General features: G+C 38.5%; 3 protein-coding genes and 4 long non-coding RNA genes across 40 annotated transcripts; 4 read left to right on the top strand and 3 right to left on the bottom strand.

Annotated features, from left to right (window-relative positions):
• The first annotated feature begins 54,516 nt into the window (after positions 1-54,516).
• LOC126865304 (uncharacterized) lies at positions 54,517-59,275 on the top strand. The gene is made up of 3 exons (XR_007689486.1): positions 54,517-54,720; positions 58,286-58,437; positions 59,027-59,275. It is a non-coding gene; the product is annotated as an uncharacterized LOC126865304 (long non-coding RNA).
• A 35,950-nt stretch (positions 59,276-95,225) lies between these two features.
• Positions 95,226-97,132, top strand: LOC126864936 (uncharacterized). Of its 2 annotated transcripts, none has more exons than XR_007689377.1 (3): positions 95,226-95,391; positions 95,915-96,031; positions 96,190-97,132. It is a non-coding gene; the product is annotated as an uncharacterized LOC126864936 (long non-coding RNA). The 2 variants fall into 2 exon arrangements; XR_007689378.1 differs by having other exon boundaries at positions 95,333-95,469.
• A 9,291-nt stretch (positions 97,133-106,423) lies between these two features.
• LOC126864931 (bestrophin-4-like) lies at positions 106,424-120,300 on the bottom strand. 14 transcript variants are annotated; one of them, XM_050616837.1, is made up of 12 exons: positions 119,361-120,300; positions 110,645-112,744; positions 110,240-110,383; positions 109,823-110,099; positions 109,466-109,600; positions 109,232-109,398; positions 108,610-108,767; positions 108,240-108,470; positions 108,092-108,172; positions 107,832-107,983; positions 107,607-107,741; positions 106,424-107,321 (listed from the first exon to the last, which is right to left on the bottom strand). In XM_050616837.1, exons 4-12 carry the CDS (start codon positions 109,999-110,001, stop codon positions 106,514-106,516), a joined length of 2,046 nt encoding a protein of 681 aa, XP_050472794.1. In that variant the 5' UTR covers positions 110,002-110,099; positions 110,240-110,383; positions 110,645-112,744; positions 119,361-120,300; the 3' UTR covers positions 106,424-106,513. The 14 variants fall into 14 exon arrangements, with proteins under 14 accessions (XP_050472794.1, XP_050472795.1, XP_050472804.1 ...); XM_050616838.1 differs by lacking the exon at positions 119,361-120,300 and having other exon boundaries at positions 110,645-111,454; positions 112,446-113,149; XM_050616847.1 differs by lacking the exon at positions 119,361-120,300 and having other exon boundaries at positions 110,645-111,020; positions 112,446-113,149.
• Positions 120,301-139,359: 19,059 nt separating this feature from the next.
• LOC126864932 (triokinase/FMN cyclase-like) lies at positions 139,360-220,710 on the bottom strand. Of its 9 annotated transcripts, none has more exons than XM_050616861.1 (11): positions 220,661-220,710; positions 219,347-219,536; positions 219,149-219,218; positions 211,900-212,010; positions 210,510-210,598; positions 198,906-199,122; positions 191,599-191,844; positions 178,255-178,644; positions 175,426-175,679; positions 148,252-148,379; positions 139,360-139,745 (listed from the first exon to the last, which is right to left on the bottom strand). In XM_050616861.1, exons 2-11 carry the CDS (start codon positions 219,461-219,463, stop codon positions 139,628-139,630), a joined length of 1,740 nt encoding a protein of 579 aa, XP_050472818.1. In that variant the 5' UTR covers positions 219,464-219,536; positions 220,661-220,710; the 3' UTR covers positions 139,360-139,627. The 9 variants fall into 9 exon arrangements, with proteins under 9 accessions (XP_050472818.1, XP_050472812.1, XP_050472810.1 ...); XM_050616855.1 differs by lacking the exon at positions 220,661-220,710 and adding an exon at positions 219,799-220,064; XM_050616853.1 differs by lacking the exon at positions 220,661-220,710 and adding an exon at positions 219,843-220,064.
• Positions 183,177-236,239, top strand: LOC126864937 (uncharacterized). Of its 10 annotated transcripts, none has more exons than XR_007689384.1 (4): positions 183,177-183,809; positions 224,679-224,774; positions 226,063-232,649; positions 234,884-236,239. It is a non-coding gene; the product is annotated as an uncharacterized LOC126864937 (long non-coding RNA). The 10 variants fall into 10 exon arrangements; XR_007689383.1 differs by lacking the exon at positions 224,679-224,774 and adding an exon at positions 183,883-183,978; XR_007689382.1 differs by lacking the exon at positions 183,177-183,809 and adding an exon at positions 220,710-224,605.
• On the bottom strand, positions 232,703-276,150 carry LOC126864929 (ubiquitin carboxyl-terminal hydrolase 16). Of its 3 annotated transcripts, XM_050616836.1 has the most exons (16): positions 275,986-276,150; positions 275,629-275,733; positions 272,929-273,062; positions 272,665-272,855; positions 270,632-270,788; positions 270,273-270,440; positions 261,807-262,028; positions 243,948-244,210; positions 243,037-243,242; positions 242,588-242,834; positions 242,184-242,504; positions 238,689-238,926; positions 238,374-238,504; positions 238,238-238,277; positions 236,246-236,427; positions 232,703-233,759 (listed from the first exon to the last, which is right to left on the bottom strand). In XM_050616836.1, exons 2-16 carry the CDS (start codon positions 275,714-275,716, stop codon positions 233,687-233,689), a joined length of 2,661 nt encoding a protein of 886 aa, XP_050472793.1. In that variant the 5' UTR covers positions 275,717-275,733; positions 275,986-276,150; the 3' UTR covers positions 232,703-233,686. The 3 variants fall into 3 exon arrangements, with proteins under 3 accessions (XP_050472793.1, XP_050472791.1, XP_050472792.1); XM_050616834.1 differs by having other exon boundaries at positions 238,238-238,504; XM_050616835.1 differs by having other exon boundaries at positions 238,238-238,504; positions 243,037-243,239.
• LOC126864939 (uncharacterized) lies at positions 271,176-272,507 on the top strand. Its single transcript, XR_007689390.1, has 2 exons — positions 271,176-271,798; positions 272,255-272,507. It is a non-coding gene; the product is annotated as an uncharacterized LOC126864939 (long non-coding RNA).
• Positions 276,151-279,103: the final 2,953 nt, after the last annotated feature.

The following is a 279,103-nucleotide window of genomic DNA, read 5'->3' as shown; positions in this document are numbered from 1 at the left end:
AAACAATCAAAATATCTCGCAAATCGCGAAGATTTCGTCGATTTTGACGAAATTAACTGTCATTTCCTTCCCGTTGGAGATATTTCGACGTTTAAGCGCTCGTTGAACTCCATTTTACAGTCCAAATGCGTTGCACTGCCGTTCAAGCGTCGAAACAATCGAAATATCTCGCAAATCGCGATTTTGACGAAAAATAGCCGTCATTCCTTCCCGTTGGGAGATATTTCGGACGGTTAAGCGCTCGTTGAACTCCATTTTACTCTGTAAATGCATTGCACTACCGTTTAAGCGTCGTAACAATCAAAATATCTCGCAAATCGCGATTTTGACGAAAAATAGCCGTCATTGCCTTCCCGTTGGAGATATTTCGACGTTTAAGCACTCGTTGAACTCCATTTAACAGTGCTAATGCAATGCACAACCATTTAAGCGTCGAAACAATCAAAATATCTCGCAAATCGCGAAGATTTCGTCGATTTTGACGAAAATTAACTGTCATTTACTTCCCGTTGGAGATATTTCGACGTTTAAGCACTCGTTGAACTCCATTTCACAGTGCTAATGCAAATGCACACCCGTTTAAGCGTCGAAACAATCAAAATATCGCGCAAATCGCGATTTTGACGAAAAATAGCCGTCATTTCCTTCCCGTTGGAGATATTTCGACGTTTAAGCACTCGTTGAACTCCATTTCGCAGTTCTAATGCAATGCACAACCGTTTTAAGCGTCGAAACAATCAAAATATCTATCAAATCGCGATTTTGATAAAAATTAACAGTCATTTCCTTCCCCTTGGAGATATTTCGACGTTTAAGCGCTCGTTGAACTCCATTTACAGTGCTAAATGCAATGCACAACCGTTTAAGCGTCGAGACAATCAAAATAGATCGCAAATCGCGAAGATTTCGTCTATTTTGACGAAAAATAGCCGTCATTTCAATCCCGTTGGAGATATTTCGACGTTTAAGCACCCGTTGAACTCCATTTAACAGTGCTAATGCAATGCACAACCATTTAAGCGTCGAAACATTCAAAATATCTCGCAAATCGCGAAGATTTCGTCGATTTTGACGAAAAATAGCCATCATTTCCTTCCCGTGGTGATATTTCGACGTTTAAGCACTCGTTGAACTCCATTTCACAGTGCTAATGCAGATGCACAACCGTTTAAGCGTCGAAACAATCAAAATATCTCGCAAATCGCGATTTTGACGAAAATAGCCGTCATTTCCTGCCCGTTTGAGATATTTCGACGTTTTAGCACTCGTTGAAATCCATTTCACAGTGCTAATGCAATGCACAAACGTTTGAGGCGTCGAAACAATCAAAATATCTCGCAATCGCGATTTTGATGAAAATTAACTGTCATTTCCTTCCCGTTGGAGTTATATCGACGCTTAAACACTCGTTGAACTCCATTTCACAGTGCTAATGCAATGCACAACCGTTTAAGCGTCGAAACAATCAAAATATCTCGCAAATCGCGATTTTTGACGAAAAATAGCCGTCATTTCCTGCCCGTTTGAGATGTTTCGACGTTTTAGCACTCGTTGAACTCCATTTCACAGTGCTAATGCAATGCACAACCGTTTAAGCGTCGATACAATCAAAATATCTCGCAAATCGCGAAGATTTCGTCGATTTTGACGAAAAATAGCCGTCATTTCCTTCCCGTTGGAGATATTTCGACGTTAAGCACTCGTTGAACTCCATTTCACAGTGCTAATGCAATGCACAACCGTTTAAGCGTCGATACAATCAAAATATCTCGCAAATCGCGATTTTGACAAAAAATAGCCGCCATTTCCTTCCCGTTGGAGATATTTCGACGTTTAAGCACTCGTTGAACTCCATTTCACAGTGATAATGCAATGCGCAACCGTTTAAGCGTCGAATCAGTCAAAATATCTCGCAAATCGCGATTTTTGACGAAAAAATAGCCGTCATTTCCTTCCCGTTGGAGATATTTCAACGTTTAAGCACTCGTTGAACTCTATTTCACAGTGCTAATGCAATGCACAACCATTTAAGCGTCGAAACAATCAAAATATCTCGCAAATCGCGATTTGATGAAAATTAACTGTCATTTCCTTCCCGTTGGAGATATTTCGACGGTTAAGCGCTCGTTGAACTCCAATTTGCAGTGCAAATGCAGTGCACTACCGTTTAAGCATCGAAACAATCACAATAGCTCGCAAATCGCGAAGATTTCGTCTATTTGGACGAAAAATAGCCGTCATTTCCTGTCCCGTTGGAGATATTTCGACGTTTAAGCACACGTTGAACTCCATTAACAGTGCTAATGCAATGCACAACCATTTAAGCGTCCGAAACATTCAAATATCTCGCAAATCGCGAAGATTTCGTCGATTTTGACGAAAAAATAGCCATCATTTCCTTCCGTTGGTGATATTTCGACGTTTAAGCACTCGTTGAACTCCATTTCACTGTGCTAATGCAATGCACAACCGTTTAAGCGTCGAAACAATCAAAATATCTCGCAAATCGCGATTTTGACGAAAAATAGCCGTCATTTCCTGCCCGTTTGAGATATTTCGACGTTTTAGCACTCGTTGAACTCCATTTCACAGTGCTAATGCAATGCACAAACGTTTAAGCGTCGAAACAATCAAAATATCTCGCAAATCGCTATTTCGATGAAAATTAACTGTCATTTCCTTCCCGTTGGAGTTATATCGACGTTTAAACACTCGTTTGAACTCCATTTCACAGTGCTAATGCAATGCACAACCATTTAAGCGTCGAAACAATCAAAATATCTCGCAAGTCGCGAAGATTTCGTCGATTTTGACGAAAAATAGCCGTCATTTCCTTCCGTTGGAGATATTTCGACGTTTAAGCACTCGTTGAACTCCATTTCATAGTGCTAATGCAATGCACAACCATTTAAGCGTAGAAACAATCAAAATAGCTCGCAAATAGCGAAAATTTCGTCGATATTGACGAAAAATAGCCGTCATTTCCTTCCCGTTGGAGATATTTCGACGTTTAAGCACTGGTTGAACTCCATTTCACAGTGCTAATGCAATGCACAGCCATTTAAGCGTCGAAACAATCAAAATATCTCGCAAATCGCGAAGGACATCGTCGTCGGACGTGACGAAAAATAGCCGTCATTTCCTTCCCGTTGAGATATATCGACGTTTTAGCACTCGTTGAACTCCATTTCGCAGTTCTAATGCAATGCACAACCATTTTAAGCGTCGGAACAATCAAAATATCTCGCAAATCGCGAAGATTTCGTCGATTTTGACGAAAAATAGACGTCATTTCCTTCCCGTTGGAGATATTTCGACGTTTAAGCACCCGTTGAACTCCATTTCACAGTGCTAATGCAATGCACAACCGTTTAAGCGTCGAATCAGTCAAAATATCTCGCAAATCGCGATTTTGACGAAAAATAGCCGTCATTTCCTTCCCGTTGGAGATATTTCAACGTTTAAGCACTCGTTGAACTCTATTTCACAGTGCTAATGCAATGCACAACCATTTAAGCGACGAAACAATCAAAATATCTCGCAAATCGCGATTTTGATGAAAATTAACTGTCATTTCCTTCCCGTTGGAGATATTTCGACGTTTAAGCGCTCGTTGAACTCCAATTTGCAGTGCAAATGCAGTGCACTACCGTTTAAGCATCGAAACAATCACAATAGCTCGCAAATCGCGAAGATTTCGTCTATTTTGACGAAAAATAGCCGTCATTTCCTTCCCGTTGGAGATATTTCGACGTTTAAGCACCGTTGAACTCCATTTAACAGTGCTAATGCAATGCACAACCATTTAAGCGTCGAAACATTCAAAATATCTCGCAAATCGCGAAGATTTCGTCGATTTTGACGAAAAATAGCCATCATTTCCTTCCCGTTGGTGATATTTCAACGTTTTAGCACTCGTTGAACTCCATTTCACAGTGCTAATGCAATGCACAAACGTTTAAGCGTCGAAACAATCAAAATATCTCGCAAATCGCTATTTTGATGAAAATTAACTGTCATTTCCTTCCCGTTGGAGTTATATCGACGTTTAAACACTCGTTGAACTCCATCTCACAGTGCTAATTGCAATGCACAACCGTTTAAGCGGTCGAATCAGTCAAAATATCTCGCAAATCGCGATTTTGACGAAAAATAGCCGTCATTTCCTTCCCGTTGGAGATATTTCAACGTTTAAGCACTCGTTGAACTCCATTTCACAGTGCTAATGCAATGCACAACCGTTTAAGCGTCGAAACAATCAAAATATCTCGCAAATCGCGATTTTGACGAAAAATAGCCGTCATTTCCCTGCCCGTTTGAGATATTTCGACGTTTTAGCACTCGTTGAACTCCATTTCACAGTGCTAATGCAATGCACAAACGTTTAAGCGTCGAAACAATCAAAATATCTCGCAAATCGCTATTTTGATGAAAATTAACTGTCATTTCCTTCCCGTTGGAGTTATATCGACGTTTAAACACTCGTTGAACTCCATCTCACAGTGCTAATGCAATGCACAACCATTTAAGCGTCGAAACAATCAAAATATCTCGCAAGTCGCGAAGATTTCGTCGATTTTGACGAAAAATAGCCGTCATTTCCTTCCCGTTGGAGATATTTCGACGTTTAAGCACTCGTTGAACTCCATATTCATAGTGCTAATGCAATGCACAACCGTTTAAGCGTCGATACAATCAAAATATCTCGCAAATCGCGATTTGACGAAAAATAGCCGTCATTTCCTTCCGTTGGAGATATTTCGACGTTTAAGCGCTCGTTGAACTCCATTTCGCAGTGCTAATGCAATGCACAACCATTTAAGCGTCGATACAATCAAAATATCTCGCAAAATCGCGATTTTGACGAAAATAGCCGTCATTTCCTTCCCGTTGGAGATATTTCAACGTTTAAGCACTCGTTGAACTCTATTTCACAGTGCTAATGCAATGCACAACCATTTAAGCGTCGAAACAATCAAAATATCTCGCAAATCGCGATTTGATGAAATTAACTGTCATTTCCTTCCGTTGGAGATATTTCGACGGTTAAGCGCTCGTTGAACTCCAATTTGCAGTGCAAATGCAGTGCACTACCGTTTAAGCATCGAAACAATCACAATAGCTCGCAAATCGCGAAGATTTCGTCTATTTGGACGAAAAATAGCCGTCATTTCCTTCCCGTTGGAGATATTTCGACGTTTAAGCACACGTTGAACTCCATTTAACAGTGCTAATGCAATGCACAACCATTTAAGCGTCGAAACATTCAAAATATCTCGCAAATCGCGAAGATTTCGTCGATTTTGACGAAAAATAGCCATCATTTCCTTCCCGTTGGTGATATTTCGACGTTTTAAGCACTCGTTGAACTCCATTTCACTGTGCTAATGCAATGCACAACCGTTTAAGCGTCGAAACAATCAAAATATCTCGCAAATCGCGATTTTGACGAAAAATAGCCGTCATTTCCTGCCCGTTTGAGATATTTCGACGTTTTAGCACTCGTTGAACTCCATTTCACAGTGCTAATGCAATGCACAAACGTTTAAGCGTCGAAACAATCAAAATATCTCGCAAATCGCTATTTCGATGAAAATTAACTGTCATTTCCTTCCCGTTGGAGTTATATCGACGTTTAAACACTCGTTGAACTCCATTTCACAGTGCTAATGCAATGCACAACCATTTAAGCGTCGAAACAATCAAATATCTCGCAAGTCGCGAAGGATTTCGTCGATTTTGACGAAAAATAGCCGTCATTTCCTTCCCGTGGAGATATTTCGACGTTTAAGCACTCGTTGAACTCCATTTCATAGTGCTAATGCAATGCACAACCATTTAAGCGTAGAAACAATCAAAATAGCTCGCAAATAGCGAAAATTTCGTCGATATTGACGAAAAATAGCCGTCATTTCCTTCCCGTTGGAGATATTTCGACGTTTAAGCACTGGTTGAACTCCATTTCACAGTGCTAATGCAATGCACAGCCATTTAAGCGTCGAAACAATCAAAATATCTCGCAAATCGCGAAGACATCGTCGACGTTGACGAAAATAGCCGTCATTTCCTTCCCGTTGGAGATATATCGACGTTTTAGCACTCGTTGAACTCCATTTCGCAGTTTCTAATGCAATGCACAACCATTTAAGCGTCGGAACAATCAAAATATCTCGCAAATCGCGAAGATTTCGTCGATTTTGACGAAAAATAGACGTCATTTCCTTCCCGTTGGAGATATTTCGACGTTTAAGCACCCGTTGAACTCCATTTAACAGTGCTAATGCAATGCACAACCGTTAAGCGTCGAATCAGTCAAAATATCTCGCAAATCGCGATTTTGACGAAAAATAGCCGTCATTTCCTTCCCGTTGGAGATATTTCAACGTTTAAGCACTCGTTGAACTCTATTTCACAGTGCTAATGCAATGCACAACCATTTAAGCGACGAAACAATCAAAATATCTCGCAAATCGCGATTTTGATGAAAATTAACTGTCATTTCCTTCCCGTTGGAGATATTTCGACGTTTAAGCGCTCGTTGAACTCCAATTTGCAGTGCAAATGCAGTGCACTACCGTTTAAGCATCGAAACAATCACAATAGCTCGCAAATCGCGAAGATTTCGTCTATTTTGACGAAAAATAGCCGTCATTTCCTTCCCCGTTGGAGATATTTCGACGTTTAAGCACCCGTTGAACTCCATTTAAACAGTGCTAATGCAATGCACAACCATTTAAGCGTCGAAACATTCAAAATATCTCGCAAATCGCGAAGATTTCGTTCGATTTTGACGAAAATAGCCATCATTTCCTTCCCGTTGGTGATATTTCGACGTTTAAGCACTCGTTGAACTCCATTTCACAGTGCTAATGCAATGCACAACCGTTTAAGCGTCGAAACAATCAAAATATCTCGCAAATCGCGATTTGACGAAAAATAGCCGTCATTTCCTGCCCGTTTGAGATATTTCGACGTTTTAGCACTCGTTGAACTCCATTTCACAGTGCTAATGCAATGCACAAACGTTTAAGCGTCGAAACAATCAAAATATCTCGCAAATCGCTATTTGATGAAAATTAACTGTCATTTCCTTCCCGTTGGAGTTATATCGACGTTTAAACACTCGTTGAACTCCATCTCACAGTGCTAATGCAATGCACAACCATTTAAGCGTCGAAACAATCAAAATATCTCGCAAGTCGCGAAGATTTCGTCGATTTTGACGAAAAATAGCCGTCATTTCCTTCCCGTTGGAGATATTTCGACGTTTAAGCACTCGTTGAACTCCATTTCATAGTGCTAATGCAATGCACAACCGTTTAAGCGTCGATACAATCAAAATATCTCGCAAATCGCGATTTTGACGAAAAATAGCCGTCATTTCCTTCCCGTTGGAGATATTTCGACGTTTAAGCGCTCGTTGAACTCCATTTCGCAGTGCTAATGCAATGCACAACCATTTGAGCGTCGAAACAATCAAAATATCTTGCAAATCGCGAAGATTTCGTCGATTTTGACGAAAAATAGACGTCATTTCCTTCCCGTTGGAGATATTTCAACGTTTAAGCACCCGTTGAACCCCATTTAACAGTGCTAATGCAATGCACAACCATTTAAGCGTCGAAACATTCAAAATATCTCGCAAATCGCGAAGATTTCGTCGATTTTGAAGAAAAATAGCCATCATTTCCTTCCCGTTGGAGTTATATCGACGTTTAAACACTCGTTGAACTCCATCTCACAGTGCTAATGCAATGCACAACCATTTAAGCGTCGAAACAATCAAAATATCTCGCAAGTCGCGAAGATTTCGTCGATTTTGACGAAAAATAGCCATCATTTCCTTCCCGTTGGAGATATTTCGACGTTTAAGCACCCGTTGAACTCCATTTAACAGTGCTAATGCAATGCACAACCATTTAAGCGTCGAAACATTCAAAATATCTCGCAAATCGCGAAGATTTCGTCGATTTTGACGAAAAATAGCCATCATTTCCTGCCCGTTTGAGATATTTCGACGTTTTAGCACTCGTTGAACTCCATTTCACAGTGCTAATGCAATGCACAAACGTTTAAGCGTCGAAACAATCAAAATATCTCGCAAATCGCTATTTTGATGAAAATTAACTGTCATTTCCTTCCCGTTGGAGTTATATCGACGTTTAAACACTCGTTGAACTCCATCTCACAGTGCTAATGCAATGCACAACCATTTAAGCGTCGAAACAATCAAAATATCTCGCAAGTCGCGAAGATTTCGTCGATTTTGACGAAAAATAGACGTCATTTCCTTCCCGTTGGAGATATTTCGACGTTTAAGCACCCGTTGAACTCCATTTAACAGTGCTAATGCAATGCACAACCATTTAAGCGTCGAAACATTCAAAATATCTCGCAAATCGCGAAGATTTCGTCGATTTTGACGAAAAATAGCCGCCATTTCCTTCCCGTTGGAGATATTTCGACGTTTAAGCACTCGTTGAACTCCATTTCACAGTGCTAATGCAATGCTCAACCGTTTAAGCGTCGAATCAGTCAAAATATCTCGCAAATCGCGATTTTGACGAAAAATAGCCGTCATTTCCTTCCCGTTGGAGATATTTCAACGTTTAAGCACTCGTTGAACTCTATTTCACAGTGCTAATGCAATGCACAACCATTTAAGCGTCGAAACAATCAAAATATCTCGCAAATCGCGATTTTGATGAAAATTAACTGTCATTTCCTTCCCGTTGGAGATATTTCGACGTTTAAGCGCTCGTTGAACTCCAATTTGCAGTGCAAATGCAGTGCACTACCGTTTAAGCATCGAAACAATCACAATAGCTCGCAAATCGCGAAGATTTCGTCTATTTTGACGAAAAATAGCCGTCATTTCCTTCCCGTTGGAGATATTTCGACGTTTAAGCACCCGTTGAACTCCATTTAACAGTGCTAATGCAATGCACAACCATTTAAGCGTCGAAACATTCAAAATATCTCGCAAATCGCGAAGATTTCGTCGATTTTGACGAAAAATAGCCATCATTTCCTTCCCGTTGGTGATATTTCGACGTTTAAGCACTCGTTGAACTCCATTTCACAGTGCTAATGCAATGCACAACCGTTTAAGCGTCGAAACAATCAAAATATCTCGCAAATCGCGATTTTGACGAAAAATAGCCGTCATTTCCTGCCCGTTTGAGATATTTCGACGTTTTAGCACTCGTTGAACTCCATTTCACAGTGCTAATGCAATGCACAAACGTTTAAGCGTCGAAACAATCAAAATATCTCGCAAATCGCTATTTTGATGAAAATTAACTGTCATTTCCTTCCCGTTGGAGTTATATCGACGTTTAAACACTCGTTGAACTCCATCTCACAGTGCTAATGCAATGCACAACCATTTAAGCGTCGAAACAATCAAAATATCTCGCAAGTCGCGAAGATTTCGTCGATTTTGACGAAAAATAGCCGTCATTTCCTTCCCGTTGGAGATATTTCGACGTTTAAGCACTCGCTGAACTCCATTTCATAGTGCTAATGCAATGCACAACCGTTTAAGCGTCGATACAATCAAAATATCTCGCAAATCGCGATTTTGACGAAAAATAGCCGTCATTTCCTTCCCGTTGGAGATATTTCGACGTTTAAGCGCTCGTTGAACTCCATTTCGCAGTGCTAATGCAATGCACAACCATTTGAGCGTCGAAACAATCAAAATATCTCGCAAATCGCGAAGATTTCGTCGATTTTGACGAAAAATAGCCGTCATTTCCTGCCCGTTTGAGATGTTTCGACGTTTTAGCACTCGTTGAACTCCATTTCACAGTGCTAATGCAATGCACAACCGTTTAAGCGTCGATACAATCAAAATATCTCGCAAATCGCGATTTTGACGAAAAATAGCCGTCATTTCCTTCCCGTTGGAGATATTTCGACGTTTAAGCGCTCGTTGAACTCCATTTCGCAGTGCTAATGCAATGCACAACCATTTGAGCGTCGAAACCATCAAAATATCTCGCAAATCGCGAAGATTTCGTCGATTTTGACGAAAAATAGCCATCATTTCCTGCCCGTTGGAGATATTTCGACGTTTAAGAACTCGTTGAACTCCATTTCACAGTGCTAATGCAATGCACAACCATTTAAGCGTAGAAACAATCAAAATAGCTCGCAAATAGCGAAAATTTCGTCGATATTGACGAAAAATAGCCGTCATTTCCTTCCCGTTGGAGATATTTCGACGTTTAAGCACTGGTTGAACTCCATTTCACAGTGCTAATGGAATGCACAACCATTTAAGCGTCGAAACAATCAAAATATCTCGCAAATCGCGAAGACATCGTCGACGTTGACGAAAAATAGCCGTCATTTCCTTCCCGTTGGAGATATATCGACGTTTTGGCACTCGTTGAACTCCATTTCGCAGTTCTAATGCAATGCACAACCATTTAAGCGTCGAAACAATCAAAATATCTCGCAAATCGCGAAGATTTCGTCGATTTTGACGAAAAATAGACGTCATTTCCTTCCCGTTGGAGATATTTCGACGTTTAAGCACCCGTTGAACTCCATTTAACAGTGCTAATGCAATGCACAACCATTTAAGCGTCGAAACAATCAAAATATCTCGCAAGTCGCGAAGATTTCGTCGATTTTGACGAAAAATAGCCGTCATTTAATTCCCGTTGGAGATATTTCGACGTTTAAGCACTCGTTGAACTCCATTTCATAGTGCTAATGCAATGCACAACCGTTTAAGCGTCGATACAATCAAAATATCTCGCAAATCGCGATTTTGACGAAAAATAGCCGTCATTTCCTTCCCGTTGGAGATATTTCGACGTTTAAGCATCCGTTGAACTCCATTTAACAGTGCTAATGCAATGCACAACCATTTAAGCGTCGAAACAATCAAAATATCTCGCAAGTCGCGAAGATTTCGTCGATTTTGACGAAAAATAGCCGTCATTTCCTTCCCGTTGGAGATATTTCGACGTTTAAGCACTCGTTGAACTCCATTTCATAGTGCTAATGCAATGCACAACCGTTTAAGCGTCGATACAATCAAAATATCTCGCAAATCGCGATTTTGACGAAAAATAGCCGTCATTTCCTTCCCGTTGGAGATATTTCGACGTTTAAGCGCTCGTTGAACTCCATTTCGCAGTGCTAATGCAATGCACAACCATTTGAGCGTCGAAACAATCAAAATATCTCGCAAATCGCGAAGATTTCGTCGATTTTGACGAAAAATAGACGTCATTTCCTTCCCGTTGGAGATATTTCAACGTTTAAGCACCCGTTGAACCCCATTTAACAGTGCTAATGCAATGCACAACCATTTAAGCGTCGAAACATTCAAAATATCTCGCAAATCGCGAAGATTTCGTCGATTTTGACGAAATATAGCCATCATTTCCTTCCCGTTGGTGATATTTCGACGTTTAGGCACTCGTTGAACTCCATTTCACAGTGCTAATGCAATGCACAACCGTTTAAGCGTCGAAACAATCAAAATATCTCGCAAATCGCGATTTTGACGAAAAATAGCCGTCATTTCCTGCCCGTTTGAGATGTTTCGACGTTTTAGCACTCGTTGAACTCCATTTCACAGTGCTAATGCAATGCACAACCGTTTAAGCGTCGATACAATCAAAATATCTCGCAAATCGCGATTTTGACGAAAAATAGCCGTCATTTCCTTCCCGTTGGAGATATTTCGACGTTTAAGCGCTCGTTGAACTCCATTTCGCAGGGCTAATGCAATGCACAACCATTTGAGCGTCGAAACCATCAAAATATCTCGCAAATCGCGAAGATTTCGTCGATTTTGACGAAAAATAGACGTCATTTCCTTCCCGTTGGAGATATTTCGACGTTTAAGCACCCGTTGAACTCCATTTAACAGTGCTAATGCAATGCACAACCATTTAAGCGTCGAAACAATCAAAATATCTCGCAAGTCGCGAAGATTTCGTCGATTTTGACGAAAAATAGCCGTCATTTAATTCCCGTTGGAGATATTTCGACGTTTAAGCACTCGTTGAACTCCATTTCATAGTGCTAATGCAATGCACAACCGTTTAAGCGTCGATACAATCAAAATATCTCGCAAATCGCGATTTTGACGAAAAATAGCCGTCATTTCCTTCCCGTTGGAGATATTTCGACGTTTAAGCACCCGTTGAACTCCATTTAACAGTGCTAATGCAATGCACAACCATTTAAGCGTCGAAACAATCAAAATATCTCGCAAGTCGCGAAGATTTCGTCGATTTTGACGAAAAATAGCCGTCATTTCCTTCCCGTTGGAGATATTTCGACGTTTAAGCACTCGTTGAACTCCATTTCATAGTGCTAATGCAATGCACAACCGTTTAAGCGTCGATACAATCAAAATATCTCGCAAATCGCGATTTTGACGAAAAATAGCCGTCATTTCCTTCCCGTTGGAGATATTTCGACGTTTAAGAGCTCGTTGAACTCCATTTCGCAGTGCTAATGCAATGCACAACCATTTGAGCGTCGAAACAATCAAAATATCTCGCAAATCGCGAAGATTTCGTCGATTTTGACGAAAAATAGACGTCATTTCCTTCCCGTTGGAGATATTTCAACGTTCAAGCACCCGTTGAACCCCATTTAACAGTGCTAATGCAATGCACAACCATTTAAGCGTCGAAACATTCAAAATATCTCGCAAATCGCGAAGATTTCGTCGATTTTGACGAAAAATAGCCATCATTTCCTTCCCGTTGGTGATATTTCGACGTTTAAGCACTCGTTGAACTCCATTTCACAGTGCTAATGCAATGCACAACCGTTTAAGCGTCGAAACAATCAAAATATCTCGCAAATCGCGATTTTGACGAAAAATAGCCGTCATTTCCTGCCCGTTTGAGATGTTTCGACGTTTTAGCACTCGTTGAACTCCATTTCACAGTGCTAATGCAATGCACAACCGTTTAAGCGTCGATACAATCAAAATATCTCGCAAATCGCGATTTTGACGAAAAATAGCCGTCATTTCCTTCCCGTTGGAGATATTTCGACGTTTAAGCGCTCGTTGAACTCCATTTCGCAGGGCTAATGCAATGCACAACCATTTGAGCGTCGAAACCATCAAAATATCTCGCAAATCGCGAAGATTTCGTCGATTTTGACGAAAAATAGACGTCATTTCCTTCCCGTTGGAGATATTTCGACGTTTAAGCACCCGTTGAACTCCATTTAACAGTGCTAATGCAATGCACAACCATTTAAGCGTCGAAACATTCAAAATATCTCGCAAATCGCGAAGATTTCGTCGATTTTGACGAAAAATAGCCATCATTTCCTTCCCGTTGGTGATATTTCGACGTTTGAGCACTCGTTGAACTCCATTTCACAGTGCTAATGCAATGCACAACCGTTTAAGCGTCGAAACAATCAAAATATCTCGCAAGTCGCGAAGATTTCGTCGATTTTGACGAAAAATAGCCGTCATTTCCTTCCCGTTGGAGATATTTCGACGTTTAAGCACTCGTTGAACTCCATTTCACAGTGCTAATGCAATGCACAACCGTTTAAGCGTCGATACAATCAAAATATCTCGCAAATCGCGATTTTGACGAAAAATAGCCGTTATTTCCTTCCCGTTGGAGATATTTCGACGTTTAAGCGCTCGTTGAACTCCATTTCGCAGTGCTAATGCAATGCACAACCATTTGAGCGTCGAAACAATCAAAATATCTCGCAAATCGCGAAGATTTCGTCGATTTTGACGAAAAATAAAAGTCATTTCCTTCCCGTTGGAGATATTTCGTCGTTTAAGCACTCGTTGAACTCCATTTCACAGTGCTAATGCAATGCACAACCGTTTAAGCTTCGAAACAATCTAAATATCTCGCAAATCGCGATTTTGATGAAAATTAACAGTCATTTCCTTCCCGTTGGAGATATTTCGACGTTTAAGCGCTCGTTGAACTCCATTTTACAGTGTAAATGCATTGCACTACCGTTTAAGCGACGAAACAATCAAAATAGCTCGCAAATCGCGAAGATTTCGTCGATTTTGAAGAAAAATAGCCGTCATTTCCTTCCCGTTGGAGATATTTCGACGTTTAAGCACACGTTGAACTCCATTTCACAGTGATAATGCAATGCACAACCGTTTAAGCGTCGAAACAATCAAAATATGTCGCAAATCGCGATTTTGATGAAAATTAACTGTCATTTCCTTCCCGTTGGAGTTATATCGACGTTTAAACACTCGTTGAACTCCATTTCACAGTGCTAATGCAATGCACAACCATTTAAGCGTCGAAACAATCAAAATATCTCGCAAGTCGCGAAGATTTCGTCGATTTTGACGAAAAATAGCCGTCATTTCCTTCCCGTTGGAGATATTTCGACGTTTAAGCACTCGTTGAACTCCATTTCACAGTGCTAATGCAATGCACAACCGTTTAAGCGTCGATACAATCAAAATATCTCGCAAATCGCGATTTTGACGAAAAATAGCCGTTATTTCCTTCCCGTTGGAGATATTTCGACGTTTAAGCGCTCGTTGAACTCCATTTCGCAGTGCTAATGCAATGCACAACCGTTTAAGCGTCGAAACAATCAAAATATCTCGCAAATCGCGAAGATTTCGTCGATTTTGACGAAAAATAGCCGCCATTTCCTTCCCGTTGGAGATATTTCGACGTTTAAGCACTCGTTGAACTCCATTTCACAGTGCTAATGCAATGCACAACCGTTTAAGCGTCGAAACAATCAAAATATCTCGCAAATCGCGATTTTGACGAAAAATAGCCGTCATTTCCTTCCCGTTGGAGATATTTCGACGTTTAAGCGCTCGTTGAACTCCATTTCGCAGTGCTAATGCAATGCACAACCATTTGAGCGTCGAAACCATCAAAATATCTCGCAAATCGCGAAGATTTCGTCGATTTTAACGAGAAATAGCCGTCATTTCCTTCCCGTTGGAGATATTTCGACGTTTAAGCACCCGTTGAACTCCATTTAACGGTGCTAATGCAATGCACAACCATTTAAGCGTCGAAACATTCAAAATATCTCGCAAATCGCGAAGATTTCGTCGATTTTGACGAAAAATAGCCATCATTTGCTGCCCGTTGGAGATATTTCGACGTTTAAGCACTCGTTCAACTCCATTTCACAGTGCTAATGCAACGCACAACCATTTAAGCGTAGAAACAATCAAAATAGCTCGCAAATCGCGAAGATTTCGTCTATTTTGACGAAAAATAGCCGTCATTTCCTTCCCGTTGGAGATATTTCGACGTTTAAGCACTCGTTGAACTCCATTTCATAGTGCTAATGCAACGCACAACCGTTTAAGCGTCGAAACAATCAAAATATCTCGCAAATCGCGAAGATTTCGTCGATTTTGACGAAAAATAGCCGCCATTTCCTTCCCGTTGGAGATATTTCGACGTTTAAGCACTCGTTGAACTCCATTTCACAGTGCTAATGCAATGCACAACCGTTTAAGCGTCGAATCAGTCAAAATTTCTCGCAAATCGCGATTTTGACGAAAAATAGCCGTCATTTCCTTCCCGTTGGAGATATTTCAACGTTTAAGCACTCGTTGAACTCTATTTCACAGTGCTAATGCAATGCACAACCATTTAAGCGTCGAAACAATCAAAATATCTCGCAAATCGCGATTTTGATGAAAATTAACTGTCATTTCCTTCCCGTTGGAGATATTTCGACGTTTAAGCGCTCGTTGAACTCCAATTTGCAGTGCAAATGCAGTGCACTACCGTTTAAGCATCGAAACAATCAAAATAGCTCGCAAATCGCGAAGATTTCGTCTATTTTGACGAAAAATAGCCGTCATTTCCTTCCCGTTGGAGATATTTCGACGTTTAAGCACCCGTTGAACCCCATTTAACAGTGCTAATGCAATGCACAACCATTTAAGCGTCGAAACATTCAAAATATCTCGCAAATCGTGAAGATTTCGTCGATTTTGACGAAAAATAGCCATCATTTCCTTCCCGTTGGTGATATTTCGACGTTTAAGCACTCGTTGAACTCCATTTCACAGTGCTAATGCAATGCACAACCGTTTAAGCGTCGAAACAATCAAAATATCTCGCAAATCGCGATTTTGACGAAAAATAGCCGTCATTTCCTGCCCGTTTGAGATACTTCGACGTTTTAGCACTCGTTGAACTCCATTTCACAGTGCTAATGCAATGCACAACCGTTTAAGCGTCGATACAATCAAAATATCTAGCAAATAGCGAAAATTTCGTCGATATTGACGAAAAATAGCCGTCATTTCCTTCCCGTTGGAGATATTTCGACGTTTAAGCGCTCGTTGAAATCCATTTCGCAGTGCTAATGCAATGCACAACCATTTGAGCGTCGAAACCATCAAAATATCTCGCAAATCGCGAAGACTTCGTCGATTTTGACGAAAAATAGCCATCATTTCCTGCCCGTTGGAGATATTTCGACGTTTAAGCACTCGTTGAACTCCATTTCACAGTGCTAATGCAATGCACAACCATTTGAGCGTCGAAATCATCAAAATATCTCGCAAATCGCGAAGATTTCGTCGATTTTGACGAAAAATAGCCATCATTTCCTGCCCGTTGGAGATATTTCGACGTTTAAGCACTCGTTGAACTCCATTTCACAGTGCTAATGCAATGCACAAACGTTTAAGCGTCGAAACAATCAAAATATCTCGCAAATCGCGATTTTGATGAAAATTAACTGTCATTTCCTTCCCGTTGGAGTTATATCGACGTTTAAAACACTCGTTGAACTCCATTTCGCAGTGCTAATGCAATGCACAACCATTTGAGCGTCGAAACAATCAAAATATCTCGCAAATCGCGAAGATTTCGTCGATTTTGACGAAAAATAAAAGTCATTTCCTTCCCGTTGGAGATATTTCGTCGTTTAAGCACTCGTTGAACTCCATTTCACAGTGCTAATGCAATGCACAACCGTTTAAGCTTCGAAACAATCTAAATATCTCGCAAATCGCGATTTTGACGAAAAATAGCCGTCATTTCCTTCCCGTTGGAGATATTTCGACGTTTAAGCGCTCGTTGAACTCCATTTCGCAGTGCTAATGCAATGCACAACCATTTGAGCGTCGAAACCATCAAAATATCTCGCAAATCGCGAAGATTTCGTCGATTTTAACGAGAAATAGCCGTCATTTCCTTCCCGTTGGAGATATTTCGACGTTTAAGCACCCGTTGAACTCCATTTAACGGTGCTAATGCAATGCACAACCATTTAAGCGTCGAAACATTCAAAATATCTCGCAAATCGCGAAGATTTCGTCGATTTTGACGAAAAATAGCCATCATTTGCTGCCCGTTGGAGATATTTCGACGTTTAAGCACTCGTTGAACTCCATTTAACGGTGCTAATGCAATGCACAACCGTTTAAGCGTCGAAACTATCAAAATATCTATCAAATCGCGATTTTGATGAAAATTAACTGTCATTTCCTTCCCGTTGGAGATATTTCGACGTTTAAGCGCTCGTTGAACTCCATTTTACAGTGCTAATGCAATGCACAACCATTTAAGCGTCGAAACAATCAAAATATCTCGCAAATCGCGATTTTGACGAAAAATAGCCGTCATTTCCTGCCCGTTTGAGATATTTCGACGTTTTAGCACTCGTTGAACTCCATTTCACAGTGCTAATGCAATGCACAAACGTTTAAGCGTCGAAACAATCAAAATATCTCGCAAATCGCGATTTTGATGAAAATTAACTGTCATTTCCTTCCCGTTGGAGTTATATCGACGTTTAAACACTCGTTGAACTCCATTTCACAGTGCTAATGCAATGCACAACCATTTAAGCGTCGAAACAATCAAAATATCTCGCAAGTCGCGAAGATTTCGTCGATTTTGACGAAAAATAGCCGTCATTTCCTTCCCGTTGGAGATATTTCGACGTTTAAGCACTCGTTGAACCCCATTTCACAGTGCTAATGCAATGCACAACCGTTTAAGCGTCGATACAATCAAAATATCTCGCAAATCGCGATTTTGACGAAAAATAGCCGTTATTTCCTTCCCGTTGGAGATATTTCGACGTTTAAGCGCTCGTTGAACTCCATTTCGCAGTGCTAATGCAATGCACAACCGTTTAAGCGTCGAAACAATCAAAATATCTCGCAAATCGCGAAGATTTCGTCGATTTTGACGAAAAATAGCCGTCATTTCCTTCCCGTTGGAGATATTTCGACGTTTAAGCACTCGTTGAACTCCATTTCACAGTGCTAATGCAATGCACAACCGTTTAAGCGTCGAAACAATCAAAATATCTCGCAAATCGCGATTTTGACGAAAAATAGCCGTCATTTCCTTCCCGTTGGAGATATTTCGACGTTTAAGCGCTCGTTGAACTCCATTTCGCAGTGCTAATGCAATGCACAACCATTTGAGCGTCGAAACCATCAAAATATCTCGCAAATCGCGAAGATTTCGTCGATTTTAACGAGAAATAGCCGTCATTTCCTTCCCGTTGGAGATATTTCGACGTTTAAGCACCCGTTGAACTCCATTTAACGGTGCTAATGCAATGCACAACCATTTAAGCGTCGAAACATTCAAAATATCTCGCAAATCGCGAAGATTTCGTCGATTTTGACGAAAAATAGCCATCATTTGCTGCCCGTTGGAGATATTTCGACGTTTAAGCACTCGTTCAACTCCATTTCACAGTGCTAATGCAACGCACAACCATTTAAGCGTAGAAACAATCAAAATAGCTCGCAAATCGCGAAGATTTCGTCTATTTTGACGAAAAATAGCCGTCATTTCCTTCCCGTTGGAGATATTTCGACGTTTAAGCACTCGTTGAACTCCATTTCATAGTGCTAATGCAATGCACAACCGTTTAAGCGTCGAAACAATCAAAATATCTCGCAAATCGCGAAGATTTCGTCGATTTTGACGAAAAATAGCCGCCATTTCCTTCCCGTTGGAGATATTTCGACGTTTAAGCACTCGTTGAACTCCATTTCACAGTGCTAATGCAATGCACAACCGTTTAAGCGTCGAATCAGTCAAAATTTCTCGCAAATCGCGATTTTGACGAAAAATAGCCGTCATTTCCTTCCCGTTGGAGATATTTCAACGTTTAAGCACTCGTTGAACTCTATTTCACAGTGCTAATGCAATGCACAACCATTTAAGCGTCGAAACAATCAAAATATCTCGCAAATCGCGATTTTGATGAAAATTAACTGTCATTTCCTTCCCGTTGGAGATATTTCGACGTTTAAGCGCTCGTTGAACTCCAATTTGCAGTGCAAATGCAGTGCACTACCGTTTAAGCATCGAAACAATCAAAATAGCTCGCAAATCGCGAAGACTTCGTCTATTTTGACGAAAAATAGCCGTCATTTCCTTCCCGTTGGAGATATTTCGACGTTTAAGCACCCGTTGAACCCCATTTAACAGTGCTAATGCAATGCATAACCATTTAAGCGTCGAAACATTCAAAATATCTCGCAAATCGCGAAGATTTCGTCGATTTTGACGAAAAATAGCCATCATTTCCTTCCCGTTGGTGATATTTCGACGTTTAAGCACTCGTTGAACTCCATTTCACAGTGCTAATGCAATGCACAACCGTTTAAGCGTCGAAACAATCAAAATATCTCGCAAATCGCGATTTTGACGAAAAATAGCCGTCATTTCCTGCCCGTTTGAGATACTTCGACGTTTTAGCACTCGTTGAACTCCATTTCACAGTGCTAATGCAATGCACAACCGTTTAAGCGTCGATACAATCAAAATATCTAGCAAATAGCGAAAATTTCGTCGATATTGACGAAAAATAGCCGTCATTTCCTTCCCGTTGGAGATATTTCGACGTTTAAGCGCTCGTTGAACTCCATTTCGCAGTGCTAATGCAATGCACAACCATTTGAGCGTCGAAACCATCAAAATATCTCGCAAATCGCGAAGACTTCGTCGATTTTGACGAAAAATAGCCATCATTTCCTGCCCGTTGGAGATATTTCGACGTTTAAGCACTCGTTGAACTCCATTTCACAGTGCTAATGCAATGCACAACCATTTGAGCGTCGAAATCATCAAAATATCTCGCAAATCGCGAAGATTTCGTCGATTTTGACGAAAAATAGCCATCATTTCCTGCCCGTTGGAGATATTTCGACGTTTAAGCACTCGTTGAACTCCATTTCACAGTGCTAATGCAATGCACAAACGTTTAAGCGTCGAAACAATCAAAATATCTCGCAAATCGCGATTTTGATGAAAATTAACTGTCATTTCCTTCCCGTTGGAGTTATATCGACGTTTAAACACTCGTTGAACTCCATTTCACAGTGCTAATGCAATGCACAACCATTTAAGCGTCGAAACAATCAAAATATCTCGCAAGTCGCGAAGATTTCGTCGATTTTGACGAAAAATAGCCGTCATTTCCTTCCCGTTGGAGATATTTCGACGTTTAAGCACTCGTTGAACTCCATTTCACAGTGCTAATGCAATGCACAACCGTTTAAGCGTCGATACAATCAAAATATCTCGCAAATCGCGATTTTGACGAAAAATAGCCGTTATTTCCTTCCCGTTGGAGATATTTCGATGTTTAAGCGCTCGTTGAACTCCATTTCGCAGTGCTAATGCAATGCACAACCATTTGAGCGTCGAAACAATCAAAATATCTCGCAAATCGCGAAGATTTCGTCGATTTTGACGAAAAATAAAAGTCATTTCCTTCCCGTTGGAGATATTTCGTCGTTTAAGCACTCGTTGAACTCCATTTCACAGTGCTAATGCAATGCACAACCGTTTAAGCTTCGAAACAATCTAAATATCTCGCAAATCGCGATTTTGATGAAAATTAACAGTCATTTCCTTCCCGTTGGAGATATTTCGACGTTTAAGCGCTCGTTGAACTCCATTTTACAGTGCAAATGCATTGCACTAACTTTAAGCGTCGAAACAATCATAATAGCTCGCAAATCGCGAAGATTTCGTCGATTTTGACGAAAAATAGCCGTCATTTCCTACCCGTTGGAGATATTTCGACGTTTAAGCACTCGTTGAACTCCATTTCACAGTGCTAATGTAATGCGCAACCGTTTAAGCTTCGAAACTATCAAAATATCTATCAAATCGCGATTTTGATGAAAATTAACTGTCATTTCCTTCCCGTTGGAGATATTTCGACGTTTAAGCGCTCGTTGAACTCCATTTTACAGTGCTAATGCAATGCACAACCATTTAAGCGTCGAAACAATCAAAATATCTCGCAAATCGCGATTTTGACGAAAAATAGCCGTCATTTCCTGCCCGTTTGAGATATTTCGACGTTTTAGCACTCGTTGAACTCCATTTCACAGTGCTAATGCAATGCACAACCGTTTAAGCGTCGATACAATCAAAATATCTCGCAAATCGCGATTTTGACGAAAAATAGCCGTTATTTCCTTCCCGTTGGAGATATTTCGACGTTTAAGCGCTCGTTGAACTCCATTTCGCAGTGCTAATGCAATGCACAACCGTTTAAGCGTCGAAACAATCAAAATATCTCGCAAATCGCGAAGATTTCGTCGATTTTGACGAAAAATAGCCGCCATTTCCTTCCCGTTGGAGATATTTCGACGTTTAAGCACTCGTTGAACTCCATTTCACAGTGCTAATGCAATGCACAACCGTTTAAGCGTCGAAACAATCAAAATATCTCGCAAATCGCGATTTTGACGAAAAATAGCCGTCATTTCCTTCCCGTTGGAGATATTTCGACGTTTAAGCGCTCGTTGAACTCCATTTCGCAGTGCTAATGCAATGCACAACCATTTGAGCGTCGAAACCATCAAAATATCTCGCAAATCGCGAAGATTTCGTCGATTTTAACGAGAAATAGCCGTCATTTCCTTCCCGTTGGAGATATTTCGACGTTTAAGCACCCGTTGAACTCCATTTAACGGTGCTAATGCAATGCACAACCATTTAAGCGTCGAAACATTCAAAATATCTCGCAAATCGCGAAGATTTCGTCGATTTTGACGAAAAATAGCCATCATTTGCTGCCCGTTGGAGATATTTCGACGTTTAAGCACTCGTTCAACTCCATTTCACAGTGCTAATGCAACGCACAACCATTTAAGCGTAGAAACAATCAAAATAGCTCGCAAATCGCGAAGATTTCGTCTATTTTGACGAAAAATAGCCGTCATTTCCTTCCCGTTGGAGATATTTCGACGTTTAAGCACTCGTTGAACTCCATTTCATAGTGCTAATGCAATGCACAACCGTTTAAGCGTCGAAACAATCAAAATATCTCGCAAATCGCGAAGATTTCGTCGATTTTGACGAAAAATAGCCGCCATTTCCTTCCCGTTGGAGATATTTCGACGTTTAAGCACTCGTTGAACTCCATTTCACAGTGCTAATGCAATGCACAACCGTTTAAGCGTCGAATCAGTCAAAATTTCTCGCAAATCGCGATTTTGACGAAAAATAGCCGTCATTTCCTTCCCGTTGGAGATATTTCAACGTTTAAGCACTCGTTGAACTCTATTTCACAGTGCTAATGCAATGCACAACCATTTAAGCGTCGAAACAATCAAAATATCTCGCAAATCGCGATTTTGATGAAAATTAACTGTCATTTCCTTCCCGTTGGAGATACTTCGACGTTTAAGCGCTCGTTGAACTCCAATTTGCAGTGCAAATGCTGTGCACTACCGTTTAAGCATCGAAACAATCAAAATAGCTCGCAAATCGCGAAGATTTCGTCTATTTTGACGAAAAATAGCCGTCATTTCCTTCCCGTTGGAGATATTTCGACGTTTAAGCACCCGTTGAACCCCATTTAACAGTGCTAATGCAATGCACAACCATTTAAGCGTCGAAACATTCAAAATATCTCGCAAATCGCGAAGATTTCGTCGATTTTGACGAAAAATAGCCATCATTTCCTTCCCGTTCGTGATATTTCGACGTTTAAGCACTCGTTGAACTCCATTTCACAGTGCTAATGCAATGCACAACCGTTTAAGCGTCGAAACAATCAAAATATCTCGCAAATCGCGATTTTGACGAAAAATAGCCGTCATTTCCTGCCCGTTTGAGATACTTCGACGTTTTAGCACTCGTTGAACTCCATTTCACAGTGCTAATGCAATGCACAACCGTTTAAGCGTCGATACAATCAAAATATCTAGCAAATAGCGAAAATTTCGTCGATATTGACGAAAAATAGCCGTCATTTCCTTCCCGTTGGAGATATTTCGACGTTTAAGCGCTCGTTGAACTCCATTTCGCAGTGCTAATGCAATGCACAACCATTTGAGCGTCGAAACCATCAAAATATCTCGCAAATCGCGAAGACTTCGTCGATTTTGACGAAAAATAGCCATCATTTCCTGCCCGTTGGTGATATTTCGACGTTTAAGCACTCGTTGAACTCCATTTCACAGTGCTAATGCAATGCACAACCATTTGAGCGTCGAAATCATCAAAATATCTCGCAAATCGCGAAGATTTCGTCGATTTTGACGAAAAATAGCCATCATTTCCTGCCCGTTGGAGATATTTCGACGTTTAAGCACTCGTTGAACTCCATTTCACAGTGCTAATGCAATGCACAAACGTTTAAGCGTCGAAACAATCAAAATATCTCGCAAATCGCGATTTTGATGAAAATTAACTGTCATTTCCTTCCCGTTGGAGTTATATCGACGTTTAAACACTCGTTGAACTCCATTTCACAGTGCTAATGCAATGCACAACCATTTAAGCGTCGAAACAATCAAAATATCTCGCAAGTCGCGAAGATTTCGTCGATTTTGACGAAAAATAGCCGTCATTTCCTTCCCGTTGGAGATATTTCGACGTTTAAGCGCTCGTTGAACTCCATTTCGCAGTGCTAATGCAATGCACAACCGTTTAAGCGTCGATACAATCAAAATATCTCGCAAGTAGCGAAAATTTCGTCGATATTGACGAAAAATAGCCGTCATTTCCTTCCCGTTGGAGATATTTCGACGTTTAAGCGCTCGTTGAACTCCATTTCGCAGTGCTAATGCAATGCACAACCATTTGAGCGTCGAAACCATCAAAATATCTCGCAAATCGCGAAGATTTCGTCGATTTTGACGAAAAATAGCCATCATTTCCTGCCCGTTGGAGATATTTCGACGTTTAAGCACTCGTTGAACTCCATTTCACAGTGCTAATGCAATGCACAACCATTTAAGCGTAGAAACAATCAAAATAGCTCGCAAATAGCGAAAATTTCGTCGATATTGACGAAAAATAGCCGTCATTTCCTTCCCGTTGGAGATATTTCGACGTTTAAGCACTGGTTGAACTCCATTTCACAGTGCTAATGCAATGCACAACCATTTAAGCGTCGAAACAATCAAAATATCTCGCAAATCGCGAAGACATCGTCGACGTTGACGAAAAATAGCCGTCATTTTCTTCCCGTTGGAGATATTTCGACGTTTAAGCACCCGTTGAACCCCATTTAACAGTGCTAATGCAATGCACAACCATTTAAGCGTCGAAACAATCAAAATATCTCGCAAATCGCGAAGATTTCGTCGATTTTGACGAAAAATAGCCATCATTTCCTTCCCGTTGGTGATATTTCGACGTTTAAGCACTCGTTGAATTCCATTTCACAGTGCTAATGCAATGCACAACCGTTTAAGCGTCGAAACAATCAAAATATCTCGCAAATCGCGATTTTGACGAAAAATAGCCGTCATTTCCTTCCCGTTGGAGATATTTCGACGTTTAAGCACTCGTTGAACTCCATTTCACAGTGCTAATGCAATGCACAACCGTTTAAGCGTCGATACAATCAAAATATCTCGCAAATCGCGATTTTCACGAAAAATAGCCGTCATTTCCTTCCCGTTGGAGATATTTCGACGTTTAAGCGCTCGTTGAACTCCATTTCGCAGTGCTAATGCAATGCACAACCATTTGAGCGTCGAAACCATCAAAATATCTCGCAAATCGCGAAGATTTCGTCGATTTTGACGAGAAATAGCCGTCATTTCCTTCCCGTTGGAGATATTTCGACGTTTAAGCACCCGTTGAACTCCATTTAACGGTGCTAATGTAATGCGCAACCGTTTAAGCGTCGAAACTATCAAAATATCTATCAAATCGCGATTTTGATGAAAATTAACAGTCATTTCCTTCCCGTTGGAGATATTTCGACGTTTAAGCGCTCGTTGAACTCCATTTTACTGTGCAAATGCATTGCACTAACTTTAAGCGTCGAAACAATCATAATAGCTCGCAAATCGCGAAGATTTCGTCGATTTTGACGAAAAATAGCCGTCATTTCCTACCCGTTGGAGTTATTTCGACGTTTAAGCACTCGTTGAACTCCATTTCACAGTGCTAATGTAATGCGCAACCGTTTAAGCGTCGAAACTATCAAAATATCTATCAAATCGCGATTTTGATGAAAATTAACTGTCATTTCCTTCCCGTTGGAGATATTTCGACGTTTAAGCGCTCGTTGAACTCCATTTTACAGTGCTAATGCAATGCACAACCATTTAAGCGTAGAAACAATCAAAATAGCTCGCAAATCGCGAAGATTTCGTCGATTTTGACGAAAAATAGCCGTCATTTCCTTCCCGTTGGAGATATTTCGACGTTTAAGCACTGGTTGAACTCCATTTCACAGTGCTAATGCAATGCACAACCATTTAAGCGTCGAAACAATCAAAATATCTCGCAAATCGCGAAGACATCGTCGACGTTGACGAAAAATAGCCGTCATTTCCTTCCCGTTGGAGATATATCGACGTTTTAGCACTCGTTGAACTCCATTTCGCAGTTCTAATGCAATGCACAACCATTTAAGCGTCGAAACAATCAAAATATCTAGCAAATCGCGAAGATTTCGTCGATTTTGACGAAAAATAGACGTCATTTCCTTCCCGTTGGAGATATTTCGACGTTTAAGCACCCGTTGAACTCCATTTAACAGTGCTAATGCAATGCACAACCATTTAAGCGTCGAAACATTCAAAATATCTCGCAAATCGCGAAGATTTCGTCGATTTTGACGAAAAATAGCCATCATTTCCTTCCCGTTGGTGATATTTCGGCGTTTAAGCACTCGTTGAACTCCATTTCACAGTGCTAATGCAATGCACAACCGTTTAAGCGTCGAAACAATCAAAATATCTCGCAAATCGCGATTTTGACGAAAAATAGCCGTCATTTCCTTCCCGTTGGAGATATTTCGACGTTTAAGCACTCGTTGAACTCCATTTCACAGTGCTAATGCAATGCACAACCGTTTAAGCGTCGATACAATCAAAATATCTCGCAAATCGCGATTTTGACGAAAAATAGCCGTCATTTCCTTCCCGTTGGAGATATTTCGACGTTTAAGCGCTCGTTGTACTCCATTTCGCAGTGCTAATGCAATGCACAACCATTTGAGCGTCGAAACCATCAAAATATCTCGCAAATCGCGAAGATTTCGTCGATTTTGACGAAAAATAGCCGTCATTTCCTTCCCGTTGGAGATATTTCGACGTTTAAGCACCCGTTGAACTCCATTTAACGGTGCTAATGCAATGCACAACCATTTAAGCGTCGAAACATTCAAAATATCTCGCAAATCGCGAAGATTTCGTCGATTTTGACGAAAAATAGCCATCATTTGCTGCCCGTTGGAGATATTTCGACGTTTAAGCACTCGTTCAACTCCATTTCACAGTGCTAATGCAACGCACAACCATTTAAGCGTAGAAACAATCAAAATAGCTCGCAAATCGCGAAGATTTCGTCGATTTTGACGAAAAATAGCCGTCATTTCCTTCCCGTTGGAGATATTTCGTCGTTTAAGCACTCGTTGAACTCCATTTCACAGTGCTAATGCAATGCACAACCGTTTAAGCTTCGAAACAATCTAAATATCTCGCAAATCGCGATTTTGATGATAATTAACAGTCATCTCCTTCCCGCTGGAGATATTTCGACGTTTAAGCGCCCGTTGAACTCCATTTTACAGTGCAAATGCATTGCACTAACTTTAAGCGTCGAAACAATCATAATAGCTCGCAAATCGCGAAGATTTCGTCGATTTTGACGAAAAATAGCCGTCATTTCCTACCCGTTGGAGATATTTCGACGTTTAAGCACTCGTTGAACTCCATTTCACAGTGCTAATGTAATGCGCAACCGTTTAAGCGTCGAAACTATCAAAATATCTATCAAATCGCGATTTTGATGAAAATTAACTGTCATTTCCTTCCCGTTGGAGATATTTCGACGTTTAAGCGCTCGTTGAACTCCATTTTACAGTGCTAATGCAATGCACAACCATTTAAGCGTAGAAACCATCAAAATAGCTCGCAAATCGCGAGGATTTCGTCGATTTTGACGAAAAATAGCCGTCATTTCCTTCCCGTTGGAGATATTTCGACGTTTATGCACTCGTGGAACTCCATTTCACAGTGCTAATGCAATGCACAACCGTTTAAGCGTCGAAACAATCAAAATATCTCGCAAATCGCGATTTTGACGAAAAATAGCCGTCATTTCCTTCCCGTTGGAGATATTTCGACGTTTAAGCACTCGTTGAACTCCATTTCACAGTGCTAATGCAATGCACAACCGTTTAAGCGTCGAAACAATCAAAATATCTCGCAAATCGAAATTTTAATGAAAATTAACTGTCATTTCCTTCCCGTTGGAGATATTTCGACGTTTAAGCGCTCGTTGAACTCCAATTTGCAGTGCAAATGCAGTGCACTACCGTTTAAGCATCGAAACAATCAAAATAGCTCGCAAATCGCGAAGATTTCGTCTATTTTGACGAAAAATAGCCGTCATTTCCTTCCCGTTGGAGATATTTCGACGTTTAAGCACTCGTTGAACACCATTTCATAGTGCTAATGCAATGCACAACCGTTTAAGCGTCGAATCAGTCAAAATATCTCGCAAATCGCGATTTTGAGGAAAAGTAGCCGTCATTTCCTTCCCGTTGGAGATATTTCGACGTTTAAGCACTCGTGGAACTCCATTTCACAGTTCTAATGCAATGCACAACCGTTTAAGCGTCGAAACAATCAAAATATCTCGCAAATCGCGATTTTGATGAAAATTAACTGTCATTTCCTTCCCGTTGGAGATATTTCGACGTTTAAGCGCTCGTTGAACTCCAATTTGCAGTGCAAATGCAGTGCACTACCGTTTAAGCATCGAAACAATCAAAATAGCTCGCAAATCGCGAAGATTTCGTCGATTTTGACGAAAAATAGCCGTCATTTCCTTCCCGTTGGAGATATTTCGACGTTTATGTACTCGTTGAACTCCATTTCGCAGTGCTAATGCAATGCACAACCATTTAAGCGTCGAAACAATCAAAATATCTCGCAAATCGCGATTTTGACGAAAAATAGCCGTCATTTCCTTCCCGTTGGAGATATTTCGACGTTTAAGCGCTCGTTGAACTCCATTTCGCAGTGCTAATGCAATGCACAACCATTTGAGCGTCGAAACCATCAAAATGTAGTATCGTGGACGAAAGGCCTAAGAAATATCGGGCGAACTATGAACAATGTCGCGAGAGCCGAGGCGCCGTCGGGCCCATCAATGTGTCATCGGTCTTTTCAAGTGCATAGTTTCGTGGAAAAGACCTACGTGACCCTGGCCACGAGCGCCTGCAGAACACGTGTGCGGTGGGTCTAGGAAAAAGGCAACAGAATGCGGCAACGGCCAGAGAGTTAGTCGAAAAGCAGAGAGTGCGAGTCGAGGAGCAGAGTGCGAGCTGAGCGGAGACAGAGGTTGCGAGTGGCGTTGCCGAGAGAGTGTGGATTGCGCTGTTTTCTGTGCGTTTGGCGTGAATAGTTCAGGTTGAACAACAATCGTCTTTTTCTGTCTGATTAACATCTCTATTGTCCACTCTTTGTAAACACATTATATCACGATATTACATATTTTTGGGGGCTCGTCCGGGATTGGACAAGACAGAAAACGAAACGGTTTAACAGAGCTATTCGAGCTAGTTGTGAATTTACCGGTACGCGGTGCGGTAAAAGACGATATCGTTGACGGTTTAAGTTTGTGTAGTGTGAAAAATGACAAACGTCGGGGACGAGCGATTGTCGGGTGAAGAGGGTTCGACGCTGGAGGAGCTGAGGAGTAAGCTCGCGCGAATGAACCTCCCTATATCGGGTGCGAGGTCAGTGCTGATTGCAAGGCTGAATCGGGCGTGTAGGGCTGGACAATCGTATCGTAAGGGATCGACGGGCGGTGAAGAGCTAACCGGTCAACGAGATTTAGAAAATGTACAGAGAGCTGAGCGTGATTGTAACGAAGATGAAGATTTTGAGAAAATGAATACGAAGGAGTTGAAGGAGCGCCTCGCTAGTTTGGGTTTAAAAACGACGGGAAGAAAAGTAGAATTACGCGCACGGCTACAAGCGGCCATGGATGGTAACGACATATCGTCGGAAGAAGAAAGCGACGACGAAAGTGAGGATGAAGATAACAAGAAAAACGCAAGAGGATACAAGAGAGATACGCGAAGGGTGTATCAGGACCGTGACGAATGTTGTCGAAGGGCATGCGTTGGTTCGACACTGAGTTTTAGAGACGTCGAAGATGCATTAGAGTCGTTTAGTGGCGACAAAGGTGAAAATGTCGAACGATGGTTCGAGTCGTTCGAGGAAGTCGCTGATACGTGCATGTGGTCGGATGGGCAGAAGGCAGTCTACGCCAGGAAGCTGCTGAAGGGATCAGCGAAAATATTTGCGAGATTCGAGTGTCATGCCAGGACTTGGCATGAGTTGAAGAGGGGGCTAGTGAAAGAATTTTCGAGGAAAGTCAACAGTAGGCAAGTTCATCAGAAACTTGAAGAAACGAAAAAGGAGAGTGATGAAGCATGTTTGGCTTACATGTACCGTATGCTCGAAATAGCCAGCCATGTGGACATGGAGGAGGAAGCAAAGGTGGAATACATAGTGGATGGAATAATAGACGACGAGAACAATAAGGCTGTATTGTACGGCGCTACGTCAATCAAAGAGTTGAGGAAGAGGTTAGTGATGTACGAAGAGCAGAAGAGTCGCAGAGCAAAGTCGATTGTGAAGCCGGCTGAAACCCAGAAGAACGGGAAGCCCAGTCAATCTGTAGATGTAATGAAGAAAAGAAGATGCTTCATTTGCGGTAGTGAGGATCATCTAAGTGTTAAGTGTCCGGAGAGGGGAGAAGGTGTTAGGTGTTTCGAGTGCAGCGGATTTGGACATATTGCAGCGAGGTGTACGGCACGACCGAAAGAGACTTGCGTAGTGTCAAGATCCGAAAAAGGGAAGTATGTGAAGGACGTGTCGATAGATGGCTGCAGGTTTGTCTCGTTAGTGGATACAGGTAGTGACTTTACGTTCATACGAGCGGATGAGTATGCGAGGTTAGGATCACCACCTCTGGGAAACTGCAAACTTAGGTTTGATGGTTTTGGTTCCGCTGGCAATAGTACCTGGGGCGAGTTTACAAGGGTAATGACGGTCGACGGGTACGACTTTACTGTCACCCTGCATGTTGTCTCCAATAAGGTAATGACAAGACACAGTCTACTCTTAGGTACCGATTTTTTAGACCAGGTAGAGTTGCGAGTCAAACGGGGCGAGGTGACATTTTTACGACTCGACGATCAGACCGACGGTCACGAGGACGCGCCGGATGTACTGAGGGTAAACGCGATAGAACAATCCGACGAGATCGACTTGTCGCATGTACGAGAACCTCATTACCGTGAAGCCATTCGGGATATTATTAAAGGGTATAGGCCGGAGAAGAAGAGAGACGTCGGGATAACCGCGAAAATAGTTCTGAAAAGCGACAAACCGGTAGCGCGAAGACCGCGAAGACTGGCGCCGTCGGAAAGAAGGGAAGTAGATGATCTGATGGAAGCGTGGACAAACGAGGGTGTCATCAAATCGTCAGACTCGGAGTATGCGAGTCCGATAGGTGTAGTTAGAAAGAAAGATTTGTGTGTGCGTGCGGCTAGATGGGCCTTGTTACCAGGCGAGTTTAAGTATCAGGTGTGTCATCGGCCGGGGAAAAGTATGCAGCATGTAGATGCTCCGAGTAGGAACCCCCTGCCGAGCACTATGTACGTAACGGAGAGTGAAGACGGGCTGTTTGCACGGTTGAGAAGGGCACAGAACAAGGACATTGAAGTCCGTAGGATTTTGGACGCCGCAACGTGCGGTCAGGCCGATGGGCAGGTAGTAAGAAACAATATTTTGTATAAGGAGTGTAAAGACGATGTGCTAATAGTAGTATCGAAGGCGATGCGGGCTCAAGTAGTCAGGCAAGCGCACGAGCGTGGGCATTTTGAGGTTACCAAAACAGAAGTTATGGTCAAGAAGGACTTCGAGTTCAAGGGGTTACGCGAAAAGGTCGAACACGTGGTATCCAACTGCCTTGACTGTAGCCTAACCGAACGAAACATAGGTAAGCTAGAAGGGAACCTGCGAAATTACAAGAAAAGAAGAAAGCGTGCGAAGCAGTACCGAAGGAAGGACCCGCACACACCTCGATTTTATGAAACCTTGGGTCCTAAACGCCGAAAGTGACGCATCTGATGACAGCGAGATAGAAGACAACATCTGAGGGCAGATGTTATTGCAGGATGGCCGAATGTAGTATCGTGGACGAAAGGCCTAAGAAATATCGGGCGAACTATGAACAATGTCGCGAGAGCCGAGGCGCCGTCGGGCCCATCAATGTGTCATCGGTCTTTTCAAGTGCATAGTTTCGTGGAAAAGACCTACGTGACCCTGGCCACGAGCGCCTGCAGAACACGTGTGCGGTGGGTCTAGGAAAAAGGCAACAGAATGCGGCAACGGCCAGAGAGTTAGTCGAAAAGCAGAGAGTGCGAGTCGAGGAGCAGAGTGCGAGCTGAGCGGAGACAGAGGTTGCGAGTGGCGTTGCCGAGAGAGTGTGGATTGCGCTGTTTTCTGTGCGTTTGGCGTGAATAGTTCAGGTTGAACAACAATCGTCTTTTTCTGTCTGATTAACATCTCTATTGTCCACTCTTTGTAAACACATTATATCACGATATTACAAAAATATCTCGCAAATCGCGAAGATTTCGTCGATTTTGACGAAAAATAGCCGTCATTTCCTTCCCGTTGGAGATATTTCGACGTTTAAGCACCCGTTGAACTCCATTTAACGGTGCTAATGCAATGCACAACCATTTAAGCGCCGAAACATTCAAAATATCTCGCAAATCGCGAAGATTTCGTCGATTTTGACGAAAAATAGCCATCATTTCCTGCCCGTTGGAGATATTTCGACGTTTAAGCACTCGTTGAACTCCATTTCACAGTGCTAATGCAATGCACAACCATTTAAGCGTAGAAACAATCAAAATAGCTCGCAAATCGCGAAGATTTCGTCGATTTTGACGAAAAATAGCCGTCATTTCCTTCCCGTTGGAGATATTTCTGTCGTTTAAGCACTCGTTGAACTCCATTTCGCAGTGCTAATGCAATGCACAACGTTTAAGCTTCGAAACAATCAAAATATCTCGCAAATCGCGATTTTGATGAAAATTAACAGTCATTTCCTTCCCGTTGGAGATATTTCGACGTTTAAGCGCTCGTTGAACTCCATTTTACAGTGCAAATGCATTGCACTACCGTTTAAGCGTCGAAACAATCATAATAGCTCGCAAATCGCGAAGATTTCGTCGATTTTGACGAAAAATAGCCGTCATTTCCTTCCCGTTGGAGATATTTCGTCGTTTAAGCACTCGTTGAACTCCATTTCACAGTGCTAATGCAATGCACAACCGTTTAAGCTTCGAAACAATCTAAATATCTCGCAAATCGCGATTTTGATGATAATTAACAGTCATCTCCTTCCCGCTGGAGATATTTCGACGTTTAAGCGCCCGTTGAACTCCATTTTACAGTGCAAATGCATTGCACTAACTTTAAGCGTCGAAACAATCATAATAGCTCGCAAATCGCGAAGATTTCGTCGATTTTGACGAAAAATAGCCGTCATTTCCTACCCGTTGGAGATATTTCGACGTTTAAGCACTCGTTGAACTCCATTTCACAGTGCTAATGTAATGCGCAACCGTTTAAGCGTCGAAACTATCAAAATATCTATCAAATCGCGATTTTGATGAAAATTAACTGTCATTTCCTTCCCGTTGGAGATATTTCGACGTTTAAGCGCTCGTTGAACTCCATTTTACAGTGCTAATGCAATGCACAACCATTTAAGCGTAGAAACCATCAAAATAGCTCGCAAATCGCGAGGATTTCGTCGATTTTGACGAAAAATAGCCGTCATTTCCTTCCCGTTGGAGATATTTCGACGTTTATGCACTCGTGGAACTCCATTTCACAGTGCTAATGCAATGCACAACCGTTTAAGCGTCGAAACAATCAAAATATCTCGCAAATCGCGATTTTGACGAAAAATAGCCGTCATTTCCTTCCCGTTGGAGATATTTCGACGTTTAAGCACTCGTTGAACTCCATTTCACAGTGCTAATGCAATGCACAACCGTTTAAGCGTCGAAACAATCAAAATATCTCGCAAATCGAAATTTTAATGAAAATTAACTGTCATTTCCTTCCCGTTGGAGATATTTCGACGTTTAAGCGCTCGTTGAACTCCAATTTGCAGTGCAAATGCAGTGCACTACCGTTTAAGCATCGAAACAATCAAAATAGCTCGCAAATCGCGAAGATTTCGTCTATTTTGACGAAAAATAGCCGTCATTTCCTTCCCGTTGGAGATATTTCGACGTTTAAGCACTCGTTGAACACCATTTCATAGTGCTAATGCAATGCACAACCGTTTAAGCGTCGAATCAGTCAAAATATCTCGCAAATCGCGATTTTGAGGAAAAGTAGCCGTCATTTCCTTCCCGTTGGAGATATTTCGACGTTTAAGCACTCGTGGAACTCCATTTCACAGTTCTAATGCAATGCACAACCGTTTAAGCGTCGAAACAATCAAAATATCTCGCAAATCGCGATTTTGATGAAAATTAACTGTCATTTCCTTCCCGTTGGAGATATTTCGACGTTTAAGCGCTCGTTGAACTCCAATTTGCAGTGCAAATGCAGTGCACTACCGTTTAAGCATCGAAACAATCAAAATAGCTCGCAAATCGCGAAGATTTCGTCGATTTTGACGAAAAATAGCCGTCATTTCCTTCCCGTTGGAGATATTTCGACGTTTATGTACTCGTTGAACTCCATTTCGCAGTGCTAATGCAATGCACAACCATTTAAGCGTCGAAACAATCAAAATATCTCGCAAATCGCGATTTTGACGAAAAATAGCCGTCATTTCCTTCCCGTTGGAGATATTTCGACGTTTAAGCGCTCGTTGAACTCCATTTCGCAGTGCTAATGCAATGCACAACCATTTGAGCGTCGAAACCATCAAAATGTAGTATCGTGGACGAAAGGCCTAAGAAATATCGGGCGAACTATGAACAATGTCGCGAGAGCCGAGGCGCCGTCGGGCCCATCAATGTGTCATCGGTCTTTTCAAGTGCATAGTTTCGTGGAAAAGACCTACGTGACCCTGGCCACGAGCGCCTGCAGAACACGTGTGCGGTGGGTCTAGGAAAAAGGCAACAGAATGCGGCAACGGCCAGAGAGTTAGTCGAAAAGCAGAGAGTGCGAGTCGAGGAGCAGAGTGCGAGCTGAGCGGAGACAGAGGTTGCGAGTGGCGTTGCCGAGAGAGTGTGGATTGCGCTGTTTTCTGTGCGTTTGGCGTGAATAGTTCAGGTTGAACAACAATCGTCTTTTTCTGTCTGATTAACATCTCTATTGTCCACTCTTTGTAAACACATTATATCACGATATTACATATTTTTGGGGGCTCGTCCGGGATTGGACAAGACAGAAAACGAAACGGTTTAACAGAGCTATTCGAGCTAGTTGTGAATTTACCGGTACGCGGTGCGGTAAAAGACGATATCGTTGACGGTTTAAGTTTGTGTAGTGTGAAAAATGACAAACGTCGGGGACGAGCGATTGTCGGGTGAAGAGGGTTCGACGCTGGAGGAGCTGAGGAGTAAGCTCGCGCGAATGAACCTCCCTATATCGGGTGCGAGGTCAGTGCTGATTGCAAGGCTGAATCGGGCGTGTAGGGCTGGACAATCGTATCGTAAGGGATCAACGGGCGGTGAAGAGCTAACCGGTCAACGAGATTTAGAAAATGTACAGAGAGCTGAGCGTGATTGTAACGAAGATGAAGATTTTGAGAAAATGAATACGAAGGAGTTGAAGGAGCGCCTCGCTAGTTTGGGTTTAAAAACGACGGGAAGAAAAGTAGAATTACGCGCACGGCTACAAGCGGCCATGGATGGTAACGACATATCGTCGGAAGAAGAAAGCGACGACGAAAGTGAGGATGAAGATAACAAGAAAAACGCAAGAGGATACAAGAGAGATACGCGAAGGGTGTATCAGGACCGTGACGAATGTTGTCGAAGGGCATGCGTTGGTTCGACACTGAGTTTTAGAGACGTCGAAGATGCATTAGAGTCGTTTAGTGGCGACAAAGGTGAAAATGTCGAACGATGGTTCGAGTCGTTCGAGGAAGTCGCTGATACGTGCATGTGGTCGGATGGGCAGAAGGCAGTCTACGCCAGGAAGCTGCTGAAGGGATCAGCGAAAATATTTGCGAGATTCGAGTGTCATGCCAGGACTTGGCATGAGTTGAAGAGGGGGCTAGTGAAAGAATTTTCGAGGAAAGTCAACAGTAGGCAAGTTCATCAGAAACTTGAAGAAACGAAAAAGGAGAGTGATGAAGCATGTTTGGCTTACATGTACCGTATGCTCGAAATAGCCAGCCATGTGGACATGGAGGAGGAAGCAAAGGTGGAATACATAGTGGATGGAATAATAGACGACGAGAACAATAAGGCTGTATTGTACGGCGCTACGTCAATCAAAGAGTTGAGGAAGAGGTTAGTGATGTACGAAGAGCAGAAGAGTCGCAGAGCAAAGTCGATTGTGAAGCCGGCTGAAACCCAGAAGAACGGGAAGCCCAGTCAATCTGTAGATGTAATGAAGAAAAGAAGATGCTTCATTTGCGGTAGTGAGGATCATCTAAGTGTTAAGTGTCCGGAGAGGGGAGAAGGTGTTAGGTGTTTCGAGTGCAGCGGATTTGGACATATTGCAGCGAGGTGTACGGCACGACCGAAAGAGACTTGCGTAGTGTCAAGATCCGAAAAAGGGAAGTATGTGAAGGACGTGTCGATAGATGGCTGCAGGTTTGTCTCGTTAGTGGATACAGGTAGTGACTTTACGTTCATACGAGCGGATGAGTATGCGAGGTTAGGATCACCACCTCTGGGAAACTGCAAACTTAGGTTTGATGGTTTTGGTTCCGCTGGCAATAGTACCTGGGGCGAGTTTACAAGGGTAATGACGGTCGACGGGTACGACTTTACTGTCACCCTGCATGTTGTCTCCAATAAGGTAATGACAAGACACAGTCTACTCTTAGGTACCGATTTTTTAGACCAGGTAGAGTTGCGAGTCAAACGGGGCGAGGTGACATTTTTACGACTCGACGATCAGACCGACGGTCACGAGGACGCGCCGGATGTACTGAGGGTAAACGCGATAGAACAATCCGACGAGATCGACTTGTCGCATGTACGAGAACCTCATTACCGTGAAGCCATTCGGGATATTATTAAAGGGTATAGGCCGGAGAAGAAGAGAGACGTCGGGATAACCGCGAAAATAGTTCTGAAAAGCGACAAACCGGTAGCGCGAAGACCGCGAAGACTGGCGCCGTCGGAAAGAAGGGAAGTAGATGATCTGATGGAAGCGTGGACAAACGAGGGTGTCATCAAATCGTCAGACTCGGAGTATGCGAGTCCGATAGGTGTAGTTAGAAAGAAAGATTTGTGTGTGCGTGCGGCTAGATGGGCCTTGTTACCAGGCGAGTTTAAGTATCAGGTGTGTCATCGGCCGGGGAAAAGTATGCAGCATGTAGATGCTCCGAGTAGGAACCCCCTGCCGAGCACTATGTACGTAACGGAGAGTGAAGACGGGCTGTTTGCACGGTTGAGAAGGGCACAGAACAAGGACATTGAAGTCCGTAGGATTTTGGACGCCGCAACGTGCGGTCAGGCCGATGGGCAGGTAGTAAGAAACAATATTTTGTATAAGGAGTGTAAAGACGATGTGCTAATAGTAGTATCGAAGGCGATGCGGGCTCAAGTAGTCAGGCAAGCGCACGAGCGTGGGCATTTTGAGGTTACCAAAACAGAAGTTATGGTCAAGAAGGACTTCGAGTTCAAGGGGTTACGCGAAAAGGTCGAACACGTGGTATCCAACTGCCTTGACTGTAGCCTAACCGAACGAAACATAGGTAAGCTAGAAGGGAACCTGCGAAATTACAAGAAAAGAAGAAAGCGTGCGAAGCAGTACCGAAGGAAGGACCCGCACACACCTCGATTTTATGAAACCTTGGGTCCTAAACGCCGAAAGTGACGCATCTGATGACAGCGAGATAGAAGACAACATCTGAGGGCAGATGTTATTGCAGGATGGCCGAATGTAGTATCGTGGACGAAAGGCCTAAGAAATATCGGGCGAACTATGAACAATGTCGCGAGAGCCGAGGCGCCGTCGGGCCCATCAATGTGTCATCGGTCTTTTCAAGTGCATAGTTTCGTGGAAAAGACCTACGTGACCCTGGCCACGAGCGCCTGCAGAACACGTGTGCGGTGGGTCTAGGAAAAAGGCAACAGAATGCGGCAACGGCCAGAGAGTTAGTCGAAAAGCAGAGAGTGCGAGTCGAGGAGCAGAGTGCGAGCTGAGCGGAGACAGAGGTTGCGAGTGGCGTTGCCGAGAGAGTGTGGATTGCGCTGTTTTCTGTGCGTTTGGCGTGAATAGTTCAGGTTGAACAACAATCGTCTTTTTCTGTCTGATTAACATCTCTATTGTCCACTCTTTGTAAACACATTATATCACGATATTACAAAAATATCTCGCAAATCGCGAAGATTTCGTCGATTTTGACGAAAAATAGCCGTCATTTCCTTCCCGTTGGAGATATTTCGACGTTTAAGCACCCGTTGAACTCCATTTAACGGTGCTAATGCAATGCACAACCATTTAAGCGCCGAAACATTCAAAATATCTCGCAAATCGCGAAGATTTCGTCGATTTTGACGAAAAATAGCCATCATTTCCTGCCCGTTGGAGATATTTCGACGTTTAAGCACTCGTTGAACTCCATTTCACAGTGCTAATGCAATGCACAACCATTTAAGCGTAGAAACAATCAAAATAGCTCGCAAATCGCGAAGATTTCGTCGATTTTGACGAAAAATAGCCGTCATTTCCTTCCCGTTGGAGATATTTCTGTCGTTTAAGCACTCGTTGAACTCCATTTCGCAGTGCTAATGCAATGCACAACGTTTAAGCTTCGAAACAATCAAAATATCTCGCAAATCGCGATTTTGATGAAAATTAACAGTCATTTCCTTCCCGTTGGAGATATTTCGACGTTTAAGCGCTCGTTGAACTCCATTTTACAGTGCAAATGCATTGCACTACCGTTTAAGCGTCGAAACAATCATAATAGCTCGCAAATCGCGAAGATTTCGTCGATTTTGACGAAAAATAGCCGTCATTTCCTTCCCGTTGGAGATATTTCGACGTTTAAGCACTCGTTGAACTCCATTTCACAGTGCTAATGCAATGCACAACCGTTTAAGCGTCGAAACAATCAAAATATCTCGCAAATCGCGATTTTGATGAGAATTAACTGTCATTTCCTTCCCGTTGGAGATATTTCGACGTTTAAGCGCTCGTTGAACTCCAATTTGCAGTGCAAATGCAGTGCACTACCGTTTAAGCGTCGAAACAATCAAAATAGCTCGCAAATCGCGAAGATTTCGTCGATTTTGACGAAAAATAGCCGTCATTTCCTTCCCGTTGGAGATAATTCGACGTTTAAGTACTCGTTGAACTCCATTTCGCAGTGCTAATGCAATGCACAACCATTTAAGCGTCGAAACAATCAAAATATCTCGCAAATCGCGAAGATTTCGTCGATTTTGACGAAAAATAGCCGTCATTTCCATACCGTTGGAGATATTTCGTCGTTTAAGCACTCGTTGAACTCCATTTCACAGTGCTAATGCAATGCACAGCCGTTTAAGTGTCGAAACAATCAAAATATCTCGCAAATCGCGATTTTGATGAAAATTAACAGTCATTTCCTTCCCGTTGGAGATATTTCGACGTTTAAGCGCTCGTTGAACTCCAATTTGCAGTGCAAATGCAGTGCACTACCGTTTAAGCATCGAAACAATCAAAATATCTCGCAAATCGAGAAGATTTCGTCGATTTTGACGAAAAATAGCCATCATTTCCTTCCCGATGGAGATATTTCGACGTTTAAGCACTCGTTGAACTCCATTTCACAGTGCTAATGCAATGCACAACCGTTTAAGCGTCGAAACAAACAAAATATCTCGCAAATCGCGATTTTGATGAGAATTAACTGTCATTTCCTTCCCGTTGGAGATATTTCGACGTTTAAGCGCTCGTTGAACTCCAATTTGCAGTGCAAATGCAGTGCACTACCGTTTAAGCGTCGAAACAATCAAAATAGCTCGCAAATCGCGAAGATTTCGTCGATTTTGACGAAAAATAGCCGTCATTTCCTTCCCGTTGGAGATATTTCGACGTTTAAGTACTCGTTGAACTCCATTTCGCAGTGCTAATGCAATGCACAACCATTTAAGCGTCGAAACAATCAAAATATCTCGCAAATCGCGATTTTGACGAAAAATAGCCGTCATTTCCTTCCCGTTGGAGATATTTCGACGTTTAAGCGCTCGTTGAACTCCATTTCGCAGTGCTAATGCAATGCACAACCATTTGAGCGTCGAAACCATCAAAATGTAGTATCGTGGACGAAAGGCCTAAGAAATATCGGGCGAACTATGAACAATGTCGCGAGAGCCGAGGCGCCGTCGGGCCCATCAATGTGTCATCGGTCTTTTCAAGTGCATAGTTTCGTGGAAAAGACCTACGTGACCCTGGCCACGAGCGCCTGCAGAACACGTGTGCGGTGGGTCTAGGAAAAAGGCAACAGAATGCGGCAACGGCCAGAGAGTTAGTCGAAAAGCAGAGAGTGCGAGTCGAGGAGCAGAGTGCGAGCTGAGCGGAGACAGAGGTTGCGAGTGGCGTTGCCGAGAGAGTGTGGATTGCGCTGTTTTCTGTGCGTTTGGCGTGAATAGTTCAGGTTGAACAACAATCGTCTTTTTCTGTCTGATTAACATCTCTATTGTCCACTCTTTGTAAACACATTATATCACGATATTACATATTTTTGGGGGCTCGTCCGGGATTGGACAAGACAGAAAACGAAACGGTTTAACAGAGCTATTCGAGCTAGTTGTGAATTTACCGGTACGCGGTGCGGTAAAAGACGATATCGTTGACGGTTTAAGTTTGTGTAGTGTGAAAAATGACAAACGTCGGGGACGAGCGATTGTCGGGTGTAGAGGGTTCGACGCTGGAGGAGCTGAGGAGTAAGCTCGCGCGAATGAACCTCCCTATATCGGGTGGGAGGTCAGTGCTGATTGCAAGGCTGAATCGGGCGTGTAGGGCTGGACAATCGTATCGTAAGGGATCGACGGGCGGTGAAGAGCTAACCGGTCAACGAGATTTAGAAAATGTACAGAGAGCTGAGCGTGATTGTAACGAAGATGAAGATTTTGAGAAAATGAATACGAAGGAGTTGAAGGAGCGCCTCGCTAGTTTGGGTTTAAAAACGACGGGAAGAAAAGTAGAATTACGCGCACGGCTACAAGCGGCCATGGATGGTAACGACATATCGTCGGAAGAAGAAAGCGACGACGAAAGTGAGGATGAAGATGACAAGAAAAACGCAAGAGGATACAAGAGAGATACGCGAAGGGTGTATCAGGACCGTGACGAATGTTGTCGAAGGGCATGCGTTGGTTCGACACTGAGTTTTAGAGACGTCGAAGATGCATTAGAGTCGTTTAGTGGCGACAAAGGTGAAAATGTCGAACGATGGTTCGAGTCGTTCGAGGAAGTCGCTGATACGTGCATGTGGTCGGATGGGCAGAAGGCAGTCTACGCCAGGAAGCTGCTGAAGGGATCAGCGAAAATATTTGCGAGATTCGAGTGTCATGCCAGGACTTGGCATGAGTTGAAGAGGGGGCTAGTGAAAGAATTTTCGAGGAAAGTCAACAGTAGGCAAGTTCATCAGAAACTTGAAGAAACGAAAAAGGAGAGTGATGAAGCATGTTTGGCTTACATGTACCGTATGCTCGAAATAGCCAGCCATGTGGACATGGAGGAGGAAGCAAAGGTGGAATACATAGTGGATGGAATAATAGACGACGAGAACAATAAGGCTGTATTGTACGGCGCTACGTCAATCAAAGAGTTGAGGAAGAGGTTAGTGATGTACGAAGAGCAGAAGAGTCGCAGAGCAAAGTCGATTGTGAAGCCGGCTGAAACCCAGAAGAACGGGAAGCCCAGTCAATCTGTAGATGTAATGAAGAAAAGAAGATGCTTCATTTGCGGTAGTGAGGATCATCTAAGTGTTAAGTGTCCGGAGAGGGGAGAAGGTGTTAGGTGTTTCGAGTGCAGCGGATTTGGACATATTGCAGCGAGGTGTACGGCACGACCGAAAGAGACTTGCGTAGTGTCAAGATCCGAAAAAGGGAAGTATGTGAAGGACGTGTCGATAGATGGCTGCAGGTTTGTCTCGTTAGTGGATACAGGTAGTGACTTTACGTTCATACGAGCGGATGAGTATGCGAGGTTAGGATCACCACCTCTGGGAAACTGCAAACTTAGGTTTGATGGTTTTGGTTCCGCTGGCAATAGTACCTGGGGCGAGTTTACAAGGGTAATGACGGTCGACGGGTACGACTTTACTGTCACCCTGCATGTTGTCTCCAATAAGGTAATGACAAGACACAGTCTACTCTTAGGTACCGATTTTTTAGACCAGGTAGAGTTGCGAGTCAAACGGGGCGAGGTGACATTTTTACGACTCGACGATCAGACCGACGGTCACGAGGACGCGCCGGATGTACTGAGGGTAAACGCGATAGAACAATCCGACGAGATCGACTTGTCGCATGTACGAGAACCTCATTACCGTGAAGCCATTCGGGATATTATTAAAGGGTATAGGCCGGAGAAGAAGAGAGACGTCGGGATAACCGCGAAAATAGTTCTGAAAAGCGACAAACCGGTAGCGCGAAGACCGCGAAGACTGGCGCCGTCGGAAAGAAGGGAAGTAGATGATCTGATGGAAGCGTGGACAAACGAGGGTGTCATCAAATCGTCAGACTCGGAGTATGCGAGTCCGATAGGTGTAGTTAGAAAGAAAGATTTGTGTGTGCGTGCGGCTAGATGGGCCTTGTTACCAGGCGAGTTTAAGTATCAGGTGTGTCATCGGCCGGGGAAAAGTATGCAGCATGTAGATGCTCCGAGTAGGAACCCCCTGCCGAGCACTATGTACGTAACGGAGAGTGAAGACGGGCTGTTTGCACGGTTGAGAAGGGCACAGAACAAGGACATTGAAGTCCGTAGGATTTTGGACGCCGCAACGTGCGGTCAGGCCGATGGGCAGGTAGTAAGAAACAATATTTTGTATAAGGAGTGTAAAGACGATGTGCTAATAGTAGTATCGAAGGCGATGCGGGCTCAAGTAGTCAGGCAAGCGCACGAGCGTGGGCATTTTGAGGTTACCAAAACAGAAGTTATGGTCAAGAAGGACTTCGAGTTCAAGGGGTTACGCGAAAAGGTCGAACACGTGGTATCCAACTGCCTTGACTGTAGCCTAACCGAACGAAACATAGGTAAGCTAGAAGGGAACCTGCGAAATTACAAGAAAAGAAGAAAGCGTGCGAAGCAGTACCGAAGGAAGGACCCGCACACACCTCGATTTTATGAAACCTTGGGTCCTAAACGCCGAAAGTGACGCATCTGATGACAGCGAGATAGAAGACAACATCTGAGGGCAGATGTTATTGCAGGATGGCCGAATGTAGTATCGTGGACGAAAGGCCTAAGAAATATCGGGCGAACTATGAACAATGTCGCGAGAGCCGAGGCGCCGTCGGGCCCATCAATGTGTCATCGGTCTTTTCAAGTGCATAGTTTCGTGGAAAAGACCTACGTGACCCTGGCCACGAGCGCCTGCAGAACACGTGTGCGGTGGGTCTAGGAAAAAGGCAACAGAATGCGGCAACGGCCAGAGAGTTAGTCGAAAAGCAGAGAGTGCGAGTCGAGGAGCAGAGTGCGAGCTGAGCGGAGACAGAGGTTGCGAGTGGCGTTGCCGAGAGAGTGTGGATTGCGCTGTTTTCTGTGCGTTTGGCGTGAATAGTTCAGGTTGAACAACAATCGTCTTTTTCTGTCTGATTAACATCTCTATTGTCCACTCTTTGTAAACACATTATATCACGATATTACAAAAATATCTCGCAAATCGCGAAGATTTCGTCGATTTTGACGAAAAATAGCCGTCATTTCCTTCCCGTTGGAGATATTTCGACGTTTAAGCACCCGTTGAACTCCATTTAACGGTGCTAATGCAATGCACAACCATTTAAGCGCCGAAACATTCAAAATATCTCGCAAATCGCGAAGATTTCGTCGATTTTGACGAAAAATAGCCATCATTTCCTGCCCGTTGGAGATATTTCGACGTTTAAGCACTCGTTGAACTCCATTTCACAGTGCTAATGCAATGCACAACCATTTAAGCGTAGAAACAATCAAAATAGCTCGCAAATCGCGAAGATTTCGTCGATTTTGACGAAAAATAGCCGTCATTTCCTTCCCGTTGGAGATATTTCTGTCGTTTAAGCACTCGTTGAACTCCATTTCGCAGTGCTAATGCAATGCACAACGTTTAAGCTTCGAAACAATCAAAATATCTCGCAAATCGCGATTTTGATGAAAATTAACAGTCATTTCCTTCCCGTTGGAGATATTTCGACGTTTAAGCGCTCGTTGAACTCCATTTTACAGTGCAAATGCATTGCACTACCGTTTAAGCGTCGAAACAATCATAATAGCTCGCAAATCGCGAAGATTTCGTCGATTTTGACGAAAAATAGCCGTCATTTCCTTCCCGTTGGAGATATTTCGACGTTTAAGCACTCGTTGAACTCCATTTCACAGTGCTAATGCAATGCACAACCGTTTAAGCGTCGAAACAATCAAAATATCTCGCAAATCGCGATTTTGATGAGAATTAACTGTCATTTCCTTCCCGTTGGAGATATTTCGACGTTTAAGCGCTCGTTGAACTCCAATTTGCAGTGCAAATGCAGTGCACTACCGTTTAAGCGTCGAAACAATCAAAATAGCTCGCAAATCGCGAAGATTTCGTCGATTTTGACGAAAAATAGCCGTCATTTCCTTCCCGTTGGAGATAATTCGACGTTTAAGTACTCGTTGAACTCCATTTCGCAGTGCTAATGCAATGCACAACCATTTGAGCGTCGAAACAATCAAAATATCTCGCAAATAGCGAAGATTTCGTCGATTTTGACGAAAAATAGCCGCCATTTCCTTCCCGTTGGAGATATTTCTGTCGTTTAAGCACTCGTTGAACTCCATTTCGCAGTGCTAATGCAATGCACAACGTTTAAGCTTCGAAACAATCAAAATATCTCGCAAATCGCGATTTTGATGAAAATTAACAGTCATTTCCTTCCCGTTGGAGATATTTCGACGTTTAAGCGCTCGTTGAACTCCATTTTACAGTGCAAATGCATTGCACTACCGTTTAAGCGTCGAAACAATCATAATAGCTCGCAAATCGCGAAGATTTCGTCGATTTTGACGAAAAATAGCCGTCATTTCCTTCCCGTTGGAGATATTTCGACGTTTAAGCACTCGTTGAACTCCATTTCACAGTGCTAATGCAATGCACAACCGTTTAAGCGTCGAAACAATCAAAATATCTCGCAAATCGCGATTTTGACGAAAAATAGCCGTTATTTCCTTCCCGTTGGAGATATTTCGACGTTTAAGTGCTCGTTGAACTCCATTTCGCAGTGCTAATGCAATGCACAACCATTTGAGCGTCGAAACAATCAAAATATCTCGCAAATAGCGAAGATTTCGTCGATTTTGACGAAAAATAGCCGCCATTTCCTTCCCGTTGGAGATATTTCGACGTTTAAGCACTCGTTGAACTCCATTTCACAGTGCTAATGCAATGCACAACCGTTTAAGCGTCGAATCAGTCAAAATTTCTCGCAAATCGCGATTTTGACGAAAAATAGCCGTCATTTCCTTCCCGTTGGAGATATTTCAACGTTTAAGCACTCGTTGAACTCTATTTCACAGTGCTAATGCAATGCACAACCATTTAAGCGTCGAAACAATCAAAATATCTCGCAAATCGCGATTTTGATGAAAATTAACTGTCATTTCCTTCCCGTTGGAGATATTTCGACGTTTAAGCGCTCGTTGAACTCCAATTTGCAGTGCAAATGCAGTGCACTACCGTTTAAGCATCGAAACAATCAAAATAGCTCGCAAATCGCGAAGATTTCGTCTATTTTGACGAAAAATAGCCGTCATTTCCTTCCCGTTGGAGATATTTCGACGTTTAAGCACCCGTTGAACCCCATTTAACAGTGCTAATGCAATGCACAACCATTTAAGCGTCGAAACATTCAAAATATCTCGCAAATCGCGAAGATTTCGTCGATTTTGACGAAAAATAGCCATCATTTCCTTCCCGTTGGTGATATTTCGACGTTTAAGCACTCGTTGAACTCCATTTCACAGTGCTAATGCAATGCACAACCGTTTAAGCGTCGAAACAATCAAAATATCTCGCAAATCGCGATTTTGACGAAAAATAGCCGTCATTTCCTGCCCGTTTGAGATACTTCGACGTTTTAGCACTCGTTGAACTCCATTTCACAGTGCTAATGCAATGCACAACCGTTTAAGCGTCGATACAATCAAAATATCTAGCAAATAGCGAAAATTTCGTCGATATTGACGAAAAATAGCCGTCATTTCCTTCCCGTTGGAGATATTTCGACGTTTAAGCGCTCGTTGAACTCCATTTCGCAGTGCTAATGCAATGCACAACCATTTGAGCGTCGAAACCATCAAAATATCTCGCAAATCGCGAAGACTTCGTCGATTTTGACGAAAAATAGCCATCATTTCCTGCCCGTTGGAGATATTTCGACGTTTAAGCACTCGTTGAACTCCATTTCACAGTGCTAATGCAATGCACAACCATTTGAGCGTCGAAATCATCAAAATATCTCGCAAATCGCGAAGATTTCGTCGATTTTGACGAAAAATAGCCATCATTTCCTGCCCGTTGGAGATATTTCGACGTTTAAGCACTCGTTGAACTCCATTTCACAGTGCTAATGCAATGCACAAACGTTTAAGCGTCGAAACAATCAAAATATCTCGCAAATCGCGATTTTGATGAAAATTAACTGTCATTTCCTTCCCGTTGGAGTTATATCGACGTTTAAACACTCGTTGAACTCCATTTCACAGTGCTAATGCAATGCACAACCATTTAAGCGTCGAAACAATCAAAATATCTCGCAAGTCGCGAAGATTTCGTCGATTTTGACGAAAAATAGCCGTCATTTCCTTCCCGTTGGAGATATTTCGACGTTTAAGCGCTCGTTGAACTCCATTTCGCAGTGCTAATGCAATGCACAACCATTTGAGCGTCGAAACCATCAAAATATCTCGCAAATCGCGAAGATTTCGTCGATTTTGACGAAAAATAGCCATCATTTCCTGCCCGTTGGAGATATTTCGACGTTTAAGCACTCGTTGAACTCCATTTCACAGTGCTAATGCAATGCACAACCATTTAAGCGTAGAAACAATCAAAATAGCTCGCAAATAGCGAAAATTTCGTCGACATTGACGAAAAATAGCCGTCATTTCCTTCCCGTTGGAGATATTTCGACGTTTAAGCACTGGTTGAACTCCATTTCACAGTGCTAATGCAATGCACAACCATTTAAGCGTCGAAACAATCAAAATATCTCGCAAATCGCGAAGACATCGTCGACGTTGACGAAAAACAGCCGTCATTTTCTTCCCGTTGGAGATATTTCGACGTTTAAGCACCCGTTGAACCCCATTTAACAGTGCTAATGCAATGCACAACCATTTAAGCGTCGAAACAATCAAAATATCTCGCAAATCGCGAAGATTTCGTCGATTTTGACGAAAAATAGCCATCATTTCCTTCCCGTTGGTGATATTTCGACGTTTAAGCACTCGTTGAATTCCATTTCACAGTGCTAATGCAATGCACAACCGTTTAAGCGTCGAAACAATCAAAATATCTCGCAAATCGCGATTTTGACGAAAAATAGCCGTCATTTCCTTCCCGTTGGAGATATTTCGACGTTTAAGCACTCGTTGAACTCCATTTCACAGTGCTAATGCAATGCACAACCGTTTAAGCGTCGATACAATCAAAATATCTCGCAAATCGCGATTTTGACGAAAAATAGCCGTCATTTCCTTCCCGTTGGAGATATTTCGACGTTTAAGCGCTCGTTGAACTCCATTTCGCAGTGCTAATGCAATGCACAACCATTTGAGCGTCGAAACCATCAAAATATCTCGCAAATCGCGAAGATTTCGTCGATTTTGACGAGAAATAGCCGTCATTTCCTTCCCGTTGGAGATATTTCGACGTTTAAGCACCCGTTGAACTCCATTTAACGGTGCTAATGCAATGCACAACCATTTAAGCGTCGAAACATTCAAAATATCTCGCAAATCGCGAAGATTTCGTCGATTTTGACGAAAAATAGCCATCATTTGCTGCCCGTTGGAGATATTTCGACGTTTAAGCACTCGTTCAACTCCATTTCACAGTGCTAATGCAACGCACAACCATTTAAGCGTAGAAACAATCAAAATAGCTCGCAAATCGCGAAGATTTCGTCGATTTTGACGAAAAATAGCCGTCATTTCCTTCCCGTTGGAGATATTTCGTCGTTTAAGCACTCGTTGAACTCCATTTCACAGTGCTAATGCAATGCACAACCGTTTAAGCGTCGAAACAATCAAAATATCTCGCAAATCGCGATTTTAATGAAAATTAACTGTCATTTCCTTCCCGTTGGAGATATTTCGACGTTTAAGCGCTCGTTGAACTCCAATTTGCAGTGCAAATGCAGTGCACTACCGTTTAAGCATCGAAACAATCAAAATATCTCGCAAATCGCGATTTTGACGAAAAATAGCCGTCATTTCCTTCCCGTTGGAGATATTTCGACGTTTAAGCGCTCGTTGTACTCCATTTCGCAGTGCTAATGCAATGCACAACCATTTGAGCGTCGAAACCATCAAAATATCTCGCAAATCGCGAAGATTTCGTCGATTTTAACGAGAAATAGCCGTCATTTCCTTCCCGTTGGAGATATTTCGACGTTTAAGCACCCGTTGAACTCCATTTAACGGTGCTAATGCAATGCACAACCATTTAAGCGTCGAAACATTCAAAATATCTCGCAAATCGCGAAGATTTCGTCGATTTTGACGAAAAATAGCCATCATTTGCTGCCCGTTGGAGATATTTCGACGTTTAAGCACTCGTTCAACTCCATTTCACAGTGCTAATGCAACGCACAACCATTTAAGCGTAGAAACAATCAAAATAGCTCGCAAATCGCGAAGATTTCGTCGATTTTGACGAAAAATAGCCGTCATTTCCTTCCCGTTGGAGATATTTCGTCGTTTAAGCACTCGTTGAACTCCATTTCACAGTGCTAATGCAATGCACAACCGTATAAGCTTCGAAACAATCTAAATATCTCGCAAATCGCGATTTTGATGATAATTAACAGTCATTTCCTTCCCGTTGGAGATATTTCGACGTTTAAGCGCCCGTTGAACTCCATTTTACAGTGCAAATGCATTGCACTAACTTTAAGCGTCGAAACAATCATAATAGCTCGCAAATCGCGAAGATTTCGTCGATTTTGACGAAAAATAGCCGTCATTTCCTACCCGTTGGAGATATTTCGACGTTTAAGCACTCGTTGAACTCCATTTCACAGTGCTAATGTAATGCGCAACCGTTTAAGCGTCGAAACTATCAAAATATCTATCAAATCGCGATTTTGATGAAAATTAACTGTCATTTCCTTCCCGTTGGAGATATTTCGACGTTTAAGCGCTCGTTGAACTCCATTTTACAGTGCTAATGCAATGCACAACCATTTAAGCGTAGAAACCATCAAAATAGCTCGCAAATCGCGAGGATTTCGTCGATTTTGACGAAAAATAGCCGTCATTTCCTTCCCGTTGGAGATATTTCGACGTTTATGCACTCGTGGAACTCCATTTCACAGTGCTAATGCAATGCACAACCGTTTAAGCGTCGAAACAATCAAAATATCTCGCAAATCGCGATTTTGACGAAAAATAGCCGTCATTTCCTTCCCGTTGGAGATATTTCGACGTTTAAGCACTCGTTGAACTCCATTTCACAGTGCTAATGCAATGCACAACCGTTTAAGCGTCGAAACAATCAAAATATCTCGCAAATCGAAATTTTAATGAAAATTAACTGTCATTTCCTTCCCGTTGGAGATATTTCGACGTTTAAGCGCTCGTTGAACTCCAATTTGCAGTGCAAATGCAGTGCACTACCGTTTAAGCATCGAAACAATCAAAATAGCTCGCAAATCGCGAAGATTTCGTCTATTTTGACGAAAAATAGCCGTCATTTCCTTCCCGTTGGAGATATTTCGACGTTTAAGCACTCGTTGAACTCCATTTCATAGTGCTAATGCAATGCACAACCGTTTAAGCGTCGAATCAGTCAAAATATCTCGCAAATCGCGATTTTGAGGAAAAGTAGCCGTCATTTCCTTCCCGTTGGAGATATTTCGACGTTTAAGCACTCGTGGAACTCCATTTCACAGTTCTAATGCAATGCACAACCGTTTAAGCGTCGAAACAATCAAAATATCTCGCAAATCGCGATTTTGATGAAAATTAACTGTCATTTCCTTCCCGTTGGAGATATTTCGACGTTTAAGCGCTCGTTGAACTCCAATTTGCAGTGCAAATGCAGTGCACTACCGTTTAAGCATCGAAACAATCAAAATAGCTCGCAAATCGCGAAGATTTCGTCGATTTTGACGAAAAATAGCCGTCATTTCCTTCCCGTTGGAGATATTTCGACGTTTAAGTACTCGTTGAACTCCATTTCGCAGTGCTAATGCAATGCACAACCATTTAAGCGTCGAAACAATCAAAATATCTCGCAAATCGCGATTTTGACGAAAAATAGCCGTCATTTCCTTCCCGTTGGAGATATTTCGACGTTTAAGCGCTCGTTGAACTCCATTTCGCAGTGCTAATGCAATGCACAACCATTTGAGCGTCGAAACCATCAAAATGTAGTATCGTGGACGAAAGGCCTAAGAAATATCGGGCGAACTATGAACAATGTCGCGAGAGCCGAGGCGCCGTCGGGCCCATCAATGTGTCATCGGTCTTTTCAAGTGCATAGTTTCGTGGAAAAGACCTACGTGACCCTGGCCACGAGCGCCTGCAGAACACGTGTGCGGTGGGTCTAGGAAAAAGGCAACAGAATGCGGCAACGGCCAGAGAGTTAGTCGAAAAGCAGAGAGTGCGAGTCGAGGAGCAGAGTGCGAGCTGAGCGGAGACAGAGGTTGCGAGTGGCGTTGCCGAGAGAGTGTGGATTGCGCTGTTTTCTGTGCGTTTGGCGTGAATAGTTCAGGTTGAACAACAATCGTCTTTTTCTGTCTGATTAACATCTCTATTGTCCACTCTTTGTAAACACATTATATCACGATATTACATATTTTTGGGGGCTCGTCCGGGATTGGACAAGACAGAAAACGAAACGGTTTAACAGAGCTATTCGAGCTAGTTGTGAATTTACCGGTACGCGGTGCGGTAAAAGACGATATCGTTGACGGTTTAAGTTTGTGTAGTGTGAAAAATGACAAACGTCGGGGACGAGCGATTGTCGGGTGTAGAGGGTTCGACGCTGGAGGAGCTGAGGAGTAAGCTCGCGCGAATGAACCTCCCTATATCGGGTGGGAGGTCAGTGCTGATTGCAAGGCTGAATCGGGCGTGTAGGGCTGGACAATCGTATCGTAAGGGATCGACGGGCGGTGAAGAGCTAACCGGTCAACGAGATTTAGAAAATGTACAGAGAGCTGAGCGTGATTGTAACGAAGATGAAGATTTTGAGAAAATGAATACGAAGGAGTTGAAGGAGCGCCTCGCTAGTTTGGGTTTAAAAACGACGGGAAGAAAAGTAGAATTACGCGCACGGCTACAAGCGGCCATGGATGGTAACGACATATCGTCGGAAGAAGAAAGCGACGACGAAAGTGAGGATGAAGATGACAAGAAAAACGCAAGAGGATACAAGAGAGATACGCGAAGGGTGTATCAGGACCGTGACGAATGTTGTCGAAGGGCATGCGTTGGTTCGACACTGAGTTTTAGAGACGTCGAAGATGCATTAGAGTCGTTTAGTGGCGACAAAGGTGAAAATGTCGAACGATGGTTCGAGTCGTTCGAGGAAGTCGCTGATACGTGCATGTGGTCGGATGGGCAGAAGGCAGTCTACGCCAGGAAGCTGCTGAAGGGATCAGCGAAAATATTTGCGAGATTCGAGTGTCATGCCAGGACTTGGCATGAGTTGAAGAGGGGGCTAGTGAAAGAATTTTCGAGGAAAGTCAACAGTAGGCAAGTTCATCAGAAACTTGAAGAAACGAAAAAGGAGAGTGATGAAGCATGTTTGGCTTACATGTACCGTATGCTCGAAATAGCCAGCCATGTGGACATGGAGGAGGAAGCAAAGGTGGAATACATAGTGGATGGAATAATAGACGACGAGAACAATAAGGCTGTATTGTACGGCGCTACGTCAATCAAAGAGTTGAGGAAGAGGTTAGTGATGTACGAAGAGCAGAAGAGTCGCAGAGCAAAGTCGATTGTGAAGCCGGCTGAAACCCAGAAGAACGGGAAGCCCAGTCAATCTGTAGATGTAATGAAGAAAAGAAGATGCTTCATTTGCGGTAGTGAGGATCATCTAAGTGTTAAGTGTCCGGAGAGGGGAGAAGGTGTTAGGTGTTTCGAGTGCAGCGGATTTGGACATATTGCAGCGAGGTGTACGGCACGACCGAAAGAGACTTGCGTAGTGTCAAGATCCGAAAAAGGGAAGTATGTGAAGGACGTGTCGATAGATGGCTGCAGGTTTGTCTCGTTAGTGGATACAGGTAGTGACTTTACGTTCATACGAGCGGATGAGTATGCGAGGTTAGGATCACCACCTCTGGGAAACTGCAAACTTAGGTTTGATGGTTTTGGTTCCGCTGGCAATAGTACCTGGGGCGAGTTTACAAGGGTAATGACGGTCGACGGGTACGACTTTACTGTCACCCTGCATGTTGTCTCCAATAAGGTAATGACAAGACACAGTCTACTCTTAGGTACCGATTTTTTAGACCAGGTAGAGTTGCGAGTCAAACGGGGCGAGGTGACATTTTTACGACTCGACGATCAGACCGACGGTCACGAGGACGCGCCGGATGTACTGAGGGTAAACGCGATAGAACAATCCGACGAGATCGACTTGTCGCATGTACGAGAACCTCATTACCGTGAAGCCATTCGGGATATTATTAAAGGGTATAGGCCGGAGAAGAAGAGAGACGTCGGGATAACCGCGAAAATAGTTCTGAAAAGCGACAAACCGGTAGCGCGAAGACCGCGAAGACTGGCGCCGTCGGAAAGAAGGGAAGTAGATGATCTGATGGAAGCGTGGACAAACGAGGGTGTCATCAAATCGTCAGACTCGGAGTATGCGAGTCCGATAGGTGTAGTTAGAAAGAAAGATTTGTGTGTGCGTGCGGCTAGATGGGCCTTGTTACCAGGCGAGTTTAAGTATCAGGTGTGTCATCGGCCGGGGAAAAGTATGCAGCATGTAGATGCTCCGAGTAGGAACCCCCTGCCGAGCACTATGTACGTAACGGAGAGTGAAGACGGGCTGTTTGCACGGTTGAGAAGGGCACAGAACAAGGACATTGAAGTCCGTAGGATTTTGGACGCCGCAACGTGCGGTCAGGCCGATGGGCAGGTAGTAAGAAACAATATTTTGTATAAGGAGTGTAAAGACGATGTGCTAATAGTAGTATCGAAGGCGATGCGGGCTCAAGTAGTCAGGCAAGCGCACGAGCGTGGGCATTTTGAGGTTACCAAAACAGAAGTTATGGTCAAGAAGGACTTCGAGTTCAAGGGGTTACGCGAAAAGGTCGAACACGTGGTATCCAACTGCCTTGACTGTAGCCTAACCGAACGAAACATAGGTAAGCTAGAAGGGAACCTGCGAAATTACAAGAAAAGAAGAAAGCGTGCGAAGCAGTACCGAAGGAAGGACCCGCACACACCTCGATTTTATGAAACCTTGGGTCCTAAACGCCGAAAGTGACGCATCTGATGACAGCGAGATAGAAGACAACATCTGAGGGCAGATGTTATTGCAGGATGGCCGAATGTAGTATCGTGGACGAAAGGCCTAAGAAATATCGGGCGAACTATGAACAATGTCGCGAGAGCCGAGGCGCCGTCGGGCCCATCAATGTGTCATCGGTCTTTTCAAGTGCATAGTTTCGTGGAAAAGACCTACGTGACCCTGGCCACGAGCGCCTGCAGAACACGTGTGCGGTGGGTCTAGGAAAAAGGCAACAGAATGCGGCAACGGCCAGAGAGTTAGTCGAAAAGCAGAGAGTGCGAGTCGAGGAGCAGAGTGCGAGCTGAGCGGAGACAGAGGTTGCGAGTGGCGTTGCCGAGAGAGTGTGGATTGCGCTGTTTTCTGTGCGTTTGGCGTGAATAGTTCAGGTTGAACAACAATCGTCTTTTTCTGTCTGATTAACATCTCTATTGTCCACTCTTTGTAAACACATTATATCACGATATTACAAAAATATCTCGCAAATCGCGAAGATTTCGTCGATTTTGACGAAAAATAGCCGTCATTTCCTTCCCGTTGGAGATATTTCGACGTTTAAGCACCCGTTGAACTCCATTTAACGGTGCTAATGCAATGCACAACCATTTAAGCGCCGAAACATTCAAAATATCTCGCAAATCGCGAAGATTTCGTCGATTTTGACGAAAAATAGCCATCATTTCCTGCCCGTTGGAGATATTTCGACGTTTAAGCACTCGTTGAACTCCATTTCACAGTGCTAATGCAATGCACAACCATTTAAGCGTAGAAACAATCAAAATAGCTCGCAAATCGCGAAGATTTCGTCGATTTTGACGAAAAATAGCCGTCATTTCCTTCCCGTTGGAGATATTTCTGTCGTTTAAGCACTCGTTGAACTCCATTTCGCAGTGCTAATGCAATGCACAACGTTTAAGCTTCGAAACAATCAAAATATCTCGCAAATCGCGATTTTGATGAAAATTAACAGTCATTTCCTTCCCGTTGGAGATATTTCGACGTTTAAGCGCTCGTTGAACTCCATTTTACAGTGCAAATGCATTGCACTACCGTTTAAGCGTCGAAACAATCATAATAGCTCGCAAATCGCGAAGATTTCGTCGATTTTGACGAAAAATAGCCGTCATTTCCTTCCCGTTGGAGATAATTCGACGTTTAAGTACTCGCTGAACTCCATTTCGCAGTGCTAATGCAATGCACAACCATTTAAGCGTCGAAACAATCAAAATATCTCGCAAATCGCGAAGATTTCGTCGATTTTGACGAAAAATAGCCGTCATTTCCATACCGTTGGAGATATTTCGTCGTTTAAGCACTCGTTGAACTCCATTTCACAGTGCTAATGCAATGCACAGCCGTTTAAGTGTCGAAACAATCAAAATATCTCGCAAATCGCGATTTTGATGAAAATTAACAGTCATTTCCTTCCCGTTGGAGATATTTCGACGTTTAAGCGCTCGTTGAACTCCAATTTGCAGTGCAAATGCAGTGCACTACCGTTTAAGCATCGAAACAATCAAAATATCTCGCAAATCGAGAAGATTTCGTCGATTTTGACGAAAAATAGCCATCATTTCCTTCCCGATGGAGATATTTCGACGTTTAAGCACTCGTTGAACTCCATTTCACAGTGCTAATGCAATGCACAACCGTTTAAGCGTCGAAACAAACAAAATATCTCGCAAATCGCGATTTTGATGAGAATTAACTGTCATTTCCTTCCCGTTGGAGATATTTCGACGTTTAAGCGCTCGTTGAACTCCAATTTGCAGTGCAAATGCAGTGCACTACCGTTTAAGCGTCGAAACAATCAAAATAGCTCGCAAATCGCGAAGATTTCGTCGATTTTGACGAAAAATAGCCGTCATTTCCTTCCCGTTGGAGATATTTCGACGTTTAAGTACTCGTTGAACTCCATTTCGCAGTGCTAATGCAATGCACAACCATTTAAGCGTCGAAACAATCAAAATATCTCGCAAATCGCGAAGATTTCGTCGATTTTGACGAAAAATAGCCGTCATTTCCATACCGCTGGAGATATTTCGTCGTTTAAGCACTCGTTGAACTCCATTTCACAGTGCTAATGCAATGCACAACCGTTTAAGCGTCGAAACAATCAAAATATCTCGCAAATCGCGATTTTGATGAAAATTAACAGTCATTTCCTTCCCGTTGGAGATATTTCGACGTTTAAGCGCTCGTTGAACTCCAATTTGCAGTGCAAATGCAGTGCACTACCGTTTAAGCATCGAAACAATCAAAATATCTCGCAAATCGAGAAGATTTCGTCGATTTTGACGAAAAATAGCCATCATTTCCTGCCCGTTGGAGATATTTCGACGTTTAAGCACTCGTTGAACTCCATTTCACAGTGCTAATGCAATGCACAACCATTTAAGCGTAGAAACAATCAAAATAGCTCGCAAATCGCGCAGATTTCGTCGATTTTGACGAAAAATAGCCGTCATTTCCTTCCCGTTGGAGATATTTCGACGTTTAAGCACTCGTTGAACTCCATTTCACAGTGCTAATGCAATGCACAACCGTTTAAGCGTCGAAACAATCAAAATATCTCGCAAATCGCGATTTTGATGAGAATTAACTGTCACTTCCTTCCCGTTGGAGATATTTCGACGTTTAAGCGCTCGTTGAACTCCAATTTGCAGTGCAAATGCAGTGCACTACCGTTTAAGCATCGAAACAATCAAAATAGCTCGCAAATCGCGAAGATTTCGTCGATTTTGACGAAAAATAGCCGTCATTTCCTTCCCGTTGGAGATATTTCGACGTTTAAGTACTCGTTGAACTCCATTTCGCAGTGCTAATGCAATGCACAACCATTTAAGCGTCGAAACAATCAAAATATCTCGCAAATCGCGAAGATTTCGTCGATTTTGACGAAAAATAGCCGTCATTTCCATCCCGTTGGAGATATTTCGTCGTTTAAGCACTCGTTGAACTCCATTTCACAGTGCTAATGTAATGCACAACCGTTTAAGCGTCGAAACAATCAAAATATCTATCAAATCGCGATTTTGATGAAAATTAACAGTCATTTCCTTCCCGTTGGAGATATTTCGACGTTTAAGCGCTCGTTGAACTCCATTTTACAGTGCAAATGCATTGCACTACCGTTTAAGCGTCGAAACAATCATAATAGCTCGCAAATCGCGAAGATTTCGTCGATTTTGACGATAAATAGCCGTCATTTCCTTCCCGTTGGAGATATTTCAACGTTTAAGCACTCGTTGAACTCCATTTCGCAGTGCTAATGCAATGCACAGCCATTTAAGCATCGATACAATCAAAATATCTCGCAAATCGAGAAGATTTCGTTGATTTTGACGAAAAATAGCCGTCATTTCCTTCCCGTTGGAGATATTTCGACGTTTAAGTACTCGTTGAACTCCATTTCGCAGTGCTAATGCAATGCACAACCATTTAAGCGTCGAAACAATCAAAATATCTCGCAAATCGCGAAGATTTCGTCGATTTGGACGAAAAATAGCCGTCATTTCCATCCCGTTGGAGATATTTCGTCGTTTAAGCACTCGTTGAACTCCATTTCACAGTGCTAATGCAATGCACAACCGTTTAAGCGTCGAAACAATCAAAATATCTCGCAAATCGCGATTTTGATGAAAATTAACAGTCATTTCCTTCCCGTTGGAGATATTTCGACGTTTAAGCGCTCGTTGAAATCCAATTTGCAGTGCAAATACAGTGCACTACCGTTTAAGCATCGAAACAATCAAAATATCTCGCAAATGGAGAAGATTTCGTCGATTTTGACGAAAAATAGCCATCATTTCCTGCCCGTTGGAGATATTTCGACGTTTAAGCACTCGTTGAACTCCATTTCACAGTGCTAATGCAATGCACAACCATTTAAGCGTAGAAACAATCAAAATAGCTCGCAAATCGCGCAGATTTCGTCGATTTTGACGAAAAATAGCCGTCATTTCCTTCCCGTTGGAGATATTTCGACGTTTAAGCACTCGTTGAACTCCATTTCACAGTGCTAATGCAATGCACGACCGTTTAAGCGTCGAAACAATCAAAATATCTCGCAAATCGCGATTTTGATGAGAATTAACTGTCATTTCCTTCCCGTTGGAGATATTTCGACGTTTAAGCACTCGTTGAACTCCATTTCACAGTGCTAATGCAATGCACAACCATTTAAGCGTAGAAACAATCAAAATAGCTCGCAAATCGCGAAGATTTCGTCGATTTTGACGAAAAATAGCCGTCATTTCCTTCCCGTTGGAGATATTTCTGTCGTTTAAGCACTCGTTGAACTCCATTTCGCAGTGCTAATGCAATGCACAACGTTTAAGCTTCGAAACAATCAAAATATCTCGCAAATCGCGATTTTGATGAAAATTAACAGTCATTTCCTTCCCGTTGGAGATATTTCGACGTTTAAGCGCTCGTTGAACTCCATTTTACAGTGCAAATGCATTGCACTACCGTTTAAGCGTCGAAACAATCATAATAGCTCGCAAATCGCGAAGATTTCGTCGATTTTGACGAAAAATAGCCGTCATTTCCTTCCCGTTGGAGATATTTCGACGTTTAAGCACTCGTTGAACTCCATTTCACAGTGCTAATGCAATGCACAACCGTTTAAGCGTCGAAACAATCAAAATATCTCGCAAATCGCGATTTTGATGAGAATTAACTGTCATTTCCTTCCCGTTGGAGATATTTCGACGTTTAAGCGCTCGTTGAACTCCAATTTGCAGTGCAAATGCAGTGCACTACCGTTTAAGCGTCGAAACAATCAAAATAGCTCGCAAATCGCGAAGATTTCGTCGATTTTGACGAAAAATAGCCGTCATTTCCTTCCCGTTGGAGATAATTCGACGTTTAAGTACTCGTTGAACTCCATTTCGCAGTGCTAATGCAATGCACAACCATTTAAGCGTCGAAACAATCAAAATATCTCGCAAATCGCGAAGATTTCGTCGATTTTGACGAAAAATAGCCGTCATTTCCATACCGTTGGAGATATTTCGTCGTTTAAGCACTCGTTGAACTCCATTTCACAGTGCTAATGCAATGCACAACCGTTTAAGTGTCGAAACAATCAAAATATCTCGCAAATCGCGATTTTGATGAAAATTAACAGTCATTTCCTTCCCGTTGGAGATATTTCGACGTTTAAGCGCTCGTTGAACTCCAATTTGCAGTGCAAATGCAGTGCACTACCGTTTAAGCATCGAAACAATCAAAATATCTCGCAAATCGAGAAGATTTCGTCGATTTTGACGAAAAATAGCCATCATTTCCTTCCCGTTGGAGATATTTCGACGTTTAAGCACTCGTTGAACTCCATTTCACAGTGCTAATGCAATGCACAACCGTTTAAGCGTCGAAACAAACAAAATATCTCGCAAATCGCGATTTTGATGAGAATTAACTGTCATTTCCTTCCCGTTGGAGATATTTCGACGTTTAAGCGCTCGTTGAACTCCAATTTGCAGTGCAAATGCAGTGCACTACCGTTTAAGCGTCGAAACAATCAAAATAGCTCGCAAATCGCGAAGATTTCGTCGATTTTGACGAAAAATAGCCGTCATTTCCTTCCCGTTGGAGATATTTCGACGTTTAAGTACTCGTTGAACTCCATTTCGCAGTGCTAATGCAATGCACAACCATTTAAGCGTCGAAACAATCAAAATATCTCGCAAATCGCGAAGATTTCGTCGATTTTGACGAAAAATAGCCGTCATTTCCATACCGCTGGAGATATTTCGTCGTTTAAGCACTCGTTGAACTCCATTTCACAGTGCTAATGCAATGCACAACCGTTTAAGCGTCGAAACAATCAAAATATCTCGCAAATCGCGATTTTGATGAAAATTAACAGTCATTTCCTTCCCGTTGGAGATATTTCGACGTTTAAGCGCTCGTTGAACTCCAATTTGCAGTGCAAATGCAGTGCACTACCGTTTAAGCATCGAAACAATCAAAATATCTCGCAAATCGAGAAGATTTCGTCGATTTTGACGAAAAATAGCCATCATTTCCTGCCCGTTGGAGATATTTCGACGTTTAAGCACTCGTTGAACTCCATTTCACAGTGCTAATGCAATGCACAACCATTTAAGCGTAGAAACAATCAAAATAGCTCGCAAATCGCGCAGATTTCGTCGATTTTGACGAAAAATAGCCGTCATTTCCTTCCCGTTGGAGATATTTCGACGTTTAAGCACTCGTTGAACTCCATTTCACAGTGCTAATGCAATGCACAACCGTTTAAGCGTCGAAACAATCAAAATATCTCGCAAATCGCGATTTTGATGAGAATTAACTGTCACTTCCTTCCCGTTGGAGATATTTCGACGTTTAAGCGCTCGTTGAACTCCAATTTGCAGTGCAAATGCAGTGCACTACCGTTTAAGCATCGAAACAATCAAAATAGCTCGCAAATCGCGAAGATTTCGTCGATTTTGACGAAAAATAGCCGTCATTTCCTTCCCGTTGGAGATATTTCGACGTTTAAGTACTCGTTGAACTCCATTTCGCAGTGCTAATGCAATGCACAACCATTTAAGCGTCGAAACAATCAAAATATCTCGCAAATCGCGAAGATTTCGTCGATTTTGACGAAAAATAGCCGTCATTTCCATCCCGTTGGAGATATTTCGTCGTTTAAGCACTCGTTGAACTCCATTTCACAGTGCTAATGCAATGCACAACCGTTTAAGCGTCGAAACAATCAAAATATCTCGCAAATCGCGATTTTGATGAAAATTAACAGTCATTTCCTTCCCGTTGGAGATATTTCGACGTTTAAGCGCTCGTTGAACTCCATTTTACAGTGCAAATGCATTGCACTACCGTTTAAGCGTCGAAACAATCATAATAGCTCGCAAATCGCGAAGATTTCGTCGATTTTGACGATAAATAGCCGTCATTTCCTTCCCGTTGGAGATATTTCAACGTTTAAGCACTCGTTGAACTCCATTTCGCAGTGCTAATGCAATGCACAGCCATTTAAGCGTCGATACAATCAAAATATCTCGCAAATCGAGAAGATTTCGTTGATTTTGACGAAAAATAGCCGTCATTTCCTTCCCGTTGGAGATATTTCGACGTTTAAGTACTCGTTGAACTCCATTTCGCAGTGCTAATGCAATGCACAACCATTTAAGCGTCGAAACAATCAAAATATCTCGCAAATCGCGAAGATTTCGTCGATTTGGACGAAAAATAGCCGTCATTTCCATCCCGTTGGAGATATTTCGTCGTTTAAGCACTCGTTGAACTCCATTTCACAGTGCTAATGCAATGCACAACCGTTTAAGCGTCGAAACAATCAAAATATCTCGCAAATCGCGATTTTGATGAAAATTAACAGTCATTTCCTTCCCGTTGGAGATATTTCGACGTTTAAGCGCTCGTTGAAATCCAATTTGCAGTGCAAATACAGTGCACTACCGTTTAAGCATCGAAACAATCAAAATATCTCGCAAATGGAGAAGATTTCGTCGATTTTGACGAAAAATAGCCATCATTTCCTGCCCGTTGGAGATATTTCGACGTTTAAGCACTCGTTGAACTCCATTTCACAGTGCTAATGCAATGCACAACCATTTAAGCGTAGAAACAATCAAAATAGCTCGCAAATCGCGCAGATTTCGTCGATTTTGACGAAAAATAGCCGTCATTTCCTTCCCGTTGGAGATATTTCGACGTTTAAGCACTCGTTGAACTCCATTTCACAGTGCTAATGCAATGCACAACCGTTTAAGCGTCGAAACAATCAAAATATCTCGCAAATCGCGATTTTGACGAAAAATAGCCGTCATTTCCTTCCCGTTGGAGATATTTCGACGTTTAAGCACTCGTTGAACTCCATTTCACAGTGCTAATGCAATGCACAACCGTTTAAGCGTCGAAACAATCAAAATATCTCGCAAATCGCGATTTTGATGAAAATTAACTGTCATTTCCTTCCCGTTGGAGATATTTCGACGTTTAAGCGCTCGTTGAACTCCAATTTGCAGCGCAAATGCAGTGCACTACCGTTTAAGCGCCGAAACAATCAAAATAGCTCGCAAATCGCGAAGATTTCGTCGATTTTGAAGAAAAATAGCCGTCATTTCCTTCCCGTTGGAGATATTTCGACGTTTAAGTACTCGTTGAACTCCATTTCGCAGTGCTAATGCAATGCACAACCGTTTAAACGTCGAAACAATCAAAATATCTCGCAAATCGCGATTTTGACGAAAAATAGCGGTCATTTCCTGCCCGTTGGAGATATTTCGACGTTTAAGCACTCGTTGAACTCCATTTTACAGTGCTAATGCTATGCACAATCGCTTAAGCGTCGAAACAATCAAAATATCTCGCAAATCGCGATTTTGACGAAAAATAGCCGTCATTTCCGGCCCGTTGGAGATATTTCGACGTTTAAGCACTCGTTGAACTCCATTTCACAGTGCTAATGCAATGCACAACCATTTAAGCGTCGAAACAATCAAAATATCTCGCAAATCGCGAAGATTTCGTCGATTTTGAAGAAAAATAGCCGTCATTTCCTTCCCGTTGGAGATATTTCGACGTTTAAGTACTCGTTGAACTCCATTTCGCAGTGCTAATGCAATGCACAACCGTTTAAACGTCGAAACAATCAAAATATCTCGCAAATCGCGATTTTGACGAAAAATAGCCGTCATTTCCTGCCCGTTGGAGATATTTCGACGTTTAAGCACTCGTTGAACTCCATTTCACAGTGCTAATGCTATGCACAATCGCTTAAGCGTCGAAACAATCAAAATATCTCGCAAATCGCGATTTTGACGAAAAATAGCCGTCATTTCCTGCCCGTTGGAGATATTTCGACGTTTAAGCACTCGTTGAACTCCATTTCACAGTTCTAATGCAATGCACAACCGTTTAAGCGTCGAAACAATCAAAATATCTCGAAAATCGCGATTTTGATGAAAATTAACAGTCATTTCCTTCCCGTTGGAGATATTTCGACGTTTAAGCGCTCGTTGAACTCCATTTTACAGTGCAAATGCATTGCACTACCGTTTTAAGCGTCGAAACAATCATAATAGCTCGCAAATCGCGAAGATTTCGTCGATTTTGACGATAAATAGCCGTCATTTCCTTCCCGTTGGAGATATTTCAACGTTTAAGCACTCGTTGAACTCCATTTCACAGTGCTAATGCTACGCACAATCGCTTAAGCGTCGAAACAATCAAAATATCTCGCAAATCGCGATTTTGACGAAAAATAGCCGTCATTTCCTGCCCGTTGGAGATATTTCGACGTTTAAGCACTCGTTGAACTCCATTTCACAGTGCTAATGCTACGCACAATCGCTTAAGCGTCGAAACAATCAAAATATCTCGCAAATCGCGATTTTGACGAAAAATAGCCGTCATTTCCTGCCCGTTGGAGATATTTCGACGTTTAAGCACTCGTTGAACTCCATTTCACAGTGCTAATGCAATGCACAACCATTTAAGCATCGAAACAATCAAAATAGCTCGCAAATCGCGAAGATTTCGTCTATTTTGACGAAAAATAGCCGTCATTTCCTTCCCGTTGGAGATATTTCGACGTTTAAGCACTCGTTGAACTCCATTTCACAGTGCTAATGCAATGCACAACCGTTTAAGCGTCGAAACAATCAAAATATCTCGCAAATCGCGATTTGGACGAAAAATAGCCGTCATTTCCTTCCCGTTGGAGATATTTCGACGTTTAAGCGCTCGTTGAACTCCATTTTACAGTGCAAATGCATTGCACTACCGTTTAAAGCGTCGAGACAATCAAAATAGCTCGCAAATCGCGAAGATTTCGTCGATTTTGACGATAAATAGCCGTCATTTCCTTCCCGTTGGAGATATTTCAACGTTTAAGCACTCGTTGAACTCCATTTCGCAGTGCTAATGCAATGCACAGCCATTTAAGCGTCGAAACAATCAAAATATCTCGCAAATAGAGAAGATTTCGTCGATTTTGACGAAAAATAGCCGTCATTTCCTTCCCGTTGGAGATATTTCGACGTTTATGCACTCGTGGAACTCCATTTCACAGTGCTAATGCAATGCACAACCGATTAAGCGTCGAAACAATCAAAATATCTCGCAAATCGCGATTTTGACGAAAAATAGCCGTCATTTCCTTCCCGTTGGAGATATTTCGTCGTTTAAGCACTCGTTGAACTCCATTTCACAGTGCTAATGCAATGCAAAACCGTTTAAGCGTCGAAACAATCAAAATATCTCGCAAATCGCGATTTTGATGAAAATTAACTGTCATTTCCTTCCCGTTGGAGATATTTCGACGTTTAAGCGCTCGTTGAACTCCAATTTGCAGTGCAAATGCAGTGCACTACCGTTTAAGCGTCGAAACAATCAAAATAGCTCGCAAATCGCGAAGATTTCGTCGATTTTGTCGAAAAATAGCCTTCATTTCCTTCCCGTTGGAGATATTTCGACGTTTAAGTACTCGTTGAACTCCATTTCGCCGTGCTAATGCAATGCACAACCGTTTAAGCGTCGAAACAATCAAAATATCTCGCAAATCGCGATTTTGACGAAAAATAGCCGTCATTTCCTGCCCGTTGGAGATATTTCGACGTTTAAGCACTCGTTGAACTCCATTTCACAGTGCTAATGCAATGCACAACCATTTAAGCGTCGAAACAATCAAAATATCTCGCAAATCGCGAAGATTTCGTCGATTTTGACGAAAAATAGCCGTCATTTCCTTCCCGTTGGAGATATTTCGACGTTTAAGCACTGGTTGAACTCCATTTCACAGTGCTAATGCAATGCACAACCATTTAAGCGTAGAAACAATCAAAATATCTCGCAAATCGCGAAGATATCGTCGATTTTGACGAAAAATAGCCGTCATTTCCTTCCCGTTGGAGATATTTCGACATTTAAGCACTGGTTGAACTCCATTTCACAGTGCTAATGCAATGCACAACCATTTAAGCGTCGAAACAATCAAAATATCTCGCAAATCGCGAAGATATCGTCGACGTTGACGAAAAATAGCCGTCATTTCCTTCCCGTTGGAGATATTTCGACGTTTAAGATCTCGTTGAACTCCATTTCACAGTGCTAATGCAATGCACAACCGTTTAAGCGTCGAAACAATCAAAATATCTCGCAAATCGCGATTTTGACGAAAAATAGCCGTCATTTCCTGCCCGTTGGAGATATTTCGACGTTTAAGCACTCGTTGAACTCCATTTCACAGTGCTAATGCAATGCACTACCATTTAAGCATCGAAACAATCAAAATATCTCGCAAATCACGAAGATTTCGTCGAATTTGAAGAAAAATAGCCGCCATTTCCTTCCCGCTGGAGATATTTCGACGTTTAAGCACTCGTTGAACTCCATTTCACAGTGCTAATGAAATGCACAACCATTTAAGCGTCGAAACAATCACAATATCTCGCAAATCGCGAAGATATCGTCGACGTTGACGAAAAATAGCCGTCATTTCCTTCCCGTTGGAGATATTTCGACGTTTAAGCACTCGTTGAACTCCATTTCACAGTGCTAATGCAATGCACAACCGTTTAAGCGTCGAAACAATCAAAATATCTCGCAAATCGCGATTTTGACGAAAAATAGCCGTCATTTCCTGCCCGTTGGAGATATTTCGACGTTTAAGCACTCGTTGAACTCCATTTCACAGTGCTAATGCAATGCACAACCGTTTAAGCGTCGAAACAATCAAAATATCTCGCAAATCGCGATTTTGACGAAAAATAGCCGTCATTTCCTTCCCGTTAGAGATATTTCGACGTTTTAAGCACTCGTTGAACTCCATTTCACAGTGCTAATGCAATGCAAAACCGCTTAAGCGTCGAAACAATCAAAATATCTCGCAAATCGCGATTTTGATGAAAATTAACAGTCATTTCCTTCCCGTTGGAGATATTTCGACGTTTAAGCGCTCGTTGAAATCCAATTTGCAGTGCAAATACAGTGCACTACCGTTTAAGCATCGAAACAATCAAAATATCTCGCAAATCGAGAAGATTTCGTCGATTTTGACGAAAAATAGCCATCATTTCCTGCCCGTTGGAGATATTTCGACGTTTAAGCACTCGTTGAACTCCATTTCACAGTGCTAATGCAATGCACAACCATTTAAGCGTAGAAACAATCAAAATAGCTCGCAAATCGCGCAGATTTCGTCGATTTTGACGAAAAATAGCCGTCATTTCCTTCCCGTTGGAGATATTTCGACGTTTAAGCACTCGTTGAACTCCATTTCACAGTGCTAATGCAATGCACGACCGTTTAAGCGTCGAAACAATCAAAATATCTCGCAAATCGCGATTTTGATGAGAATTAACTGTCATTTCCTTCCCGTTGGAGATATTTCGACGTTTAAGCACTCGTTGAACTCCATTTCACAGTGCTAATGCAATGCACAACCGTTTAAGCGTCGAAACAATCAAAATATCTCGCAAATCGCGATTTTGACGAAAAATAGCCGTCATTTCCTTCCCGTTGGAGATATTTCGACGTTTAAGCACTCGTTGAACTCCATTTCACAGTGCTAATGGCAATGCACAACCGTTTAAGCGTCGAAACAATCAAAATATCTCGCAAATCGCGATTTTGATGAAAATTAACTGTCATTTCCATCCCGTTGGAGATATTTCGACGTTTAAGCGCTCGTTGAACTCCAATTTGCAGCGCAAATGCAGTGCACTACCGTTTAAGCGCCGAAGCAATCAAAATAGCTCGCAAATCGCGAAGATTTCGTCGATTTTGAAGAAAAATAGCCGTCATTTCTTCCCGTTGGAGATATTTCGACGTTTAAGTACTCGTTGAACTCCATTTCGCAGTGCTAATGCAATGCACAACCGTTTAAACGTCGAAACAATCAAAATATCTCGCAAATCGCGATTTTGACGAAAAATAGCGGTCATTTCCTGCCCGTTGGAGATATTTCGACGTTTAAGCACTCGTTTGTACTCCATTTTACAGTGCTAATGCTATGCACAATCGCTTAAGCGTCGAAACAATCAAAATATCTCGCAAATCGCGATTTTGACGAAAAATAGCCGTCATTTCCGGCCCGTTGGAGATATTTCGACGTTTAAGCACTCGTTGAACTCCATTTCACAGTGCTAATGCAATGCACAACCATTTAAGCGTCGAAACAATCAAAATATCTCGCAAATCGCGAAGATTTCGTCGATTTTGAAGAAAAATAGCCGTCATTTCCATCCCGTTGGAGATATTTCGACGTTTAAGTACTCGTTGAACTCCATTTCGCAGTGCTAATGCAATGCACAACCGTTTAAACGTCGAAACAATCAAAATATCTCGCAAATCGCGATTTTGACGAAAAATAGCCGTCATTTCCTGCCCGTTGGAGATATTTCGACGTTTAAGCACTCGTTGAACTCCATTTCACAGTGCTAATGCTATGCACAATCGCTTAAGCGTCGAAACAATCAAAATATCTCGCAAATCGCGATTTTGACGAAAAATAGCCGTCATTTCCTGCCCGTTGGAGATATTTCGACGTTTAAGCACTCGTTGAACTCCATTTCACAGTTCTAATGCAATGCACAACCGTTTAAGCGTCGAAACAATCAAAATATCTCGAAAATCGCGATTTTGATGAAAATTAACAGTCATTTCCTTCCCGTTGGAGATATTTCGACGTTTAAGCGCTCGTTGAACTCCATTTTACAGTGCAAATGCATTGCACTACCGTTTAAGCGTCGAAACAATCATAATAGCTCGCAAATCGCGAAGATTTCGTCGATTTTGACGATAAATAGCCGTCATTTCCTTCCCGTTGGAGATATTTCAACGTTTAAGCACTCGTTGAACTCCATTTCGCAGTGCTAATGCAATGCACAGCCACTTAAGCGTCGAAACAATCAAAATATCTCGCAAATCGAGAAGATTTCGTCGATTTTGACGAAAAATAGCCGTCATTTCCTTCCCGTTGGAGATATTTCGACGTTTATGCACTCGTGGAACTCCATTTCACAGTGCTAATGCAATGCACAACCGTTTAAGCGTCGAAACAATCAAAACATCTCGCAAATCGCGATTTTGACGAAAAATAGCCGTCATTTCCTTCCCGTTGGAGATATTTCGACGTTTAAGCACTCGTTGAACTCCATTTCACAGTGCTAATGCAATGCACAACCGTTTAAGCGTCGAAACAATCGAAATATCTCGCAAATCGCGATTTTGATGAAAATTAACTGTCATTTCCTTCCCGTTGGAGATATTTCGACGTTTAAGCGCTCGTTGAACTCCAATTTGCAGCGCAAATGCAGTGCACTACCGTTTAAGCGTCGAAACAATCAAAATAGCTCGCAAATCGCGAAGATTTCGTCGATTTTGAAGAAAAATAACCGTCATTTCCTTCCCGTTGGAGATATTTTCGACGTTTAAGTACTCGTTGAACTTCATTTCGCAGTGCTAATGCAATGCACAACCGTTTAAACGTCGAAACAATCAAAATATCTCGCAAATCGCGATTTTGACGAAAAATAGCCGTCATTTCCTGCCCGTTGGAGATATTTCGACGTTTAAGCACTCGTTGAACTCCATTTCACAGTGCTAATGCTATGCACAATCGCTTAAGCGTCGAAACAATCAAAATATCTCGCAAATCGCGATTTTGACGAAAAATAGCCGTCATTTCCTGCCCGTTGGAGATATTTCGACGTTTAAGCACTCGTTGAACTCCATTTCACAGTGCTAATGCAATGCCACAACCATTTAAGCGTCGAAACAATCAAAATATCTCGCAAAATCGCGAAGATTTCGTCGATTTTGAAGAAAAATAGCCGTCATTTCCTTCCCGTTGGAGATATTTCGACGTTTAAGTACTCGTTGAACTCCATTTCGCAGTGCTAATGCAATGCACAACCGTTTAAACGTCGAAACAATCAAAATATCTCGCAAATCGCGATTTTGACGAAAAATAGCCGTCATTTCCTGCCAGTTGGAGATATTTCGACGTTTAAGCACTCGTTGAACTCCATTTCACAGTGCTAATGCTACGCACAATCGCTTAAGCGTCGAAACAATCAAAATATCTCGCAAATCGCGATTTTGACGAAAAATAGCCGTCATTTCCTGCCCGTTGGAGATATTTCGACGTTTAAGCGCTCGTTGAACTCCAATTTGCAGCGCAAATGCAGTGCACTACCGTTTAAGCGCCGAAACAATCAAAATAGCTCGCAAATCGCGAAGATTTCGTCGATTTTGAAGAAAAATAGCCGTCATTTCCTTCCCGTTGGAGATATTTCGACGTTTAAGTACTCGTTGAACTCCATTTCGCAGTGCTAATGCAATGCACAACCGTTTAAACGTCGAAACAATCAAAATATCTCGCAAATCGCGATTTTGACGAAAAATAGCGGTCATTTCCTGCCCGTTGGAGATATTTCGACGTTTAAGCACTCGTTGTACTCCATTTTACAGTGCTAATGCTATGCACAATCGCTTAAGCGTCGAAACAATCAAAATATCTCGCAAATCGCGATTTTGACGAAAAATAGCCGTCATTTCCGGCCCGTTGGAGATATTTCGACGTTTAAGCACTCGTTGAACTCCATTTCACAGTGCTAATGCAATGCACAACCATTTAAGCGTCGAAACAATCAAAATATCTCGCAAATCGCGAAGATTTCGTCGATTTTGAAGAAAAATAGCCGTCATTTCCATCCCGTTGGAGATATTTCGAGCTTTAAGTACTCGTTGAACTCCATTTCGCAGTGCTAATGCAATGCACAACCGTTTAAACGTCGAAACAATCAAAATATCTCGCAAATCGCGATTTTGACGAAAAATAGCCGTCATTTCCTGCCCGTTGGAGATATTTCGACGTTTTAAGCACTCGTTGAACTCCATTTCACAGTGCTAATGCTATGCACAATCGCTTAAGCGTCGAAACAATCAAAATATCTCGCAAATCGCGATTTTGACGAAAAATAGCCGTCATTTCCTGCCCGTTGGAGATATTTCGACGTTTAAGCACTCGTTGAACTCCATTTCACAGTTCTAATGCAATGCACAACCGTTTAAGCGTCGAAACAATCAAAATATCTCGAAAATCGCGATTTTGATGAAAATTAACAGTCATTTCCTTCCCGTTGGAGATATTTCGACGTTTAAGCGCTCGTTGAACTCCATTTTACAGTGCAAATGCATTGCACTACCGTTTAAGCGTCGAAACAATCATAATAGCTCGCAAATCGCGAAGATTTCGTCGATTTTGACGATAAATAGCCGTCATTTCCTTCCCGTTGGAGATATTTCAACGTTTAAGCACTCGTTGAACTCCATTTCGCAGTGCTAATGCAATGCACAGCCACTTAAGCGTCGAAACAATCAAAATATCTCGCAAATCGAGAAGATTTCGTCGATTTTGACGAAAAATAGCCGTCATTTCCTTCCCGTTGGAGATATTTCGACGTTTATGCACTCGTGGAACTCCATTTCACAGTGCTAATGCAATGCACAACCGTTTAAGCGTCGAAACAATCAAAACATCTCGCAAATCGCGATTTTGACGAAAAATAGCCGTCATTTCCTTCCCGTTGGAGATATTTCGACGTTTAAGCACTCGTTGAACTCCATTTCACAGTGCTAATGCAATGCACAACCGTTTAAGCGTCGAAACAATCGAAATATCTCGCAAATCGCGATTTTGATGAAAATTAACTGTCATTTCCTTCCCGTTGGAGATATTTCGACGTTTAAGCGCTCGTTGAACTCCAATTTGCAGCGCAAATGCAGTGCACTACCGTTTAAGCGTCGAAACAATCAAAATAGCTCGCAAATCGCGAAGATATCGTCGACGTTGACGAAAAATAGCCGTCATTTCCTTCCCGTTGGAGATATTTCGACGTTTAAGCACTCGTTGAACTCCATTTCACAGTGCTAATGCTATGCACAATCGCTTAAGCGTCGAAACAATCAAAATATCTCGCAAATCGCGATTTTGACGAAAAATAGCCGTCATTTCCTGCCCGTTGGAGATATTTCGACGTTTAAGCACTCGTTGAACTCCATTTCACAGTGCTAATGCAATGCACAACCATTTAAGCGTCGAAACAATCAAAATATCTCGCAAATCGCGAAGATTTCGTCGATTTTGAAGAAAAATAGCCGTCATTTCCTTCCCGTTGGAGATATTTCGACGTTTAAGTACTCGTTGAACTCCATTTCGCAGTGCTAATGCAATGCACAACCGTTTAAACGTCGAAACAATCAAAATATCTCGCAAATCGCGATTTTGACGAAAAATAGCCGTCATTTCCTGCCAGTTGGAGATATTTCGACGTTTAAGCACTCGTTGAACTCCATTTCACAGTGCTAATGCTACGCACAATCGCTTAAGCGTCGAAACAATCAAAATATCTCGCAAATCGCGATTTTGACGAAAAATAGCCGTCATTTCCTGCCCGTTGGAGATATTTCGACGTTTAAGCACACGTTGAACTCCATTTCACAGTGCTAATGCAATGCACAACCATTTAAGCGTCGAAACAATCAAAATATCTCGCAAATCGCGAAGATATCGTCGACGTTGACGAAAAATAGCCGTCATTTCCTTCCCGTTGGAGATATTTCGACGTTTAAGCACTCGTTGAACTCTATTTCACAGTACTAATGCAATGCACAACCATTTAAGCGTCGAAACAATCAAAATATTTCGCATATCGCGATTTTGATGAAAATTAACTGTCATTTCCTTCCCGTTGGAGATATTTCGACGTTTAAGCGCTCGTTGAACTCCAATTTGCAGTGCAAATGCAGTGCACTATCGTTTAAGCATCGAAACAATCAAAATAGCTCGCAAATCGCGAAGATTTCGTCTATTTTGACGAAAAATAGCCGTCATTTCCTTCCCGTTGGAGATATTTCGACGTTTAAGCACCCGTTGAACTCCATTTAACAGTGCTAATGCAATGCACAACCATTTAAGCGTCGAAACAATCAAAATATCTCGCAAGTCGCGAAGATTTCGTCGATTTTGACGAAAAATAGCCGTCATTTCCTTCCCGTTGGAGATATTTCGACGTTTAAGCACTCGTTGAACTCCATTTCACAGTGCAAATGCATTGCACTACCGTTTAAGCGTCGAGACAATCAAAATAGCTCGCAAATCGCGAAGATTTCGTCGATTTTGACGATAAATAGCCGTCATTTCCTTCCCGTTGGAGATATTTCAACGTTTAAGCACTCGTTGAACTCCATTTCGCAGTGCTAATGCAATGCACAGCCATTTAAGCGTCGAAACAATCAAAATATCTCGCAAATAGAGAAGATTTCGTCGATTTTGACGAAAAATAGCCGTCATTTCCTTCCCGTTGGAGATATTTCGACGTTTATGCACTCGTGGAACTCCATTTCACAGTGCTAATGCAATGCACAACCGATTAAGCGTCGAAACAATCAAAATATCTCGCAAATCGCGATTTTGACGAAAAATAGCCGTCATTTCCTTCCCGTTGGAGATATTTCGACGTTTAAGCACTCGTTGAACTCCATTTCACAGTGCTAATGCTATGCACAATCGCTTAAGCGTCGAAACAATCAAAATATCTCGCAAATCGCGATTTTGACGAAAAATAGCCGTCATTTCCTGCCTGTTGGAGATATTTCGACGTTTAAGCACTCGTTGAACTCCATTTCACAGTGCTAATGCAATGCACAACCATTTAAGCGTCGAAACAATCAAAATATCTCGCAAATCGCGAAGATTTCGTCGATTTTGACGAAAAATAGCCGTCATTTCCTTCCCGTTGGAGATATTTCGACGTTTAAGCACTGGTTGAACTCCATTTCACAGTGCTAATGCAATGCACAACCATTTAAGCGTCGAAACAATCAAAATATCTCGCAAATCGCGAAGATATCGTCGATTTTGACGAAAAATAGCCGTCATTTCCTTCCCGTTGGAGATATTTCGACATTTAAGCACTGGTTGAACTCCATTTCACAGTGCTAATGCAATGCACAACCATTTAAGCGTCGAAACAATCAAAATATCTCGCAAATCGCGAAGATATCGTCGACGTTGACGAAAAATAGCCGTCATTTCCTTCCCGTTGGAGATATTTCGATGTTTAAGATCTCGTTGAAGTCCATTTCACAGTGCTAATGCAATGCACAACCGTTTAAGCGTCGAAACAATCAAAATATCTCGCAAATCGCGATTTTGACGAAAAATAGCCGTCATTTCCTGCCCGTTGGAGATATTTCGACGTTTAAGCACTCGTTGAACTCCATTTCACAGTGCTAATGCAATGCACTACCATTTAAGCATCGAAACAATCAAAATATCTCGCAAATCACGAAGATTTCGTCGAATTTGAAGAAAAATAGCCGTCATTTCCTTCCCGCTGGAGATATTTCGACGTTTAAGCACTCGTTGAACTCCATTTCACAGTGCTAATGCAATGCACAACCATTTAAGCGTCGAAACAATCACAATATCTCGCAAATCGCGAAGATATCGTCGACGTTGACGAAAAATAGCCGTCATTTCCTTCCCGTTGGAGATATTTCGACGTTTAAGCACTCGTTGAACTCCATTTCACAGTGCTAATGCAATGCACAACCGTTTAAGCGTCGAAACAATCAAAATATCTCGCAAATCGCGATTTTGACGAAAAATAGCCGTCATTTCCTGCCCGTTGGAGGTATTTCGACGTTTAAGCACTCGGTGAACTCCATTTCACAGTGCTAATGCAATGCACAACCGTTTAAGCGTCGAAACAATCAAAATATCTCGCAAATCGCGATTTTGACGAAAAATAGCCGTCATTTCCTTCCCGTTAGAGATATTTCGACGTTTAAGCACTCGTTGAACTCCATTTCACAGTGCTAATGCAATGCAAAACCGTTTAAGCGTCGAAACAATCAAAATATCTCGCAAATCGCGATTTTGATGAAAATTAACTGTCATTTCCTTCCCGTTGGAGATATTTCGACGTTTAAGCGCTCGTTGAACTCCAATTTGCAGTGCAAATGCAGTGCACTACCGTTTAAGCGTCGAAACAATCAAAATAGCTCGCAAATCGCGAAGATTTCGTCGATTTTGTCGAAAAATAGCCGTCATTTCCTTCCCGTTGGAGATATTTCGACGTTTAGGTACTCGTTGAACTCCATTTCGCAGTGCTAATGTAATGCACAACCGTTTAAGCGTCGAAACAATCAAAATATCTCGCAAATCGCGATTTTGACGAAAAATAGCCGTCATTTCCTGCCCGTTGGAGATATTTCGACGTTTAAGCACTGGTTGAACTCCATTTCACAGTGCTAATGCAATGCACAACCATTTAAGCGTCGAAACAATCAAAATATCTCGCAAATCGCGATTTTGACGAAAAATAGCCGTCATTTCCTTCCCGTTAGAGATATTTCGACGTTTAAGCACTCGTTGAACTCCATTTCACAGTGCTAATGCAATGCAAAACCGTTTTAGCGTCGAAACAATCAAAATATCTCGCAAATCGCGATTTTGATGAAAATTAACTGTCATTTCCTTCCCGTTGGAGATATTTCGACGTTTAAGCGCTCGTTGAACTCCAATTTGCAGTGCAAATGCAGTGCACTACCGTTTAAGCGTCGAAACAATCAAAATAGCTCGCAAATCGCGAAGATTTCGTCGATTTTGTCGAAAAATAGCCGTCATTTCCTTCCCGTTGGAGATATTTCGACGTTTAGGTACTCGTTGAACTCCATTTCGCAGTGCTAATGTAATGCACAACCGTTTAAGCGTCGAAACAATCAAAATATCTCGCAAATCGCGATTTTGACGAAAAATAGCCGTCATTTCCTGCCCGTTGGAGATATTTCGACGTTTAAGCACTCGTTGAACTCCATTTTACAGTGCTAATGCTATGCACAATCGCTTAAGCGTCGAAACAATCAAAATATCTCGCAAATCGCGATTTTGACGAAAAATAGCCGTCATTTCCGGCCCGTTGGAGATATTTCGACGTTTAAGCACTCGTTGAACTCCATTTCACAGTGCTAATGCAATGCACAACCATTTAAGCGTCGAAACAATCAAAATATCTCGCAAATCACGAAGATTTCGTCGAATTTGAAGAAAAATAGCCGTCATTTCCTTCCCGCTGGAGATATTTCGACGTTTAAGCACTCGTTGAACTCCATTTCACAGTGCTAATGCAATGCACAACCATTTAAGCGTCGAAACAATCACAATATCTCGCAAATCGCGAAGATATCGTCGACGTTGACGAAAAATAGCTGTCATTTCCTTCCCGTTGGAGATATTTCGACGTTTAAGCACTCGTTGAACTCCATTTCACAGTGCTAATGCAATGCACAACCGTTTAAGCGTCGAAACAATCAAAATATCTCGCAAATCGCGATTTTGACGAAAAATAGCCGTCATTTCCTGCCCGTTGGAGATATTTCGACGTTTAAGCACTCGTTGAACTCCATTTCACAGTGCTAATGCATTGCACTACCATTTAAGCGTCGAAACAATCATAATAGCTCGCAAATCACGAAGATTTCGTCGAATTTGAAGAAAATTAACTGTCATTTCCTTCCCGTTGGAGATATTTCGACGTTTAAGCGCTCGTTGAACTCCATTTTACAGTCCAAATGCGTTGCACTGCCGTTCAAGCGTCGAAACAATCAAAATATCTCGCAAATCGCGATTTTGACGAAAAATAGCCGTCATTTCCTGCCCGTTGGAGATATTTTGACGTTTATGCACTGGTTGAACTCCATTTCACAGTGCTAATGCAATGCACAACCATTTAAGCGTCGAAACAATAAAAATATCTCGCAAATCGCGAAGACATCGTCGACGTTGACGAAAAATAGCCGACATTTCCTTCCCGTTGGAGATATATCGACGTTTTAGCACTCGTTGAACTCCATTTCGCAGTGCTAATGCAATGCACAACCGTTTTAGCGTCGAAACAATCAAAATATCTCGCAAATCGCGATTTTGACGAAAAATAGCCGTCATTTCCTTCCCGTTGGAGATATTTCGACGTTTAAGCGCTCGTTGAACTCCATTTTACAGTGCAAATGCATTGCACTACCGTTTAAGCGTCGAAACAATCATAATAGCTCGCAAATCGCGAAGATTTCGTCGATTTTGACGAAAAATAGCCGTCATTTCGTACCCGTTGGAGATATTTCGACGCTTAAGCACTCGTTGAACTCCATTTCACAGTGCTAATACAATGCGCAACCGTTTAAGCGTCGAAACAATCAAAATATCTATCAAATCGCGATTTTGATGAAAATTAACTGTCATTTCCTTCCCGTTGGAGATATTTCGACGTTTAAGCGCTCGTTGAACTCCATTTTACACTGCAAATGTAATGCACGCCCGTTTCAGCGTCGAAACAAGCCCAACAGCTCGCAAATCGCGATGATTTCGTAGATTTTGGCAAAAACTAACCGTCATTTGCTTCCCGTTGATGATATTTCGACATTTAAGCGCTTATTTCACTCCGTTTTACACTGCAAAGGTAATGCACGCCCGTTTCTGCGTCGAAACAAGCCCAACAGTTCGCAAATCGCGAGGATTTCGTAGATTTTGACGGAAACTAGCCGTCATTTCCATCCCGTTGGAGATATTTCGACGTTTAAGCGCTAATTTCACTCCATTTTACACTGCGAAGGTAATGCACGCCCGTTTCAGCGTCGAACCAAGCCCAACAGTTCGCTAATCGCGATGATTTCGTCGATTTTGACGAAAACTAGAGGTCATTTCCTTCTCAGTGGAGATATTTCGACGTTTAAGCGCTCGTTTCACTCTATTTTGCACTGCAAATGTAATGCACGCCAGTTTCAGCGTCAAAACAAGCCCAACAGCTATCAAATCGCTATGATTTCTTCGATTTTGACGAAAACTAACTGTCATTTCCTTCCCGTTGGAGATATTTCGACGTTTAAGCGCTCTTTTCACTCCATTTTACACTGCAAATGTAATGTACTCCCGTTTCAGCGTCAAAACAATCCCAACAGCTATTGTTACGTACTTATTTGTTTAAATCAAATTAAAATTAAAATTTTGTTTAATTTATTTTCCGTTTAATTTAATTTATTCGGAAGGGAAATATTGAAATGATATTATTGCGTATGAAATATTGATTTATATTTCTGATTAATACGGTAGTTGCTGCCACCATAAGTGGTCTAAGGACTATTTCGAAAAATTTTTTTTTAATTATTATTATTATTATTATTTTCTTTAAGCTAGGAGTATTAGTGTGTTATGGGTATTGTTCGTCTGTCGTGTCTTTTGGTAACTATTAGATTGAATTCCCAGTCTGGAAGTGCCTCTGTAAGCACCTTCTTGGCTGTAGGAAAACAAATCTTTGTACCTTCGTCTGTCGTGTATTTTCGGTAATTATTAGATTGAATTCCCAGTCTGGAAGTGCATCTGTAGCACGTTCTTGGCTGTAGGAAAACAAATCTTTATATCTTCGTCTGTCGCGTGTTTCCTGAACTTCGTAAGAGTTTTATGCGGTAATTTACGTATAATGGGTAGCGTTAACTAGCGTCTAATACAACTGGCAAATGAATTCCACTTTTCGGCTAACCTGCTATGCGCAGGAGTACTGGCACGGGAGAGGATTAAAGTTATTCGGAATAGACAATTGATATTGACAAATATATTTATTTCGTCCGATTGAGTTATATTGATGTACATATGTTATAACTTATTCGATTTTTGTCGATTAAAGGTGTTACAATGTCGGTTATAAGTAACGTCGGATACAAATATAGAAATAGTATATGGTGGTGTACAATAAATATATATATGTAGATATAGTAAATACTCGAACTTCTAATTGGATAAGTTTTACAAATTTTTAGTAGGGTAAGATTTATTTGTGTCGATAGGATTAATGGCGAAAGCTAATTTTTACTCGTTCGGGCGATTAACATAATACGATTTATGACAAACGCTATCGTATGGTGTAGGCGATGGCGATTGAGATTAGAAGGAATTGAGAATAGAAGGAAGGCGATTGCGTCTCGCAATGTTCGGAAATAAGTGATCTCGAGGGCGAAAAACTCGGTGCAGAATCTTCGCGATTTAATTCTAACTCTTCTCGGCGCTTCTTTTCTTCCCTTTTAGCTTCTGCAGCAAGTAATCGTTTGTACCAACGTTCGGCTCGCTTCTTGCTGAGGTGACTTTTATCTTTTCGATTCTTTCTTGTTTTTGTCATCTGATATGATCAAGGTGAAATGAATATCACTCTCTGTGTGCGACTTGTGCGATTTCGCAAGCCTTGCCCAAAGTCGGGCGATATTTGCCAACGATGGGAGGAGGAATGCGAAAATCGATAAGTGTTTTCGATAATTGAAAACACCGTTAACACAGGTTTAACACAGCGAATAATCAGTTAGATTTAACAACTTAGAAAATATAAGTCGTTCTTGGCAACTAGTGGAGTCGTAAGCGAAAAATGATTATTTTAATTGGCAACTGGGTTCACTATGGACAATCAGTGTGGCTTCGTAGGCCTCGCCCAAGGATGAGCAATCTGCTAACGATGGGAAGAGGAAAACGAAAAACCATAGATGTTCCCTGCGTTGAAAACACCGTAATCACTGGTTGATACAACGAACAATTGTAAACGAAATAGATCAAAATTTGATAAAGTTGTTTTATTCCAGACAATTTATTAAATCTTGGCCAAGAACGTTTATTTCAATTTTATATCGTGAATTCAAGATGTTCGGATGAAATCTACGTAAATTGTGTGCTTGATAGATTTATCTGTCAACTATAGCTGCCGACGGGTGCTTTTGTTCAGAGACAACTTTGTTCGATTGCAAGTTAAAAGAGAAGAGGATATACAATTTCAAATTTCCTACCTTGATTAGATGTAAAGTCGATCGGCGGTATGTATGACTTGATGATGCATCGAATTTTGACAATTAACTTTGACTCCGCAGATGAAGCGACAATATGAATGCTTAATTTGAATGGTGATTTTTTTTTTTTAAACCCTTTTCAATATTCGATTTCGACGGACAGAGTGACGATGTGTACGATTTGAATCTTGGATGAAGACTCTTTGAAACTATTTAACTTTTCTAATATTTGATTTGGACGGACAGAGTGACGATGTGAATGGTCTGAATTTTGAATAAGGACTCCTCTACTCTATGTTATTCCCGCTTATTGATAATATCCTAATTGTCACGTGATGGATCATCTCTATGGGAATCACAGCATTGCTACGTGACAAATTAGGAATATTGTAACTGCCTACTTTCGCGGATTGTGCTGAAGTTTTGTCTTCTTGATTATCTTATTTACGCTATTTCTAATTGCTCATATCCTCGAGACACGTAGATGCTGCTGAAGTTTCGTCTTTTTAATTTCTCATAGTTCGTTGGGTATTAGGGACATGCAAGGTGCGTGATAAAATATAGATATCGTAATAGCTCGTATTTTGCTAATGTTGCGTCTGCGATGTTTCCCAGAACTTCCCTACTGATGCCAGTGGAACGTGACAGGCGCGTGCCAACTTGTCCTTGCTGAAGTTGCATCTGCGATGTATTTGGTAACTTCCTTGCTGATGCCAGTGAATCGTTCAAGGCGCGTGGCAACTTAGTATTTGCCGAGTCTTCTTATGCGTTAAAATATCATTTTTTTTTTATAATAGTAAGTTTAATATATCATTTCATGGTTTGTTTCTCACGGCTAGTTTCTATTAATTTCTAATATTCTTGCGTTACGTTGTATTGATCATTATTTATTCTTTCTTCGTTACGATCTTTTATTTTATTATCATTTATTAAATATTTATTCCTTCGCTGAAAATATGATTTGTTTTGTAACGCATAAAGGCTACTATATTCAAAATGGCCACCTGTGAATGTTCGTAGTATACAGTGACATTTTATTAATGTGAAATCTATTATTTATCCGTTAATTATTTGTGACTCTATTTTAATAGTTGACGTATAATTGCAGTGGGAATAATATTATTTGCATTTATTTAATGTGCGCAATTATTGTATGTATTCCGATGCGCACGTGTAAGAGCTATCATAACAGTCCAAAATGGCCGCTCGTGAATGTCTCTAGTAAAAGTGTAGTGACGCGTCCTTTAATTTGTTTAATACTGAAATAATTATTCGTCCGTCGCTTATTTTCCTCTATTTTAGTGTAGTTAGAATTTTTAAATGACAATAGTATTGTTTGTGTAATCATTATAATACTAATATGTGCATAGTGTGTTATTTTAATATAATAGCATGTGGCATGTGTTATTGTTAAATTTTATAATTTATCAATAGCACTGTTTTATTGGTGTGTTTTGAGTAATTTATTTTTATAGAGTGTTCGCTTAATTAATTTGATAGTAATATGTGCATAGTTTGTTATTACCAGTTCTACTGCGTAACATAACCTTATTTCTCTACGCCAGAATTAATACAATTATGCTATATTAACTTAGTACAATATAATAATTTTTTATCTTAATCGCGTTTGTCGTTGATACTCAGTTAATCAGTTTTGATTAATTCATAACCTATTCCTATATTATTGGCTTTCTTCTGTTTCTTTGTTATGAAGTTTGTTATGCAGCCTTTACATAGAATTTAGGAGCTAATCTTATACATTGCTAGTTAAAATCTTTATTGTTTATAGGTTCTACAATTCTAATCCTTCATCGCTGAGTCCTTTACTTGGAACGGTTACATCATGCGCGTTTGGTATCTTCTGGTTCTTCGTTACATGTCTAACACTTATCAAGACTACTTCTACTTATCCTAGAATTGTAAGTATATATATATATATATAAAACACTATATTTTGTAAATATCTGTATAGTAAAATAGTCTGTCCACTATCTTGTTTGCTAAGACCGCTTTGCTAACATCGAATTGTTCTGTTATAATGTCAGAATATTTCCTTGGTTTTCCAGTTTCTTGTTGCTGGCTTGACTGTTTCGGTAGTATCTGGTTCAGTATTCCGTAAGTATTCACTTAAGTTTGGTAGTAGGGTTCTTGTAACTGCGTTGGTTTTAATGTATATCTTCCGATGTGAGTAACGAGCTTCTTATTATTATCTATTTCTATTCCAAGATGGTTTACAACATTCTTCCCCTTTTTAGGTTATAATTGGTTACCTCGGTATTTATTACCTTCGATATCTTCATACCGTCGTATATTATGTTTTGCAAAGTTGGATCCGTAGCCAATTCTCGTGGAGTTCCTGCGTGCACACTTCCTTCAACGATGCATTGCATACAAACCTCGTTAACTTATAAGATACCTTTTCTTGTTTGCTAAGACCATCCCGTTGGTGTTGAATCGTTTCTTATAATGTCACTAATTTTTAACTTTCCACTTTCTCACGTCTTCTTGACCATTCCAGTAGTATCAACTTCAATTCTTCGTACACATTTACTCCAATTTGGTAGTTGGTTTCTCATCACTGCGTTGACCCTTGTATAAACTTCTTCGATGTGAGTAGTAAATTATCGTCGTCACTCTCTTAACCTATCTTAGTTGTTTCTTAACTCTTCCTGCACTTATTAACTTATTTTATTTCTTCTTATTAAGGGCCGCTATGTCAACGCTGAGTTATTTCGTTATAATGTCACTAACTTTCTTGATTTTTTCAGTTTTATTTTCCATTAGCGAACTGTAAGTTTGTTGTCGAGCATCAATTATTGATTGTTGTGCTTCGTTTAGTTTAATCGAAATATAATTGTAAATTTTTAATAGTATTATTTTCTTCCATATATATTAAGGCAATTGAGGTTAGTTTATTTATTCGCTTCTGCTGACATTCGTATACTATGTTCTATGGAGTAGGTCCACAGTTTGTTTCTGCGAAATTCCTGCATGTACGTTTCCTTCTACGATAATTAATTGTGCACTAGGTGCTTTTAACTTTCACTGCTTTTAATTATTTTATTGAATTAACATGTTGTGTATTTAAATGATGGTTAGAATACACACATAGTAATTTTCCTTTTTCTTTTACGTTTCTACTACCTGCATGATTCGATAAGTAGTGTCACACTTCCTTTGGTTTAGGCACAATATTGTTATAAACATTTAGTAGTATTATGTTTTGTATCAAAACAATTAAAGTTAATTCCTACATTTGTTTCAGCTGGCTGTCGTAGATTATGTTCTACGGATATGGACACATAACCTGTCTTCGCATATACACTTCCTTCTACAATGAGTAATTGTTCACAAGGTATTCTCCACTTCCACTGTTTTGTAATTATTTTATTGAATTACACATTTTATATTTAAGTAATAGTTAGAGCACGCATAGTAATTTTCCTTTTTCCTTTTAGGTTACCACTATCTGCAGTATTCGACAAGCAGTGTTGTTCCATATACTACCATACTACGTTGTCTCTTGAAATCGTTCTTGTGGTCTGTTTCGATTGTGTTAGTTGTAACTTGTTCGAGTGTATTGTTCGTGGAATCCCTTTTACTTTAATCTTGACGTTTCGTGTGTTGATTCTGACAATAGTGCCTGGTTTATTGAAGTGTGTTAATATGCCTAGGTGTTTTATATATTTTATATCTAGTTGTATATAAGATATATTTTGTTTATTGTGGTTTTGTATGTCCATATTTGCTGTATATTAAATTGCTTGATATTTCCTGTTTGTTATAAAGGTGTGTATTCCTATCGTTCCATTCCTTTTTCCTTTCCTTTGAATTGTTCATGAAGTTATTACGAGATTTGATTAAATTGTCGAATTGTAGGTTATCCTGATTGAATATAATATTATGTCGTGATTTATTAATTAATTTGTGAGTCACTTTTGGTTAATTGGTCCTTCATAGTTTATCCTTATGAGTCGAATTATGAAATTATAAGTTATGTTGTACTCTTTATATTTACTATTTCGTTAGAGTACCTATTTTAACTTTATTATCTCTTATTTGCCCTCGTATACTAATTCTCTATATATGACTACATTTAATTAAACTTTTATTTAAACAATTTCAATTTTCGTTGTATCGTTCATTCGTTTTGAATATTCAAATTGTCGCTCGCGTTATTTGTATATTGCTGTTTTCCGTTTTTCGGTACGGCACGTGCGTAGCGCGGGACGTGACACCCCATAAAACATTTTGACCAAGCATTAGCAGAAATCGAAGTACAGATAGAGGAATAACCAATCGAGAAAAAGAAGACACTGATACAACAAGCGAAGAAGAGCCCTCCACTGTAATTCCAGAACTAATTCAACAACGAGAAAAGGACACGAGACCTACGATAATTGCGGAACTAAAAATTTCAGAAACCCGAGACTCAATTACGAGAGTAAATGACTATAAAGTAATATTCATAGATGTACATGGCAATCCGATAGATAAAGGAGCCTTAGAAATGAAGGAGACGGGGAAATTGCCTCGTTATGAAGATTTAATGTTGGAAAAGGCAAGATTGAATTACAACTCCGGGAAATACATCGTATCCCTACCGATAAAGGAAAATAGAAATATTTCAATAACACCACAAAATTTATTAAACTCGCTAAGATCTCTATTAGATGTAGTAAATGAAAAACAGTTAACTTCGTTTAGCATTAGCAAAGGAAACTTGGAGAAAATACCCTGGCGATATACAATTAGAAAATTAAAGGAAATATTTATGGAAAAAACCTTAACTATCACCATTTGCACTGGGGAAGTAATTACCCCGCCTGTGGAAGCGCGGAAAAACATGAATCAAGCGTAGCAGGACACAAAGGAATAACAAAAACTTATCAAAGAATACGACAACATTACTATTGGGAAAATATGAAAAAGGAAATTCAAGATTACGTAAGAACATGTAAGGAATGTCAATTGAAGAAACTCACAAGAATAAAAGCAAAGCAACCAATGATACTTACAGACACACCAGGTAAAGCGTTCGATAAGGTTAGTATGGATATTGTAGGTCCATTACCAAAAACCCAAAAGGGAAACGAATATGTATTAACTATCCAAGACTTATTAACAAAATACTCAATTGGGATTCCACTAGGAGGAATCTCTTCAGCCGAGATAGCGGACGTTTTTGTAAAGCGATTTATTTGTCGTTTCGGGTCACCGAGAGCTATTCTCACTGATCAAGGAACGAACTTTACATCCTCACTAATGAAGAAAGTAGCAAAGAGATTCCGCATCAAACAATATACCACGACGGCATATCATCCACAAAGTAACGGTTCAATCGAAAGATCTCACCACGTGCTGATAGAATATCTCAAATTATACATTGAAAATTCCAAAAATTGGGACGAATGGGTAGAATTAGCTATGTTTTCCTATAATACCTCTGTACACGAAGGAACGAAATTCTCCCCGCACGAATTAGTTTTTGGACATCTAGCCAGAGAACCTACTGGTGAAGTAATAATCGAAGAGAACATGGAACCAACTTACGCAGAATATCTCGAAGATCTGTTCGATAAAATTAACACCGTACAACGAATGGCGAGAGAAAATTTGATAAAATCCAAACTAAGATCAAAAGAATATTACGACCGACGAATCAACCCCCAAGATTTTAAAATAGGAGATTCGATATATTTACTAAAAGAACCCAGTAAAGGAAAATTCTCCGATCAATATACTGGACCATACAAAGTGCTAGAAATCTTGCAGAACCAAAACGTCAAGATCGAAGTAAAAGGGATTCCGCGAACGGTGCATTTAAACAAGTTAAAACTAGCGCATAATCGAAATAAGCAATGAATAAAGCGATTTCAGTGGGCAACGTAGTGCGATAGTATATGTTATAGTGCTGTTCGTCGAATAATACAGATATCGAACACCTAAAAGGAAAAAGGAAAATTATTATACGTGTTTCAATTATTGCTTAAATATAAAACGTGTTAACTCAATGAACAATTAACTAGTGAAAGTGAAAGTTACCTTGTGAACAAGTGATCAACACACAAGAAAGTGTACGTGCAAGTATAGGTTATGGATCGTTGTTCGTGGAACACAATGTATGACAGCTACCTAAAATAAGTGAATAAATTAGTTTCAATTGTCTCAGTGCAAAATACAAGGTTACTAAATGTTATAACTATATTGTGGTTAAATCAAAAGGAGGTGTGACGCTGTTCGTCGAATAATACAGATAGCGGAAACCTAAAAGAAAAAAGGAAAATTATTATGTGTACTCCAATTATTGTTTGAATATAAAACGTGTTGATTCAATGAATAATTAAAAGGGTGAAAGTGAAAGTTACCTTGTGAACAAGTAATCATCACACGAGAAGGTTCACGTGCAAAATAGGTTATGGATCTCTGTTTGCGGAACACCATGTACGACAGCCAGCTGAAAATAAATGAACAAATTAACTTCAATTGCCTTAATGCAAAATACAACATTACTAAACGTTATAACAATACTGTGGAAGCATGGCGCTGTTCGTCGAACAACACAGATAGCGGAAACCTGAAAAGAAAAGAAGTTTATTACGAGTGCTCCAATTACTGTTTGAATGTAAAACGTGTTAGTTCAACGAGTGACCAAAACAGTGAAGAATCAATCACTGGTGTTCTTTCATCTCACATATATGTAATCAAATAATTGACACATAACCTCAAATACACAACATTACATCGCTAAAGAATCTAAATTAAAATCACACTGCTAGAAATATATACATGTCGGAGATGAAAGAACACCGGAGCCTTTGGAATTTTGAATAATCACGCAACATTGTAACCTAGAGTCTACTATAGCAGTAATTAAACAATTGTAGTTATTCAATCCGATTATAATTGTTCGAGATTGGTGATAGTGAGCTCTGGCTCGAGGCGACAGTCTGTCGCCCAACGAAGCCGCGGCCAAGGGATGAACGCTTTGTCTAACAAAGGTATGGAGTAATTCTATAGCTCTCCTTAAAAGAAATATTCGTGGCGACACGCGACAGTAAACATTCCAACGGTTTCTGTCCCGTGGCTCGCCACACGCAGACCCTATTCTTCGAGTAAGATGATTGCCAGATGTCGATGCGTCTCCGCAGTACATGTTCGGCTAGCTCGAGGGCCCGTTATAAATCTTAAGATTTAGTCAACTAAAGTCCTTCAAACAGACAAACAGTCTTTGTCCCAACTAGGGGAAAATAGGGGAGACCTATTTTTCAACGAGCGGCGTCTCCCACCAGCAACTTTCCCTCGAGGGCGGCTAGCATCTTTTTCTAACCACCGGTATGGCGATTGACCAATTAGCAGCAACGCCAATTTCCCTTACTTTCTGAACGAAGGCTTTCCTCGACGAATCCGATGATCTCGTGTCCTTAGACACACCCCAATATAATTTTCCTCTATGGCATCATCGGGACGAGAAAGGCATTCTCTCTCGCGATCTCATCGATGAAAGGAGTAACCCTTTACGACCAGTGAATATTACGCGTCCGACTTAGATTTTGTGAGTACGTTCATGTATCATCCCGTCGACCGCGGATTCGTTATTGAACCTAGGATCATTGTCATTAGTTTCTCGAGTATCTAATTACCACGGTTACTTATCCGATTCTCTGATAATCGTATTTGCACTAGTCGATGTCTTCTCTATTGCATAACCACAACGTGTAATCCAAACGAAGATTCGTTTCACGCCCCTAACCCTAATTCTAATGTAAACCAGACATATACATATATATTTATAACAACTTAAATAATCCGATATTCAAACTTAAATAAATTCCGTGCAACGAAATCGAATATTCATTTTGTCCAACTTTAATCCTCTCCCGTGCACATAGCAGGTTAGCCGCGAACGTGGAATTTATCTATCAGTAGCCTAAACACCAGTTAACGCTACCCATAAGTAATTAATTTATTGATAAACTATTTAAAGAAAAATTTTTTTTCTCAAATTCAAATAGTGCTTAGACTAATTCTGGAGGCAGCAACTACCGTATTAATCGGAAATCTTAAATCAATATTTCATATACAATCATTATAAATGATTAAATTCAAATTAAATAGAAAATAAATTGAACAAAATTAAAATTTAAATTTGATTGAATTAAACAAAGCCTACACAATAAGAACGTAACAGTATAACGCGCATCGACTTGTCGACATACCACCAATAGCAGCGGAGATACGTTTAATTGAATACATAAGCTTAAATATGCTAAACAGTGGATTTGACAGGATGCAGAGTTGACATTGAGCAAACCGGTCAATGTGCGCTGTATTTAGCAGCAATTCTGGGGTATAACGCGCATCGAATTATCGACACATCCCCAAAGGAAACGGAGATACGTTCAATTGAATGTTTCCGACAGAATCTCCAAAACGGCAATTTCGCTGGATTTGACAGGACACAGAGTTGATATTGCGCAAACCGGTTGATGTACGCTATATTTGGCAGCAAATTTGCGGTATAGCTCGCATCGAATTTTCGACATATCAAGAATAGCAGCGTAGATACGAACAATGGAATATTGAATCCTGCATATGCAGTACTGCAAAAACATTGGATTTATCCTCGACCCGAGTTGACATAATGCAAACAGGAGCAGGTGCGCTGTACTTAGCAGCAAATGTAGAGTATAACACGCATCGAATTGTCGACATAGTTCCAATGGAAACGGAGATACGTTCAATTGAATTTTTCCGGCAGAATCACCAAAACGGCAATAACGCTGTATATGACAGGGCTCAAAGTTGACATAGCGCAAACCGGATGATGTGCGTCGCATTTGGCAGCAAATGTGGAGTATAACGGGCATCGAATTGTCGACATACCATCAATAGCAGCGGAGATACGTTTAATTGAACATGGAAGACAGAATCTGCAAAATTTCAATTACACTGGGTTTGACTGGACACAGAGTTGACATTGTGCAAACCGGATGATGTGCACAGTATTTGGCAGCGAATGTGGGGCATAACGCGCATAGAATTGTCGACATATCACCAATAGCAGCGGATATACGTTTAATTGAATAATGCAGCCTGAATATACAGTACTGCAATAATATTGTGTTTGACCTCGACCCGAGATGACATAATGAAAGCAGGAGCAGGTGCGCTGTGTTGCACCTTGGCAACAAATTTGGGCATAACACCCTGTTACGCCGCGCGACTCTCTGCCTGGCCCAGGTCACACACCGCGGGCCAGACGGACACCAGATGTTCGCTTTTCCGTACAGCGTACCCTCAATAGCCTTAAGCACCCGTCATAAACCCGAGTAACTTGCCTGCTAAGGTCCTTCAGACCCAACAAATGTCTTTTTCTAAATCAGTTTCTAAAGACTATTGTTTACTACGGCTTGACACGGGAAAGTTAGTTTTTCTCGCGTATGATGCTTCCTACTAGCAACTTTCTATCGAGGGCGGTTAAGACCCTTCCTAGCCCACCAACCTTCGTTTGTCCAATCCGAGGCAATGTATACTGCCCTCACTTCCTGACCTAAAATGGCATGAACAAATCCGATGGTCCCGTGCGCTAGACACACCCATCACTAGCTTTCCTCCGACACAGCATCGTCACTCAACTTCTTCTTCTACATCGTTGGAAAAGTCAACTACTAAGTCTAAAGCTAACGCCTAACATGGCAGTCTAAGCATAACGCGAGAGTCGGTTCTCGGTATTGTCGAACATACATTTCCTCTACTAAATATCTTATAGTGCTACGTCCACTAATACATTAAATCCAATTATAAGAGCCCTGCTCTAACGTACATATCTATCTTATCCTCGTGCAATAAGTGATTATCTATTTATCTATGCTCAACAGTGTAATCTAAGTGTTGGAAATATATTATTTATAATTCTGTGAATCACAGTGTTATACAAACTCAATCACCCCTATTATCTCAACGGAAATCAGAGGATCGATCAATTCGTGGTGTCGATTGTTATAATCGTAACGGGAATTTACGACTCCCGTTGACGTCTCTCCACGCGACTACGTCTCCCCGCGATTGGTCGAATTAACACATCCATCGAATTGGCGACATATCACCAATAGCAGCGTAGATAGGTTTAATTGAATACTGATCCCTAAATATGCAAAACTGCAATTACAAAGGATTTGGCGGGGACCAGGGTTGACATTGTAAAAACCGGCTGATGCGCGCTGTATTTGGCAGCAAATGTGGAGTAGAGCGCGCATCAAATTATCGACATATCTCCAATGGAAACGGAGATACTTTCATTTGAATATTTAAGACAGAATCTGCAAAATTGCAATTACGCTAGATTTTACAGGGCACAGAGTAGACATAGCGCAAACCGGCTGATGTGCGCTGTATTTAGCATCAAATGTGGACTATAATGCGCATCGAATTGTGGACATATCACCTATAGCAGTGGGGATACGTTCAATTGAATATTGAAACCTGAATATGCAGTACTGCAATTACAGTGAATTGGCGATAGACCAGAGTTGACATAGCGCAAGACGGCTGAAGTGCACTGCATTTGGCACCAAATGTGGAGTATAATGCGCATCGAATTGTCGACATATCTCCAGTGGAAATGGAGATACGTTCAATTGAATATTAATAAATAAATCGGCGTAGATCAGCCTATTTGCGCTATATCAAGTCTAGGCACTGTCAAATACAGCGTTATTGCAGTTTTGGAGAATCTGCCTGATATATTCAATTAAACGTATCTGAGTTTCTATTCAAGATATCTCGGCAATTCGATGCCCGTTATACTCCACATTTGCTGCCAAATGCAGTTTTGCATATTTAGGCTGCCGTATTCAATTAAACGTATCACCGCTGCTATTGATCGACAATTCGATGCGCATTGCATTCCACATTTCCTGCCAAATAGAGCGGACCTGCTCCCGTTTACATTATGTCAACTCGGGTCGAGGTCAAATCCAATGTTTTTGCAGTACTGCATATTCAGGCTTCAATATTTCATTGAACGTATCTCCGTTTCCATTGTTGATATGTCGACAATTCGATGCGCGTTATACTCCATGTTTGCTGTCCAATACAGCGTACCTGCTCAAGTTTACATTATATCAACTCGGGTCGAGGTCAAATCCAATGTTATTCCAGTACTGCATATTCAGGCTTGAATATTCAATTGAATGTAGCTCCTCTGCTATTGGTGACATGCCCACAATTCGATGCGCATTATACTCCACATTTGCTGCTAAATACAGCGCATATCAGCCGGTTTACGCTATGTCTACTCTGTGCCCTGTCAAATCTAGCGTAATTTGCAGTTTAGCATATTTAGGCTTAAGTATTCAATTAAACATATTTCCGCTGCTATTGGTGATATGTCGACATTTAAATGCGCGTTATGTTCCACATTTGCTGCCAAATGCAGAGCACATCAGCCGGTTTTTGCTATGTGTTGAAGTTGTCACCACTTCTAAGAAAACTCTACATCAGGCTTCTTTTAGTTATCTCCAGCACTGGAGCCATCGACAGCGTGTAGACAAAAGACTGCGACGAACACAGGCTATAAACAGTAGACTGGCGACGTTGGCTTCAGTGTCTTTCAGTTATTGGGTAACACAGCTAGCGTGCGGATCTGGACCAGCTCAAATTGTATTCTTACTTATAATTACACTTCTATTTAAATATATTTTCTGCCTTACAATTTATCCACGTGTTTCCTCTGTTTACACATCGAATAGCCTCAACAGGTTATGGGCCCAGAGCTGTAAATTGCAAGGCAGCAACGTGAAGTGAATAAATTGTTAAAGTGTTGTGCTTAGTAAAGTAAGGGATAGTGCTAAAATGGAATCAGCAAGTGCGAAGATCGAGATGTTACGTGGCGAAGAAAGTTGGCTCCAGTGGCATTTTGTTAAAAGTTCCTTTTGGAGGAAGATGACGACCTGATCAACGTGTGTGAAAGGAATCTGTGTCCAGGTAACAGCGCAGCGAAAGAAATCGCTCATGAAAGATTTTTGAAAGCAGATCGGTTAGCCAGAAAATTAATTGTGACCTCAGTAGGAAGGAAACCGTTGGATCTTCTTTTATGTTGCACAACAGCACATGAAATGTGGAAAAAGTTGAATACAGTATATGATATGAAGTCGGATGAGAATTTAAATATTGTCCAGAAGCAGTTCTTCGTTTTTAAATGGGAAGAATTTGAAAATGTCTCTTACAACCTATCAAAGTTGGAACTGATAGCGGCGAAGATGAAATCCCTTGAAAGTGAAATTGGCGAGAAAATGCTGATAACACGCATTTTACTGGTGTTACTAAACAAATTTGACCATTTTCACAGTGCGTGGGATTCCGTGGAAGAAGGAAAGAAGACCTTAGACAGGCTTAGTACCAGGCTGATGACGGAAGAAATCAGATGGAAGAAAAACGACCAGGAAACATCGGTAGCGCTGGTAACAAAGGGTAACAATTATAAAAGGGAACAACAGAAGCAGTCAAGCAAACATGAATACGAGAAACAAAGAACAAGCTGCTTCAACTGTGGAAAAGTTGGCCATCTAAAGAAGGATTGCTTTAGATGCTTTATATGCAAAAGGAAAGGCCACACCAATAAAAATTGCTTTAAAAATAATAAAAGAAGCGACAGTAGAGATAACCAGGAACCTAGAAATCAAAATCGAGATCACAGCGGAATTGATCTATTAGGAAGCACCACAGCGATACAAGCAGCAAACCCTGATGTATGGATAATCGACTCAGGAGCTACGGATCACATGACAGGACGACGGGAATCAGCGTCTTGGAAGAATTCGATAACACGGCGAAGATAGAGATCGGCGTTCATGGATGCGTGCGGCAAAGGAAAAATCAAAGTAGAGACTTTTGTGGACGGCAAATGGGTAACATGTACAATGAACGATGTTCTGTATGTACCAGGTATGAAAAGAAATCTATTTTCCATTAGATCTGTCGCAAGAAGGGGCATAGATTTCTGTGTTTTAAAGGAAGGCCCAATTGTATGTTTTTACAAAACCAGAAAATGATAGCAAGAGGTTCTGTTATCGGAAATTTGTATAAAGTAGATATGCGAGTTATCATACCGTCAGTTTGTAATTTTAGCAATAGAACGGAATCAAACGCGGACACATTGCAGTTATGGCACGAACGGCTATATCATCAAAACATCAGACAAGTTAAAGAGTTTTTAAAGAATTCAAATATGAAAGTTGTGGAGAATAGTAACTTTTTCTGTGAAGGTTATCCCGTACGGGAAACATCATAGATCGAGTTTTCACGAGAAAATCAATCGGGCGACTAAACCTCGCGAAATTATTTATGCGGATGTATGTGGACCTATGGAAGTCGAGTCATTAGGCAAGAAACTGTATTTTCTTACATTTAAATATGATTTTTCAAAATTCACAAAGATTTACTTCTTACGACATAAGTCCGAAGTAATCGAAAAATTAAAAACTTTTTGCCTAGAAGTTGAGAATCAATTCAACGATAAGATTAAAGAAATTCATAGTGATGGAGGTGTGACGGATGAAAAGAGAGAGAGAGTGCGTTTCGTCCCGGGACTACCGGTGGACTCGTCAGTAAGGCTATGCCCGGTAGTCCCTGCCTTAGACGTAGAGGGAGTCTCGCTAGGTGCGGTATTTATATCAATCGTTCGTATATTCGACCGCTAGCGAGTTAGACAGACAGACTCGTTGTCGTCGTAGCCCTCTAGTGTTGGCGGTTGGTACCCGCGGCTCGACTTGTCGACGTCCTATTGATACCGATCCGCCACAGAGGGAAAGAATTCAAAAATAAAGAAGTTAAAGAATTTTTAAGAAGCCAGGGAATTAGGCACACAATTAACGTCCTGACACTCCTGAACAGAATGGTGTCGCAAAAAGGGAAAATAGAACAGTAGTAGAGGTAGGTCGGTCGATGTCAAAATCAAATCTACCGCTGTTTTTATGGGCCGAAACCATGAATACAGCAGTACATGTTATAAATAAGACCAGGCCGACAAGACAAGACAAGAAAACACCGTATGAACTGTGGTACGAGAAACCGCCAAATTTAGAAAAGTTTAGGGTTTTCGGTACTGAGTCCTTTGCATACATACCTGCAGAGAAGAGAACAAAACTTGACAAAAAGGCTAATAAAGGATATTTGGTAGGCTATTTAGATGACGGACGAGGGTATCGAGTATACGTGCCGACAGTAAGAAATGTAATATTGAGCCGTGACGTAATATTTAAGCCCGAACTAGAAAATGCGAAATTTGTTAATTTAAGTTTACCGACAATTGTCGAGCGCGAAGATATGTGTGCGCAGAGCGATAGAGCATGTACGTATGAAAGTGCAGAGAGTGAACATGGAACTAGCGACAATGTGAGACAATTGAGAGATAGAGGTAAGATCAAACGAACCGATTTCTATGGTAGTCCAGTAACGTACGTAGCGGGAAAATCACCGGTGGATTTTAACGAAGCGATGAGATCCAAAAAGAAAGAGTTATGGGAAGCGGCTATGAATGATGAAATGAAATCGCATCATGAAAATAAGACGTGGATTCTTGTAGAAAAACCAAAAGATCAGAAGGTACTTAGTAATAGGTGGGTTTTAACGGTAAAGCTAAATTCGGACAACTTTGCGCGACATAAAAGGGACCGCAGACATGGGACTCTTATATACAAAAGCAGGCAGTCTCGAAACCTTTAACGATGCTGACTATACAGGCGACAAAGAAACAAGAAAGTCAACATCAGGTGTTGTATGTAAGTAAGCGACAACAATGTATAGCTCTATCTACGACCGAAGCTGAGTATGTCAGTGCAGCCTCAGGAGCGAAAGAAATTATGTGGCTAAAGAAAATATTTCTTGAATGTAAAATAGAGATCTTTAAGTATATGCTATGTGTAGACAATACTAGTGCCGTGAAATTAATTAAGAATCCAGAATTCCATCAAAGAAGTAAGCATATTGACGTAAGATATCATTTCTTGCGAAATTTATTCAATAGAGGCGAAATTGATGTAACGTATGTAACAAGCGAAGATCAACTGGCAGATATATGTACAAAGGCATTGCCAAAACCAAGATTTGAATATTTAAGACAAAAGTTAGGTTTGAAAAATAAAAAAGATATTAAGAGGTAATTGTTTGTAGACATGTAGAATTTTTAGGGAGGGCGTTGAAGTGATCACCACTTATAAGAGAACTCTACATCTGGTCTTTTTAGTTTTCTCAAGCACTGAAGCCATCGACAGCGCGTAGACAAAAGACTGCGACGAAGTCAGACCATAAACAGTAGACAGGCGACGTTGGCTTCGGGGTTTTTCAGTTATTGGGTACCATCTGGACCAGCTCAAATTGTATTCTTGCTTATAATTACACTTCTATTTAAATATATTTTCTGCCTTACAATTTATCCACGTGTTTTATCCGTTTACACATCGAATAACCTCAACATGTTTCAACTCATAAATTTGTTTATAATTTTGTAATGATCACAGTTTCTCTAGTATTTTTGTAGATTGAGTTTATTATTCTATCTAATGTATATCGATTCAGTAATGAATTGAAAAGACACCTTCCAACGAGTACAAAACCAGGCATTATGTACACTTAAGTCCTAAAAGGAACGTAAGCGTGAAATATCACCGTTCACCTCCTGTATATTTCCTGTAAAATCGGTTACTTGTACGCATATAAGTAGCTGTGTTATATATTTTCTAGTTGTACGTACCAGAGAGAACGGAATTTGTATGTGTATGTATGCGTGTATGTGCGTGACAAATTTTTTCATGAACCCGATAAAATTTTTTTTTCTCTCATAAAGGATCAAGACAGAGAAGAAAAGTACACTTTTAACCAATTAGTGTCCATAAAACAATCTTGAAGAAAAAACTAAGATTTTTGAGGACCAAAATCCATCTAAGGAGGTAGGTATGTGACATCAATCACATCTCAACCTACATCAGAGATAAGACATCGACCGAGCTTCGGACTCCTTTGGACACATCACCACCTTATCATCATTGCCTACACAGAAGCTATGACACACCTTAGTCCACATCATAGATAAGGCACCGACCCCCGACCTTCGGACACTTTTCCACATCATAACCTACACCGAGCCCCTCAACATCCTCAAACCAAAACGTATATAAGCTGAGCCTTCACCCAGCTCAGGGAGTTCTTGTTCTAGTTGCTGTTCTTGTACAACACCCCTTTTTCGGTTCAGCGTTATTCTATTCTTTCTTTTCTCTTACAACCCAAGTATCAATTTTACGTGACAGAAGCGCGTGGCAACTTATCCTTGCTGAAGTTGCATCTGCGATGTATCTGGTAACTTTCTTGCTGATGCCAGTGAAACGTTCAAGGCGCGTGGCAATTTAGTGTTTGCCGAGTCTTCTTATGCGTTATTTCTTGTTTCTTTCAATAAAATATTATTTTTTCTTGTCATAATAATAAGTTTAACATGTTATTTCATGGTTTGTTTCTCATGGCTGATTTCTATTAATTTCTAATATTCCTGTTACCATATAATAATGTGTTATATTGTATTAATTATTATTTATTCTTTCCTCGTTACAATCTTCCATTTGTATTATCATCTATTAAATATTTACTTCTTCATCGAAAACATAATTTATTTTGTAATGCATAAAAGTTACTATATGCACGTGTTGATTATCCAAAATGGCCGCCTGTGAATGTCCCTAGTATATAGTGACTTTTATTAATGTCGAATCTATTATTTATTTGTTAATTATTTGTAACTTTATTTTAGTAGTTGACGTATAATTGAAGTGAAAATAATATTGTTTTGCATTTATTTAATGTGTGTAATTATTGCATGTATTCCGATGCGCACGTGTAGAGCTATCCTATGTTCATGACAATCCAAGATGGCCGGTCGTGAATGTCTCCAGTAAAAGTATAGTGACGCGTCCTTAATTTGATTAATACTGAAATAATTATTCGTCCGTCGCTTATTTTCTTCTATTTTAGCGCAGTTAGAATTTTTTAATATGACAATAGCATTGTTATTGTTAAATTTTATAATTTATCAATAGCACTGTTTTATTATTGTGTTTTGAGTAGTTTATTTCTATAAAGTGTTCGCTTAATTAATTTAATACTAATATGTGCATAGTGTATTATTACCAATTTTACTGCATAACATAATCTTATTTCTCTACGCCTCTCAGACTTAATACAATTATACTATAACTTAGTACAATATAATAATTTCTTATCTTAATCGCGTTTATCGTTGATACTCGGTTAATCGGTCTTGATTAATTTCTAACCTATTCCTATTTTATTGGCTGTTTCTACTTCTTTCTTATTAGTTTGTTGTTACTTTATACTTGTGATTTTGCCGTTATTTCATATCTGTATGGTATAATTTTGGAGCTAATCTATATATTATTAATTAAAATCTTTATTGTTTATAGGTTCTACAATTCTAATCCTTCAACGCTGAGTCCTTTAATTGGAACAGTTACATGGTGGGTGTTTGGTTCTTCGCTACATTTCGAACACTTACTATGACTATTACTTATCCTAGAATTGTAAGTATATATATAGATATATATATAAAAGATATATATAAAATTTTGTAAATATCTACATAGTAAAATAGTTTGTCCACTATCTTGTTTACTAAGACTGCTTCGTTAGCGTTGGATTATTTTGTTATAGTGTCACAATTTTTTCCTTGATTTTTCAGTTTCCTGTTGCCGTCATGACTGTTGTGGTAGTATCTGATTCAATATTCCGTAAGTATTCATTTAAATTTGGTAGTAGGCTTCTTACAACTGCGTCGGCTGTAATGTATACCTTCAGATGTGAGTAACGAGCTTCTTACTATTATCAATTTTTACTTTAACGTGGTTTACAGCATTCTTCCTCTTTTTAGGTTATGAATAGTTACCTCGGTATTTATTACCTTCGGTATCTTCATACCTGTGAGTAGAATGCTCTTAAAATTTTGCAATGGTCAACCGTAAGTCCTGTTATCTTGTAAATGTTGTTGACGGGCATCAATTATTGTCCGTTATCCTTGTTTCTTTTAATTCAACTTTAATGTTGTTATAAATATTTAATATTAGTGCAATTGAGATTAACTTATCCATTTGTTTCAGCTGACCGTCGTATGTTTTACAAAATGAATCCGTAGCCTATCCTTGTGGAGTTGTGGAGTTCACTTCCTCCATGTACACTTTCTTCTACGATGATTAATCGTGCACTAGGTACCTTTCACTTTCACTGCTTTTAATTATTTTATTTAATTAACACATTTTATATTTAAATAATGGTTAGAACGCACATAATAATTTTCCATTTTCTTTTAGGTTTCCACTATCTGCAGTATTCAACAAGCAGTGTTATTCCATATAACACCTATTATGTTGCCTCATGAAATCATTCTGGTGGTCTGTTTCGATTATGTGTTAGTTTTAACTTGTTCAAGTGTACTGTTCGTGGAATCTCTTTCACTTCAAACTTGACGTTTCGTGTGTGGATTCTGACAATAGTGCCTGGTTTGTCGAAGTGTGAGAATATGCCTAGGTGTTTTATATATTTTATATCCCGTTGTATATAAGATATATTTTGTTTATTGTGGTTTTGTATGTCCATATGTGCTATAGATTAGATTGTTCGATATTTCATATTTGTTATAAAAGTGTGTATTCCTATCGTTCCATTCCTTTTTCCTTTTCTTTTGGATTATTCGTGATGTTATTGCAAGATTTGATTAAATTGTCGAATTGTAGGTTATCCTGATTGAATATCGTATTATGTCGTGATTTATTAATTAATTTGCGAGTCACTTTTGGTTAATTGGTTCTTCTTAGTTTATCCTTAACCGAATTGTGAAATTATAGGCTATTCTTGGTTGTATCAGTCGCTTCGCGGCTTGCTCGGTTTATTAGTTGGTACAGGGTATGTTGTATTCACTATATTTACTATTTCATTAAAGTATGTATTTCTATTATTTCGTTTTTATTTTTCTTACTATTACGTCGCATACGATCGTTCTTTATTTTGATCGGTTAGGGATGTACGTATATATATATGTCGGAGATGAAAGAACATCGGAGCCTTCCCTTTGGAACTTCGGAAAAATCCTTTAACACCGTAATCTAGAGTCTATCATAGGCGTAATTAAACAATTGTCATTCGATCTGATTGTATTGTTCGAGATTTGTGATAATGAGCTTGGGCTCGAGGCGATAGCCAGTCGCCGAACGTAGCCGCGGTCACGGGATGAACGCTTTGTCTGACAGAGGCATGGAGTAGTTCTATAGCTCTCCTTAAAAAGGAAATAGCTGTAACACTCGACAGTAAACATTCCAACGGTCTCTGTCTCGTAGCTCGCCACTTGCAGACCCTATTCTTCGAGTAAGATGATTGCCAGATGTCGATGCGTCTCCGCAGTGCATGTTCAGCTAGTCTGAGGGCCCGTTACAAATCTTAAGATTTAGCTAACTAAAGTCCTTCAAACAAACAGTCTTTGTCCCAACTACGAGAAGATAGAGGAGACCTATTTTTTCAACGAACGGCGTCTCCCACTAGCAACTTTTCCTCGAGGGCGGCTAGCATCTTTTTCTAACCACCGATATGGAGATTGACCAATTAGCAGCAACGCCAATTTCCCTTACTTTCTGAACGGAGGCTTTTCTCGACGAATCCGATGATCTCGTGTCTTTAGACACACCCGATTATAGTTTTCCTCTGTGGCATCATCGGGACGGAAATTCATTCTCTCTCGCGATCTCATCGACGAAAAGAGTAACACCTCACGACCAGTGAATATTACGCGTCCGACTTAGATTTTGTGAGTACGTTCATGTATCATCCCGTCGACCGCGGATTCGTTATTGAACCTAGGATCATTGTCATTAGTTTCTCGAGTATCTAATTACCACGGTTACTTATCCGATTCTCTGATAATCGTATTTGCACTAGTCGATGTCTTCTTTATTGCATAACGACAACGTGTAATCCAAACGAAGATTCGTTTCACGCTCCTAACCCTAATTCTAATGTAAACCCGACATATATGTTAATTAGATGAGTGATCAGAAGTAGATGTAGAGAATGAAGAGATGTTGACTGAATTAAAGAAGTGAACCCAGTGTAGAGATGTTGATTGATCTGTAGTCGTTGAACCAATGAAGTTCGATGACGATGCTGTCGCAGAGAAAAACTCTTACTGGGTGTTGGTCACCCCACCACCGGGTGGAAATCCCGGGAAAAATGGGGAAAAACGTTTCCCCACGTTCCACTTGATGGAGCAATAACCATAAGGAACCTCTTGACTCGAAGGTGTTTTGTACTACTTAACGGCCTTAATGGTCAAATCGAAATGCTTAGTTTTACGACAGTTCCTTATGATTATTAAGGTTCAACTAATGATATTGACGTAGCGAGTGGCCGCCTCGACTGAGGGATGGATTCCGGGCTACGCAAAGAGTCACCGGACGTAACAAATATTATCGATCGGTGGTTAAGTGAGAAAATCATACCGTTACCAAATCTACTAGCACTATAAAAAGTTCGAAGTTGAAGGTCTTATGTAACTCCGGTTGAAGATTACCAGTAACGGCAATAATATCTTGTCCGAAGTTCATTTGCCTATAGATTTTGTAAACAAAAAAAAACGTTGATATTCCAAGGCACAATGAGTCTCTCCCGTTTCAAATCTTCCATTGACTTATGTGCCGCTACTGACCGCAACTGACAAGCAGTAGTGTTACGCCACGAGGCTTACCACAGGCTGTAATTTCTAACCGTCGCTCGCGGTCCTATAGTGTCGCAGGCAGATCGTCTTATCTGCCCGCCGGATCATATACAATGTATCAACGAGCGCATAGTTGTCGCCAAGCAGCGAGCTCTAGAAACGTCGATTTTTGTCCGTTACGTTTTTTCACACAAGAATGGTCATACGTGATCATAGGCGCGAGCGGTGGCGTAACCCGAGCATAGTGGGGGTCGTCTTCCAAACAAGACAAAGAAATGATCGAAGGGCAATCAGTCCCTCCTGACGAGTCAAATGTTACACATCGAGAAGTCTGACGAGCAAAATCAAATAGTCTAACGAATTCATTTAGAGATATCGTAAAGTCGAGTCAACTTTCTGTAATATATTCATCATATTATTGTCAAATATATTATTTTATGTTAACCTGTTAATACAGTGTTACATTCATCGAACCACCTCTGTTATCTTAATCGGAACAGGGGAATGACTATTTTGGAGTTCGGTTCAGGGCGCGATGGGGAGCGGACGTGTTGACGGGTTGCTCCCGCTAGTCGAGTGTATGTACGAGGACGTAGTTTGGCGTGATTCGTATAGGGTGTAAGGGGTCAATGAGGCGGGAAAGGTAGTGTAATAATAATTGTAAGGAGTAGTGAAATGAAATGAGGGGTATACGTGGACTGAGGTGGCAGGAGAATGCATGAGAGTGAGATAGTGTCGGGAGATGCGGGGGAGATTGAGTGAATGTGTGGAAATGGAAATAGAGTTGGCATGTATGATGATTGAGGGGGTGAGCAACAAGACGTTTGCGCGTAATGGGCTGATAATATCCTCACTGAACAAGAAAAAGTAAGTGGAGGATAGGAAGTGTGCGAGAAACGAAAAGTACGGTAGTAATCGTTAATTTGAATTTATCCGGTATTGGCGACCTCGGATAAAGTCAAATAAACATCTACACAAGACCCCATCGACTATAATGGCAGATTCACGCGTCACGGTAATTAGTGGTTTATATACATACGCGTTAGAGGATAAATAAATAAATAATAATGTGAGCATGTACGGTCGACTCGAAGTAAGTTCCTATTTTTAAGGAATAAAGTCGGGCCGGCCAGGGTTCTTATACTTATAATATTTATTTGGCCATTTATTTATTGTGACACGAGCCGAACTAAGTGCCTTGGAATAAATAAATAAGTAATGGGGTGCCGAGTAATGGGGCGGCTGTAGGAGTTACGTGATGATTAGTAGGTTGGGGTATGTAGCGGTTGGATGTATGCACCGCTATAATGTTATAATATTTTACTATTCTATTTATTCCTTTAGTTTATGATATTTATTTATTTATAGTTTTGTATTGATTAACTAGTAATTGTTTTATTCGATTTATTTATTTATTATTTATTATTTATTATTTAAATTATTTATTTATTTATTTATTTATTTACTTATTACTTATTATTTATTATTTATTTATTAATTTATGGTATTTATTACTTATTGTTCATTATTTATTATATATTGTTGTTATTTATCTATATTGAGGCGTTCTGGGCGCGTATCATCGGGTCTTTAGCAGTATGCAGGTGTTTGACAAGGGAAACTTAGCACAATTACTGTAAATATTATCATTGTTTGGCTTATTTGGTGACCTGGTGAGTTTATGGACAATGATTGGATACTTTTGGACGGTACATGGGCAAGATGTTGACGAATTGGCGATGTTTATGGACTTGCTTTTTACATACAATATGGACAGGCGGTCTAAGGTTAACGAACGTACGACGCAGGGGGTTTCGGAGCCCCCAGGCCCCGTCGGGAATACGAGTGGCTTACCATGCTCGACTCGACGGTTATTATGTTACTGGAAGAACGGCGGGGGGGAGGTGGAACCCCAAGCACCCCTTTGTGCGGTAATAGCTACTGAGGAAAAGGAAAAGGAGGAGGGCAAGCTAAAGAAGACGACAGCGGGAGGAGAGAAGCCGAGGATGGCGTCTGACGTGAAGCCGAATGAGAATGTGATAATCTCGGTTATTCCGAGGAAGGATGGGGGGGGGTGAGAATTTCTGCCCCTTTAAACCGAGTAAGAGATTTCAGAGGAGCCCTATGATTAGTGAAAGGACGGAGGTTGGAGTGGTTGAGGAATCGGAGGGTTCCTTTGGAACTAGAGGGAGCGACCACAGTACGCCGGTAGCAGGGAAAAAGGGCTGGCCTACGCTAGACAATACGCAGATTAGCGATGCTGACGACGAGGATCTTCTGATCTCCAGGGCTGAGTTGAAGGGGCTCACACAAGCCATGACAGGGATGGCTAAAATGTTCAACATGGTGTTAAAGAGGCTAAAGTTGGACAAAGAGAAGGATGAAGGAATAAGGGAGTTAGGCAACATGATGAAAGGTATCCTGTCTACCCTGGAGCAGTGTGGGGAACACAAGGAGAGAAGAAGAAGGAGAAGGAGAGAGCCTGCCGAGGTTGTGAAAAGGGCAGACAGGGCAGAGTTGGAGAGGGAAGTGACGATAGCCAAGGGCGGATATTCAAAAAGAAAGGTAGTATCGCCGGCTGAAGGTATGAGAGTTGAAGAGTATAAGAGACCCTGAAGAGGAGAGGGCACATCGCTGAGGCGTGTGGGAGGGAGAATAGAGTGATAAGGGGTGACTACAGCGAGGACTCCGAAGGATGGGTGAGGGTAGAAAAAAGGAGGAGGGAGAGGAGAGCTCCCTTAGAGCAAGCTACCCCGATGGTGCGCCTGGGAAGCAACCGGCGGGTTGGTACTGAAGAGAGGGGCGTACCAAGAAACAGGAGGAGGAAGGAAGCCATACTAATTAAGGTGGAGGAAGGTTGTGAGTGGCTTCAGGCGTATAAGAGGATAATGGCGGTGAGGAGTTCATTGGAGGGAGCCATGGGGGTCCGTAGGACGAGAGCGGACCATATCCTGATTGAATTCGACAGGACGGTGGTGGTCAGCGAGGCGGCGGCTAAATTGAGAGCCGACTTGAGTGATAGTATGGAGGTGGCCGCTCTGGTGAACAGGGCGACTCTACAAATAAGGAACATCGACCCCCTCACCAGCAGGGAAGAGCTGGTGGAAGAAATCAGGTCGCAGTGGGGAATGGAGGAGAGTGGGGAGGTGGAAATTAAATCTATAAAGGCGGCACTATGGGGCACGCAAGAGGCTGTAGTGGTCCTCCCGGTGAGTGGAGTGCCTAGTGACGAGAGAGAAAGGAGACTGAGAACTGGGCTAACGATAGCCTCCGTTAGGCAGTTAGCTAATGTTCAGCGCTGTTACAGGTGCCACATGTTGGGGCATGTTCTGGCAGAGAGTTGTGTAGGAGGTGCGGCAGCGCTGAGCATAGTATGAAGGATTGTGATAGAGAGCCGAGATGCGCCATGTGTCTGAAACATGGTGGTATAAATGCAAGACACGTAACGGGGTCGTTGGCGTGCCCTATGGTGCGCTTAGGTAGTAGGAATAGACGGGGGCCCAATTAGAGTCTTACAAATAAACCTGAACAGGTGCAGGCTTGCGCAAGACCTGATGATGCAGTGCGTATGTGAAAGCAGGGTGGACATAGTGACCATCTCCGAGCCCTATAGGCAGTTGCCTTATTGGCTTAATGACGAGGGTGGGGATGCATCGGTATGGGTCACCCTGTTTAATGGAAAACATGCGGCGAGCGAGACCCTGATAAGAAATGTAGGGATTGTAGGGGTCAGGGTTGGTGATGTGTTTTGCGTCAGTGGGTATTGTTCCCCCAATAAGGGCAGGGACCAGTTCAACGATTATTTGAAGGAACTGGAAAGGGTCATAAAGGAGGAGAGGAAAAGAGCACCGGCGATTATGGTTGCCGGTGACTTTAATGCGAAATCATCGGTGTGGGGGGGCTCTAAGATGGAACGAGGGGAACATGCCCACTCGATGTTATGACGAGGAATGAGCTTATACCTATTAGGACGACGGGAAGCTACTCCTTCCTGAGAAATGGAGGGACTAGCTTCCCGGATATAATTAGCGTCAATAGACGAATGAGGCTAAGTTGGAGGGCGAGTAGGGTCCTAGATTGATAGGATATAGGGTCCTGACAGTGCTCAACGGAATAAATACCGGTGGAAAAATACCGGCGGTATGGAAAAAGGCTAGGGTGGTATTAATACCCAAGCCTGGCAAAGAACCTGGGACGTCATCGGCGTATAGGCCGATTAGCATACTGCCGGCGTTGAACAAGGTGTGGGAGCACACGCTGAAAATGTTCATAGAGAGGAGCATTGTTCAGGATCCCTTCCATAGGGATCAGTATGGCTTCAGAAGAAAGAGGGGGACTCTTGAAGCCCTGGATAGGACGGTCGCAGTTGCTGAAGAGTGTAGAAGGAAGGGCCTGGTGTGTGTTCTGGTCGCCCTTGATCTGAAGAACGCCTTTAACGCTCTAAGGAGGGAGAGGATAATGGAGGAGATTCGAAGGAGACGGCTACCGGGACGGCTACAGGAGTTGTTAGCGGACTATCTGGCTGAGACGAGAATATTGGTACACTGTCGGGACGGTGTCGTAAGGAGGAACGTCTACGCAGGGGTCCCGCAGGGGTCGGTCTTAGGACCTTTACTGTGGAATCTAGTGTATGACGGGGTGCTGGCGGCGCTGGACCGGGAGAAGGATACCGAAGCAGTAGCGTTCGCCGACGATCTGGCGGTTCTACTCGAGGTTAGAGGGTCCCACGACTTTAATGAAAGGATAAAGGCGGTCATAGCCTTGGCCACCAGGTGGTGCTGCGAGGCTGGATTGCATCTGACCAGGGAGAAGACGGAGGTTATCCTCTTAACAAGGAAGAGGATTCCGAAGATTTTTAATGTTGATGTGGGAGATGGGAGGGGGAGGTTTCCACCAGCCGTGTTGTGAAGTACCTAGGGGTAGTGTTGGATAGTGCTAGGGGATTCTCCCTCCACCTCAAAGAAGTTTGTGATAAAGCAGAACGGTTCTTGGGCGCCATACGGAGCGTACTCCCAAACGTCGGTGGGCTCAACGATTTAGTCAGGAGGCTGTATTATGGGGTCTGGGAGTCTGTGGTACTATATGGTGCACCGATATGGGCCTCCTCTCTGCGAAGAGAAACAAATAGGACGATCATGAGAAGGGCGCAAAGAGCAGTGTTGATCCGTACGTCTACCGCCTACCGTACGGTGTCACATGGGGCTTTGTGTGTGCTTACCGGTAGCATGCTGATTTACATCAAGCCATGGTTGCGGTGGAAACAATATGGAGTAAAGAGGCGGATCAAGGAGGGCCCTGAAAAAGCGGCACATGCTGGGCAGGAAGAAATGAAGGTTTTGGAGATGGAGGCAGAGGACAGGTGGAGATTGGAGTGGGCGCTCCACAGCCCCTCCAATTAGACTAGGAGACTCGTAGAAGATCCGCTGATCTTCTATAAAATAAGGAGGAGGATCAACTACCATACGATGCAGATCCTTACGGGACACGGTATCTTTAACCGTTACCGTCATAGGATCGGCAAAAAGTCGCACACCAGCTGTTAGGATTGTGGTGCGGTGACGGATGACGCCCAGCATGTGCTAGTTTGGTGCCCTAGATGGACGGAGGAGAGAACGGAGTTGGAGGTCGAGATCGGTGAAGATTTTAAATTGGAGAACCGAGTCGTTGAGAAGATGGTAGCAGAGGAGCGGTTGTGGAACAGGTTTCATGACTTTTGTACAAAGGCGATGAAATGCCGGCTTTCTAAGGAAAGGGAGGTGGAGGACAGGAGAAGAAGGGAAGAAAGGAGGAGAAGAATGACCGGAGTCGAGGAGGGAGGATAAAGGATTAGGTACGTGGTGTAGAGGCCAACCTGAAGTAATGTCGAATGACCGTACCGGGTTGGTGCCTCGAGTACCGTAGCAGAGGGAGAATGAGGAGGGGTTTTTAGTGGGTATGGCGATGTCATCTGCCGAGTCCTACATAACCCGGAGATGCGGGTCTTTGGGTATGCGTAAAAGCATTTTCCCCTCCTCGCTACAAAAAAAGGGGGGGACGACTCTTTCGCGGCGTCGATTAACAGAATCGTAGCGAGAATTTACGCCTCTCGCTGACGCGTTTCCTAGCGACCGCGTTTCTCCGCGAACGGTCGTAACAAGTAGTGTTGATATAGAGCCATCCGACTGATGAGCGGTGCACGCAGCACAATAAGGGATGCATAATGCGCATTGAATTGTCTACAATACATATCTCAAATAGCAGCAGAGATGTTTCGATTTGAGCATTTCAACGCAAATTAGCACAACTGCTGCTGAATACCAACTGACGAGGGCTAGTGTTAATATAGGGTAAACCGATACATGTGCAATGTATGCGGGACCAGAAGGGAAGTACAACGCGCAGCAAAGTATCTATATATCTCAAATAGCAGCGAAAATACGTTAATTTGAATATTTCAGCCTGAATATTATATATTCAGTAATATTATATTACTGAATGCGGCAGTAAATGAGGTGTATACCGCGCATCGAAATGCCTACATATGTCCAACAGCAGCGGAGATACGTTTATTTAAATATTTCAGCTTCAATATGTAAAACTGCAAGTTCATAAGATTTGACGAGGCCCAGTGTTAATATAGATTAAACCGCTTGATGTGCGCTGTATGCGCCACAAGAATGTGAGTGCGGCGCGCATCGAAGTGTTTACATATCTCAAATTGCAGCGGAGATTCGTTGATTTAAATAATTCAACACCAATCTAGTGAACTGTTGTTGTGAACTGGCAAGGACTAGGATGCATAAAGAGTAAACCGATTATTGTGCGTTGTATGAGGTATCAAAGGGGGTGTATAACTCGTTTGCAAAACTGCAATTACTTCGGATTTGACGGGGGCTATTGTTGATATAGGGTAGACTGACTGGTGTGACATGTTTGTGGCACCAACTATGGAGCATAGAGCGTATCGAAGTGTCTATATATCTCAAATAGTTGCGAAGATACGTTGATTTAAATATTTCAGCTTTAATATGCAAAACTGGAATAACATCAGCCGAGGAGTATAACGCGCATCCAAGTATCTACATATCTTCAATAGCACTGGAGATACGTTGATTTGAATATTTCAGTCACAATATGTAAAACTACAATTGCATCGTAACTGACTAGGACTAGTGTTGATATAGGGTAAATAGACTGATGTGCGGTGTGTGCGCCACCAAATGAAGAATACAAGACGCCATTTTATACTGATAAATACTTTTATATAACGCATTATTTTATATTCCTTAATAATTATCACATAGATGTGTAATTACAATCTTTAGACTCATCCTTCTTCGCCCGATGTGTCTGTATCAGATATATCGTCTTTGTTTGTATTCGGCGATGTTTCTTTTAATTTTAAATTTGGCGAGTCCCTCGAACGAGTTAAGCTTCGTTCGGTTTTCGGCATACCGTCTGGTGTATTTTTCTTAGTAGTTTTCACGATCCGTTTCCATTGAATACCTTTCTTTCTACCTGTCCCCATTGATTTATGTCTTCTTACAAGAAACTTGGGGCTTCTATTTTTCGGCATCGTTGCTTTCGACGGGATTGACAAAGGTGTTTCTGGCAGCGTTAAATAAGAAGTACCGTAATGTTGGCACTGTAACTGGCATGTATCTGAATGAGGACTGTCACTTGGGTTTATAGCAGTATCGTCTGATGGATGTACACTTTCGAAGTCGTATTGCCCTTGCTCTTCCGGGGAATGTTCCGAACCACCAACATCAAACGAGTATGGTAGTGCAACTTTTGGACTATAATCTCTCCATGGATTTAGATTATCCATGTAAACGGAAGGTGTGTCTATGATTTGTCTCGAGGGTATTGATAAATTGGACGTACTCGGCCAAGGTTGTATAACCAACTTAGGACTTTTTGTTAATGTGAAAAATGGCTTTCGGCTTGAATCAATTCGTGGCAACGAATACTTTCCTAAAGATGAAAATTTCTTTATAGTGTCTGCTATATTTTTCGCTTTTTGTTCTATTTGGTCGGCGTGGACCGATGGTTCTTGAATATCAAACTGTAAAATTGTCTCAGGACAAGTTTGATCAATTTTCGTAGGTGTTTCAGGGCGCGGGCTGATCTGGCTGAAACAAACGAGTTTAACTTAACAAAACATCATTTCATTAACTACGTTTTCACACGATTTCGCAATACAAATTATTGTATTATATATTCGTTCCTGGAATTTGATTTTTAAGATTCCTTTGTTATACATGTTGAAATTGGTATGCATATAATTTCATTGAATTTTAGTTTTAATTAAGAATTCTTAAATTATTTAATAAAAACAATTGCTTGAATAATATTTAAAAAGAATATGGAGAATAATTAAAGAAATTACGCGAATACATTATACATTATAATCTTACCGCCTTTCACACGGTGGGCTGTCATTAGGATGAGTAGCTAAACTCATCGTTGATGTGTGATGTGACGGTTTTACGTCCTCTTCGTCCTCTTCTATAACATCTGGTAGAAACATAGTTTGCTTTTCCTCGGGAACGCTAAACGTCAAAAGATGAACATCAATTTTGAAAGTACCTCCTGCCATAATAATTTCCATACATTAATTAAAACCTTTTAAGGATACTAACGTCATGTGTGCCACACTACCGCGATAAGTTTTCTTTTTGTAAGCAGCCGCTGCTTCAGTGTATGGTAAAATTAGATTTTCAGCGTCATAGTAAATATCTTTGACCAATGGTGGACAACGATTCATAAGGGTATCTACTCCAAGGTATGATACCTGATATATAAAATAAATGGGGAAACTAAAACTGTACGATTCGAAAATATTTCAGAAGATATTTGTAAAATAAATCTTAGACATCGATATATAAAGAAGCTTAATTACTTTTGTATGGCGATCAATTATCCAATTCAATTCGAAATCTTCGTCGTCATCGCCAAAAGGATTAATTAATTGTTCCGCTACCTATCGAAGTATAATTATTGTTTTGACAATTTGTTATCTTTCTCGTTATAGGAAAAGTTGTATGTACCTTTAACAAGCCCATGAAAAAGAAAAATTGTAGCAGAGTAAAAACAGGTATGTAAATGTCAATCTGCAGCTGGAATTGTTTTTCTTTACCATCGATGTACTGACGAGCTATTAAAGCCACGGCAAAGAAACTGTACGTCGCCAATGTCACTACTTGCGTGTAAACTAACGGAATTGATATCCAATCGTAGCTCCATAAAAGGCCACATTTTGTACGAAATTCGCTGAATTCCTGTAATGATTATTATCTTTTACTAGCATGGTAACAAATTAGATTTTTCGAAATATTTGATTCGTTGATACGAGTTGTATCAAGTAAATTGTAAATTCCTTTTGCAATCGCAACTTGATGCTGCGACATGATATTATACCTCCATAATTAATTTTAATCCCTGAGGATCGGGAATTCTGTGATTATGACGCGCTTCTTTTAGAAGGTTGATAAACCATGTGCAAGGGATCCAATAAGTGTTGAATTCTAAGCTTGGTACTGCCAAAAATAAATCCAATTCAAACGCTGTCATAAAACCTGCAATCAGATGTTTATTGTATTATTCGTATAATATCCATTGTATTAATATCATCATTGATACTAAAAGCCGATTTTATTTGAAAGAACTGCTGTAATTTACTGGACTCCTACATATTAACAAGAAATATATTATTTCCAAACATCGTGTAATATTATAACCTTCTACTATGGAAATAATTTTTAAATAATTGCAAAAAAATGCACATGTATGTATATGGTATATACAAGTAACCGAAAAACGGATTCACCTTTGTTAGAATAAGTTTTTAATCCAAATTCAATGATTATGATTTTTACTGCCGTTCGTAAAGATTTTCTGTTATCAGTTTTCGTAATTCCATTTCATCATGATTTGTGCCTTGTTAGTCTTTCTTCGAAGTGAGTAACGTATATAATACGCTTTCGTGGGAATGAATACTACGGGTTAAAATTAGTACGTTCACGTTGAAAGAAAACTTTACCAGAATCAACGACGTGATCGAGCGTTGGGAATCGTTTTTTCACCGCCGAACTGATCGAACGTAAAACAAGTATCAGGGAAAGGTTCAAGTAGCGCATCAGAGCTCTTCGAAGTGTACGAGCGTATTCGTCGTTTCCAGTAACGTACAAAGCAATTAAATGCATTACCCTATTAATAACAGTTATCGATATTAAACGTTTCATTGTTCCATTGAATATTTATTCTCCAGACTTACTTATCGGGCCAAGGTATCGCTTGATATTGTTGCCACCATCTTTGAGCAACGTAAGATACGTAGAATCCAAGAACGAAACTTAATGGAATTAAATTAATAAAATTATCGCAATAAATGACAATCTTTTCGAATTCTCTAGAAATGAAACGATATATTTAATAATTAATTGTTACATCAATTATTTATTTATTATATATGTGTGTATGTATATCCTATTGTTATACATATATACACGTGCAATTTCTCCCTTAAATATAAAAATTTAACTGTTACAAATATTAATAATATATAAAAGTTATAGAGCATTACATCCGATCGTTATTTAATCGAAATCATATTAATAATTGAATTGCGAACCTTTTCAGTTTGATACTGAGCATGTGACGGTAAACAGTGGAGATTGCTGCAAAGAGTATCAGGAATAAGAGTAATTCTCTATAGATGAGCTTATACAGTGATCCTCTCCACATAAAAAGAAGCCTGGTGAATCCACCTCTGGTAGAGTTTGCCACTTGATACTGGTACGAGACTGTCATCCTTCTTTCATTCGCTATTTACCAGTTTCGTAATGGAAGTAAGCTTGTCGTAGCAATAGTAATTTCTTTCTTTTCATTGTTACTTCACTTTCATTAATCTATCAATATAAATTACCAATAATTATCGTAACCATACGATAATTAGCCATACGTTAAATAACCGTATTTAACGTAGTTAATGAATAGGAATAGAATTCGGTGAAATTTGTTGAATTATTATTCATAGATAGGTAAATACCTCAGGCTTATGGAACAAACGTATAATGGAGTAAAACATTCTCCTCATATATAATAATACTTTTATAATAATTTTTCAATTGATAATCGTTTTACAACCTTTTTTTGGTAGAAGAATTATTGATATGAAATCCATTCTGGATCACTGCGAATAGATACGAAACATGTAGATTAATGTGTAAATAGAATAAATTTTGCTTAACAGAATATTTCATTATATTTTGTAAAAATACGAATTAAAATAAAATTAAAAGCTTTAAATATTTGCTTAACTAAATTGGCAAGTTTAATAATTCTTTTCGATTTAAGAAATTAATATTCGATTATTAATTCTAATGAAACTTCCACTAAACAGAGCATTTTATTAAATACAAGTTTAAATAAGAATTAAAAATATTTAATTTACTTCGCTAAATCTATAACTTTAATAATGCTGTTTGATTTTAATGCAAACTGGATATCGCATAAGGACGTTTATAGAAGAAAGTGGAAGAAACTGTACAAACGTTGAGAGGTGTCTAAACGGTTTGTTTTATGCACTGTAAATAATGCTGAGTAGTTTTGGCATTTGCGCCAGTATGCAGCGATGCCGTTAAATATAACTTTGGTCATCGGTATAACCGCCATCTGAGTAAATATACAATTTATACAAGCCTTCTCGGTATGCTCGCAATTGTACTCTTAGATTAGGTATTATTTACTGATAAATTGCTAACGGAAGTTGTTCTTGGATTAATTTTGTACATTACCACCAAGTTTACATAGTATCTCGGGCGTAGATTCTATAAATGGATAAAATTGATGAATGAGAGTAGCAGTAAGAAAGCGAAAGCAGTCGATTTTTTTTAAATAAATATGACAGTTTACTATGACGACATTTTTATTTTATTAGACGTTTCATTCAATATCAAATTTACTCCAATATTAAGCGACAGTAGAATCATTCAGCTATTTTATTTCAGTTTTGCGGTCTAATTTGATATTTTATTTTATTCTACAATTAGATGTTGATTTCAGTTCATATTTTTTTAAACGCAACTAAAAGACGCAGGACCCAGACAGAGATTCGTTTCACTTACTAAATATCAGAGTGAATGCATTGTGGATATTTTATACTCAAAATTTTTGTTATCTTAGTTGTTCAAATTTGTTTTGTCATCTACTGAAATAAATCCTCCAGATTTCCATTCCCCGCTTTAACGCTTTCCCCGTTTCCCTTGAAACACATTTACAAACAACATATATAAGTTTTAGTTTATATTTAGAATAGATCTACATTATGACCATACTAAATGATAATTAAAAATTAATTTTTATATAATTATCTGTTAATTACATTAACTGTTAAATTAAAAATTTGATGTAGTCTTCTAGTGATTATTTAATAAAAAGAAGAAAAAGAAAAAACAATCAGACCAACTATTCGCGCGTGTGATTTATGAACACCGTTTGTTTAACCGAATTATTTCAGTGGTGAGTCAGTCATCGATATGATAACGAAAACATTTCATTTCGTCTGCAAGTTTTGTGCTGTTTGACACGTGCGCGAAGCGTCAACATTGTGTCTAACAGATTGTCTGACGGTCGCTCGTTGTACCTCGAGGGAGCGGTCTAAAAATATCTATGTTCGAAAGAAGCATGCGACATTAAATAATAGATATAGATTGAAACTAGTCTTTAATCGAAATAGATTAAAACTAATCCAAATCTAAATAATAAAACTAATTCGAAGCGGTTTATTCTCTGTAAATTTAATAAAAATTCAAGATACTGCAAAGAAATCTAATCAATGAACTTTACGAAGATAGAACTCGAAAATAAGCATATGACGAAAATATACAAGAGAGCGCAGTGTCAGATGAAACAAGTACCAGAAAGTAGTCGAAGAAAATTTATGGAAAATTGTGAATATGTTAATCGACATAATTCTTGGAACTAACTGTATTATTTAGCCTGTAAATAAGTACCAATATACAAATTTATCTTTTATATCGTTATAAAAATATGAAATAGCGTTATTCGTTGTAAGAACATTTTTATGACTGACAAACAATTTTATATAATTGCGATAATTAAAGACATAGTATATTATATGTGCTATGTGCAATGTTTAAAGTGCAATGTTAAAATATTAAAAATTACCATTGCACTTTTACCATTGTCTGCCACTTTACGCATAAAGTGCATTAACATTAAATATATCTTACCTCGCACGGGTCCAATGTACGTAAAAGAACGTTCAATCGAAAGCGTTTTGCCAATTGATAAATCGAAATTTATTACACGTTACTTGTGAACACGTCAAACGAAATAAATTCCACGTTTTAATTAAGGTAATTATTACAGAAACTTCAATTCAATTTACCATCGCTGATATGTGGCCATTAATTTTTCCAACTCATGAAAATCAATTTTCAATCTCTCCCTTTAACAAGTAATCGTTTATTAATGTCAATGTTGTATACTTGTTATGTTATTGCACAAAATGTATTAAACCAACTGTTGCCTGTAACAATCGCATGCAGAAAATATAACAGATCTATTTTTCATATTTTAATCATTTTGGAATCAAGTTTTGAATTGTATCCATGCACTTATCGTATGAGAAAGGTAAATTCACTTTTTAATCATATCGAACGAATACACTCAACGAACGAGTTCACCGTACATGTGTTATACCGATTTACCAACTGTACACGAGTATTTAAAGTATTGAGTTACTTAATTAATGATTTTAAACAATTTTACACCAAAATATATAACATACAATTTAATATTTATATTATAGAATACGATTTAGTCTATCATGTTATTACTTTGAAGAAAAAAGATCAAAAAGACACTTCTAATATAAACAATACTTGTCCGACTGTTAGATCAAGTATGCATCCAAGGTTAGTAGTTAGCGCTAAACTGATTCGCTAAGAAAATCCGCATCGTCATTGCGAATGTTAACATTGAAGCTAGTCAATTCTGATCCGATGGCAGGTGCCCAAATCTAAAAGGGTCGAATGTCAAGCTCTTAGTATTGCGAATTCGTAACTATCATTGACAAAGTTTATTATAATCCGATATAATCTTTGGTCTTTTGAAAGAAGCAATACTTTAATTAAGGTGCATAAAAGTGTTCCGTCAAATATCGACAATTATTTCAATGGGTTTTATTTTTACTTAAGTCATCACGTTTGAAATGAATTAATCGGCACTTTATATGGATGAAGAGGATAAGGAAGGAAAGGAAGTACGTTTTTACGAGTTCTTTTGGCAGCTCTAGCACACATACATAAGTGGAATAAAATTATTCCTTCCACTGAATTATTAAATTATTTTAATGAATCAATAATTTGCTGTATCGTTGATTAAATACAGAATAGATATTTGTGACATTATGCATTGATTAAATACAGGATTGATCTGATTTGACCTGACACTATGAGGGATTTGGTATATCGCGTTCTGAAATACCGACCTCGAAAAAATCAACCTTTCTCGCGTTTTCTGCCATTTATTACGACAAATATAGGAATTATATTCTATTATAGACGGTCTATATTTTAACGATTGAATTGAAAGACGGACAAAGTACAGAATAGACGTGCAATTCTTTTTTTTCTTATTCCACATTTTGCAAGTTATCCGATATCCTAATGATCGATCTCGTTTCTACTTCGTCTGTATCTCGTCGGTAGCACTATCGACTAAAGACAGGATGGATGTGACATTATCTGAAATACCGACGTCGAAAAGACCAATGCCTCTCTTTCGTCCTCTACAGTTTATTACATTGCGACGATTGTAATTCATTAGTCTCTTCAAACGTGTTTCATTCCTTCTAACAAAATTTTAGTTAGTAATCGACTAAATAAATTTCTGGTCATTGAATTCATTTATCTGCACGTCCACTATTATTATATTTTTTTTATTTAATATTTCACATTCACAATTTGTCCAATTTGTACATTTGGTAGAATTTTTTAGCTGTTTGATTATCATGTGGGTGGCTACCCCCAATGGGGTACCATCTTCGTGTTTGTTAAGATATATCCTTTATGAGATCTGCTGGGTGTTTCTTTTTTAGTCTTCTTTCTATGCTTGTGTTGAACGTTTCCGCTGCCAGCCGTTTCGGATGCGTTGCTATTCTTTCTCTGTACCTTCTTGCGAATCTGCTAATCTCTTCCTTGACCGTTGGTATTCCAAGGTCTTTCCGTATGTCCTCGTTTCTAACGTACCATGGGGCGTTTACTATTGTTCTAAGAATTTTAGCTTGGATTGTCTCTAATTGGCCTATATGGCTCATTGCTGCTGTTCCCCAAAGTGGTATTCCGTACGTCCAAATTGGTTTTATGATCGTTTTGTATATTTTTAGTTTGTTTTCTATGCTTAGTTTGGATTTTCGACTTGTTAACAAATACATTTGTCTCCTTGCTATCTGTATTTTATCTATTATTGATTTAATATGCTGTTTCCATGTGAATCGTGTATCTAAGTGGAGTCCTAGGTATTTGACTTGCCTTGTTTGTATTATGTGCGTGCCGTTCAGTGTAATGTTTGGTGGTATCTGTTTTCGCAGTGTGAATGTAATATGGTTGCATTTATCGGGATTTGCTTTAATTTGTTTAACTTGTAGCCACTTTTCTATTTTTGTGATATGTTCTTGTAGTAATGTAACTGCTGTTGCAGGGTTGGTGTGCCTGACTAGTACAGCTGTGTCGTCCGCAAATGTCAGTATTTTGCTATTGGTAGTTGTTGGTATGTTGGCCGTATATAGTGTGTATAGAATTGGTCCTAAGACGCTTCCTTGCGGAACCCCTGCCTCAGAGTAGGAGTCTTTAATTTTTACTACGAAGGTTCTGCTGCTTAAGTAAGATTTAATTAAATGGTATATCTGCTCCGGGAATTGTTTTCTGATTGATTGAAGTAGACTTTCGTGGTTTATTTTGTCAATGCTTTCTCGATGTCCATAAAGAGGGCTGTGAAATATTGTTTGTTTTTTAATGCTGGTATTATTTCATTTGTGAGTCTGTGTATTTGCTCTATAGTGGAGCGTTTGTTTCTAAATCCAAATTGGTAATCTGGTATTAATTTTTCCTTCTATACTATTGGTTTTAAGCGGGCGTAAATTATTTTTTCTAGTATTTTGGAAAACACGGGGAGTAGTGATATTGGTCTGTAAGATGCTGTTTGTTGTGGGTCTTTTCCTGGTTTGGGTAACATTATGATCTGTGCTAGTTTCCATAGTTTAGGATAGTATTGGATTCTTAATATTGCATTGTAAATTATTGTGATTAGTTGTATCGCTTTTGGAGGAAGGTTTTTCAAGATTTTACCATTGATTAGGTCGATTCCTGGTGCTTCATTATTTTTTTGTTTTCTCAATTATGTTTCTAATTTTTTGTGCTGTTGTTTTGGGTATGGTGTAGTATTTGTCATTTGAGGTACTAGTGGTTAACGCATCCTCGTCGGTATGACAATTGCGGTTGATATTATTGATACTATGTGGTGTAAATGTGTTGCTTAGGTGGTTGGAAAATTCTTCAGCTTTTTCTTCGTTGCTTCTTGCCCATGTATTATCTGCTTTTCTAATTGCTGGGACTAGTTTTATTGGCTTCTTTATTTTTTTTTCTTTTTTTGTGGCTTTCCATAGGGAGTAGTTGGAGTTCTCGTGCGCAGGTAGTGACACTATGAATTTTGTGAACTCGTTGTTATTGTGTTCTTTTATTTTGTTTTTTATTTCCTTTGCAAGTTTATTTAGGTGTTTTTTGTTTTCTTTTGATCTATGTTTTTGCCATTTTGCTTTCGCTTTTCTTTTTTCTCTAATTTTTTCCGAAAGTGTTGTTACTGCTTGTTCGATGTGTTCAGGTGTTTTCAATGGGATGGGTGATTCAAACACGGAAATGCTAACAAAAATGATAAGTGAACAAAACGCAGTCCTTAGACAGCAAACGCAACAAATCACGCTCATGCTACAACTACTTACAAAGATGCTAAGCAAAAAATAAAAATGGAAACACTTAAAATAGCAACCTGGAATTCTAACGACCTACAACAAAGGGCCCTAGAAACTAAAACATTCCTGTACAACAATAATATTGTCATACTACTCGTATCAGAAACACACTTCACAATAAAAAGCTATTTAAAAATATCGTACTACACTATATATGATACCAAGCATCTTTCAGGAAAAGCACACGGAGGGACCGCAGTAATAATAAGAAACGACATTAAACACCATTTATGAAGCCAAATTTGTAAGGAATATATCCAAGCAACCACCGTTACAGTACAAACTAGCAGCAACTATTTACAGCTGTCAGCAGTATATGTACCACAGCGACACAAAATCACAACGCAAATGTGGGAAGATTACTACCGACACTTAGGTGACAAGTATATTGCAGCGGGGAACTATAACTCAAAGCACACACTATGGGGATCAAGAATCAGCACACCTCGAGGCAGAACCTTGGAAAAATACATTAGAAATAATAACCTCAACATATTATCCACAGGAAGATCGACATACTGGCCGACAGACCTGAGCAAAATACCTGCTAGACTTTGCAGTTACAAAGGGACTAAACGCAAATAAACTAAACATAGCACTTAGCCTCGAACTTACCTTCGACCATACGCCCATAATAATTACGTACAGAAACAAACCAATACTTTACAGCAGCACAGAGAAGCTATGCAATAAAACCACCAAATGGCAAATATTCAAAGAAATAATAGAGAGCAAAATCAGCTGCAACATCCCACTGAAAACACCTGAACACATCGATCAAGCAGCAACAACACTCACAGAAACTATCCAAGAAGCAGCAAGGGCAACCACTATACCTGAAACAACCAACAGACAAACAAAAACAGTTCCACTAGACATCCTCGAAAAAATTAGAGAAAAAAGAAAAGCGAAAGCAAAATGGCAAAAATACAGAACAAAAGAAAACAAAAAACACCTAAACAAACTCACAAAAGAAACAAAAAACAAAATAGAAGAGCACAACAACAACGAGTTCACAAAGTTCATCGAGTCACTATCTGCTCACGAGAATTACAACTACTCCCTATGGAAAGCCACAAAAAGAATAAAGAAGACAACAAAAATGGTACTAGCAATCAGAAGAACAGACAACACATGGGCAAGAAGCAACGAAGAGCAACCTGAAGAATTTTCCAACCACCTATGCAACACATTCATCACACACAACATCAACAACAGCAACCACAATAGTCATACGGACGAGAATGCGCTAACTACTAGTACACCAACTGACAATCACTACACCATACCCAAAGATACAGCACAAGAAATCAGGAACATAATTGAGAAAACAAAAAATAATAAAGCACAAGGAATCGACCTAATTAACGGCAAAATCTTGAAAAACCTTCCGCCAAAAGCGATAAGACAAATCACAATAATAGTTAACGCAATACGAAGAATACAATACTTTCCAAAAACTTAGAAACTGGCACAAACCATAATGACACCCAAACCAGGCAAGGACCCACACGAAACCAAATCCTACCGACCAATCTCACTACTTCCGGTGTTCTCTAAGATACTAGAGAAAGTAATTTACGACCGAATAAAACCCATAATAGAGAAGAATCAACTAATACCGGATCACCAATTCGGATTCAGAAACAAACACTCCACAATAGAACAAACGCACAGACTCGTCAATGAAATCTTACAGGCGCTGGAAACAAAACAATACTGCACGGCACTCTTTATGGACATCGAAAAAGCATTCGATAAAATAAACCACACTAGCCTACTTCAATCAATCAGGAAACAGTTCCCGGGGCAGATATACCAATTAATCAAATCATACTTAAGCAGCAGAAGCTACATAGTAAAAATCAAAAACACACACTCGGAAGTTAAGGAAATCAAGGCAGGAGTTCCGCAAGGAAGCGTCCTAGGACCAATTCTATACACATTATACACGGCCAACATACCAACAACTAACAATAGCAAAATACTGACATTCGCGGATGACACAGCTGTACTAATCAGGCACACTAACCCTGCAACAGCAATTACATTACTACAAGAACATATCACAAAAATAGAAAAGTGGCTTCAAGCAAAACAAATTAAAGCAAACCCCGAAAAATGCAAACACATTACATTCACACTGCGAAAACAGAAACCACCAAACATTGTACTAAACGGCACACACATAATACAAACAAGGCAAGTCAAATACCTAGGACTCCACTTAGATTCACGACTCACATGGAAACAGCATATTAAAGCAACAATAGACAAACTACAGATGGCAAGGAGACAAATGTACTGGCTAACAAGTCGAAAATCCAAACTAAGCATAGAAAACAAACTAAAAATATATAAAATGGTCATAAAACCAATCTGGACGTACGGGATAGTACTATGGGGAACAGCAGCAATGAACCATATAACCAAAATAGAGGCAATCCAAGCTAAAATTCTTAGAACAATAGTAAATGCCCCATGGTACGTTAGAAACGAGGACATACGGAAAGACCTTAGAATACCAACGGTCAAGGAGGTGATCAACAAAAGTACGGAGAAAGGTACAAGAAGATACGGAGAAAGAATAGCAACGCAGCCAAACCGGCTGGCAGCGGAAACGGTAGACACATCAAGCATAAAAAGGAGATTAAAAAGGAAACGCCCAACAGATCTCACAAAGGGCATTACCTAACAAACACGATGATGGTACCCCGCTGGGGATAGCCACCCACATGTTATATTAGCATACCGCTATAATATTTTACCAAATGTCCTACTGGACAAATTCTAAAATCCAAATAAATAAAGAAAAAAAACAATTTATTTTTCCCGTGTGTGGACAGTTCATTGTTAGGTGCTTTCCTGCGCATTTGACATACGCCGGGTTTCTGTTGCAGTAGTTTTTTGTGTTTCCGTATTGTTGACACCGTATGCATTGTCTTACCGTATGTATGTCTTTTTTGTGTCTGGGTGGCTCGACTGTGATTATTGCGTTTGAGATTTTTTTAATTTCAAATATTTCTTTGTTGTTGCTTTTCGGTTATAGCTCTATTAGGAATAGAGGTAGTGGCTGCTTAGTGTCAAATCTGGTTATGTTGTTGATCGTTCTTACCTGGTGTCCGATCTTGGCCAATTCCTCGCATATTTTGTTTGTATTTGTTTTAGGGTGTAGACCTCTGATTACCGCTTTGTAGCTCTTGTCGGATTTGGATTGGTAAATGTGATACCCAGCGTTTTTTTCCTTTAGCGCTTTAGTTACTTTTCTGTAGGTTTCTGGGGTATTGGTTTGTACTTTTACCTGGTCCAGTTTGAGCTGTTTAATAGTGTAGTTTTCTTTTCCTGCCGTGCTGTTTAGCAGGTCAATGAGGGGGTCTATTATTTTTGCGTCTATGTAGATTGGCGGTGGCTTAGGCGTGTGTGTTCTCGGTTTTTCTGTAGGGTCTGTGTCCATCTCTTCTGTCAGCGAGCTGAAGGAGTTTTGTGTGGGAATTTCCTGTAGCCATTGCTGTCTTTCTGTTTCTGTGGTCCTCCTATCGTTTGTGTTTGCGTTTATTTTTCTTTTTTTGCTGGGAGTTACAGTCTTCCAGCTTTCGTTATGTTGTGGTAGATCCTTGTTGGTATTGCTCTTTACGTCGTCTTCTTGTATTATTTCCATTTCTATTTCTTTTGTATTTGAGCAGTCCTGTACTTCACTTATTGTTTTGATTGGACACTGTTGGTCTACTGCCCTGTTTATAGTGTATGTTTCTCCTTTATTTAATATTCTTATCGTTGGAACTTTTTCCATCCTTGGTTGGTTCACTTGCACTATGTCAGAAGCACTATATTTTACGTCCGCCTAGCTCGACTGCTCGGGCAGAACTGTGCTTGGTTTGTTGGTTGACTATTCGCGACTTATGACGTATTCCTTTTTCTTTCCTGGTTCACGTTACGGCTCATGTGAAGCGCGAGACGTGACAAGAAAAAATGGTTAATATCATTGTTTTTTTAGAAAATTTGCGAGTAAAGAAGTAATGTAGAATAAATTAATTTAATAATGTTAACAGGAAAGTAACTATTTAGATATAATAAAATAAAATAAGATAAAATAACATAAAAGTAAGATGTAAGAAATCGTGGAATAAAATATGAGGATTAGTAACATAATTAATATGATCGAAAATGTGTATCATAAGCAATTTGTATAAAAATATTTTATTATCAATATTGATATGCAGATTACCAATATACTGTATAAATATATAATAATATACTGTATAATATATAATGTATAAAAGAATATAAAGATAGAAATGAAAAATATAATAAAAGAATAAATATACTATGCCATGTAATTATCTTGGTGTTTATAATAAAACAGAGTGAGAGTTTTAAAATCAATTATAAATAATAAATTAAAATAATAAAGTATAGTATAATTCGTAATAGAGTATTACTAAATTTCAATGGTTATAAGAAATTAAATTTCGTTCTATCGTAACCTGAGTCATGTAGTATTTAATTAGTGAGTATTTATACCATAAAACTTATGTTTCACTATAATCGAATTACTTTAATAAAAAATCTAACATTAAATTGATTAGTATGTTACTTTCTATATATGTAACACATATTAATGCATTATAGTTGTTATGGGATATTTAAGTCTCGAAATCAACTTTTATTCATCACATATTTTATTCATCATATAACATCATCCATGTGTATATATGTTTCCATTATGTGTCATGTTCATTAATTTATTATTATCATTTACTTTTGTTATTTCATTAGTTGAACTTGTAATATTATAATGTAGGTGTGCTTATTAATTAATTTAGTAAGCAACATCCATTGATTGGAGAAAATCACGACCTCAATATGTCTTAGATTTTTATAAAATGATTGTTTACCATTCATACTGGCGTTTATATTTTCTTGTGTAGTTTTGTTTTGGTATAGAGTTAGATAATCATAATGTGGTTCAATAACAGGTCTATAATATAATCTTTACGTAAAAACATTTAGACTTCTGTACTAAGTTCATATGTAACAATGTTTGTTTTTTATTAAATAGTGAAAATGGTGGATAATTTTGATCAGTTTGCGTTCACCATACTGTCAAATCATGTATTTTATGTATTGTTTATGAGTTACCTTTGTTTAATTTTCATTCAGTAGAAAATATATAACAAATTAACTTAGAATTCTTCTTCCATGTAATTTTTTACCACCTTGTATGTATTGTCCACATTAGTATATTCAGAGTCATACTAGTCGACACGTGTTCATTACAATATAATTGTCAAATTTATTGTAATTATCTAATATAGTTAATAAATTTAATTAAAATCTTAATATATTATTACGCCACGTGTAACATTTCCTTTGTAATCACATCGTTCTTCATGGACTTCTCAAGATGGATGCTATGTACTTTGCTATTAAGCACGTGCTCAAGTAACATGATAAAATATACAATTTGTTTATTTAACTGACAGTTCATGGCGAAAAAGTATGTATTATTTGTGTCTTCATAACTGGTGTTATTTACCTGAGATTTATCCATACTAAATGTGCTTCAGTGTTTTTTGGTTATAGTTATTTGGTTATAGTTACACGTGTTATTCTGCATATTTATTTATCTGTATCATATTTTCCAATTTATAAATTTACTGATTATTATGCATCAACTACCTTAATCGATAATATGTTGTACTAACTCATATTATTTCAGTTAAAGAACAAGTAACATAAATTTATCTTTATTCACGTACATTCATAACGTATAAGTGTGGTGAGTTAATGACTTGTAGATTTTTAGTTTTAATTATAAAGATAGGAATATTAGTATCTTAGTTTTATTGTTTTCCATGTTAAACTTTGATTTATGTAATTTAATAATTTCTTCTTAGTTTATATGATGTTAATTGTAATAGACATATTTCCATGTGTTTAGTATATTCTCTGATAGAATCCAGTATTAACTTATAGTCTCTATTATATCGTGTTTGCAAATGTTACATTACTGTTTAACATTTTACTAATATCATCTTGTTATTTATTGTATACGGCTTTCATCTGGGTTACATCTGATTAGTATTAGTATTAGTAATCTGATTAGATAATTTTAAATATAATATAATATAATATAATGATACTTTTCTTTAATTTGATTTAAAGTTTCTGTTACGAGTATATACTTGTAATTGTAATATATATATATTTATTATTACATATTTCAACTAAGTTTATTACTTTATTCTTTATAACCATTAAACATCAATATGCATTAACAGCTGATTTAGGTTTCTTTTTAATTTGAGACAATATCATTAAAATATACTTTTTGGATAGTTTACTGTTATCCAATGTATCATATTTTGTATCAAAAGTAGATATTATATAATTTTATATCTCCAAAAGAATAAAACGGAAAGAGATACATATTCATTGTGTCTTTTCTTTCAAATTTTTAATATGCTAAAATAACAATTTTATATTATTCAATCCAGTGCTATGTTATTGATGCTGTTGCTATTACTTATTATTTGGACATGTTATAGATAAAATTACCTTAATTTTATACATATTGATAATCATAATTTTGATAAACAGATTATATATTTAAGTATCTTCTTATTAATATCAAATGTTTTATATTATCGTTAATGTTTGATGCTAAGCTGTTAATCCTTGGATTCATATATTTCATGATATTGTTAATAGAATATTGAAATATTTTAGATTTATCATTCTACTTGTGGTATTTTAATTTATCTATAATTCCTTATTATAGTTTGACACTTTACCACTTCTTTAGCACTACTAGTTATGTACATAGTATGAGTAATTCAAAGTGGCCGTGAATGTCAGTACGTGTACACTTAATAATGATTAATATACACTAAATATATGTATTACTTATTATCTACCATTAGTATCTCCGCTTAGTGGAGTTCTACTTTTGGTATTTATAAGTCACAAGTTTCAATTGCATTCTTTATTTAGTGTTCTGTTATTTCAGCACATGATGTGTAACTTCGTTTAATTTTAAATATGAATATCTATTTTGAGTGCATCAAAATTCATGAGTATGTCATATAAAATGAAAATTTTTGACTTGTGTCAGTGCTGCTGCATATTAGGCCTTATTACAGCCTTGATCCTATTAGCATGTGGTTAGATCATTTAACCACATGCATACTAGGTTATCTTTCATACAGTGGCTCACGAAAGTATTCGAAGGCTTACATATGCAAACTTGAATGGCCGAATTAATGTACATTAAAGTATTAGGTTGGCAACTAAACGATTGCGGATTTTGTTATTAGGTGGTAATAATTTGCTTAGACAAGCAGATGTCAATAGGAAGATAAAAGTCTTAAGATTATGTCAGTAATGTAGGTAGGAGTTATGATCCATTTATTAGAAGTACGCATTGTAAGTGACTCACAAAAGTATTTGAACGCTACATATATTATTAAATTATTTAATATTAATATTTTGTTGGGCCACCTTTAGCAGCAATAATGTTTTCTCAATCGACGCTCCATACTGTAAACCAATAATTTTGTAAAACTACACTTAACAGAGTTCCATATTTCTATAATTTTATCTTTCAATACTTTCTTTGAGGTTATTTGAAATTTATTTCATTTTTTCCGATTTCAGCCCATAAATTTTCAATCGGATTTATGTCTGGACTTTGCGGTAGAGTAATTAACATATGTGATGTGTTATATATGATCCATTCTTTCACAATTTTAGCAGTATGCTTAGGATCATTATCATGTTGGAAGTGGAAATCTTCGAATAATCCTAATTTGCGGACACTTTCTTTAAGGTTATTTTTTAAAATATTTAAATATGTATATTTATCAAGTATTCCATCAGTAAATATAAAATTTCCGGCGCCACTGGCAACTATGCACCCCCACACCATAACCGATCCATTTCCGTGTTTCACTGTTTGATGTAAATGTCGAATTTCCAATTCCGTATTTGGTTTTCTCCACACATAATTTTGACCATCCGAGCCAAAAATGTTAAATTTTGACTCGTTCGAAAAGATGACTCTATCCCAAAAAGAATTATCTTTATTAATATAGGTTTTTGCAAAAGTCAATCTGTTTTTTATGATCGACCACATTAATATATGACTTCTTTCGCGGTACTCTGCCATTAAAAACATTGTTTCGTAAGATTCGTCGACATAATTCCGGGTAAACTTCTTTATGAAACATATCAGCTACCATACTTGCGAGTTGAGGAGCGGATGTAGTAGAATTTTTTTTTAATTCGCGAATGATAAATTTCTCCTTTCATCCAGTCAATTTCTTTGGTTGACCTGATCGAGTTTGTTTGCAAGTGTTCCCTCATTTTACGACTTTTTTATGGTATAATGTATTGCGGACTTACTTTTGTTCACAATTCCGACAATCTCGTTATATGATTTGCCGTCCTCATGTAATCGGAATATTACTTCTCTTTCACACTTTTTTATTTCAGACTTTTTGGTATTCATTTTAAATACTATTGTGCACACATTTACGTTACTGTTACTGGAACGATATCCTAACATCAAATGAACGTACCAATAATTTTATTTCGCAATGATGTTTACATTCGCTGCAAAGGAAAATGAAAAACTATCAACAGTGTTACAGCGTTCGAATACCTTTGTGAAACGCTTATCATGAATGTTTCTAATAAATGTATCATAACTCCTGTCTATATTATTGAATCATTTCCAAATTTTACTGATGTAATCTTGATACTTTCCTGTCACTATGAATACCAAATTATTTTAACAAATTAGTTTAGTACACATTTTATTAGTACTCATTTTATTAATTGAAATTTGTAAGTGTAAACGTACGAATACTTTTGTAACCCACTGTGTATTATTAGTCTATTACCTTACATTTCCTTGACGTATTTGGTAATTAATAAAATTTATCTAGATTTGTAGTTGTATGGGAATTTATTTGGTAATTTCTCCATATCGTATGCACGTAATGAGATAACATAACTTAGAATGTAAGTTATGTAATTTTAACATGTCTTTATATTATCTTCATATTCACTGCTATATATTTATGTTATAATACCTTATTTCTTTGATATAGGCCACGCCATGATATGATAATTAAGCAATTTAGCTTGTAACTGAATTTAGAAGATCACCACTGTTATAAGATTATGTGAGCTGCTATGCAATACATCTCGGACTACTCTGCTAATTTTTTTGAGGACATTTATAATTTAGTTTAAACTTATTTCTACTATGATTAAGTAAGTAAGATCTTTTATGTGATTATTGTACTCGTCATGTTTATGTGTTTAACCGTTTGAGTCCCAAGCAACGCGATCGCTGTTTAGATTTTGTGTTGGAAAGTCCTAGTACATTTGAACGCTACGGACGATTGACGGTTTTTTGTATTTTATTGTTATACTCTTAATAATTTTTATTGAACAAAACCTGAAATATTTATAAACTAATAGTATGCATACATATATAGATTTATTTCATAAAATAACAAATATTTCGATCGTTATTACGCTTGTTTCTCTTTGCAATTGATTAAGACAAGCGCTATCGCACTGTTGGGAATTTTTTGATCTTGTTTTTTCAAAGACCCGTGGTACTCAAACGGTTAATGTTTCCTTCTTCTCCGCTGTTCCCATTCCTTTTCTTGCAATTGTCTAGTTTTCATAATTGTTTCACAGAATTTCCAGAAAGGCGTCAGTAGTTCTCCAGCATGATTTTCCAATGGCGTTCTTAGAATTTGACATCTGGAGCAGTTAAATAACGCATGCTCAGCATCGTGAGAATCTGCATTACAGTCCCAACATCTCCCGTCAGTATCTTTATTTATTTTTTTCCTATATTGATTAAAAATACCATGGGCAGTAATTAACTGCATGGTATGATGATTGATTTCTCCTTTAGTATTTCTAAATAGGCATGCGTCATACATTCATTTATCATTATCATACATCATACATTTCATTCTTGTCTCCATTTTGGTCGTTGCTGGTGTCGCCGCGGTGGGCCTGGTTGCTTTTAGAGTGGTTAGGAGTTGTTGCCCTTCCCGTTCAAGTCACACTACCCACTGGTACCGTAGTACTGGTAACATAGTCTTGAAACACAATATAGCACTCGTAGGCGCGGCGGCTATTGCTAAATGGAGTGTGGTGTATTCCCTTGAGCTCATGAGATACGTTACTTGGGCTGTTAAACTGTTTGAGGAAAAATGGTTTGTTATCTATTTCATTTAAATGTTTAATGCTTTTGCCTTACTGAGAGAGGAGGTTAATTGGGGAATATTCAACGTGTCAAATGTTGAAATGCGTTCTAATTGAGGGCATGGGTTTTAATTGTATACGAGTTGGTTTATCCATGGTTTATGGTTAAGGAATTAAATTATAAGAATTGTCGTATGGGATGAAGGAAAAGTAATATAGAATAATAATGGATTATAGTGCGAATAATGATTTAGCTTCGGACACAGATTCGCCAGTTCCCGGGAATTCTGTGGCCGATCAATTCGCTGAGAAGGAGACCTTTGTAAACGACGTGGCTATAAATATGGATAATGCGAACAATGAAATGACGATCTGTGTGCCTCTAAAAGGCGACACACTATGTCCCTTTTGCGTTAGGGAAGGTCTTAGATTTGCGTTTAATACCTTAAAAAGTCTTAATGAACACATTAATAGTCATCATCTGGAAAGTAAAATATCGTGGTGTTGTCGACTCTGCCTAAAAAGTTACTCAAAACTACATGGGTGGTATTGTCATTATGGTAAGTGTAAAGGATCAGTTGATACTGGTCCTCCAAAAGCATTTCAATGCGAATTGTGTAATGATAGGTTTGACACTCAGCGAGGGTTATCCACTCACGAGAGGCACGATCATCCACGTTTACGGAATGAAAAAAGACATGCGATGAGCACGTCGAGAGATACTACTCAAGTTCGTAACCGCCCGAGAGGAGCAATATGGACAACGGAAGAAACTGATTTACTAAAAATATTAGAGCTACGTTTTCGCAATTTTAAACAAATAAATGCTGAAATAGCAAAGATTATTACCAGTAAAACAGCCAAACAAATAAGCGACAAGCGAAGAGATTTGCGTAAAACTGCGGAGTCAGGAATAGGTAAAGTTAGGGTAGGAGACGAAACCGAGAATGATAATAACAACAATAATATACTTAACACGGAAACTGAAGTGGGAAACCAGGAAGAGATAAAAATGAATAGGGAAGAGGTGCACAGGCGATCATTAGAAAATGAGGGAGAAAGAAAAGAGAAAATGGTTAAGGAGGATGAGATGGAAGAAGGAGATGCGGTTCTAAGCGAAGAGTGGCTTACGAAGTCGATAGAGGAAGCAAATAGTCCTGGAAATATGACGCAATTAGTGATTGAGATATATAATACTATAAGGATGTTATGGCGCAATTACATACAGGGAACAGTCGAATTGCGTAGTGGAATAGACAGTTTTATTGAAGATATACTAGTCCCATTTCTTAACAAAACAAGTGAAACAGCTACTATAAGTAACAAAGAAAAAGGAAATCAAAACTGCAGTGGAAAAGAGAATAGTCGCAAGCAGCAACAATTTAAAAATAGCTTTAATGAGAGATTAAATATGAACAATAGGCGTCATAGGAAACGCTTTTCGTACGCTATATGCCAGAATATGTTTAGAGAATGTCCCAAAAGGCTGGCAGATATCGCGGTAAAGGGCGATCTTAACTTACTACAACTACCACAAATGTCTCCGTCAGGACACGAGATAAAGAATCTCTACGAAGCGCTCTGGGGTACACTTGGTCCAAACCTGGAAATAGAAAATGATAATCAGATTAATGAAATAAATATCAGTAGAACACTTACCCCGGTTACCCCTGAAGAGGTTCGTACTAAAATAAATAAGATATCACAGAAATCAGCTGGTGGCCTGGACGGTCTGCGAAAGAAACACCTGCAACAAAAAGGATTAGAGGTAGTCTTGGCCCTATTATACAATATAATTCTGGTTACAAGTTATTACCCGAAATCCTGGAAATTAAATCGCGCGACGTTAATTCCTAAGTATGGACAGAATCTAGCTAGTGTGAAGAATTGGCGCCCAATAACAGTTAGCTCACTACTCAGTCGCATCTTTTCGGCATTAGTGGATATCCGTTTAAGGAAGATCACGGAACAAGATATCAGAAAAAAAGATTTTACCTCGGAGAATGACTGTAAAAACAATGTTATGCTCTTAAATGGGGCTATTAAATTGTCCAAAGTTCTGGATGGTGGAATAGTATCAGTTTTGGATATTTCGGAAGCTTTTGACACTATTCCGCATACAGCTATAACGAGAAGTATGGCCAAAAAAGGCATCCCTGCCGGAATCTGTGACTTAATAGAAAATATGTACACCGATGTTGTGACATATATTAAAGCATCAAATAGTCAAGTTGAAATACACGTAAAGCGTGGCCTCAAACAAGGCGATCCTTTATCGCCATTATTACTCAATTTTTGCATCGGACTACTATCAGAAGATTTACAGAAGAAAACTCTAGGCTTGAAGGTTAATGCCGAAAGTAACAGTAGAATAGCTATCCTAGTATTTGGAAATAATATCGTCTTATTAGGTGCGAACAGAAGCGAAGCACAATCCCAATTAGACCTTACGCACGAATACCTAAGGAAACTAGGCATAGTGGTGTCTATACCTAAGTGTCTAACATTTGAAATTAGAACTAGCCGGGACACATGGTACATGGTAGACCCTGATTTATCAATCCAAGGTAATAAGATATCGGCAGCAGATCCAGACACCGTCTTTAAATATCTTGATGTAAAGATTGAACCATGGCGTGGCCTGACAGGCGGTATTATAGTTCCTGACATTATCGACATAGTTAAAAGGGTGCGCAAAATGCCACTTAAGCCACAACAGAAAGTGGAGTTAATTGCGTCTTACATTATGCCCAGATTTATATATGGGTTCCTAATCTGTCCACCGAGTGATTCAGTCTTGAGATTCTTAGATAGTGAACTGCGGCAGCAGATAAAGTTAATACTACATCTAGTACCTTCTACCGCCTCTGGCTTTTTCTATACCGCCAAATCTAATGGCGGCTTGGGGCTACCGAGGTACGAACACGTGATTAAATTATCTATACTGCGCAACGCTATAAGGATGACAGAGTCCGCTGATCCGGCAATCTCTAAATTGTGTCTCAATAGTGCAGAACGCAAGAAATTAGAACGTATGGCTCATTCGTTAAGAATTAACTGGCCAACATCGCTCAAAGATATAGAGAAGGCCAAAAGACGGCTGAAGAAAGAAAACTGGGAAGATTGGAACGGTTTGAAGTCCCAGGGACAGGGTGCTTCTGCTTTTTATCAGGACAAAATAGGAAACTGCTGGCTAAAGGAACACGATCTATTAAAACCATCGCGCTTTATAGGTGCAATAAAACTAAGAACAAATACTTACGGAAATAGAGTGACTCTAGCTCGAGCAAATAAGAATATAGATATACGGTGTCGAAGGTGTCACAGTCGACCCGAAACGTTAGGTCACATTTTAGGATTCTGTGGAAGTACGAAACCTAAAAGAATTAAGCGTCATGATGATATAAAGAATTTACTGGCTGAAAGATTAGCCACTAGAGAGAGTAATGCCGTTCTTGTAGAACCCCAGCTGCAGGTTGGAGAAAATTCGATAAAGCCTGACATAGTAATTAAAAACGAAGACAAGCTGATCGTAGTCGACGTGACAATCCGCTTTGAGAACAGAGAAAATCTTCAACAGGCCTGCAATGAGAAAATGAAAAAATATGGAAAATGTTTAGCTGAATTAAAGAAGAAATATAAGTGTAAAGAAGGCGGAATATTACCTGTGGTTATTGGCTGTAGAGGGGCTATTCCGTCTTTTACAAAGAAAAATCTTCAGGAACTGAAAATTAGTATAAAAGATATGAAAACAATGTCGTTAATGGTACTGCGAAGCTCCTTGGAAATAGCGAATGCGTTCTTAGATTATGATACTTAGAATATACAAATTTTATGTTTTGAACAATTGTACCTCTATTACATGCGACATGAGAAGTGTTTTATTTTGATTTGTGATTTTATTATATTAACTCTAAGCGTTTATTGTACGAATTTTGGTTAAGAATTAATACTTGTATATGTCTAAGTACAGTCAGTGCGTGCCTCAGATTAGGCGTTAAGTAGCCAACGAGAAGGATAAGTCTCAGAAGTGTGAACTTCCTTTAGAGGAGCGTCATAGGTTACACCCAAATGCCTCCTCATGTAATTAGTGACACGTATGAATGGATTAGAGGTTCCCTCTGTCCCTATCTACTTCCTAGCGAAACCACTGCCAATGAAACAGTTTTCGAAATTTTAGCGGGAGAAGAAGAACCCGTATAGCTTGACTCTAGCCTGGTATCGTAAGGCGACGTGAGAAGCGTAGCATAGATGAGAGATAGTAATACATCGCCTATAAAATACCACTACTTTCATCATTTATTTACCTACTGGATTGGGCGGAGCATTTGCGCTGGTGTTTCGAATCGCTTGTCATAATAGCCGAGAGCCAAGTGTGTAAGAGTGCTGTGCGGCCTTTCCGGTTGATCGTCAAAAATACTCCGGATATTTTGCAACAAAAATAGTTGATTAAACATTAAACATTAAAGACTAATAGAATTTTTCAGTCCCTCTTCTGAAGCGGGGTGTGCCGCTCTTAGTCGGGAAGATTGTTTTTTGAAACCAATTGAAGTTGGTTTAATTGACGCGAACTTAACAGGAAGCGATATTGAAACCTTCATCGCAGATCAGAGCTCGGTCCCGTGTCTTAATCTCCCGCGGATCTTCCTTGCTGCGAGGCTTAGAAAGGTTGATTTGGGTCTCTTTTTAATTTGAGACAATACCGTTAAATATATTTGTTGGATAGCTTACTGTTATCCAATGTATCATATTCTGTATCAAAAGTAAATATTAAATAATCTTATAAAACGTTTATTAAACGGAAAGAAAAACATATTCATTGTGTCTTTTCCTTCAAATTTCTAATATGCTAAAATAATCATTTTATATTATTCTATCCAGTATTATGTTATTGATGTCGTTGCTATTACTTATTATTATTTAGACATGTTATAGATAAAATTACATTAATTTTATACATATTGATAATCATAATTTTGTTAAACAGATAATATATTTAAATATCTTCTTATTAATATCAAATGTTTTATATTATCGTTAATGTTTGATGCTAAGCTTGGATTCATATATTTCATGATATTGTTAATAAAATATTTAAATATTTTAGATTTATCATTCTACTTGTGGTATTTTAATTTATCTATAGTTCCTTATTGTAGTTTGACACTTTCCAACTCCTTTATCCTGTGCTACTAGTTACGTACATAGTACGAGTAATTCAGAGTGGCCGCGAATGTCAGTACGTGTACATATAATAATGATTAATATATACTAAATATATGCATTGTGTCCCTTATTATCTATCATTAGTATCACTCCGTAGTGGAGTCCTACTGCATTCTTTTAATCCTTAATCCTTAATCTTAAGTCCTACTGCGTTTAATCTTAAATATGAATATCTATTTTGAGTGTGTCAAAACTCATGAGTATGTCATATAAAATGAAAATTTCTAACTTGTGTCAGAGCTACTGCCTATTACGCCGTATTACGGCCTTGATCCTATTAGCACGTGGTTAGACTACTTAACCACATGTATACTAGGTTACTTTTGATATATTATTGGTCTATTACGATACATTTCCTTAACGTATTTGATAATTAATAAAATTTATCTCGATTTATATTTGTATGGGAATTTATTTGGTAATTTCTTCATATCGTATACACTTAATGAGATAACATAACCTAGAATGCAAGTTATGTAATTTTAACATGTCTTTATATTATTTTCATGTTCATTGCTATATATTTGTTATAATACCTTATATCTTTGATATAGGCCACGTCATGATATGATAATTAACATGTTCGTCGCCATGTCGCACATATCGGTGCGACGGGTATACTTACGTGGGTGCCCCGTCACCAAAGTATGGTGACGCTCTTCTTGTTCGAGTTAATTAATATACGATATTATATATAGGATATACAACATAAAAATATTAAAAATACATTATACCATACTTTTTATTAATTTATATTCTGGGCAATATATTATATTATTCTATATCGCATGATATTTGTTAAAACATTCCAAACACATTTGGGGTGATTTTGGGCACTTCGACCAATAGTTGTAGACTCCGTCATCACTACTTTCCTCACTTTCAAATACAGGGTGGTTGGTAACTGGTGGTACAAGCCGAAAGGGGGTGATTCTACGCGAAAAAGGAAGTCGAAAATAAAGAGTAAAATTTTTCTTCTTAATTTTCTTTTTAATTTTTCTATCGAGACAACGATCTACAGTGAGATCCGTTATAACGTACCGCACGCGTACCGAGCGAAAATACAAAGTCGATTTTCTCGAAAACAAAGCCTCAAACGAAAAATTTTTATTCTATATTTTCGACTTCTTTTTTTGCGTAGAACCACCCCCTTTCCGCTTGTACCACCAGTTACCAACCACTCGATATATTACAACAAACACAAAATAATGTTGAATAAAGTAATACACTGTAAACATACACATCATAACGAACATAAAACCAATATTAATGTCATTTCAAAATTCAAACTGCACTAAAATAGAAAAAAATAAGTAACAGACAAATAATTATTTCGGTATTAAATAAAATTTAAGAACATGTCACTACACTCTTACTGAGGACATTCACGAGCGTCCATCTTGGATTGTCACGAACATGAAGTAGCTCGAACGCATGCATAATGAAATACATGCAATAATTATACACACTAAAATAAATGCAAAATAATAATATTACCACTTCAATTATACGTCAACTACTAAAATAAAGTTACAAATAATTAACAGATAAATAGTAAATTCGACACTAATAAAAGTCACTATATACTAGGGACATTCACAAGCGGCCATTTTGGAAGTGATGCTAATCAACACGTGCATGTAGTAACTTTTATGTGTTGCAAAATAAATTATATTTTCAATGAAGAAATAAATATTTAATAAGATGATAATACAAATGGAAGATTGTAACAAAAAAAAATAAATAATAATTAACGCAATATAATACATCATTCTTATATGGTAACAGGAATATTAGAAATTAATAAAAACCAGCCATGAGAAACAAACTGTGGCGGATCGGTATCAATAGGACGCCGACAGGTCGAGCCGCGGGTACCAATCGCCAACACTAGAGGGCTACGACGACAACGAGTCTGTCTGTCTAACTCGCTAGTGGTCGAATATACGAGCGATTGATATAAATACCGCACCTAGCGAGACTCCCTCTACGTCTAAGGCAGAGACTACCGGGCATAGCCTTACTGACGAGTCCACCGGTAGTCTCGGGACGAAACGCAAACTCTCTTTTCATCCGCCACAAAACCATGAATTAAAACCCTGCAGTAAATTACTAAACCCTTAACTACTTATGGCGGACGGACTAAGAAAGAATAATAAATAATAATTAATACAATACATTGTAGCGAGAATATTAAAATCCGATAAAGAATGGTCACGAGAAAAGAAAACTGGGTCGCAATTAACTATCAACCTATTCATGATTAACGAATTAATAAAAAGAATATATTTTTTTTTATTTATTAATATTTACAATCAATTCTCGTATTGAGAATTTTCAGTAATTTTTTTCTGACGTGGCGTAATTATTTATAATAAATTAATACTTATTATAGATAAGTATAATTTATAAGTAAGTATTATAAATAAGTAAATATTACTTGATATAAATATCTAATTAAATCTAGTGTTTAGTTCTAACGGGTAGTGTTTCTTCAGCCTGCGGATCTGGTCCGACGTATCAAGTAATCCAGTAATTAGGGGGTTTCGATGTTTGTTGACTCTTTTGCTATATCTGTCGCTATATTTTGCTATTTCCTCTTTGACTGAGGGTATCTTGAGGTCGCGATGTATTAGTTCGTTGGTGACATACCAGGGTGCATTTATAAGGGATCTTAGCGTTTTCGATTGGAAGCGTTGAAGCATTTCAATGTTGGAATTACTTGCTATTCCCCATAGTTGGATTCCATAGGACCAGACAGGTTTTATTACGGTCTTATAGAGGGTAATTTTGTTCTGTGTGCTTAGGTTGAAGCGTCGGCCAATAAACCAATAGAATTTCTTGAGTTTGTCCTTGAGTTGCTTTGTTTTGTCTGTGATGTGATTTTTCCAAGTTAATCTCCTGTCCAGGGTCATGTCCAGGTATTTGACTGTGTCCAGGTATCTGAATTGTTGTATTGTTGATGGTGACCTGGGGGCAGGTTTGTTTTCGGAGCGTGAAGGTTACATGTGTGGATTTTTTTCATTAATTTTGAAGTCCCATTTATGAAACCACTTTTCCATAGAGCCGAGACATCGCTGGAGAGTGGATGAAGCAATTACTGGGTGTGTGCGGGAAGCTAATAGCGCTGTGTCGTCAGCGAATGTTGCTATTGTTATCTCTGTTGATATTGTTGGAATACAACGATATCAATCGCATGCAGGTAAGGTAATTGATCGTACGGATTCTTCCTTTGGTTGCCCAGTCCCATCCCTACCAGCGTGCGTTCGTGAGATGCACCACGGCCGCTAGCACGTGCATGCTCTTTCGAAAAATTCGCCGGAAGAAGCGTGAGGATATGGACGGAACATTCTAGATGGGCACGTCGAGAAACTACTAGAAAGTTCTGTGCCACATGTGAAGCCACACAGACACCCACACAGGTCACACTCATTATTGCATAGAGAGTGGGGCTTTAAACCTTTTCAAGGGCAATGGGTCACTAAGCCAGTTAGTCTGTGAATAACTAGCCAACTGTCTACATTCCAGAACGCACATTTATAACTCTTGACATAATTGTTTAATAAGTATCACATTGTATTATTTCAACACAAACATTGTGTCTTCCACAGATAATTAATCTTAATTCCAAGATTAAATTCTAACAGATATAGGTAAATCGGCATGGTAGATGGAGAACAGCAGGGGTCCGAGGACACTACCTTGGGGTATGCCAGATTCTATTGGGAATGTTGTGGAAGTGGCGTCTAAGTATTTAACCATGAATTGTCTATTGGTTAGGTAGGACTTTAGGATGGAGTAGTAAGTGTGTGGTATGGTTTTTTTAAGTTTGTATAGTAGCCCTTCATGCCATACTTTGTCGCATGCCTGTTGAATGTCTAGGAATACCGCTGAGCAATATTTTTTCTTTTCAAGGATTTGGCTGATAATGTGTGTTATGTGATGGATTTGCTCTACTGTTGAATGTTGTTCCCGAAAACCGAATTGATGATCTGGCAGTGTTTTCAAATCCTCAAGGAGTGGAAGGAGTCGATTCGTTAGCATCTTCTCGAATAGTTTAGACAGGGTAGGTAAAAGACTGATTGGGTGATAGGAGCTGGTTTCGTATATCGGTTTACCGGATTTAGGGATGAGGATAATCAGTGAGATTTTCCAGGCCTTAGGATAGTGTTCAAGGCGAAGGATAGCATTCAAAATCGATGTGATGAATGCGATCCCTTTTATGGGAAGTTCCTTGATTGCTTTATTGCCTATTAGACCGTGCCCTGCTGCTTTCTTGGGATTTAGGCGACTGATTGTTTCTATAGTCTCTGCAGAAATGAAGGGTTTGATAGGAGGGGACATTTGGAAGGGGGTGTGCAAGTATTCAGTAACGTCCGCGGCAGCTTTGCGGGAATGGGGTTTGAATACTTTAGACAAGTATTTAGCAAACAGGTCGATTTTTTCTATAGGGCTTCGCGCCCATCCACCTTGCAGACAGCGGATTGGTGGGATTATTTGTGGGGGGCGTGTGAGTTTCCTGGAGGTCTTCCATAGGGAGTAGTTGGAGTCGGCTGTGGGGGATAAGCTGGCGAGGTATTTTTGGAAACAGTCGGTTTTATAATTTTTTATGGTTTTGGATAGCTTCGGATAGTTGCGTTGTTTAGTTTGCATTTGTCATCCGGTGTTCTATGGGTCTGCCATACTCTTCTTAGTCTACGTTTTTCTGCTATTTTTTTTAGTATGTACTGGGGATATTCTTGTTTGCTGATAGACGTCTTTGTCGGTGTGGAGAGGCGGATGGCGTTTATTATGTTCGTGTTTAAGTATTCCGTGGCTGCTTCGATTTCTTCCTTAGTTTTTAGTGGAGTTAAGGCTGAAGTTGAGTGTGTAAAGACTTCTCTAAAGAGCTGCCAGTTGGTGTGTTGGTTGTGAATGGAGCCATTAGGTGTATTCTCGATGATTGTTGAACTGACTGTTGCTATCACGGGGGAATGATCAGAGGAGAGATCAGACGAGGAGTTGATTTGGACGTGTCTTGATGAGATATTTTTAGTTACGAAGAAGTCGAGAAGGTCGGGTATTTTGTTGGTGTCAGTGGGCCAGTATGTGGGTTCGTATGTGGTGAGGTAGTTGAGGTTGTTGTTTATTATGCTGTTTAAGAGGTTTTTGCCTCTTACTGTAACCAGTCTTCTGCCCCATTGGGTGTGCTTGGAATGTCTTCTGGAATGGTGTCTTTCTGGAATGATGGAAGTTCTTAGTGCTTAATACTTGTTTTGATTATTATTCCGGTGCCACCGTGGGCCTTTACGCTGGGGTGTTGGGTATGGTAGAATTTGTAACCATTTATTTTCAGGTAGTTTTTGTCGGTGAAGTGGGTTTCCGATACGAGCATTACGTCGATTTGCTGGTGTTTTAGGAAGAGTCCTAGTTCAAGTTTGCGTTGCGCTAGACCGTTGGCGTTCCAAAGAGCTATGCGCCTTGGTTTTATTTTGCGTCGGGGCGTATTTATTTATTCATGATGAGTATTACTAGCGATAGCAAATTATTTATTTGCTCTGATTGTTTCTCTATTAGCTTTTCAAGCCTAGAGAAGTTGTCTGTGTTAGGTGGGTTGGGGACACTATTTTGGGAAAGATCCCTTTGGCCATTCGGGTTATCTTGGATGCCTTGTACTGCTTGGGCATAGGAGGTTGAGGTGGTGATGAATTTGGTAGGACTGGGTGTTTGGTTGGTTGAGGGGATTGGGGTAGTCGTGAATTTCGGCGGGCTGGGTGTTTGGTTGGTTACCTCTTTTGCTCTGAGTTTAGGGTACCTGTTTGTGTATAGAGTTTTATAGGCTGAGCAGCCTTTGTAGTTGGCAGGATGGTCACCTTGACAGTGGATGCATTTCGCTGGGGTTTCCGGTGATTTAGCGCACTGGTCAGTGGAGTGAGTGCCTGCACATTTAACGCAGCGGAAAGTATGGTTGCAGTATTTCTGCGTATGACCGTACCTTTGGCACCTTTTGCATTGCACTATTTCTTTTTTCACAAGCGGTGGTTCGAATTTTACTATTGCGTTCATTAGGCGACTGATATTGTAGATTTCCTTATTGTTAGGCTTTTGTTTTATATCTATGAAAAATAAGGATAACGGGTCTTTCGAGACTCTATGCTTTATATTACTTACGTTGATGACTTCGTGGCCGAGTTTTGAGAGTTCGTATTTAACTTCGTCTATGTCTGCTGAGTGGTGGATGTTTCGTAGGACCATCCGGAAAGGCCTTTCCTGTTTGAGTTGGTAGGTGTGGAAGTTGGCGTTCAGGGTCCTAAGTATCTTGGTGAGTTTTCTGTAAGCTTCTGGGTTTCTCGGCAGTATTTTTACTTTATTGTTATTTATCTTTAAGTTGTAGTCGTCCTTGGAGATTTCTCTCTCTAAGGTCTTGATCATTGTTTGTATGTCGATGACGTCATCCACAAATATTGGTGGGGGAGGTGGGATTCTCTGTGCTTGTTGGTTTGGCGGCGGGTCTGCGATTTCCATGGCGTCGTTAGTGGATTGCAGTACGGCGAACCTGTTGTGGGTGTTTATTTGTATCGTTGATTGTTCGTTCCGCGTGTCGATCGTGTCTGGTTTTGATGTTTCTATTTTCCGTTTCTTTGTAATATTAGCGTCGTTGGTGCGGAGAGTTCTGCTACACTTCTGCCACGGGGGAAGTAGCACGGGGTAGTTGCGAGTCTGCTCCGGAGAGCCTGGTCGCGATTGCTGGGCCATCATCGAGCTAGTTAATTCGAAATGAATAACTAGTCGTGAGGCTATGAGGCTAGTATTCGGGTTGGGGTTAGGTGCGTGGGATTTTCTTCTCCCTAAAGGGTAGGAAACACTTGGCTGTGTTCACCCTCGACGGTTGGGCGACACGTGTTGTTTTCGGACTACACTGGGCACTAGAGACACGTCTGCACGCTTCGGCACTCCACAGCGAACTGAAAAATAAAGATCAAACAGATCTCACAAAGGACATAACCTAACAAACACGATGATGGTACCCCGCTGGGGTGGCCACCCACATGTTATATTAGTATACCGCTGTAATATTTTACCAAATGTCCTACTGGACAAATTGTAAAATCCAAATAAATAAATAAAAAAAAACATGCATTTGGTGCAAAGTTTCAAGCGAAGTTTGGATTAGGAATACAGCGTTATTCTTGTGAATTTTCTCGGAAGCAAATATTCGAATTCATTCATATCTGAATTGCAGCGTGTCCTTCGTTCTTCCAAAAAAAATGTATTTGATGAAGTTCTATGTTCGGTGCAAGGATTGCTACTTACACGACTTTATCCAACTCGTAACCTGCAGTTTATTGCATTGATGCACCTCTGGACAGCTTTGGCATTTCAAGATTCACAGTAAAATTGATACTCGCGGCCAGTGTGCAATTACTTATTCTGTATCTTCATTGTGTTCATGGAGTGTTGGAAAATTTCATCCTAATTACCAATTTTATGTTAGATGCTATGGTGTATCTGAAAGTTAGGTTTCACAGTTCGAAGACATTTATTTTTAAATAAAATCTGTAAAAGTGTACAGGTTGATATGATGTGGCACGCCATTCTTAGATTTAAAGGAAAAGAATACAATAATTATGCAAGATCAACAGATCAATGTATGATGATTGTAGAAACAACTATCATTAACCTTATATTTTATACTTTATTATATTTTTTAAATATTAGTTTTCTTTATAAATTGAAGCAAATAACACATTTATTTTTCATTGTGAAATTGTTGAAAGTTCTTAACATGTTTTTACCATTTACATAATTTGTAGTAACATGTCGTAATGCGTTAATGTATAATTATGTATTTAATAAAAATTATTATTACTGTTCATTACAGTATTGTAATTAATAATTACAGAAATTACAATAATATGTTTCTTAATGACTTAATAAGCAACATTAATTGAAATTTTTAAGCACATTTGTAATGGCTTCAACACAAGTCGCAACAGCATATGCACCAGCATCTACATTCTGGAAATATTGTGTTTGTTTTACATAACTAGCTCGTCCTACCCTGTAACATAAGTTAAATAAACAAATCAATTGAATTCAATGCAAGTAAATAAAAGTCATGTGTTATATATGTCGGAGACGAAAGGACACCGGAACCTTGGGATAGCCCCGCAACATTGCAATCTAAAGTCTACTATAACTGTAACTAAACTATTGTAGTTATTCAATCCAATTGTAATTGTTCGAGATTACTGACGGTGAGCTTTGGCTCGAGGCAACAGTCTGTCGCCCAACGTAGCCGCGGTCAAGGGATGAACGTCTTGTCTAACAAAGGCATGGAGTAATTCTATAGCTCTCCTTAAAAAGGAAATAGTTGTAACACTCGACAGTAAACATTCCAACGGTCTCTGTCCCATAGCTCGCCACACGCAGACTCTATTCTTCGAGTAAGATGATTGCCAGATGTCGATGCATCTCCGCAGTACACGTTCAGCTAGCCCGAGGGCCCGTTATAAATCTTAAGACTTAGCTAGCGAAAGTCCTTCAAATAGACAAACAGTCTTTGTCCCAACTACGGGAAAATAAGGGAGATCCATTTTCAACGAGCGGCGTCTCCCACTAGCAACTTTCCCTCGAGGGCGGCTAGCATCTTTTTCTAACCACCGATATGGAGATTGACCAATTAGCAGCAACTTCAATTTCCCTTACTTTCTAAACGAAGGCTTTTCTCGACGAATCCGATGATCTCGTGTCCTTTGACACACCCCATTATAGTTTTCCTCTGTGGCATCATCGGGACGGGACAGGCATTCTTTTTCGCGATCCTGTCGGCTAAAGAGTAACGTCTTTACGCTCAGCAATTATTTTTACGAGTCAGACTTAGATTCAGCGAGAACGCCCATCTGTCATCCCGTTGGCCGCGGATTCGTTATCGAACCTGAGACCACTGTCACTAGTGTCGCGGACGTCTCACCGCCGTGGTAGATTGTCAAACCTGTGTTATCCATACCTGTGTCAATAAATCGTATCTTCGTTACACCGCAACGATGGCTACCTTCAATGAAGACTCCTCAAACACCGACAACCCTATCCTCAACGCCATTCCGACATATATATGTCGGGGATGAAAGGACATCGGAGTCTTCCCTTTGGAACATCGGGAAAATCCCTTAACACCGTAATCTAGATTCTATCATAGGCGTAATTAAACAATTGTTGTCATTCGATCCGATTGTATTTGTTCACGATTTGTGATAATGAGCTTGAGCTTGAGGCGACAACCAGTCGCCGATCGTAGCCGCGGTCACGGGATGAGCGCTTTGTCTTACAAAGGTATAGAGAAATTCTATAATTCTCCTTAAAAAAAATATTTGTAGCGGCACGCGACAGTAAACATTCCAACGGTTTCTGCCCCGTGGCTCGCCATACGCAGATCCTATTCATCGGGTATGATGGTTACCAAATGCTGACGCATCTCCACAGTACATGTTCAGCTAGCCTGAGGGCCGTTATAAACATTAAGATCCAGTTACCTAAAGTCCTTCAAACAGACAAACAGTCTTTGTCCCAACTACGGGAAGATAAGGGAGATATATTTTCTATTTTTCAACGAACGACGCTTCCCGCTAGCAACCTTCCCTCAAGGACGGCTAGCATCCTTTTCTAGCCACCGACATGGAAATTGACCAATTAACAGTAACGTCAATTTCCCTCACTTTCTGAACGAAGGCTATCCTCGACGAATTCGATGATCTCGTGTCCTTAGACACACCCCATCACAGTCTTCATCTGCAGCATCATCGCGACGGAAAGTCATTCTCTCGTGAGGTCGTATTAGCGAATTACTTAGCGTCTTTACGCTCGGTGGATATTCCACGTTTTAACAAAGAATCAGTTGAGTTATACTTCCACCGTAGCCAAGGAAGTAGAGTACGATTTGGCCTCTGGAAGAAAGAGCATCCTGTTATCCCATTGACCGCGGATTCGTTATTGAACCTAGGATCATTGTCATTAGCTTCTCTAGTATCTAATTACCACGGTTATATATATACATGCAATATATATGTCGGGTTTACATTAGAATTAGGGTTAGGGGCGTGAAACGAATCTTCATTTGGATTACACATTGTCATTATGCAATAGAGAAGACACTAGTGCAAATACGATTATTACAGAATTGGACAAGTAACCGTAGTAATTAGATACTCTTTCTTCCAAAGCCCAAATCGTACTCGACTTACTTGTCTACGATACAAGTATTACTAAACTAGATTTTTGTTAAAATGTAAGACATTCACCGAGCGTAAAGACGCTGAGTAACTCAGTAATACAACCTCACGAGAGAATGACATTCCGTCGCGCTGATGCTGCAAAGGAAGACTATGATGGGGTGTGTCTAAGGACACGAGATCATCTGTTTCGTCGAGGAAAGCTTTCGTTCGGAATATGAGGGAACTGAACGCAATTTCTATGTTCAGTTCTGCCCGAGCAGTCGAGCTATGTGGACGTGTGAATCAGTGCCTCCGTACGTGCGACAAGTGGGGAAAACAAAGTGACTCAAGACAGAGCCAATCGCTCTGGATTAAGGGAAATATGCAACTACATAACTATACTATAGGGGTACAACTACTCCCTATGGAAAGCCACAAAAGAATGAAGCAGACAATAAAACTGGTCCCAGCAATCAGAAGAGCAGATAACGCATGGGCAAGGAGCACTGAAGAGCAAGCTGAAGAATTTTCCAACCATCTATGCAACACATTTACACCACAAATATCAACAACAGCAACCTCAATAGTCATACCGACGAGGATGCGCTAACCACTAGTACATCAACTGACAAACACTACACCATACCCAACACAACAGCACAAAAAATTAGAAACATAATCGAGAAAACAAAAAATAATAAAGCACCAGGAATCGACCTAATCAATGGCAAAATCTTGAGAAGCCTTCCGCCAAAAGCGATAAGACAAATCACAATAATATTTAACGGAATACTAAGAATTCAATACATTCCTAAACTATGGAAACTGGCACAGATCATAATGTTACCTAAACCAAGCAAAGACCCACATCAAACTACATCATACAGACCAATATCATTACTTCTTGAGTTCTCTAAAATACTAGAGAAAATAATTTACGGCCGCATAAAACCAATAATAGAGAAGGAAAAATTAATACTGGATCACCAATTCGGATTTAGAAACAAACACTCCACTATAGAGCAAATACACAGGCTCATTAACGAAATAATACTAGCATTAGAAAACAAGCAATACTGTACAGCCCTCTTTATGGACATAGAGAAAGCATTTGACAAAATAAATCACGAAAGCCTACTACAAACGATCAGGAAACAATTCCCGGAGCAAATATATCAATTAATAAAATCTTACTTAAGCAGCAGAACCTTCGTAATAAAAATCAAGGACACATACTCCGAAGTCAAAGATATCAAGGCAGGGGTTCCGCAAGGAAGCGTCTTAGAACCAATACTATACACACTATACACGGCCAACATACCAACAACTACCAATAGCAAAATACTGACATTCGCGCGCGAAACAGCGGTACTAGTCAGCCACACTAACCCTGTAACAGCAGTCACATTACTACAAGAACATATCACAAAAATAGAAAAGTGGTTACGAGTTAAACAAATTAAAGCAAACCCCAATAAATGCAACCATATTACATTCACACTGCGAAATAGATAACACCAAACATCTTTCTGAACGGCACGCACATAATACAAACAAGGCAAGTCAGATATCTAGGATTCCACATAGATACTCAACTCACATGGAAACAGCATATCAAATCAATAAAAGACAAAATACAGACAGCAAGGAGACAAGTGCACTGGCTAAGAAGTCGAGAGTCCAAACTAAGTATAGAAAATAAATTAAAAATATACAAAACGATCATAAAACCAATCTGTACCAATGGGCCATATAAGCAAAATAGAGACAATGCAAGCTAAAATTCTTAGAACAATAGTAAACGCCCCATGGTACGTTAGTAACGAGGACATTCGGAAAGACTTTGGAATACCAGCGGTTAAGGAGGAGATTAGCAGATGTGCAAGAACAGAGAAAGAATTGCAACGCACTCGAACCGGCTGGTAGCGGAAACGATCAACACATCAAGCACAGAAAGAAGACTAAAAAGGAAACACCCAACAGATCTCATAAAAGATATAACCTAACAAACACGACCATGGTAGCCCGCTGGGGGTAACCACCCACATGATAATCAAACAGGCAAAAAATTCTACCAAATGTCCAAATCGGACAAGTTGTGAATGTAAACAACTAAATAAAAAAAAATTTCTATGTTGGTGGTTGAAGAAGGATGCTAACCGCCCTTGAGAGAAAATTGATAGCGGGAAGCATCGTTTGTGAGAAACGCAGATTTCCCGTATCTACCCGTAGTAGGTGATACATTTAGGGACTGTTAGGATAAGGACTGTTTGTCCGTTTGAAGGATCTTAGTTAACAAAATCCTAAGATTTATAGCGGATCCCCAGGCTAGCTGAACATGTACTGTGGAGATGCGTCGACATGTGGTAATCATCTTACCCAAAGAATAGGGTCTGCGTGTGGCGAGCCACGGCACAGGAGCCGTTGGAATGTTTACCGTCGCGCGCCGCTACAACTATTTCTTTTAAGGAGAGCTCTACAATTACTCTACACCTCTATTAGGAAACAACGTTCATCCCGCGACCACGGCTACGTTCAGCGACTAGTTATCACTTCGAGCCCAGCTCATTATCACAAATCTCGGACAATTATAATCAGGTTAAATCATAAAGCGCCGGTGTCCTTTCATCTCCGATATATATAATATGTAGCATATATAATATGAGTTGGAAGACAATTCAAATCATGTTGTTGTTTTGGCTCGGAGTATCAAGATCGTTAGGATACACGTAATGTAATAATAAATAAACTCCGGGCAAAACAATGTCGACGCTACGTGCAACCGTCGAACAAAGACGAATTTGAATTTTCCGATTGTCCTCCGATCAGTATAAATAAACAGACGCAACCGAATCAGCTCAGTTTTCTATCAAATATCCAACGAGTTATCGACGAGAATCTAACGAGCATTTATCGAGTATTTATCAGCGATCTTATTTTGCGACGTATATACTGTACGGGCGCCTCAACGACATTATTTATATTTACTTATTTATTTAATTTAAATATATTTGACGGGTTTCAACAGCAAGTTCTCGTTATTCTAATTACCAATCATCTACAAGTTCTCTACATTGGTGACCCCGACGTGGTAAGTGAATAAAGATGATGGCAAGTACTAACGAAGCTGCGGATAGCAAGTCCACAGCTAATATAACGATCGTATGCCTCCATTGCAACCCTCGAACATCACGGTGTGGTTCGCCTTATTGGAAACGCCGCTCGACGCGGCGGACATCACGACCGACAAGTTAAAATTCGCAACCGTCGCCAAATGTCTCGACGGTCAGCTACTACAACAAATTGAAGGCATATTGACGAATCCCCCAGCCCCAGAACGATATGCGAAGCTAAAAGGGGAACTCATTCACATACTAACCGATACAGACAGTGCTCGGATAAAGAACTTGGTGGAAAGCGAAGAGATGGGCGATAGGAAGCCATCTGAGTTTTATCAGCACCTTAAAAAACTTTCTAGCCCCTCTACACCTGATGATTTCATCCTCATGCTATGGAGGAATCAACTATCCGCTCGCATCAGGCGTATCCTGGCCGCGGTCGACGACACGAACCCAGAACAATTAATGCAGTCAGCGGAACCGATACCAGAGGAATTTGAAGAGGAGTGCCAGCGTACTGCCCGAATAGCGACGGTAATTGATCCACCAGCTCAAAACGTTGGAACAAACGAAACTTGTATCCCCCCTTTAACGCGTTGAGTGACCAAATGAACCAACTGAGGGCCCCGATGATTGGGCTGAGTTTCAATCATCGTTCTCGTCGGCAATCGAGATTGAGGAGTCGGAGTAGATCAAGGTCGCGAGAACGATCGTGTGACTCCGACCTATGTTACGAAAATGTTGGTCCCCTTGCAAATGGAAGTAGGGAAACGGGACCAGCCATCCGTAAATACGGCATACGATGACGGCTTGGGAACCCGCCGCATCTTTGTCATGGACAAGAGGACGAAAATTTCATTCTTAGTGGATACCGGTATCAACACATATGTGTATCCGCGCAACAGGATACGCGAACCCGCGAATAAAAGCGATTACGACTTGTTTGCGGCCAACGGAACGCGGATCGCGACTTGCGGCACCATCACAGTATCCTTCAACCTATCGCTACATCGAACCTTCAGGTGGCGTTTTGTAATTGCCGATGTACAAATGCTCAAAGTTATTTTAAGGAAAGATTTCAGTTTCCTTTGTTTAATGTTTTATGTTACCTGTTTAAATGATTGACTGCTTACAGTTATTAATATGTGTCATGATACGTTCCACGTATTAGATATGTCGGGTTAACATTAGAATTTAAGACGCGTAACGATTCTTAGTTTGAATTAGCCATTGTTTTACGAAACAAAGATTATATTTACGCGAATATACAAGATTTTACAAAATATTATGAATAATGAGTTTAATGAATGATAAGATTAACAAACGATAAGTTTAACTAATGATTAGATTAAAGAATAATAAGTTTAACGAATAATAAGAGGAACGAATAATATATCTTACGAATAATAAATTTAACGAATAATGAGATTAACGATTAATAGGTTTTACGAATAATGAGTTTAATTAACGCTATTAACAATGTTCCTGGGTTCAAACGAATCCACGGTCAACGGGATAACTCTTTACTATGCGTAGAATAATTTTAAACACAAAAAAATACGATTGCTGAGACACTCGGTAAATTGCTCGATGTATCACTTTCCAAGGCGATCACACGAATGAATACCTGATGAAAATCTTTTTCGCTATACGACTGCATTTGTTTGTTATATGCTCGCTGGAGGCATCGAGAAGGTTCCAATCGTCGTTGCTAGGCAGTTTCTGTCAAAAGTTTGTTGTATACTCTTTGGAAGCATCGAGAAAGATCCAAACGCCGTTGCTAGGCAGTTTCTGTCTGGAGTTTGATTCCTAATACAACGTGTGTCCCATTATATCGACATCTCCAAAGTACAATTCTATGTGATTTCTAGGGAGAACAATACAACCGATCCACACCTTCGTCAGGCAAAACGTTTATCCCGTGACCGTGGCTACGTTCGGCGACCAGTTGCCACCTCGAACCCACTTTCGCTATCACAAATATCAAATAATTACAAATGACAATAGCTTAATTACAGCTATGATAAAATCTAGGCTAAAGCATTAGAAGACTTTTCCAAAATTGCAAAGGGAAGGCTCCGGTTTTCCTTTCATCTTCGACAGATACATGTGTGGCGGCACTCGACAGCACAAATGCCGCCACTCGACATAAACAACTAACGGACGACGGTAGCGCAGTGATTAGCGCATTAGGTTACGAACGTTCGGAACGCGGGATCGAATCCCAGCGACCGAAGTCCGATTTTTATTCCACGATTCTAAATAGAAAGAAAATATAGCAGTACCCCCAGCAGCGACATCTACAGCCACCAGCCACAATCATCACGGACACGACTTATACACCTCATATGTAAATATCAGAATTAGATATCGATAAAAACATACAACTCAAGAGATTATTTTCTGTATTATTTAGAATATTATATTTGTTTTCTCAAATCTATCAAACACGGAAAACAGAAAGCAGTGTTGTAGCCAGATACATATGCTTTGTTCTCTCAATTTTGTTATACAGGTACATGATTATATGAGATCGTGGTACAATTGGGTGGTGGGTACTACATGCAAAAATAAATCAGGAAAAAGGATAACATTTTCTCACTTTTGTTTCATAATATTTTCACTAACTTGGAGTTAATATATAGGTACTGGCAGATTTTTCAACTCATCTTTTTCGGGAATGCAGTCTTAAATTAAAAAATGTGATTTATTTTTCTAGATTTATTTTCGCATATAGATCACCGTTCGACCGATTATACCACGATTTTAAGAACATCCTATATACAACTTCTGAGAAAACAATTGACTTACCTCTACAAATTTATTTATAACAAAGTAAACGATAGTATTAATAATTACAAATAATAATGTAAATTAAAAAATATATGAAAATTAAAAAACACTCCAATTCTCATCATTTTTTTCCACTTCTCAATTTATAGTGTTGATCATTATAACTTTTGAAGAAATAAGGTTTGTAAAATTAATTGTTATGAAATAAAATCTAGAACACATACGTTCAGTTTGAAGTAAACTTGTTTATAAGCAATTATAGTAATGCACATTTTCAAGAGTGTTCAGGCTTATAGCAACCCACGATCCAAACTTGTTATCAAAACCTTCCGACTCGACATAACACACAAAACAATCATCATTATGTAGAAATAATATAAAACAATTATCGCTGAAAAATTTTGAGGCTTTCTACAAAAAATATACAAAACTGTTCTGCGCTTACTTAGCTTTCATATTCTTCGTGGATTCACATGCTTTCCAAGTTGCTATCTTTAATGCATCACAAATGTCTACTAATGGCTTGTGCAACAGGTTTTCAAAAGTATCACAAAATGCATTGAGAGCATCAACCTAATAAAACACAAAAAGTATTTAAATAGTATTATAGCAAATTGATATTAAAATGTATAAACGATCTTTTCACATATATACAACATTTTATTTTTCAACTTTAGACATATCTTAAGGAGATATCATTAGTTGGTCGCGACATTTAATTATTATAAAAGTATTCATACATCTTATAAAAAGGTCATTTTTATTAACATGTAAAGTAAATATACGTTAATTTACAGCACCATATGTTATGTAAATAAAATATCTCTTATATATGTACGAATGATTGAAAGTTTTGCTTGAAAGAAGTAAGCCAAGAAAATTTCAAATTAATATAATAATAAAAAAGAATATTTCAACATAAGGCTGTTCTTTTCACGCTGTAGTGGCACGTGAGAGTAAAAACAGTCTACGGAAAATTAGAATCTGGGAGAGACCCATATTATTGTGCCTTTGAATACTAACGATTGTTTTGGTTTACAAAGGGGCCCGGGAACCGGTGTGAGCGATACATCCCCCCCCCCCTCCCTTGCGCGCCTAATACCAGCGCTTGATGGAGCGGTGTGTGGCAATTGTCACACCGTGCCTCGTCGTCGGAGCCGCCATGCCATGCAGCCCGGTTCCCCTGCCGGACTGCTTTGCGGCCCCGGGGCGCTGAGCTATTGCCAGCGCCTAAGTTTGCACCCCACCGGGGGGCGTGGCGGACCTAGCGCGCCTCACTGAAGCGCGTCCATGCCCTCTGCCGTGCCATCGCCGGTCAATCCTCTCAGGGTGATAGTACCGCACCCTCACCCTCTCCGCGGCCTCTTTTCGAAGCATAACTTGCTCACAGAAGGAGGTCGCGGCCTTCCTCCTCCTCTCGCTTACCAACAATGCCTCGAGGATCGTTGGCGGCGAGAGGTCCCATCCGATTTCCGCGATGAGGTCGTGGCGCGGGCAGTATTCCAGCGTGTGCTGCGCCGAATCCACACTCGCATCGTAGTGATGGCAGCGCGCGGTCGCCTCTTTCCCGACTCGCGACACCTCAGGGTCTACAATTCGAACGAGGGAAACCCGGCGAGCACCCGGGCCCGCCCAGCCGAGGCAGCAAACGTCCTAAGGCGTTCGCCGTCGCCTCAACAGACGGCGCCAGGCGCTCGAAGTGAGCGCTGAAGGTCCAGTGGCTGTCGAGGGTTGGGCCCAGATACTTCATGCTGGTTCCGACACCGATCTCAGCCCCCTCCAACCTCAGGCGATAACCCGCTGGAGGCGTCCCGTGATCGGCCTTGCAGCAAAACCACATTGCCTCGGACTTCTCTGGGAACACCCTCAGTCCCAATTCCTTGATCTCGGCGACCACGCAGGTCATCGCCAACTCCGCCAGGCGAACGGTTCTACCCCATGCCGTGCCCCAGACCAGCACCAACGTGTCGTCGTCAGTGTCGAGTTCGGAGGCATCGGCGTCCGAAGCACTGCGTCGTACGCGATGTTCCACAGCAACGAACCCAACACCGAACCTTGCGGGACCCCGCGGTGTACAGCCCTCCCGATCACCCCTCCGCCCCGGACGGTATAGACGATACTCCGGTCCCGGAGGAACGCTCGGACCACACCCCACAGGTACGCCCGGCATATCCTGTCCCAGGGGATGCTGTTAAAGGCGTTGACCACGTCCAGCGACACGGCCAGCGCCACGTAACCATGCCGCTCGGCCCCCTCGAAAAAGGAGCGGACGCGGGCGACAGCGTCGGTCGTAGACCGCCCTGTCCGAAAACCGAACAGGCCGTCGTGCAGTCCGGGCACACTCCGGGACAGATGCGACTCCAGGTGGGCAGCCACCACTCTCTCCAGCAGCTTGCCCGTCTCGTCCAAAAGGCACACTGGCCGAAAGGCGGAAGGCGAGTCCGGGGAGCGCCCCGGCTTCGGCAGCAGGACCATCCGCCCCTCCTTCCACGACGCGAGGAATTCACCCCGAGACAGGCATCCGTCGAACAGACGCATTAGTCTCGGGGCCAAGACGCCGGCGACGTCCTTCCACGGGCGGACCGGGACTCCATCGGGACCCGGTGCTTTCCGCGCTCCGATCCTCCCGACGGCCCCGGCCAGTTCTTCCTCGGTGACCCTCAATTCCGGGCTCCACCTTCCCGCGGAGACACGTGGTTCTACTTCTGGCGGTTGAGGCTCCTGCTCCTCCTCTTCGATAGGGCTGCCATCTCCCTCGTTCGCTGCTCCTGGGAACAAGGTGCCGACGACCTCGTCCAGGAATCGAGGGTCCATGCTCTCCGTTAAGGGAGGCGCCCATGGACGGAGTTCGTTCAATACCATTTTGTAAGGGCGCCCCCAGGGGTCAGAGTCGAGGGGCCAGAAGCTCGTCCCAGGCCCGCCTCTTCGCCTCCTTGATGGCTCGTTGCAGGAGCCTTCGCGCTTCGCTGTAGGCCTCGTACAGACGAGCCACCGTGTCTTCGTCCACCCGCCGCCTACGGCGGGATCTGGTGTACCGGCGCCGGGCGCGGATGTATGTCTCAAGGAGACGAGTTATCTCCTCGGACCACCAGTACACAGCGCCGGCGCGGTGCGGGGCTCCAGACCGCGGCATACAGGAATCGCAGATCGCGTGCATGTCGCGCCTCAGCCGAGTCTCCCCGCTTCCGCGTCCTCGTCGGTCCTGGATTCTTCTAACCAAGCAACGCCCATGGCGGGAATCTTCTTCTCCTTCCCGGTGGGCCCATGGGCCCGCGCGCACCCAACGAACGGTCACCCATCGCGCCGCCAACCGCCACCTCCATGAAGATGTAGAGGTGGTCCGAGAGTGTCTCCTCCGGGGAAACCTCCCAACCGGAAACACGGCGGGATGCGGCAGGGTTTGCCCATGTGAGGTCCACTATGGACTCTCCCCGCCACACCCCGCACGTACTGGACGACCCCCGGTTTGGTTTACAAGGTCTAGAGGCAAATGAACTCTGGACAGATTGTTATTGCCGTTCCTTGTAATCTTCAATCAGAGTTACATATGAAGGTTAACTTTTTGTGGTAACGTCCGTCGATATAAATGTATGAACGTGTTCCCTAGGACAGAGTATTGGTATCCTTTCTTCGATCGGCATAATTGCATTGAGCGAGCGACGATTACAACTGGCATACACTATCTCTGTATCTGTACTTGTATTTATACCGATTTTAATACAACTGACTATTACAAATTCATCCACCCGTTTCGGCATCAAACAAACTTACATGTTTAATCCACCTCAACGCGATACTCGAAGACTGTCTTTCATTTTTTCTTTGGTCACACTCGCATACACACAGTCGCCTTCGGTAATCAATTCAACTCAATCGTCTTATCGCGACATCGGCATCGGTACTTCCAACATGCTTTACACTTTCGCCGCGATTCTATTCAATTCCTACATATATTTATCAAAACTGTTGTGTGCAGCTGCGTATATTAGTTGCAAATTATGTAAAGATATGTATGTAATAGTTTCCTCCATACTTACTTAGTTAAGCGTTGCCTTTTATTACATTTCCTTAAAATATACTATGTTAAAAGATTACTTATGTTATAAACATTATGTAGCAGCAACACACCTTCATGCCGATATAATGGGTGATAGCTTGCCGTTATTTAGCCTTAAAATAATTTATGACTGGGTCGAGTGCTCAGTAAGAACCTCTGCAGATTACTTGAGCAAATGTTTAGAAATCCGATAGCTGGCGACTTGAAGTCACCAAACTATGAGGTGTCGATGCTATCTGAGGTGTCCACTGTTTAGAGAATGTGTGAAACAGTTTGACGAAGGATAAGTTGATACACAGATAGACTGATGGCAAGCGACCCGATGTTGCATTACCAAAGAATAAAGAAATAGATAATAGGAGACTTTGTTTAAAGGATCTGACCACGGAGTGGCAAAGGCAATGATGCTTTTTGGTAAGCGGACTGTGAGGGACCGCACGGCATTTACTCCAGAAGCTGGGAGGCACGAAGTATTCACAAAATTAATTTCTAACATGTATGTCTTATATGAAAGAAATATAAAGAAAGAATAATAAATGGAAACAATCAAGGAAATTAAATTTCTTTAAAAGTGCACCTTTAATAATATAATTCAGACAGATGAATAATAGAAATACATTCAGTCAATCTTATAGTGTACACATTGTTCGAGATAGGCATGCGCGGATTATAAAATTTTGTAAAAACTCCGATAGCTGCCATGGGCACTATTCTACATTGTAATTCAAAAACGAAAAGCCGCTGCGATGATCATTTATTACAATGTGAGATCACTGTATGTTGGATCGGGACTCGGCAGAAGAATGACTGATCGCTCATACATTCAGCCATACATTCAATTCGCTCCAGGATTACCGGACGATTCCCTTAATCCTACCCCCGCTGCCACTGACATTATCTATAGCAATACGATCTCATTTGTATATGTCATTTTTCGGCAATGTGTGAGCTTATCCTTATCATTGTATCAAGAGTGACGAGTAGTGATATGAGTAACATGTACAAAGAGTAATATGTCCTGACTTAAGGAACTCTTTTACAGCAATTCTGCTTTGTCTGAGCATTCGAAAGCGGCCCGTATCCTCACTGTAGTATACGATGTAGTTTATTACTTTGTATTATTTTATTCAGTTTTTTTCAGTTCTTTTAATTTATTTTTCATCTAGAAGTGTTTTAAACTAGTTCATTTATCAATTATTAACATTAATTTCAACACTTTTATAGGGATTTCTCCCCTCTTAATGCAACTCCGGATGTTGTTCCCCAATGTAACTCTTTACGGACGGGGCCGCTCGACGAGCGAACGTCGCTGTGGATGAGAGGTATTGGCGCGCATGGTTGAGAAAATATACACGTTGAATGTTTGCGTTATTTTGTTGACGCTTGTATTATTTTCTTCAATATTTAGTTCATCATCACTGTTACTATCACTAGAAATATTGAAACATCTGAGCCGATTCCTTGTTGAACGGAGTTTGTTTCCACTGTCTGAAGCACTGGCGTTGTCTTCTATCTTGTCAGGTTCAAAATAATATTCGTCATCACTACTATCACTATCGAACATGTCCTTTCTGAATCTTGTAGGCATCGTGTATAAGGTATTGTGGCGGATCGGTGCCAACAGGACGTCGACAAGTCGAGGCATCAACGCAGTCGTAACACCTCCCGGACGATCCGCGGGTATCAACCGCCAACACCAGAGGACTACTACGACGATAACGAGACTGTCTGTCTCGCTAGCGGTCGAATATACAGTGTCACGATACAAATACCGCACCTAGCAAGACTCCCTCTATGTCTAAGACAGGGACCACCGGGCATAGCCTTACTGACGAGTCCACCGGTAGTCCCGGGACGAAACGAGAATTCTCTTTTTATCTGGCAGCAACTACTCCACCTACACCCCAAAGTATGTTGAGAAATGTTAGGTTGGTATGATCGCTAGTTACTACAAGCTAAGTTGGTACGACTTCTAATGACGCTCTTTTGTCTTAGAAGTCGACCACGTGTTAATTGGCCAAGTGTATTCTGTGTGTTAAGACGTGTTGTACGAGGCGGAGAAATATATGGAGAAAATCGAATCTGTGTGCATCGATTAATTATCAACCCCAAACCCACATCAATTAATAAAGTATTATAAAAAAATATGTAAAATATATAAAAAGCTTCGGTTTTCCGTCCTGTCCGTAACAAAGTCAATGCCAAAACATAAACTAAAATGAAATTAAAAGCTTTTTCCAAAATGATATAACCGACTTACAAATGCGCTGAAAAGTAAAAAATGGCTTTCATTGTATTTGTGCAAATTTGGTGCTAAGAAATATGAGATAATTTCTATTTTATGTACACACATACATATCCAAAGACGGTAAAGATTATTACTCATTTATCTACTAAACAGCACATTAAAATATTGCAACCTTTTGGAAGACGGAGCAAAATACCGTAAAATGCTACTAGTCTGGCAATGCTTGGACGCCATACTACAAAATTTCAATTCATTTATATTTATCTTATTCAAATTTCAACAAATTTATATGTGATTGCATTACATCGCAATGCATTATATCACAAAGTTACCAGGAATATGTTTTAATAGTGACTAAATTGAAAAATGCCGCTTGTATCCGTACTGATACAAATTACGCTCAATGTATTGATAGTGTACAAAAAATGACGATTATGTAGAAAGAAACTTCTCTTCGAAACTGAGATCTATCATTAGTTTGTGCTGATTATCGATATATACCATGGAGCATAGAATAATTCCCATTGGCTTCATCAATAACACGCTTCCAAAATTTTAATACTTAGTATTACATTCATTGTTATTATTATATCATATTATTATTTTTCTTGCTTAGTTTAATGTTATTTTAGTTTTAGTTTCTTTATTTTGGTGATTATATTGTCATTTACTTGTAATATGCTATCGTAATATAATAAATGAAATTAGTATCAACCAGTATAATAATTGAAATCAATCAATAAGAACTAATGAAACTTTAAACATTGTTTTCCAAGAGAATAGGTCATTTGCGAACCATAGTGTTGCGTTATCGACTAAAGAGCAACCGATCAGGTCAAACCGATCGGTCGATATCGCGTACCTCGAGTGACTTAACGTTCAAGGTGGAAGAGATGAAATAACTCGAGTGTTAGATTTAGACGGCACTTTATTTGTACTAGTTGTAGCACTTAACCGAACTAAGCGAGGACTACTGTCGTCCTGAGTCTGTCCTGTCCAATGGTTGGAGATGAACTCAATTCTCCCGTTCCTGATTCTCTCCCGCCGTTGGATTTCTTCTCTCTGCCGTGCCCTTCCGGCTGGTCCTTTCCTGGGTTTTTCCTGGCCTCGAGTCATTACGTTCACCGTCCTGGGAGGACATGTAATTCGGAACTTCCTAACGAGAGGAATGTTTCTGTCCGTGTCATAAACGGACGGCCACTCAAATTTCGAATTGCAGCCCTGGGAGGACCGGTAATTCGGAATTTCCTAATGAGGGAAATGGGCCTGTCATATGAGCTTGTTATATGAGTAAATAAAATGTAAATAAAATAATTATTATTTCATACTTTTTAGTGTATCTAATTTATATAAATGCGATGAAAATTATTTTTCACTCTTGGGCGCATTTCGAAGTCGGTAATATCTTTTTGGAAAAATGTTTTGTTTATATTTATATTATATATGTCGGGTTAACATTAAAATTTAGGGCGCATAACGATTCTTCGGTTGGATTAGCCATCGTTTTACGAAGCAGAGATTATATTTACACGTATAACTTTTACAAAGTATAATGAATATTGAGTTTAACGAATAATAAGTTTGACGAATAATAAGTTTAACGAATAATGAGTTTAATGAACGCTATTAACAATGTTCTTGGGTTCAAACGAATCCACGGTCAACGGGATAACTCTTTATTATGCGTAGAATAATTTTAGGCACAAGATACGATTGCTGAGACGCTCGGTATAAATTGCTCGATGTATCACTCTCCAAGGCGATCACACGAATAATAATCTGATGGAAATTTTTCTCGCTGTACGATTGCATTTGTTTGTTATATGCTCGTTGGAAGCATCGACAAGGTTTCAATCGCCGTTGCTAGACAGCTTCTGCCTGGAGTTTGATTGTTAATACAACGTGTGTCCCATTATATTGACACCTCCAAGATACAATCCCACGTGACCAGGCCCGTTCTTGAGGCCGTATGCCGCCACAACCACATTTCTAGGGAGAACCATAAAACCACTCCACACCTCCGTCAGGCAAAACGTTCATCCCGTGACCGTGGCTATGTTCGGCGACCAGTTGTCTCCTCGAGCCCAATTTCGTTATTACAAATCCCGAACAATTACAATCAGATTGAATGACAACAGTTCCTTAATTATAGCTATGATAAAATCTAGGCTAAAGCATTAGAGGACTTTGCCAAAATTGCAAAGGGAAGGCTCCGGCTTTCCTTTCATCTCCGACATATATATGTCGGATTTACATTAGAATTAGGGTTAGGGGCGTGAAACGAATCTTCATTTGGATTACACATTGTCGTTATGCAATAGAGAAGACACTCACTAGTGCAAATACAATTATTACAGAATTTGACAAGTAACCATAGTAATTAGATACTCGAGAAGCTAATGACAATGATCCTAGGTTCAATAGCGAATCCGCGGTCAATGGGATAGCAGGATGCTCTTTCTTCCAGAGGCCAAATCGTACTCGACTTCCTTGGCTACGGTGGAAGTATAGCTCAACTGATTCTTTGTTAAAACGTGGAATATCCGAGCGTAAAGACGCTAAGTAACTCGCTAATACGACCTCACGAGAGAATGACTTTCCGTCGCGATGATGCTGCAGAGGAAACTATGATGATTAGGGTGTGTCTAAGGACACGAGATCATCGAATTCGTCGAGGATAGCTTTCGTTCAGAAAGTGAGGAAAATTGACGTTACCGTTAATTGGTCAATTTCCATGTTGGTGGTTAGAAAAAGATGCTAGCCGCCCTCGAGGGAAAGCTGCACGTGTACTGTGGAAACGCATCGACATCTGGCAATCATCTTACTTGAAGAATAGGGTCTGCAAGTGGCAAGCTACGGAACAGAGACCGTTGGAATGTTTACTGTCGAGTGTTACAACTATTTCCTTTTTAAGGAGAGCTATATAATTACTCCATGCCTCTGCCAGACAAAGCGTTCATCCCGCGACCGCAGCTACGTTCTGCGACAGGTTGTCGTCTCGAGCCCGAGCTCATTATCACAAATCTCGAACAAATACAATTGGATCGAATGACGACAATTGCTTAATTACAGCTATGATAAAATTTAGGCTACAGCATTAAAGGGCTTTCTCAAAATTGCGAAGGGAAGGCTCCGGTTTTTCTTTCATCTCCGACATATAAGTATAATGTTTGCCGTCGGGCAATTTGCTTATGCAGAAAAAATGATTGAATTAACGCTCGTCTAGGTTGCTGCATTGAATGCAACACACAACTAAGAAATTAAATAATGAATGTTCAAGAAACCCAGTCATTATTTGTGACAGTAAAAGAATATAAAATGATCAAATAGATTTATGTATGGACTGACGTCGCCCGTCAAATATTCGGGAAAACTTTGCATTCCGTTTTCTCCTTGCCTATTGAGAAAAGCACTGCTAAAACCCATCAACGAATAACAGAACAACGGTTTGAACAGGAGAGACAAAAGTGGTGTCATATAAGATAGTTGATTATTGATGAGATATTAATTGTATATTGCGAAAACTTGCGACTAATTCATTTAAGACTGTAGGAATTCAAGGTCAATGAAAAACTATTTGATGGCTTTGTTGACAATATACAACTTACTTTGTGTTTTGTACAATAATAGTGGCGTGCTAGAGATTAATTTATGATACCAATTTTCATTCTATCATTAATATGAAGATGCGTAAACCTTGCATCATGCTAACGGATGGTACAGAGTTTATCGACCTATTAAATATTATAATTTACTGTATGATGAAGTAATAACTTCTCAGTAAGAATTTTTTTTTATTATTTAATTTAAACTTTACAATTTGTCCAGCTGGACATTTGGTAAATTTTTCTAACTTAATTGGTAAGTAACATGTGGATGGCTACCCCTAGTGAGATACCATCTTCGAATTTGATTGATTTATTTCTTTAGTGAGGTGAGTGTTTGTTTGTTAGATTATGTCCTCTGTGAAATCTGTTGGGTGTTTCCTTTTTAATCTTCCTTTTATGCTTGATGTACCGACCGTTTCCGCTGCCAGCCGGTTTGAGTGCGTTGCTGTCCTTTCTCTGCACCTTCTTGCACATCTGTTAATCTCCTTCTTGACCGTTGGTATTCCCAGGTCTTTCCGAATGTCCTCGTTTCTAACGTACTATTGTTCTGAGTATTTTAGATTGCATTACCTCTACTTTGGTTATATGGCTCATTGCTGCTGTTCCCCATAGTACTATCCCGTACGTCCAGATTGGTTTTATGATCATTTTATATATTTTTAGTTTGTTTTCTATGCTTAGTTTGGATTTTCGACTTGTTAGCCAGTACATTTGTCTCCTTGCCATCTGTAGTTTGTCTATTGTTGCTTTAATATGCTGTTTCCATGTGAGTCGTGAATCTAAGTGGAGTCCTAGGTATTTGACTTGCCTTGTTTGTATTATGTGTGTGCCGTTTAGTACAATGTTTGGTGGTTTCTGTTTTCGCAGTGTGAATGTAATGTGTTTGCATTTTTCGGGGTTTGCTTTAATTTGTTTTGCTTGAAGCCACTTTTCTATTTTTGTGATATGTTCTTGTAGTAATGTAACTGCTGTTGCAGGGTTAGTGTGCCTGATTAGTACAGCTGTGTCATCCGCGAATGTCAGTATTTTGCTATTGTTAGTTGTTGGTATGTTGGCCGTGTATAATGTGTATAGAATTGGTCCTAGGACGCTTCCTTGCGGAACTCCTGCCTTGATTTCCTTAACTTCCGAGTGTGTGTTTTTGATTTTTACTATGAAGGTTCTGCTGCTTAGGTATGATTTGATTAGTTGGTATATCTGCACCGGGAACTGTTTCCTGATTGATTGAAGTAGGTTAGTGTGGTTTATTTTATCGAATGCTTTTTCGATGTCCATAAAGAGTGCCGTGTAGTATTGTTTTGTTTCCAGCGCCTGTAAGATTTCATTGACGAGTCTGTGCGTTTGTTCTATTGTGGAGTGTTTGTTTCTGAATCCGAATTGGTGATCCGGTATTAGTTGATTCTTCTCTATTATGGGTTTTATTCGGTCGTAAATTACTTTCTCTAATATCTTAGAGAACACCGGAAGTAGTGAGATTGGTCGGTAGGATTTGGTTTCGTGTGGGCCCTTGCCTGGTTTGGGTGTCATTATGGTTTGTGCCAGTTTCCAAGTTTTTGGAAAGTATTGTATTCTTCGTATTGCGTAACTATTATTGTGATTTGTCTTATCGCTTTTGGCGGAAGGTTTTTCAAGATTTTGCCGTTAATTAGGTCGATTCCTTGTGCTTTATTAGTTTTTGTTTTCTCAATTATGTTCCTGATTTCTTGTGCTGTATCTTTGGGTATGGTGTAGTGATTGTCAGTTGGTGTACTAGTAGTTAGCGCATTCTCGTCCGTATGACTATTGTGGTTGCTGTTGTTGATGTTGTGTGGGATGAATGTGTTGCGTAGGTGGTTTGAAAATTCTTCAGCTTGCCCTTCATTGCTTCTTGCCCACGTGTTACTTGCTCTTCTGATTGCTGGTACCATTTTTATTGTCTTCTTTATTTTTTTTGTGGCTTTCCATAGGGAGTAGTTGTAGTTCTCGTGTGCAGATAGTGACTCGATGAACTTTGTGAACTCGTTGTTGTTGTGCTCTTTTATTTTGTTTTTTATTTGTGTAAGGGTGACGACCGGTTGGCTACTTGCGCGTAGCTTCGGCTACCAAAGGTGTTGGTATTATTATGGTTGATGTTCATTACATGCTATGTGTTTGTTGATGTCTCAGTTACTGTGCTATCCTGTTGTGTGTGAGAGTTATTGTATATTCCGTTACGAAGCGGCGGAAAAAGTTTACTGTGAAGTTGTTTTCTGACTAAACAGCCTTTGTAGCTAGCTGGGTGGTTTCCACCGCAATTGTAATATTTTACATCATTTATTTTTCCCGTGTGTGGACAGTTCATTGTTAGGTGCTTTCCTGCGCATTTGACACACGCCAGATTTCTGTTGCAGCAATTTTTTGTGCGTCCATATTGTTGACACCGCATACATTGTGGTATGTCTTTTTTGTGTCTGGGTGGCTCGACTGTAATTATTGTGTTTAAAACTTTTTTAATTTCGAAAATTTCCTTGTTATTATTTTTAGGATCAAGCTCTATTAAAAATAGCGGTAATGGTTGGTTAGTATCAAATCTGGTTATATTATTTACTGTTCTTACCTGACGTCCGATTTTGGCTAATTCCTCGCATATGTTACTTGTATTTGTCTTAGGGTGTAAACCTCTGATTACTGTTTTGTAGCTTTTATCAGTTTTGGGTTGGTAAGTATGATACCCAGCGTTTTTTTCTTTTAGTGCTTTTGTCACTTTCCTATAGATGTCTGGGGTATTAGTTTTTACTTTTACCTGATTCAATTTAAGTTGTTTAATGGTGTAATTTTCTTTTCCTGCCGTCCTGTTTAGCAGATCAATGAGGAGGTCTATTATTTTAGCATCTATGTAGATTGGTGGTGGTTTGGGAGTGTGTGTTATTGGTTTTTCAGCTGGATCTGAATCCATCTCTTCTGGCAGTGTGCTGAAGGAGTTTTGTATAGGAATTTCCTTAGTCATTGTTGTCTTTCTGTTTTTATAGTCCTCCTAGCATTGGTGTCTGTATTTATTTTTCGTTTTTTGCTACAAGTTACAGTCTTCCAGCTTTCGTTATGATGTGGTAGATCATTGTTGATATTATTCTTTTTGTCGTCTTTTTGTGTAATTTCCATCACTATTTCGTTTGTAGCTGAGCAATCCTGTACTTCGCTTGTTGGTTTATTTGGGCTTAATTTGTCTACAGCTCTGTTTATGGCATATGTTTCCCCTTTATTTAGGATTTTTATTGGTGGTATTTTTTGGATGTTATCCATCATTTAGCGATTGGTTCTGTTGCACGTCACTTTTCTTTCCCACTTGTGGCACTTACGGAGGCACTGGTTCTCACGTCCGCATAGCTCGATTGCTCGGGCAGAACTGTGGCAGTAAGAAATGCGTGCAAAGGAGACTTCCTTTAACCGGAGAGTGTGAGGATGCTATAGCAGTAAGAATACTTCTGACAGCAAAATTAGTGGACAAATATAACACAAAAGTTACTAATAAGTTGATGGAATCACGTCGTATGTATATTATTGTAGTATCGTGGACGAGGGGCCTGGGGGGTGTCGTGCGAATTACAAATAAGCGGTTGCTGAGCATGATGAGGCTTAAACAAAATATATGAGGCTAATACAAAAGACAAAGGGTTGCTAAGGGACATAAACGAATTAACGGCAGTATGAGTTGAGAAGCCAGAGAGTGCGGATTGCGTTGTCGAGATAGTGTTGTTAGCGTTGTTGAGAGAGAGTTGAATTTGTGTTGACGAGAGTTGTTAAGTAATTATAATACATTGTTACGATCAGTTCATGTTAAATTACTATTGTTTTCTGTTTAATCCATTTATTATTAATAAATTAATTATTATATTTACGATACTACATTATTATTTTAACAGACGCGTCTCGGGAAGCAGCTAATAATTGTGGAGAATTGTTGCACATAATAACATTACCTGAAGAAACATCAATTTCTCAATGGTTTGATAAACAGCACAATATGAATATCTGATGTAGTACCATACAAAATTCTGAAACTGCATGATGTAAACCCGCTTGCAGAAGTGCGAAGTTTAGGGGAACTTCTTCAGGAAGGAAATAGCTGAGATCTACTTCCTACAAGCAATGTGTAAAAAAACGATCCAAGTATGCTTGAAACGAGGAGTTAATAATAAAAGGTACGAGTCAAGTCGGTTTTGAGCGACCAGCCTACCTACAGAAATGGACGATGTATGTTTGCAGAGACAATTTTGTAAAAAAACTACCGAATTTTTTCAGCAACGAGTTTATGAAAAAACAACTAAACACAATAAAATGAAATCGATGAATAATAATAGGTGATTTGCAATAAAAATAGATAAGAATAAAGAAATAGAAAGGACTTTGCTGACGAAACTGCTCGATGCACTACCCCTGCAAGATATAGAAACCTTCATCCCAATAGCTTAACCCAATTCAAAACATTTGATGAACATACATAAAAATTAATTTTTTACAGTAATCAGTAGTTGACAATAAATAAATGTGAGAAAATTCTTTAACGGGATCAACGGTAGAACATACCCTAAATAATAAAAAAAATCATCTCAATATCAGTCCAACAATTGCAGAACAGTTACTGAACGCACATAAATGAAATTGATGAACAGCAAATTCCTTGCAGTAACAATAGTTAACGATGGATACATCCAGAAAATTTTGCAAACGGAATCAATCGCTGAACTACCCTTGCACGGTGCAAAGGGTTCATCAAACATAAAAATTGGATTTTTATGAAAAGAGTAGTTTATAAAAACTAATAAAAAAGAATTGCCTTAACGGGACCAATCGGAATACATGTCTTACAAAATACAAAAATGATCATTGTGATTAATCAAGTTGTTTCGGAGAAATCGATGAACATACATGCAAAAAAAGAAATATTCATCAAATTAAAATACCTTTTTTGTTTATTGAAGTCGATATAAAAATTATAGTTTAGATAAGAATGACAGACCCGGTTCTAAATTTGGAGATAGTACTGTTATACTGGTACGCTGTCCTATTAAATATGAAATTATTAAAATCGATAATTGGTGTAACACAAGACTGGAGCTTTCAATTCAAGTTATTCCTGAGCAACGAAAACAAGCGGGATATAAATAACGGCAGTCAAATTAGCATATATTGCCCCAACAAATGTCCCCAGGAATTAGAAGTGTACTTAGTTCTAAAAATAACAATAGTATAAGGAAAATAATTTTTTATTCTTCATATTCGGACATATTTAATAATGCAAAGTTGGATCTCGGTTTTCTAGCTTGGGATTCCGACGAGAGATTAGTAATATCAAACCCTACAAACAAACTAAATGTTGCAGGTGACTCTTTCAAAAAAATTCACATCAAAACTGTAAAAATTGTCAATCCTAAATTCAGTTAACTAGTCAATAAAAAAGTACAAGTTTTAAAAGAGAAAGTTTCTAGTACTAGAAACTTTCTAGTACTTGCTAGCGTGAATTAAAGTTTGTGCTTTTTCGAAGTACAATTCTGTCAACAACCCTAATTTACATGTTATTTTGGCCAATTATTTCACATCATTTGAGAAAATGAAAATTATTTTTTCCAAATTAAACAATAAAAAGTCTTTAGATTATAATAACATCCCGAATTAAGTTTTGAAACATCTGCCCTATAGTTACATTCTTTATTATACCATATTACCTAGTAATGCATTTAACTTGAAATATTTTCCATTCGCATGGAAAATAGCCAACCCTCTAATTCAGAGCTATCGAACTTCTTTCTCTGCCCAGATAACATTACTACTCATATTCTACTCTACCTAAACCAGGTCCTACACCACGGGCCAGACGGGAACCAGATGTCCACTCATCCTTACTGCGTACCCTCAATAGTCTTAAGGACCCATCATAAATCCCAGTAATTTGCTTTTTTCTAAATCGCTTTCTAAAGAGTATTGTCTACTACGGCTTGACACGGGAAAGTTAGTTTTTCTCACGTACGATGCTTCCCACTAGCAACTTTTTATCGAGGGCGGCAAAGACGCTTCCTAGTCCACCAACCTTCAACCAATCAGAAGCAATGTATAGTGCCCTCACTTTCCTGATCAAAAATATCATGAACAAATCCGATGGTCCCGTGCGCTAGACACATCCATCGCTAGCTTTCCTCCGACACAGCATCGGCACTCAACTTTACTTCTTCTACACCGCTAGAAAAGTCAACTTTACTTATTCGACAACGCTCGCAAAGTCTAACATACATCATCTATCTAAGTCGGTTCTCGGGATTACCGAACATTCACTTCCTGTATTAAGTATCCTCTAGTGCTACGCCCATTAACATACTAAATTCAACTGTGCATATCTATCTTATCTTTGTGCGACAAATTGTTATCTACGATTTATACCTATTTAACAGTGTACCTCATGAGTGTTGGAAATAAAAACCTTATAACCCTGTGAATCACAGTGTTATATTAACTTAACCACCCCTATTATCTTAACGGAAATCAGGGGATCGATTAGCTCGTAGTGTCGATTATTATAATCGTAACGGGAATTTACGACTCCCGTTGACGTCTCTCTTCGCGATTGCGTCTCCCCGCGATTGGTCGAAAATACACATATAGATAACCGATAACCCACTATGAGCAAGTTAGTCCTTAGTCTATAGATCTTCCTTTAGACAGTAGTTAAATGTCTGCTCACCCTATTACGATCAGATAGGAATGCGTTATAGTTATAATTTATAACTGTTGCCCTATTGTAATCTATTGTTTTTATTCCAAAGCAAACGAAGTACATACCTAATATGAACATTGTTGTTGCGATATTTCGTCAACAAGTGATGGTACATCGACTGGAACTTCAGTAAGGAAGGTGAGTAGTCTACTAGCGCCGACCGATACCTTGATTTTATGCGTATCATAATAGGAAAAGTGCTTTCACTTATAGATGGATCCAAACGCAGGACATAATTATTTATTAACAGACAATAATTAGAAAAATTTATATCCATACTCATTGCTACTAAGTAGGAACAGATCCCCTTACAGGTTGCATAATTTCAGTCTCTATAAAATATTTCGTTGTTCGATCCTACAACTTCTTGAATTGTTGAAAATATCATTTTTAATGTATCAAAATCTTTAAATTTAGTTTGGAATTGTTCCGTAATTTCTGTTAACGGTGCTGTGAATTTTTGAAAATTTGCATTTGCGTGTTCATTTGTTATCTCTTTACGAGACGGAAAATGATAAAATTGGGAGGTTTCTGTTTTTAATATAAATAAGTAGATTTGTTTCTGGAAGCCGTTAATGTGTTCAATTAATTCTGATATCGTTTGGTCCTGCTTTTGTAAATTTAGATTTAAACGGTTGAGGTGATATATAAGTCTATCAAGAATGCTAATTCACTTAAAAACGAAGTATCTTCAAATTAATGCAATTGTTAAGGTATAGAGAGGATTCGGAAATACAAATAGTTTACTTTATATAACACTCTGAAGACCTCGATAACCTTCTTGCATGCACGCTTGTTGTCAACCGACTCCACCAGATTCTTCTAACGGCTTCCAACCGCCTTTTGTTTCAACTCAGACCTGGACGCCCTCTGATGCTTACACACACATTCACATGTACAGTGTAAATGTATCATCTACCTAACAGCAATAAATTCTCAATTCTTTTATTTCATTTTTTAAAAATTCGGCTATTTCATTTCTTAATGAAAAGAATCGGGATAAGCTGAACTCAACCAGCGTATATCTGTATGCAAGGATGGGCCTTCATACGTGGCACTAATTTCTTGTAAGAAGTTTTTAAATTTTTTACGCGTGAATGCATTATTTGTACTTCTAATCAAATTAGTAACTTTCATTACAGTTTTCATCGTGGAATTTAATATTATAATCTTTCCACATAACGGCTCTCGATGCAAAGTACAATGAAATGTTGGATCATTTTTTCTCAACAGGCCTTTTAAGCTGCGTAAAATAAAAATAACAGGCTGTAATAAGCCAAAAATTATAAATTATGATGTATTCGTACTTGACCGTAGTGATATGAATTGATATTTAGCTCTAGCTGCTGAAGAAAAAGACATAGAGTGATGACTAACTCATTTGTGGTAGGAAAATCTATAGAGTAACCAACTCTGGCCCGTGAATCGTCATTTCGTCAGTCCTGCTCTTCTCGAAAGGTAGTAGACTTTATCAAATCTGTTTAGTTAGAGATCTTCTCCCTAATATCAGTAAGACATTTGACAAAGTAGCTAATAAGTCAATAAAGTCTCACTGCATTCTCAATCATATTATTCCTAACAATCAATTCGCTTTTCATTCAAAATACAACACCATTCATGCTATCAGTAAGTTTGTATTTGATATTTGCTGGGCAACGAACGCTGATAGATTTGTAGGAGTACCGCTAATCGACCTTGAAAAGCCCTTGGGCACGGTGTGGTTGAATACGTTGTTCTACAAGCTATTCTAAAAAATCTTCAAGTTATTTGAGCTCGACAACAATTTTCTCACTTAATAATGGTGTGCAATAGGACACGGTAAATTTACCCTTGCATTTCGATATTTAGTTCGGCGATTTACTGTTCTCTTTGACCTAAACAATTAGGATGAGAAATCTGCAACCGCTTTTGCAAATAATTTATTATTATGTGCTTCCTACAGGAAATTTTCTCAAATTAACAAAATCTCCCAAAATATTCAAGTCAACTATTATGTGGCCAAATACTCTAGCATATTTAGCATTCTGGAAAAATCATTTAGCTGTCCTAAACCAATTAAACATAAATCCTCGATTAAATATTTAAATTTAAATCTTTTTAAAGTCGCAAAATTTTTGGGTCTTAATCATTTTAAAAAATTAAGATTTCTAAATAATTTAAGATTGGAACTCTCCATAGCTCAAATAACCATGTTGTCGTAACAAAAAATTATTGTATTCAAATTTTCAAACAACAGTGCATATATTCTGTATTATAAATTATTAGTTAGGTCTATAATTATACAGGGTTGTTGCTAACTGGTAATACAAGCGGAAAGGGGGTGATTCTACGCGAAAAAAGAAGTCGAAAGCATAGGATAAAAATTTCTTTTTAATTTTCTTTTTAATTTTTCCATCGAAACAATGATCTACAGTGAGATCCGTTATAACGAGACGTGAGAAAGTGCACGCGTACCGAGCGAAAATTCAAAGTCGATTTTCTCGAAAACAAAGCCTCAAACGAAAAATTTTTATTCTATATTTTCGACTTCTTTTTTCACGTAGAATCACCCCCTTTCCGCTTGTACCACCAGTTACCAACCACCCTGTATATGAAATGCTTATATGATTCAATATCTTCACTAGCACGATGGAAAGAAGCAGGCTCGCCGAGAGGAAATATCTAAAACAATGCCCAGGATGATTCAACTCTCTTAGTTCCAATTCAAAAACTGAAATAGTAACTTGGAATTGTATAGCTATATGAATATTATGAGAATTTATTTATTTGAGTTGAAGCAAATAAGGAGTTATTGGGTGAAAATTAAAGATATCTCAAATAATGACTGAATTAAATACCGCGCGTTCTCAAATTCTCTTTATTTTCAAAAGGCTACGAAAATCGGATATCGAGTAGATAAAAATTATCGGATCCGGACTGAGGATAGCATCTCACTCATCTACTATGTTGGAAGAAATCCGTACAATAAGGAGATAACATATATTCTTAAGAACTTCTAGACGAATTTGAAATATTCACTACCATATTCTACACCTAATTTGAAACCCCACTTAAAATCCTGATATCCATGGACCAATTTAATAACAGTATAATATAGTTATTATTAAGTATATACATGTACATGTATTAGCTAGAATTGCGTATATTAGATAAAATTAATACCTGCCACAAATAAGTTCCTATGTAAATATTCTGTTATTCTGTGGTATCACTTAATTCTATCGCATTGTTATTATTATTATTATTTTATTCTTTATTTTATCTTTTCACGTTAGTTTTTCCGGGTAAGCAATCGTGTTTGGACCTTGCATTTGTTTTTTGCACATGTATTTTTGTCTAATGTTATTTTATCTATTTTTTATCCATATTTGTATTAAAAATTACATGCCGTGACGAAGTATATAAATTATGCGAATACTTACTGTAACTATTTATAAGTAAAACTGTGGCATTTTTCATTAATTCTGTGATATTAATCTGCGAGAGCTGTTACTACAGCCATACAGATTTAGTGTATCTTTTTTTTTTATAAGTGGGGAAATCCCCATCGACACCCTGCCACTCCTGGGAAGCGACGGGGTAGTATCGGGCTTAACCGACTAAAACCCCACGGTGGTCCGTCTGACGCTCAACAGGGATGCCCCGGGATCTCTTTCGAATTACTACCGGAGCACTCCTTGGTCTTCTCGCATTCTGGGGGAGTCGTTCCTAGGTTAGCTCCTCGGCATGTAGGCCCCAATGACTACCTAGGGCGGCGCGGAACCCTGCAAGGGTGGGATATGAGAACCCGCTCTGTGCGCTCCTTCACGAACATTGCTCCTTCGCAATAGGAGCAAACTGCGAGGAACTCTTGTTGGCCTCTCAGCATCACCTTCCACGACTGACGGGGGTCCAAACTTTCGCCAATAGTTAGTCGCAGAACACGTCGGTGGGCCTCCCGCGCCGGACAACACTCCAGCGTGTGCCCGGCCGTGTCCTTAGAGAGGCACCTCGAAGAATTCAAACGCCTCCACTATCCTATCCCAGGGTATGGTGTTGAACGCATTGGCTATGTTTCAAGAAACTGCCAGCGCTACTCCACCCCGAAAAACCATGGCCCCGTCTCCCCATCTGCCGTACCCGGTTCACCGCATCCACCGTCGAGCGTCTCCACCGAAAGCCGTCCTGGCTTTCGTGCAAACCTAGCACTCGTCCCGACATGTGGACCTCCAGGCAGGCGGCAATGACTCCATCGAAGAGCTTGCCCACCTCATCTAGTAGGTACACCGGACGATACGCGAATGGCGAGTCCGTCGGTCGTCCCTCCTTCTGAAGCAGGACCAACCTCGCCAGGCGCCATATCCGAGGATAGGCTCCCTCCCTCAGACACCGTGTAAATAGGTGTCGTAGTCTGAAAGTCATGAACGCCATCGTTTCCACCCATACCCGCCCCGGGACCGCGTCTGGGCCGCGCACCACATCGCGGGTGGCCATCCTTCTCGCCGCATCCAGCATCTCCTCCTTCGCAACCCCCAGTTCCTCCCACCACTCCACTGTCCAAATCGAGAATGTTCAGGGCTACCCCGGCCTGTCCTCCTTTTCAATGCCGGATCCATATCTGCCCTACGGATCCCATTCGATCGACTGGAAGAGGTCCATCCAGGATCGGACTTTAGTGATCTTGATACTCCCCCGTAAGATGTGCCCTGTCTCTCTATATGCCTCGTAGCAGAGAGAGAGAGATCTTTTCCTCGTCATGAAATTGACGACGAGGTACCCTCTGGAACCGCTTGTGAGCCCGAACGCAGGTGTGTGCGGGCAAGATCTACAGCTCTGCAATCTCCGCGGTCCACCAGTACACAGTCCGGTTCTGTCTAGCACCAGACACGGAGCGCGTACCGTCGCATCACATGCCGCGCTCATGTCTCGGCGAAGGCTCTCCACCTCCTCGTCCACGCTTGTCTCCTCTGTACAAGCGTCCCAGTTCCAGGCCGCCACAATGGCTGCTGCCTGGAGCATTTCATTGTCATCTTTGATGGACCATCCTGGTGACAGGCAGGAGCGTTCCACTCCCCGGATGCCGCGGGCCTCTCCCGCGGGCATTATCTCCGGCCCCACCTCCATGAATATATAGGGGTGGTCTAAGAAAATCTTAACCCCCTCAGATAGTCTCCAGCCTGAGACTCGTTGAAACGCGTTGGGAATGCTCCATGTAATATCGACGACTGAACACCCCCTCTACGCCACGCATGTGCTGGTCGAGCCCCTATTAAGTAATAGGAGCCCGAGGCCCGTAGCCCGATCTGTCAGTACCCGGCCACGAGCGTCAGTCCTGTGTTCCTCCATTACGGGAAATGGGCATTAAAGCCCCCCCCCCCCCGAACGAGAACCTGACGGGGAAAGTATCGTCTCACGTAATCGCCAACCCCGTCCAGGAACTTCCCAAACGCGACCAGGCCACTGTTCGGAGAGACATATACGTCTACCACTACTATACCAGCCCACTCGATGATTACATACACCTTGCTCTACTCGGGCAGGACACCGGCGGCAGACGTGCCCGGCGCTGACGTTCTCCTCACAGCGACCAAGTTATCCAGGTTTCTGACTCAGTCAGAGGTGTCTAGTACATGACAGGGCTCGGCTACTACTGATAAGGCAAATTCTGTGGTCGGCAAGCGCACCGAGCGACTCACAGACCAGGCATCCGATCATGGAGGTAGGGCAAATCTCAGCCCGGTAACCGGTGCCTCCGCACCTGTAGCATAGATGCCTCCGGTTTACTACTGAGCTACAAGTCGCTCTCACGGGTCCCAGCTCTAAGCATCTGTAGCATTGTAGGAGCCTCTTCAGGATGGCTCCGACCCTTGCCGTTGACCAGCCCAGAGCAACTCTTCCCGCTCGGATTAGTATCCGCGCTGCTACCGTCGGACACCTTATCCAGGATGAACCAAGGCCGCCTCTGAAGATCCTGATGTCTCCTACTCGAACCTCCAGTGACCTGCATCCCCTAGTCCCAGCCAGGGCATCCCGAAGTTCCTCCTTCCCGACCGAGATGTTGATCTCAGTCACTCGAAGCTCTGACGTTCTAGTTGCAGCCACGATTCTTGCCGTGGCCAGGTCCTGTTCTGCCAGACGTCCTGTAAACGCGGTTGTCTTGTCTCTTTCTTTATCCCAGGGAACATCCAGAATGAGGCATCCAGTCATCGCCTTCCTAATTTTAACTCTTACAATTCCGACTTCGGCTAGCGAGACTTTCTGTCTAGCTGTCGCCAGCACTTCGGCGTAAGAAGCCTTCTTCCATTCCCTAAATGTTAAGGTCACCGCACATGATTGCGGAAGGCGTTGAGCACCACCTTACTATTCGTCTGTACCGGCCTTCCTTCCCGCAAGGAGGACTTGCTTATGTAAGTCTATGGGGGCTGGCAAACCCACGTTCCCGCAACCAGGGAGGACCGTCGGGACAAGCGTCCCGCTTACGTGAGTCCTCTATGTACACCACAGGGAAGGTCGCCGGGAGTGTAAGGCGTTTAAGTACGGTTACACCTTCTCTACGTGGCCTTGGGTAGTAGCGCACCCACGATCCTGATGCCAAGAATGGGACCGTCGGGATAAGTTCCCGGGTACTTTGTACCTTGAGGCCCCCGCTTACGTGAGTCCGATCTGGAACTGCCGAACACGGTTAGAAGGTCGCCGGCCGGCAGTGACGTGACCATACATCCACACGATAGTCTGACGAATGACTAAAGTTGAGACCACGGGGGTTGAGTGAAGCCTAGAGAAATTTGCGACCTTTCAGCTCGACCAAATTGGGTTGGACTCGTGGGGATAATGGTTGATGGCCAAATACTGGCAAGACGACCGATTTAAGAGGTATTGGCTTTCCCGAATGGTCGTCCCTGGGTGAGCAGTGTCCTAACTGTTCAACTTTTCCGGAGCCATCCTGGAAAGACGATAGGGCTAGGAAAGAAGCCCCGTTCGACCTGAGACGAGTGAAAGCCCCTGCAGACCTAACTAATAAGGGTAGCAAGATCTGGATACCGAGTGAACCCAACCCCTATGACTCTAGGGGTGCTTGGGTCTGGTATGGCTACTTCGCGAGGTACGGACCTGTTATCTAATGCTGCTACGGAGGTAGACACTAATTGTACCAGCCTTCCTTCTGGAGGCAGTTGTAATGTCTCCGGCGCCTTGGCAGCACCTGCTCTCTTCATACTGTTCTTCTTCTTCCTCAGCACGACCATCTTGCATTCACCACCCTCCTGTCCCCTCGGGGGCGATGATAATTCGGTGGCATTACCTGCAGCCGTAGTTGCCTTCCTCGGCCGTGTTTCTCAGCTATGTCGGCCGTCTTGTAGACATTCTTCTAGGCGTTGCAGGCGTTCATTAGCGAAGGCCCGAGCTTCTCAAATCTTTTCTCGAGGACGGAAAGACACTCCTTCTCTCCCCCCCCCCCCCCCCGCTCCCATCATCTTTCTTGGGAGGCCCAGCTCTGAAGTGGAAACGTTGCACCGTGCACTCTTCTGACGACCGTAAACGGCCTTTCCGGTTTGCTCTTTCCGACGGACTTCGATCTCCTTCTCCAGCACCGTCACACGTATCTCCCTCAGCCTAGTAGCTCCAATACCGCAAGCGAACCCCGTCCTCCTTGTCAACTACCATCGTACCAGCAGCGATGGTGCTTGCCGCCTCCTTTAAGGTCTTGATGTAGATGATTTTCAGATTCCACAATGTCGTCGCCACCTATATTATCTCCTCGAGCCACCGAATTAGCTCAGTCCTTATGTCAACTATCGAGGACGTTCTTATCTCCAAGACCAGCTCCACAGATACATCTGGGATTGTGGATGTCAGCTTCCTTTTTCGTACCCTGGACGTAGTTGATGAGGACGAAACCCCATAGGCCAACGCCTCTTCGATGTGCAAACTCGCACTTCCCTGCGAGATTCCTGCAGTGGTTGTTCCGGTGTATTATCCGGCGCTGGCGCCATGACCCGGTCCATGCCCGAACTCTCTGGTCTGTCCATCCTGTCTGCAATTCTCTTGAATCTTCTGGACACCTTTAACGCAAGCTCCACTCCTCCCTCCATCTCCTGTCTCCTGCTAATATTCTCCAGATACAGGAGCTCATCTGGTGGCCTGGCGGTCAACTCCCGAACAGTCGTGATCATGGGATGCCGACACAGTGGGGTCCTACGCGCACGTGCTCTCGGGTTGTTTCCGAAGTTGCCCGTGCGGCGGCTATGTCGGCGCGCGTCCCAATATGACCTCCTTATTGCCTCATCGACAGGGCTGAATTTTCTGAACTTCCCTACCCCATCCATCCCTTACCAGTTTTCTTGCGCACTTTCGTACACACACACTGGCACAACACTCTAGTCAACTTCTTTTTTCGGATTTCCTTATTTTCCTAATAGTTTCGGTTGCAGAGTATAGAGCAACCTGAACGCGTCCTCTCCATGCCGCCATCTTCAGATCTCAATATATTGTATCTACTGTATACCTATATGTGGCGTTTCGTATAATTTCTACATGCATATTTCTGTAACTGAAATAGTAATAAACACATTAAAGCAAGAACTGTAACACAGATTAGATGGTGCGGCAAACGAAGTGCTTGATTCTGATATGAACGACGAGCTGTACTCGAAATGCGTGACAAATTGATTGCTAACGATCTCTCACGAAAGCGATGGTACGCGAAACGAGATACGCGGTATGACGCAATCTAGCACAGAAACGCTAAAAACGTCGCTTTAATTATATTAAATTTAATTTCATATTTAAATAGTTCAATAAACATATTGAATTGTGATTTCAATGACATCGATAAAATATTTTGCTAATTATTTACAAATCAGATGACCTTACCGATTTCAATGATCTTGAAAGATGTTATCATGATCAACATTCTGAACGTCTTTTCCCTGTATATGTTACCGTCACTATAGGAAAAAGTTATTTGATATCTTAATCTTGACAACATATTTCAAGCTCACATAAATCTGTGAAGTCGTCCGATTTGTAAATAATTAGCAATATTTTATATTGAAATAAAAATATGCCTGGCATAGAAACGCCAAAAACGCTAATTCGTTTAATGCAACGGTTAATTCTTAAGTAGGAATTATGATTCCTAATCACACATTGATATACAGAGTTATCCACTTAACTCGAAACTAGCGGTCGCAACAATATTGAAAACTGCAACAGTTTAATATATACGCTTACTGCTACAATCAAACGTCGCGAGCCACCTGTGAGCTGTTATTAGAAGTATAATTAGGCAGTGTGGTTGTCGTTAAAAGCTCTTAAAGTTGGTGTTGCAATAAGGAGAAGACAAGCAAAACGAAATGAGGCAAGAAGAAAACATGCCTCGCGGATTTTCGCGCAACGATTTCATGTCCTTGCACGCTTCTGAAGCCGTCCTTCCAAACAAGCAAGTGCATCCGATTCTATACCCACATATAGCTCTTTTTTTTTTATTATATTGTATTATTTGGATTTGGTTTATCTGATATATAACTGCAATTTTTTTTATTTAAAATCGCATTCAACTACCAGAATTATTAATGAACTACAATAATATTGTTCCAATTTTTACAAACCTTTTTTTATTTTTTATTTTTATTAAACATTTTCTTCTACATCGTACTTTAAAATTTGTTAACGATTACTTTCTACGAATTGATCTTTATTACCTCGTTTTGTATCGTTTTGCTGTGAATACATCGAATGTAAAAATAAGGAACAAATTGAGAAATAACAAAACACCTCACAGGACTCAGATTTAAATAAATCAGTTAAAAAAAAATAAAAATTAATTTAACTTTCGTACTGCAATACCTGGGCTCATTTGGACTAGTTGACGAACAGCGGATGTATGTTTGAACGATAAGAAGCCCAACGGTCTCTAAACGACAGATTTCACATCAGAATTCGACAATTTATATACAGGCTGTTCTGCTATAGGTGTAAAAAATGTAAGGGGTGTTTCTTAAAGCTAAAATAAGATATGAAAATCAAGAATTAAAAATTGCATCTTCAGCTTTGTTTTTTAGTTATTAACAATTAAGAATTAGCCGAAATATCCCTGTGCGCGAGCAATCCTCCTTACAAGAACGAAAGTAGGTCAGGCTAACCGGCGGGGTGCGCAAGAATCCAATTGAACGATACATAGACAGCAACTTACCTCGTACAAATAGTAAAGGAGAAAATATACAGAGTGCCCGTAATGCAAGTAAATGTAAAGTAAAGTGAGTAAAGTAAATAAAGTAAAGTGAGGAAATGAAGTGTGAATGAAATAGACAGAAAAGTTTATGAGTCAATCAATTAACCTACGGCAGCTGCTAACATATTCCTAGTGTACAATGAAATTATATAAAATTTGAAAAAATAAACAACATTTCCGTACACAAAGTTTCTTTATTGCCTTAACTCATTTGCACCTAAGCGCGGATTAATCCGCACGCTGCGACTGTCTTCTATCACCAAGACGCGGATTATTACGCGCACTGTGACTGCTTTTTATTTCAGTTACTAAGCATTCTTCAGATGTGAGAGTTTACGTTTGACCCGTTTGTCAGCATCTCGCCTATATCAGTTTATTGTATTGACCATTTTAAAGAATTTCACCAGAAATAATATGATTTAATTCCTTATTTCTTATTTTTTTTAAATAAATATTTTTTTCTTTTTTCCATTTAGAAAGTGTAGAAAGTGTATCGATAAATCCGGATTACAGTACAGTACAGTTTTGTTATTGTGCAGCGTAATATACACATGTATTTGATTCGTCGTCCTCGTGACAACTAACGAAAATATCATTGAAGCAAAAAAGATTATCGATCATGTCACAGGTGGCGTAGCAAAATTTAAGTAACATAATATGCAGATTTAATTATTTACAATGTTAAACACCAACTATTCAAATCCCGAATATGCTTGGAAAATTATCGAAAGTTTATTGTAATGTTATATAATAAATATTTCTAAAAACTTACCATGGATCTATCACCCGGTTTCGCTTTCCCATATTTTATTAAGCAATTTAGACCACTGCGAAATGTACGTGCCCAAATTTGCAGCCAACCTTCTTTTTCAGAAATTGAAACTAATTCTGTGGTAATACTAGTAAAAAATAAGGAGTACAATGCTCCAGAAGTGCCACCCATTTCTTCTTCGGCTATATGAGCTAGTTCAGTAAAAACTGATGATGGGTGTGAGAATTGAAACTTGTCTAAATTTCCTAAAATTCCTGAAAATAAATATTTATCAAAGAAATTTAGTTAAATTCGATCGTATTTTCTGTATCAAAAAAAATGATATTAATTAATAAACTGCAGACTTTTATTCAAATTCATATTTGTACGAATATAAGTAAAAAATAAAATTTCAATAAAAATTTACTTCATTTTATCATAGAGATATTACAAAATGTGTATTTTATCTCGGATATTTAATACATTTCTGCATACTATACTCATTTTGTATACTTCTGCATATTAAAATTTTTTATAAATATAGAAAAATCCACAGTCTGGTAATTAATTATATACAGGGCGTGTTTACGTTGCCAAAACCGAACACGTAAATATCTCCTTTACTATTAATGTTTAAGTTTTGATATAACTTTTCTCGGCTTTTTCTTCTTGTAATATATGCATAAGTCAGGAATGATATTTACATACATATATTTGTTTCTATTTTGTTTAAGAGTATGCGAGCGCACATGCGTCAGGCAATTATTCAGTAGATTTTATCAGAACGGGGTCACCGCATATGTCATGTGCATGTTTTGTAAGCAAGAAGAAGCAGTAATATTATGAGAATCATTACAGATATATAAGATTTATGAAAAGATACCTTTTTTGTATTAAAATATTATTTATTAGATCAAGTCTCCCTTGTTATTTAAACTCCAATTTCTTATCTCATTATAAATCCAACAATGTTAATACAAAATCTGTATGTTATACACATATTTCTATACTACGTTGCCTTTAATAAAAATTACGGCAAATTGAGGAAATTATTGAAATATGAATTTCTATACTCATTTTTTTAGAAAATATATATTTGCAGTAAGTGCTTTATAACTACAGGGTTCAAGTTGAATGAGCCTATCCAAAGTACCTATTGCAATATGTACGTGCAAATAATTGCGTAACCATCCTGAATGCACTGGAGCATCATTTGTTGGAAATATTGGGAATTTAATTCAGATTTTTTCTATGGGTTTAATTAAAGATAAGGTATAGTCATAACTTTTAAATTTTATAGAAAATGTAAATGAACAAAAGAGAGTAAATTGTAAAGCAATGATCAGAGATCAACTGAAGTCGTTCATAAAAACGACTAAAAAGCATTATATGAACTGTTTAAAACTAATGGAGAGACATTTGTGTAGCTCCTTTAATTAAAACATTTTTTCTAATTATGCACGTACATTTTTGCAAAAAAAGATATGGTCGTGAATATGTAGTCCACTTTGAATTATTCATCTCTTTTTTTTAATATCATTTTTTCTGGCTAACCAAAAGAAAAATATGACCTTTTACGATTGCTCAAATCACCTTGTATATGATAACTAGTTTCACTTCGCACTTTTTTATCTAACATGTTGTATTTAAAAATCTAAAGAAATGTCATCATATTTCTTCAAATTGTAGTTAATTTATGATATGTAAATTTGTTATGTGTTTTGTTTAGAAATAATTATCGTATCGTAATTGATTCATACAAAAAAAAAAAAGAAAATAATCACGAGGCATTATTAGAAACTTACGAAATGGATTAACATATAGTGTAGTATTTAGTATATCTGTAGTTCATTTTGATATTAATCTTCAAAACTTGATAATAATATTTTTAAATGAAAATAATATTTTTGAAAATTTCAAAAATGTTTTAGCTAGGAAATTGGAAAATAAAAAATATTTCCAATAAATATTATTTATTGGAAAATATATCTTATTGACTGTTAATTGAAGATATTTTACAAACTTGTATTTGAAAAAAGATTACAATCTATTATTAGAATAAACCTTCATATCTGGACGTGTTCGTCCTACTGAATATAACGTTGGATGATTAGTTAATTAAATCAGTGGCTGTCTTGCCGCTTAGGCAATTCGTTTAATACCCGAAGTCACCAAGGTATTCCAAAATCGGAAAGAGAGAGATGTGAATTAGGTACGACAAGTAAGAATTTCATGCACTGATTTTCTATGTGTGAATTACGGGTTTACGCTGCGCCATTGCTGTACATGTGTAAATGCAAGGGTTTAATAACTCGTCTGGTTCGTAGATATGTAATTCCGCAACCATAAAGTAATTTCTAAATCTCAATCTTCGATTCCAAACAGGAAAAATTAAACGAAAACCAAAGGATTTAGAACATTTCAGCAAAATAGCATCCGTGACATAAACCCGAGTAGTTGTGCGAAGATCTAACAACATATATGTTGATATTGATCAAAGTGATCGGAAGATAGATGAAGAGAACAAAAATTAGATTTTATTATATCAAATTGAACGTTCAATATATGAATTCTCTATAATTCAATGTTTCATATAGGATCAAATAGGTACTTAAATATTTGGATAAATTGTTAACAATTTTTCAGGCATACTTAAGATTAGGAGTTATTAGTCTTAGGAGTTTAGGACATACATAAGACCTTAATACGTAAACAATACCGATATATACCGATATATACCGATAAAATGCAGAACAATAATGTTGAATCTTGGTAGAAGGGTTCAACGATCATCATTAAATAATACAAGAAATTTTGTATTTATTCTTAGGCATGATGTGGCATACATACCAGTAGCAAGTCTGTTAAGCGTCGATCCTGTGTCACCGTCTCCACATCCTCTATCTAGATCATTAAGATGAGTTTCTTTCTGAATGATACTTTCACAAGCACTTTTCAAACATTGCTTTAATAAGTTCTGTAGTTCGAGAGTAATTTCCATTCCAATTGTTTCCACTGTCCGTGCTACTGGATCTTGAACAACCTTTCGTGCATTTTCTGTAGAAATACTATATACGCAACCTGGCCACTTTGGTGCAACAGTAGGTGCATCTAGGCAACCAAGGAAGAAACTTTTATCATCTCCAGATAATTTTAAAAGAGTGATATGTACTCCAGCACTGTTCAATGACGTCATCAGTAGTCCCGCATACACACGAAGAGGCTCTATATTCATACTTCCTATATTAACAAACATTCTTTGTAAAACATTACAGTGATTAATTAACTTTATTATTGAGATTATGTATTCAACTAAATTTATTTTATTGTTAAATTTATTATATATGGTATCAAACCGTTTCTTAAGTTTTGTCATTTCTTTTCTTTTTTTTTTTTTTTTTTACTTTTTCTCTCATTTTAAAAGTTTGGCGTAAAATTACAGAAAAGCATTATGAGCAAAAATAAAGATTAATACATATGAATTTAACCCCAAATTCAATACCCAAAATTCACTTCACATCGTTTGAATACTACCTGTAGGATATAAAGATTTGTCCATTACATCTTTCAAGAATTCGATCTTCATAAGTCGATTTGAATTAGGTTGGGTTAGGTTTGGACCCCTGCGGGGCTCCGCAGAGGGACAGCGGGATTTCGCCCGAGAACGAGTCGCAGTTATGCGGTTGAGCCCAGCGTGCGTAAGCCCATTGAGTATGACGAGCCGACGAAACCGAGTAATTCACGCGGGCGCGCGTGAAAGGCGATAAAGCGTCACAAAGGAACCTTCTAGTCGTCGTTGGAACTGAGTACTCTGACCGGCTGATCTGACTACGAAGTGGGTAATATGGGAGTCCTAAATACTCCTTCCCATGCAGGGCGGTCAGAGTGGCAGCGATTCAGGCGAGGGCTCAGGCGTCAAAGTGGGTGTAGACGTTAGTTACCTCCGGAGGTGGGAAGGAGGAATAAAATCGTCTTTTTGGAGGACGAACACCTCTCTGAGGAGAACAGTGGCGCGGGGATGATATCCGTTGAGATCATGCGGTTAACCCATCGCGCTCGATGAAAGTCATTGTGAGAGTTTTAGTCGGTAAAAATACCATACTACGTGAAAAGAAAAGAAAAAAAATAGGCCTCACTAGTAGTCACTCCGAGAATCCAGGTTCGATTTCCACAAAAGTGGAAAAAGTATTTTTTCTGCCACCAAACTTCAGGAGAAAGTTCGTAAATGCAAAGCAATCTGCGAATCAAAAAGGGAATTTTCCAGTGCGAAGAAGAGGCACTGTGGCGAAAAGGACACCGACTTCCGCCAGTCTGCCCATCGCCATGGCTTAGGGGCGCCCAACTGTACACGAAGAAATAACGGTGATGTACGACCGGATGAAAAAGGCAGCGCAACAATGGAACGGAACTGAACACACTGAAAGAAAAAACTCCGAGCGAAGAGGACCAAGAAGACTGGCAGTAGCTGTGGTTAAGCGACATGCGTGCGGTCGAGAACTAGTCATAGACTGTGACGAGTCACCCTGACCGTGCGGGAGTACTCTGAGAAAAACAGCAGCTCAGGAAAATGGTGGCTTCCGTAGCCGCCGTGGCTGCACACAACTCGAATAGGGGTCCGGTTTGTTATAGCACACAAACGAGCCCCCAAGGATGGTTGCACCGGATGTGCATGAAGAGGGGTAGTCCATCCAGCTCCAAGACTTTTGTAAAAACAAAGGCAAGGACGCGGGCGATACTGGTGATGTACCTCAGTATTCACTGTGCCCCTCTTATCACGTTCGAAGATGGATACCGAAAGAATTGAAGTAAAGAGAAGTAAGAATCCCGCACTACCTGCATCCTCTCTCTAGGGGCTATGGAGTGTTTTTAGATATTTCCAGCACATAAAAGGAAAGAAGAGAGAAAGAATTGCGTCCGAACCTGATGAGTTCTTCTACATCGTAGCGTCGTCAGAGCGTTCAATCTGGCGATGCTAATCGGAGGCCGGTCAAGGTAGTCCTATCAAGCTTTGAAACTTGGTTGGACAGAGGGAAGGGTAGTCCGACCTACAGCATGAGGCAGGTATCATCGGGCATAGTTGCTTCGGAGTAGTGTAGTGTGTAAATAGGACATCTCGCTAGTCTAAAACCATCCGCGCAATGCTAGACAGTAAGAGATCATAGCAGGCGGTAACCATGTTCCGCAAGTACATAATACTGCAGAAGAAGAGCACGGAGCGATATCGGTAACACACCGATCCGCAACAGAACGCCGCTTCATCCTCCTCTGCAATATAAACCCCTATTCTTCCCCGCTGCAGTGGAGGGTTGCCCTCCCCTTCTGGAAGCTGCGGAATAATAAATACAATGAAGCTTTCCTTGAAAATGTGCGTATCAAATGCCATCATTAAGACTAAGATCATCTATCAAGAACCATAAAATACTAGATCCTCGAGCTATAGAGCACATAAACAAATATAATGACGGAAACTAACCATTTATCAGTTCCCATATATGTAAGCAAGTTCATATTGTATAAGATTTCTACTATTTCTTATACTCTTTTTCTTTCCTCGTATTTCGCAAGATAATTACATATTATATTGTTGTGTATTATTATTGTATATTACCATTATTATTATATTATTTTGTATTATTTTATTTTATTTTGTATATATATGTATAATATTAGATACAATGTTAGTATTACTTTTCAAATGGATAATACGTTTCAAATAAAAATTGCCAAAATTTGTAGTACTATTTAATATTTTTCTTTCACAATATGAAATAATCAGATTCTTCAAATTTGCTTAAAGCTATTTAATGCAAAAATTAGAAGAAGAATTGTTAAATATAAAATATACTATGTACATCGTATTTAATTCAATAAGGATTATTTTACAACACTTTTTAAATAAAGCTTCATTCCGACATTTTGTGTGCTTCAACAGTTATACGAAAATATCCCATAATTTTTCAGCGCAACGCTGTCGATTGTTCCCATAGCGCTGCGGGACAAATGTATAACTTAAGGCAGTGTACACCTCCCTAAGAATGCTACTAAGGAAATTGGAGGATAACACCGCTGATTCTAACGGTAATTTCGGGAGATCCTCTAATATACATCATGGAGATATTAGCCGATAAGAATCCAGCGCTACTCCGCATTCTTCTCTAGACTGTGCGGAGTATTAATGAAGATTTCCTCCATGTGAAAACAACAAAGACTACGTCAAGTTCTTAACATTAAAACGAGTACTCGCAACTTCCGAAAGTCTACTTATAATAAATTCAATATTTGAATGAATCGGTCTTTTTATAACTAGTAGACGAATAATAAAAATATATTCCGTTAAGTTTTCCTAACAAATTTCAGTGAAATTGTAAGGAATTATAGACGATTAGCAAGTTTCTATCTTTTTTTTTTCATTTAATTTGTATGAGAGGTCAGTGGAGTGCTTTCTTTTTAGTCTTCTATCTATGAGAGTTTTGCTCGCTTCAGCAGCCGGTTGTTTGAATGTGTTACCGTTCTTTCCTTGTATTTTTTGCGTATCTACCGATTTCTTCTTTGACCGTTGGTATTTTTAAGTCCTAGAATATATCCTCGTTTCTGACATACTATGGGGCGTTGACTATTCTCGTCAGTATCTTCGATTGTAGCGACTCTAGTTTACTTGTGACTCACTGCTGCTGTTCTCCATAGCGGTATTCCGTACGACCAAATCGGATTTATTATCGTTTTGTAGATTTTTAGTTTATTTTCTATGCTGAGTTTAGAGTTTCGACTATTTAGCCAGTACATCTGTCCATTCTTTTTCTGTCCATAATTGATTTAGTATGTTGTTTCCGCCTAGATTTGTGTGTCTAAGTGTAGTCCCAGGTATTTAACTTGCCTTGTTTGTGTTAAATGCGTGCCATTCACTTGGATATTTGATGGTTTCCGTTTTCCTAGCGTAAATGTAATATGGTTGCATTTACTGGGGTTTGCTTTTATTTATTTATCCTATAGCCATTTTTATATTTTTACTATGTACTCTTGTAGTAATGTGACTATTGTTTCTGAATTAGTATGCCTGACTAGTATAGCCGTGTCATTCGCGAATGTCAGTAGTTTTCTCTTGGTAATGGTTGATATGTTGGCCGTGTATAGTGTGTGAGGTGGAGATAGTTGTGGTGATAGTGCTACTGCTGATATAGAGGCCGAGATAGGTTCTGCTGCGGGTGTAAATGTCGCTGCTAGAGTACTGCTACTTTTCTTCTAATTTAGACGTCGTGGAAAGAAAAATCGGACTCCGCTAATCGGGATTTGAACCCGGGTCCCGAACGTTCGTAACCTAAGGCGCTAACCACAGCGCTGCCGTCGTCCGATGCTAGTTGCTGTCGAGTGCCGCAACATGTGTATAATATTGGCACCAAGACGCTTCCTTGCGGTACCCCTGCCTTGATGTCTTTTATTTCAGAATATACATCTTTTATTTTTATTACAAAGGTACTGTTGTGTAGGTATGACTTGAGTAAGTGATGGATTTGTTCCGGGAAATGTTTTTCGATCGTTTGTAAGAGGTTTTCATGGTTCACTTTGTCAAATGCTTTCTCAATGTCCATGAAGAGGACATTTTTTGTTTTCATCTGTTCTATGTTTTTGCCATTTTGCTCTCGCTTTTCTTTTTCTCTGGTTTTGTCAAAGATGTCTGTTGGAATTATTTTTGTTTGCCTGTTGTTTGGTTCATAAATAGTAGTTGTCCACGCTGCTTCTTATATAATTTCTGTCAATGTTGCTACTACCTGTTCGATATTGTCGGGTGTTTTTGGTGGAACATTGCAGTTGATTTTGCTTTCAATTAGTTCTTTAAACGTTTGCCATTTGGTGGTTATATTGCAAAGCGACTCTGGATTGCTGCAAAGTATTGGTCTGCTTGTGTATTCTATTATTATCGATGTATGATCGGAGATAAGCTCAGAACTAGGTGTTATTTTTAATTTATTTGCGTATAGTCCTTTTATAACTGCAAAATCAAACAAGAAAGCAATTTTGTTTAGATCTGTCAGCCAGTATGTTGGCCTTCCTGTGGATAATATGTTGAGATTACTAGTTCTAATATATTTTTCTAGTGTTCTACCTCGAAGTGTATTAATTCTTAAGCCTCATAGCGTGTGTTTTGTATTGAAGTCTCCCGTAGCGATGTATTTGTCACCTAAGGATTGAAAATACTGTTCTCATTTTTGAAATGCCATTTTATGTCGCGGTGGTGTATATACTGCTGACATCTGGAAGTAATTGCTGTTAGTTTATATTTTAACGGTAGTTGCTTGAACGCGTCCCACACTAGTTTCATTATGTTAATGGTGTTTGATATCGTTTCTTATTATCGCTGCAGTTCCTCCGTGTGCTTTTCCTGAGGGGTGTTTGGTATCATAGATGGGGTAATATGGTATTTTCATGTAGCTTTTTGGTGTGAAATGTGTTTCTGAAATAAGTAATATTATTGTTATACAGAATTGTTTTAGTTTCGAGGGCCCGTTGTTGTAGGCCATTGGAGCTCCAAGCTTCTATTTTCACTGTGTCCGTTTCCATCTTTTACTTAACATGTTTGTAAGTAGTTGCAGCGTGACTGTAATTTGTTGTACTTTTTGTCTGAGTATTGCATTTTGCTCACTTATCATTTTTGTTGGCATTTCAGTGTTTTTGATGTATTGCTTGTGCAGTTCCTTGATTTCTGTAGCGTCCTTACTGTTGTTGTTTTGGTTTTGGTTGGTGTTGGGTGGTTAATGGGTGGTGTTGGTTAATTACTTGTGCATAACTTCGGCTGCCAAAGATGTTGTTGTTTCTATGGTTATTGTTCGATACGATTTGTACGTTTGATGTTGGCTCTGGTTCTGCAATCTCTTGTTGTGAGAGATAGCTGCCGTATGTTCTATCTCGAAGCGATGGAAACAGTTTTCGTTGTAGTTGTTTTCTGACATCGCAGTCTTTATAGCTTGCTGGGTGGTTTCTATTACAGTTCATTTACAGTTACAGTTTACTTCGTTTATCTTTCCTGTATATGCATAGTTTGTTGTTAGGTGGTTTTCTGGGCACCCGTACCCACAGGTCATCTAGCCGGCTCCACCTATAAGCAGCACCCGAAGCGAAGGGGTTAACGATATGAGTTGTGACATTTCCTTTTGGGTCCGTATCTATTTCTTCTATTGGTGAACCGAATGAATTTTGGAGTGGGATATTTTGTAGCCATCGTTGCTTTTCCGTATCTGAAGTTTTTACGACGCTTCTGACTGGTATTATTTTACGCTTTTTGTGCGCTGTTGCTATCTTCCAGTGTTCATCTTCATGTGATAGTTCGTCATCGTAGCTGTTTTCTTCTTAGTTTTGCATCGTTTCCATTGCTTTTGTAGCTTTACTTATGTAATATATTTCACCTTTGTTTGTTATTTTGATTGGTGGTATTTGCTGTTGCACTTTGTAGCTTTACCATTTATCAATGTTTGTTCTTTTTGTTCACCTAAATTCACTGCTTGTCGCATTTTCACACAAGCACAGTTTCTCGTGTCTGTCTAGCTCGGCTGCTGAGGCAGAACTGATTAGCAAGTTTCCTAAAAATTTCATCTGACCATATTCAAACAGTAAATACAAATGAAGTAACAATTGACATATAAAACAAGATATATCAGTAATATGTTATCGGTTTAACGTGTTGAACATGATGTATGATAGAATATTTAGTAATAGATATTTAATAATACTTTTGCAGTTATGTATAGGTGAGTCTCGTAACATGATAGCATCAAATAGCTCGTAAATTATTTGCTGTATTACGAGTCGAGGCTTTGCGAGTTGCACGAAAGGCCGGCGAAGGTATTTTATGACATATAGTTACAGTGTATTAGCAAATATGTGATCGCATCTAACGCTAAGTCAGGGAGCCACTAGGAATAATTAATAAAGAATAAGTTTACAAAGATGAAACAGATGGAAATCAGAGAGCCCTTCGGATGGAGACATACGGAGGTTGACCTGTCGCTAAATCGGGAAGTTATCCTAGGAGAGTGAAACTTCATGAACGAACCCGATTCGAAATCCACCAAATGTTAGGAGATTGGAGAAAATACAGAGGATTCTGATGTGAAATAAGGGAATTGTTGGATGCTAATGAACTTGATGCGAAATCAGAAAGCAGCAAGATGAGTTTAATTTTCGTGGACAAACCTGATTCGAACATACTAGGTTGGAATGGTTTCTTCTGGACTTTGAGGCATGCGAACGAACCTGATTAGAAATTAGGGAGTCGCAGGAGATGTTATTACAGGCCACATAACTAGTAAAAGTTGACATGATTCGAGCGATAAAATTGTGTTGCGTGAGAACGTTTAGCTAGATTGTACGGGCTTTGGATTGTGGGCTTGAATGTTAAAGCTTACAATAATTACATTCGAATTTATGCGGGAAACGGAGATATGTATATTGTAATCGAAAGACTGTCGCGGATAAAAATGACAATGTGAAGATTAAGAGTGGTGTTGAAAAAATGCCGAATAGAATTTAGGTGCTTGTGGATTCTGCAGAATTAACGATTTATTCGGAGAGAATCATTAGTCTGATCTCACTATACTACCTCTTAAAAAACGCGACGCGATGTTATGCACAGACTTTCGCGATGTTTTGTCCGGGGAAAATAATTTCTCTGCTGGTGATATACCAAGAGAATACAAAAATTCCATGGTAAAATAGAACCTGTCTTTACCATTTACCAATTAATTCCTTCTGGGAAACTGTGCTCCCGGATATTTTCACAGTCGGCCTTAATAGTAACTATCTTCCCCATATCATTTTAAGATATTGAAATATTTATATGCATATAAAGCACAAAATTGGTGTCCCCATTGGAAAAACCATACATAAAACGCATAATTGCTATTTCTACATTAGAATTACGACCGAATCTACGATAACACTATTTCGCGGCCATCAATATATACATTCAATGTGTTGCGAAAAGACTCACTTATGACATCAAAAAGTAATAAATAATAAAAGTTGATTTTACATTGAATAGACTGTTATTAGGATCTATGTTGACTAGATATTTTTTAACCATCCCGGTCAGTACTATGAGCTCTTTAAATATCTTTTTTTCCAACGCCCTGTATAGTAGTTTGTTTCATAATAAATTACGAGCCCTTTGTTCGAATCTACAATTTTTACCTGCTAATGTATGTAAAATTCGAGAGCCCGGTAATAACTAATATACACTCGTCTGTATCACTAGAACGGAAAGGGTTAAAACTCTGTGTGAGTGCTCATTTTATAACTACATCCCTCTTTTATAAATATGGCAATAAGTTTGTTTGACGCAATCACGAACAGTATCATTTAGAGTAAGGTTGAATATGGATGCAACATCAATGAGATTTAAACAACATGCAGTGATCACGATTGCAACTGCAGAAACAGTTACACCTATGGTGATTTATCGTCGCTTATTGATAGTGTACACAACGACATCAAGATTACATTTGCGAAGATGTGTATGTCGGGTTCGGAATTCATCGGAGACCACATTTTTCACAATTGTCGTGAAGCATTTGTATCTTACTCGTGAGCCACGCTAGATCGTATGATTTGGGAATCTAAGAATAAACTATGTAAACTACGTAAGCGAAAATCCGAGCAGTCCCTTGCCCTCACCCTCTCTCTCTCTCTCTCTCACTCTCTCTCTCTCTTTCTCTTTCTCCCTTCCCCGCATGATCGCGTGCCAGACTCAAGGTGGATCGAATGGCAGCGGAAATGAACTGCGACGCGAGGAGAGTTTGAAGGGTAAGAACAAGGCCACGCGACCGTTGCTTTCCGAATTTTTACCACTGGAGTTCGAACCGTCGAACGAAAGCAAATTAATGCATTGTCTTTGAGTCGCAAACTTGTCTTCTCATCTAGCTACTTACATTGAAGTCCTTCATCTTCTTGCATCTGTAGAAATACTGCAATTATATCGAAGTCGTATACTTTTTCGGAATGCAAAGAAATAAACTTTTTTTCTAAGTCCTCTTTTCCTTTCCCTATTTTTCTCGATTAACAACGCGTTACTTTTTTTGGGCTAAGTCCTAATTTCAACTTGCAACATTCATTGAAACTATTGAAATATCGCTAGTACAATATTATTGCAGAATGACAACGCTCGACCAGACATCGCACACTCAATACTTGGTAGTCCTGCGAGTTTAAAATTTGAAGTCGTTCCGCATCCGCCTTATAATCCAGACCCGGTTCCTTCGGATTTCCACTCCTTTCCACAATTAAGGAGGACTTTGAAGAGTATTCATTTCAAGTTAGACAATGAAATCAAGACATCAGTGAAATCCTTTATCAAAAGTAAGCTAGCAAAGTTCTTCATTGTGGAAATGAAAAAGCTTGTCACATGTTGGCAAAAATCGAAGTTAACGGTGATTACATTTAAAAAATTTTTATTTCCTTTTGATAATTGCCTTTTGTTCTTGCGATACAGACGAGTGTACAACATTACTTATCAGCCAACTCTGGCATAATGCTTCTTTACTATCTCAGATATTTATTTAAAAAAAAATGTAAAAAATTTTCTAGTATGTTTGCTGCCTGTTTATCATACAATGCACGTTACAAATAATGATGTGATGAACTCTATCAAGATGAATTATCTTAATTTGAAAGCATCTACCATTGTATCTTGCGCGTAAACAATCATTCAAAATATATCATTTGCAAATATAAGAGTTAATGTGGTCTTATATTCGACATTGATGACTATTAGAAACCACAGGGTAGATCTTCGCCAGTTTCGATAATATACCCAGTATATACCGCTTAATGTTAAAAAAAGTTCACTAAATTTAGCTCCTCAATCCTCATACAAGAGGAAGGACGAGCAAATCATCGAGTATTCTAAATAGGGTCTGACTTTGTGGGAAAATATTGCATAATGTACGGTGTTTGTCGAGGCAAGACAGCCTGCTATAAAAGAGAAAAAAAATACTACTTTGTGACAACAGCGTCACGCAGTTTGAAATCGCTGTGGCTGCGGCAATGATAAGTCGAGAGAGTTCAAAAAACAGTTATTTCGCATTCTCGAATATCGTAATACTTTGCCCGAAACTTAATCACATTTGAGAGTATTGTTTTAACAGGAAGTACTCGCGGATGTGAACTATACTTTATTGCACAAACACTGTTGTATTTCGTCAGAATTAATATAATTTATTTTCGATTTCACTAAATAAAAACTCTTGTTATTTCATCACGCTATATCCCCCTTTTTTCGGTTTGATTTATCTTAAATCAGTCCGACTCCCGATCATCGCTGTTATTTCCTCGTTGGATTTATCATCGGGAATTTTAAAGCTCCGACTCCTTCATCTTGAGTCGGCAGGATAAACAATCGTGGATGAACGGTCTAGCAATGACTGTGTCACGTAAAATTAAAGCTTAGGTTTTAAAGACAAGAAGGTTGAGCCGTAACTCAACTTCATGTTTCTTTTCTATTGAACTTTATTAAATAACACAAGTTTATAAGCACAGTTTACGCGACTGATCTGAGAGATGTTGACTGATGAGAGTTTGTAATTTCAGTGCCGAGGTGTTCTCATATTATTACGGAGGAAAGCTCGGTGTGGGCGTGTCCCTTTGAACTAACAACGCGGATTCGTTGTTCACACTTTCCGTTAGCAAAAGTGAGGGTAACGATCCGCGATTCCAATTGGTTATAGCCGACGTTAATAAATGAAGATAGGAGGAAGAAGCCTCCTACCAACGTGGCTGACAACGTAGGTGACATTGTTTATGAGAAAAACCAGCTTTTCCAAATATTCGTTAGCCAAATATTCGGTTTTCCCATTAGGTAACTACCCGCTTTCTCCGTAATTTGTAAGAACGTGCAATAAACCTAAGGACTGTTCCAAGGACCATCCATAAACCGATAAAACTTACAGGGGCAATAAACTAAAAGTTTAAGTTTATGGTGGGTCCTTGAGGTTATTGAGGGTACGCGGTGAAGACCCGCACACATCTGGCCTCTAATGTGGATTGACGTTACAACTGTTACGTCCCGTTATCTGGTACCGGCTGAAGTCCATCCCTCGGTCGGGACAGCCACTAGCGGTGCGAACATCATAGATCGGACCGCAATAATCCTAAGGCACCGCAATATCCTGAGGCATAGTCATAAAAATAAATATCTTTTTTTACTTTAACGTCAAGGCCCTCAATTGCTGCAACATACAGGTCAAATCGAGACATTTGTGGCGAATGTATTGTCCGTGATAATTGTAGCTGCTGGCTGAAGATGTCGCTGCTGGGGTACTACCATTTTTCTTCTGTTTTTTATGTGTGGAAGAAAAATCGGACTCCGGTCGCCGGGATTTGAACCCTGGTCCCGAACGTTCGTAACCTACTGCACTAACCACTGCGCTGCAGTCGTCCGACACTAGTTAGTGTCGAGTAGTGGTATTTGATGTCAAGTGCTACCACAGTAGCTCCTTACCAGTGATAACATTTCTTCTTAGCGTGGTTAGGTTCTTAGCTTAGCCGATTGTTGTCAAGCCCGTGTAGATGTTGCGCGTTGTCTTCGATGTGGCAGTGGATACTTGTCGGTACAGTGCGGAGCGTTCCGCGTAGTATGGCTACTTTTTAGTATGACGTGCTGGTGGTGATGCCCGTGAACTTTGCAATGGCTACATCACTCCTGGCTTGGTCATCGTCTCGTATCCTGTCACCTGCTTGCGTGGGTCGGCGGTGAAGCGTCGAGTTTTGTTGAAGGAAGAGCCGATCCGTGTGCGTCGTAGCGGTAGATCTAGATTGCCACAGTCTTAGATTCGCGATGATCGAAGTCTCGGGTAGCGCTATCACGATCACAACTCTTTTCGATGTCGATCACGTCGGGGTCACCAGTTTGAGGTGGATAGTGGAAAGTTGCTAGCGGAAAGCATCGTACGTACGGAAAACAGACTTTCCGTATTTTCCGTGGTATGTGAAGGACAAAGACTATTTGCTCCTTTGGAGAATCTTAGCTAAAGAAATCGTAAGTTTTGTAGCGGGTCCTTGGGCGAGCTGAAAATATTCCGTGAGGATGTGCCGACTTCTGGCAATCATCTTGTCCGAAGGATAGGGTCTTTGTGTAGCGAACCACGGGACAGGAACCGTTGGAAACATTAGTGTCGAGTGCCGCTACACATTCCTTAGGGCTATTGTTCCAGCCAATAAAAATTGGGGACGTGGGTTTTTCTACTTTTCCCGGGATTTCCACTCGTAAATAACCGATGGTGGGGAGATCAGCGACCATCCCCGGTTCAGTATAAATACCGCCATCACAGAACAGGAGTTTTTTAGTTCTCCATTTGTTCTCTGATCAGTCACCGTTCTCATGTGTATCTCGTACTCTGTCTTAACTTGTATACCGTCTATCGACATATCAACTGTTACATTGAATGTTACATCCATTAATTTGTTGGAATAAAGTATATATTGTAACTTGTTACATCAGTGTTATAATCAGTTCAACCACCTCTATTATCCTAAACGAAATGGGGGATTGATCATTTCGTGACGTCGATGATCTAATCGTAACGGGAATTCACGACTCCCATCGACGCGATTGTCACGTAAAGTTGATGCTTGGATTGTAGTAAGAAGGCTGAGTCGTAACCCAACTACTAATTTTCCTTTATAAAACTTTATTATAAATTTTAACACTTACAAGAATAACACTGAACCGGAGGAAAGGGGTTGTATGAGAACAGCAACTAGAACAAGAGCAAGAACTGCCCGAGCTGGGTGAAGTCTCGGTTTATATACGTTTTGGTTTTAGGATGTTGAGGGGCTAGGTGTAGGTTATGATGTGGAAAAGTGTCCGAAGGTCGGGGGTCGATATCCTATCTCTGATATGAACTAAGGTGCGTCACAGCCTTGGTGTATGCTATGATGATAAGGTGGTGATGTGTCCAAAGGAGTCCGAAGTCAGCGGTCGATGTCTTATCACTGATGTAGGTTGAGATGTGATTGATGTCACACGATCTATCGCGAACACGTCTCTCCGCGAAAGGTTGATCAGTGACATATTATTATTTTTATTGGTGTGCGGAATTATAACGAACTAATTAAATTGGCCGGGATAAATACGTCAGGTAAGTATGAAATATGCAATATATGTCTTTGCATACAAAATTTATGTATAAATATTTGATTGTTACTTACGAAGATGTTTCACAACATCATAAACTACAATTCCTTGTTCCAGTTGACTTAACGCTCCGAAGTTATTAATGATAACTGCAACTGAGTCTCCACTCTTCAAAGATAATGCTTCGCGTAAGCGTTTGAGCATGAATGCAACTATTTCACTGCAGGGTTTCAATTTCATTTTTTCATATCCAGCCTCTCCATGAATTCCCTGACCAACTTCGATTTCATCGTCTCCGAGCTCGAACATTGGAGATTGGCCTAAAAAAGTTAATATACGCCGGCGTGGAAAATTAAAGGATCGCTAAATTTTCGATAATAAAAATTGTCTATATTCAAGTTATTGTAATTTCATGAGAAAAATCATACTACAATCCATTTCGGCTTGTAAACCTGCTCTTCGGCAATTTGAAACACAAGACTTCCTCTTTCACAATTCTATATTTTTCAGAGATGTTTTTACCTCGTGTAATGAATACAAGTATGTGAAAGTAGATATGCTTTTTTTCTTCAACAATTTTATAAATTCAAACAACTCTATGCAATTTGCAACATCTTATTCCAGATTCGTTTTAAGATGATTTTGTAAAAAGAAAGATTTTGTAAAAAGAATCCCCTTTACAATGATTTTAAAAAATTGACGCACCATGTTTTCACCGTTTCATGGCATTTTAAATGAAAAGTGAGCTGCGCCATCATTCAAATAATTCAAAGTACACCACGAGGTAATGTGGAAGGAAGGTAATATGTGTGTGTTTAATGTGTGTGTATTGCACTAAATAGTGTGTACGATGCACGTATAATGTGTGTGTTTAGTGCACGTGCAGTCTGTGTGTACGTGAGTGTGTTTACAAGTGAGTATTACCTAGTCATTGCATTACACCTTCTTGACATTGCTCCTTCATATTAATGATTCGCTAGATTAATTCTTAAGGAATATCTGTCCACAGCCCTCAAAGTACATCTCCCAAAGTATCACGATATGTTTTCTCTGATTTTGTAGTCGGCCTCCAAGAATAAAAATTAATACGTGGGAACAAGAGCATGCATGAACGACGCAAAGAAGTCATAAGACAAAGGAAAGATAATATAATAAATACCTTTCAAGCACACTAAATACTAAATACACGAGATACAAATTATACCGTGATGTATCCAGGGTTATACCAATACAGTTTTAAGACTCAGATTGAATTGCTATTTAAATTATGGATTTACGTCAAACTATGAATGTTTATACAGAATTTCAAATTCAAAGTCAAATATTCTGACTGAACCGTATTCTATTGATGATGAAATGATTGATGATGATTGATGATTGATGATGAAGATGAAAAACCTCAAAGAAACCATAGATTGCAACTCAACTGTAGCGGCACATGAGCGTAAAAAAGTTCAAGTAGGAATGGAAAATTCGAATCTGGGAGAGACCCATATTATTGTGCCTTTGAATACTAACGATTGTTTTGGTTTACAAGGTCTAGAGGCAAATGAACTCTGGACAGATTGTTATTGCCGTTTCTTGTAATCTTCAGCCGGAGTTAAATAAAAAAGTTAATTTTTTGTGGTAACGCCCGTCGATATAAATGTATGAACGTGCCTAGGACAAAGTATTATTATCTTTTATTCGATCGGCATAATATCATTGAGCGAGCAACGACTACACAGTATCTCTGTATCTGTACTTGTACTTGTACTAATTTTAATACAACTGGCTATTACGAATTTGTCCACTCGTTTCTTTATCAAACGAACCTACACGTTTAACCTTTAACGCTCCGACTTTTAATTGTGAATATCGACCGGCAACTTGCAAGTTTTTAAGTGTCAGATTTTAAATACTACAATGACATGTAAATAACAATATTAAAGTCATTCAAAACAATCTTTATTCGTCTCAGAAGTAATATAACTTTGATTACAATATTGTAGTATCGTGAACAAATGGCCTAAGAAATATCAAGTGAACCATAAACAATGTCACGAAAAAGCCTAAGTGCCGACAGGTCCATCAATATGTCGTCGATCCTTCAGTCGAATAGTTATGCGGAAAAAAGACCTACGTGATCATGGCCACAGACGGTTGCGGAACACGTACATGCTGGGGCTATGAAAAAAGACAAAGGGATGCTTAAGGGAGAAAGAAGAATTAACAGGCAGTCGTAAGATAAGAAGTCAGAGTATAGTCAGCATTGTCGGAAAAAGTTGTCAGTGTTGTCGAAGAAGGTGGTCCGCGTGAAAGAGAGCGTTGGAACCGTGACGACAAGAGTTGTAAATTAACTATTTAGTTGTCTTAGTTATAGCACATTACTATATTTAGTTCACGTTAAATAACCATTTTTTCTGTTTAATCCATTCTAAATAAGTAAAAAAATCCTATAACATTTATATTAATTATGATTGACTATTGTGTGGAATTTTTTAAAACATTCATTGGGATGCAAACCGAGGTTGCGTTCACAGGTCTCACAGTAGAAAACTGTTTGTTCTTTTACCGCATTACTTCCTTTTGGTAAACAAACAAAACACTTTTTCTTTCTCCCTTTCAGCAACTGATTTATTATATGGAGTTCCCCATCTAAACCTTGTTCCTTATCTGTTCCGGAAAGCCTGCCATACACATTGTGTAGTATCGTGAGTGAGAGGCCTGGGAGTTGGCGGGTGAATCGCGTGGAATGTCGCGAGAGCCGAGGCGTTTGTTTTCGATAGGCGTTTGTTTTCGATCGCGTAGTTTTGGAAAGAGGAGGCCTACGTGATCTTGGCCACGAGCGGTTGCCAAGGGACGGGAAAAAAGGAATCAACAAACGAGAGTTTGCGAGCGGCGTTGCCGAGAGAGTGTTGATTGCATTTTGTGAAAGTCGAGTCGTTATCTAATTATTTAGTTGTGCTGTTTTCTGTACGTTTGGTGTGAATAGTTCAGGTTGAACAACAATCGTCTTTTTCTGTCCGATTAACATCTGTATCATCCATTCCTTGTAAATATATTATATCACGATATTACACATTGTTATTCCGAAAGTTACTTACGAGCTGACTTACTAATAATTTCACAAACTTATACTGTGACAAAGCGCTTTCTCCTTTCCTTTCCTGAGAAATCTTGTAAAGTATATAAGCATTTATTATACTCGTTTCTAGTCCCCAAAAGAACCGTATTCTTCCACCATTTCAACGATTTTCACAGGAAACAATATGTTGATGCATATTGATCGGCTTTATCTACAGTGCTTGAGAGACACGCTTGGAGTAGAGCACTGCACATCGGTGGTGCTTGAGAGGCACACTTGGAACGTTAAGGGTTAATCCACTTCACTTTCAAGTGAATGAAATTCTTCAAAACTCTTTCAAAATACTATTGCACCATGAAGACGGGCACATGAAACTTATACCGAAATCTTCCAAACTAGGCAACGAACGACGATACTCATATAATTACCGCATCAATGCGACGCAACTGTCCAATCGGACCAATGGAAATAAAATTTATTAGATGCTTGGCTATTAGAGAACTGCTAGATATGATACAAAATATCGGCTGTCATGTCGTGTCCGACAGTCAGATCACGACCCTTGTACTTTGTAAGACGGGGGACAAGCGTTCTTTACCACTGATTGTGCATAACTGACTGTCGTGTCCGACGGTTGGATCACGGCCAAGGGTTGTCATAAAACGGGGGACAACACTGGTTTTGATGACTGCTCTTTCGCACCTCTGCTCCTCGTGTATAGACCACAACCTTCTAGTTTCATCAGATAGAAGACAACAGCTCTTCAGGATTGATTCTTCGAATCTGTCCGTCGTGAGCACCGATTAGACCATGACCCTTGGTTTTCGTCAAATAAAAGACAACAGCTAATGGTCATTTCTCCCATCTGCCCAACTATTGATCTCTCAAGATGGGGGCGAAGGATAAAAGTTTGCTTCTTTTACCGAGTAGCTTATGACACTGTTGGATCTTCAAGAATTTCGGGGCCTAAACTTTAGGGTCTACATAGCAGTGTCATAAACCCATACCTTTTCAATGATCTTGAACTGTGCACATTATCCAAATCATCTCTATTCAGATTCAGATCCAGAAACTAGACAGGTCACTTCATAACATTCATTTTATAGTTCTTTAAATACTGTTTAAAAACATGGAAACTCTGTTTTGGATCATTATCCACCTGATAAACATACTCCTTAGGCATATGCTTTATAACGAAAATCACATCATGTATTCTATAAGTCTCGTACCCTCTTGAGAAAAAGAAATTCCTTTAGCGATGTTAGATAGACGAAGCAAAATGCTGTATAAGCTACAACTGTAATGGAAACCACCCAGCAAGCTATAAAGACTGCGAAAACTGTTTCCATCGCTTCGAGATAGAACATACGGCAGCTATCTCTCACAACAAGAGATTGCAGAACCAGAGCCAACATCAAACGTACAAATCGTATCGAACAATAACCATAGAAACAACAACATCTTTGGCAGCCGAAGTTATGCACAAGTAATTAACCAACACCACCCATTAACCACCCAACACCAACCAAAACCAAAACAACAACAGTAAGGACGCTACAGAAATCAAGGAACTGCACAAGCAATACATCAAAAACACTGAAATGTCAACAAAAATGATAAGTGAGCAAAATGCAATACTCAGACAAAAAGTACAACAAATTACAGTCACGCTGCAACTACTTACAAACATGTTAAGTAAAAGATGGAAACGGACACAGTGAAAATAGAAGCTTGGAGCTCCAATGGCCTACAACAACGGGCCCTCGAAACTAAAACAATTCTGTATAACAATAATATTACTTATTTCAGAAACACATTTCACACCAAAAAGCTACATGAAAATACCATATTACCCCATCTATGATACCAAACACCCCTCAGGAAAAGCACACGGAGGAACTGCAGCGATAATAAGAAACGATATCAAACACCATTAACATAATGAAACTAGTGTGGGACGCGTTCAAGCAACTACCGTTAAAATATAAACTAACAGCAATTACTTCCAGATGTCAGCAGTATATACACCACCGCGACATAAAATGGCATTTCAAAAATGAGAACAGTATTTTCAATCCTTAGGTGACAAATACATCGCTACGGGAGACTTCAATACAAAACACACGCTATGAGGCTTAAGAATTAATACACTTCGAGGTAGAACACTAGAAAAATATATTAGAACTAGTAATCTCAACATATTATCCACAGGAAGGCCAACATACTGGCTGACAGATCTAAACAAAATTGCTTTCTTGTTTGATTTTGCAGTTATAAAAGGACTATACGCAAATAAATTAAAAATAACACCTAGTTCTGAGCTTATCTCCGATCATACATCGATAATAATAGAATACACAAGCAGACCAATACTTTGCAGCAATCCAGAGTCGCTTTGCAATATAACCACCAAATGGCAAACGTTTAAAGAACTAATTGAAAGCAAAATCAACTGCAATGTTCCACCAAAAACACCCGACAATATCGAACAGGTAGTAGCAACATTGACAGAAATTATATAAGAAGCAGCGTGGACAACTACTATTTATGAACCAAACAACAGGCAAACAAAAATAATTCCAACAGACATCTTTGACAAAACCAGAGAAAAAGAAAAGCGAGAGCAAAATGGCAAAAACATAGAACAGATGAAAACAAAAAATGTCCTCTTCATGGACATTGAGAAAGCATTTGACAAAGTGAACCATGAAAACCTCTTACAAACGATCGAAAAACATTTCCCGGAACAAATCCATCACTTACTCAAGTCATACCTACACAACAGTACCTTTGTAATAAAAATAAAAGATGTATATTCTGAAATAAAAGACATCAAGGCAGGGGTACCGCAAGGAAGCGTCTTGGTGCCAATATTATACACATGTTGCGGCACTCGACAGCAACTAGCATCGGACGACGGCAGCGCTGTGGTTAGCGCCTTAGGTTACGAACGTTCGGGACCCGGGTTCAAATCCCGATTAGCGGAGTCCGATTTTTCTTTCCACGACGTCTAAATTAGAAGAAAAGTAGCAGTACTCTAGCAGCGACATTTACACCCGCAGCAGAACCTATCTCGGCCTCTATATCAGCAGTAGCACTATCACCACAACTATCTCCACCTCACACACTATACACGGCCAACATATCAACCATTACCAAGAGAAAACTACTGACATTCGCGAATGACACGGCTATACTAGTCAGGCATACTAATTCAGAAACAATAGTCACATTACTACAAGAGTACATAGTAAAAATATAAAAATGGCTATAGGATAAATAAATAAAAGCAAACCCCAGTAAATGCAACCATATTACATTTACGCTAGGAAAACGGAAACCATCAAATATCCAAGTGAATGGCACGCATTTAACACAAACAAGGCAAGTTAAATACCTGGGACTACACTTAGACACACAAATCTAGGCGGAAACAACATACTAAATCAATTATGGACAGAAAAAGAATGGACAGATGTACTGGCTAAATAGTCGAAACTCTAAACTCAGCATAGAAAATAAACTAAAAATCTACAAAACGATAATAAATCCGATTTGGTCGTACGGAATACCGCTATGGAGAACAGCAGCAGTGAGTCACAAGTAAACTAGAGTCGCTACAATCGAAGATACTGACGAGAATAGTCAACGCCCCATAGTATGTCAGAAACGAGGATATATTCTAGGACTTAAAAATACCAACGGTCAAAGAAGAAATCGGTAGATACGCAAAAAATACAAGGAAAGAACGGTAACACATTCAAACAACCGGCTGCTGAAGCGAGCAAAACTCTCATAGATAGAAGACTAAAAAGAAAACACCCCATTGACCTCACTATGGAAATAAAATAGTCAAACTGGAATATGATATCCCGCTGGGGTAGCACATGTTATATAGCAATTAAGCTAGAAAAATTTACCAAATGTTCAGCTGGACAAATTGTAAAGTACGAATGAAATATTAAAAAGGAAAAACGTACGCCTTCTTCCGCATAACTATTCGGCTAAAGAACTGACCGTTGGCATATTGAAGTTTCCCAAACCTTTCAGTCTGTCTGCACATAGGCTTTCTCTCATCATTATGTATGGTTCATCCGATATCATCCTCCAGCCTACCTAGGTTACATTACTTTACGTCTCTTATATAAAAATATGCATTTTTATGAACATCCTCAGAGTAATTATGATGTAGTTACTAATAATGGTAAGATGGATATGATTTAAAGTAAATAAGTATATAACATTTATGATTGAGAATATAACAAAACAATTTGTTCCAATTACATCTTGTGTAAGTAATATCTGGATACTAACCGGGTATTGCACATGCTGTTAACCCAACCGAATAAGTGGCTATATTTTGCAAAACATCATGTGCAGTTTTAGTCACTTCTTCAAGTGATAGCCCTTGTTCTGCTAACGCACCAGCTATTTTCATAACAAATATTATTCCCGTTAAACCACGCTTGCCAGCGACACCTTGCTCCTCCTTCGGTATACTACAGTCTTCATTTACAATTACTTCCGAAATCTAAAATGTTAAATAGAATAAGTTACACTAAATTACAAATACAATACAATAAAATACAAATAAAATACAGTTCAATACAATAAAAATACAATAAATTACATATGTTAAATAGAAACAATTACGATTGTCTATTACACTAAGCAGGACAGCGAGCTTGATTTTGTGTATCACTGTCGGCTTGCAAAGCTGCATATTTTCTACTACGTCCGGTGACTCTTACACGGTGCACATAGAATTAAGCAATAATCCTAAGGAACTGTCATAAAACAAGGCTTTTTTATTTACCGTTAAGGCCGGCAAGTCCTTTTTTTTTATTTGGAAGAATTTTTACAATCAGTTCTCATTGAGAATTATAAGTAAATTATTCTGGCGTGGTACTATATCGTGTATAATAGGTGATTATCGTCTGTTTGATTCTGGCTGAATCTAATGTTTAAATCTAGAGGGTAATGTCTTTTTATTCTGCTGATCTGATCCGTCGTGTCACGTAATTGAGTAACTAATGGGTTTTGGTGGTTGTTAACTCTTATGTTATATCTGTAATAACGAAACTACTTTAATTAGTTTATTAGTGATAAGTAGATTGAACAGGTGTTAATTGAACAGAGAATAATGTTTGTTAAACATGAACTGATCGCAGCAAACACATAATAATTAACACAACTGAATAATTAATTAACGACTCTCATCAACGCAATCCGCACTCTCTGACATCTCAACTCATACTACTGTTAATTCGTTTATTGTCCCCTAGCAACCCCTTGTCTTTTGTCTTAGCCTCACTACGTACATGCTCAGCAATCGCTCGTTTATAATTCACACGACACACCCCAGACCCCTCATTCATGATACCACATATCTATTACTGAATTTGGATATTTCTTCTTTAACTGTGGGTATCTTAAGGTCACGATGTATTGTTTCGCTGGTAACATACCAAAGTGCATCTATTGTAATATCATAAGGTAGTTTGAACTGATCGGTTGAAAGGTTGGTAGGTAGAGATCGGTTGGGAGCACGAGGCGGGCATGGGTTCCCGGGGCATAGGACCATGCCCTGGGAAACCCCGATGGATCTGATGTTCTCTTACAGTCGGGTGGCGGCCGATCGGTGCCCTTGGCACCCGTCGGTTCGCCGACCCGGTGCGGAGAACTTCGGAGAAGTTGATGGGCCCATGCCTGTCAAGACCACTCACCTCACCTTCTCGCGGGGCTCCCTGTCGCCCTGCACCGGCTTCGACCGGTGCAGGGCGCGAAAGAGTGAGTGGCACCAGGACGGAGACTTCGACGACGACCTTGGCGAAAACAAAAGAACCAACATGGACATGGAGAACATAAACGACAAAGTTTACGGTGCAGGGGAGGGATACCCCAGTACCGGCGCAGTCGTGGGTAGTGAAGTGGGCCCCGCTGCGTCGATATCTCGCGACCACGGCCGTTCGGGGGTGGACCGCCAGGCCCCCGGACGCGTTTCTTCGACTGGCGATGGAACAGGAGCGAGGAGAAGGATAACAACGGGAGGACATCCAGAGGATAACAGGACGGAGACCGCGGAGGAGCTTCCGAGGAAGGCGACGAGACGTTCGCTGAGAGCCGCGGACAGGTCCGAGTACGTCTTTCTCGCGCCGGCCACGATGGACGATGGTACGTCACCGGTGGCGGGGGGATCGCGGGGGCGGGCGAGGTCCGACGACGAGGAGTCGGTCGCCTCGGTCGCCTCGCGTTCGTCGCTGGCTTCGATGGCGTCCAGGAGTAGGAGGAAGAGAGTAGCAGCTACAACCCCGGAGGTGTCCGAAGAGTTGGAGGTGCAGATGAGGACGAGCTCCCCGGCGGAAATCAGCGCGGGCCTGACGATGCACGTGACTGAAATCATGCACGTCGCGACGACGTCGTCGAACCTGAAGGGGACTTACATCAGATCCCTGAAGAACGCGGCGAGCTACATCACCGCCGCCTGGAACGCGGAATCCGCTAGGAGGGAGAGGCCAGCGCGAGGCACCGACGACGTGGACGCGAGGCTGTCCGTGCTGGAGGGGGAAAACGCAGCCCTCCGCCAGGAACTGAGGAGACTGGCTGCTCGCATCAACGAGTGCCCGCGATGCGCCGACGCGGCGCCCGAATACGTCCGCCCCCCGTGGGAAGGCGGAAACGACAGGACGCGTCTGGACGCCCTGGAAAGAGCGGTCCGAGAACTGGGACCCTCCATTCTCAGGACCATCGAAGAACGATTTGGGGACACACGGTGGCAACGCACCCCCGAAGCACGACCCAGCGGGCACCGCCCCGTCGACCCTCCCGCCGCCCAACCGACGCCGCCCCGAAGGGAACAGGAGGACGGCGGATGGGAGTTGGTGGAGACGAAGAAGAAAAGGAGGAGAAGTAGGAAGAAGGCGAACGGGGCGAAGGCAGCCGCCGCCGTCGCCGCCGGAGGAGAGGCGGCAAGGAAAGGACCGACCGCGCCACCACCGACGCGGGTACGGCAGCAGCAGCAACCTCAGCCCGGCAGGACGACGGGCGCACCGAAGGCAAGCGCCCCCGCAACGCAGAAAGGACCACCGCGGACACCCAAGGTGGTCACGCCCCCTCGCGCACCGCGAACATCTGCGGTGACCCTGACGTTGAACGAGGAAGCGAGGACGTCGTACGCCGACGTCCTGGAAGCAGCAAGAACGAGGATCCCGCTATCGGAACTCGGCATGGAGCGCCTCGAGATGAAGAAGGCGATGACGGGCGCCATCATAATACAAGTCCCCGGAGACAAGGACAGGGGAAAGGCGACGCTACTGGCGACGCGGCTGGCCGAGACGCTGGACGGCGGTGAGAATCGCCACACCGACCAGGATGGCGGAGCTACGCGTGACCGGGATAGACATCTCGGTCAAGAAGGAGGAGCTGCGAAGAGCACTAGCCTCGGCGGCGGGATGCGGCAGCGCGGAGGTGCAGGTGGGCGAAATCGGCGCCACCAGAGGCGGCCTCGGGTCGGCATGGATCAAGTGTCCGGCAGCAGGAGCCCGCAAGCTGGCCCAGGCGGAGAAGATAGCCCTGGGCTGGTCAACGGCGAGGATAAGGGCCATACCGAAGCGGCCGTTGCAGTGCATCAGGTGCCTGGAACTGGGGCACGTGCGCGCCACCTGCGTATCCGGCGAAGACCGAGGGCACCTGTGCTACAGATGCGGCGGGAGCGGACACCGCGCCAGAGACTGTCCCGCCTCCGCTCCCAAGTGTCCGCTGTGCGAGTCGCTCGGGGCGCCCGCGAATCACAGGATGGGTGGAGAGGCATGCAACCCCCCGAAAGTCAAGAGGAGGAGACCGATCCGCCAACCAACAGCGGCAGCAGCGGCAACAGCAGCAGCAGCAGCAGCAGCAGCAGCCGCCGCGGTAGGGACACCAGGAAGCGCCGCCGAACCAGCAGCAGCGGTGGATGGCCGGGAGGAGGCCATGGAGGTGACCGCGTAGTTCAAGCGCCTGCTGCAATGCAACCTCGGTAGGTCGAGAAGAGCGCAAGATCTGCTCGTCCAGACCATCCGGGAGAACGAGGTCGCCCTAGCGGCGGTGGCCGAACCGCATCGTATACCCGACTCGCACAACTGGATCGGGGACCTGGACGGATCCGCAGGGATAACGTGGACGTCGGCCTCGTGCGTCTTGCTGGACCGTGGCAGCGGCTTCGTCGCGGTCGAGTGGCTAGGAGCGGCAGTGGTGGCGGTGTACGTCTCTCCGAACATCGACCTGGACGCGTACGGGGACTTTCTGGACCGAGTCGGCGAGTGCATCGGAAGATGCCTCCCCCGCCAGGTACTCGTCCTGGGGGACTTCAACGCCCACTCGACGCAATGGGGAAACCCCAGGACCAACTCCCGAGGAAGGATGCTCACCGACTGGGTAGCGGGTCTGGGGCTCCTGCTGGCGAACAGGGGCTCGGCGAGCACCTGCGTGGCGTGGAGAGGATCCTCGGTGGTGGACATCACGTGGGCTACCCCGGAGCTGCTCAGGCGAATCCGCGACTGGAGAGTGGCCGAGGGGGTGGAAACGCTGTCCGATCACCTCTACATACTGATGGAGGTGACCCTGGGGACCGAGAACGACGACGCCGGGAGGAGAAGACGAGGACCGGGAGAGAACCGTCGCCGCCCGCCGCCGCCGCGATGGCGCCTCAAGGAGAGGGACAAGGAGATGCTGCGCGTGGCCACGATCGTGTCCGCCTGGAGCTGGGACGCCCGGCGGACGACCGAGCAGGGAAGCATCGACGAGGAGGCGGAGGAGCTCCGAAGATACATGACCGCGGCGTGCGACGCCTCGATGCCGCGCTCCGTCCCGGGGGGCGGACGAGACCGGGGAACGTACTGGTGGACCCCGGAGATCGCCGAGATGCGAGAGAACTGCGTTCGAGCCCGCAGAAGATTCCTAAGGGCCCGTCGTCGCAGACTGACGCGCGACGAGGAGGAGATCTCCCGCCACTACGAGGAGTACAGAGAGGCGAGACGGACTCTTCAGCGGGAGATCAAGACCGCGAAATCTCGGTGCTGGACGGAGCTGATCGAGGAGGTCGAATCTGACCCGTGAGGACGGCCCTACAAAGTGGTCACTAAGAAGCTACGACCTTCGGCGCCCCCGCTGACCACGGACATGGACCCGACGCTGTTGGACAACGTCATCGGGACGCTGTTCCCGCCGGAAGACACGAACGCGAGCCAACCGGCGCCATCCTCCCCCTCCGTCGACGACGACGAGGAGGCAGCGACGACGACCGCGACGGGATGGAGCGAGGAACTGCGAGTCAGCGACGAGGAACTCTTCGAAGCTGCCAGGAGGACGGCGTCCCGCGACGTGGCGCCAGGCCCCGACGGAATACCGGGCCGAGCGTGGGCGGAGTCGATCGTCACCATGGCTCCCCGCCTGCGACACCTGTTCGACAGATGCCTGGAGGAGGGCGCCTACCCCCGGACATGGCGGACGGCCAGGCTGGTGCTGCTACGGAAAGAGGGCCGCCCGCCGGACTCGCCGTCCGCGTACAGGCCGATATGCCTGCTGGACGAGGTGGGCAAGATGCTGGAGAGGATCATCGCCGCCCGGCTGGAGGCTCACATGACCGAGAGGACGCCCGGATGGCACGACAGCCAGTACGGATTCCGCCGCGGCCGCTCGACCGTGGACGCGGTGAAGAGGCTGAGGACCATGGCCGAGGACAAGGTCTCCCGAGAAGGGGTGGCGGTGGCGGTGTCGCTCGACGTCACCAACGCCTTCAACTCTATCCGCTGGGGCAGGATCGTGGAAGCCCTGCGCCACTTCGAGGTCCCGGCGTACCTGGTAGGGATCGTTCGAGCGTGCCTCGCCGACAAATACATCGTCTACGCCGGAAGGGACGGGGAAGAAAGAAGACGGATCGAGCGCGGCGTTCCGCAGGGGTCGGTGGGGGGCCGATACTCTGGATCACGGCCTACGACTCGGTCCTCCGATGTCCGATGCCCCCGGGAGCGGGAATGGTGTGCTACGCCGACGACACCCTGGTCCTGGCCGGGGGACCATGGTGACACGACACGGCGAATCGCACGGAGGACGCCGTGGCATGCGCGGTGGGCGCCATTCGGAGGCTCGGCCTGACGGTGTCGCCGGCCAAGTCGGAGGCACTGTGGTTCTTCGACCAGCGACGAAGAGGAACACCTTCCCCCGGGCTGACGGTAAACATCAACGGAGAAGAGATCCCGGTGAGACGACAGATGAAGTACCTGGGCCTCACGATCTACAGCGGATGGACCTTCGGACCGCACTTCCAGCAACTGGTCCCGAAGGCGACGGCCGCGGCCAATGCCCTGTGCGGCCTCCTACCGAACATCGGCGGAGCAGGATCGAGAGTCCGCCGACTCTACGAGGGAGTAGTTCGGTCCCGAGTTCTCTACGGGGCACCCGTCTGGGCTGGAAGCTGCAGCCTGACCTTGCTGCGGAGGCTGCAGAGGACGACCGCTATCCGCATAGCGAGAGGCTACAGGACGACATCGTACGCGTCGGCGACCGTGCTAGCGGCGTCCCCCCCCGATCGAGCTGCAAGCCCTGGCGCTCGAACGCGTATACGAACATCAGAAGAACCCGACGCCATCGACCGCTGGCCAGCCGGCCTCGAACATCCGGGAGGAGGCGAAGAAGGAGACTTGGGAACGATGGCGCTCGCAGTTGATCCAGGAGGTCGCCTTGCGGCCGCACCGGGCCGTTCGCGCCGTGTTTCCCAACTGGGAGGCCTGGAGGGATCGAGGCGGAGCACCGCTGACCTTCAGGATGACGCAGGTGCTCACCGGCCACGGAGTATTCGGCGAGTACCTGCTAAGGATTCGGCGAGAGGCGACGTCCGTCTGCCACCACTGCGAGGAAGAGGAGGACACGACGCAGCACACGCTGGAGTTCTGCCCGGCGTGGGCGGAACCACGACGCGTCCTACGGCTCGAAATCGGCGAGAGCTTAGCCCCCGAAGCGGTCGTCGCGGCCATGCTCAGAGGGCGCCAGGAGTACTCCGCTGTCCGCACCTACTGCGAGCAGGTCATGCTGGCGAAGGAGCGGGCGGAAAGAATCAGGGAACGAGCTCGCGACCCGTCCAGGACATCGCAGCACCCGAGGAACACGAGGCGCCACAGGGGCGCGACGCCGCCACCGGCGCCGCCGCGGCCGCCGTAGGAGCGCGAAGAAACCAGGAAGAGGCGTCAGGGGACGGGGTCCCCAGGACGACGCAGCAGGAGCGAGGCGCTAGGGGACGTGGTCCCCCTCCTAGCGGTCCAAGAAGAGCAGGACGCCTCCCTTCGACGAAAGGAGAGATAGACGCCCGGGGGTAACCGGTAGTAATTTGGGAGAGATCCCGGGTGCATCTCGACTCAGGCGTCAGGACAGGCCACCGTGGAGTTTTAGTCGGTAAGAGTCCGACACTACCCGCTAGCGGGTGTCCATGAGGATTTCTCCACGATAAAAAAAAAAAAAAAAAAAAAAGGTAGAGATCGGTTGAAAATAGAAAAAACCGTGTACGTCGTCTTTCTGTGGTTCGTTTACATTTAAGAGTGCCTACGTGACTAAAGTCACCTAGTTCTTACATAGGTATGAGGAAAACAATAGACAACGTTAGACGAGATGGACGGTTTCGTTTTTCAAGGCGGGACGACCGAAAGGTCAGAGTGTACGAGTCGAAAAGTGTGCGTATTGCGAGAGTCAGAGCTAATCGAGTCGTCGAAGAGTAGAGTCGTTAGAGTTAATCGAGACACCGAAGAGTAGAGTCGAGAGAATTGATAGAGTTGTTAGAGAGAGAGAGAGGGGGAGAGAGAGGGAGAGAGAAAGAGAGAGAGAGAGAGGGAGAGAGAGAGGGAGAGAGAGAGAGAGAGAGTGTTAGATTCGTTGTGAGGAGAGTGGCTAAATAACTGTAAAGTTATTTGATATAGATACGAGTATTGCATTTAGTTTCTGTTAAATAAATATCGTTTTTTGTCCAATTTGTATTTGTATATTCAATTTAATATTAATAAATTGTAAGCAATCGGGAAAAAATTTCTATCTTGATTTTCCTTATTACACTATTAAGGATCTTAGAGTTTTCGATTGAAATCGTTGAAAAATTTCTAGGTTGGAATTGGAAACTTGCTGTTTCCCATAATTGGATCCCATAGGTCCAAACAGGTTTTAATATGGCCTTATATAGCATTATAGTATAAGTTATAGTATAAGTTATAAGTAAAAGTGAAACCGCCCCTAACCCTAATTCTAATGTAAATCCGACATATAGATATACCGCTCACAAATCTTAGGCTTGAAATAGTATATAAGTTGTTTGATAAGTCATACAAGACAATCGTCATTCTTATGGCCAATAACCCATCTAGAAATAAAGACAAAAAAGGAATATAGGTGAACAAAAAAATGAAAAATAACCCAAGATATATATCAAATCTCCAAAATATGAAACTAGTCTACAAGAACGATTTTAGTTATTAAGACTATAAATATAAAATATGTAATGATGTAATTCAATTTTGAAATCCAATAAAATAATAGATATTATTTAAAAAATGGTAGGCTTATAGATCATCTAATTTCTTGTACCCGGACCGAATCCAGTTGTGAGAACTTCTTTTCATAATAATTATTCATGAATAATAATAATAAAATAATTCATTGAATTATCTTATGCATATTTTGTTATCAATTATTTTTTATTTATTATTAATAAACAGTTTCACAGAAAAGATTTCGAATTGCTGCCGGACCACTCCTGCGTCCTCTCCCATCCTGAAGGAGCTGTTCCTCAGGACTAGTTTGGGCATTCAGAGGGACTACCACTCTCAACGCTATCCTCTGGGCCGTCGTGCAAGTCTGAGGACATCCCAGATCCTCCTCGGCGTGTCGGCCACTATGACCACCTTCTTTTTTTTTTTTTTTTTTTTTGTACGTGGAGAAATGCTCATGGACACTTCGCTACTGCAGCAATCGCGTAACAGCAGAGTAGTGTCGGACTCCTAACGACGAAAGCTCCACGATGACCATCCTACGCATGTGACAGGGGTGATCCAGGAACCTCTTATGAATTAACTTCTGTTGCTCCCCCTTCTCGCGTCCTCTTGTTCGAGCCAATCCTAGTACCTCCTGACTATTGAATTGGCGTTAGGGGGGGGGGGGGGGGGGGGGTCATTGTCCCTAGCGCTGTCGCTCCTTCCAGGCGTGGTCCGTTTGGACGGCGGTGGAGCGGCTCTAGGTCGTCTGACTGCCATCCTTCTCCATCGTCTTATCCTGCAAGGGTGAGAGTTTTTCTTTCTCTCCCTGCGAGCATAACTCGCTCGCAGCAGAGGCGGACGGCCTCGTATTCCTGTGGCCCTCTCAACATTGCCTCTACAACCGCTGGGGAGGGGGGGTCAATGTTCCTCCTATGGCGTGTCGCAGAGTATAGCGGGGCAGCTCCCACGCCGGACAGAGCTCCAGGGTGTGCTGCGCCGTGTCCCTGCCCTCTCCGCAGTGGTGGCAGATGTCTGTCGTCTCTCGTCCGATTCTCTTCAGAAACTCGCCGAACACGCCGTGTCCGGTGAGCACCTGGGTCATTCTGAATGTGAGCGAGAGGCCGTGGCGGCTTTTCCATGCCTCCCAGTTTGGGAGGACCGCCTCCGCGCCCCGATGTTCGCCTCCCTCGTTGATCAGCTGGGATCGCCACCGGTCCCACGTGTCCTCCTCAGCGGTTCCTATGTCATTTGGAGCCGCCTGCTCGTTGGCCACTATGACCACCTAGGGTAGTGCGGGGCCGCTCTTCGGTGCAGAACCCTACAAGGGTGGGATGTTCTCACCCTCTCCCACTCTGCCCGCTCCTTTGCGAGTATTACTTCTTCGCAATAGGAGCGGACTGTGAGGAACTTCTGTTTCCTTCTCAGCACCACCTTCTACCACTGCCGAGGGATCCACACTTTCGCCAATCGCTTGTCGTAGAACACTGCGGGGGGCCTCCCATGCTGGACAAAACTCCAGCGTGTGCTCAGCCGTGTCCTCACCCTCTCCGCAGTGATGACAGATGCTCGTCACCTCTCTTCCAATTTTCTGCAGGGACTCACCGAATACTCCATGCTCAGCGAACAACTGTGTCATCCGGAAGGATAACGGGAGCCCTTCGCGGTTCGTTCAAACTTCCCAGTTCGGAAGGACCGATCTAACGGCCCGGTGGCTCTGAATCTGACCTTCTCTGGTTTGACCAGGCCTCTCAGGTTTTTGTACACCCCTCGGAGCGCCAAGGCCTGGAGCTGGAACGGTGAATACGCCAACGCGTAAGATACCGTTCAGTATCCCCTTATGATCCTGATGGCGGTCGTCCTATGCAGCCTCCTCAGTAAAATCAGACTGCGACGACTCGCCATCAGATCTTCTGCCCACACCGGAGCCCCGTACAGTACCCGAGAACGGACAACTCACATATAGTCGGCACACTCTGACCCCAGCCCCACCGATATTTGGTAGCAAACTACATAAGGCGTTGGCTGGCGTCGTCTCTTTGGGGACCAAGTGCCTGAAATGCGTGAGGTGAGGCCCAGGTATTTCATCTGAAGCCCTACCTCGATGTCCTCCCCGTTTATATCCAAACACAGGTCGGGCAGAGGGGCCCCCCTACGCCGCCAGTCATAAAACCAGATAGCCTCCGACTTGGCTGCGGACACCCTCAAGCCCAGCCTGCGTATGGTACGTACCGCGCAAACAACGATGACGCAATGTCTCGTACCACCAACGTCCCCTGGCCAGGAACAACGTGTCGTCAGCGTTAGACACCATGCCTGTGTCCGGAGTCATGAGACAGCGAAGCATCGCGTCGTAGCTGATGATCCACAGAATCGCTCCCAAAACAGAACCCTGCGGAACACCGCGCTCGACGGGTCGCCATGCGTCTTCATCCCTACCGGTGTACCGTCCCACCTGTCGCTCAGGTAGGACAGGATAACACGAATAAGGTAAGGAGGCACCTCGAAGAATTCAAAGGCCTCCACTATCCCATCTTAGGGTATGATGTTAAAGGTATGGACTATGTCTAAGGATTTTTTCAAATTGTAAATACATTTTTCTCAAAATTGATTGATCATCTAAGGCTGAAATGACAGATTTGTTATATTTTACATACATATCAAATTTCATTTAAATCTGTAAGAACTAGGTATGAAAATTCCTTTGTTAAAGCATTCAGATATTTGAATGTTTCACCGAACAGCAAATGAATGTTCGGTTACAATCTTATTTTTTATTTTACTAAAATGGGGGAGATCGATTAGTCGCTCTGTTCGTCTAAAGCAAATCTAAAGGTCGGATTTTCTAGATGCGTCCAACGCACACGTTGCATTACGAACGGTCAAAAACCCAACATTACTAGATTGAGAGAATAAAAATCCTTTGATAGTAAGGGATATAGTATAGTTGCTGAACTAGTGACGTCGTAACTCATACTACAAACAAATGGAGATGCAGGAACAGTATTGTAGATACAACGCGTGGAGATGTAAGACGAAATTCATGTTATATAACACATGTGACATAGCTGTAGAGTGAGGGTAATGTGATGTTATATTATCGTCAAATTAAGGATATCGCCTAAAAATCCTGGATAAGCTCGAATCACACAATATCCTAGCAAAAACGAGAGAATGCTTCTCTATTGTAACGGTAAAAATCAGTGATCTCGCAACGAGACAGTGTCACTTACGTGATTCGGGTTTTAAAATGTTTCTGACCTAACGCGCGCGTTAGATGCACATAAGAAACCTCTCCTTAAATGAACCATAAAAACCGACGATGTGTTACATACGTACATAAACGTTGATGTATTAATCCTATCCATATAAAATATAGAAGCTAAAATTAATCAAAAAATTCAGTTTATAAATTCGTTTTCCTTTTTCTTACCTTCAAACCCTTTTGTCTCGCTTTTTCAATTGCTATTCCAAAATTAAGGCAATCTCCAGTATAATTCGGAACAACCATCAAAATACCAGCTAGAAACATATTATATACATAAAACATTTTATAATTTAATGCGTTACATTATATAACTGCATTTAAGATTTATGATAATAATATTAATAATACACTTCTGATCATGTATGCTAAATTGTTTAAATTGAATTCAAGGAAATGACCTAACGCCTAAACTTTTAGTTAAATTTTCTAATATTTTTTTTATATTTCAAAGCTTACGGAAGCAGCATGAAATTTTTTATCATCTGTTACTGGACACTCCGTATAGATAATAAAGATAGTACAAAATCTGTTTAACTTTGCGGAACTAAATCAGATATTTTGTGAAGTCTCGAAATTTCCGAAATTGGGATAAAAATTTTCGAAATAAAACCAGAAATTATTATTTCCTTTCCTTTTTTTCTAGAGGTATCTAATTCATCAAGAACTAAAATTTTGACAAATTTTTTTGGAATAATCAAAGTATTTAATGGTGAAATGGTACCAATTAAAATCTAAGCAGAGATGCAATTGAATTATTATCAGTCAAGTAAAAATAAATTTATATGTATCGTCACAATACGAGGTGTTTCGAAATTTCCAATGTCCTCTCTCTAGTAATTACATATGAAATAAAGAAAAAGAAAAATTGTAAGAGAAACAAAGGTGACATAGTGAAATAGTAAAATCCACCAAACTCCAATGAGTAGAGTTCACATGTTTCAAAACTCGTACACGTGATTTAAGAGTCAGCTCAGAGGAGAACGATATGATTTCAGAACCAGCTGTTCCTCTACAATATATCTAAAAGAATTTTTCTGGGAAGTAAAAGAGTTATATTAATTCATTCTTTACTTGTATCCTGGGTGTTCCGGATCTATGATACATCGTTACACTACCAATCATTATACAAATTGATTTTTAAAATTTGATATGAGTGACTACGTGCGTATGGGGCGCATACGACTGTAAATACAGACCAAATTGGCACCATTTTTTATTTTACGATCTCACTGTACCATTTTCACCAATCATATCAGAAATCAAGTCAAAATAGTCTATTATATCTAATACTATATTGTGAAGGTAAGTTTCGTAAAAATCGTAAAAAAACTAGTCATTTTGAAGATCTGTATTTTTCAAATATTTTAGATAAGAGGAAAATGATGACTTAAACATTTTTTTCGTATTAGTTATAACATATTCCAACTTGAAACAAATATCAGATATTCAGTACAAAAGTAACTTATTTAACGTAAATAACACGAAATGCTCAATTTTGGATTTATTCCATCTTGTTCTGTCTAAATCCAACGAAATTATAAATCTTACAACTTACTATTATTATATTGAGAAACACGGTCGATGGCATAAGAGATATGTTTTGACGGTGGTGCTGCGTATATTGAGCCTGCTACAGCCGCAGCTAACATACCATTTCCAACATAACCTAAAAGAATATTTGAAACTAATTTTATATTGTTTAATTTTACTCATACTATTATATATTCATTTAAAATTATATTATATGTACATATGTACATATATATTACATCTACATATATATAATAAAAGATGCCTTCGTATTTTTAATAGTTACAAAAATAGTAGTGCGTAACATTTATACCGGATATACTATATCTACACATGTACACTGTACAGAATTTAAAGATATTATTGATAAAAATTATCACAACGTAATTCTACACATCAGATTCGGTGAAAATTTAACTGAAAGAGCCTAAGCTTGTCTTTTAAGCTTGAAAATCAAAATCGTAAGAACAAATTTTTTTGCATCATATCTTACTCATCGCGAGAATCAACTTTGCAACTTTGTTAAGTCGCAACTTAACCGATGTTAAAGTTCTATTGTCTATTGCATTCACATAATTTGTAATATGTTCATATTTAACAATCAAATAGGAAGTAAATAACAGGATATTAATGCAGGAATAGAAAATTATTTTCTGTTTTTAAATAGAACGAAACGCCTATCTTCATGATTTCTAAATATTGCAAGATTACGTTTTGTATGATGGTTATTTAACCATCCTAGCAAAAATTAGATATATCTTTATTCATTTATCATAAAATCATATATGTCTTTATTCATTTTATCAATTAAGAACAATGAAGATAAACATATGATGACAGTAATATCGCGCGGATAAAAGTCGCTTGTCTGCATCAGGACTTCATTTTTTCCTCAGGTAGATACTTGAAAGACATATGAAGATCCACTATGTTTCTTGTAAATAGAATCACATTTCTTTATGCGTTGATCGGTACAACTCGTTATTCCACATAGGAAACTATCAAATTGGTAATTATGCCAAAAAGCCAGCTCAGAAGGTATTCATTATCTTTGTTACCTTGTATCAAAGGCACAATTTATTAAAATATTTCCTGAACCAATTACTTTTTTAACATAACCAACTTTAGTAGTTTCTTGTGTGGAATAAAGAGTTGCGTTAACCAATGTATACAAAAAATGTAAAAAGATACTGTTAATTATGCCGAGAAATGTTTCAATCAAAAGTTGAATAGCTTCTATTAGATGGACATTAATCGATGTAATTAGCATTTTCATAGGTGGGCGCGTAGAGGATCTTTGAAACTCAAATTTGTTTTCTTAAATGGAATTACCCATTTCAATATTCTCTATAAAAAGATGTTCAGCCATGTATGTTGCAAAGTTGTTTTGGAGATACTGTAACTCATATTTTGCAAAATAAAAATTAGAACATCTAATGAACTTCGATGTAAGTTGATAATTTTTTTATAGAGAATGTTAGACTTGGCGTTGTTTAATGTATAAAGGAATATATGATTCCTTTTAAAAAACAAACAAACAAAAGTACTAATTACGTCGATCATTGTCCTCCTCGGAATCATTCAACTTTTATTTGAAACATTTTTTGATATAATTGACAGTATTGAAAATATTTTAGCTTTCATCTTGGGTAACTCACCTTGTATGTAAACATATATATAACATTATATTTTAGAATATTTAACGACCCGACGACAGCAATTAGATTTTCGCACAAGACAAATTTTATTTTGCAGTAGCTAAGAACTTAATCAACTTATATTTTCTGCTACGGAATAATGAAAATATTTTAATTCCCGGGATCATTTTTATACAAATTTATATAAACGGGATTTCATTAAAATGACCAGTTCTGCCCGAGCAGCCGAGCTAAACGGACGTGAAAAACAGTGCTTCAGAAAAGTGCGGCGAGTGGGGAAGAGAAAGTTACGAACGGCTACGCCCATAGCTAAATGGTGGAAACCCGTGTCTTCTATTAAGAAGACTACAAGCAAACCTACCATGAAAAAACAAATCTCACCGATAAAAATTATTAACAAGGACGAACAATACTACATAAATAAAATAACAAACACATCAAAAACAAGTCAACAAATAAACCAAGAACAGGACTGCTCAGTTACAATTGAAGTTGATATGGAAACCAATAAAGAAACAACTCAACAGGATGAAAGCTGGAAGGTGGCCAGCTACAATAAAAAACGAAAAATAACAGGTAATCTAGATACGGAAAAGCAGCGATGGCTGCAAGAATTACCATTAAGAAACTCCTTCAGCTCGCTAACGGAAAAATTAGACGATGACCCAACAAGCAATACCACAATTCAACCAACACAACATTACAAAACCACCACCAATATTTGTTGAAGCGCAAATAATAGACCCGCTTATTGATCAACTAAACAATATAGTTGGAAAGAATAATTACACAATAAAACAAACAAAATTAGAACAGGTAAAAATCCAAACAAACACCCCAGAAAATTATAGGGAAGTGATAAAAGAATTAAGGAAAAAGAATGCTATATACCACACGTACCAGCTCAAAACGGAAAGGAGCTACAAAATAGTTATAAGAGGATTACATCCAAAAATTAACACAGAAAAATTAAGTCACGAACTAGCAAAAATTGGCCATCAAACAAGAACAATAAATAATATAACAAGGTACGATACGAAGCAACCATTACCACTATTCTTAATAGAACTGGAACCCAGAATGAATAGCAAGGAAATTTATGAAATCAAAAAAATTCTAAACACAATAGTAACAGTGGAACCACCACGCTACAAAAAAGATATACCACAATGCATGCGGCGCCAACGATACGGTTACACAAAAAATTATTGTAACAGTAGCCCGGCATGTGTTAAATGTGCAAAAAATCACTTAACAATACACTGCCCATACACAGGAAAAATAGAAAAAGTTAGATGTTATAATTGTAACGGAAACCACCCAGCTAGCTGTAAAGGATGTGTAATCAGGAAGCAACTTCAACGTAAACTGTTTCCACCAATTCGCAATAGATCAGTCGATAAATACCAACAACAACAAAGTACAACGGATAACGAAGCAACATTGAAAGCACAAAAGGAAATAAAAGCTATAAGCAGAAACACAGATCCCCAAGGAAACCGAAGCTACGCGCAAGCAACGCAAAACATTAGACAAGCAACACCCATGAACAATCAGAGTCAAAGCAACAACACCGAAGACGCTACAGAAATCAAAGAACTACTAAAACAATCAATCAAAAACACCGAAATACTTACAAAAATGATAAGCGAACAAAACGCAGTCCTCAGACAGCAAACACAACAAATAACAGTCATGCTACAACTACTTACTAACATGCTGAGCAAAAAATAAAAATAGACATGCTTAAAATAGCAGCCTGGAACTCTAACGGCCTACAACAAAGGGCCCTAGAAACTAAAACATTCCTATACAACAATAATATTGACATACCACTCGTATCAGAAACATACTTCACTACAAAAAGTTACATAAAAATACCGTACTACACCATATATGATACCAAGCATCCCTCAGGAAAAGCACACGGAGGGACCACAGTAGTAATAAAAAACGACATTAAACATCATTTACGCAGCCAGGTTAGTAAGGAACATATACAAGCAATCACCGTTACTGTACAAACTGGTAGCAACCAATTACAGCTGCAGCAGTATATGTACCGCTGCGACACAAAATTACATCACAAATGTGGGAAGAGTACTTTCAACATTTAGGTGACAAGTATATTGCAGCGGGAGACTATAATTCAAAGCACACACTATGGGGATCAAGAATCACTACACCTCGAGATAGAACCTTGGAAAACTACACTAGAAACAATAACCTCAAAATATTATCCACGGGAAGACCAACATACTGACCGACAGACTTGAGTAAAATACCTGACCTACTTGATTTTGCAGTTACAAAGGGACTAAACGCAAATAAACTAAACACAGCACCCAGCCTCGAGCTTTTACCTCCGACCCACCCATAATAATTACATACAGAAACAAACCAATACTTTACAGCAATTCAGAGACGCTATACAATAAAACTACCAAATGGCAAACATTTAAAAAAATAATTGAGAGCAAAATCAACTGCAACATCCCATTGAAAACACCTGAACACATCGATCAAGCAGTAACAACATTTACAGAAACTATTCAAGAAGCAGCAAGAGCAACCACTATACCTGAATCAACCAACAGACAAACAAAAATAATTCCATTAGACATCCTCGAAAAAATTAGAGAAAGAAGAAAAGCGAAAGCAAAATGACAAAAACGTAGTGGCAAGTCAAATACCTAGGACTCCACCTAGAAACACAACTCACATGGAAACAGCATACTAAATCAATAATAGACAAAATACAGACAATAATCATAATATTTTCGTTTCTGTTCGGAACTTAGAATTTAATCAACTCATTAAAATCCTATTAACATTACAAACTATTAACATTAAATAGAAATTATGAGCATTTTACTGCATTCATTTATATACAGGCTGGTTGGTAACTGGTGGTACAAGCGGAAAGGGGGTGATTCTGCGCGAAAGAAGAAATCGAAAATATAGAATAAAAATTTTTTTTTTATTTTTTTTTTTAATTTTTCCATCGAGACAACGATCTAGAGTGAGATCCGTTATAACGTACCGCACGCGTACCGAGCGAAAATTCAAAGTCGATTTTCTCGAAAACAAAGCCTCAAACGAAAAAATTTTATTGTATATTTTCGACTTCTTTTTTCGCGTAGAATCGCCCCCTTTTCGCTTGTACCACCAGTTACTAACCACCCTGTATATATAAGGAAATTTGCAATAACTAAATTGTGTATCTCCTCGTACTTTATAAGCAATTTTGGCCCATCCTAACTGTTCTAATGCCATAAAAATAACAACCAAAGCCACCTGGGTCATCTAAATTGTACAATTAAATTTTATTTGTTAGAAAATGTTAAATTTCGCCATCGTCGATAACTCTGTGCAGATTTTCTTCGAGTTTTGTTCCGTATAAGGTGTTCACACATTTGACTTTATTTTTCATACCAGTGTTGTTTCTAATATACATATTATAGATAATAATATTATGTTACGAAGCACGAATAATTGTTTTCTTTTTCTATGTTTACTTGTTAATGTCATACAATAATTTTTAACATATTCATATTTAGAACACTATGGACATATTCAAAGTATATGAATATTATCGGTATGTTATTTGTTTGAGTATAATGCAATTATATATCACAAACAAAAAATGTAATCTATACCAAGTACGTTAACCATTTATGTTTATGTAGTTACAAAGTGCCATTGAATTACATTAATGTTTCATTTAGGCATTAATAAAAACCCTTATTATAATTTATAGCAATTTTTAAAGGAAGTGTTTAACAAAAAGGAAACAATTTAATGATATTACTGATTATGAACTATTTGAAAAAGTGGAAATAATTTAAACCTTTTATTGGAAAAATTGAAGTGATAATTGTAGCGTCTGTTTCAAAACTCAACATACTATAATCAATGATAATTAACTTTACATAACAAAAGGCCCGTAAGCAACAAGAAGTTTAATAATAATTATACTTATAAATACATTTAATGCCAGTTTATTCCGAATAGATTGGGTGTCATTTTTCTACAAAATAGAGAATAACATTAAAGAACAGCCGACAATCGCTAATTAAATACCGGAAAAAGCATGAATTAAAATCAGGGTACAAATTTAATCAAGACATATCAAGAAAAGCATAAAGTGAAAAGGATTGAATTCAAATAAAAATGTTTAAGCAGGTGTCATTTTAATGGTACTAGATTACATTAAATCCTATGGAAAGAAAATTTGATTCTTTTTAACATCACATTAAAGTTATAAAAAGAAACAGTCCTGTGAAAAGAAATCTATCTAAAAACAGAATTGGTTCCATTATTTAATTATTATGTAAATACTATCTATTTATAAACATATAAATATGTTGTTTTTTAGCATATACAGTTTATAATTGATATTCTATACTTTTTATATATTTGGTATAACAAACAGTTTTTAATTTTAATACAAAATTATAGCAGAAATAAAAATGAAACAGGAATATAAAAATCTTGTCACCAAATTTAAAATTATATATACAGGATAGGACACATAAATCGGAACACCAAAATATGAAAAAACTTCACAGAATTAAATTATACTATTTTAAAAGGCACATGCAATTGGTACATAATGTTTTTTCCGAAAGTTACTTTTTTAATGAGATTTCAAAGGACATCACCATTTTTTTGGACAGGGCCATATCCTTTATATATTATTAAATCTACTTCGGCATTATCTATAAAAAAAGCATTAACATATGTATGTCAACAAACTATTAATTTAGCAAATATTTTAACTCTAATTTATCAAATTTAATATAGAAGAGTCTTTTTGTTTCTTATACGTTAAATTTGACAAATTAAAGTTAAAATATTTATTAAACTAATAGATCCTCGATATAAATATGTTAATACTTTTTATAGGTTATACAGAGGTGGATTGACTAATGTATTAAAAAATGTGGTCCTATAAATAAAATAGTGATGACCCTGAAATCTCATAAAAAAATGACTTCCAAAGAAAACATTATCTATCATTGCATGTGCTCCCCCAAATAGTATAACTTTATCCTGTGAAGCTTTTTCACATAACCATTAATAACGGAGATATTTAGGCGTTTGTAATTGTTTCCGATTTATATGTCCTACCCTGTATTTAAGATAACATTCAATTAACATGTTCCATATATTAAAAATATGTATCCAATATAGTCTTTAAGTATTTAAGTTTCGTTAGTCTTGTAACTACATAATGTAGGAAAGTTTCTTAGAAAATTAAGGAATTCCCAAATCCTTAAAAAATTTTGTTTTTTATATTACATAATTAATAGTCCCTAAACGCTTCGAAAATTTATATACGCATATACTTTTATACCGAACTGCAAATAAATTATGTTTACTGTTTCTTCCCTTGAATGAATTACAGTTTTATTTACTTATATCTTACATAAAATACATTAAGTTATTGATTTAATGTATTTAAATGAAATTAATAAATCCAAGTAGGATATTTATTTTTATACTTGCTAGCATTTAAGAAGTATGATATGACTCAAAATAAAATTGTATTCATAATACATAATAACATGCATATAGTGTTCCGATTTTTTAAAAAATAAAATAAGCGCATACCAGCCGCGAAAGGTTCGTGTCCACTTCCACCGCCGCATATCAGGGATACCTTATGTTTCCGTTCTTGAAGCTAAAATACAGCAAATTATTAGTAAGATTGTTCATGGAAACGCCAACATATATAGTAAAATCATGACAACATTAGGTGTTATTCGTATTAATTTGTTTCATACAGAATATTCAAGGTTATGTACGTACGTTTGGCATCAAAACGACTTTATGAGATTCTTGATACTCCAATTGCGGAAATGCAAACGATAATCCAAAAAGAGATTCCGTGACGGCATTATTAACTTCGTTAACTAAACTCTTCATAGTTCTGAATAAAATTTTCGTAGGATACACACTGAAGTAAACGTAACTGTTCACGAAATCGTTCTTCTGCGTACTGTGAACGAAGAACATTCAAGATTAATCTTCACTCAGAGGTCAAGAGTTATCGCACACGTTGAAATCGCAATAAAGACACCAATAACCCTGAATATACACGAGCTACACTTTACTGTGCGATTCCACTGCGATCGTATATCTGACTTTGTCGTATTTAACAGGAAAACAAAGAAAAACATATGATCGCAGCGGGATCGCGCAATAAAATATCGCTTGTCTGTATTCAAAATAACACATATGTATTTATCATGAATGTTAACCAGTTAAGCGAAATGCAATTAGATAACATCGAGTATTTCTTTACACTTTGTGTATAGCGAAACTACACCATTTCTTAATGAATCTCATTGATACTCGAACGTCACACATACTAGCTTGCAACGACTTATGTAATTTTTCTTTATGTTTATATATTTATTAACGTATAATAATATCTATGAAACGTATTAAAATTGATTAATATCTTTAACTCCGATTATATGTTAACTTCTGATAATCTTAGTTTTGTAAGTGCTACTATATTGCATTTGAATAAATATTAAAAGCACGTGACAATTGGGAAATTACGAAAATTTCGTTAAGATAATGAAAATGGAACTGTTTAAAACACTCTCGCTACCACGGACGACTAAAGTCGCTCGCCACGATACCTTTGTTTAGATACCACAGGCAACTGAAGTCGCTCGTCACGAAAATAATCCAGTCAAATTAAGCCTAACAAAAGTGAATCCATAAACAAATTGACAATAGAAATATTTTTGGATGATATGGTTCGGAACGATATTTAAAACAAAATAAACGACTTTGAAACAATTTTCCTCCGGTACTTCATAAATAAAATATTGATTAAACGAAAAATATATGACTTTTCTTATATTTCGCTTTGTATGTTAAAAAGCATTTGTCATCCAACAAAAGGGTTTAAATGGAAAGTTATGTAGATCATAGAATTATCCGTAAAATGAGACCTATTACATTACAATAAGTCCAATTTATAAGTTACAAATTAGTAAAAAGTGCCAAGAAATCCTTTTTCCATAAATCGTTTATAACTTTAATTAAAAGCAATATCGAGGAGCTGTGATAAGTAAGTAGTATCAGAGAGGAAATGAGAGTGCTCACGCTCGTAGTTCTGGTTGTCTCAGAGTACAGGTGCTGCACCATGCGGCCAAGTGCTCAATTCAGATAAAATTAACGTATACAAGAACATATAAAATTAAGGATCTGCCCTGTTTGGTTATAATTTAGCATATACAAGAACCTATGTACTTTAGCTTAAAGTTAGGGATCTTCCCTGCTTGGTTATACAATACCATAGACAAGAACCTACTGAGTTCCACGCTACAAGAAACTGTTTAACCTTGCCTTGCAATTTAAGTTCCAATAGCGCTAACCGTAAACAGCAAGATCGGTCGCACATCAAGCCATTTCACGGTTTGGCTGAGCGTTTGGAATTGTGCAAATCGTACATGTCTTTTGATATGTAAATGCATGTGTAAGGTACAGCTAATTTTATTTTGCAAAATGTTTAATAAGTAATTACTACCAATTGGTCATTGAATAAGAAAGATTTATTATCTTGAAGTAAATAGTAAATCAATAACATCAACGAACCACGTCTCTCACACGATGGACAATTGCACGGTTCTACGGAAAAGTGCATATCTACTTTTCTATCCGAGATAAACAAATAGGAAAATGACAAAATTTTTTTATTATCATTATTTAATTTGTATTTTACAATTTGCCCAGCTGAACATTCGGTAAATTTTTCTAGCTTAATTGCTAAATAACATGTGCTACTCCAGCGGGATACCATATTCCAGTTTGACTATTTTATTTCCATAGTGAGGTCAATGGGGTGTTTTCTTTTTAATCCTCTTTTCATGAGAGTTTTGCTCGCTTCAACAGCCAGCTAGTTTGGATGTGCTGTCGTTTTTTCCTTGTATTTTTTTGGGTACCTGCCAATTTCTTCTTTGACCGTTGGTATTTTTAAGTCTTTTCGTATATCCTAATGACAAAATTGCGGAATAGTGAAACTAATTGTAAGTTGCCTAAGAAGGAGAAATTAATTGTTTACTATATTTTTGTAGACGAGAAAAGAGAAAATTCTTTTTCAAACGATCAGTAGAGTGATACAATAATTTTTATATTTTTCCGAACACCATTTAAATTTAACATTAATCCTCAGCACTTGGCATGTCAATTGTACTGGCATGAATATTTTTTCATTGTCGCATGGAACTATATCCTATATCGTTTTCCTTAGTATGTACGATGGTGTTTGTTAAGGCAAATTCAACGACATTGTATATGAGCTCATTTATTGTTGTAAAATGTTATAAATTAATCAGTTTATAAGGAATTAAGTGAGCCAGACTCACTAGCTACTGGCTATTAGATTGCAGTAAACGCTGTAAACAAATATCGAAACCAACTTCTCAAATTACCAAATATTACTGAATCATGAAAACTGACTTTAGTTGACATACTTTAGACGAATAAAAATTGTAGATGTTAAAAATACCTATCAAATAAGATGTCACATGTTAAGATTGGTAAATTCGTCGACTCATAAATAATAAAAACTGTCCAAAATCGCACTATTTCAATTACCAACTATTGAAATTGAGAATGCGAAGTTGAAAGTTAATGAAAATGTAGTTCTTGTCAGATGTATGAAAATGTGAATTTCGAATGTCTGGGATAACCGCCTGACTTTCGTCATCCTTCACTGTAGAAAGAGAAAACGTCAACACTTGAAGGTTTTGACAAAGTGAACCATGAAAGCCCCTTACAAACAATCAAAAAACATTTCCCGGAACAAATCCATCACTTACTCAAATCATACTTAAACAACAGAACCTTTGTAATAAAAATAAAAGATGTATATTCTCAAGTAAAAGACATCAAGGCACGGGTACCGCAAGGAAGCGTCTTATGACCAATGTTATGCACACTCTACACGGTCGACATACCAACAACTATCAACAGCAAGATACTGACATTCGCGGACGATACAGCCGTACTAGTCAGACACACTAACCTAGAAACGGCAGTCAAATCACTACAAGAACATATCACAAAAATAGAAAAGTGGCTGCAAGATAAACAAATAAAAGCAAACCCCTAGGTATTTGACTTGCCTTCTTTGCGATATATGCGTGCCGTTCAGTAGGATGTTTGGTGGTGTCTGTTTTCGCAGTGTGAATGTAGTATGGTTGCATTTATCGGGGTTTGCTTTTATTTGTTTATCTTGCAGCCACTTTTCTATTTTTGTGATATGTTCTTGTAGTGATTTGACTGCTGTTTCTAGGTTAGTGTGCCTGACTAGTACGGCTGTGTCGTCCGCGAATGTCAGTATTTTGCTATTGGTAGTTGTTGGTATGTTGGCCGTGTATAGCGTGAATAGTATTGGTCCTAAGACGCTTCCTTGCGGAACCCCTGCCTTGATGTCTTTGACTTCAGAGTATGTATCCTTGATTTTTATTACGAAGGTTCTGCTGCTTAAGTAAGATTTTATTAATTGGTATGTTTGCTCCGGGAATTGTTTCCTGATTGTTTGCAGTAGGCTTTCGTGGTTTATTTTGTCAAATGCTATGTCCATACAGAGGGCTGTACAGTATTGTTTGTTTTCTAATGCTAGTATTATTTCGTTGATGAGCCTGTGCATTTCCTCTATAGTGGAATGTTTGTTTCTGAATCCGAATTGGTGATCTGGTATTAATTTTTCCTACTCCATTATTGGTTTTATGCGGTCGTATATTATTTTCTCTAGTATTTTGGAAAATACGGGAAGTAGTGCTATTGGTCTGTAAAATGTAGTTTCGTGTGAGTCTTTGCCTGGTTTAGGTAACATTATAACCTGTGCCAATTTAGATAGTTTAGGAAAGTATTGAATTCTTAGTATTGCATTGAATATTATTAGTCTTATCGCTTTTGGCGGAAGGTTTTTTCAAGATTTTACCATTGATTAGGTCGATTCCTGGTGCTTTATTATTTTTTGTTTTCTCGATTAAGTTTCTAATTTCTTGTGCTGTTGTTTTAGGTATGGTGTAGTGTTTGTCAGTTGCTTCTGGCCCATGTGTTGTCTGCTTTTCTGATTGCTGGGATTCGTTTTATTGGCTTCTTTATTTTGTTCGTGACTTTCCATATAGGGTAGTTGGCATTCCCGTGTGTCTCTATGAGTTTTGAGAATTCGTTATTATTATGATCTTTTATTTTACTTTTTATTTCCTTTGCGAGTTTGTTTAGGTATTTTTTGTTTTCATCTGTCCTATGTTTTTGCCATTTTGCTTTTGCTTTTCTTTTTCCTCTGGTTTTGTCAAAGATGTCTGTTGGAATTATTTTTGTTTGCCTGTTGTTTGGTTCATAAATAGTAGTTGCCCACGCTGCTTCTTATATAATTTCTGTCAATATTGCTACTACCTGTTCGATGTTGTCGAATGTTTTTGTTGGAACATTGCAGTTGATTTTGCTTTCAATTAGTTCTTTAAACGTTTGCCATTTGGTGGTTATATTGCAAAGCGACTCTGGATTGCTGCAAAGTATTGGTCTGCTTGTGTATTCTATTATTATCGATGTATGATCGGAGATAAGCTCAGAACTAGGTGTTATTTTTAATTTATTTGCGTATAGTCCTTTTATAACTGCAAAATCAAACAAGAAAGCAATTTTGTTTAGATCTGTCAGCCAGTATGTTGGCCTTCCTGTGGATAATATGTTGAGATTACTAGTTCTAATATATTTTTCTAGTGTTCTACCTCGAAGTGTATTAATTCTTAAGCCTCATAGCGTGTGTTTTGTATTGAAGTCTCCCGTAGCGATGTATTTGTCACCTAAGGATTGAAAATACTGTTCTCATTTTTGAAATGCCATTTTATGTCGCGGTGGTGTATATACTGCTGACATCTGGAAGTAATTGCTGTTAGTTTATATTTTAACGGTAGTTGCTTGAACGCGTCCCACACTAGTTTCATTATGTTAATGGTGTTTGATATCGTTTCTTATTATCGCTGCAGTTCCTCCGTGTGCTTTTCCTGAGGGGTGTTTGGTATCATAGATGGGGTAATATGGTATTTTCATGTAGCTTTTTGGTGTGAAATGTGTTTCTGAAATAAGTAATATTATTGTTATACAGAATTGTTTTAGTTTCGAGGGCCCGTTGTTGTAGGCCATTGGAGCTCCAAGCTTCTATTTTCACTGTGTCCGTTTCCATCTTTTACTTAACATGTTTGTAAGTAGTTGCAGCGTGACTGTAATTTGTTGTACTTTTTGTCTGAGTATTGCATTTTGCTCACTTATCATTTTTGTTGGCATTTCAGTGTTTTTGATGTATTGCTTGTGCAGTTCCTTGATTTCTGTAGCGTCCTTACTGTTGTTGTTTTGGTTTTGGTTGGTGTTGGGTGGTTAATGGGTGGTGTTGGTTAATTACTTGTGCATAACTTCGGCTGCCAAAGATGTTGTTGTTTCTATGGTTATTGTTCGATACGATTTGTACGTTTGATGTTGGCTCTGGTTCTGCAATCTCTTGTTGTGAGAGATAGCTGCCGTATGTTCTACCTCGAAGCGATGGAAACAGTTTTCGTTGTAGTTGTTTTCTAACTACGCAGTCTTTATAGCTTGCTAGGTGGTTTCCATTACAGTTATTTCATTTTACTTCGTTTATCTTTTCTGTGTATGAGCAGCTTGCTGTTAGGTGGTTTTCTGCACATTTGACACACGCCGGGTTTCTGTTGCAGTTGTTTTTTGTGTGTCCATATTGTTGACACCATAATAATTTGAATGATTACAAATTACTATTGATGTATGATGTTGGATGTGCAAATTTTGTAAATATTGCTTGAGAAAACTGTTTATATTTTAACTAATTCTCTCTGATAGAAAGTGTAAAAAAATATCTGTTTTTTCAAGTAACAAGTTTTAAATGCAGTTTATTACATAAGACTTTTACTGAAATCCCCTAGATACCTTCTCAGTCTCCAATAGGTAGTTTTTAAAATAATACCGATAAATTCATATACGGTTATTTATTTATCTGGCCGCCTTTGTCACAATACCAGTATGTCCTTTATTATATCTAAAGCTTGTTAGAATTCATAAATTAAATGAAAAAGTGTGTGGGTAAGAATCACTCATATGCAAAACAATTTTGAAAAGCAAATATCTTATTAAAATATGCGTAGACATAAAAAAAACATATGATACAATATAGAGACTAAGAACTATCGAAATATTAACGAACTAAAAATAAAAAGCCATATGATTGCCTTAATAAGAATTTTTTTAATTATATTACATTTTTTAATGTAGCGACCAATATTACAGCCCAACTCAACACGATTTTCATTATCATTAGGAAGACGGTAATTTCTTTCTATGTATTTATTTCAATTAATATTATTATTGCTACAAAAATTATTAATTTTTATTAATAAATAAAAAATTATGTGGCCTGTTCAGTCCCTCGTGCGAATAAGGAATAAACCAACTGTACTCTGCCACCAATGTTATGTTTTGAACAGTTTTTTCGAGATTTCCTCCTTTTATGGCTCGGAGCACCTATCCCTTCTTTGGGAAATTCCGAAGTACCTGTCCTCTCCGAGCTGATGACTCCGAGGTCAGGGAGAAACCCCCGGGAAAAACCCCAGGGAAACCCTCGGCCAGGAAGGCACGATGGACGGATGAGACTCAACGGCTGGTGGGGAGAATCAGCGACATACTAAGTCAGTCATCATCAGAGCGTCGTACCGTGCAGGTGAAATACTTCAGTTTCAACAAGACTTTACCACCGTCGTGTCCATAACATCAAACTTTACTGTTATATAACAAGTGCAAATAAGGTGCTAAATTACACTAACACTCGATCTATTAAACCTCCTCCACCTTGAGCGTTAAGTCATTCAAGGTACGCGATATCGACCGATCGGTTTGACCTGACCGGTTGCTCTTTAGTTGATATTTCGCAACACAGTTCACGAAGTAGACTTATGTGCAAAAACGAATCAACAGAACAATATTTCCTGCAACGGAAACATGAATTCAAGCCTACATTGACAAACGCAACTGTCAAACTATTTGCCCATGTAAAACAAATTATTGAAGCAGATCTCGCCCATGCTACTACTTTGAATACAGTACACAAAGAAAGAACTAATAATAATTTATGCCGATGGAAGAAATTACAATGACCAAGTAGATATATGTGAAGACCAATAGCAAAAGGCGGTTGCAATGACGAAAAATATAATCCTTAATAGCATTCAAAGTTTTAATATTCAACAGAAAGATCAACTTAAATCAAGTTCCGCAGTAATTGAAAAAAATATAAAAAATGATGACAATACGGAAGACATCGTTTCTTACTATAGGTGGACTAGAGCAATGGCAAGTCGTTTATTTTGATATTGCTCATTGAAAATACTTAACATTACTAATCCTACAGTAGCTACAACAATAAAACTGTCGTTCATTAAGGAAACGTTGTCAGCCGTTAAATATTCGGAAAATATTTGCATTCCGTTTTCTGCTTGCCCATTGAGGAAGGGAGGAAGGCACTGTTACAACCTATCAGTCAATGACAAGACAAAGACTTAAACAGGAGAGACGAAAGTGGCATCATATAAGGTAGTTGATTATTGATAAGATCATCAGATATCAATTGTCTCTTACGAGAATTTGTGAATAATCCATTTAAGGCTGCAAGTGCTCAAGACCAATGGAAAACTATTTCGTAGCATAGAATAGCATATAATACTTCTCTCTGGTGTCATCATGTAACTACCCTAAAAGGAAGTTGGTGTTTTGTACAACCACAATGTGTACTACAGAGATTAATTTATGGCACCAGTTTCAATTCTGCAAATTCATCATTAATATGAGACAAGAAGATGATACATAGTTTATTGGCCTATTAAATAACTTACGGTTTGCTGTAGTAACAATTCTTCTAATAGAAATACTACTCTAGCTGGAGAGTTTAAGAAGGGCGCAGCAGTAAGAATATTACCGACAGTAAAATTAATGGACGAATATAACATAAAAATCATTGATAAATTAACGAAATTAATTTATATGTACATTATTAATTCATTACACAAATCTTAGGAAGTAACTACATATGGAGAAAGACCACTAGAAAACGTTATTGCTAAAAATATAAATAACAGTAGAGGATTCTTGTATATAATAACGTAAATTGAGCGGTCATAAGAGCGACAAAACATGCCAATTTTTGTATGGTTTAATAAAGGACGCAATAGAAATTGTAAAGAAATTTACATAGCCAACTCTTCGAAGAGATCAGCTGGAAGAGGGAAAATTGTCGGACTCAGTACTTATAAAATTTTACGATGAATCCATTGGAAGCAGATTCAAAGATATCGATAGCTAGATTCCGATATCTCCAGTAGAAATAACATTTTAGGTGACGAAAGCTAATGAAGACACTGAACGAAGAATGTTATCGTTTACTCTAAGCTGGGTAGTAATCATACATAAATTACAAGGGACTACACTAAATAGAGATGTAATTGATCTTCCTAAAGAAAATTTTGGAAATAGCCAAGTCTACGTCACTCTTAGTCATGTGATAAGTTTAAACGGCCTATCCGTATCTAATTTAGTACCAAACAAAATTCTCAATAAAACGCATGACGAAAGAGCATTTGTAGAAATGCAAAGACTTCTTTCGTAAAGAAAGAGTTCTGGTCTATTTCATATGAACAATGTCTTTACACATTACAAGATGAAATGTAAGCATATTTAAAACGAAGAATTAGTAATAAAAAAACACGGATCAAATTAGCTTTGAGCGACAAACCTATGTGCAGAAATGGACGAAGTAAGCTTCCATAGAAAATTTTACAAGGAAATGGCCCAGTTTCATCGCTTCCAGTGACAACGATCAGACATAACGAAATGATATCAGTGAATAATGGGTAATTTGCAACAACAATAGTTAAGAATGAAGAAAATGAATCAGTTTTTTAGTGGAACCAACAAGAAAACATGCCCTACAAGATGCAAAAAGAATCATCTCAATTGATCTAACCGTTCCGAAAAAATCGGCGGATATACATAAAAAAGAAAGAAAAAAATACAATATACTCATCGAATTGAGAAAAATGCCATTTAAATAGCCCTTTTTAACATATTAAAGCATGAAAAATGTGGCTAACCAAATTGCTCACTATTACCTTAATTCAATGATGAAACTTTTTTATTTACAATTTTTTTCAAATTAAACTTTTACTAACGTGTTTATGAGATTCTTCTAATTAAAATGAGATCAAAGGCAATATACTTCAAATCACACTTACATACATATTTCATAAATGAAAAAAATAAGTAAATGTTATTAAATAAATAGTACTCCAAGTTATATCCTGTCTTGTTTTTAATTATACATTAGTAAAAGTTTTACTCAAATGTTACGAATTGAGAATATCATTGTCCACCCGCTTTCTTTGAAACTTCTTCAAAAGACACTCAGAAAACAGAAGCGCCTTTTAGCTCAGACATCCTTTATTTAAAGCGATACAGGAAATAGAGCTGCGTTTGAACCAATAGCCGTGACAATTTCTGAACTAAATTCAACCGTTTTTCAAAAATCTTGAAGAGATTCATTTTTCCGATATGTGGACGTAAATGGTAAATCACAAACTCAGTATCTATCTCATTTTAATCGCTACTATAGAAGCAAGTGCATGTACTTTGAATGAAAGTCGTACAGACTTTCGACATCATAGCTTAAACACTTTTAAACTCAAAATTAACAATTTTTTTCGTTATATGTTATAAATTTGTCATAACAAAGTGATTTTATGAAGTTCCGTACAAATCCACGAAGAAGTAGCTTTTCGACTAGATCATCTAACTTTTTCTAAGACGAATCGTAACTACATGCAGTTAAAGTATAAAAAATGCATGAGGAAAAGTGTATTTTAAATACGAATACAAGTTTCGGCCGTTAGCGCTCTATTGGTGTAAATGAAGGATTGTAATTTAAATGCATTATGTTATTACTTATTACAAATATAATCTTGTTGAAAATGACATCACATCTCCCGCATTACATCGCTTGAAATGATAAATTGATAACAATAAAGGAATGTACTTCTACCTAGAAAAGTTACGTTATTATCGAAATCTTTTTAAGTATCTGTAGCGATTAGCTGCACAAGCAAAAGAGGAATTTCTTATGCAAACAACTAGTACGGTTTATGACACGAAAGCACCAAAGCTATTTTTTAAAAAATCGTTAGCTTTTAATAAATAACTTTCTGTAGTACATGATTTCGTTACAGTATTTTTCGATGGCCTCAATAGCAAATTATTGGTGTCATAAGTCGAGGTTTTTCCCGAGGGATATCAATCCCAGACCGGATGTCCATAGTCGATAACATTCTGGCCTTGGGCCAGAAGGAAATCTCGTTACATTGCCAACTCCCGCCGTGATCATGGACAAATACCGATTGGCTAACTCCTCCTTTAGTTTTAGCCAATTAAGAATACTTCCAAAAAATTTTCACGAACAATAAAAGTGGGAAGCAAGGCAAATAGCGTAGAGTCTCCGATAAGTATGGAGCATTGACATTTCAGTGTAGAAATGAAGTATTGCAAAACTAAACACTGTGAATCAATATACAATCGGCTGTGAACCGTCATAAAATACCTGACGTCTAACGATAACGGTATCTCTCACGAGAGCCACAGACGCAGAAGCAGTGTCAATGAAAGTATTAATGACAACAATGTTGATATTGCACATACTTGCATGGATCTAAACCAACAACGATGAAATCATGTTTATCACAATTAATTGTGGAATCACAATTAATCGAGATTCAAGAAGATAGAATACTTCAACTTCAAATATAATGGAATCAAACCTAACTATATGCAATAAACCTTACGCTAATGCCCTATCAAAGAATAAGCCATAATCATTCAAACAGCCAGCGAGATCCGATTAAGAAGATTCCTTGAAAATTGCCATGAAGCTGCCCATCCATTACAGGTAGTAAATGATTATACAGAAAACATCAAGAATAGAATTTTTTTATTATTTAATTTCTACTTTATAATTTGTCCAGCTGGACATTTGGTAAATTTTTCTAACTTAATGAAGAATAGAATTGAGCGAATCTGCGGAAAAACTTACGAAAAAATCACCAAAAGATAGTCACATGAGTACTTGGACGTCAGAAATCGATACTGTCTTCGCATAGGTTGCCAGCTAACAAATATATCACAATAAATAAAACAAATTGCACAATTGTGAAAACGATTATACAATTGAACTTAGATGGATACTACAGACTCTACGAAGAACTCCAAATAATCCGAAACTACACAACCCAGATTTATTATGCCTGCAAGAAACAAACTTCAAGAATAACCATCATTTTACATTAAAACACTATAACACCGTAAAGAATAGAGAAAGCGGAAAATGCAATAAATGCAAACAGCAATATCAAATAAGCACCGTTCCATCAAGATTCCACTATCTACGAATCTAGAAACGGTAGAAATCGCAATATCCTTCCCACAAAGTTCACATTCTATAATATCTATATTACAAACAATTATACCCTCAAACTTAAAGATCTCGAAAATTGAATAGAATAAAATAGAAGAATCGTAATTTCATAATAATAAAAGGCCATTTTTTAACAAATCATTTCCTGACGAATATTTCGATAATTATAAAAGAGAAAATTACTTATATTCGAACGTTACGATATACAAGATATTATTACTTATCACATACTTATATAGGATGTCCGTGGTAATTCTAGACACGGCTTAACATATATATAATATATATCTCTTTGTATTGCAGATACAAAAAGTGTTATATACGAAAATTGTTTTTACGTAATTATTTTGCAGGATATAAAGATCAAATTAGTTTTTCTAGAAGTAACTATTATATACTCTTCTGCAGACCATTTCATAGTGCTTTTCAAAACGAATTCATTAATTTTTCATCTATACGACCAATTTCAATTAGCTTTTAAGATACAACGTTTGCAAATTTACTGATTTTTACGGAAAAAAGTGCACTGGAATAGGAAGCACGGAATATGAATAGGATGAATCATGTTCGCGGGGCAAGTGTCAAATGTTTAAACATTGCTTCTTGAAACAGATACGAATGAATAAATATATATATATATATATATATATCAAGTAACATAATACAACATTTCGCGCACCATGGTGCTGAATATTAATGCGAGTCATTGTATATTACTGGGTTTTAATTGGAGCGTTTTGCAGAAACGTTTGAAGCAAGAGATTTTGGGAAAAAATACAGCTCCTCCTTTGTTGGTTTCATATCGTAATTATAACGGTAATTAGTCTGTACAGGTAATGTTTCTGGATTTTCATTCATGGTTATCAAATCCTTTAATGCCGCATCATAAATCATAAATCCGGGAGATCAGTTTTTAACATGATTCAACTGGTATTGAATGCCACGTTTGGAATCCAACAGCCCCCTCTCTGCATAGTGTACGAAGTTTAAAATTTATTAACTGTTGAAGGAAAACTTCACATCTTCTCTAATGTTTAGTTTTTTTAGCCCTCGAAGCCATTGAGTATTGTTTAGCACTAAATCAGTTTGAAGGGCCTCTCAGCCTCACAGCCTTTTCTGGGAACATGCCTTGCACAGATGATGCAGCGGAGTACAGACAGGCCAGCTTTTTGTAATTATATAAATACCCATAGGCCCATGGATTCGAAGCTTTTTTGTAAAATAACGCTGTCAGCATGCGGATCTAGACTAGGATACACATTGTACTTATACATAAATATATTTCTATTATACATTCATCTACGCATTTCCTCTCTCTCTATTACGAGATAAAACCTTAACATTAACTAATATCTGCTGTTAAGGTATATTACATGTGTTATGGAAATATAATGTCTATTATTAAATACGTTCAGAGATTCTGAAAATCATTCAATTAATAATAGATAATAAATCTCAGGGATTACAATACTTATTAATACAAATATTCATTTCTGCAGAGTGATTAATATATAACTATTTGCAGATTGAAAACAAAAGCGTCAATGATACACGTGAGTACACTCGGTAATCTTTAACGTAATGTGGTTAATGAATCAATGAAATAAATCAACAGGAAATTTATGATAATTGGACTTAATAGTAATTTATTCTTATAAATGCAATTGAAACACATAAATACATGTATTTGAATAATTAAGTTCAATCTAGAATTTGACTACATTTAAAGTAAATCATGATAATATCATATCCATACCAGCAGCACAAAATTTAAGTTATATTCATGTAAAAGAAAATAAGTAGTAATTTATAGTTTTATCCTTATTTGCAAAATATGTATTACTTTTACAAATAGCTTCTTTATTCCGTAACTTGTGTGTTTAAAATTTATTATATTTTTAAATATTACTTTGACTGGTTCAGAAACAAATTTTTAAAAATACAAAACGGTATCAATTAGCTGAACATTTAAAAAATAAGACATCAAATTTGTAAGCATGAAATGTGTATCTTTACACTTATTTTATCATTAGTAACAGTACATAGAACAATTTTGTTAAAAAGTCAATGTATTATTTTACTTAATTAACGATTAAAATATTAATCCCCAATTCAATTTACTAATTATGTATTTATTCTAAACATAAATTTCATCTTTACTCGCAGTATTTTAATACTTTATCAGAATGTTGACCTTCTGAAATCTTCCTCACAATCTGATAGCAGATGGTTGTGCACATAAATATATTGAATATTTGATAAAATAAATAAATTTTATAATTATGTTCTAGTAAGTATAGTAAAATCATGTATTAATTTAAAAGAATATTATATAATGTATTCTCAACGTGATTAATTTGAATGAAAAACTATTTTAAATAAAAATTTCCATTTGATATCGATTGCAAACTGACGTACATATCAGTCAATTTTAAATTAAAATCTAAATCTCCAGAAATAAATTTTAGTATTGTTCTTGATTAGTCTAAATGGTCGTCGTTTATAATATTTTAAGATTAGCTCTATTATTTTTCATTTGACTTGCATTTTACTGTTGCAAAATCCAGATTTCGCTGATCTCAGGTTGAGACTTATCAAAATGCTCAAAGAATTCTTTCATAAAATAGGAGGTAGGCTTGCCTTTGTAACACAGTTGTTTCGTCGACTTCTGTTACTCTAAAACATAAAATGAAATTATGAATACAATCTAGATTTACTTCTATTTATATCAAACGAAAATTAAATTTGTTCAGTTTTTTTAAATATATAACAATTAGTAGCAGAATTGTGGTAGTAAAACTGTACTTAATTTCTTAATATTCCTTTTACTACCAAGTATGTTAAAAACAACACATAAAAACATTTTTCAAACTTGATTTCATATCAATTTTTAATAAATGTTTCATAAACCTTATTTGTAAGCTTTTATAAGTTATATAAAACTGTATGTATTAAGCGATCTGTGAACAAATTTTAATAATACTATTTTTTTCTTTTTTTGGTAGAAATTACAAATTTGACTTGATTTGATTTGATTTGGATTTGGATTTGGATTTGGATTTGGATTTGGATTTGGATTTGGATTTGGATTTGGATTTGGATTTGGATTTGGATTTGGATTTGGATTTGGATTTGGATTTGGATTTGGATTTGGATTTGGATTTGGATTTGGATTTGGATTTGGATTTGGATTTGGATTTGGATTTGGATTTGGATTTGGATTTGGATTTGGATTTGGATTTGGATTTGGATTTGGATTTGGATTTGGATTTGGATTTGGATTTGGATTTGGATTTGGATTTGGATTTGGATTTGGATTTGGATTTGGATTTGGATTTGGATTTGGATTTGGATTTGGATTTGGATTTGGATTTGGATTTGGATTTGGATTTGGATTTGGATTTGGATTTGGATTTGGATTTGGATTTGGATTTGGATTTGGATTTGGATTTGGATTTGGATTTGGATTTGGATTTGGATTTGGATTTGGATTTGGATTTGGATTTGGATTTGGATTTGGATTTGGATTTGGATTTGGATTTGGATTTGGATTTGGATTTGGATTTGGATTTGGATTTGGATTTGGATTTGGATTTGGATTTGGATTTGGATTTGGATTTGGATTTGGATTTGGATTTGGATTTGGATTTGATTTGATTTGATTTGATTTGATTTGATTTGATTTGATTTGATTTGATTTGATTTGATTTGATTTGATTTGAGAAAATTAGGAAACTACAAAGAAACAATTCTTAAGAAACATTTCTTTTAATAATAACATTTCTCTCGTAACACTACAGTGTGAAGGACGTAATACATGGTCAGATACGAACAGATTGGAGTGACAACTCAAAGAAAACAGATGAAAATGAAAGAAAAGGACATTAAAAGAGTGAAAAAAGGAAAGGAAGATCCTATTATAGACCAGAGCATAATAAAAAATAAAGGAAACTAGGGACTAAGGGACAGAGTGGAGGACTGACAATAGAAAGGCAAAAACATCAGAATAAATGGAGGAAATGAAAAAACTCCAAAATAATGGTTTTCAGAAACGCGAGAGGAAAGTGGAAAATAGAAAAATAATTTTGGGAAGGTGAAGGGTTGGGAAGGAGAAAAGTGGAGGATCAATAAAAGGATTTAAATATCTAAAATATATCTAAATAATTTGACTCATTAATTAAAAGTATTATGCTGCATAGAGCAAAGATATGAGGCTGGGAAGTATAAAACAGGCTGGAAATGATAAGGTAAGTATTTAAGGTAAATATTTAAAAGGCATATTAAGATTTAATTGAAATATCTGCAAATCCTTATTTTTTATGAACGCAATGGGAGAGATGGAACCTAAGTAAAGATTTGTTTGATCCATCAATAACTATACTTGACTTATTTACATATGGGATATTCCGTTGTATGTGAGAAATAGATGGAATAAATTGAGCACACTAATTTTTAGATTATTAGTTATGGGGACATTTAAAATCTGTTGTTCATGAAACGTTAGTTAACAATGTTGAACTCTTCATCAATATGATGATTAAAGTTGCAGGCAAATCCATGTAGCCTGTTCAAAAAAGTTTGACAGTCTACGATGTAATGTATTCAAGCCTCTATTAAAGCTGTAATCATTTTGAGCAATTATCCTGAAGGTAGGCAAGCAACCATTACAAGACAAAACAAGCTTTTACTCGAAAGCAAGATGATATCAGACATATATGTTTATACATATGTTTATATAATATGAACATTTTTTCTTATTTTAGTATTCTGAATCTGCCCCAGCTATGTCTCCCATATCGAAACTGAGGAAGATTTATCTTTGTAAGCCGATATGTAAATATTTTAATAAAGATATAATTAAAAATAAAAGATATGATTTGAATTTTTTGTGTTGATCTGGTGAATTTTATTTTATTTTCCATATCTAGGTTTTAAACACACACAACAAAATATTCTGTAATTTTGTATATCATTCATGTCCTGTATATTTTCTCGACTTCCAAAAACTGCATAAATATTCAATTAGAAATATTCAATAGACTGTTAATAATATGTCATATGTACAAGTATAATCTTTATAACGTTTCACATACTATGGTTTCATTATTTCATTTAATTACATAGGATGTATCGTGTTATACATACATTAAAAAATTACATACCTGGAATCCGAAACATGATACCATTTACCGGGTGGCGGTCTTACTGTCGATGAGGGAACTGCAGCTGCTTCTTCAGTTTCAGACTCAGAACTCGAAGAATATGAACTTTCTTGTAAATCTCTAACATCTTTTGGTGGCAAAAATGACCATCGAGGATCATCTGATGTTAGTGCTAATCGTGACTGAAAAACATTCATAATTTCTTGAAAGCTGTATATTTTAATACTTAATGTGCAAAATTTTTAATGTCAAATAATAGATACATCCTTTTAATATACAGTAATTAATTACAAATAATCAAATATGTGTGTGAAGAGCATACTAAATAAAAAAGAACTGTATAAGAGGACAAAAAATAATGTATATAGGTTAAACGAGAAAAAGTGAAGTCTCACGACACATAGCCGAATAAAAAGGAAGCGGTGCATTGGTTCTCATTGTTCTGTAGTCCTCCATATAAAATTTTATCCTAAACGCTTTCTTCTGTTACCTGTCATTGATCTAGTTGATTGTAATTGTACAGGTCTCGTATTAAGTCGGTCGTCAGTTAAAAATTTCTTATAGGTCCGTCTGTGTCATTTTCTGGTTCTAACGATTTCTAAAAGCTCCACTTTTACTCGAACGAACAGTATTTTATTATGTATTAGGATATCCCATAAGTAATGATACAGTTGTCGGTTTCCTTATGCTAAACAAAAATAAGAGATTACCTGTTGGCAATCAATTAATGATGGATTTTCTTGCATTTTTTATAATTCTTTACCTTTATCTATTAAATATTCTTTTCAAATTTTGTAAAACTTTGATAGTAACAACATCCATTATTTTAAATTTAACTTTCATAAGAATGGTGTTACGTCCCGTCTATATAATTTGATGACCTAATATGGAATGGTAATAATTGCAGCCACATCTTTACGATTTCGGAGGCTCCTATAGATGGAAGTAAGCGCATTCTTGCACGCGCGCTTCGAGTGTACAGACGGGATGCAATGAGTATATACTGTCCCATACTCGGAGCGCCACACCGTCCAAGAATGTGCAGTCTCAGCGACCACCTTGTTCCTAGAGCACCCCCGTCGCACGCGTAAGATGGTCATCTTGGAGTTTTAGTCGGTAGGAGTCTGACACTACTCTGCTGCTACGCGTCTACTGCAGCAGCGGAGTGTCCATGAGGATTTCTCCACGTACAAAAAAAAAAAAGTCTCAGCGACCACGAGCACTGCAACGTTGTTACGGGGAACCCCAATTTTAAAAGGTGGAACTTTAGACGAGTAGTCAGTACCGCGAATTCACAAGTCTCTTGCCCCGACTTGTACACGTTTTGAATAAGTCTCGTACGTGTACCGCAGATATCCGTAAAAAGGCAATAGGCTTAAATCTGTGGGATAGTGTAGAGCTTTGTCCGGTATATGTCCAGCGTTGCCCAAATGATTGTGTGTAAATCTAGTTTGCACATTGAAACAATGACATAATCTTTTGTAACATAACTTATTGTAACATTTGTAGAACGCTGATATACAAACGTAAACTGGGACAGCGGTACTACGAGATTGAGAGGAGAAACACTCAAACGAGTGTGAGTATATAGCACAGTAACGAAGAACAAACAAGCATCTAGAATGAGTCGTATCAACTATTATATTTCTCCTTTCTTTCTTTTAGTATCATAAATAAAAGCATATTATTATTCATCGGATTCAATACATTTCTCTCTTTCTTCCACACTATCCCCTTTTTACACCAATAAAGGTCGAATCCACATTAGAAATAAAGATAAAGCTTAGGCGCTTCTCATTCAATTGTGTGACATGCTCGCTACCAAATACCGAACGTTACAACGGCATTACTTATGGGGTGACCCAATATTTATACTTGACACATAATTTAATATCATAATTTGATAATATTTATAACATTATATCATTTTAACAGTGCATTAAATAGATTTGTAATAATTTATAATTAAATTCTTAACATTTAAATAATTACCTTTACGTAAGCCACGTAATGTCCACCGTGAATAGTTCCACTATGTTCAACAACACCATACAGTGCATAAATTCTAGCTTTTTTATGATTTTTACAGATAGGTGCTAGATCAAGTAATATTGGAAATGAAACATGCCTTGTTACTTTTCGAAAATCGACTCGTTGTGCTTGAAATCGTTTTAAATGGAGGATTAGAACAGCGGGTACTCGAGAGATCAGGTATTGTTTCGTACTTGGAGTGCAGATCATCTTACAATTCGGTCTCACCTGACATTATGAAAAATTTATTTCATTTTAGATCCTATTGCATTAAAAACTGCAATTTTCAAGTAAGGAATTTTTCAATCAAATATACATTATTATTAATTATTATTAGTTATTATTAATTATTATGAATTATTTCAATTATTATTAATTAATATAACTGTTAAATTGCATTGTTAAACTATACCTTTCTTTCTCTGGCAGTACAAGCTTCACAACTAACTTTATTGCTCCCACTCATCAATTCTAAAGCTGTAAACTGATTTAAACACGATTGTATGGAACATTCTCCTTCCTTAGTTGTATATCTAGTAGGCGATTGCTGAAGACTACCATTAATTCCTATTTTTGAAATACCAGAAGTGATGTTATCAATTCTATTATTAACGTCATTAGAACATTCTTCTGTTTTTCTCCTTGTTTTCCTATTATGAAAATAAATGTATGAAATTCTAAAATCATTTAAACTAAAGTAATATAATATAATTAGCATTAACGGCAGTAATATTATTTTTTGCAATCAAAAGTTGAACACAGATGATATAGTTGAATAATATAACTGGCGTAATATTCAATTATAGTAAAATATAGCAAATAAAAAAGTGTAAAAATACATGGTAAAAGTTGTCGTGAAATATCGAACTGATATAATCTGATAAAATAGTCACATATTGCGCTTATCTTTGCCTAGGAAGCTAGGACTATTTGTGCAATAATACATTTCTCATTAAAAAACAAAATGTTACAAATAAAGCGCAAATTTCTATGTAAACTTATACAATTCCTATGAACGCAATTAAATAATATTATGTACTATATCTTATGGCATGTATAATAAACAGCTGAATTATTCTTTGCAGTGTTACGATATCAATAACAAAGTATTATTACTTCGTTAATAAACGAAGCCATACAATGTCTTAATCGACGAAAAAGGGCCATTATCGATATGTTCAAAAATATTTTTCTACGTTAATTTACACGACAAATCTTTAGATTTACAGAAACAAAATTTAAAAAATAGTGGTTTACTGATTGTTATTGATAATTACATATTCTACTTGCTTAACTGATCAATTTCATTTCATGTAAGTAATGATCTGGACATGAGTATATCTGTACTCTCTTTAAATAGCACACCTAAAAAAACAGGTATAGTTCTGGCTAAACGTCAAAATATATTTTCTACAAGACTCTACACTTAAAAATCTTGATTTTGACAGCTCCTATATAAATATACCTTTACAATTTCTCAAATAAACTATTATTGATGATAAATTCGTAGCCCTATTATTAGTGAATTTTTGGGAAAATTTTAATTGTATCATAATTTTTTGTTCAATTATCGAATTAAAACAAACATAAACTCAGCACTACGTATGTATTTACGTATGAAAGTGATCCGTTAAAGATAACGGCTAGTTGTTTGAGTTACATGTCCTTCAAATACAAATAAAAAGAGAAAGGAAGAAGGAGAAACACATGATACTGAGAAAGAAGAAAGGAAAAGGAGATATGGGATATGCAAGTTGTTACTATTTTTCACGTGATTTCTTGTGTCTCCGACGTGACAACGGATCCGGGCTATTAACGAGCAGCAATAGATACTATTTTCCCTGCATTTCCCTGCATTTCCCTGCATTTCCCTGCAACTAACAGTATTTTAACACTTTTTCCAAGAGAACAACTGAGTTGCTACCCATGGTTCCTTTGAGTTTATAATGCATTAAAAAAAGAATTCGAAAGTCGAAATTGAAGATCAAGGTTATTTCTGCGGCAAATATTTATTACAGATATTCACCGATGTATTTATATAAGTATCGAATAGCGCTATGGTAATCGTGGAAAATCATTTTCGATATTCATTGTGATAAAGTACATAATATTGGGTTAGAACAAAAATTTGTAGCCTTTTTTAAGTGGAATTCAAAGACAATGTTTCGATGCATAGATTTCTTTGTACATAGATTTATTCAACAATATATGTGTCATGTGACATATTGTGTGGACCAAACTAGCTACTTCGGAACGGTATCCTCACCCACAGCACCAGCTCTATGAACAGCACATATATATCTCTTTTGTTGTTTATAAAGTGATGTTTCCCTTCTTTATTAAAAGAATATCAAGTGGTAAAAATGCACCTTATTTTCCCCATCTTTACTTTTAATGTAAATGCACTTAAAATTCATAAACCCACAAATTGCAGAGAAATACGCGTAAAAATATCACCTTTCAGAATATGTCTTGTTTTAAAATATTGAAGTTTCATTTTCAAATGTTGGCTTTTCACATGTCTAAATGTTGCTACTGAAAAATATTACGATCATTTGTTCCAACCCAATACATATGCACAATGCAGACAGGTATTATTGCAGTAATCATCAAATCATTATTCACCTATTCGTTATTTATTATGTAAATTCAGAATTTGGCTCTGGTACTCTTGAGCTTTAAGTTGTCACGTAAGTTTTCACGGGGGCGAGAAAGGGGAGGGGGAGGGGGCGAGGAGGGGCTCCACCAAGCTACGCTTACTATTCTCTAATATAGGTATTTGTCTTGGAAAACTCCATTTTTGATGAAAGTTTTATAATTTTTGAATGTATTATACATCGCGAAGATGATACGTTTTGCTCCGAATTTATTTTTATATATATTTGTACAATGGAATGGCACTGTAAAATAGTATAATGATATGAAATTACCTTGAATCTAATTCTACTGATTCCTTTGGTGTTAAGTAAAAATGGCAAAGTAAAATATTTACTGTGTTTTCAGCATAATTTTTGCATTTAAAACAAATTTGTTTGATTGTTTGACAAACTACTATATTTAGTTCTTTTGTTTTTGGCCATCAATACGTTTATAATGGGCTGAATTTTCGCTTTTGGACTGTTTTGTTTGATTGCTGGATTCTTCATTCTGTGATTATCATTAGAGATAGGAAGAACTAGGGGCCGATTAATATCACGATCGTAACACGTAGTGACACCTATTCCGTCTTCTTTTTCTTATGTGCAGTATTTTTCACATATAATAATCAAAACTTAAACATGTATATAACAATACATGATTGTTTATAAAATAGAAATAGTTCTATTTTTATCATATTTTGAATTGTAAGTTCGAGGAAGCTTACACCCACCCGGGAATTATAAAATTAAGAACTATAATTTTGTTAGAATTTTTTAAACCTAAAACACAGTTAAATCTACTTATGTAAAAAGAGCATTTAATCTGTGCATTTATGCTCATCTGCAGATTCATTAACCCCACAAGTATTTTTATATTACAGAAATAATTGTGAATATTGTTTCGGATGGCGACAGGAGCCAATCAAAATGAAACTTGGTGGATAATGTAAGGGATGTGAACGGACTCCAAATATAAAATCTAAGTTTTGAGAAATTATACGTTTGAAAGATAGAAATCCCTATGTAAGTATGTATAATAAATCTTTACTATTATTAAACGCAATGTTCGGAAATTAATATAATGATATAAAAATGGATGATGTATGTGAATGAGGAGAGACAACATTAACGTTTACCTTTGATGTATATAACTATAAAAATCAATATTCAATAATAATAAAACTAAAAGATTGTGAAATGTAATATTTAACATAAACATGAAATATAAAAGCATGAAATTTAAAAAATAAAACAAATTTCTACAATACCATTGATTACACGTAGATGCTTCTTGTTCGATGTGGTTAACAGAATCCTTTAAATTCAGGCTAGGTGTTGATAATTTAATACTTTCCACAGTTTCATCATTTGCTAAAGTAATCATAGAACTTGAACTTTCTTTTGACATAATCGGGTTGAAACTAACAGTTGGATCTTCTGGACTTGTTAAATCCGAAGTCATTGCTAAAGAAGTAGATATAGAAAATCTAGTTTGGATTCCACTTTCAGTTTCCAAGCTTTCAGAACTATCTAGAGCATCTAAAGCTTTTGTTTGCGATAAATTTGGTGTACATGCATTCGAACTCGAACTGTGAAGCAAATATAGTATTGAATTAAACGTCTTATTTAATAAAAATAGCAAATTAATCTACCCTATTATGATTGATAATACCTGGGCAACGAATTTGCATCAAAACGATTTAAAAGTTGTATTAAGGAAATATTATTTGTTGCACCAAATTGTAGGTCATTATCCAATGGTATTTCGTTAGTAGCTTCCCTTGCTTTCATCGTATCGGTCGATGGAGAGGCAGGACTTGTTAACGTAGACTGTTTTTCTGAACTATAACCTGATTCAGCAACTTCTGGAAGAATGCCTTCTATTTCTGCATTATCTTCCACATCTGCATCGCTTTCTTCTACAAAAATTTGTTACTATGCTTATGCGTTCAAATTACTATGATGTAAAAAAAAGAAAAAAGAAAAAGAAAAAACGATTTTTCATGCAAATATTTTCTTCAATTCAATCATTTATCTGAATTCAAAAAATTAGTTAAACTAAATGTTATAGTTTTCAAAAATTAATGCAAAATAATGCTTACAAAATTTAAAATATTTTACCTGATTCAAGTACACTATTATTTTCTCCAACAGTATTACTTTTATCCGGGACAGAACTATCACCATGATCACGAATGTCTTGTTTTTTATTTTTTCGTTTTTTCCGAGCAGCCTTCTTTTCTTTTTTTGATTGATATTTTGAAGGTACATGTGAAATATTATTTCCCATTATATCAAATGTATCTTCAAAGCCATTGTTTTTTCTTCTTAAATAAATATATACGTAATAAAGTTATTCTATTAGAATCATTATTACTTCATTAATTATAGCAAGACATGCAAAAGTTGTGCAAGCAAATTCGCTTCTACCATTTTCAATATAATATTAAGAATATATTTATAGACTAATATAATAAAAATATATGTATGTGTTGATTTAAATGAATATCCTTAATAATTTATAAAATATTAACTACTACAAGGTTATAACGGATATAGTAATATATTTTTATTACTGTTCCTATTGTTATTTTTAATAATGTTATCAAGTACACTGTTACTATGTTTGGATAGAATGTCTCATTTAACCGCATATCATAATATATATGACATATACAAAGAGGAAACTGACGAATCCTTTCAATATACAGGATGAGTGCTTTATCCCTACAACCTCTAATAGCGTTACTACTTTTAAGAATGCACTAACGTATCTTGGATGAAATTATTTCTTTCCCAAATAAAATGAAGGGTATACTTCTGAAATTTTAACACCTTTTTATGTGCATATTGGTCTATATTTCCATCGCAGAAATATTGCCTAAGAATCACGTAATGTTCTCCTGATAACTTTTACATTTTAACTTCTAAAATACATACAACATCTCTGTACAAAATATTTTAGTCAATAAGATTAAATGAGACATTCACGTCTTTCTCTACTGTCACATATTTCAGAAAATTATTCTTACTTCAAAACTGGTGGTTGTGGTTTATCTGCCATAACCGGCAAACTGAGATCTAAGAAGGGTTCTGTACTCTGTGAAGAATGATGACAGTCCAAGCATTCTAATGTTGAAACTAAAACTCCACGAAAAACAAGTTCTGGTCCAAGTAATCTTGAGCTAGCCTGATTTCCATAAAATTTTACACGTGATTTGAGGTTTTCTTCTACACCCTCTGGATTAGTTTTTTCGTTCAAACCAACTTCTTTCAGAATTATACTCTGGTACCTCTAAAAAGATAAACATAAACGCATTCACTAATATATATTGCTAAAAACAGCAATCATTATAAATCTTTGACAAGTAAAATGATTAAAATTAATATTAAATTGAATAAAATATAGTTCAAGTAAGTGCAGTAAGATAACATTTATAAAAATATTTATAAAAAATGATACGTAATTATTAATAATATAATAATATTGTTACGAATACATATATCACTATCTATTCTATTACGCAACAGTTGCGAGAACTAAATGTGTATAAACTAATTGCCAATTTTTGATAATCCACCACTTGCAGAATTATTGCATTGTTACAAACCGACGTTTTCCTCGTAAATGCCAAATATAGAGAAAAAATGAAAGAGGAAACTGTTTTGCGTTATTTTATGATCAATACAATAAAATATATCAATTTTCTATATCTACAATATTTCTTGAAAAAGCAAAAACGATCATAATTCTTTACATAAAATGCTACATATCGTTTAATTTACATAACATAAAAGCTATTATGTATGTACCAAGATAAGATATTGAATGATATTATTGATATAATGATATTATAATATTGAATGAAACTTTAGAATCGTCCTCTCCGATTTCGATGATTTTTGAATATGTTGTGACAGATATGATTTTGAAGAACATTTTATTCTACGTGTAACTGTCGGCCATATTTCCCGAGGTATTTTCAAAAAGGTGACAATACCACTATAGTGAATTCTGTTTAATTATTTTTTAATAATTGTACGAGCGTGACAGCGTGTGTGTTAGTATTAGTTAATACAATGACCTATGGAAATATATAAATAGAGTGAATAAACGAGCTGAAAAACACAGGAATGGAAAGAGAATGTTGCAAACAAGCACCTTGTCTTCTAATCTAATCACACATGCATATTCATACAGTAAATAAAAATATAACAACAATGAACGACATCAGTGTAGATGTTTGATCAGACAAGGACAGAAAGAACTTCCATGTAGCATTCCCTTTCGATTTCTATATTGCATTCACTTACGCGGTACATGTACTCGCGTATTCTATTTTATATTTCTACGGACCTAACCCAAACCTAACTCTTATCTTTTGTTTATAGCATATATAAACGGCGGATAGGCGACCTTGAATATTCTACCGATCCTTCGGATAAGAAATCCGCGCCATTAATTATTTATAGAGGCAAAGGGTTAAAGGAAATAATTTTATCTACTCGAAAATTTCATGGGGTGATCTTCGATACACTGTTACAGATTTTAATGAATAGGGGGAATTAATATTTAGTCTATGGGTGTTGTGCCACCCTAGGTGGTCATAGAGGCCGACAGGCCGAGGAGGATCTGGGATCTCCTCAGACTTGCACGACGGGGATAACGGGGGACGGGGGCCCAGGGGATAACGTTGAGAGGGGTGGTCCCTCCCAATGCCCGAACTAACTTAAGAACGACTTCCTCAGAATGGGAGAAAACGCAGGTAGTAATTCGAAGGAGGTCCCGGAGCATCCCTGTTGAGCGTCAGGCGGACCATTGTGGGGTTTTAGTCGGTAAAGTCCGACACTACCCCGCCGTTCCTGGGAAGCGACGAGGTGTCCATGAGGATTTTCCCACATATAAAAAAAAAGAGAAAAAGGATAGCTTACATCTCCGAATTCCACAATCCTCTTCTCTATGACTTGCACGATAAGCTGCTGTCCATGTATCGTTCGATATGAGGATCCCTACGCATCCCGCAGTTTAAGCTGACATCCTACCTTCGTTCATGTACAGAGGTTTGCTCGCGCACAGAGATATTTCGACTAAGTTTTAATTGTCAATAACTAAGAAACAAAGCCGAAAACGCAAGTTCTCATTCTTTATTTTCATCTTATTTTAGCTTGAAGAATCGCCCCTTAAATTCTTTTACGCTTATAACCGAACACCCTGTATACTACTACTAAATCAAGTTTTCGTAGGAGCTTTAGATTTATGAAGTAAGATATAATGATGAAGAAACGATAAGTGATAGAGGTAAACGTGAACGAAGCAGCGAACGTACCGACTATACTTGCGACTGTGTCACAGAAACGCACATTTAGACAGGATTCAATGTGCTATTAAAGACAGTTTTTGTGAATATTTCAGAAACTAGAACCAAACGGCTGTTACATGTATAGGAAAAGGTTGTTCAGAACCATACTCCTAACAACATATTAAAAAATCATCAAAATCGGTAATGAGGACAAATTCTAAATAATTACCTTTTGAATTCTAAATATGATAATTGTATTAGAACCACTACGGACTATTAACCAATCGCCGATGAAATATCAAAAACTAAGCGACCAAACCCGTCAACTCAAAGGTTATCAGTATCACAGGGACCGGCGAACAGAATAGATGTAGAGGAAATTGCTATTATACTTCGTACACCGCGTTCTCGAAATTATGAATATAGTATGTAGTATGCGCTCCTGATAACATCATGAAAGACAAGCAACGATAGATGTGTTACAATGTTCAGACTTTGAAACAGAGCACACGCCCTAGTTTCATATGAGCTTCACGGTGATCATCATGGAGAAAAAGAAAGGAGGAAGGTTTAATCATAATCATTACCAAAGGAATGGGCAAAAGGAAAAGAGGAAGGTTTAATTAGAATAGTTATCAAAGAAACTTAAAAAACTGCAGGAGCAAATGGAAAATGTGCATAACAGAGGAGTAACAACTTAGAAGTGATCAAAGACAGGTTCGAGCATAGCAGTCTGATGTTACCTCGTGGGACGCAGCGAAGTTGAGGAGATCTAAAAGTAAGTATTAGATATAATCGAACATTTTTCATAATATATACTGGAAAAGAGGAATATCAAGCTGCGTGCTTTAACTTCGGGAACGCCATGCTGAACTCGCTCACACACACAGAGACTTCTACCACAGATATTCGAATGACATGCGTATAGAATACAACAGAGATCTCTTTTTTATTTCCCCAAATTGCAGGGGCAGACACGCAGGCGTTCGCAAAATATCTAATGCGAAAACAAAATAATACTATATGATGCAGATAAATCAAGATGATATACACTCGCATGACGTATATGCTAGCTACAAACAATTCATTACCTATCTTTTGCAGATAAAGTCGAGAATTGCTGAAATGAATAAGAAGTTGAGAAGTGTCCTGAAGAAAGAATATCTTTTTGGTAGAAATCTCTCAGATAAAAGAGACACAGAGTGGCAAGTTCGATAAAGAGATCAAATAATAACACCCTTTACATGCCGTTATCATCGATATACGATCAGAGTTACAACAAAATGAGAAAGTAGAACAATCCGAGATAAATGTAAGTAAAATGGCAGGTAGATTAACTCACTTGTAAACAATTAGCAAAAGATAACACCGGACAATTTCGTCTCAAGTTGCATTGTAGGATACAGAATACAGTTCGATAGAGAGATTAGCTAGGGAAAGCCACCCCAAAATATGATAGATAGGTTAAAGCACGAGAGGGCTCAATAAGTGACAGATTACTAGAAAAGGCAGTAATAGAATCTTATAGGGTAAGCAAACACCAACCAACTATTTCCTAGTCAAAAAAAACCAGATGGATCATCACGTTTTATTCCGAACCTAAAAAAATTGAACAACTTCATCCAGACCTAGCATTTCAAAATAGACGACATAAGAACGGCGAAGAAGAAGCTAATTTCACTAGGCTGTTACATCAGAACAGTAGGTCTCGAGGACACGTGCTACGCAATATCCATACATAAAAAGAGCCCAAAATGCCTTCGGTACGAGTAATTAGGACGATTCTTCCAATATTATTTTTACCAAAATATTGAAACCTACTTGCAATCACGAGAACTAATCTTGGTAGCTCTCCTAAATGATATCTTGTGCATTGGGGCCGATTACGTGGCATGTAATAAAAACATCACAGAAACGGCAAAATTATTCCGGTTTTTAGGTCTTAGGACTAAGGAAAAAGTAGCATTGTCCCGGATACTAGGTACAAATTTTGCGGGCTGATGATTGACTCGAGAGAATGTTTTATCGAGTTGGAACAGGGAAAAAAGACTTGAGACGGCAGAAAAGGCGTGCCTAGCAGTTGTATACGGCTTAATGCACATTAAATCGTTGGAAAAGGAAAAGACATTGGTGTTAATAACTTCAATTATAGGAAAAGCAACTCTCCCAAAAACAATTCAAACCGATTGGACGTTTGATCTACCTAACCCTATATTAACATTAACTTGGTGGATTAATTAATTGCCGGGGGTAAGAAAAAGTATTAAAACAGATAAGTTCAGAATGGAAATATGCAAGCGCATCAAATACGTTATGAGAAGCAACAAACAGCTCCATCAACGTCTTCGGATTCTGGGCAGAAAATGAAAAGAAACTACACATTAATAAATTACAAGCAAATTTTAGCGATGAAGATAGTTTTAGGAAAATTGATAGATCATGTAAGAGAAAGTCAGATACTCTTAAAGATTGATAATACAACTGCAACAGCGTATGTAAACAGAATAAAGGGTGTACGCTTCCCGCATAAATAAAATTAGCGAGGGACATCTGGCAATGGGCAAAGGACAAATACATCGTCTTTCTAGCATCGCACATAGCATCGGAAGGTAATAAGCAGACAGACTGCTGAGAACTATGAATGAGTATACCGAGCGAGAACACAACGAGCCTTTGATATTATCACTAAAAGATTAGGTGAACCACGGATGACTTATTTGCGTATAGAATGAATGCTAAACGCGAATTTTTCCTTTCTTAGAAACTAGACGCATTACAAATCGGCGTATTTACAGTAAATTAGTCGAATCTTAAATTTTATGTATTCTGCCCTTCAAACAGATTCTCAGAATGCTTCTAAAAATAAAGCAAAATAGAACAGCGGACATTATTGCCGTCCCGGATTGGCCAAACCAACCGTAGTATTTATTTTTAGAACTGGCGGTAGGAGACCCAATAATTCTCGAGCCTGACATTTATTTACTTTTAACTCTATGCGGGAGAATGGTGTATCCACAGCCGAGTCAACTGTGCTTGATTGCAATTACAGTATCAAAGAAGCTTTGCCAAGGAAGAATACACTCAGAAGAAATCAGCATTTTACTAACATTTTGTTTATCTAGAGGAAACTACCATGAGACAGTACAGGTCAGTCCTATGGCATTACTGGCAATTTTCTAGAAAGAATAGCCTTGCTTTTTACTGGAGGAAACCGTAAGTTTTAGACGGAAAGGATCATTTGGTACACTAAATACATACAGATCATCCTAATTTGATCGCAATTATATGAAGAAGTCTCGTTCAAGGCAGTCGGCAACTATTAATGGTTCATACGTTGTCACACTTAATAGCAACCACAATTGTCATACCGATGAGGATGCGTTAACCACTAGTATCCCAACTGACAAACACTATATCATACCTAAAACAACAGCACAAGAAATTAGAAACATAATCGAGAAAACAAAAAACAATAAAGCACCAGGGATCGACCTAATCAATGGTAAAATTTTGAAAAACCTTCCTCCAAAAGCGATACGACTAATCACAATAATTTACAACGCAATATTAAGAATCCAATACTATCCTAAACTATGGAAACTAGCACAGATCATAATGTTACCTAAACCAGGCAAAGACCAACACCAAACAACATCTTATAGACCAATATCACTACTTCCCGTGTTTTCCAAAATACTAGAAAAAATAATTTACGCCCGCTTAAAACCAATAATAGAGAAGGAAAAATTAATACCAGATTACCAATTTGGATTCAGAAACAAACATTCCACTATAGAGGAAATGCACAGGCTCATCAACGAAATAATACTAGCATTAGGAAATAAACAATACTGTACAGTCCTCTGTATGGACATAGCATTTGACAAAATAAACCACGAAAGTCTACTTCAATCAATCAGAAAACAATTCCCGAAGCAGATATACCATTTAATTAAATCTTACTTAAGCAGCAGAACCTTCGTAGTAAAAATTAAAGACACATACTCTGAACATACCAACCACTACAACATACCAACAACTACTAATAGCAAGATACTGACATTCGCAGACGACACAGCGGTACTAGTCAGGCACATTGACCCTGCAACAGCAGTCACATCACTACAAGAACATATCACAAAAATGGAAAAGTGGCTTCAAGTTAGACAAATTAAAGCAAACCCCGATAAATGCAACCACATTACATTCACACTGCGAAAACAGATACCTCCAAACATTATACTGAACGGCACGCACATGATACAAACAATGCAAGTCAAATACCTAGGACTCCACTTAGATACACGATTCACGTGGAAACAGCATATTAAATCTATAATAGACAAAATGCAATTAGCAAGGAGACAAATGTATTGGTTAACAAGTCGAAAATCCAAACTAAGCATAGAAAACAAACTAAAAATATACAAAACAGTCATAAAACCAATTTGGACGTACGGAATACCACTTTGGGGAACAGCAGCAATGAGCCATATAAGCAAAATAGAGACAATCCAAGCTAAAATTCTTAGATCAATTGTAAACACCCCATGGTACGTTAGAAACGAGGACATACGGAAAGACCTTGGAATACCAACGTCAAGGAAGAGATTAGCAGATTCGCAAAAAGGTACAGAGAAAGAATAGCAACGCACCCGAACCGGCTGGCAGCGGAAACGTTCAACACAACCATAGAAACAAGACTAAAAAGGAAACACCCAGCAGATCTCACAAAGGATATATCTTAACAAACACGAAGATGGTACCCCATTGGGGGTAGCCACCCACATGATAATCAAACAGATAAAAAATTCTACCAAATGTCCAAATTGGACAAATTGTGAATGTGAAATTTTAAATAAAAAAAAAAAAAAAAATACGTTGTCACGCATGCACAATTATAGGCAGAAAGAATTCTGCCTATATTTACCGACATCTTTTTGCGAATATCTCGCAAAGACCGAGCGGCGGTTATATGTATAGGAAGAAGTTGTTCAAAATATTTATTTCTATAACATATCCAAAAATTATCGAAATCTATGAGATGGGTAAGATATCGATGATTACCTTGACTTTCATTGTATTTATCGTTGTTGTATATAATAACTTGGTTGACATGTTGAATCAAATTTGAGAAACCTATTAGTAATTATATGTAAATCTGTCACTATCCTAGATTCGATGATTTTTTAATGTTATCAGGCACATGAATCGGAGGGACTCTCCGATTTCGATGATTTTTTAATATGTTGTTGAAATCAATATTATGAACAACTTTTTCCTATACATATAATCCCTGCTTGGCCTTAGTTTCCAGGATATTTATGAAAATATTTTTAACATTTTTTACTTTGATGTACGTCGGATGCCGCTTAGATTTGAGTTAAACTTATCTACGGACATGATTATATTATATGCCCTGACCACTATGGGTTTATATATCTCACATTTCAATATTTAAACACAAGGAGATGAGAAAAAATGTGATCAAGCTTAGCTATTCGAGAGCATTCAGTAAATGACAAACTTTCTTCTGCATCACATTTACATACTTGACCCGCGATGATTTTGTAGAATCTAAAAAACGATTTTTAGTAGGACAGTCCTTAAATTCATTATTGCAGTTATTGTTGGCCAGCCATCTCACGAAAAGTAGTTTAACGTATCCAAGCCTAAATCAATACAAATCATACTTGCTAGAAATTAAATAAGTTCTGATCTTATTTCAATCAATTTATGGCAAATTCGTGCCAAAAAGTTTGATGACCTATATTGGGTTAAGCGTAGGTTAAATTTTTTATTATATACAACTAAAAATCTTATCTTCTCTCTCCCTATGTTTACAGATTGAAACGTGAGATTATAAACTCATCGCAGTCAGAGCATGTAATATAATCATGTCCGTAAACTAGTCTAACCCAAGCCTAAGCGGCATCTAATACACATCAAAGTAAAAATGTCAAAAATGTCGGAAACTATGGCTGAGCAGTGGTTATATGTATAGGAAAATATTGTTTCAGATGTTGATTTCCGCAGCATATTCAAAAATCATTGAAATCGACGAAGTGAGCTTCTTCGTAAACAATTACTCTTTTTTCTATACATGTAACTACCACTCCATCTTAGTTCTTGAAATATTCGCAAAAATCCGTCGGTACCACTACAGTGAATTCTACCTATACTTAATTGTGCATCTCTAGCAACGTGTGCGTTAGAATTGGTTGCCGATTGCCTCGCGGCCGAACTTAAAAAGCTAAGGCAAACTTAGCTTTTACACATTATATATTTACAGACTTTTTGTATAACTTTGATAAAGATACAGTAATGAACTCCATAAACAATTATACACGTTTCTATATTACAACACAAGTTCACACATCCGCACTCCTCTCAAAAGTCGAGAAGCGAACGCTCTCTTTTCAATATTCGCGGTCATTGCCGAAACTACTATCGGTTCGAACAAACGATATATCTCGCTTCCGGGAACATCTCTAGTGCGACAAATAACAATCTCATACACCGTCGTAACAATATGAACGAAGGGTTGACGAGCTTGATTATTCCATGGATCTTTCGGATTACAGCCCCGTGCACAATGGGATATTAAAAATTATTATCATTAATGTTCTTGGTCAGGTTTGGATTAATCTTACAAATTTAGCCACAGAGGACGGTCACCCATAGGTTTGAGTAATAAATAATAACATAACTACCAGTAACATTATATTGCTATTATTTGCAAATTGGAAACATTTTAGCCATGATATCAGAATTTAGTTATTCGACTGTCAAAATCGGGCTATCGTCGAAACAGATTTCCGAAGACGTTTCTTGCAGCCTTACAGGGGAAGTTATGAATGATTATTTAGATTTGAAAAAAAATATGCTATAAATATAAAGAGATGAATGGTTAACGGATATACACAGATTGCCAAGAGGCGATTGTGTCATAAATGTCATAAATACACACATATGGGCAGAATTCACTGTAGTAGTACCGACAGTTTTCTGTAAATATCTCAAAAACTAAAATTTCATCGGAAACACGCAAAGGAAACAGTTGTTCCAAATGTTGATATCTACAACACATTAAAAAAGATCATTGAAATTTAAAATAGCGACAGTCGTTATTTATCAATAATTACCGACTTGTACTATACTTCTGGAATGATGGATTATAGTCAGTTAAAAGTAAGTCATAGTAAAATGGATTGTAGTAAGTTAAAAAGTTTTAATATTATGTCGACGAATATGGCTCCATTGTAAAGAAGTTAAGAAAATTATTGTCTCACACATATGCTAAAAGAAAGTAAACATAATTACAAAATACACATCGATAACATTTACGTCTTCAGATAGACAAGGCAACCAAATTTCAATTCTGAATTACGATCATACTACAGAAACTTGTATATTGATAAGATATCACATTTCTATATTAATATCTAGTCATTGAGAGAAAAAGAAAGGGGGAGAGAGATGTAATTGGTATATTGAATAAAGTCATACAAGAAAATTACTTTTTTGGCGGTTACAGATACATATTTAATAATAAAATAAGGTCGTGTTATTAAAAACAGTTCGAATATAACTAATTCGAATAAAAGAATAAATCGAAGTGTAGGGTATTTTAAGCATTTGATATTATAAATTGAAATTAGAACTATATATTAACAAGTAGAATTCAACATATCTGACTCAACTGAATTCAAAAAAATTAATTTCAGTAAATTAGTCAATGATAAATAGACGTAACTTATAAATTGTACTAAGTTTTTCACCATTTTCACCATTACAATCTTGATATTGTGAAAACGGAAATGCTGTATAATATGCTTTTTACCTTAATATTTTCTACAACACAATTAAAAAAATAAATAAGATCCCTTTAAAAAATATGATTCTTTTGATTCGCTACCAATCGTTGTTTTTTTTTATAAATGACTGTAAATGGATGGAAAATCGTGTGTCGTATTGAAATAAAGACACTGTATAGTATTAGTATCAGTATCTTTACAAACTATCAAGCAAGCATTGAGCATTGATACTTTATACAAGACAATTATTCCGCGAGAGATCCCAAGGGAAAAGCACCCGATCAGTCGGACCAGACTATTCCGATGTTCTATTGTTCCGATATCAAAAGCAGATCCCGCGTCTGTGTGTATGTTTGATCCGTTTGAAATTATTTGTTTAAAATATATCTTTTAAGCGCCCTCTATAATACTGCGCAGCACCAAATGGATACCGAAAGTTTCGGAATCCTGAAATTCGATTCAGATATCAGTCATTGACCTACATACAGACTTATCCACTTAGCTTGGAACTCGCGCTCGCGAAAACATATGAAAAAGGCAAGAGTGTAACATGCATACTTATTATTACAGTCAAATGTTGCTCACCATCTATGGGCTATTTTAGAAGTATAATTGGACGAAAACACAGAGCGGTTTGCTAGTCGCCTAAAGGCTTTAAATGTGACATCACAATAAGGAGAAGACGGTCGCTGAGAAAGCGAGCCACACCGACAGCCGCTTGTCTTCTGTTTGTAAACAAAGGACGAGGGAGCTAAATAAAGGCCTCGTGTAAAACGTGCATACATGAAACTGCAAAAAATATCTGTTATAACTCAATTAAAAGTGAATATCATTAATATATTGGATTTGGGTTTGGATTTGGATTCGTGTCCTCAATTCGTCTGCCATGAGGCGGCCAGTAATGTTTCCGTAAAATAAGAACAATTATTCTTTTCATAAAATAATATCTCAATTATTCATTCGCCTATTACTTTCACAATTAATTTGCTACTATCTCGCGCAGGCTTTGCCAGCCGCCACGCGGTAGCCGAATTGAAAAATCTACTCCAAACCTAAACTCAATGCCTTAAAGATATTCACTTTTAATTGAATTAAATATAAGTTATAACAGACGTTTCTTACAGCCTCGCATATGCGCATTGTGCACGAGTCCTTAAGTTCGCCCGACCCGCGGTTATAAATAGGAGATAAACGACCGCAACTATAGGTAGAAACACATTGTTGTAGTATTTGCAGCTTTTTGCGATATTGCAGAAACTAAGCGAAATCAACGATTATATATATGGGAAAAATTGTTCAAAATGTTGATTTCTATAACATATTCAAGAATCATCGAAATCCGGGAGAACTAATTTTTCTTCAAAATTTTAAATATAGTATTTATTCATATTGTTATCATCATTTCTTTCTTGCCTCTTCTTAAAATAGATGGATCTCGGGCTGCCGTGTCTCAAGTTATCCTGACAGAGCTGACACGAAGTTACCTAAAGACTACCTGCTCATACTGACACATACAATAAATCTATGACTAATATCCAAAATTTAGTTTCAGAGTCCCGAGCGATACGGGTACACCAAGATCCGCCGTATCCTGTCCTAACTTTTTCCAACTTTCGACCCGTCCTGAAGCTGAGGATCAAGACACTCAGGCCGGCCTGCACAGCTCTATATACCGATGTTTACAATGGATAGAAACAAATGGATGATTTTGTTTGATTTTGTTTGTTGTTGTTTAATATTGATATATTGACATCGGTTGCAGCTCACATAGATATAAGAATCAGTATATGTATTGTTCTAATTGGTGAGCAAACCTGATACTGATGCAGGTTTCAACGTATGGAACGTGACATCGATACAGAATATCCACTTTTAAGATCTGAAGGTTACACAAGGTATCAGGTAACTAATTCAATAATCAAACCGAAAATGGACTGATTTCACATAAAAAAAAAGTAAGACGGAAATATAGAATAAAATTTTTTCATATAATGCTTTGTTTTCGAGAATTCATTAAAAAATTAATTTATTTTAAAATATTTCTTTACAGAAGTTTTTTAAATTAATTTCTACTACAAAAAGGATTAATTTCAATAATTTTTAAATTGAAAACATATCTGTGAGGTAAACATTTGTATGTAATATGTAATAGTTTAGATAATAGGTAATAGATCGTATAGACATATCAACAATGTTTACGAATAAAGATAACAGTATAAAATCCGTCGAGACTTGACCCAGTACTTATACATGTATTTGACAAATTGTCGAAGTTAATTTTCTCGACAACAAAGCCTTATATGAAAAAAAATTGCATTCTACATTTTGGTCTTTTTTTTATGTAAAACATCGCCTTCCAGGTTGTATCACCGGTTACCTAGTATCTTGCATATCATCAATCATTATACTACAGAGTCTTCAGGTGATTGCCAAATATCTTTTTCTCTAATACATACAGTAGTGTTGGAAGATAATTAGATATTTTTAACAAAGGTTAGAAAGAAGGCAAATATTGTTATATCATAGAAGAAAGTTCCAATGGACTAGAACCAAAGAATACAATGTCATAAACTATAACTTACAACACTATTCATTATGAAAAGCAAAGAAACAAAGTGGAAAGTATTTTTTGAAACCTTAAAGCTAGATATGTGAGCAGAGCTGAAGGCAGTTATAAACCTGATTAAACCGAAAAGAGCTATGCATAGCCCTAATGAAAAATGCGGCAGAAGGAATCTTTCAAGGTCATTACTAAAAATTATGATATAGCTGAATGTATACTCAAACAAACATATAAAGGAAGATAAACAGGATGTAACAGAAATTGATGCGAGTGATAATAAATTGCTCAACGCTATTGTAGTATCGTGAACGAAAGGCCTAAGAGATATCGGGCGAACTATAAACAATGTCGCGAGAAAGCCGAAGTGCCGATAGGCCCAACAATGTATCGTCGATCCTTCAATCGAATAGTTTCGCGGAAAAGGCCTGCGTGACCCTGGTCACGAGCGGTTGCGGAACACGTGCTTGGTGGGGCTAAGACAAAAGACAAAGGAATGCTAAGGGAGAAAGATGAATTAACAGTCAGAGTGTTAGCTGAGAAGTCAGAGAGTGCGAATTGCGTTGTCGAATGTCAGATTTCTCATTGATACCGCAGCAGGAATAAACCTAATAAAGGAGAACGTTCAAACCTCTAGCCTAAAGACTTTCCTAATGGAAAATGACAAACACACCACCGACAAAATTTGTAATCTAAACAAGCTCAAGAAGAATCACCAATTTCACGTAGTCCCTGACAACTTTCCTCTAATAGAAGATAGAATAACTGGACTCCCATTCCTTACGAAGTACCAATACAACGTTACTAACGATAAACTAACCTTGGACGAGATTATACTACCATTCCAGAACACCGATAACGAGATAGGACCAGGTGAAACTTTAACTTCAACCCAATACATCGAAGGAAAGCCCACAACAAAATGCTTTATCAACACTGGTAAGCAAATCTGTCATATTATAAACGAAATAGAAAACCCCATAAGCTAAGACAAATTAATAAATTTGCATAAATAATACGTACCAAACATATTGATCCAGAACTTCGAGAACCCCTTGAGAAATTCCTTATCGATTACCTAGACGTTTTTAACATGGAAACAGACTCACTACCATGCACTAACTTAACCGAACATACAATCACACTCAAGACAGACAAACCTATAAACATCAAATCTTATAGACTGTCCGAATGTCATAAAAAAGAAACTGAGACTCAAATCAACGACATGCTAAGCAAACGTATCATAGAACCATCGGATAGTCCATATAACGCACCAATTTGGGTAGTTCCAAAGAAATTAGATGTATCAGGTAAACAAATATGGAGAAAATTAAATATGGAGAAAATTAAACGAGCAAACAGATCAAGACGCGTATCCTTTGCCAAATTCGGACGAAATACTCTATCACTAAGCAAAGCTAAATTTTTCTCAGTTCTAGACCTCTCGTCAGGATTTCACCAGATACCTATGGAACAAAAATCCAAAAAATTTTCAACTCCACAAGGTCATTTCTACTATAATCGTATGTCTTTTGGCATCAAAAACGCATCGGCAACGTTCCAACGCATAATGTATACCGCCTTATGGTGATTAGTAAGAAATATCTGTTTCATATACTTAGACGATATCATAATATTCGGAAGCACCATCCAAGAGCACAACCGAAATCTAGCCATTGTATTAGACAGATTACAAAATTTAAGATTAAAGATACAACCGGACAAATGTGAATTTGTGAAACTAGAATTAGAATATCTAGGACATTCTTTTATTACTATAAAAGAAGGAGTAAAACCCAACCCTAAAAAGATTCAGGCCGTGAAAGATTTTAAAATACCAAAAACCGCGACTCACATAAAATCATTCTTAGGACTCGTTGTGTACTACAGAAAATTTATAAGCAAATTTTCTAAAATCGCGAAACCACTGACAGATCTCACAAAGAGAGATACTCCATTCCACTGAACTGATAAACAATAGCTTGCATTTGACACACTGAAACAAAAACTCTGTGAAGCTCCTGTACGACAGGACTTAAAAAAACATTTACATTAATAACAGACGCAAGTAACGAAGGATTAAGAGCAATACCTACATATCCCGAACCTTGAACCCGCCTGAGAAAAACTATTCCACAACCGACAAAGAGTTACTAGCAATAGTATGGCCAATCAAAAGACTAAGGCAATACCTACTTGGTAGAAAATTTAAGATTCAAAGTGATCATCAAGCTTTAAAGTGGTTAAAAAATGTTAAGGATCCCTCATCGAGACTCATGCGATGGCGCTTCAGACTCGAGGAGTACGATTATGAAATTGAATACAAAAAAGGAAAAGAAAATACAGTTGCAGACGCTCTATACAGGTATGTATCCTATCACCAATCTAATTGGATTGTATCCAATCCAATCTAAAAAAAACCCGAACTATTATGACGAATATATCGACTGGAAAACCAATATATCACCCCAGCTCCAATAACTCAAAAACCTAACAAACCACACTTTAAACAAATTACAAAGACCGAACTAGGAGACTTTAACGAACAGCATTGGTTGCATCAATTAACTAAACATTTTATTAAACACCAAACTGGACACTTGCATATAGGAATAAACGACAATAGCTTCAGCACATTAGAAAAGGTAAACATTCAACTCGTGCTAAGGTATCTAACAGCCAGATTCCCTCAAATTAAACTAATATTTGGACAAGATCCGCCAGTATACTACGATAACGAACAAAAACAAACGATACTACGCGAAAATCATAACGAAATAGTAGGACACTTAGGTATACACCGCACCGTGAAACGAATACAAGAATACCATCACTGGACAAACCTAGAGCAAGACGTCACAGAATTTATACAGAACTGCGAAACCTGCCAACGAGAAAAATTAAACCGTATCAGGACCAAAGAGCAACCCATAATAACTGACACACCCGTTAACCCTAGTGATAAAATCGCAATGGATATATTCGGACCTCTCACCAAAACTAAACAAGGCAACCAATTTATCCTATCTATCCAAGATCAATTAAACAAATATCTCGTTCCCATACCTTTAAAAGATCTAACAGCCAATTCGATCATTAACGAACTTTTTGATCACTATGTGTACATATTTTCCGCACCGAAAAGTATCCTCACGAACATGGGACGAAACTTTATATGTAAACTGATGGATACAATTGCAAAGGCTTTCAAAATTCGACACATAAAAATTACTTCTTTCCACCCGCAATCTAACGGATCTCTCGAACGAACACATGCTGTAGTAAAAGATCTTATTCGAACTTGTACAACCGACCGACAAAACGATTGGGACGAAAATTTAAAACTAATATGCATGGGATATAATACTTCAGTACACGAAACGATCGGACATACCCCATTTGAATTAACATTTGGAAGACAAGCTAACATGCCATTCTCAATATCAAACAACCCCACCCTAACTAAAGATCAATTATTTAACCTCCGGAAAAATCTACATAACGCTAATCTACATCAAATTCGAAAAATTATCAAAACACAAACGATATTCCAAGTAACAGATAAAGTATGGGTACATAACGATCACAAAACCAACAAACTAGACCACGAATGGCTAGGACCGGCAGAAATCCTCTCATCCCATCCACCCACTTATCTTATTGGATATTCCAATGGCCAAACGCAAAGAATCCACGATAAAAGATTAAAGCCTTATTTTTCAGGAAGGAGACCATAACATGGATAATTTTAGCCCTCGAATACATCTAAAGCAATCTAGTAGTAAGACCACTAAATTATGCCAACGTTTTCTTAGAACATATCGACAAAATTATCAATACTATCATATCAGGAAAACAATGAATGGAAAATAACACAAATTTATCCGATACCTTTCAAGTATTTATCGCACCCGTAGTAGAAACTGACTTAATACTAACCAACTCAGAACAATACACCTTCGTCGATAGCCACTATTTAAACAAATATTGTAAACGAACGTTAATCATCCACATTTGTAAAAGAATTCAACTCAATAGAATCAATTCACCTGAACGTAGAATAGAATTAATTAATAACCAACAAACCGTCAAAACTTGCCCAACTGCTGTCTCCAAGCTGGAAGAATTGACGTTCGTATCTTTACAAACGGAAAACCATTATATTATTATTCCTACGAAAAATGTACAAATGTAAACTTTTCAAATGTCTACATCGATTACTTCCTAAAAATGTATGTATCAAATCCCTACCGTAAGCCTACCAAAGCGCTCACGTAAACAATATGCATCAAAAATTCATCCATCAGCCCATGGGACGGTCACTTTCCAAAACATTACCGAAAATGAAGATAACGGGATCATTCAAATCAGACGACCCACCAGAGCCATACACTTCAACGGAGCAAAGCAAATCTAACGTCCATTTATCTACACAGCCATCGAAACAATAACCAAATAGTAACGGAATAGCCGCCTCTGAGATACACCAAATGACAACCCCTCCAGAGGGACTAAAGTCTCAGTCTGTTGTAACATTTTGAATCAGTCTGTTGTAACATTTTGAACCGTCACTCTGTTGGATCTTCATAATAAATTCTATTACCATATACAAAGTTCAATTTCTTCACCTTATTTGTGAAACGTTCGAACTGCGACACGAGGAGATCACGGGCGATCTATTATTTTCGTGACTTTATGTCTTCTATGTGACACTAGCGTTGTCAAGAGACTGTGGCCCACGTAAGAGATAGCGTTCGATCCGTAGTGACGAGAGTTGCAAATTAACTATCTAGTTATCTTAATTATAATTTTAAATAATTTCGTTGGTTGTTTAACAATGTCACATGATGATTCCGAAAAATATGATAATATCATAAATAAAATACCATGTTATTCTTCAGTGTATTATAACTATCAAATATTGACTTCTACAACATTGCAAAAATACCTCTTAGGGTGTGCTATACAAAAAAATAGTACAGTATTTACAAGAAAATTGAAAATCTTAATGAAGAATCTATTTCATTGCATTACTGTAATAATATTTAAGAATGAATAAAGAATTCGTAACAATATTATTTTTTCATGTAATAATATTTTTTAACACAATTTTAATACTTTTAATTCTTTTTCTCTTATTCCGTTCTTAACATAATTCACTGCTGTAAACATTACTATATATAAAATGAAATAAAATAAATATATACTCACCCTGAGATCTTCATTTCGTACTATTTCTAGAAGATGTCTGAGAAGTTCATGCGAATCATGTTGCCCTCCATCCATACATTGCGTTGTTTTCTTTTTAAACGAGTTTAACAACTCTGATGGACGATAAGATTGACGTTCATCAGTATTTTGCATTTCTGTAAGTGTTTTGCATAAAATTGAGGTAAAACTGCCCCAACCTTCTAAAATACCCTCTATTGGTGGCTAAAAAATATTTTGTTAATAATATTTAAATAATTTATGTAATGGCAAGTTATTTATGGCATAATATTACTATAAGCATATAATATCACTAAATGTATAAATATTATAATGCACATCTTGTAATATAAAAAGGACTTAATCCAATTGACAATTATTACAAAATTATACATAGAACCATTTGAATAAGCTGCTTGCTCTTAACGATATAAAAAACATATCGAGAAAATCTTACTTAATTTTAAATGGAACATAATCTGCGATATTAGTACTTTATAGAAATATAACAAATGACGAAACACTTACTCATTAAAGAAAGGAATGTTTCAGTACTTGCAAAAACATTATGTGCTTTTCTTATAATTATACTTATAATTTTATGACTACAATTAAATCTGTTTTCAAATCTGTTTATCTGGAGCTCTTATATTTTTAATAATTATTCTATAATTTACATGCATACATTGTCTAATCTAAGATATAATTATGTCTTTAAAAATTTCTCAGATCATCTCAATTGCTAGTGTAATATTAAAGGGAATGAATTTACATAAAAAAATAAGTTGAAAATTTAGTGACATTTTTTCATAAGCTTCATTTTGGGATAAATAGATGTTGAAGATTCATCGAGAATACATACAAACATTTGACTGTACTGTGTATACTAATTTACATTAATTTTTGTTACGATCATATGTACATATTTATAAACACTACTAACGGTGGCCTGACACCTACAATTCCTAAAATTTTTACTTACAAAAGCGATGCGGGAAAATAGGTTTTCGAGACTAGATTTTTTCTCAAAACATGTGTATAATTGATAGTGCAATCATTGATAAATTTTTTTCATGACTTAAATTACACCGATAAAAAAATGGTGACAAAAAATAATATACCAACTACTTCCAGGAAGACATTGTAAAGAGGAGGCTTTAATCAGATTTATGTTAACAAACATGTTTGAAGGAAATAAACTTATAACGGAAGTTTGATAGTTCAAAAATTTAGAAAAATTTGGAGCTCTGCAAAAAAAATAGCTCAGGTGGTACCAACGAAAGTACGAAGTTTTTCTGAAACTGTCACACTGCACAAGTATGATAGAAATCTTCATGCGTATAATAATATAATAAAATTCTACTTGTGTGTATATTTTCGTCTCCTAGATAGTTTTGTATAAACATATGTACTACTGTGTACTCATCTATTTATATGAATTTTGATAATCCGATAGACTTTCATTCTTTTAAAGAAGCAAGAACTATTCCGCTACGTACAAAAGAGTATCATTATTGTAACTTACGTAACCACCACAGTAAGCACAACCGTGCGAAATATGTACATATATTTTATTCTACTATCATAAAAGTATAACCATAACTACACTTATAACGCTTGCAAATTAGCAGTCTTAATGAATTCATAGTCGAAATTTCAGTGTCTCTGTCATATAGCATATACTTATAATAGTATATAATACAAGTATATACATATAATAAACTATCTATTTGAGTGTCATCAAAAATTAAAACTACAAAAAATTAAGGAAGAAAAGCTTTTCTCAAAAATTCTTTACACAGTATAGAGCATAGAAAATGTCAAAACTATAATCCCCTTTTCCACTTGTGATTAGTCGCGCGCGACTCTCAGTCATACAAAATCCATTGTTAAATATGGTACAATTCCTATACGCGCTGCCACGCCTAAGGATGCGATGTCGCGGACGCGAAATTGTGCGAAGTCAAGATCAATTGCACGCGACTACAAAGTATATGAAATACATATATGTCATACCCACATCCGGAACAACTACATGTGACTGAATGTTATTTTACGTCTTTTCAAGGCGTTTTAATATATAATAGTATTACCTTACATTGCTATGCATTATTATATAATAATAATATATAATATTATAATTTATAATACCTTTAACATAAATAATTAATATTATAATGATGAGAGATTTTCTACCGTGATACTACACATATGTTTGGTTGTTAACATTCGACAGAAACTCCAAAGTTAATTATCTTATTTATATCCTTTAGTTTTTCCAAAAAAATTTTTTGTTTAGTACTAACAATGTCTCGACATAACTAGGTTACTAACTTTTTATGACGAATGATTTAATGAATTGATTAATATGTTAAAAAATGTATGGTTTCACTAAAAAAAAATTAAGCTGACCTGTATTTGGCATCGCGCGCGGCTAGCCGCAAGTGGAAAAAAGTTCTAGGTTCTAGCTACGCATTATACAGCCGACAAACCAACCAACCGAACAGTTAAAATCACATAACTATGCGACGGTGTCCATATATATATACATATGCATGTGTGTACGTCAGCAGCACGTCGCGAAATAGAAAAGGATTGATGGCGGAGCGGTGAAGAAAGACAATAAACCCGTTCACCAGCGCCGTGTCATGCGGAAATAAACATTTGAGAGGGTCGTACAGCGTGGCCACCCCACAGTGGGGTCCGCTTCATTTTCGTATCAGTCAGAGAACACTATTGCAATAATGAAACTTTTTTATTTTTTATTTTTTGTTAATGAATGATTGAAGTGAAACCAAACACGACATTGTTATCGTGTTGTTTACGATAATGAGATACGTGCGAACCAATCGTATATAGGGTAGGGCATAACTTAACGTGATCAGCGTTTTTATAGGAGGATGTGTAAAGAACGCATAAAGGTCAACTTCGTTTTTCTAGATGAAATTACATATATTTTTTACATACATTCATTCTTTGAAGCATTCTACGTCAAATAGTGTCAAAGGACAATATTATTATTATTTTAAATGTATTTCTTTTATATTATTATAAATATATTTTTTTTAATGCTAATGAAATTGCTGAATGAAGATTTAACCGAACTGAAAATACGCGACGTTTGGCCGTATCATAGAGCCATCGCTCTTCCTAACATTTCTTAAAAATGATTAAGAACAGCGCCCCACCGGTTGATTTTCGGAATCTCAATCCTAACCGACGCTACACACAGTAGAAGCAACTAGATCCCAAGCACGGTATCCAATACCAATTGAATCACGTCAAAAATTAACTCTTCAGATTTCTAGCTTATGATGCCTCATTAAGAGATTAAAAAATAGGCAGGAAAATTATATTACTTACTGTATTAATAAACAAATATGTATATACAGTAATATAATTTATATTATATAATAATATTAATAATATTAATATTAATAATAATAAATATTAATATTAATAATAATTTATATTATATAATAATATAATATAAATTATATTACTGTATATACATATTTGTTTATTCGTATCTGTTTCAAGAAGCAATGCTTAGCACATGTCACCGCGCAAATATCACCAGTCTGTGCTTCCTACTTCTGTGAAGTTCTTTCCGCAAAAATCAGTAAATTTGTAAACTCAATATCTCAAGAACTAATTAAAGTTAGTCGTATATATGGAGAGTTAGTGAATTCTTTTTAAGAAACACAATCAAATGATCTGAAAAATATGTTCCACGTAGAAAAACGAACTTGATCATCTTCGCTCGAAAAATAACTACGTAAAAAATATTCGCCTTCATTAAAAAATGTATCTGTCTTATGCCATATAATCTTCATATGAAAAACTTTTTGTAGCTGCAATACATTAGAAAATATGTAAAGAACTGTCCGGAGTTACCGTGGACACTCTGTATAAGTATGTGATAAAAATTAATATCTCGTACACCATAACATCCGAATGTAAATAATGTTCCCTTTTATATCGAAATGATCGTCAGAAAATGGTTCGTTAAAAAATGGCCTCTTTTATTAGTACGAAAATTGTGTTTTTCTTTAATCTTACAAATTTCTTATATTTAAAAAAGACAACATGATCAATGACATTCAATTCTATAAAAAGAGAGCCCTTTCCAACGTTTATGCTAGTGAAGAGAATTTTTAAAAGTGAAAACAACTTTTCCAAACATTCCTGAATAGAAATGGTAAATGGTAGTCTGAAACCGTCTGTACTGCCGGTCGCTTGCTTCTCACTCATAGAGCTGCTATATGCCGGATATTAATTTTGATTACTCGAAGGAAAACGAAAGAAACATAGCGTATTATAATTACGTAAGATCACAGGAGATTACGATCTACTCGAATTTTTACAATTTTTGTAACCATACATACTGAAGGACTTCATTTATACGTATAAAACTGACAATAAGAAAAGTTTTACTATAATACCGAAAATCCAAATTCCAATTTATCTATATTTTGTAGAATTGTTTGAAGTTTATGAATATTCAATGAAATAACATTTTACAACAAAAATTAACAATTAATTCGACAAGATTTAGATACTTAATAACTATATATAACTATATATACTATATTACATATATATAGAAACTATATATACGTAATTTAATTTAAAAAGGCTACACAAAATAATAAAAACTAATCAAAAGATTAAAAAATTATATATATATATTATTCAATGGACAATATATTATTCAGCACAGCTGTTAAACTTTCAGGGTGCCGACTTTTTATGTTCATAGTTTCATTTTTAAAAAAAATTGGTTTATATATCCCCCACACATCCTTCTATAAAAGATAATCGCGTCAAATTATGTCCCCCTCTAAACCATCCAACTTTCATTTAAAACATATTTCATTAAAATCATTACTTGCGCAGTAATGGAAGTGCTGCCTGGCGATCGTATCAAATATTAACTAGAGTTAGGGCCCTCCAAAAGGCCACTTTCACCTTCGTATCGGTGAAACAACACTAATCCAGAGGCAACATTTTTATTTTATATTTTTTCTTAATAAAAATTTCATTAATACATTGAATTGAGATTTTTCTAATTAAAGTGAGATCAAACTTCATATTGTTATAAAATTTTATAGTAAATTACATTACCCAATTTTATAACAATATCGTGTTTGGTCTCATTTTAATCAGGAAAAACACACCAATATGTTAATGAAACTTTTATGAACAGAATATTAAAAATAAAGAATTTTCACTGTTGCATTAGTATTGGATTTGCCGCTACAAAGCTGAAACTGTGCGACCCTCGAAACTGCGAAACTGCGAAGGCTCCCATTTAACAATAGGTTTTACGGACATTTCGATTGGGTCAAAATGACGCGTATCCGTAGAGATAGGTATACCACATAGAAAACTTAAAAACTAGAAAACCTTGAAGAAAATGATTTTCGATATATATTTGTCTCGTTAAATGGATAAGAGTCAGTATAAATGGTAGAAGAAAAATATAAACGTCTCGTGTAATTTACCTCACGAAATTCGAAATGCGTCGAAATGACGCGTTCCGTAAACCTAGTGTTAAAATGTGTCTGTTTCGTGTCGTATTGGTTGATCAGTCGATTTGTTAACTGTGCAATGTGCAACTAGAATCTAGCCTATAACTATAAAAAATTAAGTATCAAAAGATTATAAAACTTTTAATTTAGCTGCTTTTTATATCACGTGCAGTTTTGTAAATATTCAAAACTACACAAAAACTTGTATTTGTTTTGAAGAATGGTTTCATCTTTATTAAATGTTTGCTTGCTGGAACTAAGAATGGTTTCATTATTAGCGTAATTTCTATAAACTTTCAAATTTTTCTGAATTTTCGAGTCACCGGATTTCTCTTGCTAACGCGATGCAAGTAGATGAAATGAAACTTAGACCATTTACTCCGCAGCTATTTTTGTATAATTGATAACAGCTTAAAATTAAAGATCTCTTTTCAAAATTTATTGATCCTTTAATTTTGTTACTTAGTATACAGAGTATGTAGATTAATCAGGATTTAAATCGATCCCTGCGAATATTTCCGAAACTCATCATGATACTGAAAAATATTTCAAACAAGAAGTAAGTTGTTTTGAGGGGAACATAATGTGATGACATTAGGTTTTTGTAGCTGGACACATAGAGGACATATGAAGGTCATCTTCATAACTTTCAACTTTAATGAAACTCATTAATGAAACCATGTATTTTTTAATACATTAATTGTTTCACCTTAGCTATTTTCTGCAAACTTATTTATGTCGAGAAACCATTAGTTTAGTAAATATTTTAACTTTCGTTCAGCGAAACCTCTACATTCGTCACATACTTTCGGCAAGAAAATGTTACGATATTCATCCAAAAATCCAGTATTCATTACTAAAGTCTAGATTAGATTAAAGTCTAGGTCTAGATTACTCTAGACCCGTACTGTTTGCCTTAAGCAAATACACATTTTTTAATATATTTTCTTGGCCTTAGCTATACATATATTGGTTTTATAATTTTTTTAATATCTTAATAATCTAAATAGTATACTTCAAATAGACACTTGTTTCTCATTCGGCTGTTGCTAGCATCTTCTCAAGAGTTCCAATATTCGTACAAAAGAAGACTGTTAAGAACGTATCGTTGCCAACGTTGGTGATCCAAAGAACAATACTTCAAGAAGGAGTAAGAATAAAAGAGAACAATGCGAAATGAACACGGACAAAAGACGAGAGGAGAGATAAACAAAACACTTGAATTTATTGTTACAAAATGCAGTTAGATTGAAATAACTAAAGTAACAAATGAATTTAAGCTAACACTGAATACCAAGTGCAGCAGCAAAAAGATCATACGAGATAAGTTTAACAATTAAGACTATTTATTAATTCGATTCGACACTGAGAACTAATTATTCTCTTTTTTGTTAATTTTTATAATACAAAAAGTTAATTCTACATTTATCAAATTTAATATTTGTTCGTCCTTCAGGAACAGATTAATGACAATATATCCTTGTGGAAAATTATATATTATTTTATTTACTTATTTTTTATTATTTAAAAACTAAAAAATAAATGTAGAGAACAGTAAACATTATGAAATAAACTGCATCTAGTTCTGGAAATTAAGCAAGTGAAAAATAAAGACGAAGAAGATGAGTCAAGAGTTAGGCAAAAAGAAATAAACTATTTTACGCAAACAAATAGCTATACGATTGAATAAAAAAAGACAACAAAATCTTACAGAAACAGAAAGGAATGAAATCAGTAACTATATATTCTATGAGGTTTCACTGTTTTCAGATTTGTTTTCTCCGTCCTTCGCACGACAAGTTTTAAAAGATGAGAATTAAAATATCTACTAAACTGAGGCTATGCACGCACTAACAACAATTTATCGCATTGGTTTATAAGTTTATATGGACATGTGCGTATTTGACTACGCGACTGTAGGACGATTTTTGTTATTAGAAGAAGAAGAAAAAATTAAACTTTTAATTGATACAAGAAAGAGCGACAAATTAGTGCTAATAATACTTTTGTGTATAAAATACCAAGATAGAAATAATGCATTTAAAAAAAATATATATGGTTCCACTAAAAAAATAAGATTGTCCTCCATATGTTCTATACATTTCTATCTACAAAAAATCATTAATATCAAATAGTACTCTCCTCGAAACAGTTTAACTTTTGTTCGAAGTATTTTCCACTATCATGAATAGAGTGCGAATTTTTATGCAAATTCATATTTTCCAGAATATAATTCAAAAAATAGAGAATTGGGTGGAGAAATTTCAATAGAAGATTGTTTTACGTACCAAACATCATAACAAACACTATACTTTGGGTATTCTATACATTTCTTCATATTATACGCGTTGTATGCAATTTTAAACTTTCAAATTTCCTACAAATGCATGGAAATCCGCAGTCTAATCATGAATAGTTTCGGAGATATTCATAAGGATCGATTTAAATGGGACATCCTATATAATGTTAATATAAATACAATAATTATATGGAATAATATAAATAACTATATAGGATAATATAGAATAAACATAGAGTTGCAAATGATTATTGCTCAGGAAACTAATTTTTTATGCTGGTAGCAACTAATTATAAATTAAAGAAAGATGCATTTACTGCAAAGGTATTAGATACTATTAATTTAAATACATAAAGTGTATGCAAATATTATTTCTACAAATATTATTCGATATAGCTCAGATTTATTTCAACACATTAAAAGAATGGAATTTAACTTATTTTGTACATGACTTGTTTAGAGTAATTCTATTTTTCAAAAAAATTAAAAAAGAAATATTGTATATGATACAATCACGTTTATATGTTAACTTTGATTAAAAAATTCATTAAAAAACATTTAATTCAATTTTCATTTTTATGTCTCGTTACGTGTTATTTAGTGTATATTGATGGTATACATTTAAAAACAACTTACTAGATCAACTTCTTCTGAGTTATTCGCAAACTTATGTTTGCCTCCTGGTAAAATGAATTTTTGTCCAGGAAGACGCAAATCATCAAGAACTTTGACTAAGAAAGGTGTTTGTGCTAGACATTGCAGAACTGCATTAAAAAAGCAGGTGTTTCCCAAATTCATTAAACCCTAAAATAATATAGAATTGGATATTTTAATCACATATACATATTATGAGTTGCATCTACTTTTATCAAGTACATATCTAAATATTATTCTTACATAATTTCTTTATGGTTGTCAACAAATTATATTGCAAATGACTGTTTTAATTTATTGAAATTCATTAAAATAATAACCGAAATTACCAAAATACATACCCCTACTTTAGGCAAATTGTATAAACCTTTTTCTTTATCTACTTTACTTATATCTACGGTTTCATTTTGATATTGTGTTATTGATGTCTTAGTTTGTAATGAATTTTTTACTGTACTAGATCTTTTTATAAACTCCACTGTTTCTTGAAGCTTTTTTCTAAAAATTAAAAATTATTACTTAGCCTGTAGGTTTAAATCTAAAAAGTTGAAAAAGGTATATTACAGCGCAATTTTGAAATTATAACAAATGTTTTTATTACTTAATTACCTATACCATAGACGTTGCAAACAAAATTTCTTTAAATTTATTTCATAATCTAATTTCATTATTAAGTTTATTATGGTTATATGGTCAGGAAATATTTAAAAACTACTTGTAATATAATACCTTTTCTTTCAAAGCATTTCTCTAAACTTTATGATTCTAATTGAATACTAGAAACTATTAGAATACATATTTAATTTCTTAATTAGTATATATATGTTATATAAAGGTTATATATATATATATATATATATATATATATATATATATATATATATATATATTAATACATATAGGTCAAAAAAATATTATTGTAAATGTTGTTTAGTAATTTGGTAGAACATTAGGTGGTATAGATAATTTTTCTGTAAATATAGTAATGGGGATATATCAAAGTCAAGGTAATTTTTTTAAATGAAACTCTGTATTTGTTTACTGCAATATAGTAACGTTTGTTGAATACAACTGCCTGATATCTATCTATGCAGTGAAATGTCAAAAATTAAATCCAAAGACGTCAGATCAACTCAACTCTATAGCTGACGTAACTGCATTGAGTAACCCTCATCAGGTTATATATACTATAAATAAAAATGGAACTTCTTATTTCTTCTCATCCGCTTTAAATTTATACCTTTAGTTTATAACTAGGAATCAGTTCAAAAGTCCTTCAGTGAGTCAGAAAGTCGAATGGACAGTTTAAACATTCCTTTAACCATTTATAACGTCGATTTCTTAGCCGCCTTTAACATAAGAGCTCTTTCGACTTTTGGCTTACTAAGAGCAACTGACTGCTAGAAGCTAAAAATATAAATCTAATATGTATAAGAAGAAATAAGAAGTTCGATCTCTGTTAATGGTTTTTATTTAGTTTACTTTTTTGTCTGCCTGGGTAAAATTTTGTAAGTGAAACTTCACTCACTCTTCAAAAAGATAGAAAACTGAAATTTTTAAGACTAAAAAGTAAAAATAAAATATATAAGTTAAAAAAAATTAAAAAAGATCGCTTTTTAAAAAAATGTACTAGAAAAAAGAAAATGATTTTCTTAATCAATTATCAGTAGTCAGGGCTCATATTAACTAATAGTTCTACAGTTTTCAGAATTTTAACAGTTCCAGAGTTTCCATATTTGATTATCTCAGATTCACGAATTGAGTCAAATATTCTATCATTTTTATCTCGTAATCGTTAGAGAATCATTTTCCTTGCCTTCGTTAGAAATTTCTCTGTATATTATTATTACATTCAATTATTTAATGATATTTGATTAATAAAAAATTATTTTCTTCCGTTTAGTACATTCTGAAATAAAAACCACATGTTTTTAACATTTTTAGTTTATATGTTTTATTTATAGTGCTGAGGTATAAATCTAACAATGAGATACATAAGGGAAAATAAAGAGCGCGATCTTTACCTATAGCGCATAATCTAATCAGCGATGTTCGATGTCGTTATTCGATGCAATCGCGCCAGCTATCGATTTGCGTTGATCTAACGCCTTCGGATCTAATTTATGATATTCCACTATGTTATGAATAAAAAAATACAGAGTTCCATTAAAAAAAATTAACTTGACTCTGATACTTGTATGTTTTTGTCTTATATTATATTGACTTTCTGATGATTTCGATCCCTCGTGAGATATTCCAGTATAGTTATTCCAGTTAAACGAAGTAATATATATAGTATATTCAATTTTTTGGATTTTTTGTGCGTTTTGTTTTATGTACATATATAAAGTTGTACATTTATTTTCATACATACCTACAGCCAATATTAATCTTTGTTTCACATTGAAAACACCAAACACTCCAATAAAGACTCTCAACTACCATAACATGACAATCACTATGTGGCTTCTTATAATGTTCCAAAGCATGACCACATTCTTCTCTTCCACAACCTTGATATCCACATTGTAAGCAAATCAATACAGCTGAATTTGTTACACATTCCTGAAGTTTTATATATATTCACTTTAGAAATAATATTAAAAAGAAAAAAGGTTTTAAGTTTTTGAATTTATACCTTTTCATTGAGTTTTGATGAATCATTTTTGCACTTTTTACATATTGAACATTCCATACTAATTCCTACTTTATTGACACATTTCTTAATTTTATTAAAATTTACTGCCTTTGGTATATGTGGACATTTATTATCTATGAACATTAATGTATATATTAATTAATATTTTTGTAGAACTATTAACTAAATATACTACACATAAGAATTTAACTTATTATGTCATTATTATATATGATTATTAAGTTTATTAATAGGTTCCTGCATAGCTCCTGTCTGTTACTGCTTATTTTCTACAAATTCAATTTTTGAAAACATCTTATATATTTATTTCAAATTATGTATTTTCCACTATTATCTATGATAGTTCCTCATCTATGTATGTAGATGTTGGATTATAGGGACTATACTATTAGATATTTCAAATGCTTATAGACTCTTTCTAAATATCTAATTATCTCTATAAAACTTATAAAATAAATAAAATTTAGCCTATAAAAGAGATTAATGAAAATATTTCATTTTAAGCACAATTTGTATTACCATATAAGTGGGTCGAATAAATATTTTTGTGGTTTATAAATTTTGAAGTTATATTATTTAAAAATGATAGTTGGGCCTTATCAGATGTCAATATTTTGTACATACCACTAGATCAGAGTTTTATTTGATAAATTTTGTGCTCAAGTCACCTATTATGTCGGCTTCCACTTAGCGATATGACTAATATAATAAAGTTTCCAGATCACATCAAATATGACATACAACCAATAAGAGTTATAAACACTTGTTCAGATGATTTGCACTGGTGTATGCTTACTTATGAATGACATAAAAAACTTTTAATTAATACTTGAGTCAAAAATGTATTTTTAATATGAAAGAGTAGAATCGGGATCAAAAAGCTTTCTATACATACTTATGAGCACATAAGACAATATATAAGAACAATGTAACAATGCTACTACACTAAACAATATTAAGTCAATATCATTTTCCTAAACAAAGGAAATAGATCTGAAATTAACTAAGTATAAAATTAATTCTAAAAATGTAAACTTCGATCCCTCTACATGAACTACTAATGGAATACAGAACAGAAATGAAGATACTTCAAGATGTTGCTAATATGTTAATATAAATATATATCAATATAGATATATATTAAGATAAAACTAAACCTTTCAAAGATTGAAAACATAGTGAACAGCACACATCAATTGAAACCTCTCTATAGACAAACAATTTTAAAACTGATTATAAAATTGAATCAAAAACTAAAATTAATTAATATGATTGAAACTAAATATAGTAACAAAGTTGTATCTCAAATTATTTGTAGTATCATTTGAAAAGCAGATTATAATAAATGAATATAGAAGTGAAGAAACTCTTCTATTAATAAATTAAATAAAACGAAATGAATAGATTTTACAAAAGTTCATATGGACAAATTATTAAATATAAGTAAATAATCAAATAGAAAAAATATCTTTATTTAATCATAAACCACAGCGCTGGTAATATGAGTGAGGTTGAAATAGTATAATCATCAACTTATTAAATGCAATATCTTTTTTACATTTTGAAACATTATCTGCATGGCAGAGCACAAAAATTAAACCTTGATAGATTGTCTATCTTCCACCAAGATAGCAACTTTATATAAATTATGAAGAAAGTTAAAAAGGAATTGTCCTGTAATATATTTAATCAAATTTATATCCTTTAATCATCTGATTTCAGCCCAATTGGACATTTGTGGGATGAATTAGGCAAATACATCAGAAATCATAATACAGCAGCAAAGAACAATCAAAACAAATGTTAATAAAAAAATATAATAATGGTAAACCTGTAACGATAGCAAAATCAGTTACTTCTATGTAAAAAAGAAAGGGAGAGGCGTATTCAAAATCGAACATGTGGATCATTGACTAGCATAAAGAAAAGTAAACTTTTCATTTAATTTAAGTTCATGTATGTACGCAAAGGTTTTCTTCATTTAACTTTTGTTCAGTTATCACTTATATCTTACTCTGGTGTTAATAAAAGTCACAAATTCTTCTTTATTTTTATTATATTGATTTTCAATATGTCACTATCAAAAATACTCAAATAAATTTGAATAAAAATTCGAACAAGATATACCAAATTTATTTGATCTACTATGTATCAGTGTTATATTTATTTTAACATTGAAACATAGTTTCTAAAAACAAAGAAGTAGACAGAGTTTGTGCAATAACCTAATATTATCACAATTTATTCAAATACATAATAAATGAATAATTTAATTAGTAAGAACAATATAAGGATGAATATAATTATATAATTAATATATAATTAATAATTATATAATTAATATATAATTAATAAGTACGAATATAGATACCACAAGAATGGATATTGCACAATCATTATACAAAACTACTACATAATTTATCAATGTTTAAATTATACATTTTTCGATATGTATTATTATGTAGACATTATGCCAAATAACTACATAATTTAATTATACTTTAATTATACTAAATATACTATACCAAATAACTAAATATTTGCTAATTAATTCTTTAAGACTTAATTCTATTAACAAAACAAGTTAATATAATCTAACTTTTTGAAAATGAATATTTCCTTATTATAAAAACAAATAAGGGTTTTGCAACAAAAGTTTCTTAAAAAATGAATTCTAACCTGTATTATTAGATTCGTTACACGAATCAGTTGAACATTCATATAACTCTCCATTTGCATCTGGTTGTCGATTACGTTTTTTACTCATCTTGATGTATTTTCAAACTGAAACGAATATAATTGTTAGAACTTTTAATTTTTGCCACTCAGCAATTTAGTAAACAAAAAAGCATGTGGGAATTTGGTTAGACTAGTTATTCTAGAAAATGTATACGATAACCCAAACAATTCCTAACATATAAACGTTATGCGTTATTGTATCTTATATTAAATCGTGGAATAATTTGTTTAAATTCACGAAATGTTATGCTAATTATTCAAAACAAACTAAATACAAGCAGTAAAACAAAATATTACCGTAACAATCACTATGCTTGCACAATCCATATACTGTGCGTGTACTCTACTACGACCATATAAACAGGTCTCGACACTCGTATATTAAGGCCTAGGGAAAACCGTCCGAAAATTGAGTCATGATTAATTGTGAAAAATCAACATGGAAGGCAAGAAGGTTCTCGTTCTACGCATGCGTAACATGTTATAAACGTCTCAGACAGAGGCAGAGATACTCTATTCATATCTGTCTGTCTCGTAAAAATGCAGATTTTATTGACCTACCATGTTGATTTTTTACGACTAGACACGACTCAATTTTCAGGCGGTTTTCCCTAGCGACCGAAAAAAGCTGTTTATAGGATCATATACTGTATCACTAACACCGCCACTAGTACCACTATTGTACTTTCGAAATATCCAATCACACAATTGCAAACTATCAAAACTATAATATGGACAGGATTGAAAACTTAAAGTTACGATATACTGTGTACTTGGCTTTACATAGGGTCATCCACTTATTGATATCTACTGATATCTATAACATGTTATTACTTACAGAAAAAGAACATGTGATATAAGCGAGTGATCAACTCATGTTCCTAAAAAAAACCCAATGCACAATGTACTTCAAAGCAGTGAAAATGATCTGCAGTATCTGAAAAGATCTGATGATCTCAAAAAAGGAAGCGCTCAAATTTTTATATGAGAATGAGATAATTAAAAAATAAGAAAATGCCAATTATAAATAAATATGTTATATAGCACTACGTTATAGTTTAATTTACAATTTATATTCTACATATCGCGACGTATTTTATAATCTTATAAATTTATATTTCCAGTGCTATTCTTATAGGCTAAATATTACAACAATGTACAATTTAACATATTCAAATCGGCGTGATCCGGCAATCTGCACTTCTATCTGGCAGAGTGGGTCACCATTGGGTCACATCTTTTGTTTAGGCATCAGGCGGCGTGATCGGTAGAGCACGATTCATCATGATTCACATTATTTATGTTTCCAATCTTAATTTATAAGAATATAATTTAACGAAAACTGGAATAAAATGCAAATGTTATTGGAGAAGACGCGAATGAAAAAGCGCGCCGGCTTAAACGTGTTAAACTAACATGACAAACTGATAAAGTAATAAAGGGAAGGAGGCAACGAAAGAAGGTAGGTAAGGTGTGCTTTTGCTTAACCCATTTGCCAGCCAATTGCGTACCTTTCCATATAATGGGCACGGTGCTTTGTCCACTAATCATATCTCACGTAAGTAATGGGATTTGCAAAGTATCATGCAATAAAAATGTTTAATGTTGAAATTCGAAAAAATTATGTACAAGAAAATCTTTAATGACAATGACATATCCATTAAACGAAAAATATCAATTAATATAAATTTTAGATAAGATATTATTTTAAATTAAATAATATAACGTAGTTTATGAATGATATATTTTCACATATTTATCAAAAACAAAACAGTTTATTTAACAAATGTGTTAATAATTTTTGTTGAGTAAAAAATTTTAATTTCTTCGCAGATCTGTCAGCTTCTCTTACTATAAGATTCTTTTTTTTCTTTATTTGATTCTTGAATCTTATATGGGAACGCGTTCGGATAAAGCAAAAAATGACTTCCGACGAGATTGTAACTTGCGAAATGAGTTTGTACTTTTGACCAATCGCGGGGAGACGCGATCGCGAAGAAGCGCGTCAACGGGAGTCGTAAATTCCCGTTACGATTATAATAATCGACACCACGAACAGATTGATTCCCTTATTTCTTTTGGGATAACAGGAGTGATTGATGTGGTATAATACTGCGATTAACAGGTTATAAATTTTATATTTCCAACAACTTATTACAATGAAGACTTACACCGTTACGTGTGATATAAATGTCATAGACGATTATTTGACGGATGAAGATCCGATAGAGATACACTGAATGTTTTGTCGTAGTAGAGCAAGGCCCTTACAGTTGAATGTAGTAATGTAGTAGAATAAGTGTAGAAATGGTGTAGAATAAGTAGAAATTGAAGTGACTGCTCTGTAGTTATAAGAACAAGTGAAGTTCGTTCTTGTGTGATTACTGAGGAAAGCTCGGAGTGGGCGTCTTTGTTGTATGAAGAAGGCGGATTTGTTGCTCACATTTTTCGTTAGGAGAGTAAGGGTAACGATCTGCGATGCCCATTGGTTATGACCAACGTTAGAAATGAAGATAGGAGGAAGATGCCTCCTACCAATGTGGCTCATGGGCGACATTGTTTATGGGAAAACCCAGCTTTTTCGTTACACAAATATCCGCTTCACAGTTCTGCCCGAGCAGTCGAGCTATGCGGACGTGAAAACTAATGCCTCCGTAAGTGCGACAAGAGTGAAAGAAGGGATGAGCAACAGAACCAATCGAGGATGGTAAACACTCAAAAGATACCAACAATAAGAATACTAAACAAAGGAGAAACATACGCTATAAACAAGGCAGTAGACCAACAGAGTCTAAATAAACCAACAAGTGAAGTACAGGATTGCTCAAATACAAACGAAATAGAGATGGAAATAATACAAAAAGACGACAAAAAGAGCAATACCAACAAGGATCTACTACAACATAACGAAAACTGGAAGACTGTAATTCCCAGCAAAAAAAGAAAAATAAATACAAACACAAATGATAGGAGGACTACAGAAACAGAAAGACAACAATGGCTACAAGAAATTCCTACACAAAACTCCTTCAGCTCACTGACAGAAGAGATAGACTCAGACTCTACAGAAAAACCAAGAACACACCCCCCCAAGCTACCACCAATCTACATAGACGCTAAAATAATAGACCCCTTCATTGAACTGCTAAACAGCACGGCAGGAAAAAAAATTACACCATTAAACAGCTCAAACTGGATCAGGTAAAAGTACAAACTAATACTCCAGAAACCTATAGGAAAGTGACAAAAGCGCTAAAGGAAAAAAACGCTGGGTATCATACTTACCAACCCAAATCTGACAAAAGCTACAAAGCAGTAATCAGAGGTATACACCCTAAAACAGATACAAACAAAATATGCGAGGAATTGGCCAAGATCGGACACCAGGTAAGAACGATCAACAATATAACCAGAT

This window comes from Bombus huntii, chromosome 4, assembly GCF_024542735.1.
Source record: "Bombus huntii isolate Logan2020A chromosome 4, iyBomHunt1.1, whole genome shotgun sequence".
Lineage (NCBI taxonomy): Eukaryota > Metazoa > Arthropoda > Insecta > Hymenoptera > Apidae > Bombus > Bombus huntii.
This window is presented reverse-complemented; position numbering and strand designations above follow the sequence as displayed.

Coding starts and splice junctions, on each gene's coding strand:
- LOC126864931 (XM_050616837.1), bottom strand. CDS start 110,001: ATGACAGTCTCGTACCAGTATCAAGTGGCAAACTCTACCAGAGGTGGA. Junction 109,399..109,465: donor GCGATACCTTGGCCCGATAA/GTAAGTCTGGAG, acceptor TGTTATTAATAG/GGTAATGCATTTAATTGCTT. Junction 108,768..109,231: donor CGATCACGTCGTTGATTCTG/GTAAAGTTTTCT, acceptor ATCTGATTGCAG/GTTTTATGACAGCGTTTGAA.
- LOC126864932 (XM_050616853.1), bottom strand. CDS start 219,907: ATGTGTGACGTTCGAGTATCAATGAGATTCATTAAGAAATGGTGTAGT. Junction 219,219..219,346: donor AAGTCGTTTTGATGCCAAAC/GTACGTACATAA, acceptor GCTGTATTTTAG/CTTCAAGAACGGAAACATAA. Junction 191,845..198,905: donor AACAGCATGTGCAATACCCG/GTTAGTATCCAG, acceptor TAACTTTTTTAG/GCCAATCTCCAATGTTCGAG.
- LOC126864929 (XM_050616834.1), bottom strand. CDS start 275,716: ATGAGTAAAAAACGTAATCGACAACCAGATGCAAATGGAGAGTTATAT. Junction 262,029..270,272: donor ACTCAGAAGAAGTTGATCTA/GTAAGTTGTTTT, acceptor AATATTTTTTAG/CCACCAATAGAGGGTATTTT. Junction 243,243..243,947: donor CCACAACCACCAGTTTTGAA/GTAAGAATAATT, acceptor TATTTATTTAAG/AAGAAAAAACAATGGCTTTG.